This window comes from Pocillopora verrucosa, chromosome 6 (genome assembly GCF_036669915.1).
Source record: "Pocillopora verrucosa isolate sample1 chromosome 6, ASM3666991v2, whole genome shotgun sequence".
NCBI classification, from domain to species: Eukaryota; Metazoa; Cnidaria; class Anthozoa; order Scleractinia; family Pocilloporidae; genus Pocillopora; species Pocillopora verrucosa.
Genome location: NC_089317.1, coordinates 24,279,023 through 24,504,814, shown reverse-complemented (window position 1 = coordinate 24,504,814; position 225,792 = coordinate 24,279,023). Strand labels below are relative to the sequence as shown.

The 225,792-nt window shown below is 37.6% G+C and overlaps 20 protein-coding genes, 1 long non-coding RNA gene, 1 other non-coding gene and 2 pseudogenes across 42 annotated transcripts in view; 13 read left to right on the top strand and 11 right to left on the bottom strand.

Annotated features, from left to right (window-relative positions):
• Positions 1–11,187: 11,187 nt before the first annotated feature.
• LOC131798253 (amiloride-sensitive sodium channel subunit alpha-like) lies at positions 11,188–16,410 on the bottom strand. The gene is made up of 12 exons (XM_059115918.2): positions 16,162–16,410; positions 15,609–15,714; positions 14,842–15,148; positions 14,280–14,410; positions 13,700–13,863; positions 13,104–13,214; positions 12,891–12,999; positions 12,577–12,655; positions 12,155–12,212; positions 11,859–11,929; positions 11,704–11,779; positions 11,188–11,352 (listed from the first exon to the last, which is right to left on the bottom strand). The coding sequence occupies exons 1-12, from the start codon at positions 16,408–16,410 to the stop codon at positions 11,188–11,190; spliced, it is 1,626 nt and encodes a 541-aa protein (XP_058971901.2).
• A 1,956-nt stretch (positions 16,411–18,366) lies between these two features.
• On the bottom strand, positions 18,367–28,229 carry LOC131798216 (neuropeptide FF receptor 1). 3 transcript variants are annotated; one of them, XM_059115870.2, is made up of 2 exons: positions 28,138–28,229; positions 18,367–21,377 (listed from the first exon to the last, which is right to left on the bottom strand). In XM_059115870.2, exon 2 carries the CDS (start codon positions 21,308–21,310, stop codon positions 20,225–20,227), a length of 1,086 nt encoding a protein of 361 aa, XP_058971853.2. In that variant the 5' UTR covers positions 21,311–21,377; positions 28,138–28,229; the 3' UTR covers positions 18,367–20,224. The 3 variants fall into 3 exon arrangements, with proteins under 3 accessions (XP_058971853.2, XP_058971852.2, XP_066025147.1); XM_059115869.2 differs by lacking the exon at positions 28,138–28,229 and adding an exon at positions 25,858–25,940; XM_066169050.1 differs by lacking the exon at positions 28,138–28,229 and adding an exon at positions 23,655–23,690.
• A 2,837-nt stretch (positions 28,230–31,066) lies between these two features.
• LOC131798232 (QRFP-like peptide receptor) lies at positions 31,067–36,019 on the top strand. The gene is made up of 4 exons (XM_059115891.2): positions 31,067–31,132; positions 32,777–32,885; positions 33,867–33,970; positions 34,130–36,019. The coding sequence occupies exon 4, from the start codon at positions 34,289–34,291 to the stop codon at positions 35,411–35,413; it is 1,125 nt and encodes a 374-aa protein (XP_058971874.1). The 5' UTR covers positions 31,067–31,132; positions 32,777–32,885; positions 33,867–33,970; positions 34,130–34,288; the 3' UTR covers positions 35,414–36,019.
• A 3,335-nt stretch (positions 36,020–39,354) lies between these two features.
• Positions 39,355–50,746, top strand: LOC131798220 (orexin receptor type 2). 8 transcript variants are annotated; one of them, XM_066168662.1, is made up of 3 exons: positions 39,372–39,412; positions 48,597–48,641; positions 48,887–50,746. In XM_066168662.1, exon 3 carries the CDS (start codon positions 49,149–49,151, stop codon positions 50,268–50,270), a length of 1,122 nt encoding a protein of 373 aa, XP_066024759.1. In that variant the 5' UTR covers positions 39,372–39,412; positions 48,597–48,641; positions 48,887–49,148; the 3' UTR covers positions 50,271–50,746. The 8 variants fall into 8 exon arrangements, with proteins under 8 accessions (XP_058971860.1, XP_066024759.1, XP_066024758.1 ...); XM_066168661.1 differs by lacking the exon at positions 39,372–39,412 and adding an exon at positions 43,293–43,362; XM_059115876.2 differs by lacking the exon at positions 39,372–39,412 and adding an exon at positions 43,293–43,362 and having other exon boundaries at positions 48,597–48,697.
• A 943-nt stretch (positions 50,747–51,689) lies between these two features.
• Positions 51,690–65,867, bottom strand: LOC131798221 (neuropeptide FF receptor 1). Of its 4 annotated transcripts, XM_066168664.1 has the most exons (5): positions 65,853–65,867; positions 64,344–64,489; positions 62,129–62,240; positions 58,574–58,678; positions 51,690–52,944 (listed from the first exon to the last, which is right to left on the bottom strand). In XM_066168664.1, exon 5 carries the CDS (start codon positions 52,832–52,834, stop codon positions 51,737–51,739), a length of 1,098 nt encoding a protein of 365 aa, XP_066024761.1. In that variant the 5' UTR covers positions 52,835–52,944; positions 58,574–58,678; positions 62,129–62,240; positions 64,344–64,489; positions 65,853–65,867; the 3' UTR covers positions 51,690–51,736. The 4 variants fall into 4 exon arrangements, with proteins under 4 accessions (XP_066024761.1, XP_058971862.2, XP_058971863.2 ...); XM_059115879.2 differs by lacking the exon at positions 58,574–58,678; XM_059115880.2 differs by lacking the exons at positions 64,344–64,489; positions 65,853–65,867 and having other exon boundaries at positions 62,129–62,455.
• A 1,711-nt stretch (positions 65,868–67,578) lies between these two features.
• LOC131798212 (very long-chain specific acyl-CoA dehydrogenase, mitochondrial-like) lies at positions 67,579–80,454 on the top strand. Its single transcript, XM_059115867.2, has 25 exons — positions 67,579–67,917; positions 69,065–69,119; positions 69,414–69,492; positions 69,636–69,700; positions 70,028–70,120; positions 70,248–70,289; positions 70,502–70,609; positions 71,401–71,427; positions 71,599–71,664; positions 72,291–72,358; positions 72,797–72,842; positions 73,238–73,323; positions 73,427–73,475; positions 73,903–73,948; positions 74,169–74,272; positions 74,777–74,881; positions 75,406–75,492; positions 76,136–76,198; positions 76,317–76,418; positions 77,521–77,615; positions 77,726–77,798; positions 78,101–78,173; positions 78,712–78,784; positions 79,317–79,392; positions 79,723–80,454. Exons 1-25 carry the CDS (start codon positions 67,829–67,831, stop codon positions 79,858–79,860), a joined length of 1,908 nt encoding a protein of 635 aa, XP_058971850.2. The 5' UTR covers positions 67,579–67,828; the 3' UTR covers positions 79,861–80,454.
• A 3,206-nt stretch (positions 80,455–83,660) lies between these two features.
• Positions 83,661–87,220, top strand: LOC131798252 (chymotrypsinogen B-like). Its single transcript, XM_059115916.2, has 7 exons — positions 83,661–83,718; positions 84,315–84,512; positions 84,946–85,149; positions 85,927–86,104; positions 86,533–86,678; positions 86,846–86,872; positions 87,090–87,220. The coding sequence occupies exons 1-7, from the start codon at positions 83,661–83,663 to the stop codon at positions 87,218–87,220; spliced, it is 942 nt and encodes a 313-aa protein (XP_058971899.2).
• Positions 87,221–87,533: 313 nt separating this feature from the next.
• Positions 87,534–93,676, bottom strand: LOC131798251 (uncharacterized). The gene is made up of 10 exons (XM_066169004.1): positions 93,653–93,676; positions 92,999–93,048; positions 92,486–92,606; positions 90,242–90,350; positions 89,656–89,823; positions 89,476–89,525; positions 89,172–89,218; positions 88,640–88,749; positions 88,363–88,419; positions 87,534–88,083 (listed from the first exon to the last, which is right to left on the bottom strand). The coding sequence occupies exons 1-10, from the start codon at positions 93,674–93,676 to the stop codon at positions 87,998–88,000; spliced, it is 822 nt and encodes a 273-aa protein (XP_066025101.1). The 3' UTR covers positions 87,534–87,997.
• A 1,755-nt stretch (positions 93,677–95,431) lies between these two features.
• LOC131798214 (chymotrypsinogen B-like) lies at positions 95,432–99,023 on the top strand. 2 transcript variants are annotated; one of them, XM_059115868.2, is made up of 7 exons: positions 95,432–95,523; positions 95,967–96,167; positions 96,314–96,517; positions 96,810–97,124; positions 98,209–98,238; positions 98,480–98,583; positions 98,842–99,023. In XM_059115868.2, exons 1-6 carry the CDS (start codon positions 95,469–95,471, stop codon positions 98,581–98,583), a joined length of 909 nt encoding a protein of 302 aa, XP_058971851.1. In that variant the 5' UTR covers positions 95,432–95,468; the 3' UTR covers positions 98,842–99,023. The 2 variants fall into 2 exon arrangements, with proteins under 2 accessions (XP_058971851.1, XP_066024780.1); XM_066168683.1 differs by having other exon boundaries at positions 98,480–98,608.
• A 9-nt stretch (positions 99,024–99,032) lies between these two features.
• LOC131798215 (uncharacterized) lies at positions 99,033–103,043 on the bottom strand. 3 transcript variants are annotated; one of them, XR_010717961.1, is made up of 4 exons: positions 103,025–103,043; positions 102,470–102,583; positions 99,966–100,222; positions 99,033–99,190 (listed from the first exon to the last, which is right to left on the bottom strand). It is a non-coding gene; the product is annotated as an uncharacterized lncRNA (long non-coding RNA). The 3 variants fall into 3 exon arrangements; XR_010717962.1 differs by having other exon boundaries at positions 99,983–100,222; XR_009341283.1 differs by lacking the exon at positions 103,025–103,043 and adding an exon at positions 102,953–102,971.
• Positions 103,044–106,905: 3,862 nt separating this feature from the next.
• LOC131798239 (alpha-1,6-mannosyl-glycoprotein 4-beta-N-acetylglucosaminyltransferase-like) lies at positions 106,906–112,520 on the bottom strand. Its single transcript, XM_059115901.2, has 5 exons — positions 112,166–112,520; positions 110,579–110,632; positions 109,984–110,040; positions 109,192–109,344; positions 106,906–108,399 (listed from the first exon to the last, which is right to left on the bottom strand). Exons 1-5 carry the CDS (start codon positions 112,332–112,334, stop codon positions 107,249–107,251), a joined length of 1,584 nt encoding a protein of 527 aa, XP_058971884.2. The 5' UTR covers positions 112,335–112,520; the 3' UTR covers positions 106,906–107,248.
• A 2,828-nt stretch (positions 112,521–115,348) lies between these two features.
• LOC131798218 (alpha-1,3-mannosyl-glycoprotein 4-beta-N-acetylglucosaminyltransferase C-like) lies at positions 115,349–129,621 on the top strand. 3 transcript variants are annotated; one of them, XM_066168516.1, is made up of 6 exons: positions 115,349–115,533; positions 118,151–118,207; positions 126,064–126,114; positions 126,552–126,593; positions 127,189–127,341; positions 127,716–129,621. In XM_066168516.1, the coding sequence occupies exons 1-6, from the start codon at positions 115,392–115,394 to the stop codon at positions 128,855–128,857; spliced, it is 1,587 nt and encodes a 528-aa protein (XP_066024613.1). In that variant the 5' UTR covers positions 115,349–115,391; the 3' UTR covers positions 128,858–129,621. The 3 variants fall into 3 exon arrangements, with proteins under 3 accessions (XP_066024613.1, XP_058971854.2, XP_058971855.2); XM_059115871.2 differs by lacking the exons at positions 115,349–115,533; positions 118,151–118,207 and adding an exon at positions 121,924–122,281; XM_059115872.2 differs by lacking the exons at positions 115,349–115,533; positions 118,151–118,207; positions 126,064–126,114; positions 126,552–126,593 and adding an exon at positions 121,924–122,281.
• Trnai-gau (transfer RNA isoleucine (anticodon GAU)) lies at positions 118,879–118,951 on the bottom strand. The gene has a single exon. It is a non-coding gene; the product is annotated as a tRNA-Ile (tRNA).
• Positions 129,622–131,922: 2,301 nt separating the features above from the next.
• On the bottom strand, positions 131,923–137,199 carry LOC131798219 (glutathione peroxidase-like). Its single transcript, XM_059115873.2, has 2 exons — positions 136,818–137,199; positions 131,923–133,432 (listed from the first exon to the last, which is right to left on the bottom strand). The coding sequence occupies exons 1-2, from the start codon at positions 137,108–137,110 to the stop codon at positions 133,102–133,104; spliced, it is 624 nt and encodes a 207-aa protein (XP_058971856.2). The 5' UTR covers positions 137,111–137,199; the 3' UTR covers positions 131,923–133,101.
• A 730-nt stretch (positions 137,200–137,929) lies between these two features.
• Positions 137,930–146,789, bottom strand: LOC131798211 (X-ray radiation resistance-associated protein 1). The gene is made up of 15 exons (XM_059115866.2): positions 146,570–146,789; positions 145,819–145,988; positions 145,481–145,552; positions 144,687–144,759; positions 143,817–144,005; positions 142,738–142,804; positions 142,485–142,604; positions 142,022–142,380; positions 141,145–141,361; positions 140,491–140,548; positions 139,939–140,352; positions 139,397–139,660; positions 138,771–138,879; positions 138,528–138,604; positions 137,930–138,244 (listed from the first exon to the last, which is right to left on the bottom strand). Exons 1-15 carry the CDS (start codon positions 146,673–146,675, stop codon positions 138,032–138,034), a joined length of 2,508 nt encoding a protein of 835 aa, XP_058971849.2. The 5' UTR covers positions 146,676–146,789; the 3' UTR covers positions 137,930–138,031.
• Positions 146,790–147,000: 211 nt separating this feature from the next.
• On the top strand, positions 147,001–157,380 carry LOC131798228 (death-associated protein kinase 1). Its single transcript, XM_059115888.2, is given in 12 exon segments — positions 147,001–147,304; positions 148,245–148,358; positions 149,167–149,265; positions 149,724–149,822; positions 150,963–151,061; positions 151,329–151,439; positions 151,712–151,774; positions 151,865–152,509; positions 153,295–153,480; positions 153,664–154,297; positions 154,300–154,629; positions 155,481–157,380. Coding segments are annotated over 12 exon segments (3,627 nt in total). The 5' UTR covers positions 147,001–147,247; the 3' UTR covers positions 156,671–157,380.
• Positions 157,381–158,232: 852 nt separating this feature from the next.
• LOC131798238 (alpha-1,6-mannosyl-glycoprotein 4-beta-N-acetylglucosaminyltransferase) lies at positions 158,233–163,161 on the bottom strand. 2 transcript variants are annotated; one of them, XM_059115900.2, is made up of 4 exons: positions 162,966–163,161; positions 161,440–161,511; positions 159,865–159,948; positions 158,233–159,485 (listed from the first exon to the last, which is right to left on the bottom strand). In XM_059115900.2, exon 4 carries the CDS (start codon positions 159,478–159,480, stop codon positions 158,311–158,313), a length of 1,170 nt encoding a protein of 389 aa, XP_058971883.1. In that variant the 5' UTR covers positions 159,481–159,485; positions 159,865–159,948; positions 161,440–161,511; positions 162,966–163,161; the 3' UTR covers positions 158,233–158,310. The 2 variants fall into 2 exon arrangements, with proteins under 2 accessions (XP_058971883.1, XP_058971882.1); XM_059115899.2 differs by lacking the exon at positions 161,440–161,511.
• A 1,579-nt stretch (positions 163,162–164,740) lies between these two features.
• On the top strand, positions 164,741–171,781 carry LOC131798227 (acid-sensing ion channel 1-like). Of its 2 annotated transcripts, none has more exons than XM_066168681.1 (7): positions 164,741–165,416; positions 166,882–167,102; positions 168,191–168,347; positions 169,331–169,393; positions 169,876–169,905; positions 170,514–170,605; positions 171,123–171,781. In XM_066168681.1, exons 1-6 carry the CDS (start codon positions 164,771–164,773, stop codon positions 170,603–170,605), a joined length of 1,209 nt encoding a protein of 402 aa, XP_066024778.1. In that variant the 5' UTR covers positions 164,741–164,770; the 3' UTR covers positions 171,123–171,781. The 2 variants fall into 2 exon arrangements, with proteins under 2 accessions (XP_066024778.1, XP_066024777.1); XM_066168680.1 differs by having other exon boundaries at positions 169,876–170,059.
• Positions 171,782–173,315: 1,534 nt separating this feature from the next.
• Positions 173,316–179,540, top strand: LOC136281970 (acid-sensing ion channel 1C-like; annotated as a pseudogene).
• A 460-nt stretch (positions 179,541–180,000) lies between these two features.
• LOC131798250 (acid-sensing ion channel 2-like) lies at positions 180,001–188,644 on the top strand (annotated as a pseudogene).
• A 5,278-nt stretch (positions 188,645–193,922) lies between these two features.
• On the top strand, positions 193,923–198,325 carry LOC131798258 (acid-sensing ion channel 4-A-like). The gene is given in 8 exon segments (XM_059115922.2): positions 193,923–194,343; positions 194,346–194,516; positions 194,891–195,111; positions 195,983–196,139; positions 196,799–196,861; positions 197,104–197,290; positions 197,905–197,996; positions 198,216–198,325. Coding segments are annotated over 8 exon segments (1,422 nt in total).
• A 5,098-nt stretch (positions 198,326–203,423) lies between these two features.
• On the top strand, positions 203,424–207,836 carry LOC131798259 (acid-sensing ion channel 4-A-like). The gene is made up of 7 exons (XM_059115923.2): positions 203,424–204,018; positions 204,394–204,614; positions 205,527–205,683; positions 206,324–206,386; positions 206,635–206,821; positions 207,416–207,507; positions 207,727–207,836. The coding sequence occupies exons 1-7, from the start codon at positions 203,424–203,426 to the stop codon at positions 207,834–207,836; spliced, it is 1,425 nt and encodes a 474-aa protein (XP_058971906.2).
• A 4,582-nt stretch (positions 207,837–212,418) lies between these two features.
• On the bottom strand, positions 212,419–214,264 carry LOC131798237 (uncharacterized). The gene has a single exon (XM_059115898.2). The coding sequence runs from the start codon at positions 214,117–214,119 to the stop codon at positions 212,818–212,820; it is 1,302 nt and encodes a 433-aa protein (XP_058971881.2). The 5' UTR covers positions 214,120–214,264; the 3' UTR covers positions 212,419–212,817.
• Positions 214,265–214,334: 70 nt separating this feature from the next.
• Positions 214,335–225,792, top strand: part of LOC131798236 (multidrug resistance-associated protein 1) — a 15,834-nt gene continuing 4,376 nt past the window's right edge. The window contains exons 1-19 of one of the 2 annotated variants that reach the window (XM_059115897.2): positions 214,335–214,475; positions 216,060–216,204; positions 216,329–216,390; positions 216,645–216,779; positions 217,398–217,631; positions 218,029–218,221; positions 218,978–219,232; positions 219,932–219,997; positions 220,276–220,413; positions 221,051–221,191; positions 221,395–221,473; positions 221,876–221,948; positions 222,141–222,267; positions 222,520–222,696; positions 223,050–223,217; positions 223,488–223,571; positions 224,009–224,105; positions 224,403–224,545; positions 225,142–225,654. In XM_059115897.2, the coding sequence (XP_058971880.2) occupies positions 216,076–216,204; positions 216,329–216,390; positions 216,645–216,779; positions 217,398–217,631; positions 218,029–218,221; positions 218,978–219,232; positions 219,932–219,997; positions 220,276–220,413; positions 221,051–221,191; positions 221,395–221,473; positions 221,876–221,948; positions 222,141–222,267; positions 222,520–222,696; positions 223,050–223,217; positions 223,488–223,571; positions 224,009–224,105; positions 224,403–224,545; positions 225,142–225,654 (2,814 nt within the window). In that variant the 5' untranslated portion in view covers positions 214,335–214,475; positions 216,060–216,075. Of the gene's footprint in view, positions 214,509–216,059; positions 216,205–216,328; positions 216,391–216,644; positions 216,780–217,397; positions 217,632–218,028; positions 218,222–218,977; positions 219,233–219,931; positions 219,998–220,275; positions 220,414–221,050; positions 221,192–221,394; positions 221,474–221,875; positions 221,949–222,140; positions 222,268–222,519; positions 222,697–223,049; positions 223,218–223,487; positions 223,572–224,008; positions 224,106–224,402; positions 224,546–225,141; positions 225,655–225,792 lie in introns of both variants that reach the window. The other variant, XM_059115896.2, reaches the window with a different exon arrangement.

Sequence of the window (225,792 nt, the reverse complement as noted above, 5' to 3'; positions counted from 1 at the left end):
TAGTTTTATTTACCTAAGCATTGGAGACACTTCAACAGATCTTGTCTAGAAAAAGTATGTCGTTGCTGAAAAAGTATACATAGCTAGCATTCGCAAAGAAATTCTCGAAATCAACTTTTTAGAGTGTAAAGTTGACAAAAAAAATAATGAAATCCTTGGCTTATGATAATTACCATATTGTTTTCTAGTGGTACGCCTGTCAGGGCTCTGGGTTTACATTAGATGGTAACTATTTTTATATGGTTATGAATATTAGGAAAGTAGTCTCAGTAATTTCTGACGCTTCATTTAAGTGAAACACAAACTGTACAAAGCTGCGTCAATTGACACTCTAAAATGATGAATGAAATATTCATGACCAATAAGAAATCCTACCGCTCAGTAATTTTGTTCACGGTGGGTGGTTGCGTCCCTTAGTTTTGAAAGTTATCATACAGTCACTGAAACCCTATGGAGTTATTACAATACAGACAAATCCGACATGAAAGTTAGTTGAGAGAGCAATATTTTAACAGGTTAATTAAGTATTATCTACTAAGTTGATAACGTAAATTGGCCACCGAAAAGAGTTTCGAAGCTGACATTTCCAGCGTTAGCCCTTCGTCATTCGCTTTGACGAATTTACGTTATCAACTCAGTTGATAATACTAAATTACCCTGTTATACTTTCCCACCGAGCAGCACCACAATTTCTTTAGAAACGTACCCCCAATTTTAATATTACATGGCATATTTACAAATGATCGATTAGCTCTCCTTAAAACACGTGTTGATTTAGTAATTCCTATATTGCGAATTTTGCCATTATTAACTGGACAGTCTTAGGATACAGTCCATTTCCTTCTTCCACGAGTAATTTATATCCGAGTTTAGTAGGCTATATACTCGTAAACTAAGATGCGCACTTGTCATTATTATCCTTTATGATCACTATTGTTATGATTTTTCATTTCTTATTAACATTTTTATAAAGCATTGTAACAAGAGATGGTTCGAGGAAAATGCTAGCCATTATTAATAGTTAAAATTGTAAAAATGGTAAAGTAAAGATACTAATTAATTTTGAGGTAAGGTAATTACAACATCACGACAACACGGATAAAGCAAGGTTACAACATGGATTTCTTTGCTCTTTTTAAGCAGTGTAGAATGAGAAGGGCAAGTTACTTATCACACTCAATTATGCCGATCGAATATATGGTACTATGGCTAAGACGTTTAATTTCCTGAAAAAACTCAGGAAAGGCACTGGGAATAGTTTATTTTGTAATTGTTGTTCTTATTATTCTTCTATTTTTGAAGTAAGGTTAGAACGTGAATACTGTTTTCGCGTCGTCTCCATACGCAAGAGATAGACGGTTTGTATTAATACTATTGCCCAAAATTTTCCACAAAACTTCGACAACACCCCCTGTGTTAAGTCACTGACTATACCAATAGCCAAAGGCCAAGCTGACTCTCCTATATCAAGCGACGAGATTAACACCCTGACGGGGGAAAAGATAACAAAGAAAGGTGAACAGTGATTATTAAGTATTAAGGGCTTAATCGAGCTTCCGTAGTTTTTCCTTATAACAAAGATTAAAGTTCATTAAAGAGACAATGAAGAATAGAAACTAACCCTAGGATGCAAGACTAAATCGACTCTTGGTTTCTAGGTGTGAAGACGATTGTTCATTTTCGCAAATGTGATCAAGGAGACGCTGCAAGTAATTCGTAGAGAAGTAATCATTCCTAACATGTAAAAACCAGCATACCTTATAGCTTAGTCTTTTCGAGACCTTTTTGGTTAACTTTAGCTGAGGTCTCGTAGTATATTTTCACTTGTGCAAAGTTTTTCGGACTGTATGAATCGACAAACGAATATGAAAACAAAAAACTTGATCAATGACCCTAAATATTTAATGAGCTAAATGCCTACAGGATTAATTGTTCCGACTCGGATTTTTGGTTTCCAGTATTAACGTAACCGACTTGTGCAAGTATTTCTTATGGTTTATTTTTTGTTTTGTTTTAGTGAATATAGCCTACTCACATTTAAGATTAAATCCCTTGTAACCAACTCGTTAGAAATGGAGGTCTTTTTCCTGTCCACCACGTGACTCAAGTATGAGTATGCGTTCCTGAAAGTTAAAAAAAAGGTTAAGTGTTATAATGAGCTTGGGCGAAAACATCAGCTGGAACCGAATATTCGAAAACTCACGTATTTGAAAGCGCGTTAAGAAAAGTACTGCAAATAAGCCTCGTTAGAAATACGGCAGGAAGATTGCGTACATTGAAAGAGGCCGTGGCCGATGAACTGAGTAATTTTCACTAGACAGAAAAAGGGCATGCATTTAATGTTGATTCAATGACGATGAGAGGGATTACGAACTAAGATGTTATAAACCGTGCGTTTGATAGGTTTTTACATTGTAATACACCATGTAAGCTAAGATACGACACGAAACGGCCTGACGAATTACATGAAAGTGACGGGCGGATGATGAAGCACATTTTAAAGAAACGACCACAGGCATGATAGTGACACGACACGAACAAGCATGGACATGACACGACAGACATGATTGGGAGGCGAAACAGGCCAGATATCAAACAAATCACTAGAATATCGCATCGTATGCGCTGTGTGTGAAGTACGTGTACATCGAGATGACTGGTTTTCTATTCATGCAATGAAGCGCCATGAACTGGGGAATGTCAGTTTAACTTGAAGCATACCCACATAAGACTAAAGTTCAGCTTTGTGCTGGCCTATTTTTGATTGAGCGTTTTTAATGTTTACACCTGCATGGCGTAGGGACAATTCTCCTCGACAGTTCAGGTCCCCAGTCACCAACTTGAGTTGTATCATTTTCTTTTCTAGACATTTACGCGTGAAATAGAAAACAATGCAATAACCGTGTGTAAAAAAAATTATCAAAAACGCACCCCGATAGTCCTTGCTGCTGGAATAATTATAATTTAATCGACTTTCTTTAACCTGTTGTCGAGTTGTCCTTAAATTACAAAATGTCTGAATGGGAAGGAAACTGGCCACTAGCACATCCACATTCTTTCAACTTTTTTTGGTTTTCGGACTGGGCAAGAATCTAAGAACCAAGGCCTTTGCAAAGAGTTAGAAATAAAGGCAACTAGTTTAATGGTTAGGGATCTGGGAATGCTAAAAATCGAAAACAGTCCAGACGTTATACTTTTGAACAGTTAATTACACAGCTGGTTCATTATTGACAATGCTCTGGTGCATACAGAATAAATCGTTTAACTGAGCAACCGCCGAGTCAGTATCCAATAGCTAAAAAACGTTAATACATTAGGCTAGTCGATTGATTAGTCAGTAAACTGATCAGATGACCAGATACCAAGTAATACATTCGCCTATACCATTTACAGCTGTAGCCCGCGTTGAAAGCAAAACGAAGGTTAGTTTAACAGAAGAAACCCAAATTTAAAATCTTATCGAAAAGAATGATAATAAAAATAATGAAGTTCAAAAGGCAAGACACCCGGATACCTGTCTGGAGTAAGAGACATTGAATTTTTTGGCATACATGTTCGTCGCGATCATAATCTCTTCTCAGCTGGCAACATGCCGTTACCGAAAGGATCAAACCCGTTCGATGACTTTCTGATGATTGACAATAATTTAAGTATTAAGAAGAATAATAAAATTTAATTTCGTTTTTCCTCCTCACTTTATTCTATGAACTGTGCATAACTCAAACTATCCTCTCTATTGATGGCTGATTACACTTAAACTATAAAACTTACAGAAGAAATATGTTCAGATTGTTATCTTTAAACTTGTTGCATTTTTTGCAGTACTCCCAGTAATTTGCTGGGGATAATATTGAATATGCAGAGCATTTGATATCAAGTTGTCAACGATTAATCAAGTCGATACCTAGTGTTATTAGCATACAGTAAGAATAATCACAATCTTAATGACCAGCTGCTAGTATGTACATGAATGATGCCAATTGGAAGACCCCTAGTTTTTTTCTTGTATAGCAAGTGTTACTTAATTTTCGTGCCTTATTTTTGAAACAAGATGATATTATTTGCGAGGAAAAACATAATTAGATTTATACCCGTTTTCAAACCATTTCAAATTTGAAAATATCTATTCGAATACATATACCTTTTATTTTCTCATCGCAAAAAGAGCCATTTGAGGGGGAGTAAAAACGAAAGCATATATATCTTATATATATATTAATATATGAGAGGAAAAACACGACACGCAACTACATTTCGCTAAAAGCCTGTTTCGTTGAATTCTGCCTCTTTCGCACTCGTTCAGGGGTCTTTTTTTTAAAGAGCTCTTGAACGGGTTAAGAGGTGTGAAGAGCGATTCATCGAATAACAGGCTTGTCGGGAAATTGTAGTTGCGGTCCTTTTTTTCCTCCTCGATAAATATTTATTCTGCTCTGCGTTCAAACGTATTGAGAGACAGCTAGTTGCCACCGAGCGGATCAAATCGACTTGCAGACTATCCTATAGTATATACTTAATCAGATATATATATTTGCTATATAGTTGTCAATGTTGCATAAGGCGTTTTTGCAGAACCTGGAGTGGATATCTATATATTCCGAGAGTTTTTGTTCTCACCCTTGTCCAAGGCAAAAACGCGGTGGAGCGGCTTTGGTAACACACTATACCCCTCGTTCATTGGGGAAGGGTAATTGGGCCTTGGTCATGAATCCACAACGTTTAGTTTACATCGCAGCAGTATCACTGAAGATGTTCTGCAGGATGGGTCTGTGAACTGCTCTATAAACACAGGTTAAGAGCTTCATTAAGTTCCCTGATATTTACAAATGCATACAAGAAATGATTCACCACCGAGAATAACATTACTCTTTCTCGCTCATTTAGCAAATTTCGACGACAAAACACTGAAAAAACCTCAAAACAATAACAACATACAAGCCGATTGTTCGTATCTTTGGTCGTGGACACAGTCTTTCTTGCTTTTGTTTTAAGAGGATTTGCGCAGGGGGGGGGGGTTGTTTTTTTTAAAAAAAATTCCACCAGGAAGTTAACAGCCTATTGTCCAGATCAAGCGTACAAACGCGAATTCGGAAAACTAGAATGATTTAAGGGGGAGGAAATTTTTCGTACGGTTCGAAAGTAGGTCAGTCTTTCATGACGGAGTGTAAGAGAGGCAGGATAATGAGTGGACAACAAAAGAACAAGAATGATGGAGCTTTCGAATCACCTCGGCCCTGGCTCTGCGACAGGACAAAGTACGAGTTGATCATTAAAGTAGATATAGACCCGGGGGTCCCCCAAGAAGGGGCTTTGTCTCTTGGCTGTTATATAGCCGGGGGGGAATATTTCAATTGCTGTGTTATTCTTGTTTCTAATGTGTTGACTCCTACGCACATTTCTTGTTTCATCGCTGTTTATACCATTTTAAAACCTGGAACAACGGCCCGAGGCAAATGTGAATGTAGTAATACCTCCAGCTGGTTCAGTGCCGTGGGAAATCACTAGTCTTCTGTCTTTCTCCATTGTCATCATTGCCACCCGTTAAATGTGAAACAAGTCTTCACCGTAAAACGATGATCCCAAAAAACAATGCCTCCAATTAAGTGAATAGTTGTCTGGAAAATGAAAAAGTCTGTAAATTTTATTTTTGTTTGATTGCCGTGTGTTGTCGTGTTTTGTATTGCCGGCTTCTTTCTTTATTTAGTTTAAAAAATAAATTGCTTTATATATGCATACCCTTCAACCTGCTTTGCCCTTTTTGAAAAGACAACATACCCGACTGCGCAATCAATATGCCTTCTACAATGAATCATCTCAAACACCCAAATCCTCAAACTGGTGTCCCCATATGGTAAGTCTCCCGGGGAAATCGGTTGTTTCCATTGCTACATCTTCAGCACGGGACGTTAGTTTCCTTCGGACCACTGTATTCCTCCTCTTTGGTCTCTTCAGGCCCACCTAGATAGTAAAATAATAGTCATAGCCAAAGTAGTCGTAGTCGTAAAAATACGTTTGGGTCGTAGTTGTAGGTCGGTTATTGCTCGATAGGAGTACATTGTTGGGTCCTGTCTGGAGGACCAGTGGGAAACCATCAAGGGCAACTCACAGTCGGGTCTTTGAGGTAACCGTGACGTGGTTGTTTTTTACACCTCCCGAAACGCTAGTGAAGGGGCATCAGTTGACATCACTGCTGGAGATAGCCGGCTGAGAGTTCGTCATATACGCTTTGTGTTGTACTAACACATTTGGGTACGAACATTCAGAAGTTGTGAAGTAGAGTCAGTTTGTAGTCGTCCTTCCGAACGGCGGGTCGGTCAAGGACAACACAGTCGGTATCAGTTGGAGTAGACGTCACCAAGAGACTTAATGCATTTTGAAGAGGTTTCTCGAATCTCCACTGTTCATTTTCCTCTAAAAAATTCAAAAGCTGTATAGAAAGATGAATTATTAGCTGAGGATGAAACAAGAAAGTTTTCCATGCATCAGCATAGTTTAGGAGGGTAGAAATTATTTCTGTAATGGACCCGTTATTAAAAAATACCTTTGTAGTTTTCTGTTTATTTTGTTTTTCGTTTGTTTTCTTTTCCCATTTTTCTCCTTTCATTTTTTGTTTTTATTTTTTTTTTTTTATTTTCCCTTTCCCTGTCGTTGTGTCATTATATAGTGAACGCTCATTACCCTCGAGGTTGAAAATACCACCGCAGCCGAGAGTGTCCGTCTCATGAAATTGAGTTATAGGGCTGTTAGTTCAGATTAAACCGGGGTAACACACAGCTCACAACTCCTGAGTCTGTTATCTGCCTTCACCGGCGCTGCAAAGCTGGTTCTGTTCGCCGACAAATTTGTATTTCTTGAGTGGGGCTCAGACCATTAGGACCTTCCAATCTCAAATGCTCCACAAAAACTTTCATCTTTATGAAGCCATAGGGCGTAGTTTATCGATAGCGAATCATATTAAGGTTGCAGATGGTACACAGCTGGAACAAGTTGAACATGCTGCAAGTGTGGTAAAACCACGGTTACATGATTATGCGGGGCCAATAGCTCTCCTAGTAAGTGAACAATTGTTTTAAGTAGTTCCATTATAGTTAATGTTTTGTCTTACATCGGCGGAATATAAGGACGAACGAAGAGAATGCCATTTATGTAATTATTTACGTCCTTTTACGTTGGAAGTTCTCATTTACTCCAGCCTGAAATCTTTTCCTTTGTTGTAACTGGCTTCCTCGTGATGCAGTTTGATTTTAGGGTTTTTTTCGATAACACCACGTCGGAAAGTGCACTTTAGCCAGCTTGTATCCTACACCGATTATTCTGGCTGTACGCCACCATTTTAGAATATTTTTGGCCCTTTGCTTATGCGGGGGTTAGCATCGTAGAGAAAAAAATGAATTGCAGCGCAGAACAGTAATAGCTAAAACAAACCCGAGAGATTGTAAATGTATAGTACTCGAACGGACTGTCAAATGACGAAAAAGATACTAAAAAGCGACTCATAAGACAAAGATGAATAAAATAGTCGAGGCAAATCCATGAGGGGAACGGGGAATGATGGAAAATACGTTTTTATAACTTGTATATCTAGTTTTGAAACAACTAGTGATAGGCCCCACAACTCTAAATTAAGAAAATAAGAACTTAAGGACTGCGTCGCCTTTCCATGTTAAAATTTACATTTGAGGTTAGGGATCTGGTCTATATTTTGCCTGAGAGAGAGGTGGGGGGGTGGGGGTGGGGGGGGGTAGGAATTTGTGGATATCTTAGAGGGGAATCACATGTTTTTTCAGGGCGGATCCTTCGTCGCTAACAGAGTATTAAAGGGGTACTATATAAAAAATTGACTTGCATTAACCGCCAATGATGGGAGATCATGATAAATTACAGAGCCTTACGAAGGGATAATTTAAATTTTAACCGTGACACAACTAAAAACCTCCAGACCCCTCCGCCCGCCCCCACGCTGGCGATAAATCATGACAGCTGAATTATAAAGGATACTGCAGTGTGTGAGGCCTTTCCTATTATTAGAAAATAATCATCTTCTCACTTACACTTTCGTGTTTGACAGTAACCACCGTTGTCACAGGTCGGCTGAGGTAAATAACAAATAATTTTTTGGTCTGAACTATGAACATCGCCAATAGCACCCACACAAAACAGAGTTCCATGATACTCGACGGAATATCCCCCACCCCATCGGTCCAGTCTTCCAAGTCCATGTGCCGTCGTATATCCCACAGAAGTTACTAATACCCTCTTTAACAGAAGGTTTCTTGTTTCAATGTCTTCTCGTTGCTGATGCTGTTTGCGTGGAAGTTTGTTTTCCCCATGTTTACCCATAAATCACACTGAATTGTTTAATGACAGTTTTGTCATCAAATATCTCTGGAAGGAGTTAGCCTAGAGTCCAATTCTTTAGCATAACGTGATATTGCTTTCCGCAAAGAAAAAAATTCCCTTCCCCCTCGTTTAGAGCAGTTTCCAGTAATATTACTTATCAGAAAACGCCACGTTTTACCATTGGTTACCATAAACAACATGTACCCCTCACCTTCCAGAATAATTATCGGTTTCATTCCACTTTTAAAAAAGTTTTCTATGCATGAAACTGGACGATTTAACTCGCAATGTATTCCATGAATAGGAAAAGTTTGGTTAGGTTGTTCAATGTTTTGAAAAGCAAAAATTTATGTTCTGGCTGCATCATCGGGTTTCACAAACACAACCGATCGACAGAGTCAAGCTTATGGTGGTCTTGGCCAAAAAACAGCCAGGAATACGAAATCACAATGAATGACCAGTGGTTCATCAACGGTGAGAAAAGTAATGAAAAATGATGATCGGGAGTGTTAGAGAGTCGTCCCATACACCTTAGTTCCGTTTGTGATATCCATTTATCTGTGACATTTAACTGTTTCGCTTCCTATCCCTTCAATTTTAAGCCAACCACCGCTACAAGTCACCCCAGAAGTTAATAAACTTTAATTTAGCAAACGGGCCGAAACATGGAAGGTAAGCATGACAAAAGAATCTCAAGGTCCAACATGATAAGCGAAAACATGATTAACAGTAACACCAATGTGACTGTTCGGGAAGCTTCCACAAAGAAGAAATAAGTTGGAACGAGTAATCTTCTTTGAAAATTCCTTTCGGGGTTTTTTTACTTTTTTCTTTACTATCTATCACTTATCTAATTAAGTTTAAAACGTTTGTGACATTCATTTTTGTGCCGCTTTTGTTTAGAGTTATCCATTTTTTAACATACAAAATTATGGCCAACATTTCCATTCAGAATATTAACTGAGGTTATCGTTAACAAGAACAGGAATATATCGTTGCTTGGGTTATCCTAAATGTATGTTGTCTTAAGGTATTTCACCCTCTTTCTGAGAAAAAACTACACTTAACTGGCGTCAGATAATCACAAAAATCGCCGCGTGAAAGAAACCATCTGTTAATTCTGGTAAATAAGAATATTGTTTTCACATCTCTATATTAGTCACGCTGTGTATACATCTGAAGCATCATGTATCCTAGTTTTTTTTGTTTTTTTTTCTTGTCAGATTTGAATTATTATCACGAGAAACTGTATGAATGTTATCCATCAAACTTCACTCTGCTATTTTACCTCGAATGGCTCATAGAATAAACCAGAGGTCTTCTTGCAGGAGCACTGCGGTAATTTCAGGAAAAAAATACGAAGGCGCGCAAATTTTCATGATTTTACGTCGACAAGAGATCCTTATCTACTTTCTAAAACATGCATTTGAGGTAAAACGATTCCATTAATTCTTTTTTTATTTTTTTTTTCTATTTCAATTCTGCTTCTGGAATTATATTTCTTCTTGCAACAACCGAATAAAGCATTGGCGAAAATTTTTTGAAATCTAGTGGTCATAAGCCCTATGACACTCAGTTCACGTAAAGTTTCTATCAAGAAACGTAGCATATTATGAGCTTTTTTAAATAGAATGTGCTGGAGAACCACCAATTTTAACAAAACAAAAACAATACAAAACAACACAGAAACACACACACACAAAAAATGAAAACAGACAAACAAAGACAAAAAGCAAACAAAAGACAAACAACTGAAAGACAGAAAAAAAGGGAGTGCCATCGTAAATTTACAAGTGGATTTACGAAGTATAGGAACGAGTGATGTGGGGTTTCGATATGCAAATTTCGTGGCGTTAACACGGCTTTTGGGGTCTATAGGGAGCATGAATTTTGTTAAAGAGGGCGGACCGATAATCAAATATGACGGATTGATTGGGGAAGGGAAGACGGCTCAATTCTGTTCCTTGTATTGGTATCAAAGGATCATTCATTTGGCTTTTAGTACAATTACTGTATAGTCTAATTATATTATTCTTTATAACTGCGTTCACCTTATTGTCACTTTGAATTTTTTTTGGGTAAAACTTATCATGTCCTTTTTTAACCCACAGTTGCTGGTCTGACTTTAATATTTAATGCTTGTTCGTTTGAATTGCATCAAACAAGAGATGCAACTGAAAGAAACTTTATTCTTCATTATTCATTCTTAATTCTTCACAAAACAAAGGAACTTAAAATCTGTATGTTACAATGATCAGTTATACTGTTTTTTCCACATGATTTCCGTTTTCCATTGCAAAATCAATGCTGTTAAGCAACCAAACTCACTTCAACTACAAACTCTACCAGGTGGTCATTATTATGGGCTTTTGACTCTACCAAAAAAAAGGCGAAAAAAGGCAACAAGAGCTAAAATCAAAAAAATGAAAAAGGAAAGAAAGGAAACAGAAACAAACTACTAATATCTTACAGTGATGGTAGCAATTTTGACAATAAGATACTACATCAAGAAATCTCTCAACTTGATAAATTTTAAGTTATCTCGAACGCTCCATTTTCTTAAATAATTAGTCATCATGTAAAGCCTTTAATGGCGATTCCTCCTTGGTCAATTAACATATATTTACAAGAAAACGCTTTGCAAATAGTATCAAATGTTTCATGATGATATTATTTTTGCTTCACTGACATCACCAAAAAGATGATATAAACAATAGACTTATGCTTCCAACAATTTTTTTTTGTCTTTTTAGCCGAGTTTAAGCGCTTGCCAAATTGCCCCCTCTGACTTACTACAATGTAGATAAAGAAATATTTGACATAGATGCTACTCTATGATTTCGTGTGTATCTAACGTGGAGAAGGTTCCACATTGATGATATTTCTTGAGAAAGACCTCTTGATAAGACTTCTGATGATAAGGAGAATAAGCTCCAAAAACTCGCAACAAGTTAACACTGAAATACCAATCCAAAGTCCAAGCTGTCCTCCAATATCTGCAACAAGATTCACTTTCTGCAAAACCAAAATATGGATGCTGTGTAAATCAATTGAGTTATTACTCCGAATAACCTGAACTGTGTCTTCTCCATATGACCAGTGTTATAGAAATTGTTCTACAAATTACACATACCATATAGAGCTTTTCTAGTAGGCTGAGGAGATAACATTGCTGAGTTTGTAAGGGATAGCAAATTATTCCATACAGATTTCTAAAGTATGCATAGAATAAGGGTATCTTTCTGTAAAAGCCGCTGAGAAGGAAAATAAAAATCAGCATCAGAGTAACACTCTTAGAATATCAATAAATCAAACTTGGCAATAACGTAGAAGTGACAGTCAATATCACTTTTATATCATATCTACCTTATAGCTGACGCTTTCTACAACTCTTTCAAAGTTTAGCTGCTCAAAGAATATTCTCGCTTGAAGAAAATTCTCACTGTAATAATAATAGGAATAAATCAGTGATATAATTGAACACTCCAGCCTCCAAACAAACAACATCATGTTTTACTCACCTGAGATAGAATCCATATTTATCTTCGGTAATAAACCATTGTTTTTCTCGAAGACGGCCCATAAGAATCCCCTTAGATAAGAAAAAAAAAAAACTTTTAAGTAGGTGTCAACATACAAGACACGGTAACGATGTAATTATTGAAAAACAAAAAACAATGACAAACGTACAACAAAAACAACATCAACAGTTAAAAAATCGTTAATGACGATTAATAAGAATTAATTCGTTTTTTTTTTTGTGCTCCGAGATTCGTTTACGGTGACTAAAAATCAAGGGAAAAGAATCTAGTCTTACTTCATATCCCATGGAAGGCCATTCTCCCATTGACTGTGAGGTCCTAAATTCCACTTCTCTGTAGTGACGAAAGAAGAATCACTCCATGATTACCTCATTTCAAAATGCACTTATGTAATAAATTTGAACGAGAAAGAATATGTGCTGACGGCATGAAATCTATTTCTGCCTAACAACGGAATGAAAAAAATCAAGTTAAACACAAAATGAGCCAGACACTTCCAAAATAGCTACTAATTCGGTTAATTTCATTGCACACTTTTTTTATACCGCAGATATGCAGAGTTTTTAAAACATGAGAAACAATTTGCCAAACATTAGAACAACGACAAATATATAAATCAGCAGCAAAGTATGTCCGAAACTTTTTATTAATCTTTATGTATGACAAATCGATAGATTGTTGATGGTCATAATCAAACCTGCAGGGTGTGGGACAGTTCTCTTTGCAGCTGAGCTTCCCTTCAAGTAATCTCTGTAGCAATGTTCGAAGACATCGGGCTAGAAGACAAGTAAAGTTAACGATAAGTCCCATGAAAAAAGAAAACATGTTAAGAATATTGGATTGAATTGGGCGCTTTTCATATGTGAATACGTTTATTCATCATCGTTTTTTGTGTGTGTATGCAAACGATGACGAGTGAACTTTGAACAGTGTCACCCGTAAGCATCTAGCATTTCAGTACCAAAGCTTAAATTAAATAAGGAATTGAATATCAGTCCGGATGTTGTTTACCTGTGGTGGAGTTTTTTATGTCGCATATATTAGAGTCTGTGGGAAATTGAGCCTCAGCACATCCACATTCTGAAAGCTGTTTATTAGCAAGGCACGAATTCAAGCAAGCCTGTTGGATAGGAAACATCACTCATACTCAGCATTTAGTGTCGTGATCAAAACCATGCAAATCATCCTTTACATAGTGTAACCTACGTAACCTTATTTTCTCACCTGCCTAGAGTATGTCGTATGGAATTTCTTCCCATAAATATCTTTTTCTTTGACATCATCACCAGAAATGCAACTTCCATTCCCAAATGGATCCACGCGTTCAATAACAGTCTAATGAAGTAAACAGAGTAATATTCGAATAATGAAGCGAGGTATGATATTTGTAGTTTTTTATGATTGTGTGTCAGATTCGCCGCCAGGGTGGAGAGGAAGAAACAATGATGATGATAATGAAACACTACGTACCGTTATGTTCTTTTAAACATAGCTAGGAACATATTTGGATTGGTTCAGTGTAGAAAGAGAGAGAGAGAGAGAGAGAGAGAGAGAGAGAGAGAGAGCCAGAGAGAGCCAGAGAGAGAGAGAGAGAGAGAGAGAGAGAGAGAGAGAGAGAGAGAGAGAGAGAGAGAGAGAGAGAGGCAAATGCAGACACGAGCCGGAAGGACAAAAACACAGACAGGTACGCCTGGTACTTGTTATTGAGTAAGCGCAGAGGTGGCTCAGTAGGATGGTAAATACCGATTTATTGACTGATGAATGGACGAAAGGGCTAGGGGTCTTTTGATAGAAGAATGAAAAGAATATTTTATTCACACCTTTCTGATGGCAAACGAGGTTGAACGGCTCGGTAAAACATCATAACCTTCATTTTCTGGAAATGGCATTTGTCCCTGGTCGTGAATGACAATCCTAGCACCAGCAGTATGGGATAGCTGTGAGACGTATTGTGACTGTTCTATAAATAGCTTCAATTTCAAACCTAAGGAAGGCAAGTAAATTTAAGTTTCAGTTAAGTTTTTCTGGCTTTACCTACCTGATAAGTGATCTACCTCTCTCTATAGTTTTTAGTTTAAATATCCTTCAGCGAGAAAGCCCACTAAAAAATATAGGGACACAAGCAATTGTTTTCTAATCTTTCCGTGAATGTTTATTTTTTTATCTCAACAATCATATTTTTTCAATCCTCGAAGCAATGCAGAAACCATATCTTTTCCAGCTCGCAGTCAGGACACATGCACGTTTTGCAGTCCTTTAATGAAAGATGAATGTAAATATTAAGAAAAAATGCACCCAGTGAAAAATCAGAGATGAAAATAACCTGACTTCTCAGAGCTGTGCTGTGCTCTGAGAAGGCAAAATTTAAAAGAAATGAGCAATATACACGAATTATCTCACCTCCAGCAGGTCCAGTGCTATGTGAGTGTAAAATTTTCTGAGGCTTACCAAAATCGTCCAGCCCGCCGTTAAACGTGAAACAATTACCAAAACGAAAATCCCAAAAGTTGTGCCAGTGCTTTGAATAGTTTCTGCGAGAGTTGCAGTTAAAAAACAAATGAATTAATTAAAAACAAGGTTGAATATAGCAGAAAGTCAACCGCTGGAGAAATAACTATCAAGAGATATGTATGATATATGTTAATACTAATAACACCAATCCACATGGATCCACTTGAAACCGTTACAACTAGCTATGGCAGGGTATAGCTTCCCAGTTTTTATTAGACATTATATTTGTGCAACTTGGCCATCTTTCTTGATTAAACGAGATTAGCTTCAATCCAAATTTATGAATCATGCCGATTTCGAAAAAACTAACCCGGGAGCATTGAAACTAAAAAGGTTGTGAAAATGTTTCCTGTCTTGGACGAAATTTAAGTTGATTTCATATGCATCTCTAGTCATGTCAGATCCTCTACTTTGATAAATCTCTGGACACAACGGGCCATAAATGAATTACCTGCAGTCATAGCCTCTAAAAGAACACTCGAACACGAAATCTTCATATTGATGACCTAATTTGAACAGTGTTGAATGATTCTCTTGTGCAATCTTGGCGAGTAAGGCTTCTTCAATCAGATATTCGATCATTTTAGCTTCCTCCCCAGAGATGCCAAGTGAATCATAAGCATCTGCAACACCTTCATAAAAGTCATCCTCATTGTACTCTTCTCCGGATCCAGATGACTCTAGAGAAGAATCTTCTGTGGAGTTGCCCGCAGTACCAGAGGAGTTGTTGCTTTGTTCAATCGGTATTGATACATTCACTTGAATCAAATAAAGGGGAAATTCATGAATATGGATGAAAAAAGCCTATAGTTTTTTTTCCTATGAGCTTTTTCCCGTCTCTATGTAACTTTTCTTATAATTCGTGTTCTAGAGACTGTTTTCCTGGATCGCGTTTAATCTCATCAGGGAGAGGGTTAAGGATCGTTTATAAAAAGCAAAAAGGCTGGGCGACTAAGGTCCTCTAGACTTCTTTCCTCTTAGGTCTAGCGTCCCGAATATAATCCGAGCTATCAGGACGATTCTGGCTAAGCCCAAACAATCGGTAACGACACAGAAGATAGATCGCCTGCTTGAAGCTGAGGTTTCTCGAGCCATTTACAAATGATTGCTTGGACGGTCCTAATTCTGTCTAAGAGTAGGTCAATTTAGACAATCTTTGTGTTCGTTCTATACATAAAAACTAAGCCTTAGAAAAATAATAAGTGCCCTAGTGCATACCTTGTGAGCTTATACTTGCAATTATATCGTCGAAGTAGCTGTCTGGAAGCTTATCAAAGCGAAGCATGTTCATGTTACATATGGTCACTGCTGGAAACTTAGCGTTCTGAAAACAGGCGATCATTAAATATTTAATTAGGTACTAGATAGATATAGATCAAAGATGATAAAAGTCCCTACAAAAAGATGTTTTATCACCCGGCATGGCTGCCGTAAGGGATAATCGCTGACTAGCGGGCAGGGGGTATCTATTTATTACAAAATTGTTATAATTCACTGATGCTTATTTATTATCTTTTTGATGGCTTGTTTACTTTAATGTTGTTTGTGCTTTTTTTTTTTTTAATTTTTACTTGTGTTTTCATCTTATCTGATTTTTAGATGATTCTCTATAACCTGCAAAGTTATTCAATACTGTCGTTTCAACCGTGGCCTTATTAATTCGAATTCGATAAATTTTTCAGCCATTGTTTCCTCTTTTGCATATGCTTCCAAGCATCTCCCTGAATAATCAAAATGGTTCGCTATTTTTCAGTGAGGCAAGAACACTTACGCTTTCATGTTCGACTTTTATCGTGGTTGAGACAGGATGGCTGAGGTATATGGAAAACAAGTTATACACCTGCAGCACAAACATTGTTGATGCCCCAATGCAAAATAAGCTCCATATCAAGCGACTGATCACATTGCTGCTCTCTGATAGCCGCCCAAGGCCATGAGCAGTCGTATAGCTACAGAAATCATTTAGCAAGTGCTTCAATGATTTAGGCTTTTCGTAGCCAATCCTGCCATCTTTGTCCATAACTCGCGTCCTTTCGACCCACGCCTTTCTGAAGAAGCAAAACTTTCAAGAGGATCAGAATGTTCAAGGTGAGTTCAATTAATCCTATAATTACTCTCCTCACAACCAGCTCGATTTTAAAAGACGTTGTGAGAAGCAATTTCAATGTGATGAAGATCATGTAAGCTCACTCACGATGTGTTCTAACAGCGTGAGAAACACCTTTTCAGTTCAGTCATAAAAACCATAAGAAACCATTTCTCGAATAAATATATACTTTAGTTCTAACTCAAATGGTGATGATGAGGCGAAAAGGAAAGAGCATGTGTCTCAACACATCGAGGGCCCTTTCGCAATGAATCATGACATTCTCCAAACTGGGTCAATTTTACTTTTTGAGAAAATAGTTCTCTTGGAATGAGATTGGACGTCTCAATGAAACGGCGCCTACAAGCTCGCAATAACCGATAACTTCAGATCCATGTGATGACATGAATGTTGACCAAAAAAAGCAAAAAAAGTAGTAGTAAAGCTAGGGGTCACTGTACCTTAAAAGGGTAATGACGAAGAATGATATGGTTTGCCTAGAGATCCGAACGAGTGAACGTAGGTAATGTAACTAGCCTCGTGGATAATGCAGTTGAGTTATAACCCTGTTTGTCTACCAATTCATTAGTGAATCAGTATTATAAATTATCAAGCTTCTATGGTAACCAGGTTATATTAGCAAATATCCCGTATTGTCTTTGTATTCTCTTCCAACTTCGTTATTTTGCATTCGATCTATGCATTTTTAACTAACGTTCTAATATATAAAATGATTAATAAGAGCAACGCCATTTGTGGCTTGACTGCAGCAGCTCTATCCACAGAGACATAATCAGTCTAGATGCATTTCTTTCTCATTAATTCTCAGTGACCCACAGCCCATCGAGTAACCTGTAAATAATAGCCTGCAAAAATCGGTCACAGTGTTCGGTCCTTAATACCGAGGTCAAGGCAAGGTCATTACTTGCATATGTGTAAATCGAATAATTAGGACAAAAAAAAATAAAGAATGGCCCCTGCCTCTCATTTAGACGGCTATTTACCATCTTTTACCTTCTATAGACATATGAGTCGCCCGCTGACGTCGAATTTTACACAATATGTTCATTTCCGCGATATTGTACTAGCCGAAATTTAGAGTATTTCGCCCACATTAGGAATATTCGTCTTTTAGTGTTATAGAGTGAGTATTCACCGATCCGTCGATTCTGCGATTTTAGGTCTTATAGGCTTGAAAGCATAGAGAAAATTTATGCTGCCTCCCACAATGCACGATGAGAAAATCAAGCTTAGCTTAGAAGTTTTCTAGATAGTTTGTTAATGTTGCAGCCAGTAGAGTCAGCGAACTAAAGTACTATTATTGGTATTAGGTTAAACAAAGTGAATGGTTGACATTCACCCCATTTGTGTCGTTCATTTGATTGTAAAAGTTCTTCGTCCCATACGAAGATTTCGAACGCTCAAGGCGTTTTTCATAAATTTTCCTCAGCAAATCTCTCTTCAAGTCATTTCTTATTCATTACCTTTATTAAGTCTCTTTTAAGTAACTTTATATACTTTACCAACTGTGTACTTCCTAGATGTCTCTTACTGATATTCGTTCACTATTCTAATTGTAGAGAGCAGTTTGTTAAAACGGTTTATAGTCATCTCGCCCGAAGTCATGTCGTCCGAAACCTGAGTCATGTTTCCCGAAATTTTAGTTATGTCGCCCGAAAAAAAGTCGAGTCGCCCGAAGAAACAAATACTAAAAAGATCTGAATTTCAGACTGTTAATAGGCAATAACGTTGAGAAAAAATATTAATCACTAAAGCGCTCTCTGTTTGCGACAACACCATGGAGATTCTTAAAGTGTTGTTCGTTCCTAACAACAAAGGGAAACGTTGTTCATTTCCAACAACAAAATGCAGCGTTGTTCGTTTGGTATGTAATCGTTTCTTACTCACGGACGTTTCGTAAGCTTGAGAAACTTTTTCTTGGTTTCTAACAATACCATGAACTCAAGACTTTGACTACACAGAAATCGATTGTATGCTCGGAACTGAAATATGTTTGAGTAACGATTCTAAAAGCGTTGTTCGTTTCTAACAACAAAGGGAAGCGTTCTCCGTTTCTAACAAAAAAATGAAGCGTTGATCGTTTGGTATGTACTCGTTTCTTACTCACGGACATTTCGTAAGCTTGAGAAACTTTTTCTTGGTTTCTAACAAAGCCATGAAGACTTTGACTACACAGAAATCGATCATATGATCAGAAAGGCCACATGATAGACCGTAATCGTCGCACTGTAGGGCTTGTTGACTTCGTCTAACGTCATCATTACACTCAATGCTAGGATGAATGCTCATTTTGATCAGTTCGTATTCGTATTTTAGCTAGCTTTACCCTCTTCATATATACTTTGATCGGATCAAAACATACATACCGCCAGATAAAATAAATAATACAAAATATACAAAAAATACCAAAATATACATACCGCCAAAATATATATACCGCCAGAGGAAACAGTGCGCAACTACATAATTTTTGCCTATTCTGATCCTGTGGGAAATGATGCTATCAGACTACTTCTGTGAAAAAAGTCACAAGCATAAACAAGAGACTGTTATCTTAAAAATATCACACTACCTTACGCAAGGCAACAAGTTAGTTGCATTTGTATGTTACTCGCTTTACCTTTTACCGTAACAATCGACGTTCGTTTACCAGGTGTTTTCATCTGTTATTGTTAAGAAAGTCACAAGTAGACACAACAGAACTTTACTTGTATGTTAAGCTGCATCCGTGCATTTTTTGTTATAGAAACGAACAACGCTTCCCTCTGTTGTTAGAAACGAACAACGCTTTAGAGTCATTACTCAAACATATTTCAATTCTGACCATACCATCGATTTCTGTGTAGTCAAAGTCTTCATGGCATTTTAAGAAACAAAAAAGAGTTCCCCAAACTTTCGAATTGTCCGTGAGAAGAAACGAGTACATACCAAATAAACAACGCTTCATTTTTTTGGCAGAAACGGAGAACGCTTCCCGAAACGAAACGTCCGTGAGTAAGAAACGATTACATACCAAACGAACAACGCTGCATTTTGTTGTTGGAAATGAACAAAGTTTCCCTTTGTTGTTAGGAACGAACAACACTTTAAGAATCTTCATGGTGTTGTCGGAAACAAAGAGCGTTTTAGCGATAAAAAATTTCTCAACGTTATTGCCTATTGACAGTCTGAAATTCTGATCTTTTTAGCATTTGTTTCTTCCGGCGACTTGACTTTTTTTTTCGGGCGACATTACTAAAATTTCGGGCAACATGACTCAGGTTTTGGGCGACTTGACCGGTTACCTGTTAAAACTAGTGATACCAGCAGGAATGAAATCTCCAGGGTTGCTTGGTCCTGATTTATCTAGTAGGTAACTTGCTAAGACATGAATTCGGGTGGAAAAAAGCAATCACTTATCATGCAAAATTAAAATAAGGTAAATTTGCACTGAAAACCCGAAATGTAGCATCGGTAACCTTAGCCAGGCTGAAGTGAAAAAAAAAGAGATAAATAAATAATTAAAAATAGGATTCCGGTTTTTGTTGCAAAATGTAGGCATTGAAAACCGTTGAGATACGGAGAGAAGAGCCTAGAGAGTAATTTTCTTAATTGACGTTCCGACAAAAAAAAACATTGCATTAATGAGTGAATCTTACAACGAGGGGAATATTATAGAGTCTTCAGTTTGGCCCCAGCTTTTAAAAATGAACACTTGAGCGAGGGAACCCAGTACAAGTGTGAGTTTTTACATTGAAGTATCAACTGTCATTCGATTGAAACTTTGGTCTTTGGAAACGTCTAGCATTCTCGTATGGTCAGATTTTATCGAACCTGCTTCTCGCCCGTTGAACCATCTTTTCAGAAGATACTTGATTTCTTTTCGGTAATTTGCGTTTGTTATGGTGTAGCACACTGGATTGGCAGCGCTGTTAGCAAAAGTTAGAATGTTGCAAAATGCCACCAGCTCCCAAAATTCTGGAAATTCCTCATCGGCTTTGCCAAAGTCCAGCCATAACCACATGATATTGGTGGGGAGAACGCAAACTGCGAACAGAATCGTTACAGCAACCAACATGCGAGTAACTTTGGCTGCTTCTTCGTTCTTGGCATGTTGAAGGGATCTGTTTTCTGTGTCCGACTTCTTCCTACCTAACTCCCTACCAATGCTTACATACGCTGCGGCGATAATGCTCAGAGGAACAACATACTGTGCAACAAAGAGGAACACGGTGTAAACCTTCCTGCTGTGAACGTTTTTCCAGGTTTCGTCGCATGACCCGGTTTCGCCGATTCCCAGAACATTTATGTAAGGAGAGACAGGTACTATGGCCAGCAGCCAAATAATTGCAATCAGACACTTAGCATTGGTGGTGCTAAGCTGACGTTTTAATGGGTGCAGGATGGCCCAGTAACGAGTCAGACTAACCGCTGTTAGTGTGAACACTGATGCAAATAAGGACATAGTCTGAAGCGGATAAAGGACACCACACATGAACGACCCGTAAGGCCACCTGTAATTCATCTCTTGAACAGGTATGTCAAATGGGATGCAAATCAGCGTGAGAGTCAGATCGGCGAAAGCCAGATTGAGAATGAAATAATTTGTGACCGTCTTCATCCTTCGCTTCCTGAATATGATGATGCAGACAAGAATGTTTCCAATAGCGCTGACCAGAAAGATGATTGTATACAAAGCGAGCTTCAAGGCCTTTGAGTAAATGTTTACTTGGCTTTCATTGGACTCTTGAGTGACATTGCTCGAGATGCCACCAAGTCCTTCTTTCGTGAGATTGAAAATCAAATTGTTTGAAGTTGAATTTGTCATCTTCATGAAAACCCGACGATCTTTTTTCCTCAGTTAAGATGTCTTCTGGCTGTTTATCACCAACCACCAGGATCTGCAAGGCGAATAAATGTTTCATAAGTGCAGTTGTAACTGCTTCACCACTGGAGTGTAAACAATATCGATAGGAAACTTTCATATCATTAAAACATTTAATTCTCGAGTGCATTTTCTTAATCAGTCATCAAAGTAATCAAACTATAGCCAAGATTTAGCTATGGATTACCGCTAAAAGTCCCAATTTCTTTACGGCGTCGAAGAAAAATCGTATCAACGATACGCCACACTTTTTGAGGCCTGCTGTATATAAATTACTTTAATTTTTTGGGCGCCACACAAAACCACACAGAGCTATTAACTTATTAAAAATTTAAAGTTCAATGCCGAAGTATTATTGGAAAAAATATATTTTCTATAGTGTTTCTCTTGCCAACCTTTCTTTCGTTTTTCTGTCTTTTTATTTTCATTATTCTGATTAATCCTTTCGTTTGTCTTTACAAATGAAAGGGTTTTCTACTCAAATTCTTCTTGCTGGTCGAAATGACATTCCCTCTAAATCTTTAAGTTGTCGCTAATATAGAGCGAAAACAAACAAACCAACCAAAAGAAAACGAAATCATAAAGCAAATAATCAAACAAACAAAATAAAAAACAAAAAATATCAAACCAGAAAAATTTGGGTTTTTTGACGTGCAGGGAAATTTAGCTAACCCGAACTCAGGGCCGCCAGCCGCAACGATTCTAATTCCTGTTCGTCAAAGAAATCATATAAAAAAAAAAAAACTAAAAATAGAATCAAGAGTGAAAACAGAGGAAACACGGGAAGTAGCTATCAGAGATAATACCGTGTGATATGACACAAAGTTGACCAATAACGCATTTATGAATCGTTGTTTTAAAGTGAACCTGCTGAGACAGACGAGTGTTAGACCGATGTCATTTTCATATTTAATGGCAGGTCTGTAACTCTCCGCTAACTGCGCCGGTGGACATCGCTAGTCAGTCGTAGTAAATTTCGTTAAAGCATGCACTTTTCGTCAGTTATTTGCCATATACCTTGAAATCTGTATCAATAATGTAGGTGAAATAAGAAGCTTTTCTTTTAGGCTGTTTCAAGTGTAATAAAACACACTGAAAAATTTATTTACAATATATAATGAAGGACTTCTTTTAACTTAATCAAAGCATCATGCCAATATTTTCTTGCTTTATCATCAGAAATGGAGTGCAATTTGTTCAACTTTTAATTCTAACTTCGACTATTAAGCAAAATATACGAGAGAGACCGAGCGTCGAGACATTCGCACTCAGATATTGTTTAAGAATGAAATCCAACCTGTGACAGGTTACAAAATTTGATTAAGACGGTCTGTTTTTTTGCATATTTTTCATTTTGCCATGTCAACTGTAACATTCACTTTAACTTTTCTTATTGTTTGTTCTCCCCTAGGGGAAACGTAAAGCCCAGATGGGTTGAGCAGATCGATTCGTGCGACCTTAAAAATTTGCCTGACGATAAACCAAAAGAGACTTTCCGGTCCTAAGCCAACACAAAATAGTGGGACAAAATGTTTTCATGAAAGTCATTGTGGATCACGCTAAAAGGATCTTTTTTTTTTTTCTCTTTTCTTTCTTTTTTTTTTTTTCATTATCATGGAGAAGAAATGTTCTTACCCGTTCTAAGATTGTGAATAGGTTAGATGATTTGTTTACTAAGTGGTTTAGCCAGTATCATTTATTATTCATTATCGAAGGATTTGCAAACTTAACTTATAGCCATCCTTCATGGCTAACTATTCTAGAAACCATTAAATATTCTCCATAATGAAGGTGCACCGAGTAACATTATTGCTGGCTGAGTATATAAGCTGGCTTATTACACAGTAAATATATTGAACGCATGCTACAAGTCCTTTGTTTCTTCAGACGCCACGGTCCTTTCTCTCAATGTTGGGTCAACTCTCATAGCCAAAATGGATTTCGAATCATAATTTAAATATTGAATAACTACCCATCACAAGAATCTTCTCGAATTTCCTTAGCATTAGGGATCATTTCCGCAATCTTCTTTATTGTGCGCGTTGTCAATAGACTATCATTCCCACTTTCCAGAATCGTCTCGTGAACGGAAATTTCAAAGTGTCAGAAAACAATTGGAATCGAGCTCACACAAAAACCTACTTAGAAACTCGAGATGATAGCGGACATAAAATACAAATCACTGTACGATTCTTGCGTGAGAATAACAGTTAGATGTCTACTTTTGAACGCGGTTACCCGATTGAAATGATCATGATTGTAAATACAATTACCCAAAATTAAAGTTGCTTACTTGAAAAAAAGCGCCATCCAAGATGTAGGTTATTCGCCTTACTGCCCTTTCAAAATGATGTGTCTGGCAAATTAGAAGTATAATTTAAAGAGCGGCGTATTGAACAAGAATATGCATGAAATTGGACACATTTGTTTGCCGAAGTTTTGGCTACCTCAAATAAAACAACTGTCATAGTCAAACTGGCTGCATAAGCAAAGTAATGATCGTGTCAAAGAATATCTAGTAAAACATTTGCTTGATGTGTTTATGGAGACAAGTTTTCCTTCGCAAAATGTCAGTTTTTGAGATTCTAAAAGTATGAATTTGAAGTCATTACTCAGAGTTGTCCACATAAAATTGGTGGAACATGATCGTAAACACATGAAAACGCGTCTGCCGACTAAAACCAATTACTAGTGTGATATGTAACATGGAGCAAATTTGAATACGAAATGAACAAGAAAATGTATCAAAACAAAAAGAGCTTGGCAATATATATTTTTTGAACACCCGCTGTTTAGATTAAGATTTGGCGGTACATGGATTGTTTTCGGTTTCCTAATTTCAAAACGATAGATCGAATTGCAAGCCTTCTTCTCAGTTTCAGGTCAGATAAGCCTAATTTGATTTGTATTCGCTTAAATTTGCTTCAGAAAGAGGATACTTTTTAAAAGAATTTTTATATAAATGGCTTATTTATTTCTGTTTTTTGAACGACATATTGTTTTGCCAGGCAATAATAAGCCGCTCAGAGAGAAACTAATAAAAGCAAGGTTCACATTAGCCTTTTAAAAGCTTATATTACTTCCAAGAATACGTTGTAATTTTCAGCGTGAAGCACAATAATACATTTAGTCCCTTTTGGGGAATTAGAATGCTTTAAGCAATTGAAACATTTGAAAGACAACAAGGGAATACGACGCAGATTATTGACCTGCAAATAAAGAAAAGATGATTGACATCGTCCTAACACTTCAAAAAAATAAGGTCTATCTTTGATCTCGTTTATGACTGGTGAGTTTGTGGTGTGAAAGAAATATGTTCGCCTATAGCTTTAGAATGCTTTTTATAACCGTAAATACTGTAATTGTGGCCCTTCGATCAATTACCTCGTTTCCATTATTACATTTTGTACCGAGGTATGCTTATCAATCGGATACGCGTTTTCTGCTGCTCTTGTCTCCAAAAGTATATTTCCTCAAATCTTCCTACAGTCAGCTAACATTGCTGCTCTCGATTCGATGAATAATTCCCTAATGTTGTGTCCATTTAGTAAAAAACTGTTTTAAAGTAAATTATTCAAAGGAAGAAAAACGAAGACACAAAAAACACACACACAAACATTTGAAGCTGTAAAAAATTTTACACATAAATTATGAAATTATTTACCTGGAAGGCGCTCTTTCTGATGTACAAGTCATTTTTGTGAAAATTTGATTGTAGTTTGAAGAACACTATTGTTGCGTATGGCGGGCCTATTTGATTGATGTTGTCGTTTGCAAGAGCTAGAAAAATCGTATTTATTAATTTCATTTCCCATATTATTCTTAGTATTGCTATGATTATTGCTATTGTGACAATCATTATTATTTCTCTTACAGGCACTTTTACCTACCATCGTCAGTTTCGTTTCCTTTTAATAGTTTCTCTTCCATTTATGGTTACTCTTAAAAATGTTGAATTTTCTTACGAGGAATACGAGTACTCGATTATATTCTATAATAGTAGTTTAACTGGAAATTTCATGCTACAATGAATTTCTTATTCTATTACTATCATCAACGCTCCTTTGTTGTTGCTTTTTGTTTTGTTTGTTTATTTCGGCGAAGAGGGCATTAAACCTGCTTCTAGGTAAGCGGTAATTGTTTTCACTAACATCATTGTGCCATGAGATGTCTTATTTTAACAAACTGATAAATCAAATTTTATTTTTGCGGAAAAATAAACACGACGTTAAAAGGCACACACAAAGGTTGCTAACTTCGATTTTAACCTGACACGCACTTAGTCGAAGGCAGAACAATTTTCAACGATTATTTGACAAAAGGTGTCAATGAGAATAGATTTGATATTTCAAGTGAACTATGCTGCCCGGCATTATAAACTAAGGCAATAAGGAAATAACATGCAAGCGTGTTAATTGATATTCGCATGCTAATTGAGTTAAATTTCTCCCCGTGCTCTTTCTGTACAATACTTTAAGCGACCAAAAACGCCTTACCTTCATGGAGCGAAGACTGACTCCCAATTTAGCGTTTCAGAAAGCGCGAATCCTCTTTTTATTGTTCAGAGTTGAGAACGCGGCTTAGCATGTAAATGCTCCCCTTATCAAGGGTGTTGAGCTCGTTTACACCGCCTAAACTCAAACAAAAGAGGTGACATGTTGCTTCCTTGACTCACAATATTGACTAACACGTAACGCAGTAACACGTAGGTGGATTACGTTTGACTCGCCAACGAAACTTCTCGTCAATGAAAATGAGTCACGTTTGTCACGTTTTCGTTTTAACTATTTACTACTAGTAAGTTGAATCATTCACCTTTCCCAAGGTAATAACTTCAAAACTATCGAAATTATATTTAACAAATTTAATGACATCAATAAACTTTTATGTGCAAAACAAAAAAAGAATTTTTAATCGCTTTGACGTGAGCCGACTCTGAATTTGCAAAGCACTTTTGAGGTATTACTTCGATTATTGTTATACGTCCTATTGCTTCCGATTGCTAGATGATATTAAAACGATTCTATCTTGTATTCTACTCAGTTTTGCACCGATCCATCTAATTAACTCAAAACGTATTCACACAACATATCTTGTTCTGTTGGCCGAAAATGCAAACTCTAGGATGATTAAATTCAAATGGGCTTAGGTATAATTTCCTTATTTAACTTTATATTTTATCTCCAAACAATTTCCTTTACTATTATTATTAGCCATCCCGCCGCCAAGCCTATAACTTTATTTCCTTCAAGAGGGTAAGGAACAACACGCGGGATTATTAAACGTTTGTGGATCAGAATTTAGAAAAGAAAGGTTATCTTTAGCAAAACTTTTTGGTGACTCTTAGACGATTTGAGTGGTTTGTACGATCTCACGAACAGTAGATTATAGTCCAGGGCCACCTTAGCTTGGGTGGTCTTTCACTCTACGAAGTGAATAATTTCAACTGTCTCAGTTGAACTTGAATTATAGATAAAACGAAGGCATTGAACCTGTTTAAAAGTTCCAGACACAAATTTGAAAATGTTCTCAACCTTCGGACAGAAACGTTTACCGGGGCCAAAAGCAAGTGTGGTGGTTGGAACCCGGTGGTTCAAGTTATTTTGCAAATTATCTTGAAACTGATCATGATTTAATTGAAATTATCTTGAAACCGCTTTGTAATTTACAAGTCATGAGAAATCAATGTACGCGATGCCTGGTGAATACGCTACTGGGGGTCGTGACGTCAACTAGGTTGAAAAGTTTCCAAGAAAAATGAATGAATGTTTGACTAAATAACTAAATAAACTAATGAATACAAGAAAGCATTGTTTGTGTGGTTTGTTGATGGGACTCCCTTACTACAGTTACTACAGAAACACTCGCTTTTACCTCACAACTTTAAATGCAAGACACGTCTTAATGCAAAATATGTGAGTAGCTTTTCAAAATTGTAGAAATGTTTGGACGATCAAAGGACAATTGTACCCTAGAAAAATTTGTTTTTAGCGTTCATTTTGTACATGAGAAAAATTTCCTCATATCCTGATGCATACGCATAAAAAAATTGAATTTAATCTTTAAAGATCAGGTTTAAATATGAATTTGTAGTCATCATATTAAAATCTGTTGAGATTATGAGTTCTGGCGCGTAGAGCATACCCTTCTTTAAACTCTATTTACAAGCATAACCACAAACTGAAAGTCACTAAACTGTTCACGGAGTAAGACCTTGGTTTTATTTTTATAGGAACAAAAACACAAGAAGCGCGGGAAATTTTCTTATCGTTTCAGGCAGATCATTGCTTTATTTACTTGTAATTGCCTCGTGAATTGAACGCGAAGGTCAACACGGAATTAGCTTACTCGACTAAATTTGGCATTGTTAGTTTCCTTCGCGCCTAAATACAAACGTTGTTGATGGAAAAAGGATAGTTCTAATGTTTAATATATCTTCCGATTATTTGAAGGTAACAAAGATCAGCACATTGTCGGTATCTATTCAAAAAGCCGAATGACCTGAGGCGAAAAATTGAGTTGATGACTCGCATTCGTCAGTACTTTTTTTTCCCTTTTTTCGATTATTTTCTTAAAACTAATTCGTTCTTCTTCTTCTTTTATTTTATTTTCATAAAAAAATTTATTTCATTATAATCAGTTTGTGTTCCGTGTTGCCCCTGTTATATGAGTGATCGTTCTTTTTGATCCCACCTTTCGAGTTAAAATATATTTGGAGTTTTTTAACATGAGTCTTGTTTCGCTTACATCATCGACGAAATTACAGAGTGACATACCTGACTAATAACGAACAATATGAGGATCAGTTAAGTGATGTTGACGGCCGAGCGTTTCTTGCATTCCAAGATCATGGCATCATCGCTTCAGCTTCATTTGTACATGAAAAATGTGGGATCACTTTATCATAAAGTGAATGCACTCAGGCTTTCGGCGGATTTGGCAGGAGAAGCGATTATTCCAACTCTAGCCACATGTGTAGCATTCAATTGATCCGAAAGGTGCTTTGGCTGATAAGGATTCAGGATATGGAAGATCAATAAAGCATTACGCTGATAAAAAATTACGCTAAACTTGATATAAACATCGATATTGGTATAACGATGCAGTACCCATCAACATCAAACGCATTCTACGTGAAAATTAATTCTAACCCAAAAACTTCAGTACCAGCATATTGTGCTTTAAAGCAAGCAGTGAAAAAAGGCCATTTTCATGATTAAAAATCGCGATTGTATTAATCATAGAAAAGAAAAGCCTAGTGTTTTTTCCTAAGTGTGTTGAAAAAAGCCTGACGCGAGGCAAATGAACTAATACTTGCTCACATCTAAGTAAACCTTAAAACATGGGTCTATTAAAAAGACAAAGCTCACATTTTTTTTTTTCATTCTGGAAGAAACAGACAATTTTGCTCTATTTAAATCATCAAGGTTTCCATAAGAGAACACTTAAAATCATTATTCAATGCAAAACGCGATGCGGTTATTTGCCGTAGACTTTCCACTAAAAAGCTATATTTCTCATAAGAATTTGTAAGTTTGTTTTTTCCGCTTGCAAATGTTTTAATCATGGAATAAGTTTCCATCGAGATAATACAAAATATGCAGTAGATGGTGATAGAAATCGAAGCACAATACTCAATCTGCATAATATGATCCAAACTGATAAAGTTTTAGCAAGCCTTAGAGCAGCAAAATTGTGAACTTTCGTGTTGATTATGCGAAAACGTGACAGTTCCAATCAGTTATTCTACTCACATCAGTTATAGTGGCGTACACCGTTTGGTGATCATGATGCCAGATAACGACGTAGAGAAGTATGTGTTATAAGGGCAAAAGGATGACACGTGCAAAGGATTCTCAGTTGATAATTGCGTCTGCTTTAAAGCTTTCAGTTCCCATATTTATAAAACCAATTTACGAAAAAAAGTACGAATTAGGTAACCGTAAGTTCATTGAACTATGCCATCCTCTGTGGGAAGATCATTCATCGGGTGAAAAAGTACAAAACAAAGTACTCAGGATTTTCATATTCATTTTCCTATTGTTTGAAATATGCATTGGGTTAATTTTCGTCGCTCTTGTTGTTAAGAAACTTAAAAAGCGTGATCAATTTTCTAACTTTGAAGCGCAATATGCCGACAATGAATTACATTTCTTTGATTTACTGATTAACTTTGCCTTCACGAAAATTTAGAAAATTTTCGGAATGACATCTTTAAAAACCAAGTTTAAGAGAGAAGTGTTACTGGTGTTCATGGGATGCAAAAAAAAGGAAAAAGAAAAAGAGAAAGAAAAGGCCATATGGGTTGGAATTTTAATAAACAGGATGAGTGATGTATTCAATATTCTTTGGGAAACATCATCGCGGATGAAATCTCTATCCTAGTTTCTTTCCACTTTAATATCAGGAGACGTTCCAGTACCTTTAAAGAGCTCGATAATTTACTTTCAATTGCAACATGGACATGCAGGCACGTTTAGCACAGACACGTTAATCCTTTTCAGTAAAAAAAAAATGATTTCTGATTCTTCTCTCAGTGTATCACAAACAATGTGTATAAATATATATCGTATACATATCGATTTATTATTTTCCTCCTGTGAATCAATCTTTGCAACCATAAGGATGAAAAAAGAACTTATTCGGGCGGGAACGAGTGGAGCGCTATTTGAAAAGAGTACTGCGTTTTTCCTTGGAATCTCGCAATCGTTCAGATCCACTAATTTTTTTTTATCAAAACTACCTCGAGCTGACCTTAATTTTCTTGCACAATAAACGTGCACAATATTAATTTATCCCTGACGAGGAAAATAAGGAAAATCTTATTTTTCAGATTGTTGCTAGCGTTGATCCTAAAAAATATACATATAAATGGATAAAGCAATACAAAACATATTTGAAGAAGAAGAAAAGGAAAGCTTCTCTTATGAGCAACGCGTATTGCAAGTGAATTTCTGCCTAACGAACGCTTTCGGAAGTTAAGTATTGTAATTCAGTGTTTCTAAAGCAACCGAAATTCCCCTGAACGATTTTTGCCGTCGGTGTGCGATCGTCTATGTATGACCCCGCCATCAGCGACTTCAAACTGAGCACATTTGTTTGTGGAAATTGCGCTGACATTGTCACGTTCAGCCAGTTGATAAAAACACATTGACCAAATCGTTCCAAATTTTGGGCTAATGAAGTCGACACTCGAAGAATTTCAGGGTATATCCCCGCAATGAAATACGTATTCTGCTAAGGTGCAAGATCACAATTATTTGCACACACACAATGCAGACTATTTTCATTGCCGACGCCTGCATTATCAGAAACTCGATCGAGCCGCAAAATGCATGTCCCTTATCACCTCGCAATCTATGTCATAACGTCGGGCTGTGGAGCTAATTTGCTCTTGTGGTTGAAGGCTAAAATTAGATATCTCCCACATCATTCCGACAAAACAGAATTGGCAATGCTGAAAAGTGAAATTATTAAGCACTGTTTTCATTTGTCGTTTTTCTGCGTGTATCTAGCTGCGCCGGTAAAATAATAGATAACATCAAGAACGCTGCCCTTTTGCCTTTCCTTAGAGTATATCCTGTATAGCCGAATGTAGTGGCCTACGTTCCATCCGTGATCAAGTATCACTTGGCTCTTTGAAGAACAAATTCAAAGTGCAACATTACCTTGGCTACGTTGGACGTTCAGTCAACAATCTCACGTCTCCTAACCAGTCCTGAGTTGTTCTGTTCTAATATAATTGAAGAATTTATCTCTTGGAGGAAGTCGGTGAGTAATTCATAAATAAGTTAGAAGCATATTGCAGCCAGGAATGGCTATTTCTCACCATATAATTGTCCTAAAATTATTTGCGTCCGAAAATTTTTCCCAGTGACTCAGTTATGGTCGTGGCCAAAATCTGTGTCATCATTGCATTTAGTTATCACGCATCAATTTGAGTGGAAAGCATTCTTCATAATGTATATATCTGGTACGAAAAGGAATACAAAAAATACGCCGTTTGCCTTGAATATTAGTAATTGTGGATCGGAATTGAGGCAATCAGACTTGTCAAAGATAAAATATGGGGGAAGATTAGTCGTTTGCACAGTTAGAAATCTTCTGTTCACATCAGGTATCCGTAAAACCCAACGCAAATGCCAAACCATTAAAATTTCCCACCACTGATCATTGATGATCATTGACGATCATTGATGATCGTTGGAAAAATTTAATCAAAATATTCCATTATGGCTCTCAGGAATTGTAGATTGACAGCCGGTATCTAAAATGCAATCTCTGGAAAATATCACGATCCAAACTACCTTTTAACCGCACCTGGCTTAGTGACAAGAGAGGTGACCCACGGAGAGAAGGGCAGCAGCCTACGGCACTATTTGAATAAAAAAAGAACGGCTTTAGTTTGGAACATTTTCCGGGGATGATAACATTGTCTAGACGGAACTTTCCTTCACGCGCCATCCCGCGTGGACCGATTTCAATACAATTATATCGATAATCTTGTTACAAGGCTCTTTGCGCCACACTTTGTTTTATCTTGCTAAGATAAATGAAAGTGAATAATGGATAAATTGAAAGAAAAAGCGACAAAGATCCCATGCCTGTCTTTCCTTTAAGACAAAAGGGTTGACCTATAAATAGATGGGGCAATTGCCAACAGTACAATGAACATCTTACAGCCCAAACGACAAAGACCATTACGATCTTTTTTCCCTCATATGGATCACCACGAAGTATCGAGACTGTTCATCGGTAATAGAATTTTATTTTTAGATATAAATTCAACGATTCGTTTGCAAGCATATAATCAATCGAATTTCAAGTGCTTAAAATGCGTTTGGTGTTCACGCATTTTCATGGCACGGGAAAAAACTTTGCAAGGATTTGAAAGTCTTAATGCAAGGTAAAGTTATAGAAAAATAACGTGAATTCAAAAGGAATTTTTGTACTTTGTATTAGTATAATACAGCTTTTGCCTGACATCATATTCTTTGAACTTAGATCAAAAGATTTGAAAATAAAGGAATAAAACTCTTCCTCTTCGTAAACTGACAGTTTTGATTATGTGCTCGTTTGGAAAAGTTCATCATAAGCGTATCACGCGCTACGAATACATATGTTTATATTTAAATTTTACTCCTCCATTTGCCGTGAAAATATCTTTGCAACGACAGGAATTACAACCTGACTATCTCCATCCATTAAGACAATTTATGCTACTCACTTGAAACTGAGACAGACGACCAGTTACGACTTACAAAAAGACGAAAAAGTAATAATTCGATTAGTATGACGTAAACTGCATATTCCATTAGTGAGAAAAAAAGCTTGGCTTAAAAACAAAAGGAAAAGATACAGGATTAATCTCCAGACTAAGAGACTGGTGCGCTGCTGTTCCTCTTTTTTTTTAAGAAATAAATTACCATTGAGGTGTCAGATGACAATAAACGTCGTTATGTCAAAGCAGATTGTGCAAAGCTTCAGCGATCGCGTGCAATGTTCGACAAAAGTGTGCTTTGAGGTAAGTGCACGTGGACTTAATGTCAATAGATAGAGTAATGGGATTTAGGAAATTAGAAACTTAACACTAAAGCTACGAAGGGATGGATTTTTATGCCCTGACGTACAGTTCTATGGTCATTTTGACCCTATGCGCTGCGTTTCTTTCTGAAAAATATGTATTCTGTTTCATCTTTAAATTCATTGACTTCCACCTGTTGGAAAAGCAAGGAAACATCCTTCCAGACGAGAACTTTGTTACTGCATCTCTACAAAAGCGGCAAAACTGTTTTAAGTTTATCAAGTCGGTCATAATGTTTCTGTACAAGAGCCGAAGCTTAGCAATTCATGATCAGTGTCTATATTTATGTAAAAATTCTCAGGGTAGGGATGTGCTCCGCAAAAGCTATGGACCATGAGCGAGCCAAAGTGGAAAAAAACAATAAACAGCCGTACGCTATTTACATGCAACACGTACAACTTCCATGATTGCATTTGTTTCTTAAAAGTGAAAGCCCCAGATCCTCACGTTCCGCCCGTGAGTGCCCTCAGTTACATAACAATGTGAAAAAATGTATCTACAGTATGTGGAAAGACAAATGGACTAAAACCAGCAGGTGAAAAAAAAACAGACAAAAAATCGCAGCAATCTTACAAAATTTGGTTCAGCTGTCCCAACAGCCTTTTGTAGGAGTCATGGAACGAGTTTGTTGCATAATAATCAGCACAGACGGACATGTTTCAGGCGTGAGTAGCCGCTGTGCTTCATCCGCAAGTGCCGCTGGCGTGTAGTATTGTGTTTTGTGTTTCCTATTTGCCTCCAGAGATGGAACACAAATGAGCTTTAATTAAAAAATAAACTTAATGTATATATTTTAAGTTTGAAAGGCGTTTATTGTCTTTTTCTGTAATGGTGATAACTAAAGTTGCTGTTTCCGAAAAAATATATCATGTAAGAAAGGCGTTTCCGAACTAATCGATAAATACCATGGTTACCTTATAGGTCACTCTTAAAGGAAAGAGGAAAAAAGAAAAGAAGATTGTAGCACAATCTGCGATATAGATTTTTTTGCAAGATTTAGCCGTTTTCTGTATTCCTTCGTCAAGGTGATGACGCCTACACCTCATAACATACGCCAAAGCTAATCAACAAACCTATTGTGGAACGCTTAATGCCTTCAACAAGGAAGTCATTTCTGTCCTTAAACTTGCGATGAAGGATTATATAAGTTAATCCTGTTTCCTTTGTTTTGTTTGCCAACACAGTGTGCATGGTTATTCCTTACGTCAATCGCAGCGCTGAGAAAACCAAGGCCATTTCATCTGGAATTGAACAAGTTTCGAAGCCCTTAGAATTAAATGCTTAACCGGTGAAATCGGAGGTCTACGTCCTATCTAAACATTGTTGCAGTACTGGTGCAAGAAATGATGGCGAACTCCAGCCTCAATAACAATTCATCGGATGCTTTTGGTAACCCCTCGCAAGTGTTTACATCATCAAGCGAAAGCTTTGAGTTTAAAGTCATCAAACTTTTCTTTTATGCCTTGATTTTCCTATTAAGCGTCTCTGGGAATACTCTCGTCTGCTCTGTTATCATAAAAAGACGCCGAATGCGAACTGTCACTAATTATTTCATACTAAACCTCGCAGTGGCTGACCTGGCAATAACCTGTGTCTGCATTCCGTTTGACATACCAGTTCAAGAAAATAATTACAGATGGATTTATGGTTCTCTGATGTGCAAGCTTTTGTATCCTCTGCAAACTATTGCTGCGCTTGTTTCCATCCTTACTTTAGTGGCTGTGAGTCTTAACCGGTTTTGGGCGATTGTCTACCCGCTGCGAAGCCAGCTTACCAAACCACGTGCAAAAACTATCATTTCCGCAGTATGGGTGTTATCAACATTGATCACTCTTCCTTATATCTTAGTGTTGCGCCTTGACGAAAATGTAATGAGCTGCGAAGAAATCTGGCCTAAGAATTTCAATTACCGGAGAGCTTACACCTTGTCACTTTTCCTTGTTCAATACGTAACTCCTCTGATGATTATAGCCTTCGCGTACCTTAAAATCGCGCACGAGATGCGCAAATGCGTTCAGAAAACGAATTTGATTAATTCTGACCGAGGCCTCGTGGACTCGCAACGTCAAAAAGAAGCGAGGCGTGTCGTACGCATGTTGGTCGTAGTCACCACTCTCTTCGCTGTCTGCGTTCTGCCGAATAATCTCATGTGGCTCTGGCTGGATTTTGGAAACGGAGCAGAGTATGAACATTTCTGGGATTTGGTCGCCGTGACAAACATTATACTATTTGCCAACAGTGCAGCTAACCCAATAGCCTACACTCTTTGTAACGAAAACTTCAGAGATGAATTTCGGCTTTACTTATCATGCGATCGAGAGATGTATAAGTCGATTCTGGCGATATCCTCGCCTCAAAAAACGACCTGCTTGAGTTACACAGAAGTACTGATACAAGCCCAGAGGCAATCGGCGAAGGCAAACAAGCTAAACCAGATACTGAAAGAGACTCGAGAAACTGATGTGTAACACAACTATCCAAACTGATACTGCGATCGTTTCCTGATAGATAACTACGTTTCTGTAATTTTATTAAGGAATGGTAAAAGAAGATCTTCCCCTTAGAAACAATATTATTTTAATTTCCATGATTGAGAAGTATGTGTTTCAATGAAATACTTGTGAGAGGATTACACAACCTTTCTAAAATTGTCTGAAAATATGCTTAATGTATTCCTGAAATAGACAATGTGCAGCTACAAGTAAAACTAGGAAAAAGGTTATTCTCAGACTGAAAAGTCGGAGGATAAAAAAAACACATGTATAGCAGAGAGCTTGAGATAGCCTTCCACGTTCTCTCCTCAAAAAATGAGAAATAAGCAAGAAATATGCTTATTAGAAAACATTCGGATCGATTACTTCAGTGGAATTAAATAGTTTTATGTCACTGACCCGTAATCAGACGAGTAAGTGCCCATCTTGAGCTTGACCTTGACATTTGCATGTGTCGAGAAAAAGAGGGTTAAAATGGCATATAAAAATGGAACAAATATGGAGAAAATGCAGAAGCTCACGAACATAAATGCTATTAGTTCAATACTTCGCAATTTTTAATCCGTAACGATTCGATTAAAATATAATCTTGTTCAGCCAATAATCGTCTTTGACTCATATGAATATTGTAAATAAATTTAGCAGAATCACGAAACAGCATATTTGAGAGAATAGTCAAGTATTCTGTTGCAAGAGTCCATGCCAAGTATGCGTCTAGTTTAGAATATTTTCACAATGTGATTTTAAAAAAAACTTTGAACAATTTAAACAAAGTTCACCTGAGCAGACCATTTCAATTGAACGGCCAATGACGTTTTTTTATCTCCCATTAAGTCGGCTCGTCCAGTCAGCACAAAACATGCACTTTCCATAAAATGTGAAATTTCGCCATTTTTTTTTAACATTCTTTTTGCGTGGAGTTGTTTCAACGGATTTATGTCTGATCCTAGCTGACCAATATCGTTTGTTCTGTCAACCAATCTATCACTTTCTCGTTTCTAAAAGTGTGGTATTTTAATTGCAATTTTTATTGCATGAAAATGTTTGAAAAAAATTCGGGGAGTACTGCTGTTTATTCGAACGACGTCATAAGTTAGGCCGTTTCTTTACTTAGAAAGCGTTGCCTATTCATAACTAACTTCTTGATCGTTGCTATTCACAGCCGACTGCAATGGTAGAAATCCAAGCACAATTTTATCTCTTGCTGAAACCCAAATTTATGGATTGAGTTTATGTTGCTATATGTCCTAAAAATTTAAAATGTATAAAAAAAAAAATTTAAAAAAAACGGAAGTATACCAATCAATTCACTGTGATCAGGTGGAGGTAGAAGTATGCTTATCGAGAGTTATAATTGTTTGGCTCTTTCGCCGTCGTTATTAACATCCAAAAGAAAATTTCTGAAAAATATTCTGTGTTAGCACACAAATTATTGCACTGGTTTGTTTGGCATTAGAGAAGATTTGAGGTGAAAAAAAGTACGAAGTTATATGTTTACATTGTGTATCAGCAAGGAATGTTAAAACTAATCATGATCTTTAATAATAGTATGTCTTGAATATGTACATAAAAATGCAAAAAGTTTAGATTTCCGCATGATTCGTGGGCCTCACGATAACTGACCGATGTCGCCGAAAAGAAAAATCACCTTAAAGTAATTTTAAAATTTCCAATGGTCGTTAAGGAAATCAAGGCTGAAAAAGCGCCTTGAAACGTGTCTATGTTTTAAAATCTGATTGAAAACTATGATTATCCTACAGGAACAGTATAATTATCGCAATTAACACACAGTAAACTAACAATTTACAGTTCACTCACACTTTCTTGAAGTTCTATATTTTGTAAACAAAGATATAATTTTCATTTCTATTTCATCTAAAACCTGAATATTAAGCGAACAATTTGTTCAATTGAAAAGTAATATATAAAACACAAACATGATTAAGTATTACCGCCAGAATTCTTCCTCACACGGAGTATGTTTGTCTCAAAGGTTTTAGCATTTTTTAATCGGCCAGAGGACAACGAAATTAGGCTGTGCCTACTTAAAATTTAGCTTCCAAGAGACCAAGACAATTATAGGAAGAAACATACCCACAAATAAGCTTCTGGAACAAACACTTATTTCAGTGGGTAGGGCGATAACGAAAAAAATACTGAAAATTAATTCAAGCGCCAGAGAACGTTGGTGTACAAGGACATTTTCAGAGCAACTAATTTTATCACAATATGTCGGTGTAAATCACGTTTCAGATGTTAACTGAAAAGGCGCCTTCTGTTTCCACAGTGTTTTTCTTCACAGTTCACTATTAATTTTCACCGTTGATTGCTCGCGCCGTATCATTTGCACATTAAAAATTAGATAAAGCTTCTGTGTAGCGAACTTTATATTTGGAGATTTGATTGGTTTCTGTCGTTATTAGTACGTTTAACGGGAATTAGCAACTTGATCAAGAAAATCATTTTTCCTGTTTTATGATTCTGACAAAAATGTCATTCGAGAATATATCACATTGGTTTCATAACATAATACCACGTCACAGGACACACTTAACGAGAAATAAATATATATTCAAATAAAGCAAAATAAGAAAAATAAGAGCTTGCTCTGATAACCTTTCCGATGCCTTGTGTGGAAGGCCACATCAGTCACTGCAGCCGAGTTTTACGGCGCTGTCATTCCGAGCGATGAAACATCGCATGTCCTGGTGAATTCGTTTGTCGTTCATTCATAAAACATTCGCCTTGAACAGTTTATTTTCTTCTTTTCATGTAAAATAACTTGCGTATTTTCGTGAGTCACGATTGGGCAAAATTTCACTGAACATTTCACTTTCAGATTCTGTATTAGAAACTAAAAAAATTCAGGCAAAAGTGTTAAATTCGACATGCCGAATTATTTTAGTTTGTAAAATATTGCAGAATATGAACTTTGATGGTTTGACATTTTTGACAGCTTTAGTCTTGTGCAGCCAATCAGATTATTTGAACCATTCTAACAGGAATTCTGATTGGCTTGTTGTAGCGTGCTTTATGAGAGTATAGAGCATGCTGACGACACTGTTGTTCGCTTTGGAAATAAAGTTTGTTTTGAAAATTGAAAGTAATTCTTGGGGAATTTAACGGATTCTGTATTATGAAAAAAATAGAGAAGCCTTGACTGTGCTCTGTTCTGTTGTAAAGCACTTAGGAAGCGGCAAGAGCACTCAAGAAGTAGCCGTGCTCTAGCCGCTTCCTGCGTGCTTTACAACAGAACAGAGCATAATCAAGGCTTCTCTGTTTGTTAAATAAGAGTCATGTTTTGGCTACTTTATACATATACAGCTGTTTTTTTTTCTACTAACTAACGTATTTATCTATCTATTTCGATTGACTATTTTCTTAAAAGCAATTCTTAAACCATATGTAGCTCAAACCAAGGGTTGAGTAATATTGCCAGGAGATTAAAAAAATCTACGAGTTTTATTTTCGTCGAGCGTAAAAAATAATTGTCCGGGAGATTGTGCGGAGGTTGTTTTTTTCTTTAATTCAGTTTGCATCTATTTCTCAATGCACGTTTATTTTTTTTTTCTCGCAAAGCAAGCGTGGGTGAAATAATTTTATCGGCGCTCTTGTTCTCGCACTTTTGCTTCTCTCTGTTTTCTAATTTATCCAAAAATACCTCATTCATTATCCATTTGTTTTGCTTGAAATTACTGTTCAACCCTGAGGCTTTAAATGTCTGCTGAGAGAACAAAGTGGATAATGGATTTGTTTACACTGAAAGAAAGTTGTCATCGTGTAACCATAGCGAAGTGACAAGCACGTGCGTTAAGTAATTTACGACGTAAAATTATCAGTGCCACCTGTAAAGAATAATAGAACAGTGGCATTCTGTCTTCCTTCAGGTTAGAGCAAACATTTTTTCTGGAAGGATCCTAGTCGTAGTGCGTTTCTCTTGAGAAAACTTGCACACACAACGAGAAGAAATAAAAGGTAGGACCCCTAACTGAGTATCATTACTACACCGTTCAAAACGTAAGCTGAATGTTCACTGTAGGAAGATTGTATTAGTTATTTCTGCAAAGCAGTCAGACCAGTTGGTGGGCTAATACACAATACTTGTATGAATGAGTGGAAAACATGAAAGCTCGGATAAGTCGCCTTTCAAAGAGCGATGTTCTATCACGCTGAAATACATGGAAACCAGTTGAAAACTGTAAAGCAGTTTTTATTTATTTCTTGACATATTTTATCGCTTACTACATTTATATCACTCAGTTTTCTTTTGTGTCATAATTTCGTGTATATGTAAGGTATATACTAGGGTGATTTATCAGCATGCTCAGAATTCTATCCAAAAGAAGACTCGTCCTTTCATGCTAATTTTTCATCAAATTTAGAACTCAATAAAATCTCAACTAATTTTTTTTCCAAGCATAAAAACATTTCCGTATCCGTAAAGGAACATAGATATTGATTAGCCTTGATGCCGAACGATATTTAAAATCCTTGTCTCATTGGCAATTTTCACAACCCGGAATTGCATCGTCCAATTGTTATAAACAACACTAATTGTCAGCATGGCCTGAGGGAGATACCTTTAGCATCTCATTCAAACAAATAATTTTAATCCATTAAAGCGAAGAATAGGAGTCCGGGGGACCTAAACGTTTGTTTTCTGGTGCCTTAATTGTTTTAGGAGAACTGCGTGTGTTGTCTACTGGAGCCAGTAACAAGCTAATAACGAGCAGTTAATGACGGCCTTGATAGAAATTAAGTTTCTGTGTGCGTGGTCAGTATTTTCCTCCCTGAGTTGACTAGAAAAAATATTCCCCGAATGCAATGTTCTAAAATTCTTTGACAACCAAAGTCTTTCCTGATCTGCATGTTCATTTGATTATTCTCAAGTTTTCTTTCGGAGGATGAATATTACTGAAAGTAATTGATCTCTTTCAAATTTCAGCTACTCGGAACCTTTACTACATTCGGTCATTATAATTGACGAAAATTATTTCCTGCTCTTCTGTATTTTCTCCCGGCGTCTTAGCAGATTTGACATGCTTTTTTTTGCAGTCATTTATTAAAAAATTTATCTGAGCTAAAGTAAAAGTAACTGAAATCCAGGTTGCCTTACTTTACCGGTGAATCTATTCTAAGGCGGCTAAATGAAACGAATGTGTATTATAAACATCGCCAATGCTATATTTTTACATGATTTAAGAAGGTTATGTGAGATGCCACTTTTATGTTGATAATCACTAGATGTTTTGAAAATTGGCTTATGACATTCTACCTCACCTTATATAACTTTCAAACCTGTCTTTCCGAAGTCGCTCTTGCAAAGAATCAGTGATGTTTTCTTGTAGAGTGTTTTAAGGCTTCATTTATCTCAACCAGCATGCTTCGATGATACTCTTTTTTTTTTTTTTATTTAATCGTTCGAAAATTGATTTGAGCCACCAAATGAGCGACACTAGGCAATTGCGAGATTATCGTGGCTACATGAGAGCGTATTATTATCACTCCATGAAGCAAGATCGCAAAACATATGTCACCAGTCATTACAGGGAAAACAATAGGCGATATTGATTATTTTTATCTCGATCACTTCTTTCAAGAGACTTGAAAATTTATTGTCAGTGATGTTAAGAACCTGCAGTATTGTATATCAAAATATCATCCTGGCAAGAAAAACATTTCTCTAACATCAGTCGAGAGCACATGCTAATTGCTGCATCTTCAGGAGAACACCTGACGGGATTCCATATTTAAGCGTTTTTAGTTGACCATGAAAGCTAAAATAAACCACTGCAGCAAATTTCGACAGGCTTTCAGTTAATTTTATGACAACGGATTCAGAAGGGACGTTGTTATTAAAAAAGATACACCAAACCCCATTTAAAGCACTGATAAAGCTGCAATCATGCCTTGGTAAGTTAAAGATTCTGAAAAAATTGGGCTGAAAAATGTATTAAACATCTGTGTAGGTCGTTGATTTTTGCTAGTGCCACAGAAGTCATGAAGAACAAAGAAAAAAAGGAGTTGTACAAGTTTTGTTTCATTGCAATGATCTACGCAGCGAATGCACGGGGCTTATTGGCACAAGCTGATTCACACAATAAAGGCGCACAAAGTGAGATTGTTTTATTTGTTTGGTTCGGTCAATAGCTTCGACGTTCTGGCTCCCCAGACTTCTCATGGGACGACAAAGAATTGCAATTATGGACGTTAGGGACAGCACTTCAATATAACAATAGTTGTATATCTCGAACAGTACAGTTTGCTTTTGTATATCTACAAGATATCTGATCATGGGCCCGCGGGGAAGCACGAATTCTGCTATTCTGCTTCGAGTGATTCCCAATTACTTTTAAAAGTACGTTCTCGTAAGCTCAGTTTCCCTGAAAGGGCTTCGCAAACTAAAGAAATAATTTAAGGAATGAACATCACGGGAACGAGAGGGTGACATCCGCTCTGCCAATGAAGATGCTAACCTACTTCAACAAAGCCCTGAAAGAGATAGGCCTTTTTTTCGACAACCAGCCCTTTTTTTCCTCCCAAACGTAATAACATTTTGACGGCAATTTTTTAAAGGAAATCACTTAGAAAACCAAAAAGTAACCGAACTCGATCAAAGTAACAATCAAAACATTTTTTGTAGCGACGCGGTAAATGTCACAGCTTTCCTTTTATACAAAACACCAGCGCTAATTGGTATTCATGCAGATTGAACGATGTCGCACTGTTCGACCTCTTGAGTAAGGCATACTTAGCGAATTATATTTACTATTTTCATTCTGTAACAGCTTGAATTGGTAAGATAGAGACCACTTCGATACCCGTTAAGAGAGGCAGGAAGTTATACATGCAATTATCACTTACACACACAAGCCCGATGAGATAGAAAGAAAGGAACATTGTCCTTCGATTAACGATGCCAGTTGCAAAGATTGCCACCCAATGTGAAACGAAAGACTTCGAGAAACAAGCTAGATAGCCTGCAACAGATAACCATCTCTAAATGTCTCCTAAAACCCGCCATCACGTAGTCACAATGACCCCAAGTTGGCCAGAGGTTTCGGGTGCGTTGTGTCGCCGTCTCCTGATTCGTTTCTATCAACAGAGGGAGATTGCGTTATGCTCGAGTGATATTGTGTGAGAACTAGTTCCATGTTTTGCGATTATTGCACCACCATATTATTCTTCCTAAACTTCCTTCCACTCCGTCAATGCAACTGATCGGCCCATTTGCGAATCAGCAGTGCGACACTTACAAATGCATGTCATTCCTGATTTTCCATAGAATTCTGTCGCAATTTGCGATTCCTCAAATGAAAATCTCACACTTGACCACTTCAAGCGGAAAGTCTCTACTCTAAAAGACTTTTCTAAATCTGCCGCTTAAACTTCGTCTTGATAACTCACCAAGCACTTGCCTATAGAAATTGCAAAACATTTTTCCTTCAAAGCCATTTGCTCTATATTTACTAGCGCCCATCAACCTTAAGACTACATGGATCGGTATTTCCTGTCGGAAATGTCAAGTTTTTCTCAAATCATGCACGAAACGACGAGGAGATCAGGAAACCTCTTTCTAACAAGTTTATGAGAGTTTTCATTATAGTAACTTCCGGTGTTGGCAGGTATTAAGAGAATTTTTTCAGTGGTGCTTCAAGTCTGACCCTCGTCATTCCTTGTTTTTCTTCAATTGCTCATTATCCTTCAGCCGATTAACCAAACCCTTGTTTATATTTCTCCTGAGTAAATACCGCTAATGAATATATCTTTGTTTGGCTCAAGAACGTACCTCCTGTTTTGAACTAAGTAATATCTACTTTCCTCTCATTAATTAGCAGGTATAATCGGAAAGAAAACAATAAAAAAAATCTTTCGTGCGATCTTTGCTGAATTGAGACCTTCAAGAGTCACCGCACATAGTTAAGGTGAGTTGAACTGCAGAGAGAAGTTGTCTATGACTCGTAAATAGATCTCGTCAACCAAAATTCTTGTCATTTTGTTCATGTTTAAATATTGCTCAAGAACGTGAAATATAACGTCTATGATCATGAATTGCTCCCAGAATTGTTGTCAAAGTTAAGATGAAGAACTCACACGATACTTTCGAAAGGTACTTCATTTTTCACGGCGTGCTTGTACTCTCGCCGGTTTCGTCACTTAAAAGGAAAACCCTGCTATATTAGCATGTCCGAGAAACATAAATTACAATCGGTACACTCAAGGAAAACAAATTGTATACAGTTTTTTAAAGTATTTTGAGTGATTCTGCTTTTACTTTGAACCAATTAGGATGCTATAAAATTACAGGTTAAGACAAAACAATATTCATCTTCAAACCGCTTTTTAAGGTACAAATATGCAGTATGAAAATAATTTCTGATCACTTCCATTCCTCGCTGAAGTAAAGGCGTTTACATGTTAAAATTACTCTCTAGCTGAGATCTCGTACCAAAAGAACGTGACCGGGGTATCGTATAGCACAGTTTTTAAAAAACACTAATGGAGAGTGCGACGTTTGAGCACGTCAAACCATTACACCTATAAGAGGCACGTTTACATCGAAAGAGTAGAACCAACTACACTAAAGTTATACGATTTCGCTTCCAGCCTCGCAAGGAATTTTCATGTCGGTAAGTGGCTTGAAAATTGTTTGTCTCGAGACGATCATCATTTATTATGTTTGGTTGATAGTTCTCAATCAGTCTGAACTCGCGATTGCAAATTGTTGATTTACGACGAATATCTTACATCACAAGTTACGATTTTGAAGCGCTAGAACTGAAGGCAAAGTTGTACTGATAAAGACTTCTTTGGAGCTGAAAAATGTAATTTCGTGAAGAGCGAGTGGATGCTTTCGAATTTTAATAGCTAGACCAGACATAATAGTGTTAAAAGCACATTTACAATTAGTCGCACAATTCCGGTTTATTGAGCTGCGATGCAGCTCGCCAGCACAACTGCATGATGACACCAATTCTTGCAAATCTAGAATTTGAATTTCTCAACCTGCATGCCTCAAACCTTTTTTCCAAGTCAGGCAATAATGGAGTAGTAATGTAAAACTAAAACATCTCGCGTCACTTCACATACTTAAGCATTCTCCGATGCATTCTTCGGGAATAATACAACTCCCAGAAATTTTGTCCTGGTGTTTTGTTCCGTCTAATCAATTGAATTTCGCAGGATTCATAAAATTTCAAAACCATTCTCTTGTTTGCTTAAAGCTATCAGTCGCATTTTCGCTGATTTAGTACAAATACTCGTGAATTTCCTTGGTATTAAACTCAAGTGTTTAGCCCTTGGCAAGATCTTAACTGTACTATAGAATCTTTATTGGGCTGAAATTTTATTGACCTGCTTTTACTGAATATTCGAACAGGTTCAAATCATTAAGCACAGCGACTGTTTCCAATTAACCGGAGGCACATCAAATGGTCATTATCCGGTTTGACCATTATAGTAGCTCGAACAAGAACTATGGCAGCTGTCGGCGTAGATAAACAAATCTTACTTTTCCCTTGGAAAACAATAGGACAAAATCATGCTAACAATGCCGTGAACGTGGGTCTTGTCAACAGAGTCGACCTCGGTGCTAAACGCTGCTTTCTTCTCGATACTTTTGCTAATTATCCGCATTTCTTCTAAGTCAATCGCAGCATTTTCAATATCGTCCAATAAATAACAAATCACAGTTTCCTGTCTGATGTCTGGATAGCATGATCTGATATAAATTGATTGGTTAAAGTTTATCGATAAAATCTGTTGATTATATCGCAATTGACTAGTTCTAGAAAGCAGCTTATTGAGATAAAAGGCTCAACTATTTGTGGCTTCTGAAGAATTGAGTATAAGTTTGCAACCTCTCTTTCATTTTACAAAAACAATGGAAATGATAATTAAATAAAAACGCAAAAAATGAAAAAAAGGGTTAATTTTCCTTGTCCTGATATCCTGAAGACTTTTTCCGATGCAAAACTGGTCAGTAGAACACTTTTCATTCCCAATAGAGTATCCCATTCTGATCGCGTCTATCAATTTAAAATCCATTCCAGCTCCTATCTACATCTTTTTCTCAAACACCTTTTATAGATTCCATCTTGGAAAAAGTATGGCTTTGTCGCAGAGGTCGTTAAGATCCAGCCTTTCGAATAGGCTAACTGGCCGGCCATTTCTATCCTCATAATTTTCTACCTAGTTGTTGAAAATTTTGCCGTTTCATTAGCTTTGAAAACGATAAAGGAGGCAAGAGCAGGGAGGAGGGTTACCATATCTACTATTTGTGATGAAACTCTCGCTGCGAAATGAATGGGGAAATTCTGTTGCTTGTTTAGTTCTCGTTGTTGGCTAGTGTCACTCCAAACTTGAATCTCGTAACTAATCCAACTAAGACCCTAACCCTTAATCAAGACATCCTGATGTCCACACCACACCGATGCATTAACAAGAAATCTCAGCAATTCATTGACCAAGAACTTCGCAAACCTGCCACTAAATCTCAGTGGAGAAGCGCCCTTTTAATCTTGATAGTTTACACGACTTTTTGGTTCTAAGGGTCGTAAAAAAACATGTTTAATCTATCACGTACACAGTATATGTTACTGATCATTGCCACACGCGGAAACCGGAGTCTAATTGGACAGTTTCTCGACAAACATCCTAAGGTTTACAAGTTATGTTAGCCTTTTCTTTCACATACTATCATCACATTACTGCGATGACGGCATACAAATCGCTAGTTTTGAAATGACCGTCCATTAATGGTTGTGACTCTAAAATACACCTGATATATGTCATGATTTTCCATAAGATGTTTGGAGTAAACTAAAAATATTTTTACAATGATTTCCTTTCGGTTGGTCTTGCCTTTCCTTACTGTGGTACTAAATTTCGAATGGTCCCAGATTTTTGCGTAGCGTTTATTAAGCTTTTTGACAGTCAACCAAAGATACATATTTGACTGCGTGGCGGTTTTGTGTGTGCTAAGTACGCAAGATAGATACCGCAAATATTTCAATCCCATAACCTATGGAATTGAAATATTTTTGGTTCGATAAGTGCAATACTTCAGCCAATAATTCATCTCCAATAATATTTCATTTTAACCTAAATTGTGTTCGTCACCTCAGCTCACAATTAGAGCTTTCACCCAGTTCTCTTGAAAGTAAACAGCAAGTGCTAAAAACAAATTCTTTATTCGCGAACAGAAAAACCGAATTGCGTCGACCTCCAAATTAATGGAATTATAATTTCTGGTTGACGACATTCGCCTGGTGGTTTTCGTTCCCCGTTGTAATAAGTTATAACAAGACTTTCAAGAAAACTCTCTCGGGAAATGTTCTTTCAATTTAATTTCACCAATTCCCTTTAGGAAAGAAAATGGGTACTTCCGTTTCTTTGCTAACACTTTTGAGAAACTCGATACAGCTTTCGCGCTAAAACTTACGGGGCAGTAAATCATAAGCTTATAAAAAGGATCAGATTGACTTCAGTATCAGATGATGCGTACAAAGTACATTATAAATAAGGTTATTTTTATTTCAACTTTCTTATCATAAACCTATCAGGAAACACGCTTAGAGGATTATTTTCGTGGATCAATATCACTGAAGTAGGCTTTCAAGCAGTTAAACCCACAGCTTCCCGAGGTTTAAAGTTAACGACGCATGTTTTCAAGCGGAGTTGATCGCCATAAGTCGTTTGCGTCTCTTAGCAAGAATCGTGCAGAGTATTCGCCTATTGATAACAAAAAACAGCAACAGCAGCATCAACATCAGTAACAACAACATCAGCAACAAAAATATGAACAAACGAACAATCTAGGAAAACACCAGAACCAAATGCGCATGTCATTCTACAGATTCATCTCAAGTAATTACAGGTGAACAAATCATACGGCTGATAACAGGGTTCTACGATCTCAGGTGTATAAGCTATTAGGGTGGCTGCACAACTTTAGAATAGGGAAAACCTGCGTAAAGCAAAAAGGTATACAACACATGGTCGCTAGTAAAATACTATACCAATCAGATAAGTCGATGATACGTGGTTGTCATTTCAGATGAGACCTCTATGACTGATAACGAGAGATCTACAGTTTGTTTGTTAAAATTTTTCCATTACACCAACCACTTTAATCGTTATCAGTATATGTATTTATCAATGTTATTATTATCATTATTGCAATTATTGGTATCATTGTGGTTTTCATTCTATTAACTCATCTTCAAATGTATTTTTCTACTTAAAATAATCGAATAGGCTTCGCTCTGGTTTACTTGCAACGCAGTAGCAACGTATCGGTATGCACATCTGGGAAATATAACAGGAAACGTGCCCGTTTCTTTGTTATTGTTGTTGTTTTCTTTTTTAAGGCCATTTCTTTAAACTGCAATGACTCACACCTCCGTGGTAGCCCTTATATCCTCGTTAAATTCTCGGATACTCTTCCCTCTGAGATATCCTCTTACCCTACCAAACTAATGTTTTGTGATCGCAATGAACGACTCCATACATGTAGATGAAGATATTCCGTCCGCCTTATATAAACTGAAAGACATTATAGTTTTGCAGTCTAATTTTGCTCTCGACTTTAATTTCCTATATATGTACTAAGCATTAATGTGTTTCTCTTCAATAAACTTTTATGTGTCTATCATATGAAGGCCATGTTCAAATTTTTATGAAATCTTGTTTCATGAGTGGTACATTTTTAACATTCAGCGTAAATCCATATCGCACCCACGACATGCTTCATACTTTTGCATAAATCAATCTGGTAACGAAAAGAAGTCTTTATACATCTGTTAAGTTTAGATTAATTTACAATTCTCAAACAATAGCTTCGTAAACGCATAACAAAACTTCAACTGAATATGCGTGTGTAAGCATAGTTGTTTCCTAGTCTTAATAAATTTGGTTCAGGACCTCTCCAATAATGTTATATATTTATTTTTTATCTGCCTTGCTACAGAAAAGTATGAGGTTTTAGTGTATGTGTGTTTTCCTCCAACTTTCATTTGAATGCCTTATCTTTTGTTCTGCCAATACCCTTGACATCGAATATAACAATGATCTCGTACTTTCCGACTTTTTTGCCATTATTAAAACATGATCAAATAATTGCTATGTCAATAAATTATGGATATCTTTTCCCCCACAGCTGTGTGGCGACGCTCTTATGGTTAATTGAAATTCACTCAAGCACGTAGGTTCTCTCGCCATGGGTAGAATGTTTTCCTTTTCTTGTCTAAGTTTGTTTGCGTGAGTTATTGTCTCGATGTCTTAATTTATTATTAATAACTAGGACCTTGACATTGTTAATGAGTAGCTTCTGTCTGTCAATGTATTGAGGAAAGATTCTCGAAAACACGTGCGAAGTCATGTTTACAACCAATCGAGATCAGACAGTTTTCTAATTTCGTATTTTGTCTTCTCACCATTGAATTACAGAAGCTTTACAACCCTGGTGCGTTCGACGAAGGGGTCTTTCGGTCACATTTGGCGTCAGTATTGTAGAAGTTCAGATTGGATTTAGCAGTTATTGCGTTGGGGTTTCATTGTGTTATCGAACATTTCGATCACCAGAGCACAAACTCTACGATTCTGTCGGAAAGACGGACTTGGAGAGAAGCAACTTGGCAAATAGCGGTCTCGTTGAGGTACATAACTAACTAAACCTGAGTGTAGCCCTTATTTCAAAGCCCTCACCGATATGGTAACCAATATGTCCACGAGTAATGAGACCTCTATAGACGTCAACATCTCAGAAGAAACTTCGGGCGAGTCATCCGCCATCAAGGGAATCAAGCTCTCATTATATGCCATAATTTTCCTTATTAGTGTCATCGGCAACACCTTGGTTTGTGTGGTGATCGCGAGGCGTCGACGAATGCGAACCGTAACAAACTTCTTCGTGTTAAACCTCGCGGCTTCAGACTTAGCAATCACCTGCATTTGCATCCCTTTTGACATTCCTGTGCAGGAGAATCACCACAAATGGCTGTATGGGCAAGTCCTGTGTAAACTTCTGTACCCCATTCAGACAATGGCTGTGTTTAGCTCCATATTTACACTGACAGCTGTGAGCCTGAATAGGTTTTGGGCTATAGTATATCCTCTCAGGAAACAAATGACTAAGAAGCATGCTTTCGTCGTCATTGTGGTCACCTGGGTTGTCTGCGCCCTTTTAACAGTTCCTTATGTGGTGGTGTTAAATCTGAACGAGACAACCAATTATTGCGAGGAAAACTGGCCAGGAATCGAGTACAGGAAAGCATACACAGCTTCTTTGTTCGCTCTGCAATACCTCTTGCCTCTATGTATGATCACGATAGCATACTTGAAAATCGGACTTGAACTAAGAACTTGTGTTAACGTGAAGAGGAGATACTCTGTCAACTCCGTTTTACACAACGCACGTAGAAACGAGGCGCGCAAAGTTGTACGCATGCTCATTGTCGTCACCCTTCTCTTTGCGATTTGTGTGTTACCCAATAACGTTATGTGGCTTTGGCTCGATTTTGGAAACGGGGCAAGCTACTCAAAATTTTGGGACATGGTTGCATTCACCAACATCATTCTCTTTGCAAACAGTGCTGCGAATCCTATTGCTTACACTATCTGCCACGAGAATTTTAGGGAGGAATTTAAACTGTATTTTACCTGTGATCCGAAAATATTCCAAAGCATGGCAGAAAGTACAATCACTTACACGAGGAGCCGATTGCGAAGTCTGACTGGTCAAGACAAGAACATCAGCCAGACTGTAGAATATAATGAAATTCTTATCACAGATGAAGTATTAATCGTTGATGCAAAAGAGACGGTCATCTAATGACAACATGTCAAAGGAACGGAAAGAAAAGCTGAAATTATCCAGTTTACACTGGTATTCCATAGTAGATACAAATTTAATATAATTTCCTTGAATATGAAACAGATTGATATCAGTCGATATGATATTTCCTCTGTCCCTCTCTACATATTGTACGCTCGAGGTCAGTTTGAAGAACGTTTGCTTCGAGGGAACGCTTGCAACTGTACACTCGCAAAGCCGCCATTAAGACGAAGTTAATAACACTATGCTAAGCGATGTCCGAGGGGTTTCCATTTTGTCTGTTAGGTCATTGTCTCTTCAGCAAAACAATAAGGAAAAAAAAATAGATGTTTTAAGCTTGTGGCCTATTTGTCTACTTCTTGTGATAATTAACGCATGGTGCGTGGCCTCTTTTGTTTCATCGTACAAGTGAATCGCCAGTTCTATACTACATGACGATTCATTTCAGCATAGTGCTTGATTTGTCAACGAAATAAAACATCCATTCTGAATGTCAACAGTGTCTGAGTTTTCTTTGTGTTTTTCCTTATATTTTCTTTTCCAGTTACGCATACTACACTTGTGCTTCAAATTCGTATTAATTGCGCACCTGACAGTAAGGAAGAAAAGAAAAATGCACAATTTGTGTAGGAGTAAGAATAAGGAACACATAAGGTGTGGATTCAGAAAAAAATATAAATAAAAGAAAAGCATTAGATAATTAAAGGGTGTGAGACTTCCTACATTTTCTCGGTCTCTTGGGAAGCTTTGCGGATGTAATCAGCGTTCGTACGTCAAAATAGCAAGTAATTAATATTAAGATTCTATAAACTGCAATAAACTCACGTATATCTGTCTCACTCACGCTTTTCATGCAACCGAAGGAAATATAAATACTGATGATATGTGATGACTTTTGGACTTAAAGCTAACTGCCAGTCGGTATTGGTTGTTCATTGAACATCATGGCGAAAACAAAAAGTGCAGCTGCGGGTTTCGCAGTTTTAGCTTTCCGTGTCCTCTTAAGGCGTCGCTGATTAATGTCACAATTCTGTTACGTAAAAATCAGGTATTTTGGTATTAACAACTGAGTTGAAAACGTAAATTGGCCACCCAAAAGAGTTAAAAGACTGAAGTTTCGAGCGTTAGCCCTTCGTCAGAGCGATTGGCGCAGGGCTAATGCTCGAAACGTCAGCCTTTTTACTCTTTACGGTGGCCAAGTTACGTTTTCAACTCAATTGTTAACACCTGTTTTACCTTCCCAACGACGCAGCACCACAGTTTCTTTAGAAACTTACACCTCTTACTTAAAAACCACTTTATTTTTGGTGTGTTTGTCACTTGATCGGACGTATACGAGCACAAATGTGGATAAGTATGAAGGAGAGTGAAACGGGTTACAAATAAAGGTTTTAATTTTAATTTTGAAAATACGATACAAAAGCTGTGCCTGGACTCCATCGGTATAAAAGTGTCATTTCTTGTTAGAAAGCGGAACTCATTGTAGCAGTTCGTAACTTTCGTTGACTATCACCGTTATCATTCATTCGCAGAAGTTCCCTTCGTCCTCCAGATGGCTTTCCTATGATCTTGTTGAACATCTTCATGAGGTGATCCTTGAACTCATTGCGGTAGCTTTCATTCAGAATCGTGTAGCAAATTGGGTTAGCCGCGCTGTTTGCAAACGTTATTATGTTACCAAGCGCCACTAAATCCCAGAATCTGTCGTATTTTTCATCTGCTCCGCCAAAGTCCAACCACAACCACAGAATATTATTTGGCAAAACACATACAGCAAACATAAGGGTTACTATCTTGAGCATGCGCACAACTTTCTTCGCCTCCTCGGATTGGAGGTCTTGCAAGTAACGGTTACCGTTCCTAGCGCGACGGGCAAGCTCTCGGCCAATGCTTATGTACGCGCCTGCAATTACTGTCAGCGGAAATATATATTCAAACACAAACAGCGTAACCGTGTACGTTTTTCGTGCGCTTTTGCTCGGCCATTCCTCATCACATTTTCCGGACTCACCGTTTTTCTCGGAAACACTGATGTATGGCGTGACAGCTACGAGGGACGCAATCCATATTCCCACAATTATGAATTTCGCGCTTCTGGTCGAAAGCTGTCGACGGAGAGGGTGGTTTATTGCCCAGAATCGCGACAAACTGACGGCTGTCAGTGTGTAAACAGACGCAAATAGTGTGAGTGTTTGAAGGGGATATAACAGTTTACAAAGAAATGCTCCGTAGGGCCATCGGTAGTTCATTTCTTGTACAGGAATGTCAAAAGGAATACAAATGCAAGTGAAAGTCAAGTCTGCAATCGCCAGATTTAATACGAAATAGTTCGTCACAGTTTTCATCTTTTTCCGTCGTAAAATCACCGTGCAAACTAAAGAATTTCCCACTGCACTTACAAGAAATATAACCGCATAGAGCGTGAGAGTTATTATTCTCAGTTCAGAGGACACCGAGTTGGGCGCTTGAGTTACCTCAATATTATGAGGGCCTTTGGATGTTGATAAGTTTGTCATTGTCATTTCTTTCTCAGTCAAAGAATTGTTCCATCTCGTCCCCATTGCTGGTCCTCAATGGTATTCCAAAATGCGGAGTTTCGTAAACGAAGGTTAACCGGTTTCAGTGAATCCCAAAGAGTAGCTTCTTCGGTCTTCACTCGTTGTCGCTAGAGCTGTAGAGGTAAAAACAAAGCAGCAGTTATAAACGTAAAACAAACTCGGCCGCCGCTAAATATTCTCGATGTAAACTCATAAAGTAGTAAGAGTTGGATTATGCGGCTGAACAACTCAAGCATAATTTTTCTCATGATCTCCATCTAGAGTCATACTTGTCTCCGTTTGATTTTCCAGTCTTACCCCTTTTTGATATGACAAGGTTTTGCGAAAAGCTGGAAGTATGAAGAAAACTGTTATTCCTATTGTCGCGAGCGTGGGACAAAGAAAAAAAAAAGAGTCTCTCGCAAGTAATCGATGCCAGACCTTCGCATTCCCCACTTAGTAAGTCCAATTACTAGGTCCATAATTACGTTCATGATTAACATCTCCCTTTGCCTATTTAGGCTGAGGTAGTTTTGAATGTTTAAAAGGACGTGAACATATAAAGTAAGACAAACTAAATTGGTAAAAAAAATAAGAGTAAAAATAAAAAACAATTTGGTTTACCAAGAGAATGATGATTACTCTAAGATAGCGACAAGACCAAACAGAGTTGGATGAACTAACATATGGCGTCAAACAAAGACCCTTGGTAATGTGTTAGTCAGCACGTTCAAATTCAGGAATAGCTTGCGAATTAAAAGCATCCCTTTAGCGAAGCAGCAAACAATCGAAGTAATCAAGATTACTAGAATCAAGCAATTGTTCACTCTCGTGATGTTTGTGGGGTACCTTTCTTTAAAGTCCTTTGTTTCAAGGAGTGGTATATAACACCACGATGTAACTCCCTAAATTTCTGTTTTCTGTTATGTTTCCTGTAGTTGTTTGTTTTTGCTTTTTTATTTCCTTTATGATTCTTAGTTTGGTTTTATTTTTGTTTCTTTCTTCTATTTACATTTTCTTCTCATTTTCCCAAACTTTTTGCCTTGCTTCTTCGACATCTGGTTCAGTAACTAGCCGCTGCGCCGGCACACTAAAGGTACTTGATTCACTTGTTTTAATCGAGATACTTGCCACCAACTAGCTTATTTGTGCACTTAACAAAGACAATCATAACAACTTACAGAATCCAAATGAATATCGTGCAATTTTATTTTGAAAACATTTTTCTCTTAATTTCATCGAGATAGTGACACAAATATAATTTAGATTTTACCGACGAAATTATATTTCATAGATTCATGCGATCCCTACGTCAATCATACATCTTTTCCAACTCCGCGAGGCAATAATTTAGAATAATAAATTGACTGTTGACTCTTTGCAAACACAAACCAATATTGCTCTCACCTTAAGTGATCAGAATTGTCAATTTTTCGTAAAGCGATTGAGCTAAAAGCCTGCTCTCAGTCAAAAACATGTCACCTCGCTCATATGGCAAATTGTGTCGATGATTTTAAAAGGAAACCCCTTAATCTTGGAAAAAAAAACAACATGATGCAAAGTATCTCAATCAAGTGCTTAAAACATTTCGTGAAAAAATTTCAATTTAAAGTATCTAGAGCAGATGTGGACAGCATCATGACAAGAGTACTTGGAGCAGAAGACAAACTACGTGAATTGAATATTAATTAGGAGAATTAGTGAGAGCCATAAGTCTTTCTCTTCCTCTGCGATCATCCTTGTTTCTTTTTTTTACTAGATCTTTTTCGTCCAATTTTTGAAGTTTCATGCCGAATGATCGATGAAAATGGAAAGAAGGTATGAAATCACATGTAGGTATAAAATTACATGTCAGTTTTGCTAAGGCCTTCGGGCAAGGACTTTCGGCAAGCAAATTCAAGAATACTTTCATAAAAGCAATATGGATAGCAAAATTTAAACTTTGCCCCTCTCAAGAAAGATTGAGATCTCTCTTTTTCTAGTGGTTGAAACACTACTGAGTTGTCGATTCTGGAAACCTAACGTCCAAAATATTGATTTTATCTCAAAGGTAATATCCTTTAACAGTCATAATTACCTTCGAATATCCGTACTCTGCAAAATTGCACATGCAGGAGTTGACCCTTTCAATAACGTCCCTGAAGGACCTGAAGCGAATGGAAAGGCTTCACTTCCATGTGGGAAGCGGAGAAGGGTCTTTCATCTATTTTGCAGCGGTAATGAAAATTAAAATTTGTAGATTTACCCATATAAAGTAAAGTCGGTTTCTCGCCGACAGACTGGAACCTTGCCCACAATCGATTTGTCTAAAGAGGAAATACTACGTGTGTAAACAACCTTGCCAGCTCTGCAGGGAATTAATAAATCATTCTAATTAGTGAAAGCGTCAAAAAAAAGTATAAGAAGTCCAGAACCATTGACAGAAAAAAGGAAGAGTTTAGAAAATCATTTGCATATCCGAAAAGAGACATAAAAACCGTAAGAGCAGTCAATGGTATTGTTCATTGGTAAAACTTTTACAGAATCAGAGAACAACTTTTCGAAATTCTCTGCGTCCAAAATCAATAATCTTTCGTCCGCAACAGAGAGAGTTAACTGAAAGAATTTTCTTTTTTTCTTACGAGAAATCATATTATCAAAAACTCAGTAAAAACTCAATAAAGTCGATGACCAAGAAATATCTATTTCAATTTTTCGCTTCTTCCGATTTCCTCGCGATAAAATGTAATGTTTTGATCGTCAAAGAGACTGTTGCATGGCTTAGACTGTACAAAGAATTATTTGGACAACTTCATGATTTGTTTCTTTTGATATAACTTTCCATAAAATGAATGAAATGTTGTTACCATCAAAATATAAATGCAGTTTTTGAGTTCATCCATCCCAATTTGTTACAGTGTCTTAGTTTCCAAGTGTCAAGAGTCACTAGAAAAAAAGCACTTGTTGACTTTTTTTTATTATTTCACGAATAACTTAAATTGAACAAGACGAAATGAGGTTATACCATGCATTGTTGATAAGGTTTCAAGCTTGGCGCAAATTTAAAGCGTCTAACAAGCTTTCTTTTTCATTCATTTCATTTGATCATTATGATCAATTTCATCATATTTCTCTTCAAGATGACAGAGGAACTGCTACCTTTGTGATGCGAAAATGTCGTGCTGCAAACAGACAGGTTCTTTCTTTTTATCTAATCATTTCAGATGAACGCAGTTAATTTGGTAATAAAAAGGTTTTTGTTGACAACCCTTTTCTTTAAAAACTTCCTTTCCGAATTTAAACATTGCCTCATTTCATTATATAGAAAGATTATTTTCAAGTTACAAACTCGATACAAACTCTTGATTTCTTATAACTCCTCACCATATTTTGATAATCATTTTCCATCCCTCGCCTTTCAAAGTCATGATCACGCTCTCATCATTTTTTTTTTTACCTTTCTTTCATTAATTTTATTAGAATTTTATTATCATTTATCCTTTTTTTCCGCACTAGGAAATATAATATTTACAATAAACGAATAGAATTTAAGGAAACAGAGTGGATTTATACCACTAAAAGTCCAAAGTCGTTTTTTTGACATCAAACCTCGATTTCATGCGTCCTATCCTTGTATGGAGGTTAACTTTACGAAGACAGTTTACTTTTAATGATTGGCAAACAGCACAAAATGTACAAAAATCCTTGATGTTATAGAACATACGAAACAGCGCCGTTGACAGTTCTACAAATAATACTTTTTAACTGCCATGAAGTGAACCCAAGGCAAAAGAACAGCTAAGATTTGGAGATATGACGACATCATTAGCAGGATTTCTAAAAAGTTCTGTTTTCAATTGCCGTTTCTCATCATTCATGGGGAGAGCTAATTAAATTTTCAAGTGAATTGTTGATTTCATTAAGGTCACACATAATTAACATCATTTATTTTAGTGAAATGCTAGATGTAGGTCATTTTGGATGACATAATTATCCTTACCCACCTCGTAACCTGTTATTTGTAAGTGTATGTGTTTGCGATATTTAGACAGGCTGGCCGCTCAGAGGTTGTTTAAATGGGGGCCTTTGTAAACAATGACACGGCCAGGCCACAACACCGGGACCTAACCAGTACAGAGAAGAGGCAGGAGACGGCTTATCGTTTTTATCCGAGAAGACTAGAATTTATAACCATTTACCGTTGTTTTCAGTTACTTTAAGACCCTGAGTTCTGTCTGGGGCTTGAACACGCGACATCCCGCACAACGTGAGCTAACCAAGCGCAACTTTTGTATCTAGTTACATAACATAGTTGTATATCTACACAAGCGTTGTAAAGCTCAACGTTCATTAAAGCCCCCAGTGCATGCGGGACACTTCACCTTTGCCAATCAAGAGGTCAAGCTATTGGAAGGATTATACTGGAGTGTTAGATTAAATTTAATTATATATATCACGAAAAATAAATAACAATAACATTTCAGTTCATCGATTAATTCACGTAGCAGATTAACAAGACTCCTTGATGCACTCAACGACATACTTTGCTTATTGTCAGCTTTTGGGGCGGTTGCGTTGAACTGTAAAATAATCATTGTCCATCAAATGAACTATTCATCAATAAATTTTAAACTATCCTTTGTCAAACATTATAATCAAATACAGGGTCTCTTTCGTTACCTTCAATAACAAAACGAAAAGGAAAAACATTGAATCTTCGGTTTATTTCATTTACATTTTTCCGAGACTAATGCCTTTAAAACTCTTTTTACCTCCCATTGAATTACATATATTTTACAATTTTGTTCCGAAGGAAACTAATGGAAATTTGCTGCAAAGTTTTAGCCTCTTCTGTTTCTTTTAAATCTCTTCGTGGCCTTAACTTCACTTTTTAATTGAAAGGCCCTTGAACATAGAGTTCTCTTTCCTAAACCGCTCTTCCACTGGTATGAAAATCAATGTATAATCAGATACCATTCCGCTTTCTAATATTAACCGGCGGTGAGATAACGTTGAAAATCAGGTCAGTTCGTTAGCAATAAAAGAGACCTAAAGTTGCTATATTAAGCAGTCTCTTCGAGATTGTCAAGTAATGTACGAGAGCGATTTGAAATGAAACATCGAATGTCAGCAGAACAAATTAGTAAAAGCCGATTCATTTTTCTTTGCCTGACTTTGACTTCTGTCTACTAATTATTTCTACCGCCGCTCCTGGGGTCTGATGGAAGCAAGCCTAGGGGTCTCAAATACAAACCATCAGACAAATTGTGCACTCAATACAAACGCAAGTAAATTGCCGGTACCTTTGAGAGTAATGAATTATTTCTAGAGCCGATTTTCAACCACACATTGTCGCCCTAAAAATCGACATTGGTGATTTTTAACGCAACATTTCTCTGAAAAAATTTGTTAAAAGAATTTGCAATTGTTTTGAAAAAAATGAGCAATCTTGTTGCCTAGATTTTGTTTTTTTATGATATTATTTTGGCTTCAAAAATTGCGTAACGTATCACTCTGCTGTCGTTGATGAAAGGATAAAGGCGCGTGAAAAGTAGTCCCTTGAAGTACAGATTTAAAATCAGCATCACCTCAAGTGTTTCTGTATAATGCTAGATTGATCACTGTTGCAAGATATAAATATGAAAAAGAGTTAAGTGAAATGTTACAGACCCATTGTCCTCGCTTTTTCTATTTTTCTTTCCTATTTCCTTCGAAATGTTTGTCCAAAAAAAAATAACTTTTTCGCAACCTATATAAATTTAACAATAGTCATTATATACTAACCGTTCGAGATCAATTCTCCTGGCTCAGGTATGGCCTTCAGATTTGGTTTATTTGACGTTGCGTTCGCGATTCAGACGGCGAAAGCTTCGACGTGGAAGTGCTCTACTATAAAAAATAAAAAGCGACTTGGCACTCACGGTGTAATTAACAATGCAGTCAACCTTCTGCTCTTATGTCAATGATGGAGATGTCCATTTCGAATTTTAATTCATTTAACTAATGACAGGTTCCTTCAATTGCTAAAAGCTTACAGTATTGGTTCTTGAGATGAATTCGCCGCATTGGTTTCTAATTTCTCTATATTGCTTCTGTATTTAGGTTTTCAAATGAATTGCTTCTATTTCTGTCTGAATTTTATTTTTAATGCAAAATGTCTTTAGAATATGTGAAGATAGATTTTATATGAACAAATTCAATCTGTCGATTCTGCTTCCCCGGTATTATTACGGTCGGTAATGTAAATGCTAATTAATTCGTTAATTGTAACTATCCTTCCGATATTTTCGGGAGTCCAACACCATAATGTTGTGTTTTCACTTCATGCTTAGGAAATAACTCAAAATATACTAGGTGTATGTCTGTAGAAAAAGCTAGGCGTCTTAATTTCGTCAGTTGTTCAACAAATCAATTACAAAGAAATGACTATAATTTTTTTTAATAACAACTGTATTTTCTCGTATTTATTTTACAAAGTAAACACGACCAAAACATCTCTAAGTTTTTGGGAAATGTATTCAATTTAAGCGACTGAAAATATATTGTCTATTTAAAATTATCTGAGTCTTTATCGTAGTACCTATAAACCTCTTAGAAGGACTTTTCAAACGCACTATGAGAAACTATGTGTCAATGAAATAAACTGGTACAATGTTCCGTGCAATCAAACTCAACCCATGGTTTTTTTCTTGCTTTGTTCACACAAAACCTTAGCCTTGCTATATCTTTATTTGAATAAGAATTAATTTTAGTAGGCATACTGACATTCGCGTTTACAAACAAAAAGTTGCGTTGCTTGGGTGCGCTAAAACTTTTTAGGAAAAATTACTTCCCGAAATGGAAGTATCCTGTAAGGTTTATTCTGAGCTCCAATTTGTTGCTTGTTACGGAAAGAATATTTCTCTCTCCTTAAGTGAAACATGAAACATTTTAGAAGTGGTAAGAATAAGCGTTCCAGAAAAAAATGCATCTTTGATTGTAGTTTTCTTTTATCTAGTGGCGTAGGCAGCGAGTACAGGCACGCTGTTCAAAAGCCAATTGTGTTCAAGAGACCATATCATTCTTCTCTCACCCATTATTATTATTATTATTATTATTATTATTATTATTATTATCATTATTATCATTGTTATCATCATCATCATTGTAATTATTATTGTTATAAATACTATTACTATTGTTAAGTCATAATTATTATCTTTACAATTATTGCCATCATTATGATACTATAATCGATGATATGATATTATAATTGTTTGTATGATTCTTTTATATTAGAGACGAAATTTTAATTTAAAAATAAGTCACTCGTGGATCTACGCAACATTTTACCTTTTTCCCCTTATTGTTATTATTATTATTATCATCAGTATCATTATTGTTAATATTTTTATTTGACAAGTTAAAGTATTTTTCGATTTTTTAAGGATTTTATCATTATTTTTGTAAATATTTTTAGTGATTGTTATAATTATTCATCTGTATTTTAATATAAAACATATAGCATGTCAATGTGCATTATTGCTATTAAATACACGTACATTGAAAGAGTAAGGTATACCTTTAAAAAAATTGTTACCAACATTGTTATTATTAGGGTGGCACTATGGCCATTTTTCTCTTTCTTCCTTTCGTATTTCCTTGCATTTGAAAGTCAAATTTCGAACATTTCGATTACTTGCGAATCTAGAGACTTTTTTAGCCAAAACTTCTCTTTAAATATGAATTTTATTTGGGAATAAAAAGTTTTTCCTTTCAATGGCGGTCTTCCTCTGATGAATGAAACTGGCGCCTATTTCCACAGCATAGGAGCTGAATGAATATGAGTTGGAAAGGAGACAAGCCAGCTCATTAAGTGTTTTTATTCCCGAGCAGTCGCGAGGTGAGATAGTATTCAACACCCAAAGATTCGCTGAGTGTTTAGGTAATATTTAAAGCACTTCATACATTTTTAAAAACTTTCCATTTAAAGAAGTCGTCGTTTTTGGTTGTTGCTTATGTTGTTGTTGTTGTTGTCTGCTTCGCTTTTTTATTTGATGGTTTTTTTGCCTTCGATGATGGCAATGATGAGACTATCTTAAAATAGCCTCCAACAACCCTTTCTCCTTATTTGGTCTAGATATCCCCTGCCCCTTTTCTCTGTACAATTATCCTAAAATTTACCTGCACCATCCACACTCCCTTTGGTTCTAAACCAAAACTCCTAGTTGAGTCAAAATCATGCTTTTGTTTCCGTTAAAAAGTTTGTAGGCACTCATTTTTAGCTTTCCATCGGTCGGAATAAAACTGCAAGTGCTACATCCCGAAAAAAAATTGCACCCCACTTCAAACTGAATTCAGACCTATAGTTATGAAAAAAAATTTACTTTTGTTACTATTGCATTTTTTTATGTCGTGAATATTCAGAATTCACCTTTCTGCCTGGATTCAAAATTAAATTGTACTTATTTCAAGATATTTGTCGTGGTTTATTTTCTAACATCTTGCATTTAAGAAAAGTTTCACAAGAATAACAGCGTGCGGCTCACCACAACTTGAATTAATAATGACTCACTAGCATCCTCAGCACGACTAATATGAAACAGTAATACGAATTTTAAAATGAATCTAAAAAAATTAGATCAAGTCAATTGTTCCTGGGCAAGCCATTAATTTGTCTCTATGTTTACTTTCAAGAGAAAACTTTTTACCATTTTTTTCCCTGAACTGCAGATGAAAAAAATATGTAAATGATGATAAACAAAATACCTTCTTTACTGAATGTTTTTATCACGGAAAGATAACAATCATCAAATGCACCCTTTGTATATCCCCTTGAAATTGACATGAAAGTTTGTGTTCGTTCAAGCTTTTCGCTAATCTCGACGAGCGCTAGCTTACTGATACCTCATCGGTGGATTTTATGGCTTAATACTTAATGCTATTTTGTTTCAAAATAAATTTTATACAGAATACTAACTAGAATATTCATACAAAACGAAGAGCCGAAGAACAAAAGATGATTCTTCAGAGTACTTGAAATCACCGCAAACTAAGCGTTTCTTTTCTCTCATCAATTTTTCCTCTTGGTTTTTTTTTTTTTTTTTTCTTTTTTTTTTATACTCAGTAAGAATGATGAAAAATTAACACTTAAAGTTGCTACTTAATTTTTGAATTTGTGGCATTTTCGGTGAGTTGATGGCTGTACATGTATCGTGTGCAATCTAACCTTAAAATGCAAATTAAATGTGTTTGAGACAAAACAACGTTCCTAAAGCTAATCGCAGCTAGAAATGGAAAAGGCTAACAGACTAAAAAAATAAAAAGATTATGAAATCAAAGATCTCTGATTCAACTCACCTCTATATGAGTGATATCTTGAATTGAGGAAGATTAACTGTTTGCAGAAAGCTCAATTACCTTTTGAAGGAATTCTTCTCTAGTAGTGCAGGATGGCATTGGGAATGTAGATCTGAATGACAGAATAAACATATTAGCCAGCGACAGGACTGTAGATCAAATTTTTAAACGGTTGTGTCGTTAAAAAAAATTGCTTGTGACGCATTTTATATTCCCATTCAAAACAGGTGAAGCGAATTATGAACTGCAGTTGGTCAACGCGGTTGAAGTCCCTTGCTGAGGAAAACAGACATGATTGGATCCCTTACACCGACAAACAGGCAGTTATTTCCTATGTATTTCATTATATGTTTCTCGAGACTTTCAACAGTTTTTTTACATCTGAGGAAATTACTCCTCAGGGGGAAAAGAAAACCGAATTATCGAAGATTTTTCTGCGCTGAATGTAAACCCAACAAAAGCTGTTCTATATATTGTCTGAATGTGTTTCACGTTGAGCCTATAATTCCGTTTTTAATTAAAGGAGGATTTATCTAATACTCACATTCGCCTGAGATGTACAAAATTCCACAAATCATTTGTCCTCTGCCTCAATTATGATCTCATTAGAATATATCTGTAGGCAATTCTAGTCCTAATGACGAATTTTCTGGAAATTTCGACGAAGTGTTTGAATACTTAAAGAAACAGCTTTCCTCATGGTAACTCAACAGCTAAATAGTGAAATTCTGAATTTCGTGAATCGCGCAAAGTTTTGTCCCATATTAATTGCAGTACGAATCTGATCTAGACAGCGTTAATCTGAAGACCGTAGATATGAAGAAAAATAAAAAACGCTTTCAGTGGCAAAAAAAAATTACAGACAAAGAAATGAGAGATAATCACGAAATTAGAATAATTTATGACAAACTAAGTATCTTTAATTTTTTTTTACGATTGCTATAAATATATTTTTGGAAACCTTTAAAAGATATGGTGAAATAAATCAGTCATTGCCAGCTAAGAATAGAAACATCAGCCACTTATTAGTGGAACTAACGCAATCAGGTGATCTGCACAACGTCTGAGTGTTTGCATTTGTTACATCTGTGTCTCAGCTTGGGATACACGCAGCTGTTAAACACAAATTAGCTCTTCACATCATTTTATTTAAAATATATTTATAGGACTTTATTACGGTTTTCTTGATGCACATTGGTTATTAATTAAAACAACAGCGTTTTAATTTGAGTTAGCTTATCCCCCAGTCATGTGAGGGAAAAGGAAGAAAGCAGTGAGCCTGGGAGGGGGAGGAGTGGGTGGGTGGGGAGGAGGGGGTTGAGGAGTAGAAAAGTTGTGTTATCTGCGACATGCTGGGTCCACAGGTAGCCCAAGATCGCAAAATGAGATTGTTAATATGCAACTGATTTTTATGTTACTTATGGGGCAAAATATCATAAAGGAATGAGTGAGTTTTCTAGGTTGATTTAATATCGTTTAGCATGGTTTTAGTTCATATGGAGGGCAAAACCAAGATAAGATAAAACCGGGCTGAACGGCTCAGAAAACCCGCGAAAATTTGTCCAAAGACCTAAAAGGGTCTTTTAACTACGAACAACACACAAGGAAATTCTTGAAAGAAGTTAGTGAAGTGTCTCAGTAACTCTTCAGTGAAACGACTAATGTCCCAGGCTGAACGTAAAATTTGGAAAGAATTCTGAAATAAAAGGATTGAGTTTATACATGAACAAAGAGCCTCCCTCTAAACTGAAGGAATGAGAAGATAAATTGAGTGTATAAAGAAAAAGATAAACTTCTGTGGTTCGGCAGCGAATGGGCTCAACAGATTAGAATTAATAGAGCAAAAGGGATCCACTTTGACAGCTGGGTGTTTTATTGGCTCGGTTTTAGAAGTTAGAGCCTACAGAACAAGGGACCTACACGTATATATTTTGATGCTTATTATATCGGCTATTTGGCTCCGTGGTGGCTTTTATCATCAAGCATTATCCACAAATTTTAAAGGTGATTCGTGACTGTAATTTTGCCATATGAATTGAAGCTAACCTAGAAAAGGTGTTTTGCTGTCCACATCTAAAAAAACTCATTGACTCTAGTTGTAGAGCCTTCACAGAGCAGTACGTCAGTAAATACAGATTTCCATTCGTGTCAGACATCCTCACTAGTGGGCTTGTTATGCTCCTCATTGTCGTTGTTGAAAATTGTTAAAACTTACCTCATGGTTCTCATCCGACTGACCCATCTATTATACCAGGTTTATTCGAGCCACTCAATCTATAAATTTTCCAGGTTCATGTAAGTCTCAACCTGCGTAAGTCTCCGCCAGACGAGAAAACTGATATCGTAGGAGCACACGTAGACCTGGTCATTCGAAAGATTAACGATTAACAAGATTAATTCAAGAATGTTTTCTTGAAAACATATCCAATATCTTAAGTTATATTTCAACACTAAATTGATGAACTCCACGTATTTGTACAATTTATTTTTTTGTGTTCTTTCAGATGGTCTTTTCACTCACACCCCGAATTCCTTCACTTTTCCACTTCACCGCCTGCCATGCTAGTCATGGTTGGTACTCTTTGGCGGTTTGGCGACAGACTTGCCGTTAAAAAAGATCGACAGGGAGCCTAAACACATTGCAGAGCTGACCACTTTCCGGAAGTTCAATTCACAAATAGGACGCAGAGCGAATAATCAAGAATGAGACAGGTCGCGCAAGAATGCGTTCCCAATCTGCAACTTTTTCGCTCTGAACTATCATTTAGCCCCTTCCTGTGTGCGTGGAATAAACAAATCGCAAATCAATTCAGGTAGCAATGGTCAGTAACGGCTCTGGTGGGACAGTATTGCATGTATTTAAGCATATCATGGCTCAAGTCATTTGGGAATTGTTCCAATATATGACTACGTCATGACCTCAAGCCAAGCGTTTTCCCGTTTGGCCTTACCTCTCAGTCAATAACTATTTTGCAGGCCCATCACTCAAGGGATGGGCTCCTGGTATTCCTCAGCTCAGAATATTTTCTAGCGATTCCTATAAGCATGTTCTCTTCTTATTTATTCACTCTTCTTAAACCTTCACGTGCATGGTTTTATACTTTTTGATTTTTATTTTCTTAAAAACAAAGCTGACGGATGTGGCCGCTGGTTTCGAACTTTAACCCCCAAAAAAAGCGCTTATTGCAAGTTATACGTACCTTAGACGTGATCAAACTGAAGTTATACGGGAAATATACTCAACAGGTGTTGAGGTATTTATCTCTCACAGTCTCCTGTTTACGGACATAGCATTATTGCAGATCGTCCTTTTTAGGCCGCTTTACAGCGATCTACAAGCCGTGTGACCCAGGAAACAGGTCCTGACATTGTTATATTTGGATGAACAATATTCCTTCTAACAATTTCAATATGGAAAAGACGTAAAAAAATTGAGTTGAGATAAAAAGATCCATGATATCGCTCTAACTGCCAGGATTGTTGTTGCAATCTACATCATACATAAACTAATCAATTCAAAACTACATGTGTGGATTGATTAATTACAAGTGAGCCGAACGTGTCAAGTGTGGCGGATAAAAAAAAACTTGGAAGGATACATCAGTTCTCATGATGTCAACACATTGAAACATACTTAATACTTCTCCGTAGTTATACGATCGGAAATCTGTCGTTTCCTGTTTTTTAAACGGGCCTGTTTGGCTACTTTGACCAAACCTCGTACCTTTCTCAGTCCCTCAATCTGTTATTGCAGATCACAGTTAACCCAATGTACTCCTCGAAGGACAGCTTAGTCTCACGCACGGAGCACAGTTGAACTATTACAAAAATTGATAATGTCGCTGTATGCGTCTTCGTTCAATATTTAGACGGCACGATTGATATGTATCTACATCTTCTACGATATCTCTACGTTATTGTTTTTGAAGACGCAAGTGTAACATACTTCCATTGATGCCGAGATTTTGATGTTGGCTCACCGTCTTCAGCGCTCTAGCGGCGGACCACTAAATTTGAATACCAAGAGAGAATACCAAGAAAGAAAAAAAAAGGTAATGGATTATCAAGAAAGAAAAATATTAGTGATAATAAAAAAAATTGTGGGCGTGTTCTATAGAATTCTGTCTGCAATCAAAGGCTGTGGACATTCCCAGTCTTGCATCATTTGGAGACGGCGATACACGAAAATAGCGTTCATTGAACCATTTCTTACCTATTCTTGCTGCAGGAAATTCCATGCTAAAAACTGTTTCACTCCAGCCCAAAATTGCATGGAAATAAATCCTAGGGAGTGACTTTTTTGAGCATGGACAAGATGGCAATTCTGTTTGGAAGATAGCGCTTGATTACGAACGTAGATTATCAATAGTGCGTTTAAATTATATAGGCTGGATAAGTAACTGCAACAAAATTCCACTAATTTCCGGCGTTTCATTGTTAATCTGAAAACTTGGCGACAAAACGGTGAGAAATTAAGGGGTTTGGATGTTGCCTTTGGCGGCAAAAAATATTAGTGTTCTAAAATAAAACGGTTTTGCTCGATGTTATGCCATTTTTGCCATCATTATTTTTATCTCATTTATTCCTTTTCGTTAATCTAAAATCTTTTACAAGAGCAGAAGTATAAAAAAGCCAAGAATATTCTGCACCGTCTGCTTACAAACTAGCTGTGTTCGGCATCATCAAATAGGGCCAGATGATCATCAGATGTTCTTGCTCCTGTTGCTTTCAGCTCAAAAAAAAATTTTAAAAATAAAAATAAAAAATTGTAAAGTTAAAGATTTAAGGTTTGAATCCTCACTGTGGTCAGCTCAGAAAGTTTCACTGGGCTCAGCTGGCAGAGCATTTGAAATTCAAATGAGAAAGTCCGATGAGGTTTAAATCCTCAAGAAAGTTGATCAAGCTAACACTATCTTTGTTTTCCTTGCATTCAGCTTAGATCTGAATTTTGAATCCTCAAGGAAGGTCATCCAAACTTTTTACACCCCAGTTGTTGAGTACATTATAGTGAGATTGAATGATGTGAGGTTTGAATCCTCACTTACATTTCCTCTCATAAAGTTATGCACAATTTTTCATAAGATATTGTTGATCACTAAAATTGTTCGTATAAATCAATTTTTGAAAAGTTCAAAAAAATCTAAACACAATTACAAATTCTGTGTAAATCATGATCATTGGATCCACAAATAACGTTTTTTGAAACCCCAAAATAATTTGTAGTACAAGATTCTTCGTGAAATCCAGAAATCGCGCAAAATTGCCCATTGTTGGCTTCTGTAGGCTTCTGTATGTTTGGGTGATGTTCTTCGGAACGCTGACCGAGGGAACCCTGGCACTAGACTCATGAAAGTTTAATTAAAAATATGCGTGAAGACTGGTAATGAAAAAATATACCCGTTTTCCTTTTGCCTTCCTTTCTATAATTGGTGGGAATTTGTTGATATGTCGATTTTCAGCGAGATACGAATAAAAAAAGAGGAAAGAAAAGAACAGAAACATTGCCACTGGAGCGGAAAACCAGCGACCCGATCGACGTCAAACAGTCAAATATTTGATGGACTTTGAAACGGCTTAGCAGCCTCTCGCTCGATTGTTACGTTGCTTAACATTGCGAAAATTGCTAAGTAATTTAGTGAAGTTCTCGTAGACGCTGTTCAGAGGTGGAAAGGGAGATTTTACACCGGTATTTCTACAATAATGCTACGTTGTGGATGCCGCAGTTTGTCCCAGGGTCTTGCTTACTTACCTAAAACAAGAACAAGCCAAAGTTTTCTTGATGTCAGTCGGTAAGGAATCGTAACTTCACTTGGTGTTCTTCAATAGAGTTCTTGTTACATAAGCTAAAGATCACCGGCTTCCTTTCGTTTATGGCTTGAGTATGAGATGTTCAGAAAATAACTTGGGATAAGAGGCTTTAAATCGAATGATAGTTTTTCTGTCCCTACGTTCGATTCAAAGGGAAGTGTGTCTGTACTTGTCGAAGAAATCAAATCCAATCGGTCGAGGTTAGTGCGTGATGTTTCGTTTCCGAGCTGTTGCGAGATTGGCGTTAGGACTTCTTCAAATAGAAATTGAAAGAAGACCAAGATAAACTATGACAACGAGCAATTAAAATTACAGCGAATCGGGTTTTCTCTTTGATAGCCCTGAAGGTCAAGTTTCAATAGACAATGACCAGTACTCTAGTTCCAGTAGGTTTCTTCTCAATTTAATGTGAAATGTTGATGGTTTCGAACTGATCAGGAATCGATTGACTTCTAACTGGTTAGGTTTTGATTTTCATTTATTAGTAATAGGAAATATTATTATTGTTTGGGAATAATGATAAAAGGATGCTCAAAAACAAGTCTTAGTGAATTTTAGCAGAATTAGTTGTAATTAAATTACATGTTTGAAACGAATTAAAAGGTGCTCAATTTTAATTGCTTTATTTTTCCAAGTATGCAAAATGCAAGTCAAGTTGTGTGGTTGGTTTTCAACCCCTTTCCATAACTGTTGATTTACTTAATCCTTAAACTTCCGGAAGTGATTAACAATTAACTTCTCCCTGCAATATCCCTACATTGTTCAGAAACCAGGTGATGAGAATATTCAAATTTATCAGGTAGATGTTGTTATCTTGATCTAACACCAAATTCTCTGAACTAATTTAGAAGGAAATGTGTAGTAGCTAGAAGGGAGAATTTGTAATCAGATCTTGGGTTTAGCTATGGGTATTACTTCACTCAAAACTATCACAGATGAGTTAAAGCATGTCACTGCAAGGTTGTGAAGTTTTCTCAGTGTACAAGTGAACTTGGAGGCAAGATTTCTCAGTTTGTCATATTTCAAGCCATTTGGATTTTGTTGGTTTTCCCTGGTATTTTTGTTAAATAGTGTTCTTCAGTATGTGACTTTTTCAGTTTATGATTGTGTTATTTCATGTTTGAACAGAGTGGCAGTTTTAAGTTCAAAATATGGAAGGAATGATTATGCTACAGATGTCAAGGTATGTGTGTGTATGTTTGCTAGCAGTGTTCATATTACATGTAATCTTCCCTGCTTTAAAAAAAAAAAAAAAAAAAAGGACTCCTCACCTGAAAAAGGGTACCCAGGGCAAATAGAATATTCAATGAAGTTAGATTTTTTCAAAGTACATAGCATCCCCAATGGCTTGTTAGGAGTAACCAAGGTACCTACATGTTATATATGTAACTTTTACAGTTTCCCCACCACTAAATTGAAACAAATGTGTGTATAATGTATTACAGTGGCTGATTAATAATTCTCTCTGCTCTTTAAGGCTTCTCAGTCAAAGTCATTCGTCATGGGTTTATTTAAAGGTCAACTTGATGTACAGCAGGTGTTTCCTTTTCCAGAAGGTGAGATGAGGTCATTTTATGTGGGTATTTTTGTATTATAACTATAGTATGAAAATTGACAATTGAAAGTACAACACTTCATATTTCACAGTGTTCTATATATTTTAGTCTTACGTGAGCTGGTTAATTTTGCTTTATTATAGTTCTAGACTCTGAACAAGAAAGCACATTGAAAGCTTATGTTGATCCTGTGGCCAAGTTTTTTGAGGTAAATATATATAGGTTATAGCTGTTTTCATTTCAGCCCTTTGACAGCTGGTGACATTATTATCATTATTATTATTATTATTATTGTATGCACCTATCTATGGATCTCCAGGTTTCAGGGGTGTAAGGGAGGGGGGTAGGGGGGAATTAGATATTTTCATGTTTTCAAAAAGTCAATTTTCCCAGCCTTGATAGTCATTATGTGTCAAAATTTCACCCCTGGGGACTAGAGATAAAATATACCAACCTGTGCACATATTAGTTTTCCAGAAGTATAATCTAAAGAGTCCACTTGCACCACTGTCATATTTTTTAAATTATTATTCAGGAGAGCAATGACCCAGCAAAGAATGATGAGATTGAAAAAGTCGCTGATGACACTTTTGAAGGCCTTAGAGAAATGGGTGCTTTTGGACTTCAGGTAATAAATTTGATAAATTTGGTTATTGTATTATTTTTTTCTTTTTTTTCACTGTCAGCATTCTTGACCTTTTATATGTAGAAGCTTGTTGCTGCTGAACAGAAATTCATAATTTTTAAATTTTCAGATATCCACAGATTTGGGGGGCCTTGGTCTTACTAATACGCAGGTAAGCTGTTCCTTCCAGCTTCTTGTTTTTTTTGTTGTCCCTGCAAAATTGGAGTCATTGATAATCAGTGGAAAGATTATTCAATTTTTTTCTCTCTCCTAATGTTTTTGCCTTTTCACCTCCAATCTGGTAAACCAAAAAAAGCCAAACAATTTTAAATTATGAAAGTACAAATTTTAATCCCCTTGCCCTTGTTGGCATGTCTGTTTCAGTATGCCCGCCTGGTTGAGATTGTTGGTTCACACGACCTGGCAGTAGGAATTACCCTTGGAGCTCATCAATCTATTGGATTTAAGGGAATTCTTCTCTATGGAAACAAGGTATAGTCTACATGCACATGCATAATACATGTGGTGTAATATCAAGGTCTTATTTCAACCACTAGTTCACTAGTGTTCTTAGCTGTGAGGATCTCTTATATTTGTTTCTTCACTGCAGTGCACATATATGAATTTCATAAATCTAATATCATTATTCATCACTTGGATGGTTTATTTGAACCCAACATATTGACCAAATCCCAGTTGGCTTGTTAGCTCAGTTGGTAGAGGGCTGCACCAGTATCGCAGAGGTCATGGGTTCAAATCCAATACGGGCCTGAAATTTTTTCAGGTCTTATTTCAACTTTTTTGACGCACATGATTTTTTTTTATTTGCAATTGCATGCGATTTTTTGTGTGTTTAATTCGCGTTTTCAGTTAATGTATACGCGAGTGGTACTGTAGTTCAGTAGTGTTCTTTGCTGTGAGGATCTCTTATATTTGATCCAAGGACAGTGTTTTTCTTTGTTTTTTTTCTGCATTGTTGCATTTTGCAAAAAAATGAATAAAATTGTGAAGAATTTTCTCAGCAATCTGTGTTAAAAATGTGTTGATTGTGTGTAAAATGCACTGGATTATGCTGAAATTTTTCACAGTATTGATCATTTGACCATTCCAACACATTATATACTACTTAAAAATGTTATATGATTTCACAGTCATGTCATAGATCTCATCTTGATGTGCTTTGGTTTGGTAAACAATGACATGTGCATGTATCTAGGCAAATTAGCCTTGTGCTGTGGCTGTGTTTCTTTTTTATGATTTTCTTATACTTGTTTTTCACTTAGGAGCAAAAAGAAAAGTACTTACCATCAGTAAGTAATGGTGATGTTGTTCTTTCCATTTGCACAAATGCACAAATGCACAAATGCACAAATGCCTTGTATTTTCACTGATAAATTGGTTTCGTTTTTAGGATTTTTTCATGTTTTAAATAGTACTGACCATGATATCATTTTGATTTTTCCTTGTTTATTTTCTCACAGCTTGCAACTGCAGATAAAGTGGCTGCATTTTGTTTAACTGAGCCAAGCAGTGGATCAGATGCAGGGGTGTGTACCTTGTACATGTGTGTGACTTTGATATCAAATGCAACTTAAGTTAACTCTGTGTTCAGAAGCGATAACAAAAATCTCCTTTAAAAGCAGGCACATTTAATTGGTAAAAAGATGGTAATATGGTAACGGCTTAAAATACAAACTCAACAACAAAAACCTCCAAAATGCAACTAAAACTGAAAAAACACATATGCGAGAAATCGTATGTGTAACTTGCTTACAAACTGGTCAAATTTAAATGTCTCAGCACATGCGCACTAATTGCATGACACGCCAGTCAGGTACTTTCTTCTTAACACTCATCAAAAAATTAATGCTCACATGTGGGAAATGAATAGTATGAATTGGGAAGATAGAAATTTATGCCTCCACTTTTGCAACACCTTCCCATTTATGGTAATTGTTAGTGCTCTATTTACTTGACAGTCATCAGTGAGTATACACCATTTTCCCTTGTGGTGTAAAAGTTAGGTAGAGTTTGTCTAAGCTCATCAGTTGGTGATACATTGAAGAGAGTTTGTGTTCCTTTTTTTCCAATGCAGCAAAGCTGAGACCAACAGGTCATGAAACATGAAAACTGTGAATGCTTAGTAAATGAAGTGAAATTTTTCTTGTCCTAGTCAATAAGAACACAGGCAGAGCTTAGTGAAGATGGGAAGCATTTCATCCTCAATGGAGGCAAAATATGGTGAGTGCACAATTTTACAAGGACTGTACACAAGATGGATATAACATTCTTAACCCCTTTCCCTTTCCCTTTCCCTATCCTTGTCGGTGGGTTTTATTTAAATTGGCCACTCTGAAGAGTTTATAAAACTGACATTTCAAGAAATTACTATCTGTCAAAGGGAATGAAATATCTGTGCCCCTAAGCTTCATAATTATAGAATAAATCCTAATGGGATTGTCACATTACTGGAGTGGTCTTTTCAAAAATTGAGCACGACATCATTCTCTAGCTGTGAGTTGTAAAGTACCCTGTGTTATTCATCAGTTTATTTTAAAAATCAAATTTGTTGGTTGTTGGATGTAGGGAAATATAGGTTGTAATGGCAAGAATAGAAGTAATACTTCTTATCACATGTACAAACTTTTGATTTATTGAATCGTTTATTTTGTTCCTCAGGATTAGTAATGGGGGCTTAGCAGAAATATTCACTGTCTTTGCCAAGGTACAGTTTGTATAGTATATTATTTTAAATACAAGCTTTTGTGAAAGTGCTTCCACTGTTCATGAAAACATTCATGGAAACATTCCTTGAAACCAGGTTATGCCAACAAAGAGACATTTGCCTGCTAAGATTTGTAACAGGACTTTTTTTTTCTTTAACCTCAATAAAAAAAAATGCCTTTTTTTCACTGTAATCACACCTTCTCTGCTTGTACCGTAGCAATGTGAAGAAGCTGTCAGGCTTTTTTTATCATTCTATGACAAGCAGTACATTTATTTGTTATGGTTACCTAACAGTACTGAGATCAGTTATTAGCAAACTCTGGTATAAAGTCAAATGATGTTTGAGAAATGTTGTTCTTTTAATGAGCATGTTTGCTGTTCATTTTTGTGCAGACACCAATGAAAGATCCAAAGACAGGTGAAATGAAAGACAAAGTGACTGCATTTATTGTAGAGAGAAGCTTTGGAGGAGTGTCAAGGTATTGCTGTTTGTCAAAAAATATGTAACATCCAAAACAAAACAACAACAGGAAAAAGAATGTCTTTTGTTGACAAATTTTTATCCATTCTGTCTATTGTTAGTGGTCCACCAGAGAAAAAAATGGGTATCAAGGCTTCTAATACTGCTGAGGTAAGACTCTTTATTAAAGTTTAAAGAAGAGGTAGATACTGTCCATGTACAGGTGGAGGGGATAATCATATTAACGCAATTCATTAGTCACTTTTTTTAAGTGTTTTCTTTTATTTGTTTTTCTTATTTGACTTTTGTTGATTTTAAACTTACACTTCTTAGCCTTTTAACTCCTAAGATTCAATTATTAATTCTCCCCTCTGGCAGCTACACATTTCCTTGTAAATTTGTTGCGAGAACTTAGTGTTAAATCAAGATAACAACTTCCATCTGATAAGTTTGAATATTCTCTTTTCCTGTTTGCTAGATAATTTACTGATATTATAGGGAGAAATTATATTTTTATCACTTCTGGAAGTTAAAGGGTTAATTAAAAGTATAATTTATAGTTTCCATCTCTGTGACAAATTTTGTGTTCTTTTGACAGGTTTACTTTGACAATGTCAAAGTACCAATGGAAAATGTACTAGGAAGTAAGTGCACAGTAGACATACCATTATTTATTTCACAGATCGATTTTATTTTTTTGGGAGTGTTTGTTTAGTTATGTATTGCAATTTCTATGCATGCCCGAATCAAATCGTTTCCTCGAAACTGCAGATTAAGGTTATGGAAAAGTTCTTCAGGTTTCTTGCATCTCAATAATCCTTTTGAATATCCTTTTTAAAATATTTCTTTTTTTTTTTATGGTAGATGTCGGTGATGGATTTAAGGTTGCTATGCACATTCTTAACAATGGAAGATTTGGAATGGCTGCTGCTTTGTCAGGCACAATGAAGGGACTTATCATGAAAGCTGTAAGTATTTAATTATTTATTCATATATGGCTTTATAGAGAAAATTTAGAAATTTCTAATTTATCTATGGATACATTGCGAGGGAGTTTGAGGGATTCTGAAATTAGGGGAGCCTGCATTTTTTTTTCCTGCTTGGGTTGAGCATCAGAACGTATTTGTGCTGTTTTTGATTGAGTGTTGCTTATGTTATTTTATGATTTGGGGAATGTGTGGCCCGTGACCCTGAAAGTAATGGTTGAATCAAGTATGGCGAAAGTGGTGTTATATTATGTGCACAAACACTTGTAGGAACGCTGTTAGAGTATCTAGTGTGACCACTTTCATGATAAAGAAGCTCTGAAGCACGCACCTGTACATGTAAAGTCAAGTCATCTTGATTTGTATTAAAAAGGGAGTTATCATGATGTAAAAAGTTGGTTGTCTGGTGGGTATCCATTCCACTTGTGTGGTTGTGAGAACAGAACAGAACAAAGAATGACAATCTTAAAATTTTCTCTACTGAAGGCTGATCACGCTGGGAGCAGAGTCCAATTTGGAAGTAAACTAGAGAAGTTTGGAGTTATCCAGGAGAAGCTTGCAAGGATGGCCATGTGCCAGTATGTTACAGAGGTAATTTTAAGAATGAGTCGTTTGAGTGCTTGTCTACTTGAAGAAAAAACAAATTAAGACAAAAACAACAATCATAATTATAGAGAAACTACAAACAACTTGATCTAATCATGTAACGAAAAAAGATATAAATCAAAAAGCAAATGGCCATTGAGAGTAAATTCAATAAGTTGGCCACAAGCTTGAGAAAAGACAATGACCAAGTCGCTGTTACATGTAGTTTGAGATTTATATCTTACTAGATGCAAAGGTTGCGTGAGTTTTAAGACCAATCAAAGACAAAAAAACCATTGCATTGAAAAAAAGACGAACGAACAAACATACAAACAAAACAAAGAAAACGAAATAACAGTTGCGTTGAACGAACCGTGTGTTTCAGAATATATTCCAAGGTCAACTGGGGGTCCTAGGAATACGAGTGGTCGAAGACCAACATGAAGGTCTTTTTTTGTGTCCGTGGAAAGTGTTTCTTCGGTTGTCTTGTACTGAGTAGCAAATTTGATCATCGTCTTTTTTTATTCCAGTCAATGGCGTACATGTTGAGTGCTAACATGGATCAAGGGGCAACTGACTTTCAGCTGGAGGCCGCCATCAGTAAAATTTTTGCATCGGTAAGACTAGAAGTAACTGTGTATAGGACTCAGTGGGGTAATAGCGACAGCGTGTTTGAGCCTGCACTTTGGTCAAGGTGAGAGGGTGACCTCTGACGAACAACTGCGTTGTGGCTTTAGAAAGACAGTTTACTTTCACAGTGCCTGCCTCTCTCTTCCTTTCCCCCCCCCCCAGGGGCATAAATGGCTACTAACTACCTAAAAAAAATGCTGCAAAGTTTATCTTGGATGCACAAGCATCCCATCGGAAGGGTTTAAACATATCCCAGTTGTTTCATGCTGTTGAAACCGTGCATAAGTACTGGTGCAGTAGTTAAGGGTTACCCCGCTCTTAGACTTAGCTTGCCCAACCACAGACAGCAACTAAGTTAGAAAAGGGACAAATTGAGTAAGAAAGTGATAAAAAATGACGACCAAGCGCTTTCCTCGATCGCTTTTTTTTTTCTCATACAGAAAAATAAAAATTTTCTTCTTGAAATTCTCAACTGAGGTTGTAAGAAATTATTTAAGTTTCTTGAAACTCGATTCTCTTACCTAATTTCTGGAAACAACCGAGGATCCAGTTACGAGGCAAGACTGTCAGCAACCAGTGACCGTTAGTGTACCTGTAAACACGTGATTAAGAAACTCTCTCTCTCTCCAGGAAGCAGCATGGTTCGTGGCAGATGAGTGCATTCAGATTCTTGGGGGAATGGGTTACATGAAGGTGAGTTATGTTCCGTCTAATGATCTTGAGCATTACCGTGTACTGCAAAAGGACAGCAGGTCTCTGGAACGTCCTAGAGCACTCCAACCAACTATTTTCTTCGTTTGACTTTTTTCAGGATTGTGGAGCTGAACGCATCATGCGTGATCTTAGAATTTTCAGAATATTCGAAGGTACCAATGACATTTTGAGGTTGTTCGTCTCCTTAACTGGCCTTCAGGTAAGCTTACACGAGTTCTGTTTTTGTTTAGCATACATAATTATTGTTTTACATTTTTAAGAAAAGTCGACAATTTTTGATATTTGAGAATCTTAAGATTTTTTTTCCGATGAGAGGCGTGGTGGTCGGTACCGTAAAATTTTAATATTGAATTAGAAGGCCCATGTTCAACTTCTGTCGAGTTAGGGAGTCTCACTTAACTATTATGGTGCCTCATAAACCCTTTTGACCCTAACATCAGTATGCTAATTCTCCTTACTGTTCTCTATACATTTTCCAAGGCGCTTATTAGGAGAACTTGTTTCGTAATTCAGGGCGTAAAATTAATTTTTTTTTTCTGATAGCCACCTGGCTCCTAAATTCTTCAAAGTAGTAGCCAATTCAAAAAAAGTTGGTCGCCATTTTCAAAGACAAACAAAATCTTTCTTTACGCTGTCAACGTTCTTGATAGACCCTTCAAAATTAAGTTAGGGAAAAGATCTTTAGCGTGCAACAAAGTGGACACTAGGATGGATGATATACAGCGTTCAGGCTCATCTAAATCCAAGATGGCGTCTAGTTATCGATCGAGATGCATGTGCTACGTTTTGGAAACAAACTTAACGAGGAAGTTTGCCGCGGATTTATCTTTGCAAATCTTTTTAATTCACTATATCTCTTGGTAAGGTTATGATGAAACGTTCTGGACGCCAATTTGGCGACTAACTTTCAGGATTTGGTCGCCAAAGTGAAAAATTTAGGCGCAATGGCGCCTGTATTAGGCGCAATTTCACGCCCTGTAATTAAGAGCTCTTTTTAGTTGCTGATCGTTTCCTTTGTTCCTGCGACCTTCATATGTGATTCAAGGGTGGTATTGTAAGGAGAAATTACATGCTGGTCATTCTTAAGGGTCAAGGGGTTATTTCCTAAATGCATAAATAGACAGTAGCATTTTGGGCTGTCCTGGAATCCTGACGATAATTTCAACGTGTTTATCATCCAGAAGAATAGTTAGTTGTTATGGCCTTTTGTCAATCTTCTATCGCTAACCGCTGAAAATGAGTCGAAAGCCAGTAAACTTATAATAAATATTCTTAATAAATGCGATTATCAATTTTCTCAGGACGCTGGAAAATACCTGCGGGAACTTCAGAAGTCCTTGACAAATCCTGCAAATGTTGGGCTGATTTTATCTGAAGGAATGAAGAGAACAAGAAGGTATAAACACTGCTAGTGTTAGTTACCTATCGCGATATTTTCATGTGTTGTTGTCCTATTCTGTGTATATAATTCATTTAACCGCCTTTATTTGCTTACGATAAAACCAGGGCTGTTGGGTTGAAGTCAGGACCGTCTCTAACTGAACATGTTCACGCGGATCTGGCAACTTCCGCCAAGCTGGTAAGTAAGGGAAGAATGAGGAAGAAAGAATGAAATTAAGGAATTGTGAAAGAAAGAGGCAAGGCTGGGGAGGGAGAGGTGCGTGTGGTTTTAGAGCAGGGGGCTGTGTGATTTTGAGGGAGGGGGGAGGTGGGAGGTAGTTTCGTACGCAGCTGTTGTTGCAACGATTCCTTTTCGAGAGAGATGGCGTAACAATGGCTGTTTATAAGATTACCTTGTAGGCTTTTTTCTTGTAGAGAGTAAAATTTAATGTAGCTTAACAATTTTTTTTCTTCAATTTTTTTCCTTTTTTTTCTGTTTAGTTGTCGGAAGCTTCCGGTGACTTTGCTGTGACCGTGGAGAAGTTGTTGATTAAACATGGCAAAAACATCAGAGGTAACTAACCGTTGACTTCGCTCGTAGCCACCATGTTAATTAATTTTCCCGTACATAGACATGTAATACAACGTATGGAAAAAGGATCAAATCCTCCTTTCATATCGACCGTCCAAATTGGTCGGCTGAGGGAAATTGCAGGGCTGAGGCGATTGTACGCCCCGTCAGTCAAGATGTACTATCGTTCCTCAAAACGAATAGATTACATGTACCGTAGGGCAATGAGATGTTTGTATATACATATAACATCCTTGTTAAGCCCTTTACACCCTCATATCGGTACACTGTATGTAAATTCTCCATGCCGTTCGCTATACATTTCCGAAGGAGCTTGCAAGGAGAATTTAGAATCTGATAGTAAGGTTAAATCTGGAGGGATTGATGTATTTGCTGACTATTCTTTTTTTTTTTTTTTTTTTTAGTTTTTTATTTATTTTTTGATATTTGTTATTGATTAAGCAAATTGCTTCATTTGCGTTGTAGAGTTCAGTCGTTGAGATCATATCTGTAAAGGATGCTTTTGTTTTTATTGTTACAGATGAACAGTTCTTACTTAAGAGACTTGCCGATGCTGCAATCGATATTTATGGCATGGCAGCGGTGCTTTCCAGGTAAGATGCGCGTTTTTTTTCTGTCACTCTAAAGAAGGCACGCGATATACGCAATCAGTTATTACCAGTTACGTTCCTTCGGGTTGATTCCGCCTACTGACTAGATGTTTTAGTACACTGCTATACGTATAAAATCAGTTTTTGTTTCCCGAAAGTTGCAAGGGTATAAAAATGTTGTGAAAGATTGTGCCTTATAGTAAATACTTCGTTTGACTCCTTACAGTACAGTTCAAGTGTAATCGAACCAAAATATGCGAGTAAAACACGCATAGCACGCGTATAAGATCATCTGCATAATAGTATATACATACGAGCATACGCGTATATACTCACACGTACGCTAGCCGATTGTTTTCCCTGTTGTGTGATAGTCAATGTTTATTTCAATGGGCATTGTAATCGCAATAAAAACTGGTGTTCAAGCCGTTATGCCTTCGGTTCTTTATTGATTTTGCTGTTTATTCCACCTTTACCGCTTCCTTGAATTTTTTTTTGCAAGATGGTTATTTCATCTTTCTTTTCTGTTCCACAGGGCTTCCCGATCCCTTAACAATAAAGCTCAATCTGCGCAACACGAAGCTATGATAACAACGGTTTACTGCGATGAGGTAAAACAATGGTTTAATATTTCACTGTAGATATCAGGTTTGGAAGCACGATGGTAGTTCTCCCAATTGACTCTCTCGTAAACGTAAAACTCTGCTTGAAATCTTCCCCACGAAAATCTCTTAATCGTTTTGCGTCTTACAACCATCGATTAAGTGATGAAAAGAAAGTTCATAGCGTATACAACTGTCATATTTCAGTATCACGCTCTCCCCCACAGAGCTTAACCTTAGAGATCGGACAAGCGAAAAGTAACCTAAAGAGTTCTGCCTTTGTTTAAGTGATATCAGTATACTTAATTATCACTACATTGTTCGCTTGTCTTTTCACAGGCTTTTGACAGAATAAGACAAAATCTGGGCTCCTTACACGACTCCAATAGAGTCTCGAACGACACCAAGATGTCGAGAATAGCAATGGACGTCATCAAGAATGTGAACACAGTTCCCAATCATCCCTTGGGGTTCTGATAATCCAACGGATAATTTAACTCGAATAACGCGTGGTCGACCTTTGGATGATGATCTTCCTCAGAATAGGCTGTAATTGAGAACAAAATGTCTATAAAAATGATTTGCTATGGCTGGGGATGGACTCAGGAAGACGTCACGCAAATCTACTGATAACTGTTACACATTTCTTTTGATAACCGTGCATCAGAACAGTGCTGTCATGCGTCATTTTTTATGTATAAGTAGCAAGTTGGACTCTATAGTTTCTGTAAACACTTATGGACGTGTGTACTTAGCCTAGAATTTCAGTGTGTAACATGTAGTTTAATTCCCAGAGAGGTTTCTTTTTGAAAAATTACAGTCAAATCTAGAGAAAGACATGAGTAAAGGTGAAATAATTTTATCTTAGTGGTGACAGCAAACAGACTCGAGAAGCAAGAAGAATGCAAGCCAAAGAAACCACGTCCCCTACCATTTGTCGTAAGATGAAGTAAATAGTATCTGGTCAAAAAGAGTAATTTTATGAATGTAACGGCACACCTTTTTGACGTTATTTATCTGGCTGGTCCGTGTAGAACGCTGTAATAAAGTATGTGTCGATTGGTAACGTAATATCAATGGTGTTTTGGTGGCATAAGACTTTATCTCTGGTTCGAATTAGTTGGATGTCCACTTGGAGAAAGTTGACTGTAAGTTTCTCGGGGCATTTGTTAACCAGACCATGAACGTAAAGATCTCGTTTATAAATGGTGGATCTGAGTTTTTGTTCCTCTTGTAGATGTATGTGGAGAAGCCCTTCTTGCCTCCTTAGAATGCATGGAAACAGTAAAAGCGAGGCCAAAAAGGATTCCTGACTTCTCGTAAAAAGTGATCATGCTCGACCTCTGAGAAATTTTTGCTAAATTCAATCGAAGCTTAAGGACTGAGTGAATTATGGTCGCATTGGCGGATTGTTAGTGATTACTTTGTTCATTTCCCAGGTGTCTCCTTTTTTCAATATTGAAAAGAAAACTGCCGCGAAGGTAATCAAACAGCAAACGATTGCGGATGCTGGTCCGCGAGAAAAACGTGTCAGAAGAGAATCGGAACTCTTAACTTCAATTTCAGTTTTATGTTTTGTTGTACTTTGTTTTTGTTTGTTTTTTTTTTCGCTTAGTACGAGGGTGAATTCGGTTAAATCGAAATCCTCCCCTCGAAATAATCGGGTATACGGTGGATCAACGCGCCTGGTCATAATTTGTTTCTCGAATGCATACTGAGTTTTAAGGATCTCAGAATTTTAAGTCAAAGAAGAAAAAGCACTCGAAAGCCATAATTTTCTCCCTTTTTTCTCTTTTATTTTCCATACTTTGGGCGTTCAACAATATTGTACGCGTTCAGCGCCAGCCTACTTGCGCCAACGTAATTCTTGGATGCAGAGGTGCACTTTTCCATCCCGTCAGTCACACACAGGTCACTTAGTCCATTCTTATTCACTGAGAATTCCTTTGCCACCCAGCACTAACCTGCATGAAAGTATTAAAAGAAACAGAATTTTAGAAAGGTTGGTGAGAAACTTCTGACGTATCAGTCTAATTCGGTCTCTGCAGCCGTGCACACTGCCTAGCGAGACCTTTCGAGCTGATGTGTCAGTAAGTAACGGGAAAGTCGTTTTCTCTTTTGTTTTTAGTGCCATCCCTCTAGTTTTTTCTTGCAGTCTATTCAGGAGTACCTCATAGAGAACATGACTGTTAATATTGCTTGTGTATCCATCATCACTTCTCTATTTCCATTCAAAGGCACAATGGCGTGTTTTTTTACAAGTTTTATTAACCCTTTAAATCCTAAGAGTGACTACAGAACAGTGTGGAGAAGATGCATTTTGATGTTAGGGTGTAAGGGGTTAAGTCCGGTCACTCCTCATTCAAATCCTTCCCACCACTGTTATAACATTCAAATAACGGTAGGTACATTTTTTTTTTTTTATTTTAACTCTTACTTACCGCAGTCTTCCAAAGCAAAATACTTGTACCCTCCTTCTCGTGCTTTCTCGCCGCATTTACATACACGGTCGTACATTTTGTCATTCCATTCCTCGAAATCGGCCACATCACTGCTGGGGCATGCAAAATCCCCTTCTATCGATAGCTGATCCGTTACTGGACGACGACCCAAGTGGAAGTCTTTGTAACATCCAACGTTACGATGAGTAACGGGGCACAACTCTATTACTGGATCTGAAAAATATATTTACATGTTAGACCAATCGAAAATTTGCAAAAAGGAACAATTGTAGTAGAATATGTGTTAATTGTTCATCGTGGTTTAAGATAGGAGATGAACTTTATTCGCATGTCTCACGATGGAGTCACCTTGGATGTTGATCGCGACGTTTCGACTGCAATACTGCTAGTCTTCATAAGCCGATGAGGTCGATTGTTTACAAAATTCAAGTGATATCCCTATAAAAAATTCAATTCACCGTTTGTTCCGAATTGACCGGAAATTGTTCTGGCGGTTTGGCTTAAACTTTTCACCCTAATTCGGATAAGTTTTCCATTAAAAACTTAAAGGCATTTTTCGAAAACTCAGTACTCCAAATTGGATTGAAAATACTGGCTTTGTTTTGTAAGCCTCATTCAAACTCCACCAGAGATATTTGAATATTTGAATAGGCCATTTCATTTCTGGAGCTAGGTCAAACGTTCAACCTTATCCGGACAAAATATCTACAGAAGAAGGGACTTTTTGAAGAAGCTCCGTAAATCTGAGCATTTTGCGGACGAGGCCTATTTTTAGAAGAACAACAATTTGGAGACGAACCTTTCTAAAAAGAGTGATCTTATTGCTCTCAATTTTGTGATACCCTTTACTTGATGCATGTCTAAGGTTGTGTAAAGTTACACTTGAACGATTCTGCCGCTGTGCACCGTTACCGTGGTCAGGAAACATTCACATTTTACCTACTAACTAGTACCAAATGGAGCTTATTCATTCTTGCTTTTATGTATCAATAACTGACCACGAAGGCTAACGAAGACCAAATGCACCAAGCAATAATTTTTCAGTGAAAATATCAAGTTAATTATGTGGCAAGGTAGCCCTGAGGTAAACACGATCGTCCAGATTGGTTCTTATTCGGTATTTTGCCACACGGACCGTTTCCACGGAAATAGTTAGAAGCAGATCTTTTTGTTCGGGAAAGCCGGTAAATTCAAAATAAACAAGTTTGATCCGAGTGCCCAATAATAAGCTACTTTCTAACCTCACAATATCGAGCCATACTGTGGAATGATGGCCCTCGGTCGTTTTTGTACGGAAATCTCTGCGCACGGTCCGTACTGGACATCCGGCCATTATTCTCAAGTACGGCCCTCGGTTAGTAAGAATTTGATACATCACAAATGGATGTTGTTTATATAACACGTGCACTGCTAGTGAGGTGATAATTGCGGGAAAAGTTTCATTGGAAAATTTTCTTGAAGTACACGAGTTTACGAAGTTACTTGAAGTTTACGAGTTACTGAAAAACATTCTAGCATGACAAAATGAGATCAAGAAACAAAACCAAAAAAAAAGGCTAGCGGTTCATTCTATCTGCTTTGTTTGGTAGTTCATCGAATGCTCTGAGTGTTTAAAATCACAATATTAAATCTTCCTTCAGTTCATGAAATCGTTTTATTAAATGAGTGCACAGCTTTCTGAATTCCCTTTGTATCTGCCTTACCTAGATAAAATTCAAAAGCAGATGTTTTACAGCTGATCAATGATAACTCAACTGATAAATGTATGCTCGAGATCAAAGATAGATCATATTCGTTGTACACTATAAGGATAAAATGCACTTTGTTTTTGCATTGATTTTCACCATTTTATTCGAACCAGTTCCTTCCCAAGGTAAGAGTAAAATAGTTAAATATGTTTAATAAATAATAATTCATAAAACAATATCACTCAGTCATTTTACTGATTACCTAAGCCAAACAGATTTTTTTTATTCCTGGTAACTAGCTTTTGGTATTTTTGAAAATCATTTTATTTGCAAAAGAGTCAAGTAATTGTATAGATTCGAAAGGAAAAAATTATTTCAGATCGTGATCTTCTGCATGATGACACGTTGATACTAAAAAAAAATAGTGGCTATTTCTTCAATTTTTTTAATCATAAACCAAACAAAGCCTACATAGCTGGGATGTACAGATATGTCTCGTTTCAAGATTTCAACACACATTTCATGGCTTTTCAAGCGTTCATATGTTGCAATTTCTGTTTTGTTGTTATCTTTTGTTTGTTTGCATGTTTTTTGGTCAGATTTTCATTCTTTTCATCAATGAAACGTTCAGCAAAAATAGCAGCTGCGGTTCTTGATTTCTTCAAACAATTTTAAAGTGTACTCGTCATTGAAAAAGCTTTTTGTGAAGTTCTGAAAGCGGTATATTTTGACTGACTTTTCGTTAAATTCATCTTTATAACTTATTTGTCTCCTTCCATAGCTCAATGTGGACGTCGTCCTGGGACCAGAATCGTTGGGGGCTCGACAGCGACGCCCAATTCATGGCCCTGGCAGCTGTCGTTAAGACTGATGGGAGGCCATACTTGTGGTGCGTCCCTGATTAGTCCTCGATGGGCCATCACAGCGGCTCATTGCGTCAGAAGTTATATTGATCCACACTTGTACAGCCTCGTAGCAGGTGAGGATAGGCGTTCAAGGAGATGAGCTCAAAGGAGATACGGATATTTTACGAAACAATAATCTCCCACTGCTATGGCCTGGGTTCGATTCCCGGACCTGCGTCACATGTGGGCTGAGTTTGTTGTTGGTTCTCTCCTCGCTCCGAGGGTTTTTTTCCGAGGTTTTTGGTTATCCTCACACCATAAAAGCTAACAAATTCGATTACAATTCGTCTTAGAAACAGTGGACAAGAAGAATCACCTCGTCAAGAGTTCATTGCCAAACTCCCATTGTTGTTATAATCATTTTCATTATATTTCTCAAAGTACTCACCTCGATCAAGGATTCGATAATAATTACTATATATATCTCCTCTCTGAGTTATGCTTTTTTCTTATCTTGATAAGTGAGCACAAACCATATCAACTGTTCTTTAAAAAAAATTCTACTAGGAGCACACCGAATACGCGGAGACGGAGTCACCTACCGCATAAACAAGATCATTGCGCATGGCGGATTTTCAATGAGTCACCTTAGGAATGATATGGCGCTGTTGAGGCTCGCTGTACCCGTGAAACTCAGCAATAAAGTAGGGACTGTGTGTTTCCCTAAGAGTGAATCTCGTATCTCCCCGGGAAGTCGATGTTGGATTTCAGGTTTGCGCTCATAATTCTATTCAATTAATGTAGTTTCTTGCCTTCGTGGAGAAGACTTTCAAAAGACAAAAAAACAACCAGAAATAAATAAGATGAGTTTATAGTTAAGTAAACAGAATAAAGTCAAAAAACGTTTCTTTATGTTTCATCATTTTTTTGACCGTTTCCAACATGACAATGACAGAGAAGGAAATTAACAAAAACACTGAAACTGTCTCTCCACTTGTGATCTCCGTAGAATCAACTCTTCCATCTCTTCCTGGCAAATTTTCATTCTTCAAGTATCTGTATATTTTTCCTTTTAGTTTGACTATATATTTGCTCTAGATCTGAAAATCATGGACTTAGTTTCTAGTTCTCCTCTGCTTCTTGTTGCGTTTGTTTGTTTGTTTTTCAGTTATTTTTTCCCTTAACCCTTTATCTTCTATGAGTGACCAAGAGAGAATTTCTCCTTACAATATCAGCATAATGTTAAGTACAGAAGTGAGGAGAATAAAGAAAAATATCACTTAGGGGATTACTAGTTGATCCAATACTAAATTCTCCAAATTGACATCGTAACAATTGTTTGGCAGACAGTAAGGAGAATTACTAATGAGATCTTGGGAGTTAAAAGGTTAATAATTCGTTCCATACTCCAAGCGAATGCCTAAGTTTGGGCGAATACCCTGACCCTGGTTCAGTGTGAAACAGGCAAATGGTTTGAACTGGACAAGAAGCGTGTGGCTTTGGGAGGACGCCAAATCATCCTCTTCTTTATTTTCTGTATTTATCTAGGCTGGGGTGCCGTCAAGATTACCTTCTGGGGAAATCACAAATCGCCCACACACCTTCAACAAGCCAGCGTTCCAATTGTGGACTTCAATACATGCTCAACTAAAGCCGGGAGTAGAGTTCATGATGCTACCATGGTTTGCATCGGAGGAAGTGGAAAAGTGGCATGTCATGGGGACAGGTAATAAATAAATGATAATAAGTTATTTGACAGAGCCCTATCTCCCCGCTTTCTCCCCCATTTCAAAACAAAAAAATGAGAAAATGAGGCTATTTAGTTAAGATAAGAGAAAATCGAATGCCCTCTTTAAAGAAGCATTCGACTGTGAGCAGGCTTCCGCCTTTTTGTTTCGTGGAAGTCACCACTCAAAGGAAAATGTAACGACTATCACACGCCAGCTGATTGTACCATGGGATAACCTGCGACCAGATTTTACTCTTAAACTGCCCCCAAAAATAAATCTGTTAAAACAAATATAAATGCGCCAAATCTTGGTTTATACCCAACAACTTTTGAACGACCCGTCCCTGACTCAGTGTAAGGATGCAGCATCTTCTAAACGATATTGTGTTTCATACTTTGTATAACGCTACTGTCTCATGTTTAAGTGGAGGTCCTCTCGTTTGCGAGGAAAATGGACGGTGGGTTCTTCGTGGTGTAGCATCTTGGACGGGCGATAAATGCAAAACTGATAACTATTCCATGTACGCCCGTGTTAGCTACTACATAAACTGGATAAACCAACAGATTGCGAGTAAGTTTATTTATATCTATATTTGCCTGAGACTTTCTAAGGCAAAATGTTGATTAGCAAGTTTGTCAGTTTTTTTTTATTTTTTTATTTTTTATCTGTTTGTTTTCGTGCTATAAATGAAATGAGCGTTCTTAATTTCCACTTATCTTCTTGATTTCATTTTCAAGGTGCCGGCGATGGAGATGACGGAAAAGGTAAAGGCTGTTTCTAAAGAATGTTGAGACATTTATCTAATTTGTTATTTTCATGTTGTCTTGTTTAGTTTTGTTTTTTTCTTCGCTTGCCTTACCCTTCCCCTGATTCCATCGGTAACCTCGCAAGCTACAAGTCAAAATAGCATATTGCTTGTCTTTTTTGCGTGCGCATTCCCTCGCAGAATTTTATTTCACACTTTAACTCAATCTTTTTCAGACTGCAAGGATGCAGTACCGTCCCAAAGTTGCCAGGGTTATTTGGTCTTCTGTCATACTCCCGATGTTTATAAAAAATGCCAAAAGTCGTGTGGATTCTGCGCGTGTAAGTATCAGAGCAATACAAACTGACCAATATTTTGGGTTTTGACTAATTATTATGGACTTCTGGATTTTGATATAATCATGTTTTTTGTTTTGTTTTGTTTTGTTTTTTTTTTTGTCACAATTCGCATTCATACGATTGCATTTTGTTTTTTAGAACAATCCTGACTCTAGGGAAATGGAGATCGTGACAACTGACCGAGAAAAATTGAAGTTATAGCTGATTGAATTTATAATTGTATACTTCTGAGCATAGCAATGGAATTAGATCAATAAAGTTAAAATGATATAACGCTGGAGGTATCATTTTTATTGTGAATTTTTAAAAGGCTTAGCTACATAAGCTCGTGATGAATGCAATTTGCAAGTTCAAGTATTTGACTGAAACATCGGCCACTACTTAAACAAGAACTAAGACATCAACAGCGAAATTTTGCCACTCTTACTCTGCCAAAAAGAAATTATTCCCTTTAGAGCAAGTTGAATATGAATAAGTAAACACCCCACCAAAACAAATTCTTTTCTACCAAAGTTACCACAACATGTGGTTGAATTTTCTACTTCGAATTATAAAAAGAGCGCATTAACATCAAGTAAAAATAATCGGAATAATGACATGCGGGATCTCCTCTAGTTTCTTATACAGGTGCACAGCCATGCAGCGGTTTCCATAGCTAGCTTTCCTATGTTGGTTATCCGCACCTCATGTAAGCTTCCTAATGAAGTCTGATCCAGAATTTCGCTCGTAACTCGTTCTTCATGCATCTAAGTATTACGTTCTTCAGTTTCTACGATGAATATAGTCTATTTTACAAAAAGAAGACCTTGTTTATTTCCGTAAATGCCACTGAAACTGCTACAGGGGAATCCATACAGCACTCGATTTGTACCTAAAGCAACAAAACGTTTGATGAGAATTATAAAATAACAATCATCATAAAAGGAATGATTACCACTGATAATGACGACAACGACATACTCATGATCATTATGAATATGATAGCCAAACATCGTCATAACACAAGAGACATAAGATTAAGAAAAACCATAATATCTACAAAAAATTGAAAAACATAACTGAGATGTACCATTAACATCGTAACTGTGGAAAAATGAATGAGCATAGCTATTTAAGATAATTGAGTACAAAACGATAGATTGGAGCTCACCATATTTCGAAGAGGACCAACTGTGACCACATTCACCATTGTCGTACATATCGAACACTGGGATATGAGAAAAAAATGGATTATCGCACAATATAAAGCTCCTGGGGGAAACGTGCAATACCTGAAGTGTTCACCATTAGAAATTATTTAGTTAAAGCTGCTAATTTCAAAGTTGGAGAAGCAACGTAATAAGGTGATGTTTAAAATTTGATATCTTACATTGCCAATTATGCAGCAATCCTGATGAAATTACTTGCACTGACTCATAAATGTTTACCTCTATAGCAACGGTTAGGAGTATCAGTGATCTGATAGCCAAGCTCCGTCCCCTTGCAGTTCGATTCCCATTGGTAGGGATATGAATGAGACACAATTATACGAGGACAACTGAAACAAAAATGACAAGAAATTGTGTTGCATTTAAGAGAGGTACCAGGGTTCTGGTTGGTATAGGATTGTTCTATGCAAGGAGGTTATCGGCCATAGCGCTAATGGCATGAGAAGATAAACAAACAAACAAGCAAAATAATGCTGTATTGTGAAACAAAACAAACTCACTTTTATAATCTCACGGCTAGTACTCGTACTATACCAATTTGCATTTTTTCTCCTTATTTTTAATGTCCGGGAATGATATCAGTTTACTTCACCTGCCTATTATATCGATTCATTTCTTCGTTCGTAATTCTCGTTCAAAATTCTCCTTGAGCTAACATGTTGCTTAAGCATTTATAATCTTATTTTCGTACGCGTTTTGTTTTAAAGGGGATTTTCTTCGAATCGTATAATTGACACCATTATACAAATACCTTGCTCCGAAGCATTCAGAGTTAAACAGATGCGCTCCAATAGGTATCTGTAACAACAAGGAATTTGTAATTAAGCATTTGAAAATGCTTCAATAGCATCACGTGTCAAGGAGTATCCCGACAGTTTGACTTAGTACCCATGCCTTCATCAGTCCTAGGTGGAGAGACATTTTAACTTACGGCAAAACTCAGTGACCTGATGATGCAGCAGGACTCGTACCCGGGCAGCTGGAGTCAAACTTAACCCTTTCTGTTGTTGGAAGTTGACGATGGATCGTTAGAAACCAAAAAATAATAATTTTACCTTAAAGAAGGCTGTGAAACCATTCGATACCTGATCAACTCGAAATGTCCCTGGTAAGAGAGAATTTATGAAAAGAAAATAATTTCACCATTGAAATCAAAAAGAATAGTAAAAAAGATGCTTGCAAGATCTTGGTTTCGTAAAACTGTAAAGCTCCTTGCTTTTGTTCGTTTATCTTACCTTCAGTAGTTGCAATAGCATGGATGTCTTTATCAGACATTTTTCTGGTTGGTATATCTGAGGAAACGTTCTCGACGCATCGGTTTGGGAGAAGGCAGTTTACTTCCGTCCTTAGCAGATGGTTATTGTTTGAAGACGAGATACTTGCAACAAGTGTCCAACCTCCACCTCACAATAAAGTCGAACAGAAATGAAACAAACCAAACTCTTGAGCAGTAAAGAGTACATAATATTTTGGGGGACAAAACTTCATGCGAGCGTCATTCTATGATGAGCACGTAATACCTGTTTAAACTTTGTGCAAACTTTATGTTATATTCATGTGAATATCTTAAAAGTCGTGCGATGTCCGTGTTTCGCATATTAAATTGACCCCAGTGATAGGAATGAAGACCAATCGGCCACTTTCGCGACCATGGTAACAGTAATGAATAGGAATAGCAACGGTTGTGGAGAGAAATACAATAGTTACGAATTGCAGACTTTTCGAGAACATCTGGAAATCATAAGGAAAGTGAAAAAGCTCTAGTCGAAGAAAATGTTTTAATTATTTTTTAAATTAATTTGTGAACTGTTGGGTTCATACCAAAATTAATCATGTCACAGAAAACTTCCTTCTTCTCTTGCCAGAGTTCAATCCAATAGTAGCCTGACTCCGCGTTAGAGACAATATCCTTAATACTGGCGCAAGATTTCTGAAATCATCAATTGAAAGGACAAACAGCAAAGATATAAGTTACATATGTATTTACCGGGTAATAATATTTCTACCCCCTTCGCCCCAAATTTCTGAGGCGAGACAGCATGGATTGCTAAAGAAAACACGGGACAGAATAGGCCGTTTCGAAATTTCGTAAAAAAGGAGAGTAGTGTCGAGCGTAACCTAGCACTAAACGCCAGTAGAAAATCTTTCACTATGGAATAGAGGATTGAGTAATGCTACAACGTTGGCGGGTAAACTAGTATTTCGATTACAGGATTGGCTTAAAAACTACACTTTTAAAGTTATGCACTGAAATTTACCGCTAAACGGTTAAGATAAACGTTTGCAGATTGAATCTATTTTGTTCGCGTTTATTTTTGCTTTTTCAGGTGTCGCGACTTTTTATAGTTCAACAATTCGTTGATGAAAAAATTATTTCGTGATCTAAGTTTACCTCCTTTTTTATGCATAACAATAATGATTTGTGTTGAATGCTTCTGGAAATTAAGATTTTTATTTGGTAATCGAAGAAGTAAAGTACTAGCTCCTACCATTTTGACTTTGGGCCAAGGATTATCAAGGTAAACGTAACCTCTGGCTGGGAGGTAGTTGTGAGGAGCAATGTGGACATCTGCTCTATTCAGCTCGCAGATTTGACCCAGCAACTTGTAGTTAACGCTCAAGCACTCTTGGGTTTGGTTGCAGAACTGCGCGCATTCTAGCATAGTCTCAGCGCGTCGTTCAATTAGCACATGTCCCTCCAAACGGTATCTTTGGACCGAAGATGTTTCAGTGCATTTTGATAAATTACAGGACACACTGGGCTGAATTAAAATCCAGATGAAGGAGTATAACAACATGTTCAAATAGTCTCAATGATTCTGAGAGAAAATCTCGCATAGTTTTCCTTCATCGTGCTTTTGATCCACTCGGTAGCCGCAATCCAAACCGTACCTGGAATATATTTCGTTTGCCCAAAAGAGGCAAAATGGGCTTCATTGCGCTTAATAATTTAAAGTTTACACACTATACAAAATCAACGCGTGAGTCCTCGTGGGTAATCAGCGAAGAATTTTTAAACATTGGTTGCCACGCGAGTGTAGTTGTTACTTATTAATCAAATTTGGGTAAAAATACTTTGGAGAAAGGAAAAGATCGCATTTAAGATTTTTTTCTGTCGTTTTTTTCCTATTTTTCTTTTCTGATAAACTAAATGAGAAAGTTACTCAGTTCTGATTGATTAAGGTAAATGCAGTGCAAAAATAGTAACAAACCAGACTGAACCATTCCTTGAACTGTTTAGCCGAACTTTGAACTTTCATGCGCCTCAAAGATGTGAAAATATCATTGTGTGTTATTGTTTTAATCGTCCGCGGTTGTTTTGACCGAACGCACAATGCCACTTGCAGGGTTTTAATAAATCATTTTTGCACTTGATGCGCACGCTTTGCTTCTGCATAATTATAATAGGCTATTTCGTATTTTTTCATGTATATTATTGATGCGAAATCGCATTAGTTTTCTCGAGCAATTTGGAATAAATTTGCACTTGTAAATTTTTTCAAAGCCAACAAATTGCAAATTTTGTTGCAAACTCTTCGTGCTTATTTATTCCAAATTGCACTTGAAATCATGTGATTACCTATACTGATCGTTCATTATACAGACACACAAGGCCTTTCAAGGGTTGTGTTTGTTATTCTTCGTCAGCATCTTATCATTTATGTAGAAATCTCTAGGTATTAACCCCAACTGAGTCTTTTTTTACTCAGTTCACCCTGATAAAGAATGATGTTAAAAGGTGTAAGGAAAACTGAATGTCTAGTTTAGCGTGTAAACTATATATCTATAAGAATTGGAGTCTCTCATCAAGAAAAAATGACATGGTCACATAATGCAAAATTTCATTAGTTTTAAGTCATCACACCTTCTTTAGGAGGTCAAATCTGTCCCGCTAGGTTGGTAAAAACTAATTGGAAAATGTTCCAGCGGGACAAAATACATCTTCTGCGTCAATAAATATTTTTTTTTTCGTATATTTATGAATTCAATCGATGCAAGTTCGTGGTGTAGAGCTTCTTTTGTACATGTCTATCACACAATATGTATAATTCGAGTTTAGCTTACACTCAGACACGCTTTGTTTTGGTTGACGGCTCTAATGCACCGTTTCTTAATTTTGCTTTGCACGTCGGCTAGGCAAGACACTTTATCTGGACAGAGCGTTTCGTTGAAATTCGCTGTGTCGCTGAAAGAAATGGTTAAGGAAAGTTAAGAATGCTGATATACCAAAGGAAAAAATGTGTCTGCCCTTCTCGTTTTGCTCCCTCTGCTCAAATGACGAGAGACTGTTAAATGGTTTAAGCTTTTTGCCTTTCACGGAATACTAACAACAGTACAAACCCTAGTTTAATAAACAATTCAGCGGTTAAAATAAAATCGATCACGTCTCGTATAGTAAATTTAGAGTAAGGCTAAAACATGTAAGCTATGTTGTCTAAACAATCCGCCAATGATAAACAAAGAACATCATCAAGATCGACTTTGATATAAGAGTGACTGTCCGCTCGTTGTTGTAAAACTTACCGACCTTAATTTGAATGATAATGCTATTTTGTCATAAACCCCAGCCAAAGATACCTTTCTTCCTCTTGATGTCTCCTTTTGATCTTAGTACTTGTCGGCTCGTTCTATGTCTAAGGAGTTGTGAATTTCAAAAATAGGGAAAGGAGCGGTCCAAAACACTGTCATGCGAGAAACAACAATAGAGTTATTCGTGATGATAAATCTGAACTGAATACGATCATGAAAACGCAACAACTGTTTAAGATGTGACTCATCTATCATGGTTAAAACTCCTATTCATAAGAGATATCTACATATTTCTCTATTCTTCTATCATGAGTTTTAGGAAAACGGGAACATGAGGACAACATCAGTAAAATGACTGGGCCAGATAACGTAAGCACTGGATCGGGACACTGACTGCATGACACAGAAACGCCTACATGAATCTGAATAAAGGGGGTAAGTTTCTAAAGAAACTGTGGTGCTACGTCGGTGGGGGAGTGTAACAGGGTAATTTAGTATTATTAACTGAGTTGATAACGTAAATCGGCCACCGTAAAGAGTTTCAAAGCTTACGTTTCGAAAGTTAGCCCATCGCCTAACTGAATCTGAGTTTGTTGGATACCAATGACTTTATGATTTGTCGTAATTATTATTGATTTTTCCTTTTTTTACATACGGCTTTTAAAAGCCTTAAAGTGTAAGATGATAAATTTAGTGCATTACGTTTTTAATCGCTTGACTCAGCATGATGGAGTAAAAAAAACAAATCCATCTTTGAACAGGATCAAGAGAATATGATCTGTACTATCGACGTGATAAAGGACCTCACCATTGATGATGCCTTTCATTGACTTTGCTGTACCAAAGTAACACGTTCTTTTGTTCGGAAAATAATCCAAGTACTTTCTTTGTCTGGTTATCATGTTTATTTACGCTTAACCAGACACTCCTGTAAAAGGAAAGGATGAAAGCAAACATAGAATTCAGCATTCAAAAAGTCTTTGTCAGATGAAAAGATTTAGGCGCACCATCTGAAAGCTGCTATAATAAGAAATATCTTATCCACCGCCTAACTGAATATAAGTTTGTTGGATACCAATGACCTTACGATTTGTCATAATTGTTATTGATTTTTCTCTCTTACATACGGCTTTTAAAAGCCTTAAAATGTAAGATGATAAATTTATTGCATCACTTTTTAAATTGCTCGACATTATAAAAATATCATGGGTGTTAGGTTAAAGCCTTGTCTCCAAATCTCTTTATCCGCTTGATTGAATAAAAAAAAACACACTCTGTGGTGTTAGAACAATACTTTAAACTGTGCAAATCCATCTTTGAACAGGATCAAGAGAATATGATCTGTACTATCAACGTGATAAAAGACCTCACCATTGATGCTGCCCTTTATTGACTTTTCTGTACCAAAGTAACACGTTCTTTTGTTCGGAAACTCAACAAAGGAACACCCCAAGGCAAAGAAGTGATTGTGTGACTTTAACCGCGAGTACTTTGCCAACCGCTTTGACGAAGGGCTAACACTCGAAACGTCAGCTTTGAAACTCTTTACAACGGCCAATTTACGTCATAAACTCGGTTGCTAATATAGTAGATTACCCTGCTATACTCACCCGCCGACATAACACCACAGTTTCTTTAGAAACTTACCCCCTTTATTTCACCAACCAGAATGCATAAAAAAAACAAAAGAAATTGAAGTATTGACACAATCGAGATTGTTAATATTTTTCAATGGCTTCGTGTTGCAAAATTATCATGCGATAGCTCATTCTCTGCAAATACAGTTCTCACTGAAAAAACACCCTTTCAAAAGTGTTTTTGAAGAAAGAACGAAATTCCACAATTAAGCTTTGCACGTTATTTTACACACAGAAGCGCAAATTGAATGATAGGTATTTGAGCAGTTCCCATCTATTTCCGCTAGAAATTGTTTGAAAATACTTTCGAATTGAAATCGCGAAAAACTTGAAGACTATTGATAACAAAATTATTGAGTAGTCTATAAATTGAGACATTCTACAGCTGAGTAACCATTTTCTGATATTTAAATACAATTCGTGATAGTAGCCGATTCTGGCTGTATTTTTCAGTTTACGCTGAATTTTCGGTGAACACCAGCTGAAACGATTTTATTTCTTGTTTAATTTTTCTCAAGCTCAATGCAACTCACCTAGTTTTTTTTCCATGTGTTGTCAATTGTATAATTTTTCTTATAATTTCCAAGATGCTAAAGAGAAACACCTCATTTCTCAAAATTCGACATTTTTGCCGTTGAAAAAAAAATAATCCAAGTACTTTCTTTGTCTGGTTATCATGTTTATTTACGCTTAACCAGACACTCCTGTAAAATAAAAGGATGAAAGCAAACACAGAATTCAGCATTCAAAAAGTCTTTGTCAGATAAAAAGATTTACGCGCACCATCTGAAAGCTGCTATAATAAGAAATATCTATAAAGTAAAGAAAGTAAAGAGGTTCTAGCACTTTGAAGTAGACCGTGCCTTAACAGCGTAACAAAAATGTACGTGTATTCACTGGCCTTTTTCTTATTCTTTGGACCCCTGCTGAGTGAAGGTACGATATCAGACGGTATACCTATTCAACCCCTTATCTCAAATCAAACTCAATCTAAGAGGATATAATTTTTGCGAAAAAGAGGCTAAACGCTCTTCGGACTTTTAACTCTTATCTTAGAGTAGCTTTCTTAGAAGATCGTTTTTAATCACCCAAATGGCAGACTCAAATTCTTACTGAGTTTCCTTGATCAACAGTTTTAAGTCTTATTTGAGGTAAAAAGACAACGACAGAGTTCTAGTTTTCATTGGTAGTCTAGCAGACTAGTTCAGCTCAAGTTGCATCCTTTTACTGATTTCCCAATTTCGATTTACAAATCATTTTAAGTCACAAAATTACTTTATATAAAGAAGCCTTAACATCAATAGCTCGTTTTTCACTTAAGCCTAAATACTTCAGTTTTTTTTAACCTTTTCTACATCTGTCGCTTTTCCATACTCCAGCCTCTTGTGGTCAAAGACCAAGCCAATCTCGCATTGTTGGCGGAACAACTGCAGTCCATGGTTCTTGGCCGTGGCAGTTGTCTCTTCGATACTCAGGTGGACACATTTGTGGCGCTTCTTTGATCAGCGAAGAGTATGCAATAACTGCTGCTCATTGTGTGAATCATGACTCTCGACCAAGTTCCTACAAAATTGTGGCTGGTAGGTAAACTATTCTGTAAGTTTCTAGGTCTATCTGATTCTTTCTCACTTTTGACAACAAATTTCAATTTCCTTGTGTCTAAACTTTCACGCCTTCAAGTCTTAAAATGTGATATACTGACAGTTAAATATTCTTTTCTAATCAGGTGCTCACAAAAGGTACGGGGATGGAGTTGAATACCAAGTTTCTCGCATCTTCAAACATGAGAGATTCTCCATGTCCCACCTACAAAATGACATTACAGTCCTCAAGCTGAGCTCTAAGGTGAAACTTGGTCCCACTGTTGGTAAGGTGTGTATGCCTGCTCAAGGGTCACGTGCTAAAATCGGTGCTCATTGCTGGACATCCGGTAAGTCGAGGTCAACCTCTTAGTTTAACTCGGATAATGGCTCAATTTCTCAGTTGTTGTTATAACCTAAAGTTCCCTCTTTCCATCCATCACTCTATCGGTCCATCCCTCTGTTCCTGTTAACTTTTTGGCCATTCTTCTGTCTAGCACATAAGGCTCTCGGATGATCAGTTCCTACGTTAGTCGCTTTTCGAGTTTAATGGCTAGCAACCAGTTTTTATTATTGAAGGAAACGATACGAAAACTTTTTACTGGGAAATCATTTTGTCATTATTTTGGTCTCTTTACCCAGGATGGGGCCGAATAAGTGGTCAATCTAACCAAGCAGCTTACGAACTACAACAGACCTCCTTACCCGTTGTCGATCACGACACGTGCTACAGGAAAAACGGTTACTACGTTCATGAGACCTCCATGGTATGTGCAGGTGCCTCTGGAAGCAGTGTGTGTAATGGGGACAGCGGTGGGCCTCTAGTATGCGAGGAAAATGGAAAATGGGTACTGCGTGGTGTTACTTCGTGGGTTACCAGCAAGGCTTGTCCCACGATGACGTACTCCGTGTACGCACGAGTTGGATCTTACGTGGACTGGGTAAAAGGCAAAATGGGTAAGAAATGGAATTTTGCTCTACTATCTTTAATCCTCAAAAACACCCAATACTTTTGTTGTGGTTATAATGCACAAACTACAAATATTTCTTGAGAAAGAAGACCCTTTCATGTCACTTGGAGGGCTGATTACAGTGGGGTAAACGAAGTCCGTAAGATTGGCATATATGGTACAAAGATGTGCATTATTGTTCACTCAACTCACTATCTCTTTTCTGTTTGGCGGAAATTCAAGCGTACAATGAATTTTCGAAATCAGCGCCTGGGATGTCATCTAGCTGCAGATTATACAATAATCATGTGAGGGTCACTCAAGGTCACGGGTAATCACGTCATTTACGACCGCGGTGCGTGATTCAGGGTGAGGGTAATCATGTTAAGTTCGCGCGCTTTATGTTGCTTGCCGTCAGTGAAGAAGCAAAAACATGATTTCTAGGTTTGCTTCGTTGACCGAGCAAGACATCGAAAAAATAGTGGAATTTGGCTTTTTACAATCGTAATGTCTTTTTTTCAGTTAAGCTTATTTATTGCTATTTACTTTCTCAACCAGCCTTTATTCAATTTTTTCGCATATTGTCTAATGCTTAGACTTTTTTGTCAATCGAATCATGTGCCGATGACTTATATATTTTTACCCGTTTAGAAATAAATTGTCAGTTCCACTCATTGGCGTGTCTATGTATAATAATACAATTATTAGATTCGGTTTTTGTGATATCCACAATAATCAAGGTCTCGGTAAGACTTATCAGCCTCAGCATTCGGCTTTGACTGATAACACCTACCTCAACCTTGATTATTTTGGATATCACTAAACCTCATCCAATAATTGTTCGTAATAGTTAAGTAAGAACGTGGAAACAATAGCAATTTTGAAATCAACTGAAAATATCATCCATTCGTAAAAGGAATGGTTGTTGTTGTAAAATTACTTAGACTATCACTAGAGCAACACGTCTGCGTTAGCTTTTTTTTAATCGAATCTGTCCATTTCTTATCAGTGAACATAAGAAGTTCCAGCGGTGAAACCGAGGAGGTTGAGAATTACGGAACATGTCTCATATTTGTTCAATTTACTTGTAGGTGGTGGTGATAGTGGTGGTGGCAATTCAAGTGAGTCGTAAACATTTTCCCTCTATGCAAAAAACAGCAATGCTACAGCAGTCACCATGTAAAACATGGCCTGAAAAAGAGCAGTACAAAACTGACTCACACACTAAGCTTGTGGTAGGCTGAGAAAAACTTTTGGGAAAAAGTGAATTTGAGAAGAAGTTACATACCGTCCAACGTTGACATTTTCTTGTAATTTCAAATTTAATGAATTCGTTACGATAAAAAGCATTAAACTCGACAGATTGTGCAGACTTGGATTCAAATTGCCGTTATTGGACAGACAGCTGCGACCAGGATCACATCAAAAATTACTGGTGCCCCAAAACATGTGGCACTTGCAGTTAGGTGGGAACCTATTTCAAATGTTTTGGTAGGTTTTAGTTGTGAATTTCGTCGTCTTCTCATTGTTGTTGTTTCTGTTGTTGTTGTTGTTGTTGTTGTTGTCGTTGCTGCTTTTTCCGTGATATTAGCCATGTGTGACTGAGGTGAAGGTGAAAACTCCCTGAACATATGACTCTTCCTTTAGAAAGATTGTTAGCTGAAAATAGGACAAAACTTACTGGTGGAATTATTTTGAATGCTTTTGCATTCATTTTATTGCAGGTTGAGGGAAGCTGTAAAGATGGACTCTCCTTATCAGGATGATAGGATACTATAATCATAATAGTAGTAACACTAATGATGATAATAAACCATAGCCTAATACTCTAGATAACGTGAGCACATTTAATTTTGGACATTGAAGAGTAAAGGTAACGATTAAAGGTCGAAAAAAAAACAATGAACCATCAAAATTGTAATTTTTTTTCCCATTTATTCTTAACCGTTTAGGTTGACATATTCGCATATTGACAAATTCTTGCTTCAGGGTTTTTTCTATAAACTTTTTCCCTCAGATGCCAAAAATTTTCGGATGTTATAGATCCCCAGATCCTTGGCTCTTTGCATTCTCCTGGAAAGTAACAAAAAATTAATAACTTAGGGTTTTTTGGGTTGGTTCCTACAAATATTCCTGAACGATACTTTCACCTTTGGTTTTTCCACGATTTTTAAACCATCATTCCGTGGTCTTTTAAAAAATTCTATAACTTGCCCTACATTTTGAGTTTTACAAGCTCTTTGTTTATTGGCTGCTGATATGCAGGAAGAGACCTTTCACTTTGTTGTAGCACGGATAGATGCCAAATTTTGTTTTCTCGGGAGTTCTTGCAATGACTGTATTTCAATCTTTTGGTCCAATTTCCCCCGATTTCTTTCTCTTAAAAGGTTAGCAAATCCCTGGTAAGCACTATTCGGTTCATTAGCCCATCGTGTTAAGGTTTTCTTGAAAAATTGTAGGCAATATTGTAGAACAAGATGGCCCTCTGCAATGTTCCCAATTTGGGATATTGAATTACAGATCAATACCAGATTCTCCACAAGTAAAACATAAGCCCCTGAAATCAATCCCCTATTTCGCCTCGAATGAGAGTCTGGGGAGAGCATGCATTTCATTAAAGGTGGCAGACTGATGGTAAAATACGGGGGGATCCATTGCCCACTGGGGGAGGGATTTTTTGGGGTTTACGGCTGGGTTCTGTTCTTTAAAATGAAAGGATCATTAGCTTTTTAGTGAGATCGCTGTATGTCCACGAGTTACTGTAATTTTCCCTATTCTAAAACCCTCAAAACGATTAAGGTCTGAAAAGAGAATAAATAAATAAAAAACGGCATCCAATAAGTCCTACCTCCTACCACAAACTACCTGATCATGCGCTGCCAGGATCATTCTCCTCGTCATACGGAAAATCAAGGTCAGTCAATGTTGTGTCAAAAGAGGCTCTGTCAGGATCGTTTTCGACTTCCGCGGGGAGTGAATCTGAATCAGAATCATCCACAGGAAGCCCAAGATCATCGGCTGTTTTTGGAATGTTCTTTCCAGTGACAAGGGTGGCGATAACCAGAAGAAGGAACAGCTGAACGATGGCCTTCATTTTCCTCTCTGCTGAATTGTATAAATGACACCTATTTATATTACTTTATACCCCTTGTTTGCCTTCTCGACACTTTCGTTTCAGAATTATGGCCCTTTCCTTCTGAAAGTCATGAAATTAAAACCCAAAACAATTACCGCGAGCCAAGGAAAAATAAAAGCATCGCAAATGTAGTTACGTCGACCGATCCAATCGCAAGATTAGATAAGATAAAAATTGGCTATATTCATGCTTAACCGGGCCAATCCCAGAGAAAAGTGAAGAAAAAGCGATTTAATGCCAAATTATTTAGCTGACAATTGCCCCTTTGTTGAAAGTGCTCTAAAGTACATATGAACTACTTATTATTCATGTTATTTTACCCTCTAAAACGGTCATATTAGGAGACCATTTCTGATCAAGGGCTTCTTCAAATCAAAGGAGTGCGTGCTTAATTTTGACTCCCTTAAATTACAGTATTAAATGCATGATTAAAATGTAATTTTTGAGAGCAAAATAAGCGATAAGGAAAAAACTGCCAGGATCAATATCCAATGACGATAATTATCCGGAAAGGTGACTTAAAATAATGATAAAAAAAAAAAAACCTGTAGAATATATCATGCAAATTTGATTTTTAGAATAAACATTCTAATCATGGCCAACCTTTTGTGTCTTTCGGCATTTTGAGTATGTATCTTTCGTAATTTTAAGTATGCACCGCTAAAGCTGATTTCATCTCCATGATCGAAGGCAGGGCCTATTTAGGGCTAACTGCGACAAACCCTTCTTTATACAGGTCATGGTTTTGAACTTTGAAAGTCCAGAAACTGTGTTGATTAGAAAATTCAGAGAATATACCTAACTTTCAACTGGCAGTCTCCCTGTTCTGCTTCTGCGCAATGCAACTATTCTTGTAATGACCTTTAAGCGCGAAGGTTATACACTACCCAAGAGGGAATAGAAGAGATTAAAAGTAACCCTCAGGTATACACTACCCAAGAGGGTATAGAAGAGATTAAAAGTAACCCTCAGGTATACACTACCCAAGAGGGTATAGAAGAGATTAAAAGTAACCCTCAGGTATACACTACCCAAGAGGGTATAGAAGAGATTAAAAGTAACCCTCAGGTATACACTACCTGAGAGGGTATAGAAGAGATTTAAAATAACCCTCAGGTATACACTACCTGAGAGGGTATAGGAGAGATTAAAAGTAACCCTCAGGTATACACTACCCAAAAGGGTATAGGAGAGATTAAAAGTAACCCTCAGGTATACACTACCCAAGAGGGCACAAAAAATTGAATGCACACTAATTCATATCAGGAGACCGCTCTTTGTCTGGACTCTTTCTTTAGACTGAAATTTGAGGCATCCACCGTTAACTTATATAATTATTATCCTTTACTAGTTCCTGAATGTCGTTGTCAAGCTCTGCTATTCTTGACTGACATCTTTGCGGTTCCCCGTGATTATTCGACTCAGGGCATTTCCCGCCTAAAGTGTACGGTCGAGAGCGATCTGATTTACCGCGTCAACAACAGGATTATATTTTGAGACCTCACGAATCCATCTGCTAAAAATTGTCGCTATCTAATTAGTCCGGCACAGAGATCAAATGAACATGCAGCATACATGTTGTTTGGTTATCTGGCGTTGAACGAACAGCCTTTGTTGGCGCGCTTGAGACCTGCTCTGGCGGGACAGAACGTATTGAAGTCATCAAAGAATTGACGAAACAACTCGTTCTTTGCAAAAGCATTCGGCCTTATTTCACATTAACTTTTCGTTAGCACATACCAGTACTTTTTGGGGTCGAGATTGGATCCCGTAACTCTAAGAAGCTCAGCCGATCGATTGAAGACTTCGGCCTCCATGATGAGATCGCGCCAAGTGATTCCAATATCCAAGATTTATTGTGTTTTCGCGCTTAGATGAAGTATTAAATATTAGGTGAACCTTTAACTTATAATCAACAGGTTTAGGAACAGCATATACACCTAACGACTACAAGCGTTGATGTAATTCTCTACATGGATGACAGAAATATAGCTCCTCTATGGAATGCATGCTGCGAGTTTTTCAGGGGCCAAAGTTCCTCATGCTATTTTCGAATATTGCGACTTCGTATATTCATCAGGATGCATATACGTCGAATGTTACTTTAAAAGACATGAATAATATGAAGCGACCGGTATATCGTTGTATTTGAGCCTATTTTTCATTTCCAAGAATAATCTTAATTTATGCAGCAAATAGATCTTTCTGCAACTTACCTATTAGCTGAATGCAAAGGTAATCCTTCGATGAAAAGATTGCAATGAAATTCAAGGAACACACTTGCTTCTTATGAAGTTTTCATGCAGGCTCTTTGGTGATAAAGCCTTGCGCTGAAGAATGCAAACACAATTAGGACAAAAACTGTAACTAAAGCAACATGTTTTAAAAAGCAAAATATTGATGTATGATGCTGATAAAGATATATTTTTTGGATAAATAAAATATCGTTTAGAAATTGGCTTAAAGTTAAGACAAATTAAAAGGAAACCGTTTTCCACTGCTTGTAAAGAAATTGCACGAAGACATGAAATCAAACGTGCAAAAACTTCACAAGAAAAACAGCAATACCTTGGATTTTGAGTCGTGACTGAGGCGCAGAAAACGAAAAGAAAAGCATAATAACATTCCCTAATTAGAGCTAGCGAACTTATTCATTATGCTGTAGTTTTAAATGATATAAGAAAAAAGAGGATACAGACGGGACACTCAATGGTGATCCGTTATTTCTTTAAATCTGTTGAAATGTTTCAAAGTATTCAACGTGAACTTGCCTTTTGTCTACATACAGTTTCTAGTTCCCCGCTGAAATAGAATTGAATTCATCATAATACCAGGTGATTATGGACTTCTTTGAATTTTTTGGTAACTTAGCAAAGTGAAGCTTGTTTGCGAATATTTATTGAGCCCCTACTGAAAGGCTTCACACTGTTTTTAAGTGACTATTGACAAATATAATAAAGAATTATTTCAATTTTTAAAAATTCAGATACTCATTGTGCACGTGCTTGCCAACAAGTTTATCCATCTACATGAATTACAGAGAGTTCAGCGCAGCTTCTCGCCTGATATTCCAGGAAAGCAGATTTTGTCACATCACACCTCGGCTCGAGTCATTGCATTAGTTGTGTGCAAAACATCGTGTGGTTTTTTCACATTTTGCAAATTCCTTTCGAGGTTGACATTGTAAATTCCAGCTTACTTAAAAGTTCTCATTTCTGTGAGAGTCGCCACTTGATAATATCATCTAAGTTCCAACAAGGGTTTGCACCTTGAACATAGCACGTGCAAGTCGCTCGCTACCCACGTGGATTGTTCTTTTATTTGGCCGCCCCGAAGCTATGAAATACTCTTTCAAGTCCTATCGGAGAATAAGATCAGTCAATAGTTTCAAGAATGCTGTCATAGACTAAACTAGTACACTGGAAAATGAACGAGAGGTAAGCCTTTCTCTTTTAAACGACTTCCTTGCTCTCCGTCTCGATTTGCACCCTTAAAGACTCAAATTGATTGATTGGTTGACCTCGGCATAATGAGTTGACTGAGCCTCCATAGAAACCCAAACTACTCAAAAGGTATCTTTTAACTCTTCTCCTATAAATAGAAAGGCTTTTAGAACAATCGATTCATCATTATTATTTAAAACGAGACGCAATTTCATATCCCGTTGTGTCAAAAAACCCACATGTATTTAGTAATAAAAGAGTATTTTGAGTCACATTATCATATTATTATTATTACTATAAATGTATTAAAAGAATAATCAAAATATTCAATTTTATTTTTTTTCTGATTACTGTCTTTGCATGAAGAGAGAAAGACTCCTTTTAAACAAATTACTACGTTTTCTTGTGCGTTTTCGAGAAAGGTGACAATTTTTACTTTGCGGCTGAAGGAAAAAAGACAGTAAATAAGTACATCTTTTCGAAGGCGAAGTTTGAAGAAAATTTTCTTCTGAAAAGTGCTGTTTGCGGCAACAATTTATTGATTGCAATTTCACTGAATGAAGCCGTGTAGCGTTGTTAATTGTATTTTGAGGATAAAATATTTATTAAATATATTGGTCAGTTTCGTTTGTTTTGACATTTGTGGGTTCCATCGCGCGGACATCGTGCGACAATGCCATTCCTATAAAAGAAACTTGCCATTTATGTGATAAACCAGTAATCGCAATCATCCTTAATTTCATTATTATTTTCAAAGTTTACCCAAAATTGCCCGAGTCGCGAAGGAAAACTTTGAAAACACAAGTGAAATTAATCCGAGCTCAGAACTTACCATCTCTCTGATTACTATCTACAAATATTGTGCTATCGACATTGCTGATCCAAGGCAGTATGCAGGACGCGTGTCATATGAACTTCGTAACAGACCTCGCTCACCGTGGAGTCTCTGTGGCTCAGTGATTGAGCATCGGAGCGCGGAATCCGAAGGTCTGAGATTCGATTCCTCACGGGAACTGAGAATTTTTTCTTTGTCCCACGCTCGTGACAAGACGAAAAAAAAAACATTTTCTAATGAGAAAGATGTTTGCGTCTTATCACGAGCGAGGGTTAAAGAAACGATTCTGAGTTCCCGTGAGGAATCGAACCTCAAACCTTCGGATTCCGCGCTTCGGTGCTCTATCACTGAGCCACAGAGACTCTACGGTGAGCAAAGTTTATTACGAAGTTCATATGACGCGCGTTCTGTGTACTGCTAGGATCAGCAATGTCGATAGCACAATATTTGTAGATAGTAATAAGAGAGATGGTAAGTTCTGAGCTCGGATTAATTTCACTTGTGTTTTCAAAGTTTTCATGTTGTAAAAAGAATAAGAGAAATGGTAAGTTTGAGCTCGGTACAGAAATAGAGAAAGATGTTTTTCGTCTTGTCAAGAGCGTAGGACAAAGAAAGGATTTTAAGTGCCCAAGAGGAATCGAACCTTAGCCCTTCAGATTCCGCGATCCAATGCTCTAGTATAGTATCTGTGGCTCAGTGGTAGAGCATTGGAGCGCGGAAAGCGAAGGTCTGAGGTTCGATTCCTCAAGGGAACTCAGAATATTTTTTTCATCCCACGCTCGTGAAAAGACGAAAAGATCTTTCCTCTTTCTTTACCGAGCTCAAACTTACCATCCCTCTAATTCTAATCTAATAATATAGAAAAAAATTATAGTATGTATGGGCGCGCGTAGATATACATAGAATTTCTCTTGGAGTTTTTTAATGTTTGATTGCTTGTGTACGTGCAATTTCCCAGTGGACTGCCTTGGAACTATTGTAAACAGCTAAAAGGCAAGTTGCAAAAAAATTTCTTCTCCTTGCATAAATTGAGATAATTCCTGGAAATTAAAACACAAGTATATTGGGGATGAACAGGGTAATTTTGTGTTATCAACTGGGTTGAAAACGTAAATTGGCCACCGTGAAGAGTTTAAGGGCTGACGTTTTGAGCGTTAGCCCTTTATCAGAGCGATTGGGGGAATTGTGGGTTGTGTGTGTGTTTATATGCAAAAATGGAGCTACGCTGTTGATGGGAATATGGTCACGATAAAACAAGAATAAATTAGTTCAATTAAAAGCGTTCGTTGATACTATGAGGATTTAGAGTGCCGATTTGGAAGATAAGTTTTTGTTCTAGAGTTTGCGGCTTTCCGAACTGCCTAGATGTAGGGAAAGGCCGCAAACTGCCATAAGCTGTTTAGAATGATAAGGGAGATTAAAGTGTCTAGCGACTGGTTTGGATGCGTCCTTGTCGTTTCTTTCTACGTCGCGGAGGTGTTCTCGGAATTGGTCACCTAGTCGTCTTCCTGTTTCACCAATGTATAACTTTTTGCAATAGGTGCAAATTACGCAATAAATGACATTGGCGGAGGTGCACGTAAAGTGACCGGAGTCGTCACTACATAAAAGACGAAGTCTGAGAAACTGTGAAAAAGATATGGAATTCTTGACGTGTGATGGATGCGAAGATGAGTACAGCAAGTAACTGTATGAATCTGTAGGTTTGTAGTATTAACACTAGTGCGTAAGCTGTTAATTTCAAAATAACTTTTGATGTCTAGAAAAGCCAAAGAAGTGTCGGAAATTTCCCAGGTATATTTAAGAGCCGGTGAAAGGAATTGACGGCAGTTATAAATTGAATGAGCTCCTCTCTGGTAGAGGAGGTAGCGCCGATGCAGTCGTCAATGTAGTGGCCGTAGAGTTCAGGTTTGGGGCCGTGGTATTGACTAAGAAATTGGTGTTCGAAAAAAGTTACGAAAAGATTTGCGTAGCTGGGACCCATTTTCAAACAAACTAATGGCTACGCTATTACCTTTTTGCAGTAGTTACCACAGAATGAAAAGCAATTGAGTGTAAATACTAGTTCGGCTAGACGGAGTAGTCGGTTACAGGGCTAGTTCCTTAACCTTTATTAGGGATGGATAGAACTCATTTCAGGAGTTTCCGTTATTTAAATAAAATTGAATCGTCAAGGCCTGAGGGAATATTCCAACACAAAAATCAGCGAAAGAAACTTACGACGTTTCGACACCGTCGGATCTCATTGTCAAGTAAGTATTAGCTTAGTTTTTGCATCATAAAAGGTTTACAATGAAGCGCATAAATTATTTGGGCAGACATTATTATTGCATGTTTCATCAAAACTTCGTGGTGCCCAAGATGCAACTTGATCATTCAAAGGAATTCAAAGTTTAATAAATATATCAAAATGTATCAAATAATAAAAATTTTTCCAAATTGAGAAAAAATAAGTAAATTGATAGCAAGTCGTAGTATTCAGTAGAGTAGAAACGTCTTTGAATCAAACTGAAAGTTGTAAGTGATTGTTATGAGCTTGGGAACTTGAAACGTTTGGATCTCAAGGTCAGAACAGTGTTCTACCACTCAGCTAGCTTAAGAGAATTTAACTTAATGAAGAGGTGTTTCACATAGCAAATAATAAATAAACGTGCATAGATGTGGAATTTGTCTTTCATTCACGAGCTATACAACGGCCATTCAGATCGTACATTTCTTTACTGTTTCTCTTCCCAAACGTCTATTTCCCTCAGAAAGAGCCTCTCATTTTGATTCTTGGTAACCAAAATTCGTAAACAATTAATCTTTTTGTTTGTAAAAGTAACTTGAGCTCTGCCATCTTTAAATGGGACAACTGTGTCAAACTTTCCACATGACGACGAGTTTGTGCCAGAGACACTGAAGCTTGCCTGCAAAACACCAGACCTCAGAAAATCTTTCATGGCTAGATTTGACCCAGTATCCACAAACACTTTTCTAACAGTGACGGAGGAATTAAACTTTATAGTTACATGGTCATCGCGCTTAATATTTTTTCCCCAGAAGTGTCCAAGTCCACTTCGGTACGCATCTTGAGGATTCCCTTCTTTCGATGGGATGGACGAAGAAACTTCTGCTGAAGGGTTCATTCCGCTGTATTTTTGATCGTGCTCGTCAAAGTATTTATCCATGTAAATCGAATTTTTTAAACGGCTCTTTTCTTTGAGCGAAGAACGGGCACCAAGATGTTGAAAAAAAGAAGCCGCTGGCAGTATATATTCTGCATTTTCAGGTACCATGACCTTTCGCCAGTGCATCATCAACCAATCACCGGGCATTTCGTCATACATGAGATAAAAATAAGATGCAATGCTCCTAAGATCCTCTGACTGATAAACTTTTGCAGTGTGACCCATCCTAGAAATATCCAACATTGGCCAAGCCTTTTTTTGAGATGAAATGAACTCTTGGATCTTTTGAAATACACTCGGAGATGCTTTGACGTCATCTTCGACATGCAGGTAGTAGCTAGAAAGTTCATAACAATAACACATCAGAAAGGCAAAATCTATGTTCTGTTTTGAACGCCAGTAAATTCTTGTCAGAGAATCACCAAATTTCTGCCTGAGGCTCGTTAGCCGGGGATAATATTTTGGCGATGTTTTAATTACATGCAAAAGATCTTCTCTGATTTCTTTGTCAAAGAGCTTTGACAGTTTCTTTATTGTGTCCTGCTTCTTTTGCTCTTCGAAATCTGCGAGGAATACAACTATAAATGTTTGCTTTCGGTGATCGTCATTCATGTTGTCCAGTAAACTTTGGATCGTTTGGGGAAGATATTCTACACCGTCAGGCCGAGTTACCGTCGTCAACCCAATAGCCATGTGCCCTAAAAAAGAGTGAGTATGCCTGGGTAAGGGTGAAAGCATTGACTCTACAGATCCAACTGATTTATAGTTCTCCCTTCTGACTACTATAAATTTCCTTCAAAATTAGTAAACAGAACATTGCACTTTATCAAGGTCACACAAGCGTTGATTCAGTTGTCTGGAAGCCAATTTTTGCTGTGGGACGAAGTTTTTAGAGAATGAGTTCATAACCTGAATTAAAGGAGCTAAATTTTTCAATTCTCTGAATATAGATATCCAAATTGTTGGCACACTTTCCCTGTTTAAGTCTAAATTGCCACCTTTACTACTAAGTTAACTCCCTTATTGCTTTTTTTTCTCTCTTCTCCCAAGCTGCTTAAGTATAATTTTGTTTTAGCGCCTGCTATTGTTGTTGTTGTTTTATAAGTGTGGGTTCCTTCCTTTTTAACATGAAGTAATATTTATTTATTTTGTAAAATATGAGGAACCTGTAGCTCGCACCAGACTCTTGGTTTCTCTACACTTTTCCTCGCCACATCTCAGATTTTCAGTCATTTACTGAAGAAATGTAAAATGGTTTCCGTGTTTACATAGCCTGATGTAAACACGCGGGAGGTTGGGAGAACATGAGATAAGCGTAGGAAACCACGACGCGAAGCGAAGTGGTTTCCAGCTTATCGAGTGTTCTCCCAACCTCCCGCGGAAAGATAAACGAGCACCATCCTGGGGATAGACGAACAACCCTATGAGAAAGTAAAATCTTTAAAATAAAATTGAAAATTGCATCCAACTGATCTTGGCATATAACGTACTTTGTTTACAAGGATATCGCCCAAGCATATTCACAGCTGAACTTCTTAGATATTCACTGCTTGGGCAAAGATGATCACCCGTTTTATCCGTGGCCCATAAACTCTGGGTTGAGTTAATCACAGAACAGTTCAGATTTCGGAATTCTCTTGTCTCTGTAATTGAGGAGAAATCAGGGTAACTATTCAAATCGGTTTCCACGCTTAGCTACTGTACATCTCTATTGTAACAATGTAAGCTCAAATGCGGGTGAAAAAAAGAAAAAACTAACCAAGCTCTTAGTGCTTCTATGTGTTGCAATAGAGACGGCTCAAATCAGAGAGTTATTTTCTAAATGCATAGTGACCACTAATGCAAAAGAAAATTCAAGGGCTTTATGATTTCACATTAACATCTATCAGAATATGAAATCGGAGGGTGTAAATCAATTTTAGAACAAAAAATTCAAACTGCAATTATAGCAATTAAATGTTATAATGAAAAGGAAAACTTTTCGAATAAAAAGAAATATATTTCTCTGCTGCCATGACGGGATAATACCTCTCCGTCAAGAGACTCAACAAATATCTCTCAGAATTTCAAAGAAACAAAAGGAGCATCGTGCAAAAAGCTCCCTTTGCAAATTCGACGTGTTAGCGGTCTAGCAATCTAATGAAAAAGGATTTTTAGCCACGCAATCATGCGTCATGCTAGCCAGGAAAAATTGTTGAGAACATATCGAGAAAATCTTGGTTGGACATTATTCATCTTCGAGATGGTTTGTAAGTAAAAAGTGAGGCTAAAAGGATACCAACTTTTTGTAACTGAAGGAACTAGTGTGCTTGGCAGGCTGGGATCATTTTTGTCCTCTTCTGATTTAATGAAGAAAACAGAAAAAAATGGTTAACTTAATTACCGACTTGTATCGCTATGATACATCTTTGCTTAGCACGCTCTATTTTTTATTCAGCTCCTCATTGTGCACGTGCTTGCCAACAAGTTTGGAGTTTCTGAAGTCTATTCACATAAATTACAAAGAGTTCAGAGCAGCTGCGCGCCTGATATTCCAGGAAAGTAGACTTTGTCACGTCACACCTCTGCTCAAGTCATCTATCAAAGACGGATTTTAGACCACGTATTCAAGAGTCATACTATGAGCCAGGAAACGTTATTGAAAACATATCTAGAAAGTATATTAAAGTTCACACGGCAACCAGGTGGACAATCAGACATAGTTTGACGCCACTCTGGTTTGCAGATTTAATGAATGTAACCGAAGAAGTTACGATTCATAGACCCAACGTTTCGATACTCCTGTCTAGTGCCTTCATCTTCTAGAAATTCTTGGTTAGGCGTTATCTATCATGGAGATGTTTTTTGGGTAAAAAATGAAGTTAAAACGATACCTACTTTGTGTAACTGCAGGAACTAGTGCGCTTGACAGGACGGGATCATTTTTGTTTTCTATATTAACGGAGAAAAAAAGAAAAAAAAAATGATTAACATAGTTACCGACTTTCACTGCTATGATTAATCTTTGCTTAGCAAGCTATAAACTCGTGGGCGAGAAACGAATGATACTTTCTAAAGATTTTGACACAATTCCATAAATCAAGAGAGTTAAAAGTTCCTAATGTTATTCATAGTACCCTTACCACTGTACTGTCTCTTCCCTCCCCTCTTCCCCAACCGCACTCTATTACTGCGAATAGCTTTGATTCCTTTTGGGCATTTTTCCAGAGCGAAAATTAAGAAACAATGAAAGAAGTTCACCTCACTATCATCTCAGTCTGTTAACTTTTTAAATTTTTTATCTGACAATCAATATCCTTTTTCATCAATGTCAAAAGGTTCACGCTTCCATGTTTGAAGGATGATTTTTGTCGATATTTATACGTTTTGAAGCCATTGAGACTGAAAACTTTCCCAATTAGCCTTTTGGAATGTGAGTCATTTCGAATGAAATCCAAAGCAACTGTTTACTTGTAGTTCCCGGAGGAAATATAGTGCTTTTTCCCAAGGGGGAATATTATCCGAAACGTTAACAATATGCAAATTTAAGATTTAGGCTTCTGGGATGTTAAATTATGAATGAAACCTTTCTCATGTAAACTAAACACCAATATAACGAGCTTTTTGAAACCGCTTTGCGAATTTAATTTTTAATAAGCGGTAACGGATAAATCGCAAAATGCATTGCAGTCTTATAGCAAACGACTTCTCTGTAAAACCTCGAAAGCTGAATCTCGTTCCCGTCTTCAAAAATGTTTTACATGTAAGTGTAATTACTTTCGCTTACGTCTATCAAAATACAAAAAAGTTTCCGCGCCGTGCTAAACCAACTTATGCTAATTGTCAATACCTTAACAAGAGTATCTTTGTTTCTGAGGATTAAAAAAAATACACAAAGAGGCAATTAGGTCTGAGGGAGGAAAGAAATGGCGAGTGGTTCCTTGAACAATTATGTATCTCGTAAACTTTCATCTCACCTCGTAATCTCACCAGCGTTCGAGATTAGTCTCGAAGTCTGGCACTTCTTTTAAAGTTGACAAAGTCAGGGATTTGTTATTAAAACTGAAATAGTACTTAAAAAAACCAAGCTATTGAGGCTCGAAGTTATTAATTTGAGCATCGAAAGTCTGTTAACTGCTTTCGTTTGAATATTCCGCAGTGGAAAAGCTGGTTTTCAAACCAGCGTTTCGAAGTCTCGTGCGGAAACGGAAACTGAAAAAAACACTAACTATTTGGCATATTTAACATGTGAAAGTAAAAGTAAGGGAAATTTCTTTTTATTCAACTGCTCTACCGGCACGATTGAATTCTTTTCCAACTAACGAGGTAGTCATAGGATTGTTTGATATTAGCGGTAGATGTGTATTGCTTTTGTTATGCCGGTTTTTGTCAGTATGGCGGAATAAAAATCAGTTGCCCTTCCTTGTCAAAATGTTATTCTCTCGCTGAGCTTTCCTAGATCCGAGCTTTCCTATGGTTACTTACCTCTGCTACAAACGCACTTGTGTTTCTCGTCCTTCTGAAGTTGTTCGCTGTAGTGTCCCACATATAGATAGTAATTTCCCATGAAAACACTGCTTGCTATAAATATTATTATCAATTTATCTATAAACTTCGAATTCATTTGTCGCAAAATTCGTCTTCTTGTATGCATATTTACAATGTTATGCTCGTGGTTGTCACATGTGTTATGAAGAAAACTTTCGGCCGGCCAACTTCGCAGTGATGATAATTCACCTACAAAAATGTATTTTGCTGTAAGTTGTTAGCATTTGTTTTCTTTTGTTTTGCTCGGCCTTTTTCTTAAAGAAGTTCATAACGCAGTTTTCTCTCAAAACCAATGCAGTCGGTTAGCTGTTCTCTCAAGAATGATAGCAGCTGCATTGAAAATATACCACATGACCAGTAATGCTCTAGCATATTATAAGTCAGACCATGAAATACGAGACTAATTGTAATCCTCTCTCGAGAGGGAAAGAGAGAGGACCCTGGTAACAAGCTTGAATCACAGCATGACGCACGTAAATGAAAATCTAACATGTCTTTAATTTTTTTAGATAAATTGGAAAAACAAATGAAATATGATTAGCGACTTCAAATAAAGTTACTGTCTGGTTCAGCAATTGAATGTTGTTTCGTTTTTGCCTTTTCGTTCCGTTTTCTCTGTCGCTGACCAGTCTAACTTGAACACTGTAGTGTACTGAGCCTTTATAGTTTGCGTATTCTTTTGACATTATTTGATAAAATGTCATCACGGCAGAATAGGAAAGGTCATTATTTCACTCTCAATTCCAATACCTGAATATCATTCCACTATAAAATTGCAAGTTTGTACATTTAATTTGTCTAACGCAGTATGCATCATTACCAATGTCCATTAATTTCTACGTACATCCAAAATAAATAAGATGCAATACTTCTGAGATCCTCTGACTGATATACTTTTGTCAGAATACCTATTAAAAATGTCGATAATTGGTCAAGCTTTTTTCTTAGATGATGGAAGTTTCTCCCGTAAATTGTAAAGTAGGAGAAGAAGAAATTCGATAAATGCGGAGGCATTGAGATTTTTCGGTTATGCGGTTTTGGTGTTCATTGCAGTTTGCGGATTTTCTGTTTTTTAAGCATTTGGTTTTCGGTTTTCGCGAAAAATACTAACGGGTTTTCGGATTTGATATCCGATGCGGTTTTCGGTTTTTCCTATTTGACCTATTTGGGTTCCGGTTTCTCTTCGATCTGAGCGGCAATTACGCGCCTCCACTCACAGGCAACCCAAGCTCCAGCTGTGAGATGATCATCTTGTGCAATAACAGTCATGGCGGAATTATAAGAGTTTGTATGGTAATATTTACGACCGCTCTAATGAATTAAAAAATAGGTCAGATTCTCAATAAAAAATACCTCACCTTACTTCCACAACGTATCACTTGTTATCTGACCGCTTACTTCGATGAAAAGATCCCATTTTAGCGAGTTGTCCATTTCGAGGTTTTCAACGTACATAAGAAAAGCCCGAGGCTGAACACTCCATTTCCGAACGCCCGATCCGAGAAGCGAAAAATCCCAGCTCAAAATGACTGGGCGGCCAAAAATCCAACGCAGAATCCAAGTACATATACTGTAGTTTCATTTCAATTCACTACAAACTCAATCTTCCTCGTGCAACCGACGCTAAAGCCGCAGTTTGCTTCAAAAATTTCCAGTTTAGAGGTGTCTAACAGCCCGCGTACACATCAACCTTGACACACGACAGCGTAAATACTAAACCATGGAACGACCTAAAACCACCTAAAACCACCTACAACCACCTCAAAAAAATCTACAGCCACTCGCAAACTATCTAACACCATCTAAAACAAGGCATAAATGTCTAAAATAAGGCGAGACGACAACATGTAACGTACATGAAATACGAGAATCGAACGAAACCTCCACCTCCCACTGAAATCTTACTCTCCCTGGTCCCATGTATAATCAACCATCTCACGAAATGGAATGAGAGAGCAAGCCAATTATATATTTTTATTACCTCAGTAGTAAAAGACTTAAAGAACTTTACAAGCAGACATTTTGGTTCACGTTTCATTTGATTACGTAATGGTCCAAGGTAGTGTTTAGTATAGTGCCAAGTTACGGTGTTGTCCCCGGCGAGGCGCAGTTTAAAAAGGAGGTGGGGCCACCAAGCTGGTTTTCAACGGTCGTGTGTCAAGGTTGATGTGTACGCGGGCTAGGGGGCTCACGCGTCTCGAATGACGCCCAAGACTTTGTCCATCCGTAGGGGTTCACGCGTCTTTAACGACGAATATGGTGCAGCAGTAAGACAAAGGACAGTGTGACAAGAAACAATAATGGCTAAGCACGGAACATTGCTAGAGTTTCTTTATCAACGCCACTTCGAAGTTGGTGACCAAGTTACAGTCTGTTACAGGCCACACGTGACTGACTGATTAAACATTCCAATAGAATCTTTAAACTTTTAGGTCTTAGTTCGCAAATGGAAATGTTAGATCAGGGATTTTCGATGAAACGTTCCAGAGCTATAGCTTTTTGCGACCGCAAAATTGCAATCTTATGGAGGACTTAAATGCGAATTTCCTTAATTTAACTGGGCTCCATTACCAGCTGCTGAGTCCGCAGAGACCACGCTCGAGGTCCTCGAGAGGGCAGCTGAAATAAAGCCTATAATTTAAGCAGATACTAGAAGATACGAATGCCAAGTCCATGGCATTCACAGATACTGTGATGAAATTAGTGTAGTTATGCTCCACTTGTCACCACTGCATCGGATCGATAAGGGTTTTAATAACAGGGATGTGAAAATGTATCGGTTTTGACAGTTTTGCGTGCGGTTTTCGATTTTGATAGAATTTTTTCGATTTTTCGGTTTTGGATGATTTTTTCTACGGTTTTGCGGTTTCTAATAGGCCCCAATGCCCCCTCATAAAAGGAATCATAAATGTTCATGATCTCACTTCAAGTAGCGATAAATCAGGACAATAAGAGTGAAATTACCCCATTTGAACTCAAGTTTTAAGGCGAGGGAAACACAAGATAAGTCACTGTCCCAGTTACAGAAATATGTTTGTTTAGTCACACAAGCATTGCACGGTAAGCTTGTTGTGTGACCTGGCAGCTGGCTATTTGTTGCTTAGGTCATGTGAAGAAGGAAGTCTTGTTGTGCTGCACCGTACATTTCTAACGATAGTTAACGATGCGCACCGGGCGGTTTGTGTTGCGGCGAATTTACAAGATGTTTTTAGCATTAATATTCCTGACGACATGTTGCCAGTTTGTGATTTACATCCTTCCTTATTCTGAGAGAAACAACGAAAATAAGTGTGTCTGCGAAATGGGTAAGTAATGGCATCATCTCTAATTTTGGTTCTCATTGGCGACTTAACGACGAAACAAGAAATTTTATCAATCGAAAAGCACTATATATCATTACGATCACTTTTGTTATGTTTCTGGCGGAAACCAAGCTTTCGCCCCTTCGCAGTTATAAAATTGTTGAATTGTTGTTGTTGTTAAATTTCATTTCAAATACGGCTCCTTACACATAATATGCTCAACATTATTTCGACCACAAATGCTTATTGGAAACAAGTGTGGTTACACCGGGGAATAAGTGTACCTGTGTGTAGTGTACTTTAATTCGCCTTCTTTGTTCAGGCTGAAATAAGCATCAGAATAGTTATAAGTACAAAAGCGCGGGGACACTTTGAAACAGCGGCGATGATTACAAACAGACCATCCGGCTTGACATCTGCTACAATAGAGAGCGCACGAATAAAAAATCCTGTTTCCACACTTTGGAACTTCGATTGCAGAACTGATCTAAGCCATTGTGGTTGTTTTGTTCTTTAATGATTTTCATCGATCAAACTGTATCAGCTTTTATTCAAATTAACCAAGGTAACCGAAAGAAAGTACAATCATATCATTTTACCTTAAAGTACCTTGCAGTTTAACCCCTAAAGTCCCAATAACCTCAAACAAAATTGTCTCAAAAAATTATCACAACAATTCCTTAATTTAGCGTAGTCAGCGAGAGCTACGCTTTCTCGAGGGTTCAACTTCATTCAGTATCATGAAGAAAACTGTTAATTCCACTACCAGTACCATTAAAATATGTTAATGAACTTAAGTAAACAACATGCGACAGGAACAAAGAAAACATAACCTGAAATAGATGGACTCTGGTCTCCGCTCTTTTTCACGAGGAAAGGAAGCGCAATTTAAAGTAGAGATGAACAAAGCGGCCAAGAATGTAAATAATCACGTACTCTCTCATAAAATGCTAGATTCCTAAGGTGAAATTGCACCTTCAAACGGACTCAAAAAAAATCATTCGTTTACATGACAATATCTAAGCGTTTTGTCTCCTTACAAGCGTCTCTTTCAAACGAACAATGACAGCAACTGCTGAACTCGCTTGGGACTCAGAACAAGAAGCTTCTTTGAACCGCATAAATTTGTTTTCATGCTATTGGTTGTATTTTTTTAAACATTACCGTCTAAAAAAATCCTTAAATGTTCTAGAAATTCTCAAATTTTTGGGATATCCCGTTTGATTCTAAAAATCCTTAAAAATTTCCGGATTTTTGTAGCCCTATTTCGCATTAACAATGCCTCGCCGGCATATTTGAAGACTGCTGCGTTTTGTAATTCTCATCATTTCCCTTAATTTCCGAGAAACCACTAGGCTGCGCCTCTGGTTTTTACTATCATGTCTTTTCTACGATCTTTAAGCCTCAATTGAAAAAAAGCGTATTGAAAAAAATTTTGGTCGATTACTTTCTGCATAACAAACTCGCCAAACTTGACAAATTAAGAAACTTGAACACCGATGCAGGAAGTTCATTTATATGATTGTACATCCAAAGTAAGTCCGCAGATTTCGTCCAAAATAGGACGGAAGCAATATCGCTCGGAAAAAGACGCTACCCGCCATAATTTTCCCCTTCAGTCCGAGTTTAAAGTCTCGTGCCTCTTTCGTTCGTGTGACTCGCGCGTGACTCAGAATAGTAACCTGGTAACCGTGCGACCAAACCATACAAGCCACCGCGCCTGCTGTTATATAATCCTCAGAAAAGTCTTCAGTTAACCTACTCTTCATTAAGATGGCAGACCTTACGTTCACAAGACTGATCCCAAGGACTACCTTTTGCTCATGCGCATCGTCTCCATATTTCTTCAAAACATTTGGTTCGATGGACTCGTATCCAGATCCTTCCGTGAAAGGAATAGCACCCACACACGTCACTTTTTCCTTTGACGTTTGGTTACATGAAACTCTTTACTCCCTAGCATCAGTATGCTAGTTCTCCCTACTTTCCTCTCAACATTTTCTAAGCTACTTACGAGGAGAACTTGTTTAACGATCATTGTTACATGGGTGGTAAAGTGAGGAGACATTATATCCTTATCACTCCTAAGTCTTAAGGGTTAAAGAGTTAAATGGTGAAGTTTGCGGCTTGTCCGTTAAAATCTACCAAAGTACATTATGGGTGGCTTGAAGTTGTTGTTGTTCGTTCTTTTATGAAAAATCTATGCAGCTGTGCAACAAGCTGATGGAATACTGATCCATTGTTTATGGAACCACAAATAAATGCTTGCACGAAGCTCTGTGAATTTCGTTCATTTCATTTCAATTTTCTCTTTACCTGACGCAGCACCATCGATCCTTTCAACCGAGAAATATAACCGGCTTGGCCCAAACCCCGCCATGTACCCATAGCGGTTTAATGCATGTAAACGTTAGTTTGGGCGCCGATCAATGTCCAACTCGAGCTGGGCAATATAGAGAGACATTATAAAACACGAACGTCTACGAAGATAAAGTATCGATAATGTTCATTTTAAGACGGATTTGTAGAAAAATTACACTTAGGCTCAAAGCAAAAGTTTTGACGTTACTTATAGTGGGCACCATTCTGATTGCACATTTCTTTCTTCTTGATCGAATAGGACAGTTTGAACAATCAGAAAGCCGAGATGACACAAACAAGCGTGCTGCTAACATTGGTAAGTAACAATGAACTCTAAATTGCAAATTTCCATAGCCAGATACAAAATTATCATTGCAAAATTCGTCGCCGAATAAAATTCAGGCAGTTTCGCAGCCGTACGCCTTCACAAAATCATTTACTCACTAAACATGACTGGAACGTCATCAGAGAGGAAGACAAAGGCTCTAGAAACGCTTCTTTCCTCGGCCAGAAGGTTTCTTATATATCCAAACTTTCAGAACTGAATATAACTTCAAATCTGGAAAAATTGTTCCTTCATGAGACCAATGTGACAAAAAAATTTGAAACGGGCCGACAGATTAGGCTGCGAGGACTGAATTGTTGAGCAAAAATAAGCTTACAAGTTGCCTCTCATCAATTTTTACTTGTTAACAACCACATGTGCCACATGTAGGTGAGCCGATATGATGAGTACATTGTACTTTGGCAAATCTGTACCAGAAACTTTTTCATCTCGTCGACTCAATGCTGCTGTACAATTAATTACCGATCATACTTCCGAGTAGTCACAAACGTTTCACGTTAGTCAAGATGATTTAATCGAACGGTTGTGAATATATGGAAGTCATATATTTGAACTGCGGTTAAAGACGTGAATATGAAAGCGATCTTCGCAGTAATGAACACTACTTAAGTAGTGGTGAGGAGAAGGCCTGAAAAAAATTCAGGCCTGTACGGGACTTAAACCCATGACCTATGCGATATCAGTGCAGTGCTCTACCAACTGAGCTAACAAGCCAACTGGGAACTGGGAACTGGGAACTGGCTACTGTGTTGGTTCCAAATAAACCCGTGAAGTGGTGAATAAACGGTTGTGAATATATGGAAGTCATATATTTGAACTGCGGTTATAGACGTGAATATAAAAGCGATCTTCGCAGTAATTAACACTACTTAAGTAGTAGTGAAAAGAAGGCCTGAAATCTTAATCGTTCCGTCAATTTATTTGTTTCTAACATTACTTTTGTTATCTCTTCCAAAAAGATTGTTTCCATTCCACTGGTTGCTTTTCTCTAAAATCAGTTTTTGCTAGCGGTTCAAAATTTATGAAATTCTCAGAAAACATTGCATATTCAAAGTTCCTTGTAAAGTTTTGCTTATATTCAAAAGTTTGGTCCCAATTTTCTCAATTTCGTGATTTGAAAAATGGGACCTAACTTACACTTTGCAATTTAAGATTTGTCAGTCGGCGGTTATGTCTGGAAAGCTCCAAATTTTTCTGTGTCATTTAATTAAGAAAAGTCGATCCGTGTAGTTTGCGTGAGAAGTTTCGAAAGTCAAAATTTGCACTTTAGCAGATTCAATAGCTTTCGAGTTACTAGTCTATATTTGCATCATGAGATTAATCAGCAGGTTTGAAGGTTAAAATTTTGTGTTGAGAGTTCCGATCGTGCCGAGCTGTCGTTGTTTCTAAAATAACATTACCTCTTGATAAAGTTCTGTTATAAAATCATCTTATATTTCCAAGGGAGGTGCAATCGAAGTTGCTACCGAGCCACTATTTTTTGTTCATCATCGATGTTTAGTGTTTAAAAATATCGAAATATTGTTTCGATGACTTAATATTTTCACAGCGCGCAGTGAACCCATATATATATATATATATATATATATATATATATATATTTCTTATCAGACACTTCAGGCGTTTTCGTATGTAGTATCGCTGAGTATTTTTACGAGTTTTTCTGTGTTTTGACGAGCCCATAGGCGAGTCAAAATACAAACAACGAGGAAAAATACAAAGCAATACTACACACCAAAACGGCTAATCTATCATCCAATACTTTTGATGCACTTCTTTTAAGGCAGGAAAAGGGAAGCAAACAGAGAAGCGGTTGGTGACAGGTCTTGCGTAATGCTCGCGTCGGATTGGCTCATGAGACGTCAACTTGTCACATAAGGTTTCAAAACGATTCAACGTCGAATTTTATTTTCGATCGTTGGGAAAACAGATTTGTATTACACCAGTATGGGGCTATGTGGAAATTTTACCGCGGTTTTTTAAAACATTTAACGATAAAAAATTGCGATAAAACATTTCGTAAAAGCATATTAAAAATATGTTGACGACCTTTCGACGTTTGGCTAACGTCATTATCAAGTCAAAGAGTGAAAGATAAAAAATGTTTAAACACTAAAAAGATAATAGATAATGGAATGTTCCGTTTGAAGCCAGCTTAAATTCTTTTATTTTCAAGTTCACTCCCCGTATAAGTGAGAATTGTTTTTCGAACTTAACAAAGGAACAAGCTGGTAATTTAGTGTTAACAACTGGGTTGAAAACGTAAATTAGCCATCGTAAAGGGTAAAAAAGCTGACGTTTCGAGCGTTAGCCGTTCGTCAGAGCGATATCGTTAAAAACGTCAGCTTTTTTACCCTTTACGGTGGCTAATTTACGTTTTCAACCCAGTTTACCCCTTTATTCAAAGGAACAAGCTGTTTAATTGACAAGGTAAGAAAGAAAGATTACGAACAAGATAGAAGCTTTGTTATCGAGTTTTGCAGATACCTTTTCGCGATCGATTTGCATCGGCTTTCATCGAGAGCATAAAAGTCTCTTATTATGATGAGCAATCTGCGCGAAATAAATGAGTTATCACACAGGTTTTTTGAAGAGTATCTATAGTGGATCTTATCATCTCTGTTTTTTCCTGCTTAAAGTTTTAAAACTATACAGGAAGCCTTAAAAGTTATCGTATTACCCGCATCTTCTATAACCCGTACCAACAACTGTTTGTGGAAAAATTAACAGAATACCTGCGGGTAACTGGCCGGAAATTACAGTAATTATTAATGATTTTTTTTTCTCAGAACGTGAGTAGGCAATATTTTTCAAATCTTGCGATCTGATCGATTCCGTGACCATATTGACTACATATTTAGCAAAAATATAAATATAATGGCTAAGATAAAACGTCATGTCTCAAAAGCAACACTTATTAGTTTGTAGCATTCTCTTGTATATCCTTGTACACTATGGGGAAATAAGTATAATGTTCTACTGTCTCAAATCGTAAAATTACAAAACAAAACGGTTCGTATCATAAATGATGTTCCTTTAATGGATAAATAACTCTACACTACGTATCCCTAAGTCTTTTGAAATTTCCTGATATTGTTAAACTGAAAGCATGTTTGAATTTTTATGATTCATTTCCACAATGAAAAGTTTCCTGCTATACCTGCTTTACTCGTATCTGAGCTACAACTTCAATACCCGCGATGCATCATCTAATCAAGTAGTCATACCCTCTTTTTTAACTAATTTCAAGAAATTCTGCTCGAGCGTTGTTGGAAGATTCTTTTGGAATAGTATTCCGCAATTAATCAGATACAAACCATGTAAAAAGATGTTTAGAAAAGCACTTTTACGCTGGTACCTTGCTCAAAACTAATAAAACGTCATCTCTTTGACAATTTACTGAGCTATTTTTTATAAGTTTTCCTTTACCTACAACTAAAAATTACAAGTTTTTTTGTTATACTGACGTAACTTAAGGGGCTCAATGATTGTTTCTTTAAACGTGCCAACTCCTCTCCTTCCGTCCTATATTTAATGTGACCTAATTTAAGTGGTGTCATTTTGTATTGTAAGTCTTCTTTCCTTGAAAAATTTTTATTTTTTTTTACTTACATTTTCACCTTGTATCTAATTCTGTATTCTAATTCTGTATAAATAAGTATATAAATGCTCGTACAAAAATCATTAATTTATCCCCCTGGGAGAGAGAGAGAGGGACATATTTGCATGTCATGACTTAGCAAGGAAGGAACAGTTGAAGCGAGACCGCACAGGTGTTCTCTCTTAATTGATATTTCAACATCAGCAAGCGCAAGTCTTTATCTTGAAACTCGAGCGTCAAGGAGAGTAGAGCCAAAGAGATGTTTACAATGAGACGAAGTTTTCGTCGAATCAACCGGCGAAAGTTTGTTGTACGAGTATTGGTATTGATTATCGCGAGCACGTTTTTCATAGGAAATTTTATTCAATATGGACGCACACGACAACAACAACACATGCAACCTCAGAGAGAGAGTAAGACAGAAAAATGCGACTGTAAGATCGGTAAGTGACTATGGATCTTAGATATAAAAGAAATTCACGGGTCAAACAAGAGAATGACCTCCGCCGTGCAGTGAAACCCACGTAGCAACCAAGATTTTCATGACTTGTTTACCGCAACCAAGCGAAAACTAGTTTCTAATTCAGTTAAGTTATCGAAATATCGAGCCACTTCGGTGGGAAATTTCAAATGAACTGACCGTCAAACTTGATGTATCGTTTATAGGCAATGGATTCGGCAGTCCAGATCGAAAAGCGAAAATAGCCGGCCTTATTGCTTGATAATAGTTTGTCCTGCATACCATGAGTTTGTAGATGAGAGCACTTTACCAGACTATGGATGAATGATACATGATATTAAGCAAATAAGTGTAATCAGAAAGCTACATTCCTTGTCTGAAAGTGTCACAATTTCCTCACAGCCCCATACTACGTTATGCATTTAGTTCTTGGATAGAGAAAACGATGACGAAAAAAAACAGATTTGTTTTACAATAGTATGGGGCTATGCGGAAATTTTATCATTGGACTGAGTGGAGTGCAATTTGGGCTGAAATCATACGCGTGAATTCATAATCGAAGAAGCGTGCAGAGCAATTTTGATTTGTAAGCACAAATATGATTTCAGACCAAAATTGCACGTCACGAGGTTCAATTACCACTTTATTACATCCAGTTTGAAATCGCCCAAATACATGACTTGGTCAGTTAAAATATTTTATTGATGCAGTACTGAGCCAATTTGAAATTAAAATAAGAGTTTTGGAAACAAAAATTGCAAAATTTGCCACATGATACTCTTTGTCTTTCATTTTCCTGCAGTTTGATTGGTTACTTTAAACAAGCCTAGAAATCTGATTGATTGTTTTGTTTTTAGTGTAGCCTCCTCATTGGCAGGGAAAAAGATATGATTTGAAAAAAAAAAAATGGTGCAATTTGTGAATAAATCCCACCAATTAGAGCCAATCAGATTACAGGGACCACCAGTGATTTAAAAATGGGTGTAACAAAGATTACTTATTCCACAGAGGGTGAAGTTTGATAAATCCACACAATTGTTCTGTGCCAAAAATTGCACGAGAAAGTGCCTGTCATTGTGCGTTTAGATGGAAATTTGCATCTTCAATTGTGAAGGTTTGAATAAGCATATTGTTAACTGCGAGTAATAGTCCATTTTACAGTTATTTGCTTGGTTGCCAAGCCATTGAACAGGAGTGAGGCTCTGGGTGACCTTGTTTTGATACAAACCTTGCTGCTTTTCAAGTGCAAATTACTTTGTTATCATGTTAACTATAGATACTGGTCTCTATCACAACAAGGTCACCTTCAGCTTCACTCCAAATCAAAGGCTTGGCAACTAAGTTCACAACTGTAAAATGGCCCATTGATTATAGCAGTTTGAGTGTGATTTGTGCGAAAAGTTTAGTTTTAATTTTTATTTTAAATTTAAGTTAAAAATGAACTCCAATCTCTATTTCAAATTAGCCTAGGAAAAGGGAACCAATTTTTGGGAGGGGGGGGGGGGCTGGCATCAGTGTTTGTGATGGCCTGATCACGATTTTCTTTTTCATGCAAGTCAATGCTCAGTGTAATCGATTGTCTATCAGGAAACTTTGCAAACCTCCATATACTCGATATTAATTCAAATGGCTCTCTTTCTTAAAAACATTGTGTGGCCTTTTTGCTAGCAGCCATGAATTAACATAAGTGTGTGTTTCACAACATTTCAGCTGGTAATTTTTGCAAAACCACTATTTCTTATAATTGAATTATGGTTTACTAAAAATCATACCACTAAATGTGAATAGAGAACTGGCAAATAACTTCACACTCGTTTGCACATAAATGACATCATACCAAGGTTTACAGGTATGTAGTCATTTAAAAAGGTAGATGGCAAACTCTAGACAACTGTAGCTTGACATTTCGAAAAAATGTTTCCAAACATGAAAGAAAATGGAGACCTTAGAAAGTAACCTAGTAACCTGGCCACACTTTACTGACTTCCCAGCCATCAAATTTATTTGGCAGCTTCCTAAAGTTCTCAAGCACCCACTACTTCGTACTACGTGATTCGTTTAGTGGGAATTTGAAGCCATATGTATATATATGTGGGTGAGTCGTCAATTGAACAAGATTCAAAATAGCCTCAATCACACTTGAGAAAATTTTAAAGGTTAGGTTATTCACAGGAATCTAAAAAAGAATCAGTGTCATAATTTCACATGTACTTTTCCAAGATGGAAATAAAATTTTATGATTCCTGGTGAATAGCTATTCTTAACTGAACATGTAGAGAATGCAATTAGTATCCCTATCGCATGGCTGGCAGTGATAGGCATCAGAATCCAGAATTCGCTTCATATTACCCACAGGCGCTGCCTGCTACATAACAGATATGCAATAATGACCGAGCATGAGGTCAAAATGGCTGGATCCTAGCCTCGTTCTTTTTTGTGTTTTTATGGATCCCGACTTTGATCTGGTCTATAATCATAATCAAAGGGCACCTTTGGCCAATTCACGGATAAAGTATTAAAGAGATATATACTTGTGAAGTTGCTATCTGTAAACTAAGGTGTTAAAAAGATAGAAAGTAGAACCATTGTAATTATAGAAATTATAGTACTTGAGTATGCGATGGAAACCCTGAACTAATATTTAAGTGGTAGAAATGGCAAAGAGTGATGAAGCAAAATATCGCGCATAATCACTCCAGGCTGACAATAGCCATTCCACCTTGCACTGCTTCTACCGTGGTTGCAGCATTCCCACATGCGTAAAGTCCTTGTAACTTATGGTAAACACACGCATGTCACACCAAAAACCCGCTTGAAGCAGAAGAGGCCGATTACTCGCAATTTCTCGTAGCTTTGAATTTCCCTTTTGTTTTTCAGTACACGCATATGCTTGTATTTTTTTTACACGGTTGCGATAGAAATTAATTGGAAAAGCATTCCTTGAATTAGGAAGTCGTAGTGTGTTTTGAGTGAAAAAGATCGTCAAGTGATCAAAACAACATCTCGTGCTTGGCAACGACTTGTAGAAACCGATCATATTTTATTTTTACCATCAAAACAGTCACGTTTGCATAGAAAAACAACAAAACGAGACGACCATAACGGAAAGACCGAAATTGGCGTAGCTGCTGAGAGAAATAAAGCTGTAAATCAACATTTTTTTTTCAAGTCATGGGTACATGTTTCTGTGGGAATTTCCATCTGAACAGCTTATTTGAAGATAGAAAAAAAACATCTATCTTATATATTAAACAAGCTAAAAATATTCTCAAAAAAAAAAACAAAAAAACAATTTCAAATTCTTAACAGCTTGTTCTGTCACTCACAAACTCTTCGTGACTAGTCGTTATGTTTAGCGCATGGCCGATTCGAAGACACTTTAAAGTTGGTCTTTAAGTTAATCATAGCACTAATCAGAACATTCGAGGTCAATCTCAATTTAGTAAATGTCGAAACAGCCGTGTAAAGACAATATCGCAACGATCGATGCAATCACGATGGCGCCAGGACTTCGGACTTCTCCGGATAGATAGATCTCGAGTTCGGAGCCTACTAATTACGACTAATTACGAAGAGTTCACGTCAATTTGCATATCCCAAAGTGCCCCGCAACAACTCGTTTCTACGCTATCGCGTATCCACGAGTAAAACGAGAAAAGGAAAAAGAAGCCATTTTGACTTCACACTTGGTCAAAACACATAATATAGAACTGGTTTGTATTTTTATTTGTTTATTTGTTTTGTTGTGCTTTTTTTCATCAATAGGAAACCAAACTAAACATCTCCCTTCCAGCATTGAAGTCCCTGTTGAAAAGGGTACGTATTTTGATTAAGACCGCCACTTAATTTTGCTCTTCTCTCTTTGCTGCTGTCACTCCCTCTTATTATAAAACTACAAAACTAGATGTTTGGCTATTTGGCGATGCAGTGCCTCAGTAAGTAACCAACGTTTTGGAGTAACTATGACGCCATACTCTGAGCAACTAAAAAGTTCTCTTAAGACAATTTCATTGTTGAGGCAAATAAACATTATAATAGAAATGATGGTCAGTATTCTGAGAATCACAGTACTCGCGTGTCAAGTTTGTCTCAAATCCAATCAGACTTCCTACGAGTGTAAGTATTCTTGTTGTCGTTTGAGCCTGCTAATGGCGAGCACAGTTGGGCTGCTCGATATTGTTTACAAAAATAAATGTTCGGTTTTCTTATCTTGTTGTTATTTTTATTTTTTCCTCGTTCATTATAAAACAAAGCTGACCATCGCTATCCCAGCAGTGCGTTTCCTACTACAAAGGGTACGTATCATCCTTACTTTTTATTTTTTCAACCATCACGGAGGCTAATGCCTTCTCAAGTTTTCTCCACATAATTTCGTGCAGAAAATTTGTCATTTTTCATATAAAATCTATGAGTGCTATTCGCCGGGCTGTCTTTTTTCCTTCGTTTCCTTCTTTTTCACTGGATAATTTGGAGGTATTTGAAGATGCTGTGTTCGTTAAATCTAACCACACTTATTGCTTCAATTTCTGTGTTACCTTGGTGTTGCATCCGTTATTTTGTTTCTACTACGCATGTCCCAAAGGCGTTTCTTGAAATCGAATTGCAAGAAGGATAAGTTTAATGATAGATGTAATTGAGTGTACGGAAAATGACGATCTTAAGCAGTGCCGGATGTCGTAGTTGGTGGGATTCCGCGCACACAAAAAACCTATTCTCACCCCAGTTGAGTGAAACACAGTAGCATCAGCTCTTTAATAATTTATTTTTCAGTATCTTACTCAGAGCGTATGCTTGATGGACGACATTGCTAAGATGCGCGTACCGTGAAGGATTCGCGATAGCAAAGCCCAGAATTTGATTTAGTTATTTCCTTTCCATTTTTCTTGATAGAATCAAGAAACCTTGGTGACATCAACGGTTCCGTGGTGAATGAAAGCGAGCATTTATGGAGTCCTGACAAAGCTAGTCATTCTCTTTGTCCCAGCAGTGAATACATGAGAAGTTCAGGGGTAAATAAACTCGGGCGATATCCTTCTGCAAAAAGTACGTATATGTTAGGATCAGTCGACTTAAATAATCCATTTGATACAAATTTTTTTACAACGTAGAATATCACTTTCGGAGATTGTCTTCAGTATTTTCATTTGAAAATGATGCTTTTTGCTATGAGTGGTGGTTTCAGGAATTGGCTGGTGTCAAAAATTGCCATTTCAGAGACTATTTCTTCTTAGGCTGGTATCACTAAAACTCGCAAAAATGTTTCTTGCCAAGTTTCGACTTAAGCCACAATTCAACCAAGAGGATTTTTAACTGATTTTCATGGAAATTTATATCTGCTACAAGGAAGGACTACAAATTGGATCTTGGTAGCTAAAGCTTTCAAATTGACTCAAGAGTTCCCTCTCGTTTACTTTCAGAGCACATGACGATTGGTTTAACGACAATAACCAGACCTAATGGAGTAAACTATCTTTCCGAAACGATCCAAAGTTTATTGGACAACATGAATGACGAAAACAGAAAGCAGACATATATAGTTGTATTTCTCGCAGACTTTGATAAAGGAGCGAAGCAGGTTACCATAACCAACCTTTCAAAGCTCTTTCACAAAGAAGTGGAAGACGATATTTTGCATGTAATCGAAACATCGCCAAAATATTACCCCCAGCTTACGAACCTAAAGAAGAAATTTGGAGATTCAAAGACCAGAATCTACTGGCGTTCAAAACAAAACATAGATTTCGCATTTCTTATGTGTTATTGCCACGAACTTTCTAACTTCTACCTTCACGTCGAAGATGACGTCAAAGCATCCCCGAGTGTATTTCATAAGCTGCAAGGATTTATTTCATCTCAAAAAAAGGCTTGGCCAATACTTGACATCTCTTTCATGGGTCATACTGCAAAAGTTTATCACTCAGAGGATCTCAGGAGTATAGCGTCTTATTTCTATCTTTTGTACGCTGAAATGCCAGGCGATTGGCTAATAAGACATTGGCGTATAGTTAAAGTTCCTGACAATGCACAATTGATTTTACCAGTGGCTTCTTTTTTTCAACACCATGGTGTAAAGTCATCTCTAAAAGAAAAGAGTTGGCCGGTTAACGCTACTTATGATAGATATTTTGATGTACACGATCATAAATATTGGGGAAGAAACCCCTCTGCAAAAGTTTCCTCGTCGATAAAACCCAATAAAGGGAAACCTCAAGATGCTTACGAAGGTGGCTCTGGATACTTTTGGGGAAGAAACGTTAAGCGCGATGACCAGGTGACTGTACAGTTCAATTCTGTCGTTAATGCAAGCAAAGTGTTTGTAGATACTGGCTCAAATCTAGCTATGAAGGATTTTCTGAGGTTTGGTGTCTTACAAGCAAGCTTCAGTGTCTCTGGTACAAGCTCGTCGTCATGTGGAAAGTTTGACACAGTTGTCTCATTTAGAGATGGCAGAGCTCAAGCTACTTTCAACAAAAAGATTGATTGTTTACGAATTTTGGTTACCAATGATCAAAATGAGTGGCTGTTTCTGAGGGAAATAGACGTTTGGGAAGCGAAATGATAAGCAAATATACAATTTGAAAAGTTAGAAATGGAGCGTAGCTAAAGACCAAGCAACCACTCCTCACGTGATCGATGATGTGAGGAGTGGTCGCTTAGTCTCCCAAATTCGAGGCTTGTCGACGGAAGGCAACTTTGACGAAAATGGATGTTTAATCGACTTTTGTGTCTTGGGAAGTTTTTCGAAGAACCACTCAGAAAGTAATAGAAATGCTACGTACGTCTTCATTAATGAGTAAGACTTCAAAGATGATCGAATTCATACAAGGTTGTAACCTTGTAAAAGTTAGGAAATGGAGCGTGTAAGGTAGAGCGTTAGGTTGTAACTTTTTTGGATTTTTAAAGAAATATTTTACGAAGGCAGACATATTTCAGATTAAAGACAGGTTTTATATGGCCGTGTTTAGATAAGGCCAAAAGAACATAAAGAAACTCCTATTTTTCAGTTGATTTTGGAAAGTTTCTGCTTGTAGACTGAAATTCGTATTTGTAAATTTTCGATTAAAACACTTTCGCCATATTTGAACTCTATGCTTATACCGATGACTAGTTATAGCCCCATCGAATCAATCAGCAAGTAACAACATTTCTCGTACGGTTAACATTCTGTAGCTCGTGCCCTCATCTCCTGTTCCAGGCAACGCAATTTGCACTCTCTAGTTACGCCTTATTTCTGGCCACAACTTGTCGGCGGAATCTCTGTTAGGTGATGAGCTTGGGTTAAATAAGTAATCCACACCTTAGAGAAAGATGTTGTCGTCTTGTCACGAGCTTGGGAAAAAGAAAAGATTCTGAGTCCCCATGAGAAATCGAACCCCGGACCTTCGGGTTCTGCGCTCCGATGCTCTACCAATGAGCCCCAGAGACTCCATGGTGAGCAAGGTCTATTACGAAGTTCCTATGACACGTGTCTGGCATACTACTAGGATCAGCAATGTCGATAGCGTAATGTCTGTAAACAGAAATGTGAGAAATGGTGAGTTTTGGGCTCGGTAAAGAAATAGAGAAATCCATACCCTGTTAAACGATGATAATAGATGAGAGAGGGCAGGCGAGTAATTTCAGATTTGCTGAGAGTGTAACGCAAGGCCGATTTAAAATTACGAGCGCCATTTCCTTTAAAATGTTCGGATCACTCGCAGTATCTAAGCAATTGCGCATGCACCCCTCCCCTGACATTAATCCCACCAGTTTTCAGTTGACTGTGGTTGTACGACATCTTCAGTAAACTATGATGGCTACGGGTTATCAGAGATCTAGCCCCTATTTCGCGACCCAAACCTCTCGCGAAATCGCTGCTCGTTTCAAAGCGCACACAATTCTACCCTGGGGCTGGTCTACCAGGAGCCACTTGAATTCACACATTAGGTTATTGACCCAATTAACCACTTCACCCAAGATGTTATCATCAATTATCATTATTATCTGCCATAAAATTCTATCGATGCAGTTATGTTAATTCCTATGATGTTAGTTTGAATAACTTGATATAAGTTCAATTAAATATTCTTTAATTTATAATACTCTTTATCTGTCTTGGTCACTCATCGGAGTTACAGGGTTAATAAACGAACTTACCTGGCTGAAAATAACACTGTTAAGATGCGGTGTTACGTAACAAACTCGAGGTGAAATTTAGGATTGCTAATGATTTAGCGACCGTGTCAAATTTGTGGACGAACTTGTTTATCTTTCATTACGTTTAGGGTTTAGTCTGCTTTTATTACGAAAAACACTCAGCTAAATGCATAATCTGTATGAATATGATGTTGACATGATATTGCAGTCACTGCATTTCTTATGAATATCAGTAGCTACGATGACATACCCCAATATCAAAAACTACTGGATAAAACGACTCGCGTGCACAGTTCTATTGGACTCATTTGATACTTGGCCGATAATGCGAGTTAAAACACTGGTTATTATCACGAAGGCGTTTTTTTAAATTATCTGAGCGGGCAATTACTGACCGCCAGCCAAGCAACCAGTGAGCTCTCAAAACTATAGGTCTTCAAGATGCTTATTACATCATCCTTTTCTGTTGCTTTCAAGTAATTACTCACCAGCGCCACTTTATGGAGTTATGCCTCGTTCTTCAAAGACTCCCGGCACATAGAAATGAAGTGGTCCATAGAGGCAGGATATTCTGCAGTTGCTCCAGAACGAAAAACAGTAACACACATAACAATAGCTGCAGGCAGAAAAAGGGTGGTTTTTGTTCGAAAAAAGCATGCGTGTATGCACCGTGGAGATTGCATGACTATTTCCTTTCAAATTGTTATTCGAGCAAGATTATGTCACCATGACGTCTAAACAAAGTTTAGCTAAAAGATAGTCGAGTTAATGGTCAAGTAGTGATATGCGACAGATGTCCTTGCTGATTTTTGGAAATTATGGGTTTTTCGTGCGTTTCGTTTTTTACAAAAACAAGCTTTCCTGGTTCTTGTTTTTCATATTGCATATATTACAGTAGGTCATTGCGTGGCCCACACGACCCGGGCTAAATGTCCGCGTCACCCCACGATTCATTATGCATTCAATTGATTGATGAACAAAACAATGGCGAAAACAATGGTTTCGCCTTAGGATTAGTGCTTTGTTGAAGAATAGTAAGGGGTTGTACGGAAATCTTTTCAAGCGCAGCCATTCCTTTACATCAAAAACCTGTGGATGAAACAATAAAAGTGCACAGTGCTTTTAAACTCCGTCGTTGAGACGATAACGAACACTTTTATAACCCCCCGATTGTGGACGGAACAAAAGAACACGAATTTCAATGCGACATTCTCGACAACTTTCTATAACTAAAACAAATTGAAAGCCGTTCTTAGGATAGACCACATTTATAAACAAATAGGGGCCGCACGTGGGAGTTTTATAAACATACTTAATTCTTTGTGATTTCGAAGAAAAAACTATATGTGTAAAATGAAATGGCAAAAATTATACACTTGGTAGTGAATTCTCCTAAAACTGAGTTGACCCGCCAACTATAGGTTCAAGGGAAAAACTTTTTCTAGATATAGTTTAAAGAAATCCTCTACAGAAATTTCTCCAGAAGCATGATTTGTAGTCTCTTTAATTTGATCAAATATTCTCCAACAGCAGCCCTTTCATTCTCTCTCATAAATAGGGTTCAACTGCACACGTGTATACATTTCGACCTGTATTCTTGTCAAAGTAGCCCTCAACTTGCAAGCAATCTGCACATACTTGCAATCTTCAATTCTGCTCAAACTCGATAAGAGAATTTACGAACAGACTGTCATCAGTTGAGTTTAAACAATGAAAAGAAAACTTTGGCAACAAATGTATGGTGCTGTTATAAAATAATAAGTTAATCACACAACCAACGTTTCCTTCATTCTAGTTCTCAAAGTAGTCTGCCAATTTGTTAAACGTAACCTTTACATCAAAAGTGTCCTCTGTTCAAGACAATTTAAATACTGAAAATGATAACCTGCATGTATCAAATAACAAAAACGCCATCTGATAGCAGGAGAAGAAAACAAAACAAAACATGAAAATGGATAGACATCCTTCAATTAAATTTCAGGAGCATGCCTTCTTAACCCTTTCACTCCCGGTGGTGATCAAGACAGAATTTCTCCTTACAATATAAATACAATCTCAAGTAGACAAGTGATGAGAATATAGAAATTCCGATTAGTAGATTATCATTTGATTCAATACCAAATTCTCCAAACTAAAATTATTAGCAATGTCTGGCAGACAGTAAGGAAAATAAAGAGATCATAGGAGTGAAAGGGTTGATGCATCTTGAAGAGTACTCCATAGTTTGCATGTTATTGAGAAGTGTGCATTTTTTAAGCTTCTATTCAATAAATTCTTTAACTTTTGCTTAACTCTCAAATGATGTGTAGTTGCAAGAAATAAGAAGTTTCTTAAAGCTGAAAATTCTTACTTCTCACAACTACACATCATTTGAAAGTTGTGTAAAAATTGAATAATTTATAAAAGAAAAGTTAAAAAAAAATCGTGCAATTCTTAATAACATGCAAACTAGGAATTACCCTCAAGATGCATCATTGCTGACTTAAAAAAAAGCAGCCATGTTCTGGCAGGTAATTGAAATGTGTACCATTTGCATTTTTGGTTTTCTTCTCCTGCTGTCAGATAGTCTCTTTGTTGAAGAAAAAGGGGCACCATATTATTGAAAAGTGCAATAGGTTGCACTGCACAAACTCAGTTGACACAACTATTACAGGATAGGATTGTATGTTATTCTTTAAGAAGCTCCTTTTCAATGTCCTTCACAATGTCAAGAGGTGAGGTGGTTGGTGAATATCTTTTGACAGGGACCCCATGCCTATCACACAGAAACTTTGTAAAGTTCCATTTGATGTTGTTTGTCAGTGTTCCATGTTTGGCATTTTTCAGGAAGACATACAGTGGATCTGCATTTGATCCATTGACATCAATCTTGCCAAACATGTCAAACTCCACACCATAAGTACTCACAAACTCCTTGATTTCCCCCTCTGTACCAGGCTCTTGTCCTCCAAACTGATTGCAAGGGAAAGCAAGAATGCGAAGACCTTTCTCAGCATAACTTCAAAAAAAGAAAAAGACTAGTTTGTTCACACACCTCTGACAACAGACCAGGTTACATTCTGTTAAACTAGGAATGACTAGCATCTAATTTCTCCTAACATTAATGCCACAAAATCACACATTAAGGTCACAAAATATGGCAAATGATCACAAACTAAGGAGGCTCTTGATTGTTAAACAAATTCTCCTTGTCAGCAACTTGGAAAATGTATAGAGAACAGTGTGGAGAATGTGCAGACTTGTGTGAGGGTGTAAAGGGTCAACCCTAAAACTTTCACACCCTTAAATCAGTATGCATATTCTCCGTACTGTTCACCACTTCTAAAGAGGCTGACAAGGAGAGTTTGTCTAACAGTTGAGTGCTGCTTTTGTTGGTGATCATCTCTTCTATTCTCATGACTTTTATGTTTTAATCAGGGGTGATATGGTGAGGAGATATTAGATGCTAATCACTCTTAGGGGCTTGATGGTCAACACCCTAACACTGGTTGAAATTAATTCTTGGTTTCACATTTGGTCTCCTTCGTTTTATGATGCAGCGGTTCTAAAATGTTTTAAAATAGATGTCAGACTCTGCAAAAGTAGGTGACTGTGAAAAGTTCATTAACCTTTAAGTTCCACTAGTGACCTAGAGGAATTTCTTCTTTCACATCAGTACAATATCAAGCAGACAGGTAATGAGAATAAAGAAAAATATCAATTAGGGGATTATTGGTTGATCAGATTCCACATTCTCCAAACTAACATAACATGAAGAGTATAGCAGACATTAGAGAGAATTACTAAATGAAATCAAATCTTACAAGTTAAAAGGTTAAGGGCCAAAAGGTAATTATTTTCACCACAGAAACGGGTGACATGTTATTAAATAGCCAGTAGAACTCCTGGTGGTCACTGGCTTGTTTTGAAACCCCTGAAGATGTGGTAATGTATTAGGTATCATAATTTCAAAACAAAAGATGAAAAATGTAGACTGTAATGGATACATTGTAACTACATAAATCCTTTAACTCCCAGAAGTGATTAACAAGTAACTTCTCCCTACAATATTTAGCCACCATCCAGCACACACTGAGAGTACTCAAATGTATTAGGTAGAAGTTGTTGTCTTAATCTAACACAAAATTCTTGTAACTTATTTACAAAGAAATGTGTAACAGCTAGAGGGGAGAATTAACAATTAGATCTTGGGAGTTGAAGGGTTAATGCACCCATCATGGCATAAACTTATCAGGTAGAAGTTGATCTTCAAGTTGATTTAACACCAAATTCTCATAACTTATTTACAAGGAAACATGTAGCAACTAGCAGGGAGAATTAACAATCAGATCCTGGGAGTTAAAGGGCTAAGCTTCAGTGAGCATAAGGGGTGAATGTTAGAGCAAGGTTTCCTAGTGATTGAAGATAATAAACAGTGAATCAAAAGTAAACTTTCATGCTGGTTTACTAATTACAACAATATAATAAGATAAACCACAAGTGTCTGGTCCAAAAGTTAATCTTGATCACTTGCAACCCAACTATAACCCAATCCAACAGTGTAACATAATCAGTTCTGAGCTGAACAGTAATCTTTACAGATTTTCCTGATCTTTACACGATATCACAAGGATCAAAATCAAAATAATTCCAAAACACCTTTTGGTGACTATCAAAGAAAAAATGGTCACCAAATGCAAAAATGCAGTTGCCAGGTAGTTCAAGAACAGAAACTCAGATTAGAGCCTCATTTAATTGACATAGTTGTTCGGCTTCTGGAACTAAACATGTTGCAAAAATATCCTCCAGTAGTTGCTGTATGCAATTCACACTCTGAACAAACATTTTTTAAAGGTTTTGAAACACTTCTTGTTTGCATATTAACAACAATCTCGCTTCCTGGTAATTTCTAGACTGAAGCAAATTATAAAAATCACTCAGTGTATTCTTCTCCTGTCATAAATAATTCATGACTTTCAGTGTAGACTTGTCTCACTTGATTGAGCACATGGTGAAAGATAGCTTGTGCTTTGAATGCCAGATCCTTGCGACATAATCTGCGACAGAACACGTTTAAATTCAACAGCCTTTCAACAAAATGCTGCACCTGCGATCAACATTTAAAAGCCGCTGTAATGTTGTCTCGGGAGTCATGATTTTAATGCAATTTCAAGTTTTAACTTAAAGGTAACCAGACTTAATTTGCATTTTCTTTTGCAAAAAAGTAGAAACAAGACTTAGGAAATTGTTTCTCACCTTTAATCTTTTACTTAATAGAGGAACACAGTCATCAAAGTGGTGCCTAAACTCGAATTTTTAGTCGCCAAGTTAAAAGTTTTAGTCACACTGATGACTGTATCGGTCGCAATTTTGAGCCCTGTATCATCTACTGTCACAATGGTGCAAATCTATGAGTTTTAGCTGAGCATTTCCCTTGAAACTGACCCAAAAACCACACCAATAACCAGAAAACATACTGCCCATCAAGCTCAATTATCTAATTATTATCTTAATTCCAGATATTTTTTTTGGTTTGCAATTCAGCCAAATTCCCCATAAAAATTCAGGCTGATGATTGGGAATTAGAATTGGAGAATTCTCCACCCACAACCCTAGATTCCTTTCGCTAAATTTCAGTGGCCTGAGTTTTTTTCATTTTCAAGTTTGGAACCATTATGTATTTCATTCTAGTTACTTCACATCATACTCCTGCTGCAACATTTGTTAATAAAACTATGCAACGCCTGATATTTATCAGGTACCACAGTCCAGTTAATCCAGGGTTAAATTTTAATTCCAGCTTTCTTTATTTCCTTCATCCAAAGCCTTTTCCTACTCTTTTTGAGAACATCCAACAATCAAATTGCAAGCCAAAAAATTTAAACTGAATTTTCTTTTAAAGCTTTCAGATCTGACATCAAATTCCACACTAACCCTGCGTTATCTTAACCTAGCTTTGAACAACCCAGGCCAGATGCACTGGCATTATATCAAGCTTGGGTTACCTGAGAGAATACCACGCCAATATTGGACCTGTATCATACACTTGCTTCGGCAAATGTTATCCATTTAGCAGCGCAAGTCCACCAACTGCTCCCCCAAACAATTAGTAAACTAAATTGTGATAAAATGAACTGAAAAAAAAGCAGTTCAGCTCACATGTAATCGACAACACTAAAGGAGCGCACAGCACAATAACTTGACGCATTGAAAATTTTTATTTGTTGTGCGCCCATGGCGAAGAACCAAGCAAGTTTTACTGGAGATGTACGTTGGATTTAAACTATAGCTTTGAAAAATCGCAAATCAGCTCCATTAGAGGGCTTTTTTTTGGGAAAGGCAAATTTAAAACACAAAACTACTCTAAAACCTAAGATCCAATGGAGAGGTTACGTGAAACTTACCTTTGGTGCAGTTCCTGTAGCTGAGCATAGTTCTTCTTTGTGAAGCCTCATTTAGACGCTACGTTGACGATGAGCGTCACAAAGCCGTCGTACTTGGACAATTTTACAGGGTTGCCATCGATATCTTTTACCTCGAAGTCCAGAATTGTTGTGTGCGCTTTTGCTTGCGCCATCTTTGCACCGCACAAAATCCCAACAGAACTGAGCGAGAAACAGCTGTACTTCACCAAGCTCAAACTCACACACCGACCTTTGGAACAAACGAGCAGCTGCCTGCTAAAATGGCGAAGCATATGCTATCTTTCCCCTTTTGAGGATGACTAATGAATCACGAGTTCAAGTTTGTATTGCACAATGCACAGACAGCCCAAGAATAAGTCGTACTTTAACAACAAGACACATGGAAAGGGAACTACTCATACCCAGAGCCACTCGTCTTTAAAATTAAGAAATGGTATGGACTCTACGACGAGAACGGGGAACGAATCGTGCATAGTTTTTTTTTTGTGTTTTGTTTTTTTTTTTTTGCTTCGGACAGTGAACAGGAATCCAGCACGTTTAATAAAGATTTTGCTATAGACATTAGGCCTGTTACTGTTCTTTGTCACATTTTCTTTCTTTCTCTGTTTTTTTCTCCACTTTCTATCGGTTTATCAGCGTAATAAGCCACTCAGGATATTGAGAGAGCACTCTAAAAGTTTGTAAATCACGAGTCGGGTGCTCGTAGTTTCGGTTATTTATAAAAATCGTTCACCGTAAGATGTCATCATCATCAAGCATCAGTTTACAGTGACTGGTCTTCATTCACCCCCAACAAGACATCAATCACTGTTATTGAACATCACTCGCCGTCATTTGACAACATTTGCCGTTCGTATGCATCATTTATATACATGAGATTGCCATTATTTCAGCGGTTCAGAGGCGTGATTTCATTCACTTAATTTTCTTAACACAATATCCTTTTATTGTAGCATGCTAAAGTGTAGCCACTCCATAGGTAGAAAATTTACCAAAAACGAAAAAAGACAGTCAAGAAGAAGTGATTGCTTAAACATGCTAAACTACTGGAGCTCTATGCGAATACAGACAACAGTGAAAGAAATGCGTCTACAAATATATTTTTATTTACAAACTCTGAATAAATTTTGCACCTCGATTCCATCACATAATATTTACAATCGTAGCACAACAAATGCATTTACATTATTATGTCATAATCGACTGTCTATTTTCTCTTTGAATCGTTTGAGTTCCTTTGCGATATTCTTGTTGCTTCCCAGAGTTTCTACTCCTGCTTGAGGAGTAGCGAAGGTTCGAGTTTTTTTTTCTTTCGTTCGTTCTTCGGGTCGTGTTCCGAAGAGCTCTAGGGTAGTGGACGTCGGTTTCAGCGAAGCTACTCGAACTTCGTTGTACTTCGTTTGGACCTAGTGGAGTTGGAAACAACACATTTGTTTTTAAAAAGCTTAATTCATACAAGACAAATGAGCTGTGACTGACAAAAACGGCTGCTTTCAGGAAGATAACGCTTCATTATTTCTTTTCTATAACTAAATGTAAATTTCCTTGGTTAACAGCGAAGGCTTGGTTTAACACAATGCGCAATTTACATGACTCAGTGTAAGAGAGAGTGCGGGGGGAGGACATTTCTCCTGCATAGAGCTCCCATAGAAAAATACTCGGAAAAAATTATTTTTAATCTAAGCATACCTCATTCAAAAGCTTTTTAGCCTCACGATATTCTTGTTTAAGCTTTGGATCCTTCTTCAAATCTTGGAGAGCAGTTTCTGAATCGCAAAACAAAAAAGACCAGTGATGACTGAGACTAAATTTTCTTGACCATAAGCTTTGTATTTCTCCATTAAACATGACATGTTTGTCGTATGTTTTTTTCGTAGACCTTTAAAGATTACTTAAATCAAAATCAAGGACAGATCACTCTGAAAAACCAACCTAGGTTGGACTCTTTCGTCTTGGACTGGACTCGCATCTTGTCTAAAATTCCCCCGAGTTCCTCTACTTTGCTTTGCCGAGACTTCGTCCCCGTTGATGTTGACACAGTCTGTAAAATGCAAAAATGACATACAGTGTAAGAGATGTACATACCCTGTGCACATAATTAAACAGGAAGCTGTGGAGATAATTTTCAGTGAATAATTCATGACATTGACTGAAAACAGCGCATGCATCATTTGAACAGCTTTGTACCAAGGCTGGAATGCAATTCTACTAAAAAGGTAACCGACTATTTACAACTGACACCTCCACAACATCTCATATATAAATGATGTAAAGCATGCGTCACTGTTACACACAACTCCTCAATAAATGAGTGTTTAATCATCAATACTCGGTTCTCAATTCTTGGTATCGAGTAGATACTCAGTCATATTGGAACCTTAATCCTTGCATGATTCCCGATACTCGTGAGCATGATTACGGAGGAGGAAATGGAACATCGTTTCCCGACTCTCGATTAACGATAGTCGATACTCCCAGGTATCGAGTTTGGAGTATTGGGAATCGAAGACTGACATAGGCGTGTCTATCAATGTATTATTAGATAAACGAACACCTACTTGAGGCTTCTTAACCCTCTTTTCTTTGTAAGTTCCATGAGGTTCACTGAAGATCAAAGGATGAGCCAAGGCGTAGTTTAAAGCTCGTACACTTCCCTGAAGATCCTTTGGCACTATAACATCGGGGTCATCTTCATCAACATCTAACAGATCCTCGTAACCTTTGTACTTTGTTTCCACGCTAAAGGGTCGCTCTCTCTCTCTGTCTTCCTTTACCTTTCGCACGGGGGCTTCAACGTTCTGTGCATCTTCTTGTTCATCGATCTGTTGTAAAAACCAAACAAAAACACCCATGAAACCAACCCTCTCACAAGTGACCGCGAGACATGAAAAAATTGTAATTTTCAGCTTTTTCTTCATTCGCACAACATAGCGCATAACATAACTTCAAGCATGTATTCAAAACGAAACAAGGTTTAACTTATAACAATACAATAAGAAGAAACTACTTTTTTTCTCAATCCCGGGAGTGAAAAGGTTAGATTGCCGCTAGGGTTCGAGAAACAGCAAATAATTTGTAATTCAAAAGCGAAATTTCTTACTTGAGTCATAAAAAATCCGTCCTCAGAATTGAGATGCTTTTCTGCTCGAGGTTGATGTCGCCCATCAGCAGTTCCCAAACTTTCACTGGCAGTAGCGTCTCCCTCTGTCTTCATTGTCTGTCTTGTAGTGTGACCGGACTGGTAAGCCGCTGACTCGGGAAACTCGAGAGGTGTAGTGTTAGTCCGGCTGAAAGAGGGACGGTCGCCTCGGGGTGTTGTATCAGCGAGGCCAGGCGCGGTAGAGAGTTTTCTCGGGGTGGCAGTATCACGCTGCCGTCCCGTGGGAGGGGCTGATCCAATTGGTGGCAATGTCTTGTATGGTGGACCGACATGTGCAGTTGATTTTGGCTCGGGAGGAGCTTCTAGCATCGCCAGGTTTTGCTTCTTGGGCATCGGGGGAAGTGTATCTTTAACCTATGATTTTTAATAAAAAAAAATTCAGAAAAAAACTAACAAACTTATTTATTAATAAGTCCAAAAGGACAAAAGTTTTTCTGGAAATACCATTAAAGATTTATAAATAAGGACATAAGGTAGGTTTTTTTTACTTACTTTTCTTTGATTGTTTGCTAAGTTCACAATTGGCTTTGGTCTCTTCGGAGGCTTTTGTCTGTTGATAGGCGAATTAGAACCATCGAACAATATTAAAACAGGATAGAACTTAAATAATGGGCAGCTTCTCAGAAAGACAAAGTTTAAGAACACCTACAAGTAGCTCAGGTGGTGAGTCCTACACTTATCACTTTAAGGCCAAAGCGAGTTAAATTAAACGTTAGGGTCAAACATCTACGCATATGCGAACGCTGTGAAGACGGTGATGCATTGTGTTTTTAGGCTGTAAGAACTAAACCACCCGCGAGAAACAGTATTACAGCAGCTTCTTGAGCATTAAAGAGAAACTTGTTTCCACTACACTGCAGCAGTCACAATAACATATTGGCAGAAATCGTTCCTACGTTACTATGCCTGCAGTGAACAGGTATTCATTAACCACTTTTCCACAGATAATGTTTCCAACAATGATAATAAACTTTAGCAATAAATAAGATCCGTATCAAATATAAAGCTTGTGCACGGGCACATCAATGTAGCTTGTATATGCAGCAACAGTTACTGAGAGCACAGAGTTTGTCCAACAATGTTAAAACAGCCAGACTTCATAACATTTCTTGGTTCTCTCTTACACCGTAAATATTTTGACCTTACCTGAAAATCCTCACTCCTTTCAATCGTCCAAGTTGAAGTGAAAGAACAGGGGGATCTCCTTTGAATGCAGTTGTCAGCGGATTGCCCCATATTACAAGTTCTCTGAGGGATGGCCAACCCATCAGAGCTAAGAGGCCATCTTCTTCAAAGATGAGATTGTTTGCCAGGTTCAAGTGAAGTAAACTAGCAAATGGCAAGGGTGGATTGTATCTGTCACCTACAGAACAAATCAATGATCATATATGGTAGGTAAATTCAGTTTAAAAGCATAGGGACCCACATCACCGGAGCATATCCTGGTTCCTGATGCCTGAAGTGACTCAGAGTGTTGAGTCAAAGAAGTCTTTTCTAAAAGACTTTTCGCCAAAATCAGATTTTTTTGCAAACTTCAATTTTTCCTTACAGAAAAACGTGAAAAAGGTATCCTTCCGCGTCCAAAAGCGAGTGTTTTCGCGCTTTTTTTTCTCTTTTCAAGTGGGATAACTCGAAAAATGCACAGGTTCTGCGCGTACAATTATCGCTTATCTCTGAGCGGTTTTGTTCACTGCCACCATCATACATATAAGATTACATGAAAAAAAGGTCTAGGCCGGGTTTTTCAAAGCTGGGTTAAAATAACCCAGGGTTATTGTAAAATTTGATATGAGATCTGAAAGCTTGAAAAGAAAATTCAGCTTAACTCTTTTTTACTTCACTTTACTTTACTTACTTTACTACTTTGATGATTGAACGCTCCAAATAAAAATGAGGATAATTATCCTAAAACGGCTTTTGAACAGAGAAATATGGAAACCTAGATTGAAATTTAACCCTGGGTTAGCTCTAAACAGCGTTCGAACAACTGGGCCCTGATGTACTTCAGAATAATGATCAATACCTAACAGAGAAGGATCTTCAGTCAAAGTGCTGGACCTTGGTTTCAATTCTGGTCGTTTCTTTTCCTCCCCATGTTCGTCACTCACAAGATTTCGACTTAACATGTCATCAACTTCATCTAAATTGAGCTCTTTGGCATTGCCTTTTTTTCCATCCCTTTTTATTTCTTCCTTGTTTTCAAAAGATTCATCTTCTTTTTGAAAATCTTTCACGTCTTCTTCAAGAACGTCAGGTAAAGAGCTGTTCACAGTCTGTACATTTTCGTGCCTTGAACTATCACCGTGATTTACACGAGCACCCAAAAGCCGTAGATGGGGAATAGACGATATCTCATTGTGCTCCAAGTTCAGGTACTTAAGTCTGTTGACAAAAAACGAACAATCACCAATGTTATGTACGTTTGCGCACATATCGCAAAAAGTTAATAAGGCTCTGTTGTACTAAGTTTCAATCTAAAGCCTTACCTTTTTAGTCCGGCCAGACTTGCAAAAGTTGACAGATCTGTTAATTCATTGTGATCCAGGTATAAATTTTCCAGAGCAGGAAATCGTAACCTTTTGTCCTCTGATTCAATAGTACCAGAACTGTAAGAAACAGAAATACATAAAACGATATAAGAAGGTTAAACAGTTGGTACCTGTACTGGTCTATTTGCACTACAAGTCCAATATATACATGTATATAAAATGTATTACAACTGTAAAATTGGTCACTTACGGTGTCATTCCTGTGATAGTTCTATATGTTCTTGTCATTTCAACAGGAAGCTTTTTTATTTCATTACCTAGAACAGAGAGGATGATTTTATCAATGAACCTGCAGCTGCTATATATATTGCTCCTAAATGTGCTTGTTCTGTATTGACACTCAATCACAATGTAAACAGTGCCTAAGGGGAGAGCAACTCCTTTCAAGACACCCTGTCACCATTAGTATCAGTTAATACAGGGTGTATCTGTTAACTAGCAGCTGGTCAATTTCTCTATCTGTCTTGATCAATTGATAACTATCAGTCAGTTTGTAGAAAATCTTTTTAAACTTTAAATTACAATTTTTCTCATCCTCTCCTCCCTTTGCATTCTTCTTGTATTCACAGGCAGCGTGTGTGATTTCTTAATTAGCCAATCATGTCAAGGAACACTAACCTTGACATTGGAAAACTGGCATGGACACTTTTTGCATACTTTGGTTGTTTGTTTTAACCCTTTAACGCCCAAGATCTTTGAGGTAATTCTCTTTACTTCTCCCATACAGTTCTTGTGATATTAGTTTGGAGAATTTGGTATTGGATCAACATATAATTCCCTAACTGATATTTTTCTATATTCTCATCACTTGTCTGCTTGATATTGTATTGATATTGTAAGGAGAAATTCTGTCTTGGTCACTCATGGGAGTTAAAGGGTTAACAGAGTTTAGTTTGCTGCTTTTGAGCTTTTTTTCACATAAATTTGTTACCCTTTGTTTACTGATTGTAAGAAGTTTTGGAGGTTTTCCTTTAGCCAACTGTTGTATGGTTAACAAGTTTAATACCTGTTTTCTACCAACAGCATTTAGAATCTAGCCTCTTTTTTCGTAAATGGATTTTTTACACAGTTAGCCAATCAGTCGGACATTCCATTTTCTTAACTGCCATCAATTAGTCAGTTAATAAGTCCATCAGTTTAAAGTTGATCTAAATCAGTCATGCTGCCAGTTAGAAATTATCAGTCATTCAGTTTACCATACTGTCAAACACATGCAATCGATTTTGACATGACTTTTAATAATAATGTTGACACAATCACAGTTCATACCTGTCAAATGTAAGGTGCGAAGACTTTCAAGAAGCCCCAGTGCTAATATGTCATCTCCAGTTAAGCGATTGTACGATAGATCAAGATTAATCAGATTGGGAAACATGGCTGGTTGGATTCTGATGTTGTTACTTATATTATTCAAGGGCAACTCTAGCTCTTGGAGAGCTGAGAACTTGCTGAAAGCCTCTATTATAAAAAAATTAAAAATCAGTTAACGAATCTGATATGGTAGGAAGAAGTTGAGACAGCATTAATACATTAGGTTTTTATTTTTTGTGCAGGTGATCAATACATTCAGTACATGCTCTTACATGATATTTCAAATTTAATTTTTTGTTTGAATATTTCTCTAACAAAAACTAGAACCTTATTTCATGTATCAGAGAATTCATATTCTCATGTAAATAATGTATTTCATCCATTCTTTTTGTAAAGTCATGAGAGATGTTAATTACACTCAAACTAAGATAACATTTAACAAATAGATTCCAAGTTTTCGTGTGTCTGTTCTGTAATAGATCACAGATGACGTCAAAATGTGGTAAGAACAAAAAAGTGGCACACGAGGTGCAGCCAAGTGTGTCACTGATGTTCCTACCACATTTTGACGTCCTCTGTGATCTATTACTGAACAGACGTGTGGCAACTTGGAATCTATTTGTTTTATATAATAAAGAATTAAAAAAAAGTTTAAACGATGACGTCATCTATATGTCTGTCCTCCAAGAGATCATAAGTGAGAACAATATATAACAATATTTAGACACAAACATACAACATCCACTATGGATGCCGCACTTGATTGCATTACACCCTTATCATCCTTCTGGTCCAATAAATCTCAAAAAGAGGTTTATTTATACTTACCAAATGGTAGATTGTTATCTCCTGCATCCACATGAATGACATTGTCAAATAACAAAAAATCATTTTCATTCACCTTGAAGGAAGACAGAAAAGTATTAACAATTTAATATAATTATACAATAAATGATATAATAGCTTTCAGGAGCTTTATAATAATTTGTTCATCTTGAAAAATTTATCCAATAATTTGTGATTGCTTGTTTATCTTCACTATCCTCAAGAACTTTTTTCTTTATCTTCACTCTTCAGTGTTTTTCTAACCTGCCAAACAAATGATCCCATTAACCCCTAAGAGTGACTCACATCTAATTTCTCATTACAATATCACCCCTGAATCAAACATTAAGGTCATGAGAATAAAGGAAATGATCAACAAGTACAGGACCTCTTGATTTTTAAGCAAAATCTCCTTGTCAGTACCTTAGAAAATGTATAGAAAACAGTGTAGAGAATATGCATACTGATCTTAGGGTGCACAGGTTTATTTTTTAATTCAAATGTCAGAAATTCTGAAGGAGTTCAATGTGATGATAAAAATATCAAAATCCAGCTGCTTTGAAAAGCAAAAGATGGAGAAAATTTCAGAGGTAAAGACAGCTTATGAGCCAATCTGCAAGTATTACCACTGCTTTCTAAACAGGAGGAAAGTCCTTCATATAATTATCTCCGAGCATTTCATAACCTTATCATCATGCTATTGTCAATAGTAAGTTTTCAACCCCTTATCATTTTAAAACCCAGATTATTAATTGCAACAGTGTGGAACATTAAGTATAAGAGTACATCATTAATACCTCTCTGAGTTCTTGGCCACTTATGTTCACAGAGCATAAGTCTGATGGATCATCAACATGAAAATGTTTCATCTGGATGGAAAAGGTAAATAGATAAAAGTTAAGAAAAAAATTAATGTAAATGAAAGAAAATCATACCAGCTTTTCTTTGTTTACAAGATAACTGAATATTGGATTATCATAATTGTCATTATCAATATTACTATTGATATCTATTTTGCATTTTATGTACCTTTCTTTCATCTCCAAGATAAAATAACTCTATAGCCATTTGATGTTTGTACACCATACCAATAGTACATCTGTAATTGTGATCGTAAAAAAACCCACAAACTTACCAAAAAGAAACCATCTAGTTTCTGTGGTCTCTCCTCTTCTATAGAGTCTGTATCATCGCTCTGCAACTTTGTTACTGCAGACTGCCTTTGTGAGATGGGATCTCCACCACAAATTACAGCCTTGAATCTCCTTCTTTGCTCTGCTCGGTAAGCAACAAGCCAAGCTCCTCCTTGAAGATACAAGCCAAAAGGCTGATAAGAAACTGCTATGGTTATCATTTTACACTCTAACTCATTTCTATCTTTCTAGTTACAGACTCCGATTCATTACAAGGCATCAATGTTGTCTTGAGAAAATTCACTGCGCATTTGGTTGAAAATTTGTTGTAACTCATTCACTGGGAAAAAAGTGTATATTTTTATGCACTTCAGATGTACTGAATTGTTCTTTCACTGCCGTTTTTTTATTTTTTTTTACCTTTAACTTATTTTTATAAAATATCGCATTCTCACTGCCAGAGCTTATCGCTTATCGCGTAAATATTCTCCTTTTATGCTTATTTTCCATTAAATAATGACCATTATGTTTGGGAAAGGAATAACTGAACATGCATTGCAGATATCACAAAATCATGTGGAAGTACACTCTAAAAGTCAATTCTGTACGGTGTGGATTCGTTTGTGACGGCAGAGCTGCAAAATCCGGCCAACCGAACGCAAACCCAGTACAGCGCATTGACCCATCGAGGAAAGATAATCTACAGCGTTTCCGCGTCGCTAATTTCTGATCTGAACTATAAAAAGGTTTTACCATCATCGTCCTGTCGTTTGTATCGTGTCAAACTTCTCACGGGGAAACATTGGCTGGAAAATCCTGCACCCAATATAAAACCTGAAGTAGCATTTGCAGCTGACATTGTAATTGCCTTGACGTGAATTAAAAGTTGCTTGAATGTCGTTTTGATGGAAAAGATCTTGGTTTATCAGGAGATTTAAGGTAGAGGTCTGGCTTTTGAAATGGAGGCCGCCATATTGAGGGACGAAACACTTTGGTGACTATGGTAACGCTTGAGCCATGACTAAAACCTGTCGGGGAGGGGGTCGGTAATGTTTGAAAGCTGTGGAAGCACTTCCTGAAAATTTTGAACAACCTCAAATTGAATATTTCAACTCAGAATTCCGAGAAAGTAGGTGCCCTCGACGTTTCTGAAAATAACAATGAATAATTTAGTAGGGGAATTACGATCAGAACCGAAAGAGCGAGAAATCGAAGCCACACTGAAATTTCCCCTCTCTCGAGAATCACCGGTCTAAATATAGATTTCGACATCATCTCACCTTCATTAATTGACAAGGCACGCCTTCAGTTAGGATTTTCAGTAGAATCTTCCAAATGGTGTTTGACAGTTTGTGACCTTTGGGTTTACTCAAATGCTCTGTTTGATGGAGCTCCGATAGCGCAGAAACTTGCCACAGACGAATCCAAGACATGGAGTCTGAGTTCAAAAAGCAAAAAGCCAGCAAGAGGTCAGAGGACGCCGATGAGGCAAGTAGTTATTGGTCGTGGTTGTTGGTCGGGATTGTTGCTGCTTCGTATAAATGTATCAAGTTGCTATGCATTTGTCTGCCATATATGAGAATTTTTCGCAGTTGAAAATTAATTATAAGCCCAGTGAGTAACACTGAAAAGAGCAAACTCTTCAACGATCGTCAGCTCAAATTGTAATAGTTTTAAATGTTACATGATTCCTGTTTATATGCATCGGGAGAATTAAAAGTAGATCAGTAACAGCAATGTTTTGTTTAAGCTTAAAAGTGTATTTAGATCGAATTTGCACGTGTGCACGTGCAAATTCGAACGTACTGCGTTGCTGAGATATACCTATGTTAAGGATAATTTAAGCGAGCATTGTCCGTATCAGAAACTTTTGTTTACAAATAAGCAGTGAAAGTTCTCGATGGGGCGCCCCAGCCGATTCACACTTGGGAATTACTCTGTAAATGATGTCTGTACTACTCTAATAAAACAAATAGTTTATTTTCGCGGGCACAACCACGTTCTAAAAACAGAACATGAACTATATTGATTATTAATTAATATCACTTTGGAGGGCATTGAGAAAATGAAATATGGAACAAATCAATAAAGCAGTCTGAACAATTGTGCGAGCGTGGGTCAGTGGACCAAAATACATTTGAGCTTTCTAAAATCTGCATTTTAGCCTACGAAATGTACCTCAATGCCCGACAAAGTGATGATAACTTCAGCTTTGCAAATGGCAGTAGAGATAATTGAAAAAATTATGAAAAGCAAGGGTTGAGAAATTAAGGGGAGTTGGACCTTATTTTTCCTATGTATGTGCACATACATGGGAACATAGCCCAAAGTGTCAGATGACATCTATTTTTTTAAGAGGCAAATGTGATGTATAGAATTGATGATTAATTTCTCTTGAATCAAAAGAATATTCTGATATTTGTGACAGGGAAAGTCCCTAAGTGAGCAGCTGTTCTATGCTGGGGAGAAAGGGGATGTTGAAAAATGTTCAGAATTGATTGATAGAGGAGCAGATGTGAACTGGAAAGCAGGTTCAGAATTGGTAAGCATAATATTGTATTACTGTCTACCCCTCCCCCTTTCCCCTGAAAAACCTGTTTTTGTGACTCTGCAGTTACTGGCATGCTATTAATAGTATCACGGGATAAAGTTCAGGCTATTCCCCACTAAAAGTTGCTTTCGTTATGTAGCACAATTGGTATACTTTTACATTATTTGGCCTTTTTTTCTTTTATATAGTTGTATTAATTTGCTTGTTTACAAATTACTTGTTACTTAGCGGTGCATATAACCCTTTAATTCCCATGAGTGACCAAGAGAGAATTTCTCCTTACAATATCAATACACTATCAAGTAGGCAAGTAGTGAGAATAAAGACAAATATGAATCAACCAATTACTTAGGTTGATCTAATACCAAATTCCCTGAACTAAGATATTTGAATTGTGTGGTAGACAGTAAGGAGAAATTCACTCATAAGATCTTGGGAGTTTAAGGTGTTATCAGTGGTGATCAAACATTTCTTATTCAATGACCAGGTGAAACATCAATTTGTTAATAAAAATTCAAATTTATAAACTTTTGACATTTTTTCACTGAAATCATAACTTTTTTTCTGTTCATGAAATCCTCAGTTGATTGTGTAAAAGTGATTAGATTACAGTCTACAGAGCTGAAATTTCCTGTCTTGAGTGCTGATTTTCAAGAAGAAAATTGAAAAGACTTTAACTTGGCATTTAAGGATTAGGACCCCCAATAGTAAGCTTTCAGTCTCACAGGTGATGGCTACAAAGTCAAATTCTCAGACTCTGTTACAGTAGATTGAATACTGCTTTCTATGCTTTTCTTAGTGGTTTAGGACCCCATTGATGCAGGCAGCTAAAAGTGGAATGACTGCAGTGTGTAAACTGTATTTGGAAAATGGTGCCAAAGTTGATGCATTTACAAAGGTATGTATATTTAACTGGTAATCCTTTCAAACATTCAAACTGAACATTTTGTTGGATCATATATTATACATCAAAATCAATGGGAGACTCCATCATAATTATTACATAGTTATGATATTATGTCATATTTTAGTATGATAATATCAGAAAACAGGCAAGAATTTGAAGCTTGACTGAATCAAAGCATTGTTGGCAATTACATAACCTTGCATTTCAGGACTGGCTGACATTCTACACAAAGGGAATCTCTGAAACAATATTCTAATAATACTTGGCATGCCACTGAAACAGAGATAAATATTGTCCACCACTGAAACAGACATAATTATTTTCCAAAGGTTATTCTGAGGGAGTGAAGAATTAATGGGCCTGAGCCCAAGCTGTCTATTTAGCCTTAAAACTTATAACCATGCAGTTATAAATTATGTAATCAAAGTAATTCTTCAATTGCTTTTCAGAGTCATTACACTGCATTGACATTAGCTGCCCGATATGGAAAAACAGATGTATGCCAGCTGTTATTTAGTAATGGAGCCAATGTGAACAATCAAACAACGGTGAATGATATAAATTCAATGCAATGTTCCAACTGTTTTGTTTGGAATTACTTTCTGCAGTATCATTTTTATCCTTTGTTGTTAAGGGTAGAATCTTTTTGTTAACTGTTAATTATCTGTCATGAAGTTGTTCATTCTGTTTCTCCTGTGAGGGAACCTAAAAAAAAAATGCTTACCAATCTTAACTTGATTTTTGGTGTGTTACCTTGATGGTTATTGATAAGACGTTTTCTGGCAAGTGATAAAAGAAAAATGAATAGATAATTAATAGCTCAATTAATTGATCACTTTGTAAACCCTCTTCAGCCCCCTACACTCCCCTCCCCTCCCCCTACACAAGATCATAAGGGTAATTGAGATCAGTTGCAATTAATTACCATATTAAGTTAAAGGTAACTACAGAGAGCAATTTTCAATAATTTGAGTTTTGCAAACAATTTTGGGGTTGTTTTTGGTTTTTTTCTCTGCTATGTGGTTGATTCAGAAAAAAATTACACTTTCATTTAAACCAATCAGGTCCAAAACTAAAAACAACAGCAACTTTGTCACTGACATTTTTATGCACTGTTACCAGTTTGCTTGGTTTTACTCTGGGTCCTCAAGCGACTTTTCTTTCCTCTGATTGGCTGTTTTCAATTGATTACTAATACACTCAATCAAAATAGGTTTTTATCAGTAAGGTAAAGATGAGGGCTTGGCAGAGATAATTTACAGCATAGGGTATAATATGGTCAATTAAAAAGTCCATAAATCATCAGCATTTACTAATACAACCACCTCACACCCCTCCCTGCATACTAATAGTTCATCTTCCACCCTTCCCTAAGTAATAACAGTCTGCCTCCCACCCCTCCCAGAGTACTGTTAAACTGCATCCAACTCCTCCCTGACTACTGATGGTCTTCCACCCCCCCCCCCTCACAAAATGATCCAAAAAGTGGTAAAAAAAAAGGTTCAAAAAAGTGGTCCAAAAAATAGTCCAAGTGTCTAATGGTCCAGTTCATATTTTACCCTGTCTTAATTTACAGTATCTATTTTCCAGTTGTTGCAGATCTTTATGATTGTTGATAATTGATGATATTCATTATTATATGGTAAACACGGATAAACAAAATTGATAAGCATTGGTATGTGTTTTAGGATGGTGAGACGCCACTTATGTGGGCAGCTCATAAAGGCCATTCAGAGACCTGTAAATATCTTTTGAAATGTGGAGCAAAGGTTGATCTCCAGGATAAGGTATGTGCAGCAATTTGCAGACTCAGCAGAGTTAAGGAGGCATGACATGAAAAGGTTGTTCCAAGATTTTATCTTGAAGTAAGGGTTCATGTCTCTATGTTGCAAGGATATTAAATGAACTTTTCAATCTCATTTTTAAAATGTTTTCTCCTCAGCAATAGGATGCTTAAAATTTTTACAAAGCAATCCTGCCACTTGAATCTGTTTCAGTATTTTCAGTGTATGTTGATTTTTATACTAAACGATTTTTTCACTGTTAAACCCTAGTACTGTTTCACAGCACTGATCCGTGCTGCCAAAGGTGGTCATGAAGATGCCTGCTCAGTTCTTTTGGAGGCTGGGGCAGATGTAAATGCTACTTCAAGACTTGGAGATAAGGTATTCATTTGTCATTTTTTACACTCTCTATTGTTTCTCTCGTGTTTTGGTTAAAATGACTTCCCTAGTAATTCATTTTTGCTGAGGTGAAAGAAAGGAGGAACACAAAGGCAGATTAAAACAATTAAACAAAAACCTGAAATGCAAAATCAAGAAAGTGCCATCTACCTAATTATGACTGTGTGACACAGAATGATATGATTTCAGTCTTTGATGAGGAACTTGAACTAAGTGCTCAATAGCTGTCATTTAAAGATGTTTTTGATTGACAGGTCTGGGATGCTGAGTGCTGGGCCACAAGTAATAAGCATTCTCGTATTGTAAAGCTGATAGAGGTATGTTTTGCGAATTCCAAAGCACATGTAAATCGCAATCGAAAACCTGGTTTGGAAGTAAAGAGTTTTTTTTCCTTTTATTTTTTTCAGAGTCATAAGGTCCGCTGTTCTCTTCTTAAAGATGGCTCTGATCCGCCCTCTTACGTTACCCTTAATGTATGCGGCGCCGTCAATGCAGGGAAAACAACTCTCATTGCAAAACTGCAAATGAATTTCGTGCAGCGACGACTGAACAGGCGAAATGAACCGGACACGAGCCAAGATATGTCTTCAAGAACTGCTGGGATTGGAGTGGGGATCATTAAAGTTCCTGGGGTCGGTGAGTTCCGTAAAATGGACATGGCGGGTCACACTTGGGCTTTCACAAGCAATGAGTACTTTATTGGCAAGAGGACGTCCATATCTTTGGTCTTGTTTGACTTGAGTAAAGCAGATGAAGAAATCAAAAAGGATTTGTTCCATCACCTGGGTTCGTTGAAGGCCAGGGAGACAAAGGTTGGCGTACTTCGTTTTCGTCCAGAAGTCGTGTTGATTGCGACACACATTGACAAGGTAGAACTGGGTACTGAACCGCAACTTCGAGCAAATGCCTATTTCAGGAAGGCAAAGGAATGCTTTCAAGCTTACCTGAATTTCTATCCTGAAGCGATGGTCTTGGATTGCACTAATCCTAATGATCATGATTTCGAGTCGTTGCGCCATTGCCTTAAGGAGCTTCGTGACAAGATAATCAAGGTAAGTTCCTTTTTTTCATAACTTTCTAGGAACATGTGAATACTTTTTCCAGGGCTCTAGTATTTTCTGCAAGCTAACTGGAAAATGCTTGTCCCATGGCGATGTTAAAGTTACCTTAAAAGTGTCTTATTAGTTTTCTTGCTCCACCAACGAAACTAATCTCGCACCACTAACGATGCCATACTGTAAAGGGCGTGGCCAATAGGGGGAAGGCCTTTAGGGAACACAGGAAACTTCTAGAAAATAGGCAAAGAAAAGTCACTGGTATTCAATATCTTGACAACTACTGAACGATTCTTTGTGTCTCTGCTTTTTGCTGTGATTAGCTGTTTTGATCATCTCACCTCTCCGATGCTCTCTTAGAGAGATCAGCTCTTAAATGAGTTTACCAATAAACTAATACTTAAAAAGACGCAGATAATTAAGAGTTGTTGATGGGCAATGTGGAGGGTTTTTAAGGAAATGTATTGCTTCATTGTAGTTCTTACTTGGTACCTGTACATGTGGCTTTATTACCTTTCTTGTTGTGCTTCTAAACAAATAGCTTTTCTATTTTCCTATTTTCCGGTGTAAAGTACGTATCTCGAGGACTCCACTGTTCTGTTTGTATTTCGTACAGCATTTACTCTTGGAGCTTTGTAAGCAAATACACGGTCTCTTCTCCCTATATGTCAATGTTCCTGTAACAATCATTTTAAGCGTAAACCCCCGTTAAATTATGGAGACCCGTTTACATGTAAGTTTAGAAGTATACAGTTTCTCATAATACTTGATTTCCTTCGCAGAACTCTGATCGAGTGCCTCGCCTATGTGCACAGCTATTGCCTGACATTCGTACGTGGGCAAAGGAGAGAAAATCGTTTCCTGTTATGTCCTGGCTGGATTTTGTTGCCAAAGTGCGAGAGATCAACAATACTGCTGACGAAGAAGGAGTCAGAAATATCGCTTTCTATCTGAATGAAAGTGTCGAGGTAACAGAATTTTTCGCAACCGCTACAATTTACAAAAACAAATGCATTAGAAATGTACATTCTGATATGCACTTTTCGGAAACTTTGAATCGTAAGACAAAATTTGCCTTTGTTAAAGATCTAGGAAAGCTTAGTAAACTCTCTTTCATTTCCTGATCTACATGCTTGCTCTCCAATTTTCAGATCGTGAGTGACACTTCCCCTGAGCTTCGTGACAAAGTCGTCCTTGACGTCAATTGGTTGACATCTCACATTTTTGGAATCGCCTTGGCTCCCGCCAACTTCCCGCGTTCTCTCCGATTCGACAGAGTCGGTGGAATGGTTGAAAAATCCGACCTGGAAGCCACCTTTCGTGAATGCCCTTTGAAGCAGCTTATAGAGCTGTTGGTACGATTTGAAGTGTGTCTCCCATGGGATGAAGAAAATCTTGTTTGTGAAAAATACCTCTTCCCTAGTCACCTGGAAACGAATCGCAATCTGGACGATTTATGGCCAACGAAGTTCGGTAGAAGTGACAGCGATCGTTGTGTTGTTGGCCGTATTGTCGAGTGCAAGAACAAAACGGATGCTTTTCCTAACAGCTTCTTCCCAAAATTCCAGATCCGTTTGTTGAAACGCTTTGGACACAAAAGCCCAGTTTGGAATCGCGGCATCAAAATCGCAGATGACACGGTGGAGATCCTTGCCACACTTTCATCTAACCTAAAAGCGGTGAATGTCTGTGTGTGGGCGCCTAAAGGATGCGAGGAGCGTTGTTACTACTCCCTGACGTACATCGAGAGACTCAGGGATGATCTGCTTGACGAGGTTGCCGGGGGATCGAGTTTGTTGAGAAAGCCATGAGCATCGAGGTGCTGAAACGCAGAGAATTTGAGGGTTACCCTTTGAAAGAAGTGGACGAGGCGCTCAAGAAAGGTGGTCCAAATGCCAGACTTACGCTAGAAACATGTGCAGTAAACGAAAGGGCGATTGATGTGCGATACTGCGGAATCAGACGGTACTCGCACCCGTGTGATCACATAAGTCACTTCCCGCTGAGGGAAAGAAAGGCATTATCCAAGATACTGGACTCTAATATTGAATCTGATCACTTACAACTGTTGTCAAACCATCTGAAAGTGCCCGTGGAACACGAGGATAGTGAATCTGGTAGTGTATCTCATAGAGAGTTGTTATTTAGCGCTCGAATAGAAGTGAGAGGGCTAACAATGTATATTTTAAATACATCAATCCATCTGGTGTTGAGTTAGAATAGTTTAGATTATAACAATCAAAGAGAACGTACAACGAAACGAACAAAGAACGAAACATCCAAACAGAACGTGTCATGCACCACGGTAGTGACACGTCCTGTTTGGATCGTTTGTTTTTTTGTTGTTGTTGCCGGTGTATGTGTTGGTTTTCTGGATTGAGTTATCATGTTTATATTTTTCCACTTCACTGATAGAGTAGTTTTCACTTTAATTTAAACAATTTTCCTTAACTTTCATACTGTTTTAAAAACAGAATACGTGACTATTTGAGAATGACGTGTCACAGTAATACTACAACTATGCAACTCTGGTGCAGATTTTTTTGCTAATTAACGATGAAAACTAACGAGAAACTCGTTAGTTTTCGTGAGTAGACATTTTTAGCAACAACCCATTCCCCTCTTCCATCACCCTTTCCCGAAGATAAAAAAAAATCTATACCTACTCGACATGTGAACTAATTCAGTAAATGGTTTGAACTATAGGGTAACAGTTAATAGTGTGGTCTTATCGTCCGGGCGAGAGTAGAACTGAGCAGGACTATTGTCGGTAGCGGTGGCTGATGTTTCGACAAACTTAGCAGATGTAAACTTCCGAGTCGAACCGATTGCCAACTCAGCTTATATCTAATCGCATGTTAACTTGGCCCAAACAATAACAGGTGCTTTTATTACGACTGGCACTTCCAAACGGCAGGTCGTTCTTGGGACAGTAAGTTGATTCTTTGTCCTAATTTCTTTGTTTCAGGTTTCACTAGCGTTATTCCGGGAAGTAAAACAGATCGATACCTCTCACGCTGTGCCTTTGAACGTGATTTGAGTACAGATGACTTGATTCAAGCTTTTGAGCGTGCCAACCAATTCCACGCTGCTACAATTGTTAGTCAGTGGCTTGCCAACGTTCACAGCGCTCAAGACATTAATGCACTGGATAGAACTAGAGGTGAAAGCAGCGCTTCAGAGAGAAGCTATTCCATTGGTTCACGCAGTCGTTGGACAAGTGGAGCGTCCGAACATTCTGAAGTACGAACAAGGAGTACGGAAGGTAGTAGTGCCTCTGAGGGAAGTCCTTCCTTAGTAAATAAAACAAGTGTTAATGAGATAAGGAACCCGCTTCCACGGGCCAGTCCTCAACAAAGCTTTGACTCCCCCGACAGAAAAGAAAGCGGTGCATCGGAGAATAGTCTTCACTTTGATGTGGAAAAAGTGAGGTCTAGTAGTGGATTTTCTTCCTCAGGAGGCAGTTTCACTGGAGGAAACTTACGACCTCGTTTTGAGAGCGCAAGTTCAGCTTCTGGGCTCAGCTACCCAACTGAAGAGTCCTTCTGGGTGTCTCACGAAAGGCTTTCTCGTGAAGTATCTCAAACTAGTTCAACAGAGCAAGTTGTACCTGAGCCTCGTCTTGTTGCCCATCCTTGCTCGAATTGTAAATACTGTGAAACAAAACTACCTGCACAAGACAACGAAGGTACCGAGCCACCCCTCAGCATAGAAGAAACATCGCAAGATACAGGTGCTAATGCACAGCGGAAAGATTCTGATCGCGACGCATTACCAAGTCCCATCCAGGTTTCTGATGGCGTGTCTGAGGAAGAAGCTTCCGAAAAAGAATCAATTCCAACGTGTGAGACTGCAGGAGAACCGGAACTTGGCGAATCGTTTCCGTCGATAAGGCAACTTATTCCCCAGCTCTCCACGAGGTTGAGTGTAAATTGGAGGCCCGTTGCTGTTGATCTTGGTGTCAGAGGTTGTGACCTTCGACGTCTCGAAGACTCCAGCTTGCTTCGTGTCCAGGCGAGTGGAATGTTGAAACTCTGGTTGGATAACAACAAGTGCTCCTTTAAATGCGCAGATTGTCAAAACATGATCTCAAAAAGACTTGCAGAAGCATTTGAAAACGCACATCGAGCGGATCTCATGGATTTCTTGCAGCATTGAAGAGTTAAGTAAACTCTTTTGAATTCATTCTTTGGTGTTCTGTAAGAATGCCTTTTCGTTGACAAAAATATCGTCTACCGTAGGAATTTTATGCGAGATCTGAACAACTGCGCGCCTTCCACTCCCCTAGTCCTGTAAAAGTCAACTGATAACCTGTAACTAGGCACTGTATATATCGCTTGTAATTTTTCTCGTTGCAATTTAATTTATTGTTGGTAGGAAAGTTTGTCCAAACCGATAAATATTTAAATCGAAAACGGACGCTATTTTTTCCAAAAAAGTTGTGAAAAACGGGAAAAGGGGAATCATTTTTCATTTTGGTTTCCCCATAAATTCACAAAATGAGTGTTGATTATGAGAGAGAGTAGGAAGAACAGAATAGCTGGGCCGGATGTTAAAATTCAAAGCGACATGTGCACAAAACAATCAAGAGTTCGATGCACAGATCTAGACAAGGAACAATTTTCCGACTCACTCTTAAGTTACTCGGTTTAATAAATGTACTAACCATAGGGAGGATAAGGAATGTTTTTAGCAGGGCAGTATTATTAATTTTCATCATTACATGATGTTGTTTTATTTCAGATCCGAGTAATAATTCCAGATTTGAACAGAATGTTGTACATTTTTTTTTAATGACAAGGGCAGTGTGATGTCACAGTGACGGAATATGACGTCGTTACGGGCATTTTCTATATGAAATTTCTTGACTTACGTTGCCTCTCATTATTGGCTGAATAAATTAAACCGTCTGTAGTACGCAAAGAATTGTAAGGAAAAGGCATAGTCGTATATGAAACTGAGATTGCAATATCATTGAAAAATCTTCTCCATAAATACTGAAATTGTTTTCTGTTCTTTGTCTGTAAACCAACAAGCAGAATCTGATTGAAAAACTACATCCTTGCCCACACATTTTCCCAGTACTTAGCTGTCGATAAAAAATCTCACATTTGTACTCCCCCAAACATTTCACCATATGATCTAGATTGGGCGGCAGCACGGTTGGTAACATGCTAACTGATTCCAACGACTGATTGCCTTTGGATGTTTTACATTTATTATCGAATTCTATCAACGATAAACCGCAGAATGCGTTCAGAGCATACCGACAAGGGCAATATGGTTTCCTCACTGGGGGAAGAGGGGGTTTCTGTCACCCGTCGTGGCTTTTGCGAAGTGAAAATGGGGATCAGTTATTTAGGAAGCCAAATTTTGATGACAGAGAGGATGATAAGAATGACAAAGTTAATTACTTTGTAATTTAGTATTATCAACTGAGTTTATAGCGTAAATTGGCCACCGTGAAGAGTTTAAAAGCCGACGTTTCGAGCGTTAGCCCTTCATCAATCGCTCTGACAAAGGGCTAACGCTCGAAACGTCAGCTTTTAAACTCTTTACGGTGGCCAATTTACGTTATCAACTCAGTTGATAATACTAAATTATCCTGCTATACTCTTCCACCGACTCGGCACCACAGTTTCTTTAGAAACTTATCCCTTTTAAATAAATACTTAATTCATTGGGGTCGAGGGAATCAGATTCACAGACGTACATCTCTCTAATGAATCTAAGTGCCCTTTAATTTTTTTAATTACACTACACAATTCGACTAGAGAGTGGCAATTCAGATACTCTTATCACGTCTTCTCCCAAACGTCTATCTCCCTTAAAAAGAGCCATTCATCTTGACTCTGTGTGACTACAATCCGTAAACACTTCATCTTTGGTGAATCTGTCAAAGTAAAGTTTGCTTTGCCTTCTACAAATGATCCAACTGTTACAAAGTCTCCACAGGATTCTGCATTAGTACCAGGCCATGACCAGGTACTTCTGGATTTCTCAGATTCAAAATTTGCTTGAAGGACACCAAACTTTAACCAGTCATTCACAGCTAAATTAGAACCAGTGTCTACAAACACTTTCTCTACATTAACAGCTTGATCAAACTTCACAGTCACGTGGTCATTAGTATGAACAGTCTTTCCCCAAAAGTATCCAGAACCACCTTTGTAAGCATCTTGAGGGCTCCCCAGATTTGATGCTATCGACGAGGAAACTTCCGCTGCTGGGTTTAATCCGTTGTATTTATGATCATAAAGGTCAAAGTATCTATCATAAGAAGCATTTCTCATCCACTCCTTTTCTTTCAGAGAGGATCGAAGACCTTTGTGTTGAAAGAGAGAAGCTGCAGGAACTACCAAGTGTACATTACCAGTTCCTTTTATCATTCGCCAATACCATATTAACCAATCCACGGGCATTTCGTCATACATTAGATAAAAATACGATGCAACATTCTCGAGATCTTTGGCCTGATAAACTTTTGCGATATGACCCATAGCGGAGATGTCAAGCATTGGCCAGTATCCCTTTTGGGAAGAGATAAACTCGTCCATCTTTGGAATTAAACTTGGAGATGCATTAACATCATCCTCAATGTGGAGGTAATACGTAGAAAGATTTCTACTATAACACATCAGAAAGGCAAAGTCTAAATTCTGCTTCGAACGCCATCTCCTCCTATCCTGCGAGTCACCATATTTCAGCTTAAGATTAGACAAATCAGGATAAAATTGAGGTGATGTTTCAATTACATGTAGTAGATCTTCCTCAATTTCTTTCCAGAAGAACTTTAAAAGATCTAGAGCTGCATTCGCTTTTAAAACTTTGTCAAAGTCTGCGAGGAATACAACTATGAATGTTCTCTTTTTGTCAGCGTCATTCATTTTGTCCAATAAACTTTGGATCGTTTTCAAGAGATAGTTTGCCCCGTTGGGTCTGCTTATTGAAGTCACACCTATCGTCATGTGCCCTGAAAGTGAACAGAACGTAAACTTCAGATGATAGACCAAAACATCGCTGAGTGTTATTTTCGGTTCCTTGCACTATGACATAGCCTGCAGAACCGGCATGATTTTTAACGTCTTACAGGCGAACGGGCGTGATTCGTACTTCACGCTCGCCTCGCGCTTGCCATTTTTTGACTGAAAGACGCAAAAAATTACACTTGTCCTGCAGGCTACCTTTGAAACATCTGCGAGGAAGTCAACCAAGTGGATTGGGCGATGTAATAGTTGCGCGCCATTTTTAAACGCGAGAGCTGCACGTGATGGAGCCTGGGAGCAAATAACACCTTCATTGAACATTAAAAGACTGAAAAATAATCCAGATGAACTTCACATAATACTTACTCTGTTGGGATGGATATCGTCCAAGTTTATTCACCAGTGAGCTTCTTAGGACTTGACCACTGGGGCACAAATGATTTCTTATTTCTACAAACGAAAACCACACAAACACGATATCAAAAGCATACAAGGAGTTCAAAAGATGGAGTTCATTGGTGTAAAATATGAAGCATTTGAACTTAAAGTGATGTAACGAAAAAATTGGCTTAGATTATGATGAGCAACCTGCCTTTATATTCCATTTGTGATTTATCGTTGGTTGCCAAACTTTGAAAGTTTTAAAAGTGCTCTACACACCACTGATCTTGATTTCATAGTTAGAGTTTATTCTAGGGTGCGGCTTTGCGGGATTTGCGCAATTTGAAACAAAATGGCTCTCGTATCAATCAATGGGTCACTGATTGATACGAGAGCCTCACGCGCATTATAATTTTTAAGCCTCTACATGTCACAATTGCCTTCCTATTGACTAAGCCCCCACGTTACGCTTCGTTGATTAGTGTGTTACGCCAAGCTGTCTAGCTTTGAACTTTTATCAATTATGTATCAACATTGTTCCTTTAGGGTTAGAACCTCCAGTGCTTTGTCGCTCACTCCCACAAACCTTGTCCAAATATTTGGGTTAGCAGTTTTATCGAGAGCTTTAATCCTCAGAGATCGACAAGACTTAAGCCCAAACATGTTCACTAATTAATAAATTAAGAAGTGTATTAAACTTGATCTAGTGAGTTGAACAGTTAGCTGAATAAAGAAGAGAAGCCAGAAAGATAAGTCGTAACACAACTTTTCGTTTTCTCACTGAGCAGAATATGCAAACACGTTCGAACACCTTTTTGGATACCCTCTTTCATGCCACCTTCTCAAAAGAGAAGTTTGAATCGGTGTCGCATTTCTGTCGGATAATGCGACAAGACTAGTCGAACGTGCGGCAGAAATGCGGCAGCCGATTCAGACGTCGAATTTCTGCCGAATTTAATTCGTTGAATTGAATCGACACGGCAGAAATGCGACGTATGAACCGGGCCTATGATCGAAGCATTCTACACTAATGTTTTCTCTTTGTTGTTATTATTGTGGTTTCCTTTGTTATTGTTCGCACTAGATTTTTTTGGTTTTAACACAGTGAATAACCACAACATTTTTGCGAATTATCACAGTTTACAAAAACAACATATAGACGTTGAAGTCCCATACGAAATACCCCTGAGACAGTTGAACAGTGGAAATGTCACAAAACTATGGTTGATGTTGACATTAATTTACGCGTCATTAAGTTTTTGTGAAAAGGACCTTCACAAACGAAATATTTTTGCATATGAATGATCTTGTTTAATGAAAATCAGGAGAGTGATGCATTCATTTGAGACACGGAGAAAACTATGTCGAAGTAAATGGTGACGAATCTCGAGAATCTTTGAGACCAGTCTTAAATTGACAAGACACCCAATAAAAAGTAATATTTCATTTGCAACGCGCTTCTGTTGTTTTTTATCGTGTTTGCACGTTCAAGCGATGAAAAGCCCAGTACATCAAACAACATTCCTAAACATCCTATGGTTTAGGCAAGAAGCCACGCACCTTATTTTTTTTCTCATTTTTTTCCAGGTACTTGCTGCTATGGCTTGATTTGCTTTTGACCCGTGAGTTTCTCTACATTTAAATGTGGAAGAGATGTTCAAACTTAAAAGTATGATATTACTATAATAAACAGTATTAGAGAGGTGCAAGATTGCGGACTAGTCAGACAAATACAAAGCAAATGTGACAAAACAGAAACCCGACAGTCGGGCTGGTCCTTGGTTAAATTCCCGCTAGTTAAAAAATGTTCACAGACTTTAAATTATAGGTTCTATCACACTTCTTGATAGTAGCAGATATTTGTTTAGAAAAGCCAACCGGTTTCGAAATTATGTCGGTTAATTTTTAAAATCGCTGAGCATTTCTAAGCAATCACTGATCTGAACTCTCTCGTTGGGTTTGCGTGAGGTTTTGTATGAGCATTTACTGAATATTTCTGTCTGTTTGTATTTTAAGCCTACTCGAGATCGTGCCCGATCATCTGATCTAAATACGCCGATAAACAAGCGATCTCTGAGTAAACACAAGCTTGGGAAATTCGTTCCAAAGTGGATTAATTCAATTGGTCTTTAGTTTCTCAGCATTTCGAGACAAGCACCAATCACTCGAATATTCTGCAGTAATATTCACTCAATTAATATATCTCTCCGGGCAGAAGCAAGAACATTGCGATTTTATGTTGCAATCAAGTTCGGATATTTCGTGAATCGCTTGACATTTCGAAAGGAACGATTGAGACTCCCAAGAGGTTTGAAAGAACCTTTTAGTAGAAAAATGCATGTAATCGGATTAGAGGAAGCCTAACTACCAAACATTTAGCCAAAGTTAATAATTGTCAAATGAATTACCCACAATCTTGATACACAACTTTTCGTTGCAATGTTTTGTCTGTTGCACGTTAGAATACTAGAGAGCTAATTATCAATGGAAATGAAAGCGTTGGCAGGAAACAAAATTTTAGTTTCGACTTACAGCTTACAGCTTCGTTAGCCAATGCATAGATGACTTCGATAAACGCCACAAGAAGTATACTGTAAAAGCGTGAGACTCGAGTGAATAAAATTACTGAGAATCATTTAAGTCACGACCGGCTTAGTTTATCGTTAACATTAGCCCTGTCTTCGTTTAGTTTTAAGGTGATATACAGTTATGAAAACACCTTGGGTAAAATTGCTGCACAGCCCCCTACAACATTATGCATTCAGTTCTTGACTAGAGAAAACAATGACAAAAACAACACATTTCCATCGGGAAAACAGATTTTTTTTACAATAGTATAGGCTCTGCGGAAACTTTACCACACCTAGGAATAAGCGAAATTAGATTAATTGTTGCGTTAGAAAGACCGAAAAAATCATTTGGTTGACAATATCGCTTACTAAAAATTAACGCAAGATCAGTATGTTATCTGACGGAATCATGGCGCGCAAAGGATCTTTTTAAGAGCCCGCTGCCATCGTGACACTGTAATTTAACACAGATTTTCCCATACGCAAAGCTCTCGGTTTCAAAGTTTGTTTACTCACCGATTCCAATAGGAAATTCGCCGACAATTTCATTTACTTCTGTTCGTCCCATTCGCCCATGAAGAAAAACACATATAGAAAAGGTACTTATCGTTAATATCACCAGCACTTTTATGGAACATTTCGAATAAAATAGTCGCTGGATTCCTCTCCTCGTGGACACCATCATTAACTTGCGAAAGGCGGCCGCAATAGATCGTCGCCTGCTTACTTGTTTGTTGTGTTCAAAATCCGCTGACCGAAAAAAATTATAAAAATATACAGCTGGACTAGACAGTGGATTATGGACTCTGGATTTTCGCTCTTGCAAGGCAGTTAAGAATAAATGTTTGGTTGGTCTTCGACGAGGAGTCGATACAATTCAATAGAGAACCGAGCCACTGAAGCGAATTTTAAAAAGCTGACCACTATAAGCGTAAGCCTCTCATCAGAGTAAATCGTTTCCTGTTTTTCCCACGACGCAGAAATTTTTGTTTCTTTAAACACTATAAATTCATCTGTTAACGGATCGTTCCCACACTGGAAACTATTTGTTGCTTTGTTTTTTACTTCCCAGGAGCTTAAATATTTTTAAATGAAGCTAAAAAGCGAGATTGGGGAAGTTTTCAATGGTTCTTTCGAAGTTGCTCTACACATAAGAGTTCTAAGGAACACGAGCTGGTCAAGGATTGCGCTCATAACCGAGAATTTCGCGTTCTTCAAGGAACAGTGAATCATTAACAGTTAACAAAAACATGAACAATGTTTCATGAGCAGAATGAAAAAAAATATGTATTTGTGGGGTATGGTATGGAGACCATGATATTCCAAAGTGCAGTAATCTAATTAACATGCAGTTTTCGGTTACTCTGCGAAAGGAATGACTTGGGAGTTGCTAAGAAAAGAATCGAGTCCACAATTTAACTCTTCCACGAAAAAGGCGGTCACACAAGCTAATAGTTTAGAGTCCAGTCCAATATTTATGTTTTTGCAAAACATACGCAGGCACAGTTAGGTGTTTTTATCTGATATGATACAGGCCCTTTCTGTTTGTTTTTGGGCTGTGAACGTACCATAGCAATTGTCTTCAACAGCTTCCATTTGCTTAAAATCCTGTGAATTTCCGTCGTCGTGTTCTTGATTGTTTCTAGATATTTTAATTTTAAGCTCTTGAAACCGACAAAATGATATGAACTGAGAATAATAGAAGACTAGAAGATTTTGGTTGTTACAAAAAAAAATTCAACTTGCCCCCCCCCTCCCCTCTGAAGCTCTGAAGCTCTACAGCACTCTAATGATATAATTAAATAGACCCCTTTACACTCCGGTTGGCGACCACCTTCACATAAACATACACACCCACACTGGATACAGATACGTTGCACCAAGGAGTTTGCAGCTTTAAAATTCAAAATTATTCAAATAATTTCGGTATGTTCATAATATTTATTTATTTTTAGTTTGTCACCTGTATATACAGTGGTCATAGTTTATCTTTTATTAATGACTTCACTTGGGAAACACCAAATGCAAAATAATAAATTTTGAAGGGATAATTATGATCGATACATCTATAAAAAAATATTTTTTGCTTCAACTTTTTACTTTAAAACCTGTTATCACAAAAGTATCAATATATATAAATTTAAACAACATATTAGAATATCTACCTCAGATTTTATGATTTCCGTAAAGCTAAAGTACAAATAAACAAATGATGCCCAATGATTATTCATATCGGATCAAAGTATTAAAGCAGGTACTTCAGTCAAATTTATCCCATTGTTGCACGAAAACAGTTTTTTAGGGGAAGGCAAGGGTCCACTATGGATCCTGCATTATCTAAAGCAGAGTTGGGAGAAACAAAATATCCAAAGCGAGGCGAGTCATATGATCTTAACCACACTTCTGACGGTCAGACTGCTCAAGTCTCGAGTCAGAAAGCAGAAATAGAGAAAACATGGAATAAATTTGTCGAGTCGTCCACTCTTCACGGTTTGCTTCACGTCTTCTCCAGCTCAACTAGAACGCGTCGCTTTCTATGGGCTGTGCTTCTTTTGCTGGCAATGATGTGGTTTTCATTTCAGTCTTTCAAGTTGATTGAGAAGTATTACAGGTACCGAGTCACGACAAAAGTCAGTTTGAAATACGACCCCATGCCGACTTTTCCAGCGGTGACTATCTGCAACTTCAACGTGTTCAAAAGGTCTGTGGTTAGAACGTCAGCGTATGAAGAAATTTTGCCCCAGCTTCATGCATCCGTTGTTGAAAAAATGGACTTGCCCGATGTCAATGATAGCATTGACTTAAACAAATATCATGACTTAAACCTCACACAGTTTTACATCGATGCGGGACATCAAAGCGATGATACTGTTAATCATTGCATTTGGAACGGAAAACCGACCTGCGATCACAGGAATTTCACGTCCGTGTTGACATCGATGGGACTTTGCCACACTTTCAACTCAGGTAAATTTTAAAAAAATATATTTTCTCTTTGTGTGAAAAGCGACAGGGCGTGCATTTGGTCATAAGCAAGTGCAATTTACAAGGGTTAATGATAGTCAACATAACTATACGACAACTCATCTATTACATAGAGGATATTACATGACCGCATGGGGATAGAATTTTATCTTCGAGTGCTGAAAGTATCTCTCACGAGTGAGCGAAGTCGTGGAAGAGTACTTTCAAAAGTACTTCAACACTGGAAGATAAAATTCGTATCCCCAAGCGGCCATGTAATGTTCTGTTTATTTTATTTATACTGATGAAATTTCAAATATCCTCACACGTGAAAGATAAAAATAGTATCTAGTATCTTCACTGCGCGCGATGAAGATATGATTTTTTAGTAAAAGGAAAAATTCTGGTATTTCATAGGTATCTATATAATAATATTAAATCCTAATATAATCTCCGCCGAATGCTGTTAATTCGCAAAATCAGTTGAAGCGTGTTTCCTTTCTGAGTTGTCTGCTTTTATTTTACTTCATATGGTGAGAAAACTCTTAAAGGTACGTTGACACAAATATTAGGCAGGTCATTTAAAAAATGTGTTATTCATGAAAATCGTGTCTAAACAATTGACACTAAAACAATTGTGTAGTTTTTTTAATCATCTTTTTTTTCAAGCCAGCACAGAAAAAAAAAAAATTTTGAAATAACCACGTTTAACTGTCTTTTATAAATATTGCTGTACTCACAGTGTTTGCTCTAGTGTTTAATTAATTAAAACACAGTCAGTAACGAGTTTCAATTTACATTTTTAATAAAGTTCGGATGTAACGCGCGCTCCCATTGGTTGAAAAAGCGTTTTTCATCAGAGAACACGCCATCTAACAATTTGTACAATGTCTGACCATCTACCGGCCGGACTTCTCTCTGGCTGTTTTTTTTTGTTTCGTTTTTTTTTTTTCCCAAAAAATTGACCCACAAGTCTTGCATGACCTATAACACGAACATGATAAGGAGCACTTAGCTTCAATTGATACAGAACAACCTAAAGGAACCCAAAGACGTAGCGCCCTTTGCAACAGAACAGAGAACAATCAAGGCCTGATTGGACGAGTCTCAGGGAGCAAAACTGGCGCGAGAAGCTTTCCAAAAATGGAATGCTCTCTTTGATTGGCCCATTCCTGAAAAGAAGCGTTGTTCGAGTGAAAGCTGCTGATCCAGGCTTGGAACAATGTTGTATTACATCCCTGAACGGTGGCGAAGGAGACTAGATTGACACGGGCAAATATGTGGCGACCCATTCTCTTTCTGCATCATTTATCATCATTCATTTACAGGCGAAAATGCGGCAAAAAATTTATCTTCCTTTCGGGGACTTAACATAATCGTACATGACGGAGCGTTCCGTGAGGATTTTAGTTCTTTTTTTGTGTATTGTTTTGCAACTTTTTTTGTTTTTTTGTTATATTTTTGACAGGAAGAGATGGTCAACGTCTAATGCGAGTAAAGCAGGCAGGTTCCAATCGTGGATTACACTTGATATTGAACGTTAGACAAGAGGAATATTACGGGACGACATCATATGTTGCCGGCCTCAAAGTTCTCATTCATGATCAGCAGACTCTGCCGCTGGTCTCTCAGCTTGGCTTTGCTGTGAGTCCTGGTACGAGTACATTTGCGGCGTTAAAAAAACTACGGGTAATAGATTACATTGTCTAATACTGTCGGATTTTTTTTTTGTGAACTTAGTTTTGTCAGCTCATGGGTTTAACAAGTGGAAGGCTTTAACCCCTAAATTTCCTCCGATTCTTACAACATCCATACAATTTCGAGCAGAAAGGTGATGAAAAGTAAGGATGATATCAGTTACGGGATGTCATTTGAGTTCACCGCAAATTTTCAGATCTAATTCCATAAGAAATTTATGGCAGTAAGTGGTGAGAATTTATGTGGAAATCTTAGAAGTGAAAGACTTTTAAGTCTAAGAAGCATAAGAATGTCGTCCTGATCGACAAGTTGCATCTCAAAAAAAATTCGAGACGATTGGAAGACATCCTCCAAAACATTTTTTAGGTTTCTCTTTAATTGGATTGTTACGTCAGTATCTCGCCCATTGTTAGGATTCTCTTTTATTGGATTGTTCAGCAGTATCTTGAGAACTTTTACGATTCTCCTTCATTCGATTGTTACGTTAGTTTCTTGTGTAGTTTTAGGATTCTTTTTAATTCCATTGTTACCCTAATATCTCGTGCACTTTTAGAATTATCATTCAATGGATTGTTACGTTAGTATCTCGTGCACTTCTAGGATTTTCTTCCAATGGACTGCTACGTTAGTATCTGACGCACTTTGGGATTCTTTTATATTAGATTGTTACGTCAGTATCTGGCGCACTTTTAGGATTCTCTTTCGATGGATTGTTACGTTAGCATCTCACGCACCTCAAGGATTCTTTTTCATTGGATTATTACGTTAGTATCTCACGCACTTTTAGGCTTATTTTTCATTGGATTATTGCGTTAGTCCTTGCACACTTAGGATTCTTTCTCATTATCTCGTGCATTGATTGGGATGTTACGTTAGTCTCTTGTGCCCTTTAGGATATATTTTTCAATAGATATAGCTTCGTTAGTACCTCGCGCACTCTTGGGATTCTCTCTCATCGGAGATAGGTTAGTTTTATGGACAAAGTATAAGGCGCATGGTGAAGTTAACCACAAAAATTAGGAATTCTTTCGAAACTCAATTGAAAATTGCTCTGAAATTAAAGTTCTGTTTGACCACAGACAATCAATCTTCCAAAACCTTACGAGGGAAACTGCCATGACAAAGAGATTACTAGCATACCTGGCTATAACAAGTACACGATTCCTTCTTGCCAAGAGATTTGTGTGACCAACTTTGTAATAAACAAGTGTGGATGCAGGGACGCTTTGATGCCGGGTAAGTCATTTAAGTTTAACCATTTGTTAGCTTGCAAGGCGCTCATCAGATCAGCAGCGAAGAACGCGCGCTTTTCTGTCCACCGGAGATCTGGCACTAGTAATGGTATAACGGTATTAGTATATACTTAAACGGTGGATAGCGTCATAGGCGGGCTCTGATTGACTTCTCAAACTCCGAATATCCTTTGTTATTCACTTGAAGCACAGAGTTTGCACCCGAAAATATAATTGTCGTTGCAGGAAAAAATGAGCTACTTTTTTTTTTTGTGCCGTATTATCTCACTGTTTTGGTCTAAAACAACGAATCACCTCAGAGTCAGTGGCTGGCGGTGGATATCAATGCAACCTCGCTGCTTCACCACTCCCACTTCGATGACTAGTTGCTAATGCTCAGGAGCCGATGGGGCTTCTGATATGATGTACTTCGTTACGAATTTTAAATCTTGATCCCCAAGCAAAAACTCAGCTTAATTCAGGTTCTATAATTCTTTTTCTTGCTCAAACTGTTAGGTCTTTTAGATGACAGGTATTTATGAGTAACTTTATGAGTAACTTATGACGGTAAAAATTAAGCAATGCATTCGTACCGCTGTGTCCTTCTCAACATTTTAGCTTGTCATTTTTGCAAAACCATTATTTCGGATTAATAATACTCTTATTATTGGGTTATGGCTTACTAAAAATCATACCGCTAAATGTTAATTGAGCGCTGGTGAATAACTTCACACACTTTTGCACATAAATGATATCATACCAAAGTTTACAGGTACATAGTCTGAAGTGTCAGCTGTCATTTCGACCCATTCCCCACGGGCACCCGTGCGAGAGATGGGGCTTCACCCGGGGGTTTGGGCGAGGAGACCACTTACCTATCAGATTAATAAATGCGTGCGCGGAAAACATGGGGGTTCACTTTTTATGAAAAAGCGATAAGAAAATCAGTGCTCTTGTTAATTTTCTCTTCTCTCGACTTTTTCATAGACATAAACAACACCAGAGTGTGTGGATTGAGTGAAATCAAGAACTGCCTAGTGAAAGAGATGAGTATGTAGACATTTATATTACTTGTTTTGTAATACTTATGATAAAGTCTGTTAAATCGCTTGTATTTAGTCCAAAGGTCAAAAAACTTTCAGAGTCTTCGACTGAGTTACGGAGAGGAGCTGGGGAACGAGTAATCTCGTACTGAGATCCTGCCGTGTAACTGCACCTGAAATGAACACTCTCAACCGCTTGGCCGTGGAAGGTCTGGGTAAGACACTAGGAGACAAGGGTATACCAAGTGTTTCATCAAGATTCATTTACTTTCCAATTCCGACTCCCTGTCATTCCAAATAGATGAGGTAGGCCAAGACGTAACCAGGAGACCCCCTTAGCCTTTCACTGCATACCCTCGAAAGCATTTACAGGAGGATTCCTCCCTTCCACAAGCCCTTTCACAATGTCATGAAAGTGGCGTTTTGAACTCGCTCGTACTTGAGAGGTCAAAAGATACTTAAGTTAAAATGTTGCATTGCTCCTTTCAGGCAACTTTTACAGTAGAATAGATGACCAGTGTGAGTGCCCAGTACCTTGTGAATCCATCTCTTTCAATCCCATATTGTCATACGCTGCCTTTCCGAGTAAAAATTTCATCAAAAGGATCGTCAAAGAACATGATGGATCCAATGTTACACCAGACTTAATAAAAAGAGGACAAGAAATATTGAGGTATTCGTATTGTAGTTTCGAAAGGTGAAGATTGTGTTGAGCCATGGAGCGACAAAAATTTAAAGTGGCTGAGCAAAAGTCAAACAAAAGTTAGCGAGCGTTGACCCTGAATTTGTTCTATTTTATTCCATTGCTTTTTATTCTGTGAGGTCATTTTGTTATTTGCTATCACACAAAGTTCAGAATATAATCTCTCTCAATTACTTGTGATGAGGCAGTTTCGTTGATAAGTCTCTTGAGGTTGTGTACCTACGGCCACACATGAATTTTGTCTTGTTACTAAAGCGAAGGATTCTCGACCAATCTATGGTGGAAATAGATTAACAAAACAATGAACAGCTAATGAAATCAGAAAATACTGACATTTCATTTGGGAAATAATACCTGAAAAAATCTGACCTGTAGTTGGCTACTTACCACATAAGTATTTATTTCATATTTAATACTTCAACAGCCAGAATCAGCTGGAACTGCGCGTGTATTTTCAAGAACTCAATTACCAAGTCATCGAGGAAATACCTGCTTATAACTATGAAAGTCTTTTAGGTACGTGTCGGCGCAAGATCCACAAATTGGACTTAAGATCTCTTGAAGTGCATGGTCCAGTCGTCTGGGAAAAAAATATTTGGTGATAACAGAGAAATCGAATTTTTCGTTGATCAGAGCTCTGGGATGGCTTAATTTTTAAATATGTTACAAGAATATGTTAGATATATGTTATATATTAGAATATATATATCACTTCTAATTGTCACTTTTAAAAACGATCCTCTTTTCGGTCGGGTGCTTAGTTGCCAGGCCTCTGAGAAAGGTCTAGGCCGAAAGTGACGTCACTTTGGTTATAATCCCGGTGTTTTTCAACTGTAAATTACTTCTATATCGTGCCAACAATTTTCTCCTTTCTATCGATCATGAAGGTACCCATAGTCTCTCTCTCTTTAAAACCTTGACAGCTATGCCTATAACTGTGAGAATGAACATTTCTTAAAAGATCCTAGTTTATCACATAATTGTTGTTGGAGGTCAAAAAGACTAAGATCTTCTTACCTTCTTTTCACCACAGGTGAAATCGGCGGTCAAGTTGGTCTCTGTGTTGGTGCCAGTCTCTTGACCGTGCTTGAATTCTTTGACCTCATAATTGCTATCGTTGGGATACGGCTAGGATTTAGATAAAATCACGCACTGAACGATATAATAGCGTACAGCAGGAGCCCATTGCTGCTTACAATGAGGCCTTAAACTACGGTAGAAAATTGAAACAAATCTTCAAGCTTTCACCGATCCATGCATCACCAGATGATCAGACCTTTGAAGCCAAAGAGATTTATTTGCAAAGTTTAGGTCTTTGATTTAACCTCTAGACACGCAACCGGCCCCCAGAATCGCAAACTTAGCTAGGCGTTTTAGCAAGCTTTTGTAGCTGCGAATAACCCCCGTGAACTACGAGCTCAGCTGGTTGGTTAGCAAGTTAGTGTATTTTAAACATAGCGAGAGTCTTCTCTGTAATCATTAATGTTTAAGCAAAGCATAACTTCTTTAGTTTAGAAAGCAATTGGTGTCATAATCGCTAATGGTCATACGCAGTAGAAAGTAAAAACGACTGCGGTAAAGCCTTTTTAAAATACTCGATGTCATCCCTGGCAATGCCGCCCCAACTCACCTCCCCAAACCAAGTAACCAAAATCATTCCTCAATATATTACTCTATAAATACCTGTAAATTCAAGTCACCAAGTCTGTAAAAGTTGTTGAATTCAATAAATAATCTGTCTGTCTCAAATTTTCAGTAAACAAATGTTTGTGGTATTGCGATTAGTGATCAACGACTCTTCTACTGGCGATCTCAGCCTGGGACTTACGTGACTGGGGAAAGACTTGGGGGCGCCTTGGAAATTGGACGACGTGACTTCTATTCTGCAAAGGATAATTATATTACGTCTTTGAATCCAGTCATGCGTCAACATTAAGTTGCTTGGTTAGTTACGCAAAGGAATTGACAACTAGAGCATCCACTGTGATATCCGAAACATCCATGTTTTACCGCAGCTAGATAGAAGCGACGATTTTCTTTCGTATGAGGGAATACAAAGGTGATCAAAACCGTGAAAAAAAAAGAAAGGTTAAAAGGAAAAATATATAGACTAAAAGAATTTGATAGCGATTTAGTAGGTTAACCAACCGAGTTGTCATAATAGCAATTTAGTAGGTTAACCAACCGAGTTGTCAAGGCAACTGGAAGCTGGTCAAAATGTAATATTCATCTTCATTATCTCATCATTCTCACATCCCTTCCACACCAGAGCTTAAACATGCTTTAAAGCTGTCTTGTTAAGCGAGGTTTGTCGACTCCATTTAAGCACATTGAAAAGACGAGTTGGTGAATTCTTGAAACCTATGGAATAGAATAAATCAGTTTTCCAGTTAGCTGTTTCTGATTTTCATTCAGTCAAACCCGGTTTAACTAAACGTGTTTTCTTGTAATATATCAACCAGTTAATATTCTTGGACTATTTCTAGTCTTCGAAAGAACAGCCTGCCGTTCATATGAGTTAACTGATTACTAATTCAGTGTGGAAGATGAAAAGTTATTAATTATTAAGCGGATTATCATAATTGAAATACATCTCACCGCAAGATAATTGAAATATTTCACGGCAAGCTCCACTCACCGTAGAAACTCAACATCTGCTTTTCGTGTCAAACTAAATTTGACTGAAGTACTTACTTAAGCAGGTTGACAGATACTTCATTTGGCTAAAGTACTTGCTTTAGCAGGTACTTTTGGGGACAGGTCTTTCAGCTGACTGAAGTTCCTGCTTTAGCTCAAGCTTTGAGAGTTTTTTTCTCTTAAGTTATCTTATCAAGTGTAATTCTAATCTGTGCAATGTGTCCTTTTTACTTTTCATTTCATCAATCTTACTTTTGTCTTGGCCGACCTTAACTTCAAAAGTGTGAAATTTTAGGTAGAACGCCATTTTGGAGAGAAACTTCAAACCGAAGGTACACACTCAGTATGCGGGAACTGTTTCACGGATTTCAACATGATTCGCTTGCTGAGTGAGAAATAGTGACGTTGGTCAAATATTGACACTTGCCAACTGTCACCTTTTTAAATTAGAGATTAGCACTTTCCTAGAGAGTAGAGTTGGACCCAAGCTAGCACGTTATATTGAGTTTTCAAGAAACGAAACAAAAAAGTATCAACTGGACAGGAAGTGTCAGAAAAATCTTCTAACAAGGGCGGGAAAGAATCCACTATGCATCCTGGATTTTCTAAAGCAGAATTAGGAGAAACCAAATATCCAAAGCGAGGCAAGTCATATGATGTTAACCACACTTCTGACGGTCAGACTGCTCAAGTCTCGAGTCAGAAAGCAGAGATAGAGAAAACATGGAATAAATTTGTCGAGTCGTCCACTCTTCACGGTTTGCTTCACGTCTTCTCCAGCTCAACTAGAACGCGTCGCTTTCTATGGGCTGTGCTTCTTTTGCTGGCAATGATGTGGTTTTCATTTCAGTCCTTCAAGTTGATTGAGAAGTACTACAGCTACCAGGTCACGACAAAAGTCAGTTTGAAATACGACCCCATGCCGACTTTTCCAGCGGTGACTATCTGCAACTTCAACGTGTTCAAAAGGTCTGTGGTTAGAACGTCAGCGTATGAAGAAATTTTGCCCCAACTTCATGCATCTGTTGATAAAAAAATGGGCTTGTTCGATGTCAATGATAGCATTGACTTAAACAAATATCATGACTTAAACCTCACACAGTTTTACATCGATGCAGGACACCAAAGCAATGATACTGTTAGACATTGCATTTGGAACGGAAAACCGACCTGCGATCACAGGAATTTCACGTCCGTTCTGATATCAATGGGACTTTGCCACACTTTCAACTCAGGTAAATTCTAAGAAAATTAAAAATCAATAAACACAGTCAGCAACGAGTTTAATTTGCATTTTGAATAAAGTTCGGATGTAACGAGCGCTTCCATTGGTTGAAGGAGCGTGTTTTATCAGAGAACAAACACAGAACTAAAGCTATCACGCCATCTGTCAATATGTACAATATTCGACCATCCCCTGGCTTTTTTTTTTTTAAATTGACCCACAAGTCTGGCATAACCTATTGCACGACAATGAAAACGAGCTCTTAGCTTCAACCGGATACAGAACAACGAAAAGGAACCCGAACTGAAAGAAGTAGCGCGCTTTGCAACAGAACAGAGCGCAATCAAGGCGTGATTGGACTAGTCTCAAGGAGCAAAACTGGCGCGAGAAGCTTTCCAAAAATGGAAGGCTGTCTGTGATTGGCCCTTCCTACGAGAGAAGCATTGTTCGAGTGGAAGCAGCTGATCCAGGCTTAATAGAATGTATGACATCCCTGAACGGCAGCGAAGGAGACTAGATTGATACGGGCAAATATGTGGCGACCAATTCTCTTTCTGTATCATTTATCTTCCTTTCGGGAACTTACCGTACATGACGGAGCGTTCTGTAAGACTTTTTGTTCTTTCTCTGTGTATTGTTTTGCAACTTTTTTGGTTATTTTTTTGTATTTTTCCAGGAAGAAATGGTCAACCTATACTGCGAGTGAAGCAGGGAGGTTCCAATCGCGGATTACACTTGATATTGAACGTTGTGGACAAGAGGAATATTACGGGACGGCATCATATGCTGCCGGCCTCAAAGTTATTGTTCATGATCAGCTAGACTCTGCCACTGGTCTCTCAGCGTGGCTTTGCTGTGAGGTCCGGGTACGAGTACATTTGCAGCTGTTAAACAAACGACGGGGTAATAGATTAAATTGTCTAATACTGTCGGATTTTTTTTGTGAACTTAGTTTTGTCAGCGTTATGGGCTTAACGAGTGGAACTGCTTTGAACTTTAAGGTTTGCCTCTTCACGACATCCATACATTTTCGAGGCAGACAGGTGATGAAATTAGTTAGGATGTCTTGAGAACTTTTGTTCCCCTTCATTCAAAATTGTTACGTTAGTTTCTCGCGTAGTTTTAGCATGTTCTTTTCATTCGATTGTTACGTTAGAATCTCTTGGAATTTTTTAGAGTTAGCAGGTTCACTGGATTGTTACGTCAGTTATCTCGTGCACTTTTGGGATTATCTTTCATTGTGATGTTACGATTAGTATCTCGCGCACTTTTAGGATTAGACTGCACATGGCAGTTACGTTTGTATTGGGCACTTCACGGATTTTTGTTATTAGGATGTTACGTCGGTATCTCGCGCCACTTTTGAATTGATATTGCCGTGGATTGAAAACATTGTATTACCAGATAGAAAAAAGCTTCATGTCAACAACGAGATTTCATTATACGTGCGCTTTTACGATCATTCTTTCAATGGACTGCTATCTTAGTATCTGGACGCACTTAAGGGCTTCTCTATTCATTTATTATTACGTTGTATCTCGCACACTCTTAGTTAGGATTATCTTGACCAATGGACTGTTACATTAGGTATCTGGTGACCCTGATTAAGGATTCGGTTTGTTATAGAGTTGTTCCGTCGGTATTTCGAGCACTGTTTTAGAAATTATGTATGCAATGGATGTGTTACGTTATTATCTAGTGCGGACTTTTACGATCTTATTTCAATGGACTGCTATCTTAGTATCTGGACGCCCTTTAAGGAGTCTCTTTCGTTGGATTGTTACGCGTTTGGTATCTCAAGCACTTGAAAGCATTCTTTTTCATTGGATTGTAACGTTAGCATCTCACGCACTTTAGGATTTGTTTCATTGAATTGTGGCATTAGTCTCTTGCACCACTTTTAGTGTTCTTTCTCATTGACAAATGTTGGTTTGTTTTTTGTAGGTTGGCATTCTGAGCAAATTTAGATATTTCATTGATATGGGAAGTTACGTTAGTCTCTTGTGCCTTTAGGATTCATTTTCGATGGATAGTTTCGTTAGTATCTCGCGCACTCTTAAGATTCATCTCTCCGTCGGAGGTAAATTAGTTTATGGACAAAGTATAAGGCGCATTGGTGAAAGTTAAAACCAGAAATTCGGAATTTCTTTCGTAAAACAATTGAAAAGTTGCTCTGAAATTAAAGTTTGGGTTTAACCACAGACACTCAATCTGCCAAAAAGCCTTATGAAGGAAACTGCAATGACAAAGAGATTACTAGACCATACCTGGCTATTACAGTACACGATTCCTTTTTGCCAAGAGATTTGTGTTGACCAACTTTGTAAGTAATAAGTGTGGATGAAGGGGACGCGTTTGATGCCAGGTAAGTCAGTAAAGGTGCGTTTCGCTAACCATTGTTAGTCTGTGAGCAGGCGCTCGATCAGATCAGCCGCTAGGACGCACACTTTTATGCCTGTTGGGGATCTGATCTATATATGTGGAAATCTGGAGTATTAGTTCTGTCTTTATTTTGGGTAGTGCTTGATATGTTCGCAGGAGTGTGGGATATCTGAACGTTGGACAAACCAAGAAGACAAACTTTTCTGTGACTCTGATGAGTTTCACGCCTACGCGATCATCAGACAGATTTTAATCAATGTGTTAATCTAATATTACATAAGACAATATAAATCGCCGCAGAGTCAGTGGCTAGTGGGGAATATCAACCTCGCTGCTTCACCACTCACCACTTTAGTGACTAGTTGCTAATGCTCAGGAAAGCCGCGGGGGCTTCTGATATGATGTACTGTCGTTACAAAGATTATAATCGTGATGCACAAGCAGAAACGCAGCTTTGCTCAGGTTCTATAATTCTTTTACTTGGCTCAAAACTGTTAGGTCTTTAGATGACAGGTATTCATGAGTAACTTATGACGGCAAAAATTAAGCAATGCATTTGAAGCGGTGTGTGTCCTTCTCAACATTTTAGCTTGTCATTTTTGCAAAACCATTATTTCGTATCAATAATACTCTTGTTATTGGGTTATGACTTGTTAAAAATCATACCGCTTAATGTAAATTGAGCGCCGGTGAATAACTTACACACTTTTGCGAATAAATAATATCATACCAAAGTTTACAGGTACGTATTCAGAAGTGTCAGCCGATAGGGGGCTTCAACTGGGGGCTTGAGGCGAGGAGACCACTTACCTATCAGATTAATAGATGCCGGCGTGAGCGGAAAAATTGGGGTTCATTTTTATAAAAAAAAAACCTATAAGAAAATCAGTGCTCTTGTTAATTTTCGCTTCTCTCGACTTTTTCACAGACATAAACAACACCAAAGTGTGTGGATTGCGCGAAATCAAGAATTGTCTAGAGAAAGAGATGAGTATGTAGAATTTATATTACTTGGTTTTATAATAGTTATGATAAAATCTGTTACATCGCGTGTATTTGGGAACGAATAATCTCGTACCTAGATCTTATAGTGTGACTGTAACTGAAATGTACACTTTCAATCGCTTGGCCGTAGAATGTCTGAGTAAGAGACTGGCAAACGAGGGTATACCAAGTGTTCATCAAGATTCAGTTACTCTCCAATTCCAACTGCCTGTCATCACAAATGAATGAGGCAGGCCAAGACGTAACTGGAATACTTCTTAGCCTTTCACTGCATGCCCTCAAAGCATTTTACAGGAGGATTCCTCCCATCCACAAGCCCTCTCACAATGTCATGACAATGGGATTTTGAACTCGCTTGTATTTGGAAGGTTAAAAAATTCACTTATGTGAAAATGTTTTTATTGCTTCTTTCAGTCAACTTTTACAGTAGTATAGATGACCAGTGTGAGTGCCCAGTACCTTGTGATTCAATCTCCTACAATCCCATATTGTCATACGCTGACTTTCCGAGTAACAATTTATCGAGGATTATGTCAAACGACGAGGACCCAATTTTACAACAGATTCATTGGAAGAGAAACAAGAAAGCATGAGGTAATCGTATTGTAGTTTGAATAATGAAAATTGTGTTGAGCCATGGAGTAACAAAAGTTAAAGTGGCTGAGCAAAAGTCAAACAAAAGTTAGCGAGCGTGACCCTGAATTAGGTATACAAGGGGTGATAAAAGTTTGGGGAGGTTAATAACGAGCTTGGACACGAATAAGGGTACACAGTGGTCAGATTCACGGTAGGAGAGGACGGTAGTAGATGAAAACATCCTCTATCCTCCGGTTCCTAATACTGTTTTTATTGTAACTACAGATGGCCTCCTTTAAGAGTTAAAAATAAGCTACTTAGAAGTGGACCTTGAACTAAATTTCGTGGCATATCCTAAGCCCTAAATATGACCAGATGCGACTCAATTAGCCATATTACTCTCATTTCAATGACGAGCTTAGTGTTATATCAAGTAACAGAAGATATCGATCCTCACAGGTGAAACTGAATTTGGAAAAAATATTTTCTTAACTCCCAGCGAGGAGTGTCATAATTCAGTTGGTAGTAAAACCTAACCGAGCTTCAAGGGGGCATGGGTTCGAGGTCCGTCGTGCTTTTTCATCTGTGAGGTCATTTTGTATTCGCTATCACACAAAGTTCGAAATACAATTTCTCTCAATGATTTGTGATGAGGCAGTTTCATTGATAAGTCTCTGGGGTCAGGTACATATAACACCAAACTGAAATTATATGAACAGCAGTAAAGTCAGAAAATGCTGACATTTCACTTGGGAAATGACACCTAAAAAATCTGATCGCGGGATACGAGTGGAGCGTTGTCCACGGCCCCACGCCATTTGGACCGTCAGTGAAATTAAATAGTGGATTAAGATTTTCCACCCCTGTAGCCGGCTACCTGCACTTAACTTTTTGTTTCATATTTAATACTTCAACAGCCAGAATCAGCTGGAACTGCGCGTGTATTTTCAAGAACTTAATTACCAAGTCATCGAGGAAATACCTGCTTATGACTATGAAAGTCTGTTAGGTACGTGTCGGCGTAAGATCCACAAATTGGAATAGTTCTCTCAAAGTGCATGGTCCGGTCGTCTGGGACAAAAAGATTTGGTGATAACAGAGCAATCAATTTTTCGTTGAGAAAAGCTCTGGGAAGGCTTTATTTTAGAATATGGCAATAGAAAATGTTAGATATATGGTCTATATTAGACTATGTCACTTGTAATTGTCACTTTTAGAAAAGATCCTCTTTACGGTCGGGTGCTCAGTTGCCAGGCCTCTGGAGAAGGTCCAGGCCGAAAGTGACGTCACTGTGGTAATAACCCGGTGTTTCTCAATTTTAAATTATTCTATATCGTGCCAACAATTTTCTCCTTTCTATCGATCATGAAGGTACCCATAGTCTCTCTCTCTCTTTAAAAGCTTAACAGCTTTATTAAACTGTGAGAATGAACATCCATAAAAAGATCCTAGTTTATCACATAATTGTTGTTGGAGGTCAAAAAGACTAAGATCTTCATATCTTCTTTTCACCACAGGTGAAATCGGCGGTCAAGTTGGTCTCTGTGTTGGAGCCAGTCTCTGACCGTGCTTGAATTCTTTGACCTCATAATTGCTATCGTCGGAATACGGCTAGGATTTAGATAAAATCACACACTGAACGATATAATAGCTTACAGCAGGAGCCCATTACTGCGTACAGTGGGGCCTTAAACTACTGTAGAAAATTGAAACAAATCTTCAAGATTTCACCGATCCATGCATCACCGATGATCAGACCTTTGAAGCCAAAGAGATTTATTTGCAAAGTTTAGGTCTTTGATTTAACCTCTAGACACGCAACCGGCCCCCAGAATCGCAAACTTAGCTAGGCGTTTAGCAAGCTTTTGCAGCTGCGAATAACCCCCTTGAATTACAAGCTTGCTGGTTGGTTAGCAAGTTAGTGCATTTTAAAACATAGCGAGAGTCTTCTCTGTAATCATTAATGTTTAAGCAAAGCATAACTTCTTTAGTTTAGAAAGCAATTGGTATAATAATCATAAATCGCGAATGGTCATACGCAGTAGAAAGTAAAGACGACTGCGGTAAAACCTTTTTAAAATACTCGATGGATCCCTGGCAATGCCGCCCAACTCACCTCCCCAAACCAAGTAACCAAAATCATTCCTCAATATATTACTCTATAAATACCTGTAAATTCAAGTCACCAAGTCTGTAAAAGTGGTGAATTCACTAAATAATCTGTCTGTCTCAAATTTTCAGTAAACAAATGTTTGTGGCATTGCGATTAGTGATCAACGCTTGTGCAGCTGCGAATAACCCCCGTGAATTACAAGCTTAGCTGGTTGATAGCAAGTTAGTGCATATTAACATAGCGAGAGTCGTCTCTATAATCACTAATGTTTAAGCAAAGCATAACTTCTTTAGTTTAGAAAGCAACTGGTATCATACTCGCGAATGGTCACACGCAGTAGAAAGCAAAACGACTGCGGTTAAAGCCTTTTTAATAAACGTCATGTCATCCCTGGCAAATGCCACCCCAACTCACCTCCCCAACCAAGTAACCAAAATCATTCCTCAATATTACTCTGTTACATCTGTAAACTCAAGTCACCAAGTCTGTAAAAGTTGTTGAGTTTATTAATTCAAAAAGTAATCTGTTCTGTCAAATTTTCAGGAACAAATATTACTGGCGATCTGAATGTGTGTGACTTCACTGGTGGTGAGGTCCCTAAGCCTGAGACTTACGTGACTGAGGGAAGACTGGGGGGTGACTTGGAAATGGAGCGACGTGACTTCCATTCTGTAAAGGATAATTAAATTACGTACTTGAATCCAGTCATGCGTCAACAGTAAGTTGTTTGGTTGGTGACGCAAGGAATTGACAACTAGAGCATCCACTATGGTCTCCGAAACATTGATGTTTTACCGTACGTAGATAAAAGCGACGATTTGCTTTCTTAAGAGGAAATACAAAGGTGAACAAAACCTTGAAAAAAAAAAGAAAGGTGAAAAGGAAAAATAAATAACTAAAAGGGATTTGAAGCCCACGACCTCTTTCATAATAGCGGTGTAGTGGGTTAACCAACCGAGTCGTCAAGGCAACTGGAAGCTGGTCAAAATGGAATATTCATTTGTCATTATCTTCTCATATCCCTTTTAAACCAGAGCTTAAACATGTTTTAAAGCTGTTATGTTAAAACAAGGGGTTTTTCGCCTCCAGTTAAGCACATTAAAAAGACGAGCAAGTGTATACTTGAAACCTATGGAATAGAATAAACTAGTTTTCAGTTATCTATTCTGAATTTTCATTCAGTCAAACTCAGCTTAACTAAACGTGTTTTGCTGGTGTGATGGGGTATCAGTCTATAACAAGGGAATATCAACCATTTAGTATTCTCTTGGTCATTTAATAGTCTTCAAAAAAAACAGCCTGCCCTTCATATAAGTAAACTGATTAATTCAGTGCGGAAGATGAAAATTTATCAATTATTAAGCGGATTATCATCATTGAAATACATCTCCCCGCAAGATAATTGAAATATTTCACGGCAAGCTCCATTTATCGTACATAAAAAAAAATGAACATCTGCTTTTCATGTCAAACTAAATTTGAAAAGACGCTACCTGCTTAAAGTGCCTGTGATACGTTTTTTTTTTGTCATTTTCTGGTTGATAGCTATATTTGAAATTAGAAATAATTGACCTTAGTGCCTGACAAGTTCCCTTTAACATCTTTTGTGCATTGAAAGTATGATTTGGCGGTCAAAAAGTGCCCCCATTAAGCACGCGACCAAAACGATCATGTTACATAGCGTGAAGTAGAAAACTGTGAATACATGTCGGCAACTATGATCGAGAAAGGAGAAATTTAGAAGAAAGGACGAACGTATTGCGTGGCCGGAGCATGTGCATAATTTTTTTATTTTTTTTGTCACCTGTTTATACAGTGGTCATTAGTTTTTCTTTTATTAATGACTTTACTTGAGAAACACCAAATGCAAAATAATAAATTTGAAGGGATAACAAAGATCGATACACCTAAAAAAAAACCTTAGTTTTTGCTTCAACTTTTCACATCTATAACCTGTTATAACAAAAGTATGTATATATATAATTTTAAACAAAATACCGTAGTTATTCGGTTATAAGGCACACCATTTTTTTCAAGAATTTCCTTAATTTCTACTAAAAATTACCGCAAAGTTTGGGTGCGTCTTATAGGCGAATATTTTCCCGAAACAATATTTTTTTATCACAGTTTACTGATACGATTTCAAGCAAATAAAAGGACACACAGTGTTGGTCAATGACTTTTATAAATATGCTCGTACTGAAAAGAACCGGGGTCGATCAGAAAAGAACCCTATTAAATTAACACCTCGCATATTATCATTACAGTGAACCTAAATTGCAAATAAACAAATGATGCCCAATTATTCATATGATCAAGTACTTAAGCAGGTTGCTTCTGTCAAATTTATCCCATGATTGCACAAAAATAGTTTTTAGGGAAGACAAGGGTCCACTATGGATCCTGTATTATCTATAACAGAGTTGGAAGAAACAAAATATTCAAAGCGAGGCAAAGTCATGTGATGTTAACCACACTTCTGACGGTCAGACTGCTCAAGTCTCGAGTCAGAAAGCAGAGATCGAGAAAACATGGAATAAATTTGTCGAGTCGTCCACTCTTCATGGTTTGCTTCACGTCTTCTCCAGCTCAACCAGAACGCGTCGCTTTCTATGGGCTGTGCTTCTTTTGCTGGCAATGATGTGGTTTTCATTTCAGTCCTTCAAGTTGATTAAGCGGTACTACAGCTACCAGGTCACGACAAAAGTCAGTTTGAAATACGACCCCATGCCGACTTTTCCAGCGGTGACTATCTGCAACTTCAACGTGTTCAAAAGATCTGTGGTTAGAAACGTCAGTGTATGAAGAAATTTGGCCCCAAATTCCTGCAATCTTTTGATAAAAAAATGGGCTTGTTCGATGTCAATGATAGCATTGACTTAAACAAATATCATGACTTAAACCTCACACAGTTTTACATCGATGCAGGACACCAAAGCCATGATACTGTTGGACATTGCATTTGGAACGGAAAACCGACCTGCGATCACAGAAATTTCACGTCCGTTCTGACATCAATGGGACTTTGCCACACTTTCAACTCAGGTAAATTTTAAGAATATTAAAAATAAATAAACACAGTCAGCAACGAGTTTAATTTGCATTTTGAATAAAGTTCGGATGTAACGAGCGCTTTCCATTGGTTGAAAGAGCGTGTTTTATCAGAGAACAAACACAGAACTAAAGCTATCACGCCATCTGCCAATATGTACAATATCCGACCATCTTCAAGCTTTTTTTTTAAAAACATTGACCCACAAGTCTGGCATAACCTATACCACGACAATGACACACGAGCTCTTAGCTTCAACCGGATACAGAACAACGAAAAGGAACCCGAACTGAAAGAAGTAGCGTGCTTTGCAACAGAACAGAGCACAATCAAGGCGTGATTGGACTAGTCTCAAGGAGCAAAACTGGCGCGAGAAGCTTTCCAAAAATGGATGGCTGTCTGTGATTGGCCCATCCTAGGAGAGAAGCATTGTTCGAGTGGAAGCAGCTGATCCAGGCTTAGTAGAATGTTGTATGACATCCCTGAACGGCAGCGAAGGAGACGACATTGATACGGGCAAATATGCGGCGACCAATTCTCTTTTCTACATCATTTATCTTCCTTTCAGGAACTTACCGTACATGACGGAGCGTACTGTAGGGCTTTTGTTCTTTCTCTGTGAACTCTTTTGCAACTTTTTGGTTATTTTTTATATTTTTTCCAGGAAGAGGATGGTCAACGTATACTGCGAGTGAAGCAGGGAGGTTCCAATCGCGGATTACACTTGTTATTGAACGTTAGACAAAAGGAATATTACGGGACGGCATCATATGCTGCCGGCCTCAAGTTCTTGTTCATGATCAGCAGACTCTGCCACTGGTCTCTCAGCTTGGCTTTGCTGTGAGTCCTGGTACGAGTACATTTGCAGCGTTAAAAAAACTACGGGTAATAGATACATTGTCTATTACTGTCGGATTTTTTATGTGAACTTAGTTTTGTCAGCTCATGGGCTTAACAAGTGGAACTGCTTTAACCTTTAAAGTTTCCTCTAAACGACATCTATACATTTTCGAGCAGAAAGGTGATGAAAAGTTAGGATGTCTTGAGAACTTTTGCAGTTCCCCTTCATTCAATTGTTACGTTAGTTTCTCGCGTAGTTTTAGGATTCTTTTCATTCGATTGTTACGTTAGCATCTCTTGAATTTTTAGAGTTCTCATTCACTGGATTGTTACGTCAGTATCTCGTGCACTTTTGGGATTCTCTTTCATTGTGATGTTACATTAGTATCTCGCGCACTTTTAGGATTATCTTCCAATGGACAGTTACGTTTGTATCTGGTGCACTTCAAGGATTTTTTTTATTAGATTGTTACGTCGGTATCTCGCGCACTTTTAGAATTGATATTCAGTGGATTGTTACGTCATTATCTCGTGAGCTTTTCCGATCTTCTTTCAATGGACTGCTATCTTTGTATCTGGGGCACTTTAAGGATTCTCTTTCATTGTATTGTTACGTTAGTATCTCGCACACTTTAGGATTATCTTCCAATGGACTGTTACATTCGTATCTGGTGCACTTAAGGATTCTTTGTTACTAGATTGTTACGTCGGTATTTCGCGCACTTTTAGAATTCTTATTCAATGGATTGTTACGTTATTATCTCGTGCGCTTTTACGATCTTCTTTCAATGGACTGGTACCTTAGTATCTAGTGCACTTTAAGGATTCTTTTTTATTAGATTGTTACGTCGGTATCTCGCGCACTTTTCGAATTCTTATTCAATGGATTGTTACGTTATTATCTCGTGCGCTTTTACGATCTTCTTTCAATGGACTGCTATCTTAGTATCTGGCGCACTTTAAGGATTCTCTTTCGTTGCATTGTTACGTTTTGTATCTCACGCACTTAAAGCATTCTTTTTCATTGGATTGTAACGTTAGCATCTCACGCACTTTCAGGATTTTTTTTATTGGATTGTTGCGTTAGTCTCTTGCACACTTTTAGGATTCTTTCTTATTGAATTGTTACGTTAGCATCTGGGAGCACTTTCAGAGTTCTCATGATATGGAATGTTACGTTAGTCTCTTGTGCCCTTTAGGATTCGTTTTCGATGGATAGTTTCGTTAGTATCTCGCGCATTTCAAGGATTCTCTCTCGTCGGAGGTAGATTAGTTTTATGGACAAAGTATAAGGCGCATGGTGAAGTTAACCACAGAAATTCGGAATTCTTTCGAAACTCAATTGAAAATTGCTCTGAAACTAAATTTTTTTTTAACCACAGACAATCAATCTTCCAAAACCTTATGAGGGAAACTGCCATGACAAAGAGATTACTAGCATACCTGGCTATAACAAGTACACGATTCCTTCTTGCCAAGAGATTTGTGTGACCAACTTTGTAATTAATAAGTGTGGATGCAGGGACGCTTTGATGCCAGGTAAGTCATTAAAGGTGCGTTTCGCTAGCCATTTGTTAGTCTGTCAGCAGGCGCTCATCAGATCAGCGGTCTAGGACGCACACTTTTATGCCCGTTGGGGATCTTACTATATATATGTAAATCTTGATTATAGTCTATCTTTTCTTTATAGTGCTTGATATGTTCGCAGAGCGTGGTATATCTGAAAGTTGGACAAATCAATAAGACAACTTTTCTGTGACTCTGATGAGTTCACGCTTACGCGATCATCAGACAGATTTTAATATTTTAATCTAATATTACTAAGACAATAAATCGCCTCAGAGTCAGTGGCTAGTAGTGAATATCAACATCGCTGCTTCACCACTCCCACTTCAGTGATTAGTTGCTAATGCTCAGGAGCCGATGGGGCTTCTGATATGATGTACTTCGTTACAAATTTTAAATCTTGATTCCCCAGCAAAAACTCAGCTTTGTTCAGGTTCTATAATTCTTTTCTTGCTCAAACTGTTAGGTCTTTTAGATGACAGGTATTATGAGTAACTTATGACGGCAAAAATTAAGCAATGCATTTGTACTAGTGTTTGTCCTTCTCAATATTTTAGCTTGTCATTTTGCAAAACCATTATTTCGTATCAATAATACTCTTGTTATTGGGTTATGACTTATTAAAAATCATACTGCTAAATGTAAATTGAGCGCCTGTGAATAACTTTACACACTTTTGCGCATAAATAATATCATACCAAAGTTTACGGGTACGTATTCTGAAGTGTCAGCCGTCATTTCGACCCATTCCTCATGGGTGCACGGGCGAGAGATAGGGCTTCAACTGGGGGTTTGAGGCGAGGAGACCACTTACCTATCAGATTAATAGATGCCGGCGTGCGCGGAAAATTGGGGTTCATTTTTTATATAAAAAACCTATAAGAAAATCAGTGCTCTTGTTAATTTTCGCTTCTCTCGACTTTTTCACAGACATAAACAACACCAAAGTGTGTGGATTGCGCGAAATCAAGAATTGCCTGGAGAAAGAGATGAGTATGTAGATATTTATATTACTTGGTTTTATAATAGTTATGATAAAATCTGTTAAATCGCGTGTATTTGGTAACGAATAATCTCGTACCCAGATCTTACCGTGTGACTGTAACTGAAATGTACACTTTCAATCGCTTGGCCGTAGAAGGTCTGAGTAAGAGACTGACAAACGAGGGTATACCAAGTGTTCATCAAGATTCATTTACTTTCCATTCCAACTGCCTGTCATCACAAATGAATGAGGCAGGCCAAGGCGTAACTGGAATACTTCCTTAGCCTTTCACTGCATACCCTCAAAGCATTTACAGGAGGATTCCTCCCATCCACAAGCCCTCTCACAATGTCATGACAATGGGATTTTGAACTCGCTTGTACTTGGAAGGTCAAAAATTCACTATGTGAAAATGTTCTTATTGCTTCTTTCAGGCAACTTCACAGTAGAATAGATGACCAGTGTGAGTGCCCAGTACCTTGTGATTCAATCTCCTACAATCCCATATTGTCATACGCTGACTTTCCGAGTAACAATTTATCGTTAATTATATCGAAGAACAAGGAGGACCCAATCTTACAACAGATTCATTGGAAGAGGAACAAAAAGAATGAGGTAATCGTATTTTAGTTTCGAAAGGTGAAAATTGTGTTGAGCCATGGAGCAACAAAAAGTTAAAGTGGATGAGCAAAAGTCAAACAAAAGTTAGCGAGCGTTGACCCTGAATTAGGTATACAAGGGTTGATAAAAGTTTGGGGAGGTTAATAACGAGCTTGGAAACTGAATGAGGTACACAGTGATCAGATTCACGGTAGGAGAGGACGGTAGTGAATGAAAAACATCCTCTATCCTCCGGTTCCTAATACTGTTTTTAATTGTAACTACAGATGGCCTCCATTAAGAGTTGAAAATAAGCTACTTAGAAGTGGACCTTGAACTAAAATTTCGTGGCATATCCTAAGCCCCTAAATATGACCAGATGCGACTCAATTAGCCATATTGCTCTCATTTCAATGACGAGCTTAGTGTTATATCAAGTAACAGAATGATATCGATCCTCACAGGTGAAACTGAATTTATAAAGATAATTTTCCTAACTCCCAGCGAGGAGTGTCAATAATTCAGTTGGTAGTAACACCTAACCGAGCTTCAAGGGGGCATGGGGTTCGAGGTCCGTCGTGCTTTTTCAGCTGTGAGGTCATTTTGTTATTCGCAAATACAATTTCTCTCAATGATTTGTGATGAGGCAGTTTCATTGATAAGTCTCTTGGGGTCAGGTACATATAACACCAAACTGAAATTATATGAACAGCCAGTAAAGTCAGAAAATGCTGACATTTCACTTGGGAATTGACACCTGAAAAAATCTGATCGCGGGATACGAGTGGAGCGTTGTCCACGGCCCCACGCCATTTGGACCGTCAGTGAAATTAAATAGTGGATTTAAGATTTTCCACCCCTGTAGCCGGCTACCTGCACTTAACTTTTTGTTTCATATTTAATACTTCAACAGCCAGAATCTGCTGGAACTGCGCGTGTATTTTCAAGAACTTAATTACCAAGTCATCGAGGAAATACCTGCTTATAACTATGAAAGTCTGTTAGGTACGTGTCGGCGTAAGATCCACAAATTGGACTTAAGATCTCTTTAAGTACATGGTCCAGTCGTGTGGGATAAAAAGATTTAGTCATTTCAGAGCAATCAAATTTTTCGTTGAGCAAAGCTCCGGGATGGCTTAATTTTCTGTCAGACTGACTGCTCCCTTCTAATTGTCACTTTGGGTGCTTAGTTGCCAGGCCTCTGGAGAAGGTCCAGGCCAAAAGTGACGTCACTTTGATTGTAATCCAGGTGTTTCTCAGCTGCAAATTACTTGTATATCGTGCCGACAATTTCCTCCTTTCTATCGATCATGAAGGAACCCATCGTCTCTTAATCTACAAAACCTTGACAGCTATGCCTATGACAGTGACAATGAACATTATAGAAAGATCCTAGTTTATCACATCATAACTGTTGTTGGATGTCAAAAAGACTAAGATCTTAATGCTTGCTTTTCACCACAGGTGAAATCGGCGGTCAAGTTGGTCTCTGTGTTGGCGCCAGTCTCTTGACCGTGCTTGAATTCTTTGACGTCATAATTACTATCGTCGGGATACGGCTGGGATTTAGATAAACTCACAGACTGAACCATATGATAGTTTCAGTGAGGCCCTATACTACTATAAAAAAAATAGAAATGAGGCCTCTGTAGCTGAAGAGATTTAATTTAGCCTCTAAACACACAAATCGCCCCCAAAATCATAAGCTTCAGCAAGCTTGTGTGGCTGTGAGTAACCTCGTGAATCACAAGCTTAACCAGTTGGGTCATTTAAACTTAGCGAAAGTCTTCTCTTTAATCATAAATGTTTATCCAAAGCATAACTTCTTTAGTTAACAAAGCAATCAGTATCATACTCGCGAATGGTCATACACAATAGAAAGAAAACGACTGCGGTAAAGCCTTTTTAATATAGGTCATGTCATCCCTGGCAATGCCGCCCCAACTCACCTCTCCAAGCCAAGTAACCAAAATCATTCCTCAATATTACTATATCGCTATCTGTAAACTCAAGTCACCAAATATGAAAAAGTTACTGAATTTAATAACTAATGGTGTAATGGGGTATCAGTCTCTAACAAGAGAATATCAACCAGTTAATATTCTCTTGGTCTATAACTAGTCTTCATTTCTCTCCCCTAATTTCAACGCTTTTCCAGGCCTGATAACATACTCAAGTTGGATACGTATTGCCGTAGGCGATTGAGAATTTTCAAGGAGCTGACTTGAGGGATTGAAATGTGTTTGGCAAGAGCAAGCACTGCCATTCGTTATTATTGAACACGATTCATTGGTATTGACTTTTAGAATAGTTCAAAGTAATAAGAGAATATCGGAAATCCTATTTCTTAAATAAATCGATTAGCCATTCTTGCCTCTATGAGAAACTCTGAAAATAAGATTGAAAACTTATTTGCAGAGATGTCCTAATTTGTCCGTTCCACTCATTGTTTAGTAACAATTTCTTTGAGCTTACCGAAGAGCGTTGGACAACTTTGGTAAGTAGATGCATTTAAATAGATAAAAAAAGTTACATGGTGTCAATTCAGTAATTTTCAATGGCCCTTTTCAGACAAAATGCTTGAAAAAAGAAAATCTATCATTAAAACACTAAGCTTTCTTACTGTTAAGTTAAATGCCAGTGAAGGAAATCACTAATTTAAAGTCAAATTGAACCTTGCCAAACTTCATCTGGTAAATAACATTGCTAAGGGGGAAAAATGATCCAGGATTAAATCTTGTGTAAGTCAACTCCTCTTAGTGTAAGATGAAATTGGTAAACATCTGGGTGCTGGTCTAGAGACTGATCTGATTCTGTTAGACTTTGCAAAGGCATTTGACTGTCTGCCTCACCAAACTGCTTCAGAAACTAAGTTAGTTTGGTGTACATGGTCCTCTTCTCGCTTGGTTTGAAAACTACCCCAGCCATCGAATGCAACGCGTGGTCGTCAATGGATCTTTCTCAAACTGGAACCCGTTAAAGTCTAGTGTCCTTCAAGGATCTATACTGGGACCCATTTTGTTCTTAGTGTATGTTCATGACTTACCAAATGCTTTAAGTCACTGCACATTGGCAATGTTCGCGGATGACTCCAAATTACTTAAAGTATAAGGAACTACCGTCTATCGTCAAAAAATTAAAATCTTTCTTTTATCTAAGACTTAGCAAAGTTTTCAATCAAGACGACATCCGTTCTTTTAAAATAGTTGGTGTTAAATGTCGTCGTTTCAATGCTCTTAATTCTTTTGCATGTTAATCAATTTTTTTTTTCTTCTTTTCTTTCGTCAATGATTATATATTTTGTTATTTCCTAGCATGGGGGCTTATAAGTCGGTTGGGTTTTCTGTCAGAATGGCTGCTCCCTTCTGATTGTCACTTTGGGTGCTTAGTTGCCAGGCCTCTGGAGAAGGTCCAGACCAAAAGTGACGTCACTTTGGTTATAATCCCGGTGTTTCTCAACTGCAAATTACTTCTATATCGTGCCGACAATTTTCTCCTTTCTATCGATCATGAATGACAATACTTTATTCAAGAGAAGGAAAATAAAAAATAAAATTGTAAAAGTATCTCTCGAAAGGGGATATTCTAGAGGTTAACCCTATACAAAAGATTCCCCGAATGAAGGAACCCATAGTCTCTCTCCTCTTCAAAACCTTGACAGCTATGCCTATAACAGTGACAATGAACATTATACAAAGATCCTAGTTTATCACATTATAACTGTTGTTGGAGGTCAAAAAGACTAAGATCTTAATGCTTGCTTTTCACCACAGGTGAAATCGGCGGTCAAGTTGGTCTCTGTGTTGGCGCCAGTCTCTTGACCGTGCTTGAATTTTTTGAAGTCATAATTACTATCGTCGGGATACGGCTGGGATTTAGATAAACTCACAGACTGAACCATATGATAGTTTTCAGTGGTGCCCTATACTACCATAAAAAAATAGAAATGAGGCCTCTGTAGCCGAAGAGATTTAATTTAGCCTCTAGACACAAAAATCGCCCCCAAAATCATAAGCTTGAGCAAGCTTGTGTGGCTACGAGTAACCTCGTGAATCACAAGCTTAACCAGTTGGGCCATTTTAAACTTAGCGAGAGTCTTCTCTTTCATCATAAATGTTTAACCAAAGCATAACTTCTTTATTTTTAAATGATGGTACTTATAAAGTAGATCTAGTAATAAAGGCATTTGAAACTGAGCCAAACGGGCCTGGAAAGCTATCGAGATACCGCGCAATGCACAAAAACATAAGGCAAGAGCATGGCTTAAATGTAACTAAAGATCAACTTTACCGAACTAGATCCCGACGGATTCGAGGCGAGGGGATGTGTTGGTGGAAAGAAATTTGCCCTTTTCCTTCCTAACAGAAAATCAAGAACTGTTTTTATTAAAGTTTTTTTTCCGAAACGTTCCTTGGTCAGTTTCATCTTACTTCTTATTTGTAAATTCCATGTAACATGACATCTCTCCACACACTGACAAATTTGCACTTTCACTTTGAAATCCAATCCGCATACTTGTTTACAAACGTGCGAAAAGATAAACCGATTTTTATCTTTTATCTTGATTTTAGAGTAAAAATTTAATATGCATCTATCGCTTTTTTTGTTGAAAGTAAGTTATTAATAAGGTCATCTTTCACTGGAGCTTGGTTTTGAGAAAAGATGTTTTATAAAAATTTATCGGGCATTGTGTTTGCTTTTCCGGTTTCTCCAAAATTTTAACTTTTGGATAGGAACGCGTTACACGTAGGTGTCAATGGGTTAATGTCTCATAGGTTCAGACCAACGGGAACTTTTTGTTTATCTCAGTGTCATTGCATGCCCCTCTTTTTCTGTTCATTCCCCTTCCACTTCCTATTAAGGGTCACCCAGACACCTTTTTGTTTTCTTTTTTTTTTTTTTTTTTTACATGGGTATACCACCTATCACAGTCTTCAAGGTCCTATCGCTCTGGAAGTTATCGATGTGGTCCGGTATTCCGTCCGGAACTACTTGAAGTACTATTGCGTTATTTTTTTGTGCATTGCGTGGTACTCCAATAGCTTTCCAGGCCCGTTTGGCTCAGTTTCAAATGCCTTCATAACGTGATCTACTTTAACAGCACTATCATTGAAAAATATGTCAAAATGACGAAGCCTTCTATCAAGCATCCTTAGACTCCACGCGTAAAGCGAAAAGTCACGAGTGAGGAAATCTAACATCTCTCATCTTTGTAATCTTTGCCCGACATATTTTAGCAAAGCCTCTTTAAGATCGGCATTATTTTTCCACAAGGCCTCTCTGAAATCTGACATCGAAATACTAGAAAATTCCTTTAAATCACTCAAGCTCAAAACAACTTCACAACTTAAGTATATGGACACAACGCACGATGGGACGTACAATCACGCCCGCACAGTATCATGGTAGTGGCAACCCTCGGCCACAGCGATATTCACTTAGATTTTTGTTTTGATTTGATTTTCAATTTATTTTTATTTTTCCGTGAATTGCCCTTGGATTTCAGTTTAATTTTGAAATGAATTTTACTTTGATAATGCAATTACTTTTGCTTTTAAATTTGCTTGCTACTTCAATTTACTTTCAACATGTTCAATCGTTCTTTTTCCTTTGTTTTGCAGTCACGTTCCATTTTACTTTCAGTTTTGATTTATTTTTTCTTTTATTTTTTATTAAATCTTTGAAAACTTGTAAGATTTTGAGTGGCAGCCCTCGGCCACCATAAACGTCTATTAGAACTGAACTTACTTCCCCTGAAATATTGGCTGGAATAACTAGACATTGTCTTTTTATTTAAAGAAAAATTAGGTTTAATTGATCTGAAAAGAAACGAAACGATTTCTTTGAGTTTTGTAGTGGGCGCTTGCGCCGAGGCGACACTGGTCTTGTTCTCAGAAACAAGAAAGCTAAAACCTAACTCTATAGAGATTCCTTTTTTCTAAGAATCTGTAACATATGGAACGCCTTACCAGATAACATAAGAGCTGAAAAGGAACTACCGTCTTTCGTCAAAAAATTTAAAAATCTTTCTTTTATCGAAGACTTAGCAAAGTTTTCAATCAAGACGACATCTGTTCTTTTAAAATAGTTTGTGTAAAATTTTGTCGTTTCAATGCTCTTAATTCTTGTGCATGTTAATTAGCTAGTTTTTTTTTCTTTTTCTCTTTCGTCAATGATTATATATTTTGTTATTTCCTAGCATGGGGGCTTATAAGTCGGTTGGGTTTCAATTTTGTCTGTTTGTAGGGGTTAGAGAAATGTAATTTACCAAGTAGGGGACAAACTTGTCCTATTGTAAGTTTACCTACCTTCGGCAAATTGTTAAATTTAAAAAAGAAATTTAAAAAAATAGGATTCGTGACGCCAACAAAAGGTTTTAAAACTTGACCTTGGCAAAAGTCCAGTAGCATTGATGACTCAAATTAAAATGAGATCTGTTTTTCTCGATTTAATTCCATTTTGTCAAATGAGGATCATCAAAAGTGATTTTCTGCTACCTCGCTTTCCATTTTTTCCTTTTTTCGCATTTTTATTATTGTGTATCCAGCTGTTGTTTTTACTAAGAACTGAGTGTTTTGTCATTAGTCGCCAGGCAATCACGACTGTTATTCAGTCGCGATAATTTCAAAGTCGACAGTAAAAATATTCATATTTAGTCACGTAATAAAAAATGCCGCTGTGTGATTGGTCTGGCCCTCCTAAAAGCAGATAAACTACTCCTATTGGTATTAAAATCACCGCACGCATACAAGCAGGCAAAGCTACGATTCAAAATTGGTTAATTCTGATTTAAAAAAAAAAACAAAAATGAATGCTTCGAAAACTCAACCTGACGGTTTTGTTGTTTTAGAAATGTCAGGAACTGCTGGATTACTACGAAATGGTTCAAAAATAAATGGCACAGCTTGGAACAAAATCAGCCCCGAGGGTAACGACGGGTCTGGGGAAGACGCGTCCAAGATGTCTGCAATCAGGCAACTATGGAATGGTTTCGTGGAAAATACAACTCTTCATGGTTTATCTTATGTGGTTACCGGTAAATCGAGGATTCGTCGCATTCTCTGGGCTGTGTTTCTTTTGACGGCAATTGCGTTTTTTTCATATCAGTCCATCAGCATGTTAAAGAAGTATTTCAGCTTCCCAAACACCACAAAAGTCAGTTTGAAATACGATTCGATGCCGGATTTCCCAGCCGTGACTATTTGCAACTTCAACAAGTACAGAAGTTCTGTTGTTAAAAATTTGACTTCGTTAGGACTGGGTGGAGCTACATATGAAATGTAGACTTCAGCACACTAACCAACTTAACACAATTTTTATTCGATGCGGGACATCAAATCAATGATACTATGCATTCTTGTCGGTGGAACGGTAAACAGACCTGCGATTACAGGAATTTCACTCCAGTTTTGACCTCTATGGGGCTTTGCCACACATTTAATTCAGGTATGTTTTGGGATTTCTTGATCTTAACAAGCCTTCTTTTTTTCTTTGAGAATCTGTCAAGGTCTTCATTATTTATGCAGATGCTTTATTTTCGAAGCATCAGGGCTGTAATTTGTGTTATTTTGTTGTTGTTTTCAAGTCGATCTATAATTACAACCGAGTGATCTGGAACGTTTGCCAAGACGCAAAGATTTAATCCATGTAGATCACTGTTACGATTACTGTTTGACGTAAAAATTCATGTTCGGTGAAATTGTTTACTTTAAATGATTATAAATTATTAATATGGATAAGTTGAGGGACTTACGTACGTACGGAGGGACGGACCGACCAATGGGTGGATGGATTGAGTGATTGATACTCAGATTTTTCAGGGAAGGATGGTCAAAGTGTTTTGAAGGTCAATGAGGCAGGAGCAGACTCTGGACTTTCTTTGATACTAAACGTACAACAATATGAATATTTTGGAATTCAAGCAATCAGTGCCGGCCTCAAGATACGTGTTCATCGTCAGAATACTCTGCCTATAGTTGGTCGGCTTGGATTTTCTGCTGGTCCTGGCACAAGTGTATTTGCAGGGATACGAAAAAAGAGGGTAAGTTATATAAGGAAGCAGAGCGGTCTGTGTAAATATCATAACCGTAGCAACCGAATGGGCCTTTCCCGATTGTGCTCGGCAACTTTTGGGTAAGCTTTGACGTTTGGAGTATCCTATTTGCGAGCAACTCCTTAAAGCTAGGTTCAAGCTGTTTTTTCTTGACCGATGTTAGCATTTATTGTGAAGAACGAAAAATAAAGCACTTAATTAATGTTCATATTAGAATATCAAGAAATTCAGCTGGCAACTTTTTGGATTTGGCATCTCTTTAGCATAGTTTAAGTATTCCGGTGAGCAACTTTCCAGAATTTTACGAGCACAATCGGGACAGTCCTACGACCGATTGCAATCCAGATCATTAATTTAGTTTATTAATTACTTGATCAGCAAGCCCCTGAGACCACGTTATCTTCTTTTTTTGACACAATCTCATCGTTCTTTTTTAATCACTTTGTTAAAAGTACATCTCGAAATCAGCAGTGATTTGTTACTTACGACTATGAATACGTGGACTAAAATAGAGGTAATCCAAAATGGCTTTCAGAAATTTCTTGTTCACAGCTTATGAAACAATTTTCACATTAGTATTTAAACGTGACAAAAAAAAGGCAACAATTCTTTTTTTCCTACATCCCTTTTCCAATCTGAAACACCTCGAGGTTTTCTTTCTTTCTCTCTCTCTTTCTTTCTTTCTTTCTGTTTTGTTTTTGTTTCAGTTTTAAATGTCTTTTGGAAGCTTTGGGTCTGCCTCAAAGAGGGCCCTTGGATCACTTAAGGCTCGAGTTTGTTGTATCAAATCATAAGTCAAACAAAAAATAAATTCGTTCTACAAAATAATCCTTGAGCTTTTTTTTTCTACTTGTTGAAGGTTATAAATCTCCCAAAACCGTACGAAAGCAACTGCTACGATGGAAAGATGGATGCCATAACTGATCACACGACGTACACAATTTCATCATGTTTGTCGCTCTGTGAGGCCAGGTCTTTGATAAAAGAATGCGGTTGTAGAAACATGGAAATGTCTGGTGAGTTTTCAAATGATACTCTTCTTAATTATTGAGCTTCCCTTGGTAATTTCTCGTTTGGAACGATAATACACTTCCAAATTGACATTCAAGGGGAGGGAAGGGGGGGGAAGGGGGGGGGAAGGGGGGGGAGGAGGGATTTCACTCAGAAATCTTCTTGAAGTTTGCTAACGTTTCATGAAAGAAAGTAATCCCCGAACTGATACTTTCCTGTCTGCAATGAAGAGGTGACGTTAAATAAATTTGGTCAAGAGAGAGATAAGATTGCTTGGAATTCTCTCTACAAGGTTGACAAGTTGAATAGACCTTCAACCAAAGTAGTGGCATTTGAAAAATGTGTGAAATTTATACCTAAATCATACCCTTAATAGACTTCTGAAAACTTTTTAAGCTCGAGACGAATTTTTGGTTGATACGAAATAGTGAGGCAGACAACATAAAGAGAGGGAAAAATGACGTATTCTCCACCGTTGTGAAACTAGGAACTTTGAAAAGTAAAGAATTAATCATTAGGGCAACTCATAACTATTCAATTAACTTATCCGCTTCACATTCGTTGTGCGAGCGTGCCTTTAGTAATTCAACACATTGCTGTTCATGCACCAGCTAGTGCCATAAGTTCGCACTGTAAATACTTTAATTACATCCTGTTTCAACAGGACTGAACGGCACCAAACCCTGCAAAACCAAAAAAGAGTTGACTTGCCTTCTTAAAGCTCAAGGTTCGTGTATATCATATATGTTTCCAATTTACTTCTGGCCTCGGTTGTTCGCTATCCACTGGATAAATCTTCATTTGCTGGATAGCGCAGCACGCCTGTTTTTTTTTTTTTGGTTTGTTTGTTTGTTTGTTTTTTTTGAGACACTTTTTTGCTGGATAGCGTTATCCGCCCAGGGCTTTATGATGTATTTCTAATATTTGAGCAACCTGATGCCATTACCTCCTCATTATTTCATATTCCAGCTAACTTTCAAACCTTAAAGAAAAATCAGTGTGATTGTCCAGTGCCCTGTGGTGCGATTTCCTATGAACCCTACTTGTCATACGCTGCGTTCCCTAGCGAAGGATATTTGTCGCGGTTTTTCAAAGCAGGGGAGAATAACACTTACTGGACACCAGAAAAAATCAAACAAACACAAGAATGGTTAAGGTAATCGTATGTAAATTAAGTTTGTTGGACAAAGCCTAACGTTTATGGAAACTATATATATACGGTAAAGATAAACTCTGATTGTAACTACTCACTCTTCCTGTAAACTCGATCTTGAGGAAAAAAAAGATAAAAAAATTTTGTGTCGCGATCACAGCTAATGTAAGTATTAACAATGATAATAATGATAATGTGAATTGACCTCTTCCCTAATGGGGCTTTTAAACATACCAGTTGACTATATATATAGCGCACCCAAGGAGTTAAACTTAAGGCAAAGAGAACAAGTCTAATAAGTAGTGGAAAGAAGGGCTTAAACCCGACCCCCCCCCCCCCCCCTCCTGCGACGATTCCGACTTCCCCCTCGTCCACCTCAAAAATTCCAGAAAACTAAAACTTTTGTGGGTTGTTCCTGAGTGTGGGTCGAATTTTTATTTTTCAGGCTGACTGACCTAATTTTAAAGTTAAGCAAATTTGTATGTCAACAACTTGTTCATTATCACCTTTTGATATTTGATCAATTAATGGATTTCTATTTTTCTATTATAAACTCATTTGATTGAACTGAATCCACCTTATTCTTTATAATTCAATAAGTCATTTTATTTTTACAGGCAGAATTTTCTAGAGCTGCGTGTTTATTTCCAGGATTTGAATTACCAGGTTATTGAGGAAACACCGGCCTATGAATTGGCAAGTTTGTTAGGTAAGTTCATCTCTTCATATGTAAACATCAACTTTCTTCTTAATCTTTGAGGATAAGTGTCTATTTTGTATTTAAACTTGTGCTTCTACTGCACTCCGTTACTCATAAAGACGCCATTTGCTGAAATTTCACGCTAAAGCCCCGGTACATCATCTCGAGCCTTTGCTGTCACGCAGATTTCTTTCACGTGAATGAATTGTCTCTTTTTCTTATTCTCAGGCGAAATCGGCGGTCAAGTTGGTCTTTGTGTCGGTGCCAGTCTCCTGACCGTGCTTGAGTTCTGTGACGTCATACTTGGTATCGTAAGGATACAAATGGGGTTGAGATGAACACTTTTTCACTTCAGAACATGTTTCGTTTTTTTAAGACTAAAACATTTTCCATAGATCTGTGTTGTATATGGGTTAGGAATTGAATGAGATGCTAATGATGCAAAGCAAAATCAAATTGTGTAAGTGGAAAGAGAAGAGAGCAAAGGAGAGACTGTCAACAGCATCAAAATTCTTCAGTACTAAGTACTGTGCCATGTCTCCCCCAAATAAAAAGTATTCTAAAGAGCGCCTTCAAGGCCTACTCTGAGACCTTAAGTCGCCTTAAGTCGCCTAAAGTCACCTTAAGCCACCTTAAGTTTCCTTAGGTTGCTATTGGTTACGCAATGTCATAAGGGTTCAACCCTTCCCAATTGACCTTATCCACTCCACTTCAATCATAGTTTTTTGCAGCTAGAAAAGTAGTTGGAGAGACTGGATAGGAAGTAGTTTTATGAAGTCACTTCTGTATTCAAATACAAGACTAGTTGTTTAAAGAGAGGTTCTATTAATGTTTGCACTAACTTAGTAACATGTTCTCTGCGGAGTTGCTAATAAGCTTGCTCGAGTTTAGGATATCGTTCATATCAATTTGATATTCAAACGCGAGGTGCTAAGGTTGATTGCGAAGAACTGAATAATCACTGGCTGTGCATATGAGATAAAAGGAGAAAGATTAGTCCCTACAATTAAACCATTACAGAATGCCAATATTAAGTTCACATTATGGATGGTAGGCATTTCCCTCCTGGTAAAACATCGCTGAAAATATCATTGCGATTAGAGAATGTAAAGGCCTACTCTGAGACCTTAAGTCGCCTTAAATCGCCTAAAGTCGCAATATTTTTTGTGCCAATTTCCAAAGTCGCCTAAAGTTAAGGCGACTCGAGGTCCCAAAGTAGACCTCCTTCAAATCTTTCAAGTGCCTTCAAAACAGAAAGGATACAAATGCAACCTCTAAATCTTAAGGGTGGAGAATTGTCTAAGATTTAAAAGCCAAAGTTACCAGTTGGGAACCAGTTTAATTTGCACTTCTGTTGCAATTTCGGGAATCTTGAAAGTAAAGGGAGAAGAAGCCAATAAGAAAATTTGTTCCAGTAGAGAAGAAAACATTGAATAGACTTGGTAAAACTCCCATATGCCTCTGTTTTCAGGCTCATATGCATTATTCCACTACGGTGAACGACTTTAATTTCAAAAAGTAAGCATCAACGCAAATGTTAGCTCGTGTGAACGGCTAGCTTTTTTGAACAAACAGAGCAAATATGAATAGTTTTTCAGAACCTTTGCTGTTCTGGAGCATTTCAGTTGAAAGTGTTTTAAAAATGTTAATTTGAATTTCAATTGAAATTGATTCAATTGATTCAATTGATTTTGTCAACATTTCTTTTTATCTCTATTTCCACTGTCAGGATTTTAATAAAACTTTTAACTACAGGTTTGGCACAATTACCTTTCTTTGAGATCTTTTTCGAGATTTCCCCTTTCCACTTCAGGAGGAGAATTGGTGTCGAACGAAGTTAAATAGCAACGGGCAATTGAGAATTTTTTCATTCAGAAAGTCACACTCAAGACACGTGTGCAGTAAGCTACAAAATAATGAACAAATTGCCGAGCCGATTTGTTTACTTGCCTCAAAGAAGTGACATGATTATCAGAGGAGTATAGATGTTTCCTTTCTATGATTACAATACTGGGTGCTTGTGCTCTAAAAACAACGCCAAATTAAAAACACCGTTTTTAGGTAAGGTTAACATTTCCACATTATGTAACAATGATTTTAATCGAAAGATTATAAGTCTGAACGGCCTGAGAGCTCAACCAAGTAGCAATATGGTTTCGAGAAAAGTCAGAAATCGAATTACAGTACCAGGATCCAAAACGAAGTACAGCATGTAGGCACAGCAAAATTGACCAAGAATTTTACGCGGAGAGTCGCGAAAACGCGTCCGTGGCAGGTGCAATGCGAGAATGAACCAGTCACTTTGTATACAGTTCTACTCTCCATGGTCTACAACACGTTTTTACCGAAACACTATGGATTCACCGCGTCCACTGGACTGTGCTTCTTTTACAGGCAATGTCGTGCTTTTCATTTCAGACATTTATGTTGCTAAAGAAGTATTTCAACAACCCGGTCACGACTAAAGTCAGTTCGAAACACGAGGCCATCACGGATTTTCCATCCGTGACTATCTGCAACTTTAACATAATCAGAAAGTCTGTGGCAAAAGTTAATGGGAGCGATCAGCTTTTTTTTTACTAGTATTTTAAGTCAATAATACAATATACTGTTTCAACTGAGAGCATTTTTAACCCTTTACCCTCTTAGATCATTATGCATCTTCTCCATACTGTTCTCCATACATTTCCAAAGAGGCTGACAAGGAGAATTTGTTTAACAGTCAAGAGTTGCTTGAGTTGGTGATCATCTCCTCTATTCTCATAACTTCATGTCTGATTCAGTGCTGATATAGTAAGGAGAAATTAGATGCTAGTCACTCTTAAAGGCTAAAGGGTTATGCAATTATACAATCTCGAACCCTACACAATTTCTTCACCTTGCGGGTCATCAAATCGACGACACTTAATTAACGCACAGCTGTCTTTGGAACGAAAAACCAACATGTGATCACAGGACAGTTGTGACTCCCATGGGGCTCTGCCACACGTTTAATTCAGGTAAGATCAATGACTTCGAAACTTTTTTGAAACGCAAATTTTTTGGTCTCTTTTTGCGGGCTTAAAACCTGTTACTGTCGCTATTTGCTGCTGATGTTGTTATTTTCGCATCCAGTAACTCCCTTTGTTGTTTCCTTTCTTTGTTTTGCCAAGCTACTATCTCCATACTGTTTCTGAGCAGCTGCGCACCTACCCCTCCCCAATGTTGCGGTTTCCTGCGATTTCCTGCTTTCCGGTCGGCAGATTTCTTCTCTAAATAGAATTGCTATTAATAATTGTATTGCATATTTTTCAATTTCAAAGAAATATTTGGATCATATATGACACCTTTCTTAGCTTTTGCACAGCAGAAAACAAGAGAAGCCCCGTTCTCACAATTTATCAAAATGACTTGTATATCATCATAGATTGAAAGATGTCAGTTAACATAGTCCTCAACCAACTCTCAACTGTACAAATGCACTTGAGAAAGCTTAAGTGGAAATTTTATTGGTAAGAAAGTCAAAGTCATAAATGTTAATTTCATATCAGTGCTCTTTGACTTTCTTCCATCTCTTCCCTACTTAGGTGAGATTGGCAGTAGAGTTGGTCTTGGTGCCAGTCTTTTGACCGCACTGAAGTTTGTTAACGTTTTGTTTGGTGCTATTGAAATTCGACTGGGCATGAGATTGTGGTGACCTCAAAAATTCCTTAGTTTTTGCGTGACAATTAAGTTCTCGAATATTCTTGAGCTATTGCACTACATTTAGGTCTTAAAGGGGGATTTTGCAATTCCTTTTGATGGTAAACACAAGCCTTTGAGCAAAGAGTTATTAATCAAGTGTTGTTGTTGTTGTTTGCAAATAAAAAAGATTAACTCTTATTGGTGTTCATCTATTATGAACGCTAAAAGATGAAAAAAATAAGTCCTTTTGGTATTTTGAATGGAAGTGAATATTCAATAACATGGTGCATATGTTTAAATGTTTAGTGAATTTCAGAAACGTCTGTTAAAAAAGGAGCCAGTTAGATCTACTTAACCCTTTAACTCCCATGAGTGACCAAGATAGAATTTCTCCTTACAATATTAATACAATATCAAGCAGACAAGTGATAAGAATAAAGAAAAATTGAAATTACGGACTGTAAGTTGATTCAATACTAAATTCTCCAAACTAACAAAACAAGAACTGTATAGCAGACAGTTAGGAGAATTACTAATCAGATCTTGGGAGTTAAAGGGTTATTAAAGCAAGTTACTCAAAAGGGCACATTTTTCCCACACAAAACCAAAGAAGAACTTTCAGCAAACAACAGGAAAGTTAGAAAATCACAAGCACAAGGCAAGTCTTTACAAAATCAGTAAACTAATAGCAAGCTTGCTATAAAAAAAAAACCAGATCAATGTCAGTATCTCAGCATATCTGTGTGTATCTTAGCAGTATCTCAGCATATCTGTGTGTATCTTAGCAGTATCTCAGCATATCTGAGCTTATCTGAGCAGTATCTGAGCCACCTCTTCCCTAACCTAATATTGACCCTGACTAACTTCAAGTCAACTGTTGTTGGGCTAGAGGACAAGCAGGTGCGCAGTTACTCAGAAACTGACATATTGATCAATAAAACCTTAATCTGTTGCAACACTTTTTATCCCTGATAATCATTAACCATTGATTGAACACATAAGATTAGAAAGCAGTGGATGCTATCCTCTCTAAGGATTTCAGAGAGGATTGATCAGAAAGGCCTGTAATTTCTTCCCTCTCCCTCGTCGTTTCAATGCTCTTAATTCTTGTGCATGTTAATCAACTAGTTTTTTTTTCTTTTTCTCTTTCGTCAATGTTGTTATTTCCTAGCATGGGGGCTTATAAGTCGGTTGGGTTTCAATTTTGTCTGTTTGTAGGGGTTAGAGAAAGGTAATTTACCAGGTAGGGGACAAACTTGTCCTATTGTAAGTTTACCTACCTTTGGCAAATTGTTAAATTAAAAAAGAAATTTTAAAAAATAGGATTCGTGACGCCAACAAAAGGTTTTAAAACTTGACCTTCTCGATTTAATTCCATTTTGTCAAATGAGGATCATCAAAAGTGATTTTCTGCTACCTCGCTTTCCAATTTTTTCCTTTTTTCGCATTTTTATTATTGTGTATCCAGCTGTTGTTTTTACGAAGAACCGAGTGTTTTGTCATTAGTCGCCAGGCAGTCACGACTGTTATTCAGTCGCGATAATTTCAAAGTCGACAGTAAAAATATTCATATTTAGTCACGTAATAAAAAATGCCGCTGTGTGATTGGTCTGGCCCTCCTAAAAACAGATAAACTACTCCTATTGGTATTAAAATCGCCGCAGGCATACAAGCAGGCAAAGCTACGATTCAAAATTGGTTAACTCTGATTTAAAAAAAAAAACAAAAATGAATGCTTCGAAAACTCAACCTGACGGTTCTGTTGTTTTAGAGATGTCAGGAACTGCTGGATTACTACGAAATGATTCAAAAATAAATGGCACAGCTTGGAACAAAATCAACCCCGAGGGTAACGACGTGTCTGGGGAAGACGCGTCCAAGATGTCTGCAATCAGGCAACTATGGAATGGTTTCGTGGAAAATGCAACTCTTCATGGTTTATCTTATGTGGTTACCGGTAAATCGAGGCTTCGTCGCATTCTCTGGGCTGTGTTTCTTTTGACGGCAATTGCGTTTTTTTCATATCAGTCCATCAGCATGTTAAAGAAGTATTTCAGCTTCCCAAACACCACAAAAGTCAGTTTGAAATACGATTCGATGCCGGATTTCCCAGCCGTGACTATTTGCAACTTCAACAAGTACAGAAGTTCTGTTGTTAAAAATTTGACTTCGTTAGGACTGGGTGGAGCTACATATGAAAATGTAGACTTCAGCACACTAACCAACTTAACACAATTTTTATTCGATGCGGGACATCAAATCAATGATACTATGCATTCTTGTCTGTGGAACGGTAAACAGACCTGCGATTACAGGAATTTCACTCCAGTTTTGACCTCTATGGGGCTTTGCCACACATTTAATTCAGGTATGTTTTGGGATTTCTTGATCTTAGCAAGCCTTCTTTTTTTTCCTTTGAGAATCTGCCAAGGTCTTCATTATTTATGCAGATGCTTTATTTTCGAAGCATCAGGGCTGTAATTTGTGTTATTTTGTTGTTGATTTCAAGTCGATCTATAATTACAACCGAGTGATCTGGAACGTTTGCCAAGACGCAAAGATTTAATCCATGTAGATCACTGTTACGATTACTGTTTGACGGAAAATTCATGTTCGGTGAAATTGTTTACTTTAAATGATTATAAATTATTAATATGGATAAGTTGAGGGACTTACGTACGTACGGAGGGACGGACCGACCAATGGGTGGATGGATTGAGTGATTGATTCTCAGATTTTTCAGGGAAAGATGGTCAAAGTGTTTTGAAGGTCAATGAGGCAGGAGCAGACTCTGGACTTTCTTTGATACTAAGCGTACAACAATATGAATATTTTGGAATTCAAGCAATCAGCGCCGGCCTCAAGATACGTGTTCATCGTCAGAATACTCTGCCTATAGTTGGTCGGCTTGGATTTTCTGTTGGTCCTGGCACAAGTGTATTTGCAGGGATACGAAAAAAGAGGGTAAGTTATATAAGGAAGGAGAGCGGTCTGTGTAAATATCATAACCGTAGCAACCGAATGGGCCTTTCCCGATTGTGCTCGGCAACTTTTGGGTAAGCTTTGACGTTTGGAGTATCCTTAAATTTCGTCCCTATTTGCGAGCAACTCCTTAAAGCTAGGTTCCAGCTGTTTTTTCTTGACCGATGTTAGCATTTATTGTGAAGAACGAAAAATAAAGCACTTAATTAATGTTCATATTAGAATATCAAGAAATTCAGCTGGCAACTTTTTGGATTTGGCATCTCTTTAGCATTTGGCATCTCTTTAGCATAGTTTAAGCATTCCGGTAAGCAACTTTCCAGAATTTTACGAGCACAATCGGGACAGTCCTACGACCGATTGCAATCCAGATCATTAATTTAGTTTATTAATTACTTGATCAGCAAGCCCCTGAGACCACGTTATCTTCTTTTTTTTGACACAATCTCATCGTTCTTTTTTAATCACTTTGTTAAAAGTACATCTCGAAATCAGCAGTGATTTGTTACTTACGACTATGAATACGTTGACGAAATAGAGGTAATCCAAAATGGCTTTCAGAAATTTCTTTTTCACAGCTTATGAAACAATTTTCACATTAGTATTTAAACGTGTCAAAAAAAAGGCAACAATTCTTCTTTTCCTACAGCCCTTTTCCAATCTGAAACACCTCGAGGTTTTCGTTCTTTCTCTCTTTCTTTCTTTCTTTTTGTTTTTTTTTTTTGTTTTTTTCAGTTTTAAATGTCTTTTGGAAGCTTTGGGTCTGCCTCAAAGAGGGCCCTTGGATCACTTAAGGCTCGAGTTTGTTGTATCAAATCATAAGTCAAACAAAAAATAAATTCGTTCTACAAAATAATCCTTGAGCTTTACCATCCCTCCGTCTACTTGTTGAAGGTTATAAATCTCCCAAAACCGTACGAAAGCAACTGCTACGATGGAAAGATGGATGCCATAACTGATCACACGACGTACACAATTTCATCATGTTTGTCGCTCTGTGAGGCCAGGTCTTTGATAAAAGAATGCGGTTGTAGAAACATGGAAATGTCTGGTGAGTTTTCAAATGATACTCTTCTTAATTATTGAGCTTACCTTGGTAATTTCTGGTTTGGAACGATAATACACTTACAAATTGACATTCAAGGGGGGGGGGAAGGGGGGAGAGGAGGGATCTCACTCAGAAATCTTCTGGAAGTTTGCTAACGTTTCATGAAAGAAAGTAATCCCCGAACTGATACTTTCCTGTCTGCAATGAAGAGGTGACGTTAAATAAATTTGGTCAAGAGGGTGATAAGACTGCTTGGAATTCTCTCTGCAAGGTTGAAAAGTTGAATAGACCTTAAACCAAAGTAGTGGCATTTGAAAAATGTGTGAAATTTATACCTAAATCATACCCTTAATAGACTTCTGAAAACTTTTTAAGCTCGAGACGAATTTTTGGTTGATACGAAATAGTGAGGCAGACAACATAAAGAGAGGGAAAAATGACGTATTCTCCACCGTTGTGAAACTAGGAACTTTGAAAAGTAAAGAATTAATCATTAGGGCAACTCATAACTATTCAATTAACTTATCCGCTTCACATTCGTTGTGCGAGCGTGCCTTTAGTAATTCAACACATTGCTGTTCATGCACCAGCTAGTGCCATAAGTTCGCACTGTAAATACTTTAATTACATCCTGTTTCAACAGGACTGAACGGCACCAAACCCTGCAAAACCAAAAAAGAGTTGACTTGTCTTCTTAAAGCTCAAGGTTCGTGTATATCATATATGTTTCCAATTTACTTCTGGCCTCGGTTGTTCGCTATCCACTGGATAAATCTTCATTTGCTGGATAGCGCAGCACGCCTGTTTTTTTTTTTTTTGGTTTGTTTGTTTGTTTGTTTGTTTTTTTTTGAGACACTTTTTTGCTGGATAGCGTTATCTGCCCCGGGCTTTATGATGTATTTCTAATATTTGAGCAACCTGATGTCATTACCTCCTCATTATTTCATATTCCAGCTAACTTTCAAACCTTAAAGAAAAATCAGTGTGATTGTCCAGTGCCCTGTGGTGCGATTTCCTATGAACCCTACTTGTCATACGCTGCGTTCCCTAGCGAAGGATATTTGTCGCGGTTTTTCAAAGCAGGGGAGAATAACACTTACTGGACATCAGAAAAAATCAAACAAACACAACAATGGTTAAGGTAATCGTATGTAAATTAAGTTTGTTGGACAAAGCCTAACGTTTATGGATACGGTAAAGATAAACTCTGATTGTAACTTCTCACTTTTCCTGTAAACTCGATCTTGAGGAAAAAAAAGATAAAAATTTTGTGTCGCGATCACAGCTAATGTAAGTATTAACAATGATAATAATGATAATGTTAATTGACCTCTTCCCTAATGGGGCTTTTAAACATACCAGTTGACTATATATATAGCGCACCCAAGGAGTTAAACGTAAGGCAAAGAGAACAAGTCTAATAAGTAGTGGAAAGTAAGGCTTAAACCCGACCCCCCCCCTCCTGCAACGATTCCGACTTCCCCCTCGTCCACCTCAAAAATTCCAGAAAACTAAAACTTTTGTGGATTGTTCCTGAGTGTGGGTCGAATTCTTATTTTTCAGGCTGACTGACCTAATTTTAAACTTAAGCAAATTTGTATGTCAATAACTTGTTCATTATCACCTTTTGATATTTGATCAATTAATGGATTTCTATTTTTCTATTATAAACTCATTTGATTGAACTGAATCCACCTTATTCTTTATAATTCAATAAGTCATTTTATTTTTACAGGCAGAATTTTCTAGAGCTGCGTGTTTATTTCCAGGATTTGAATTACCAGGTTATTGAGGAAACACCGGCCTATGAATTGGCAAGTTTGTTAGGTAAGTTCATCTCTTCATATGTAAACATCAACTTTCTTCTTAATCTTTGAGGATAAGTGTCTATTTTGTATTTAAACTTGTGCTTCTACTGCACTCCGTTACTTATAAAGACGCCATTTGCTGAAATTTCACGCTAAAGCCCCGGTACATCATCTCGAGCCTTTGCTGTCACGCAGATTTCTTTCACGTGAATGAATTGTCTCTTTTTCTTATTCTCAGGCGAAATCGGCGGTCAAGTTGGTCTTTGTGTCGGTGCCAGTCTCCTGACCGTGCTTGAGTTCTGTGACGTCATACTCGGTATCGTAAGGATACAAATGGGGTTGAGATGAACACTTTTTCACTTCAGAACATGTTTCGTTTTTTAAGACTAAAACATTTTCCATAGATCTGTGTTGTATATGGGTTAGGAATTGAATGAGATGCTAATGATGCAAAGCAAAATCAAATTGTGTAAGTGGAAAGAGAAGAAAGCAAAGGAGAGACTGTCAACAGCATCAAAATTCTTCAGTACTAAGTACTGTGCCATGTCTCCCCCAAATAAAAAGTATTCTAAAGAGCGCCTTCAAGGCCTACTCTGAGACCTTAAGTCGCCTTAAGTCGCCTTAAGTCGCCTTAAGTCACCTTAAGTCGCCTTAAGTCGCCTTAAGTCGCCTAAAGTCACCTTAAGCCACCTTAAGTTTCCTTAGGTTGCTATTGGTTACGCAATGTCATAAGGGTTCAACCCTTCCCAATTGACCTTATCCACTCCACTTCAATCATAGTTTTCTGCAGCTAGAAAAGTAGTTGGAGAGACTGGATAGGAAGTAGTTTTATGAAGTCACTTCTGTATTCAAATACAAGACTAGTTGTTTAAAGAGAGGTTCTATTAATGTTTGCACTAACTTAGTAACATGTTCTCTGCGGAGTTGCTAATAAGCTTGTTCGAGTTTAGGATATCGTTCATATCAATTTGTTATTCATACGCGAGGTGCTAAGGTTGACTGCGAAGAACTGAATAACCACTGGCTGTGCATATGAGATTAAAGGAGAAAGATTAGTCCCTACAATCAAACCATTACAGAATGCCAATATAAAGTTCACATTATAGATGGTAGGCATTTTCCTCCTGGTAAAACATCGCTGAAAATGTCATTGCGATTAGAGAATGTAAAGGCCTACTCTGAGACCTAAAGTCGCCTTAAATCGCCTAAAGTCGCAATATTTTTTGTGCCAATTTTGCTAAAGTCGCCTTAAGTTGCCTTAAGTCGCCCAAAGTCGCCTAAAGTTACGGCGACTTAAGGTCCCAAAGTAGGCCTCCTTCAAATCTTTCAAGTGCCTTCAAAACAGAAAGGATACAAATGCAACCTCTAAATCTTAAGGGTGGAGAATTGTCTAAGATTTAAAAGCCAAAGTTACAAGTTAGGAACCAGTTTAATTTGCACTTCTGTTGCAATTTCGGGAATCTTGAAAGTAAAGGGAAAAGAAGCCAATAAGAAAATTTGTTCCAGTAGAGAAGAAAACATTGAATAGACTTGGTAAAACTCCCATATGCCTCTTTTTTCAGGCTCATATGCATTATTCCACTACGGTGAACGACTTTAATTTCAAAAAGTAAGCATCAACGCAAATGTTAGCTCGTGTGAACGGCTAGCTTTTTTGAACAAACAGAGCAAATGTGAATAGTTTTTCAGAACCTTTGCTGTTCTGGAGCATTTCAGTTGAAAGTGTTTTGAAAATGTTAATTTGAATTTCAATTGAAATTGATTCAATTGATTCAATTGATTTTGTCAACATTTCTTTTTATCTCTATTTCCACTGTCAGGATTTTAATAAAACTTTTAACTACAGGTTTGGCACAATTACCTTTCTTTGAGATCTTTTTCGAGATTTCCCCTTTCCACTTCAGGAGGAGAATTGGTGTCGAACGAAGTTAAATAGTAACGGGCAATTGAGAATTTTTTCATTCAGAAAGTCACACTCACGACACGTGTGCAGTAAGCTACAAAATAATGAACAAATTGCCGAGCCGATTTGTTTACTTGCCTCAAAGAACTGACATGATTATCAGAGGAGTATAGATGTTTCCTTTCTATGATTACAATACTGGGTGCTTGTGCTCTAAAAACAACGCCAAATTAAAAACACCGTTTTTAGGTAAGGTTAACATTTCCACATTATGTAACATTGATTTTAATCGAAAGATTATAAGTCTGAACGGCCTGAGAGCTCAACCAAGTAGCAATATGGTTTCAAGAAAAGTCAGAAATCGAATTACAGTACCAGGATCCAAAACGAAGTACAGCATGTAGGCACAGCAAAATTGACCAAGAATTTTACGCGGAGAGTCGCGAAAACGCGTCCGTGGCAGGTGCAATACGAGAATGATCCAGTCACTTTGTATACAGTTCTACTCTTCATGGTCTACAACACGTTTTTACCGAAACACTATGGATTCACCGCGTCCTCTGGACTGTGCTTCTTTTGCAAGCAATGTCGTGCTTTTCATTTCAGACATTTATGTTGCTAAAGAAGTATTTCAACTACCCGGTCACGACTGAAGTCAGTTCGAAACACGAGGCCATCACGGATTTTCCATCCGTGACTATCTGCAACTTTAACATAATCAGAAAGTCTGTGGCTAAAGTAAATGGGAGCGATCAGCTTTTTTTACCAGTATTTTAAGTCAATAATACAAGGTACTGTTTCAACTGAGAGCATTTTTAACCCTTTACCCTCTTAGATCATTATGCATCTTCTCCATACTGTTCTCCATACATTTCCAAAGAGGCTGACAAGGAGAATTTGTTTAACAGTCAAGAGTTGCTTTAGTTGGTGATCATCTCCTCCATTCTCATAACTTCATGTCTGATTCAGTGCTGATATAGTAAGGAGAAATTAGATGCTAGTCACTCTTAAAGGCTAAAGGGTTACGCAATTATACAATCTCGAACCCTACACAATTTCTTCACCTTGCGGGTCATCAAATCGACGACACTTAATTAATGCACAGCTGTCTTTGGAACGAAAAACCAACATGCGATCACAGGACAGTTGTGACTCCCATGGGGCTCTGCCACACGTTTAATTCAGGTAAGATCAATGACTTCGAAACTTTTTTGAAACGCTAATTTTTTGGTCTCTTTTTGCGGGCTTAAAACCTGTTACTGTCGCTATTTGCTGCTGATGTTGTTATTTTCGCATCCAGTAACTCCCTTTGTTGTTTCCTTTCTTTGTTTTGCCAAGCTACTATCTCCACACTGTTTCTGGGCAGCTGCGCACCTACCCCTACCCAATGTTGCGGTTTCCTGCGATTTCCTGCTTTCCGGTCGGCAGATTTCTTCTCTAAATAGAATTGCTATTAATAATTGTATTGCATATTTTTCAATTTCAAAGAAACATTTGGATCATATATGACACCTTTCTTAGCTTCTGCACAGCAGAAAACAAGAGAAGCCCCGTTTTCATAATTTATCAAAATGACTTGTATATCATCATAGATTGAAAGATGTCAGTTAACATAGTCCTCAACCAACTCTCAACTGTACAAATGCACTTTAGAAAGCTTAAGTGGAAATATTATTGGTAAGAAAGTCAAAGTCATAAATGTTAATTTCATATCAGTGCTCTTTGACTTTCTTCCATCTCTTCCCTACTTAGGTGAGATTGGCAGTAGAGTTGGTCTTGGTGCCAGTCTTTTGACCGCACTGAAGTTTGGTAACGTTATAGTTGGTGCTATTGAAATTCGACTGGGCATGAGATTGTGGTGACCTCAAACATTCCTTAGTTGTTGCGTGACAATTAAGTTCTAGAATATTCTTGAGCTATTGCACTACATTTAGGTCTTAAAGGGGGATTTTGCAATTCCTTTTGATGGTAAACACAAGCCTTTGAGCAAAGAGTTATTAATCAAGTGTTGTTGTTGTTTGCAAACAAAAAAGATTAACTCTTATTGGTGTTCATCTATTATGAATGCTAAAAGATGAAGAAATAAGTCATTTTGGTATTTTGAATGGAAGTGAATATTCAATAACATGGTGCATGTGTTTAAATGTTTAGTGAATTTCAGAAACATCTGTTAAAAAAGGAGCCAGTTAGATCTACTTAACCCTTTAACTCCCATGAGTGACCAAGATAGAATTTCTCCTTACAATATTACTACAATATCAAGGAGACAAGTGATAAGAATAAAGAAAAATTAAAATTAGGGACTGTAAGTTGATTCAATACTAAATTCTCCGAACTAACAAAACAAGAACTGTATAGCAGACAGTTAGGAGAATTACTAATGAGATCTTGGGAGTTAAAGGGTTATTAAAGCAAGTTACTCAAAAGGGCACATTTTTCCCACACAAAAACCAAAGAAGAACTTTGAGCAAACAACAGGAAAGTTAGAAAATCACAATCACAAGCACAAGGCGAGTCTTTACAAAATCAGTAAATTAATAGCAAGCTTGTTATTAAAAAAAAAACCAGATCAATGTCAGTTTCTCAGCATATCTGTGTGTATCTTAGCAGTATCTCAGCATATCTGAGCTTATCTGAGCAGTATCTGAGCCACCTCTTCCCTAACCTAATATTAACCCTGACTAACTTCAAGTCAACTGTTGTTGGGCTAGAGGACAAGCAGGTGCACAGTTACTCAGAAACTGACACATTGATCCATAAAACCTTAATCTGTTGCAACACTTTTTATCCCTGATAACCATTAACCATTGATTGAACACATAAGATTAGGAAGCAGTGGATGCTATCCTCTCTAAGGATTTCAGAGAGGATTGATCAGAAAGGCCTGTAATTTCTTCCCTCTCCCCCCCCCCCCCCACACAAAAAAACCAATGAGATTAAAACTTTTTAAGAAAATAACAAAGTGTAAAAAATAGTGATTAATAAATTTTCATTACACAATAAAACATATCACATCCCTTCAAACACTAAAAGCAATTATGGCATCATTTTATAAGAACAAGACATTTCTACACAGGACACTCATTGGCAGTTTTCATGGGAGAAAAAGACATTTCTTTGACAGATTGACTGGTTGATTCACTCATTCACTCACTAACAATTAGAGACTTTACAACAGAAAAATTTAAAAGGCTAGCATTTTAAGTGGTAAACATATAAAACATGTTGAAATATTTTAAAAAGTCAGCCTGTGATCTTAATCTACCCTTCCCTTCTTCTAACTGACAATCAACTCAGTGCGACTGACAGACAGTCTGACTAACAGACAGACTGACTGGCTGGCTTGCTGATGGTCTCACAGAATTATGGAAGGGTGGCAATCTTTCAAAGACAGATAATTCTTTATGTATGCTATGTTTTGACTGCCTAGTAAGCTTTAAAAAGGTACTGGTGAAGAACCTTTTCTTTCCAAGATCTACGAGGGCGAAACAGAATATCAAATAAAGAATTACACACATCTGGGTCTAATACACGCTCAATCATTTTGACCACAACTGCTAAATGAAACTCACTTTTCTTTAACAGATGGTAAGTTTCTTGCAAATACTCCCTCAGAACTGTCTCAGCATAGTCTCTTCTTGTCACCATTGTAACTTCAAACTTTTGGAACAAATCAGGATGGAGCTTTCCAACTCTACCAAATGCCAACACAAGGATAACCAAATCATTTGTTGTAAAGGATTTGAGATCATCACGCTGCAACAGCTCTTCTTCAACCACTTCAAACACTTCAGCTACAAAAGCATCTGCTCTAGAGTAAGAAAGTGACAGAGATGCCAGAGTCCATGGCTTAAATTGGCTGAGATCTCGAGTTAAAATCTCACTACCAATTGCCTTGTAAAATTGCCTATCTTTGGGAAAGCCAAACTCAGAAAACGACCAAGCTATAGTGCACAGTTCTTCAGATGAAAATTTTGATATGTCTCTTGAGAAAATCTCCTTATCTAAGGCATGGAATATTTCAACAACATTTGTATGCAAACAGTATTTTGCAAATGCCCAGCCTAGCTGAGAGAGCTGTTTGTTAGAGTATCCTCTGAGTTTGTGGTACAAAATTCCCCTTTCGAGATCCGCGTAGATAGAAGGATCTTTAACACACAATTTAGCCATGTAAATTACAACGTTGTATATCTGGTTCGAATCAAAGTCATTAAGGTGTACCCTGACGTCTTGCGCCAGCATCTCAAACAAACTCTGTTGGAGAGGCTGAGTCAAAAACACATCTCTCATCTGAACGCTTTTCGAGAAATACTCTACGATACATTCAAGAATTGTGAATTTATGGAGAGGAGTCAGTTCTCGCTTTTTATTCACTCTGAACCAGTAAAACTGCAAAAGCCCCTTGATGGACTGTATCTTCCTAATTCGCTTGGTGAGTTTCTCTTCAGGTGTGGACACAGGCTCAGGGTTTACTAGTCCCTCAAGGCGTGTCTTTCGTAACTTCTCCAGAAGCTTGCCAGAAGCTTCTCTAGATTTCTCTGTTCTCTCGGCTTTCTTATTACTTGGACGAGCTACATGTAATCCAGATGTGTGGAAGAGATAGCTTTTGGGGAAATAACCCAGAAAAGCCACAGACAAGAATTTATCATGAAGACTATTAGAGATGTGACCGCGCAACTGATTTCCAAGCATGTGGGCACGACGAACTTTGGGTAAAAGCGAATTCATTTTCTATAAAAGAACACGATTTCTTTCTCCGCAAAATTTTCCTGGGTATTCTTTTATGTGGTGAAGATTAGACAGTATTCTGAGTGGTCTTACAGTACAACAGAAGGTAAAACTTCTGCTAGTCCTAATGCATTGCAACGGCCGCCATTTTGTTTTCAGTTAGGTACCAGACTCCTCAGGGAAAAGTTGTGCGATCAGACTGTTATCGCGGATTGCACCACTGTGGTGTAAACAAGCGGCCCTCAGGTCATCATCGGCGTGTGACACGAAGCAAGCCGGTGTCTTCCCTCCATCTTGTTTACACTGCGTCGCTTGCTGACATCTTCGCGTAATCTCTACAACTCAACGATTTGCAGGTATTGCGCTATTTACCGGCTGGCTCGACCTTGGTAAGCGTATCACAATTGGAATTGAATGATTTTTTCATACTTACTTGTAACATGTGCACTACTTAAGCGAGATTACTATTCTGCGTATACTAGAAGGTGCTGCTGAGTTACAATCCTTTTGTAGCACAACTTAAGATCGTAACAACAATGCCGGATATAAACAAACAAGCTAAACTTGTTTTTGTATGTGGGCTTATGGATTTGTTGGTACGAATTCATGTCGGTCGAAGTTAGATTTAGAAAAACTTTGTGGCTCGATTGCGTGCGTAATTGGCCGGCGAAGATTGTCAAGCTACACAGAAGACTGTCAGTCCTCAGGTGCTTAAACTAAATGCATCTCTGACATTCTACATGTCCAATGCTGTACATGTGCCAGTTACATGTACACAAGTACATGTCATTAATGCACATCCTTTTAAGTTTTGCCTCGTTCTTCACAGCATGCTGACAATTGAGCTGGACCTCATTGGCCCTGTTTTGTTTAGTTGCTCACAGAACTAAATTGCCTAGTCCCTAGAATGACTAAGAAAATGATAATTTGAAGTCTTTCTCCGCGGGCTGTTGTGTTAAACAGGAGTAAACATCAATTTCTATTTTAATCAAAACTGTAACAAAATTATCGAACGCAATCCGTTATCACCAGCCCGATTTGAGCACAAATAGGACAGTGTACACATCGTGCTTGTAATTGGACAGCATAATAGGACAGTTAAAGGGACAGTTCATACATCATGTCTGTGTAAGTGGACTCTGAACTGTCACGTGCACGTGCTGTTGTCTTGCATATTGCCAACTTAACTATTGTATTTTTTTGTGAAAATGTATAACCAATTCTAATTTCTTTCTCAAATTTTGTCATAGTTTTGATTAATTGGTAACAGGACATTGTGTCGTCCAATCATATATATGATTAACAAATCCGACTCCTGCTTCACAGTCGTATGATTTTGTCATTCGCTCATACAATTACTGACTGAATTGGACTCCACTCGGTTCTATTAGCATTATATATCATAGGCTGAATACACACATTTTGATTGGTTAGTATGATCTTTTGAAAGAAGGATGCACAGATGACATCGCCATAAACAACATTGCATTTTATTGTATTAAGCGAATAGATTCTATGTTGTTGTGGTCTGTACAGTAATAGATCACAAAAGACATGAAAATGTGATAAGAACACCAGTAACACACTCAGCAGTGCCTTGCATGCATTTTTTCCCAACACTTACCACATTTTGACATCATCTGTGATTTATTACCAAACAGACACATGACAGCATGAAATCTATTTGTTAACCATTTAACTCCTAAGATCTCACAAGTAATTCTCCTTACTGTCTGCCAAACGATTCTAATTATGTTAGTTTGAATAATTTGGTATCAGATCAATTAGTAATCCACTAATTGATGTTTTCCTTTATTCTCATCACTTGCTTTCATGATATTGTATAGATGTAGTAAGGAGAAATTCTGTCTTGATCACTCATAGGAGTTAAAGGGTTGGGCAGTACACTTTGACCTCAGCTTTGTTCTTTTTCATTTCAGATTAGTTTTTGTAAAAATGGAAGTACGTGTTGAAGATGGTTCAATCAATTCTGAAGCTGTGACTTCCCAAACTCAATCAGAAAATTTCGTTGACAATGGATGGGCTTCTTTTCCTGAGGTTGCCAAGAGGGAAGAAGTAAAAAGGGTAGGTTAAATTTTGCAACTGATCAATAAAATCTTTTACACCTGTTTCTCTAAAATATCACATCTGTAATCTGTTTTTTTGGTGAAGGTACTGATTGACTGTGGTTTTGTTTTATTTCATATAGAAACAAAATCCTGAAGATAGAGCCAACTTTCTCTCAAGGCTCACATTTTGGTGGTTTAACTGGTGAGAACTTTTGTATGAAATGATATAGTTTATGTGATCTGATTACCTAGAACAGGCTATCATACAATCTTGAAAGGACTACTGTAGTCCTCCATGATTGAGGTTTTGCAAGAAATTATCAAAGACTTGATTCATATTGGACGTTATCTATAAATTAGAGAATTCTTAGTCTGCAGATGTAAATCCTCTTCCCTTGGTGTAACTCTGTGCACCAGTGTCAATAAAAATAGCCAATAACTTTAATTTTTTTCCAGGATTATATCTACTGGTTACAAAAGACCACTCAAGGACAAGGATTTATGGGCCTTGAGGAGAGAAAATCAAGCAACATATATTGTCCCAAAACTGAAAAAGAAATGGACAGAACAACAAATGAAATGCAGAAAAATGTAAGAAACCAGATAAAGTGTATTGTAAAATAATGTGAAAACTTAAGTCCTGGCTTCTTGTATGTTTACTGATCATCATCCTTGAGGCAAATAATTGGGTGAGAAGGAAATAACATGGTGGTTTTGACTGGATGTGAAAGTTTACTTGATGTGCCAGAGAGTCATGAAAACTTTTGTGCCCAGTTGCAATCACCTTCATCTTCCTCTTGTCTTAGTTTTTCCCTTTCAGTTGGTTCTATGAGGATGACTGATCGTTAGTTCTGTTTGTGTCACCTTGGAGACACACTGCCAAAAGGCTCAACTCTTATTCCTCAGCTGTTGCATCCATCTCTATATCCCTTTCACCAGGGCCCAACCTGTTGCCCTCACAACTTCCCTTTACCTTCTGCCCTCTTCCTCTCCTCACCTCCAAGTTACAATTGTTACCTCACTAATAAGCACTGACTCATCACACCTGAGTGCCCAACTCTAAGTTCTATCCACTTTCTCTACTTCTAAGGAGTTAATGCAGCTAATTATAAGAACCCCTTCAAATTGTTTAAGGTTGAGTATTAAAGAATCATCTCATGGGACATTGCTTGATTTTTCTGTCAATTATTTTTATTTGATTTTGATTAGAAATTCAGACAGAAGAAGTCATAAAGATGAAGATGAATACAATGAAAGTGATAGACTATTGGATGATGACAGTGGCCCTGATGAGGACGTCGAAAATACCTCAACGAGAAAAGAGGAGAAAAAACCTTCTCTCAGAAAAACACTGGGAAGCCTGTTTGGGTTCAAGTTTGCTCTTGCTGTCTTTTGCAAGCTGTTGCACGATTTGCTCATTTTCATCCAGCCTCAGCTTCTAAAGTACAGTGTTCCCTTTCACTTGATTTGTTAGACAAATATAATAAACCTAGACTCAGAATCTAAAGTGGTGATGGTAGATGGATGATTTTTACATAATCCTTTATTTTCATTCAATAAGTGTACTGCTTTGTTTTTTAGATTTGCATTACATTTTCCATCATATTTAGTCATGCTAGAGAAAGCACTGTCCGTCACCTCCCTCGCACAAAAGAATTAAATGAGAGGCTCAAGATTGCAAAACTTTACTGAATACATAGAATATGCCAATGATAATAACATGTGAAATAGTTAGAAGAGTATGCATGGTGATGTTCCCAATCCTTTGCCTCTAATTGACAGTTATTTATGTTATTGAAGCTATTTGAAATTTTTAAAGAACTGTTTAATAATTTTTTAGATTATTAGTTGGCTATACTGAAGACAAAGATGATATGTTTGGTCCATGGAAGGAGTGGAAAGGTTATGCATATGCCGGGGCCATGTTTGGAGTAGCTGCTATTCAGTCATTGGCACTTCACCAGTATTTCCACATTATGCAACAGATTGGCATGAGAATGCGCACAGGCATCATTGGTTTGGTTTATGAAAAGGTAACTGAGATACTTGTGAGTTGGAAAATCTAAAAGCTGAGATCAGTTTGTTTGTTTTCCTGGTTTCTGCTAATCATTTGTGTAGATGCAGGAGCGACATATGTTGGTGAATATCTGAGAGTGTGATTCAAAAAAGATTGCATCTTTTATTATTTCCTTTCATTAAATCATATCACTTAAGTTCTAAGTAGAAAATTAAACTAACCAGCCAGCTCCCAGCTGGCTTGTTAGTTCAGTTGGTAGAGTGCTGCACCAGTATTGCAGAGGTCATGGGTTCAAATTCCTGGCAGGCCTGAATTTTTTTCAGGCCTTATTTCAATTACAAGTTCAGTAGTGTTCATTACTGCAAGGATATATGATTTTCATATATCTACAGTCATGTAGTACCCCTGTACCACAGTCATTCCAGCAGAAGTGCCTAAGTTTGTGAAGAGCTACTTTGAAATGCAGATCAGTTGAGTTCTTTACGCTTGGTGTGTGATTATAGTAGAGTGGACTATGTGGGTGAAGGGTGAAGGGGGTAGGGGGCAAGGCGAGAAGACTCCACCCTCTTTCAACCCTTTTTTGACTGACACTCACCCCCTTGGTATAAATTTCTTTCTCTCCCCAGTTTTCCACTGTCTAAAATGCGAAATATGGCAACTATAATGTTCACCAACAAAATATTAAGCATTCACTCGCCAAAATTATGTGCAGGCTTGAAACACATAAAGACAAGTAGAGCTCGCATTATATTCTTTTGTGTGTATTTCATAGGCTCTAGTATTGAACAGCAAGGCTAAAGGGAAGACAACAGCAGGCGAGCTTGTGAACCTGATGTCAGTGGATGCACAGCGCCTGATGGAGCTCACGACTTACATAAACTCATTGTGGTCGAGTCCACTTCAGATCGCTGGTTCTCTATACTTTCTCTATAGTACTCTTGGACTCTCCATTCTGGCTGGACTAGGAGTCATGATTCTAATTATTCCATTAAATATGTTTTTTGGAAGTAGAATGAGTACTCTTCAGGTCAGTTAATAGACCAGTTTTGGTCAGAAATAGCACACCTTTGATTTTGTTGTTCTCAACAACAAGCACCTCTAGTATTGTGGTAGATTTTTTCTTATACTGCTACTGTTATGGTTTCCTTGAACGTCTTTGCACTGTTGTTTTGCTGTAGAGCACACACTTTAGTTTCTAAAAAGAGTATGGATGCCTCATGTTCCAATCCGATTTCACGGCAGATAGAAATACAGGTTTCAGGTTTGCAGGTTTATATTCGATTACCAGCCGCTGTTTGGGAATATGAGCCTACACTCCTCCCCCTCGAACCTAGGAGCAAAGACCAGCCACATGCCTAGTTTATATACTGCAGTGTTTGATCTCGTACTTCTGTAGCTGATGTGATCGCCGTTAAATGAAAACACCAATCCTCATAACCCCCCTTAACAAACAGTTGTGATGTTACAGTTTGAACAGCCTTATGGTAAAACGGCTTTTGGCATCTGCCATCAAAAGTGGCTACATTTTCTATTAAGTAGCTTGGAGATACAGCCTAAATTGTCTAGGGTAACCTGAAATGTTAAATATTTAGCTGCGCTTTTCGTTTTGACAACTTAATTAAAGAGGTTGACTGAAACAATTTATGCAATTGATATTCCTCGTAACTTGATGGGGGTTGCAAAATGAAAGATATTTGAAATTATTCTATTTTAAACGAACCTACAGGTAAAACAAATGAGTGAGAAAGATGAAAGGATTAAACTGATGAATGAAATTCTTAGCGGAATAAAGGTAAGTTTCTGCAACTTAGGGTCACGAGAACAAAGGAAATTCTACCAACTAAGGGAAAGATTGTGAGACAAATTCTCCTTGTCAGCACCTTACGAATTGTGTGGAGAACAGTAAGGAGAATATAAATACTGATGTAAGGGTGTTAACGGTTAATAGACCTAGTGGGACGGTCATTGTCTGATTTGTGGATAAATTGAAAGAGAAAGTTAGTATCGATCGATCAATCTATGGATTAACTGCGACTTGTCGTGTTGATTGATATAATTGTTTGTTTCCAGGTCCTCAAGTTGTACGCTTGGGAGGAGTCCTTCATGAAAGAGGTGGAAATAAAACGTAAAAAAGAGCTAAAGTACTTGAGGAATTCTGATTTCTGGGCGGCAGGATTTATGTTTACGTTTGGCTGTGCACCGACATTAGTAAGTTGCTAATCAAGACTTCTCAGGTTTTCTCTTTCCAAAACCCAAACGAGCAAAGGGAAGCAACGCTAGTGATCGTTGTAAGCCATTTTTTAGTTGAGTGTAGGAAGTAATCCGAGATTGCGTTACGTTGCTGTTTGATTGGTTGAGAAAATTCGCGCCACTCTTAGCCAATCAGATTCAAAACTAACACCAATTACGACTTGGTCGCCCGCGTTTTCCCGCGCTTTAGGTAGTTTGCTTGTTTTTACTTTGAGTTCTCATTGGCTCTTCTGGCGATGATTCTCTCTCTTCTGATTGGCCGTTGTAGTTGCTTTGGATTTGATTTTATGAAAAAAAAGTCAGTCAGTGACACGTTACAGTGGAACATACCTAAGTGAACTTTTTTATGCTCTACTTTCTAGTACAATTTTAACTCAATTTTATTTCTTACCACATGAACAACTTAACTCAACCGAATGATCAGACTACGCAATCAAATGTACTCCTAAACCATTTTTTTATGTAATGTATGTCAAATAGCAAAAAGTCTTCAATTCATAATTACAGCCGGACAGTTGCTTTTTTAGCGATTGGTCAAACTGAGTAAATGTTCTTCTAAACCGTTGTGTGCATCTTTTTTTTCTACTTTCTTCAGGTGGCAGTCACCACATTTGCGATCTATGTAATTACTGGCAATTTGCTAACAGCTAGTAAAGCCTTCGTTGCCTTGGCGCTTTTTAATGTGATGCGCTTCCCACTTGTCATGCTTCCCGATGTCATCGTTTCCTGTGTTCAGGTAATTCGAATATTTAACCCTCTTTTGTTGTTGTTCTCTAAATCTAATTAGTAAACTCACATCAACAAAATGACCCTTTATTTCATCGAAGATTTCAAAAGTGACTTTAACTCAGAATTTTGAAACATTATCCGCATGGGAATTTACTGGAAGTTTTCTTGTTTTTGTTTATTCATTGGTTCATTTGTTTGTTTATTCAACAGGCAAGTGTATCTCTGAAGAGGCTGCAAGATTTTCTAAACCTAGAGGAACTGGACCTCAACAGTGTCCAAAGAACAACATGTAAGATTTCCTGTTCACCTTTTTGTCATTTTAAGATAATCATTCAATAAACTGTTCGTCAACTTTTAAATGGTAACCTGCTCGCGGGGACTAATGATGTGAAGAAATAGAATGACTGAACAATCTGCTCAGCGGAAAGGAGAGAGTAAACACAAAATTGAAGACAACATCAACTATAATGACAACACGGTCCTCAAAGACAAAGACAAAAGCATTAGCAACAACAGCAACAATCACAATAACAACAACAGGCAGTGGGGGAGGAACCACACAAAGTGAACTTGTTAACTACGCCTTGTTCTGTTTTAATTCCTTTCAAATCCGGAAGAAATTTTGCCTACTGCCTCATTCACGTCCTTTTTTTATTGTGTTTTATTTGTTTATGTATATTTTATTTTACAGTGTCGTCCTCTGCTGTGTCTATCGAGAATGGTACATTTACGTGGAGCAGCAGAAATGCACCTGTGTTGAAAGAGTGAGTTTTGAAAGTTAACGGCGAAATTGAAAAGAGCATTACATGTAAATAGCTAATGTTTTCTACGCTGGAAGTATCTCCAAACAGAAGTAAAACCGTCTCCTATAAACGCGCGCAAATGATGTACAAGTAAATGAGAATTATGAGACGTTTGTTGGTTGAAACTTAACCAGTGAGGGGTTTTTTTTCCAGGGTGTCGTTGCAAATTCCTAGTGGCTCACTTGTCGCCATAGTCGGGCAGGTTGGATGTGGAAAATCTTCCTTACTTTCTGCCCTCCTTGGAGATGCCGAGAAAGTGGATGGAAATGTCTCTGTGGAGGTGAGAACTCTGTAGAACGTTGTTCAATTATTTTTCAAAGGTGATCATGGATTGCGTTAGTTTTACATTGCTTTGCTCTCGCGTGAATTTAGCCCTGAAGCAATTGCTGATAGCGTCTTGTCAAAGCTGATATCTATTTGTTAAACGAGCTATTAAGATGCAAACTACAACCAATTCCGACGTGATCACTTTCGCTTTTCCTGCGCTTGAAGCGGTTTACATCCTGTTTTCTTGTATTTCGCATATTTGTAGGGATCTGTGGCGTATGTTGCTCAGCAGGCCTGGATACAGAACGCAACTTTACGAGACAATATTCTGTTCTGCAAAGCCATGGATTCTGCACGCTACGAAAACGTGCTTGATTCGTGTGCTTTGAGACCTGACCTGGAAATTCTTCCCGCCGGTGACTCCACAGAAATTGGAGAGCGAGTATGTTCTTTTGTTTCTTTTCAAAGGAGCTAGGATTCTCAACAGACCTCTCTTAGTCCAAAAGGGCGTCTGAACATTAATAACAATATAATTAAAAGTGCATAAATTTATAACAACACCAAAGTAGGCATACTTTGTAAGCTATCCAATTCCTTAGACTATGGCTCCACACATGGTTGTTTTGGGAAAAAGAACCAAAATGATTAAAAAAATGATGAGACTTCCACGTTTTCTATGAGGTATTTACCTTTTATTCCCGTTGATGTCAACTCTATTGTTCATGACTCCTGGTGCTTTCCTATGTATTCGAAAATTTCATTTTGTTTTAACCATTTTTTTTCTCCTCCTTTAAGGGTATTAATCTTAGTGGTGGACAAAAACAACGTGTAAGCTTGGCTCGTGCTGTGTACTTCAATGCTGATATCTACTTGTTGGACGATCCACTCAGTGCTGTGGACTCACATGTTGGAAAACACATATTTGAGAACGTTTTAGGGCCACGAGGAATGTTAAAAAATAAGGTTTGCTAGAGTTCGTGTTTTAGAGCTTGCAGGCTCATTCCCTGGGCAGCGTTATATGTTTTGCGATCAGTACTTCATTTTAAATGTTAGCAGGCAGGCGGGCTCAATCCCACGGCTAGTCTGTTTATTAACTGCCTTCACAATTTGATTCGAGGAATTTTGAGATTATTAGTGGGCCCTTTATCGTGAATTCAGTGTATATTGAGACTTGTGAGTTCCTAAGTGTTTGATTATAGTGAAGTTCGCCTTTTTTTTTTTGTTTCTTTACAGACTCGTTTGCTCGTGACTCATGGAGTTCATTTTCTTCCACAAATGGATCAAATTATCGTGCTCAAGGAGGGAAGAATTACCGAGGTTTGTTTATTGTTCATCCTTAATGGCATTGTATATGGAGATAAATGAAAGCTCGTGTGCCACAAAACACCATAAATAGAACTCGTCGAACGGGAACGATCTCTCTTGTGCACTTGGGTAAAAGTAATAAAAAAATCTCACGGTGGCAAAGTCAATGAATTTTTGGCAATGTTGCAAAGGTCGGTTACAAAAAACTCAAACTATGCAACAGACCTTTTAAAACACACAATTGAAAGGAAGGCCTACGTCGCCATTGCTGCCTAGCAAAGCACATAAAAGAGAATTCATATTTTTCGGCATTCAATCGATAGGCGTCCAACAGGAAGCTCAATGGCACTGGAGACTGTCGCCAATTAAGCCTTACACAAGAACTAAGCTATTCTCCCCACCAACGATACGATAATTGTTGGTAATTTATTGTTTGTTTGTTTTTTCAGTGCGGTACTTACTCAGAGTTGATGGCCAACTCAGGAGCCTTCGCGGAATTCTTACAAACCTACTCATCGGAAAACCACTCTTCAGTCAACTCAACAGGTGAAAAAAGATGGCTTTTTTATCACAAGGGAAGGAGGGGAGGGCACGAGGTTTCGTTTCTCCCAATACTTATTGACCTGGTTGTTATGATTTCTCTTGTATAAACTTTCATCCAAAGTGCTTTTGCTGCATTTTTTATCCACTTCCACGATTATGGTTTATCAGGTCTAAGGGAGAAACATGTGGCTTTATAACCAAAGCGTGAAACTCGAATTTTCGAACTTTTCGCCTTGACTTGCTCAAATTCCCTTTTGTACATTTTTTGTTTATGTGTGTGTTGTTGTTTGTTTTTTCTAGAAAATGAGGAACAGGGATCTGTTGCGAAGGCTAGCTCCAAAGCAAGCAGTTCTGATGTTAAGGAAGTTAGTCAGAAGGATGAAAACGACGATGAGGACGAACTGGGAAAAATGATTGAGGAGGAACGCTCAGAGACTGGAAGAGTGAGTAATTAGATAAAGAGCTTTATGCACAAGTTGCCAACCAAACTTTCACCTACGGGTGAAGAATTGTTGAGAGACCTGCCATCGTTTCAGTATTTTACTCGCTTGTTAATTATTTTTGTGATTCTTTATTTCATCGGTGTAATTATTCTTACCGTTATCACTGTCACTGTCATTATCGATGTCACGATTATTATCAGCGTCGTTGTCATTTTCATCATCGTTATTGTTTTCAATTTAAGTTTTGAGCTTCATCATCACCATCATCATTATTATCGTCATTATCGTTTCCATTGTTAATCGTTATCAATATTACTGTTAGTATCCTTGTTACAGCCCCTGCCTTTGTCTTTATCCTCTAACTCCCACAAGTGACCAAGAGAGAATTTCTCCTTACAATATCAATACTATATGAAGCAGACAAGTGATGAGAATACAGAAAAATATAAATTAGGGGATTATAGGTGGCTCTAATACTAAATTCTCCAAACTAACCACCTAAGAATTATATGGCACACAGTAGGGAGAATTACCAATGAGATCTTGGAACGGAAGGGTTATAAGTATCAATAATGTGACTTCTCGCATTGTTTTAGGTCAAGTTCGCAGTATTCTTCTCCTATCTCAAGTCTGTGGGCTGTTGCGCTTCCTTCCTAACCATAGTGTCCTTTCTCCTGATGGAAGCGTGCACAGTAGGGACAGGAATATGGCTGGCGTACTGGAGCTCGGCAAATGTCACTACAGACGAACAAAGAAACTTGTACTTGGGAATTTACGGTGGCCTCGGTTTGGGTCAAGGATTCTTCACTTTCCTTGTTTCTATTTTTGTCACAGTTGGAGCTATGAGAGCATCTCGAAGGTTGCACCGCAACCTTCTAGTCAACGTCATGCATTCACCAATGAGCTTCTTTGACACCACCCCACTGGGGAGAATTGTCAACAGGTTCTCGAAAGATTTGTACACTATTGATGATACCATACCGCGGTGTGTCACGGATTTTATGTGGTGTTCACTCGAAATTATTGGGATGATCGTAGCGATTAGTTACGCCACTCCGCTGTTTTTAGCTACGTTGCCTGTTGTTGCAATTTTTTATTTTTATATACAGGTGAGTGAACCAAGGCGTAAAGAAAGCCTTGGGCCCGCTTTTGCTGTGACGAGTTTTCCTTGTTTGTATATGTGGAAGAAGGTGACCTGTTATTTCTCCTGGTAGACTTTCTAAGACTAGCGGACCTCGACAAAAGTT

Excerpts from the sequence above, each read along its gene's own strand:
- LOC131798259 (XM_059115923.2), top strand. The coding sequence starts at position 203,424 with ATGTCAGGAACTGCTGGATTACTACGAAATGATTCAAAAATAAATGGC. Across the intron at positions 204,019-204,393 it reads TTGCCACACATTTAATTCAG|GGAAAGATGGTCAAAGTGTT; the intron begins GTATGTTTTGGG and ends CAGATTTTTCAG. Across the intron at positions 206,387-206,634 it reads TTGTCTTCTTAAAGCTCAAG|CTAACTTTCAAACCTTAAAG; the intron begins GTTCGTGTATAT and ends TTCATATTCCAG.
- LOC131798251 (XM_066169004.1), bottom strand. The coding sequence starts at position 93,676 with ATGCTGAGTCAAGCGATTAAAAAC. Across the intron at positions 93,049-93,652 it reads TGAGTCAAGCGATTAAAAAC|AACGAGCCGACAAGTACTAA; the intron begins GTAATGCACTAA and ends CCTTAGACATAG. Across the intron at positions 90,351-92,485 it reads AAAACAAAGCGTGTCTGAGT|AAATCTTGCGCCAGTATTAA; the intron begins GTAAGCTAAACT and ends TGATGATTTCAG.
- LOC131798220 (XM_059115877.2), top strand. The coding sequence starts at position 49,149 with ATGGTAACCAATATGTCCACGAGTAATGAGACCTCTATAGACGTCAAC.
- LOC131798237 (XM_059115898.2), bottom strand. The coding sequence starts at position 214,119 with ATGAATTCGCTTTTACCCAAAGTTCGTCGTGCCCACATGCTTGGAAAT.
- LOC131798218 (XM_066168516.1), top strand. The coding sequence starts at position 115,392 with ATGCGCACCGGGCGGTTTGTGTTGCGGCGAATTTACAAGATGTTTTTA. Across the intron at positions 118,208-126,063 it reads CAAGCGTGCTGCTAACATTG|GAAACCAAACTAAACATCTC; the intron begins GTAAGTAACAAT and ends TTTCATCAATAG. Across the intron at positions 127,342-127,715 it reads GCGATATCCTTCTGCAAAAA|AGCACATGACGATTGGTTTA; the intron begins GTACGTATATGT and ends GTTTACTTTCAG.
- LOC131798227 (XM_066168680.1), top strand. The coding sequence starts at position 164,771 with ATGGATCCTGCATTATCTAAAGCAGAGTTGGGAGAAACAAAATATCCA. Across the intron at positions 169,394-169,875 it reads CTGCCTAGTGAAAGAGATGA|GCAACTTTTACAGTAGAATA; the intron begins GTATGTAGACAT and ends TGCTCCTTTCAG. Across the intron at positions 170,606-171,122 it reads TAACTATGAAAGTCTTTTAG|GTGAAATCGGCGGTCAAGTT; the intron begins GTACGTGTCGGC and ends TTTTCACCACAG.
- LOC131798232 (XM_059115891.2), top strand. The coding sequence starts at position 34,289 with ATGATGGCGAACTCCAGCCTCAATAACAATTCATCGGATGCTTTTGGT.
- LOC131798238 (XM_059115899.2), bottom strand. The coding sequence starts at position 163,134 with ATGATGGTGTCCACGAGGAGAGGAATCCAGCGACTATTTTATTCGAAA. Across the intron at positions 159,949-162,965 it reads CGAATTTCCTATTGGAATCG|AAATAAGAAATCATTTGTGC; the intron begins GTGAGTAAACAA and ends TTTCGTTTGTAG. Across the intron at positions 159,486-159,864 it reads ACGATATCCATCCCAACAGA|GGCACATGACGATAGGTGTG; the intron begins GTAAGTATTATG and ends GTTCACTTTCAG.
- LOC131798214 (XM_059115868.2), top strand. The coding sequence starts at position 95,469 with ATGTACGTGTATTCACTGGCCTTTTTCTTATTCTTTGGACCCCTGCTG. Across the intron at positions 96,168-96,313 it reads TTCCTACAAAATTGTGGCTG|GTGCTCACAAAAGGTACGGG; the intron begins GTAGGTAAACTA and ends TTTTCTAATCAG. Across the intron at positions 97,125-98,208 it reads CTGGGTAAAAGGCAAAATGG|GTGGTGGTGATAGTGGTGGT; the intron begins GTAAGAAATGGA and ends ATTTACTTGTAG.
- LOC131798221 (XM_066168664.1), bottom strand. The coding sequence starts at position 52,834 with ATGGGGACGAGATGGAACAATTCTTTGACTGAGAAAGAAATGACAATG.
- LOC131798211 (XM_059115866.2), bottom strand. The coding sequence starts at position 146,675 with ATGTCAGCTGCAAATGCTACTTCAGGTTTTATATTGGGTGCAGGATTT. Across the intron at positions 141,362-142,021 it reads TGAAGATCCTTCTCTGTTAG|GTGACAGATACAATCCACCC; the intron begins GTATTGATCATT and ends TTTGTTCTGTAG. Across the intron at positions 139,661-139,938 it reads ACGGATTTTTTATGACTCAA|ATCGATGAACAAGAAGATGC; the intron begins GTAAGAAATTTC and ends TTTTTACAACAG.
- LOC131798212 (XM_059115867.2), top strand. The coding sequence starts at position 67,829 with ATGCTACGTTGTGGATGCCGCAGTTTGTCCCAGGGTCTTGCTTACTTA. Across the intron at positions 69,493-69,635 it reads GGTGTTTCCTTTTCCAGAAG|TTCTAGACTCTGAACAAGAA; the intron begins GTGAGATGAGGT and ends GCTTTATTATAG. Across the intron at positions 72,359-72,796 it reads CTCAATGGAGGCAAAATATG|GATTAGTAATGGGGGCTTAG; the intron begins GTGAGTGCACAA and ends TTTGTTCCTCAG.
- LOC131798239 (XM_059115901.2), bottom strand. The coding sequence starts at position 112,334 with ATGCATACAAGAAGACGAATTTTGCGACAAATGAATTCGAAGTTTATA. Across the intron at positions 110,633-112,165 it reads CAAGTGCGTTTGTAGCAGAG|AAAACAAAAATGATCCCGTC; the intron begins GTAAGTAACCAT and ends CCGTTAATATAG. Across the intron at positions 110,041-110,578 it reads AGTTCCTGCAGTTACACAAA|AAGAGGACAAAAATGATCCC; the intron begins GTAGGTATCGTT and ends TCATTAAATCAG.
- LOC131798216 (XM_059115870.2), bottom strand. The coding sequence starts at position 21,310 with ATGAAGATGACAAATTCAACTTCAAACAATTTGATTTTCAATCTCACG.
- LOC131798253 (XM_059115918.2), bottom strand. The coding sequence starts at position 16,410 with ATGGACAAAGATGGCAGGATTGGCTACGAAAAGCCTAAATCATTGAAG. Across the intron at positions 15,149-15,608 it reads TGCAAGTATAAGCTCACAAG|TGAATGTATCAATACCGATT; the intron begins GTATGCACTAGG and ends ATTTGATTCAAG. Across the intron at positions 12,656-12,890 it reads CATAAAAAACTCCACCACAG|CCCGATGTCTTCGAACATTG; the intron begins GTAAACAACATC and ends CTTGTCTTCTAG.
- LOC131798252 (XM_059115916.2), top strand. The coding sequence starts at position 83,661 with ATGCACTTTGTTTTTGCATTGATTTTCACCATTTTATTCGAACCAGTT. Across the intron at positions 86,105-86,532 it reads GTGGCATGTCATGGGGACAG|TGGAGGTCCTCTCGTTTGCG; the intron begins GTAATAAATAAA and ends CTCATGTTTAAG. Across the intron at positions 86,679-86,845 it reads GATAAACCAACAGATTGCGA|GTGCCGGCGATGGAGATGAC; the intron begins GTAAGTTTATTT and ends TTCATTTTCAAG.